The 281,166-nt window shown below is 42.4% G+C and overlaps 8 protein-coding genes and 3 pseudogenes across 39 annotated transcripts; 8 read left to right on the top strand and 3 right to left on the bottom strand.

Moving 5' to 3' along the window:
* The first annotated feature begins 13,226 nt into the window (after positions 1-13,226).
* si:ch211-220m17.5 (guanylin family protein) lies at positions 13,227-14,629 on the top strand. The gene is made up of 3 exons (XM_035779375.2): positions 13,227-13,410; positions 13,748-13,946; positions 14,181-14,629. The coding sequence occupies exons 1-3, from the start codon at positions 13,333-13,335 to the stop codon at positions 14,237-14,239; spliced, it is 336 nt and encodes a 111-aa protein (XP_035635268.1). The 5' UTR covers positions 13,227-13,332; the 3' UTR covers positions 14,240-14,629.
* Positions 14,630-58,112: 43,483 nt separating this feature from the next.
* LOC118388475 (alkaline phosphatase-like) lies at positions 58,113-65,074 on the bottom strand. Its single transcript, XM_052526807.1, has 11 exons — positions 64,934-65,074; positions 63,641-63,760; positions 62,710-62,825; positions 62,138-62,312; positions 60,660-60,835; positions 60,307-60,447; positions 60,054-60,123; positions 59,779-59,913; positions 59,409-59,600; positions 59,150-59,269; positions 58,113-58,992 (listed from the first exon to the last, which is right to left on the bottom strand). The coding sequence occupies exons 1-11, from the start codon at positions 65,001-65,003 to the stop codon at positions 58,727-58,729; spliced, it is 1,581 nt and encodes a 526-aa protein (XP_052382767.1). The 5' UTR covers positions 65,004-65,074; the 3' UTR covers positions 58,113-58,726.
* Positions 65,075-85,960: 20,886 nt separating this feature from the next.
* On the bottom strand, positions 85,961-99,988 carry alpl (alkaline phosphatase, biomineralization associated). Of its 2 annotated transcripts, XM_035776981.2 has the most exons (13): positions 99,855-99,942; positions 98,837-98,914; positions 97,252-97,380; positions 96,676-96,795; positions 95,744-95,859; positions 95,172-95,346; positions 94,533-94,708; positions 89,267-89,407; positions 89,018-89,087; positions 88,743-88,877; positions 88,374-88,565; positions 88,115-88,234; positions 85,961-87,957 (listed from the first exon to the last, which is right to left on the bottom strand). In XM_035776981.2, exons 3-13 carry the CDS (start codon positions 97,319-97,321, stop codon positions 87,692-87,694), a joined length of 1,581 nt encoding a protein of 526 aa, XP_035632874.2. In that variant the 5' UTR covers positions 97,322-97,380; positions 98,837-98,914; positions 99,855-99,942; the 3' UTR covers positions 85,961-87,691. The 2 variants fall into 2 exon arrangements, with proteins under 2 accessions (XP_035632874.2, XP_052382766.1); XM_052526806.1 differs by lacking the exon at positions 98,837-98,914 and having other exon boundaries at positions 99,855-99,988.
* Positions 99,989-101,827: 1,839 nt separating this feature from the next.
* On the top strand, positions 101,828-158,454 carry LOC118388474 (endothelin-converting enzyme 1-like). 5 transcript variants are annotated; one of them, XM_035777592.2, is made up of 19 exons: positions 101,828-102,010; positions 132,646-132,729; positions 136,138-136,276; positions 146,900-147,112; positions 148,231-148,391; positions 148,612-148,782; positions 149,130-149,195; positions 151,758-151,946; positions 152,815-152,957; positions 153,187-153,301; positions 154,598-154,708; positions 154,813-154,911; positions 155,196-155,273; positions 155,470-155,573; positions 155,875-155,985; positions 156,211-156,278; positions 156,758-156,948; positions 157,143-157,238; positions 157,358-158,454. In XM_035777592.2, the coding sequence occupies exons 2-19, from the start codon at positions 132,646-132,648 to the stop codon at positions 157,532-157,534; spliced, it is 2,316 nt and encodes a 771-aa protein (XP_035633485.1). In that variant the 5' UTR covers positions 101,828-102,010; the 3' UTR covers positions 157,535-158,454. The 5 variants fall into 5 exon arrangements, with proteins under 5 accessions (XP_035633485.1, XP_035633486.1, XP_035633483.1 ...); XM_035777590.2 differs by lacking the exon at positions 101,828-102,010 and having other exon boundaries at positions 132,208-132,729; XM_035777591.2 differs by lacking the exon at positions 101,828-102,010 and having other exon boundaries at positions 132,210-132,729; positions 148,636-148,782.
* Positions 156,420-156,566, top strand: LOC118389652 (uncharacterized; annotated as a pseudogene).
* Positions 158,455-159,987: 1,533 nt separating the features above from the next.
* Positions 159,988-233,399, top strand: LOC118388472 (eukaryotic translation initiation factor 4 gamma 3-like). Of its 16 annotated transcripts, none has more exons than XM_052526797.1 (36): positions 159,988-160,547; positions 185,310-185,382; positions 186,599-186,766; positions 190,965-191,057; positions 191,454-191,504; positions 191,699-191,731; positions 194,633-194,653; positions 196,159-196,338; positions 196,454-196,565; positions 198,341-198,447; positions 204,821-204,955; positions 209,544-209,724; positions 209,910-210,677; positions 210,978-211,066; positions 219,247-219,520; positions 219,647-219,771; positions 220,909-221,049; positions 221,425-221,589; positions 221,803-222,000; positions 222,250-222,393; positions 222,578-222,814; positions 224,644-224,748; positions 225,175-225,313; positions 225,573-225,709; positions 226,403-226,493; positions 226,604-226,730; positions 226,830-227,041; positions 227,166-227,281; positions 229,925-230,097; positions 230,201-230,326; positions 230,676-230,757; positions 231,001-231,099; positions 231,204-231,350; positions 231,549-231,630; positions 231,733-231,879; positions 232,760-233,399. In XM_052526797.1, exons 1-36 carry the CDS (start codon positions 160,384-160,386, stop codon positions 232,939-232,941), a joined length of 5,424 nt encoding a protein of 1,807 aa, XP_052382757.1. In that variant the 5' UTR covers positions 159,988-160,383; the 3' UTR covers positions 232,942-233,399. The 16 variants fall into 16 exon arrangements, with proteins under 16 accessions (XP_052382757.1, XP_052382762.1, XP_052382761.1 ...); XM_052526802.1 differs by having other exon boundaries at positions 185,283-185,382; positions 186,599-186,706; XM_052526801.1 differs by having other exon boundaries at positions 185,283-185,382; positions 204,830-204,955; positions 209,595-209,724.
* A 5,451-nt stretch (positions 233,400-238,850) lies between these two features.
* LOC118388471 (heterochromatin protein 1-binding protein 3-like) lies at positions 238,851-245,238 on the top strand. Its single transcript, XM_035777578.2, has 12 exons — positions 238,851-238,992; positions 239,520-239,602; positions 239,880-240,087; positions 240,192-240,351; positions 241,582-241,725; positions 241,908-241,979; positions 242,332-242,486; positions 242,734-242,824; positions 242,944-243,103; positions 243,253-243,364; positions 243,644-243,808; positions 243,903-245,238. The coding sequence occupies exons 2-12, from the start codon at positions 239,536-239,538 to the stop codon at positions 244,384-244,386; spliced, it is 1,818 nt and encodes a 605-aa protein (XP_035633471.1). The 5' UTR covers positions 238,851-238,992; positions 239,520-239,535; the 3' UTR covers positions 244,387-245,238.
* A 731-nt stretch (positions 245,239-245,969) lies between these two features.
* Positions 245,970-258,886, top strand: LOC118388470 (SH2 domain-containing protein 5-like). 12 transcript variants are annotated; one of them, XR_008144459.1, is made up of 14 exons: positions 245,988-246,483; positions 247,172-247,283; positions 247,465-247,545; positions 247,876-247,950; positions 248,049-248,195; positions 248,307-248,507; positions 248,638-248,830; positions 249,263-249,368; positions 249,658-249,817; positions 249,936-250,067; positions 252,174-252,319; positions 252,430-252,466; positions 252,915-253,894; positions 254,028-254,585. XR_008144459.1 is itself a non-coding variant. In XM_052526783.1 (12 exons), the coding sequence occupies exons 2-12, from the start codon at positions 247,233-247,235 to the stop codon at positions 258,820-258,822; spliced, it is 1,875 nt and encodes a 624-aa protein (XP_052382743.1). In that variant the 5' UTR covers positions 245,970-246,483; positions 247,172-247,232; the 3' UTR covers positions 258,823-258,886. The 12 variants fall into 12 exon arrangements, 8 of the variants coding, with proteins under 8 accessions (XP_052382743.1, XP_052382744.1, XP_052382746.1 ...); XR_008144460.1 differs by having other exon boundaries at positions 252,430-252,545; XR_008144458.1 differs by lacking the exon at positions 252,430-252,466 and having other exon boundaries at positions 245,989-246,483.
* Positions 256,487-258,008, top strand: LOC127932180 (osmotic avoidance abnormal protein 3-like; annotated as a pseudogene).
* A 153-nt stretch (positions 258,887-259,039) lies between the features above and the next one.
* On the top strand, positions 259,040-263,015 carry LOC118388155 (kinesin-like protein KIF17; annotated as a pseudogene).
* Positions 263,016-263,153: 138 nt separating this feature from the next.
* Positions 263,154-272,477, bottom strand: LOC118388469 (specifically androgen-regulated gene protein-like). The gene is made up of 4 exons (XM_035777572.2): positions 272,366-272,477; positions 270,147-270,317; positions 269,756-269,951; positions 263,154-269,677 (listed from the first exon to the last, which is right to left on the bottom strand). The coding sequence occupies exons 2-4, from the start codon at positions 270,249-270,251 to the stop codon at positions 268,455-268,457; spliced, it is 1,524 nt and encodes a 507-aa protein (XP_035633465.1). The 5' UTR covers positions 270,252-270,317; positions 272,366-272,477; the 3' UTR covers positions 263,154-268,454.
* Positions 272,478-281,166: the final 8,689 nt, after the last annotated feature.

Here is a 281,166-nt window from a genome sequence, read left to right as displayed (position 1 = left end):
GAAACTTCCAGGTGGATGCTGTGTAATGACTGGTGTCATTTAGACCCACTAGCTCCTCCTCCTCCACACCTACAGTATAAAGAGTCTGTTTACCTTCCATGGGCTGAATTACCTTTAAGCCTATTTTTATTTTTATTTTTTTATTTCACCTTTATTTAACCAGGTAGGCAAGTTGAGAACAAGTTCTCATTTACAATTGCGACCTGACCAAGATAAAGCAAAGCAGTTCGACACATACAACGACACAGAGTTACACATGGAGTAAAACAAACATACAGTCAATAATACAGTATAAACAAGTCTATATACGATGTGAGCAAATGAGGTGAGATAAGGGAGGTAAAGGCAAAAAAAAGGCCATGGTGGCAAAGTAAATACAATATAGCAAGTAAAACACTGGAATGGTAGATTTGCAGTGGAAGAATGTGCAAAGTAGAAATATAAATAATGGGGTGCAAAGGAGCAAAATAAATAAATAAATAAAATAGATACAGTAGGGAAAGAGGTAGTTGTTTGGGCTACATTATAGGTGGGCTATGTACAGGTGCAGTAATCTGTGAGCTGCTCTGACAGTTGGTGCTTAAAGCTAGTGAGGGAGATAAGTGTTTCCAGTTTCAGAGATTTTTGTAGTTCGTTCCAGTCATTGGCAGCAGAGTACTGGAAGGAGAGGCGGCCAAAGAAAGAATTGGATTTGGGGGTGAATAGAGAGATATACCTGCTGGAGCGCGTGCTACAGGTGGGAGATGCTATGGTGACCAGCGAGCTGAGATAAGGGGGGACTTTACCTAGCAGTGTCTTGTAGATGACATGGAGCCAGTGGGTTTGGCGACGAGTATGAAGCGAGGGCCAGCCAACGAGAGCGTACAGGTCGCAATGGTGGGTAGTATATGGGGCTTTGGTGACGAAACGGATTGCACTGTGATAGACTGCATCCAATTTGTTGAGTAGGGTATTGGAGGCTATTTTGTAAATGACATTGCTGAAGTCAAGGTTTGGTAGGATGGTCAGTTTTACAAGGCTATGAGTGAACAGACATCCCATTATATTGTGCCCTATCAGACCTTACAGATGCAAACATACTTATTCTTTCACTGTAAAGGAGCTTGCTCAGTAACGTTACATAATACGTAATTGTGTGAAATATGTGGAAAATCAGGTGATAACTGGTGGTAAACATAGTAAGTATTGACAGAACAATATCAGAGGTGTTATAGGGAGCTGACGATGATAACCACCAACTTCCCTTTATTGGCTAGCCTATTACATAAGGCTGTTAGATAGAGATAATTTGTTCAGTTTACAGCCCAGGCATGACGATATATAGTCTGCTCATCTGACCATCGGCTGCTATAAGAGATAAGGTTGCATACGCAAGAAGTCTGACACCAGGAAAACTGGCTGTACATCATGTACAGTGGGGGAAAAAAGTATTTAGTCAGCCACCAATTGTGCATGTTCTCCCACTTAAAAAGATGAGAGAGGCCTGTAATTTTCATCATAGGTACACTTCCACTATGACAGACAAAATTAGAAAAAAAATCCAGATAAGCACATTGTAGGATTTTTAATGAATTTATTTGCAAATGATGGTGGAAAATAAGTATTCGGTCACCTACAAACAAGCAAGATTTCTGGCTCTCACAGACCTCTAAGAGGCTCCTCTGTCCTCCACTCGTTACCTGTATTAATGGCACCTGTTTGAACTTGTTATCAGTATAAAAGACACCTGTCCACAACCTCAAACAGTCACACTCCAAACTCCACTATGGCCAAGACCAAAGAGCTGTCAAAGGACACCAGAAACAAAATTGTAGACCTGCACCAGGCTGGGAAGACTGAATCTGCAATAGGTAAGCAGCTTGGTTTGAAGAAATCAACTGTGGGAGCAATTATTAGGAAATGGAAGACATACAAGACCACTGATAATCTCCCTCGATCTGGGGCTCCACGTAAGATCTCACCCCGTGGGGTCAAAATGATCACAAGAACGGTGAGCAAAAATCCCAGAACCACACGGGGGGACCTAGTGAATGATCTACAGAGAGCTGGGACCAAAGTAACCAAGCCTACCATCAGTAACACACTACGCCGCCAGGGACTCAAATCCTGCAGTGCCAGACGTGTCCCCCTGCTTAAGCCAGTACATGTCCAGGCCCGTCTGAAGTTTGCTAGAGAGCATTTGGATTATCAAGAAGAAGATTGGGAGAATGTCATATGGTCAGATGACACCGAAATATAACTTTTTGGTAAAAACTCAACTCGTCGTGTTTGGAGGACAAAGAATGCTTAGTTGCATCCAAAGAACACCATACCTACTGTGAAGCATGGGGGTGGAAACATGATGGGGCTGTTTTTCTGCAAAGGGACCAGGACGACTGATCCGTGTAAAGGAAAGAATGAATGGGGCCATGTATCGTGAGATTTTGAGTGAAAACCTCCTTCCATCAGCAAGGGCATTGAAGATGAAACGTGGCTGGGTCTTTCAGCATGACAATGATCCCAAACACACCGCCCGGGAAATGTAGGAGTGGCTTCGTAAGAAGCATTTCAAGGTCATGGAGTGGCCTAGCCAGTCTCCAGATCTCAACCCCATAGAAAATCTTTGGAGGGAGTTGAAAGTCCGTGTTGCCTAGCAACAGCCCCAAAACATCACTGCTCTAGAGGAGATCTGCATGGAGGAATGGGTCAAAATACCAGCAACAGTGTGTGAAAACCTTGTGAAGACGTACAGAAAACGTTTGACCTCTGTCATTGCCAACAAAGGGTATATAACAAAGTATTGAGATAAACTTTTGTTATTGACCAAATACTTATTTTCCACCATAATTTGCAAATAAATTCATTAAAAATCCTACAATGTGATTTTCTGGATTTTTTTTCTCATTTTGTCCGTCATAGTTGAAGTGTACCTATGATGAAAATTACAGGCCTCTCTCAACTTGCACAATTGGTGGCTGACTAAATACTTTTTTGCCCCACTGTATGGATGCTGGATTTGATACCCACTAGGCACACAATGGTTGAATCAACATTGTTTCCACATAATTTCAATGGAATTACATTGAACCAACGTGGAATAGACGTTGAATTGATGTCTGTGCCCTGTGGGTACTTATTTGATGATTATGAAAATATAAATGTGGCATTATTTTATATAAATTAGTAAACTGCTTTGTGGGATCACTTTTTGACAGACTGACACGATATTTGTTCTGAAGATTTGCAACTTTGCCAAAGTTGTTGTTAAGGCACATACAGGCTTGAGAAAAATTTGAAATTGATCGCTATCCAGCCTTTACGAGGATTTGGCCAGAAGTGGCCTGTTTGTTCGGATACGTGGGGGGGGGTGAATAGTTATTTTGGTTGATTTCTGTTAGTTAGTTTAAGTTTTTTTGTCTAATTTCTTGTTTGTTCCACCCCCCAAAAATATGTTGATCTTCAAAGTGGTAGGCATGTTGTGTAAATCAAATGGTACAAACCCCCCAAAAATCAATTTTGATTCCAGGTCGCAAGGCAACAAAATAGGAAAAATGCAAAGGGGGGTGAATTATTTCCCAAGCTACTATGCATGGGCATCTTTGCTGTACCTCAGTGGTGGCTAGTGCCATTAAAATGAGGAAGGATGATTTTTTTTTTTTATGATCATGGCCTTATTACTATTATAGCATATTGGATGACTGTCATTCATATTCCATTCACCCAGCTCAATGTAATAACGATAGGTTTAGGCTTTTACATGATACTCAAATTTCCCTGTACCCATCATGAGGTTGCTACAACCTAGCCTATGAATGAAAGTTTACAACGTAGGCGCACAGGTCGAGAGAATTTTGAGTAATAAAGGTGACAGACAGTGACACATCCAATACCGTCTTGCACACTCTTGCCTGCATCTAGCTGATCTAGGGTGTAATCATTAGTCCAGTTGCAAACAAGAGTTTCTATTGGACAAATTCAGGTATGTTTTTCCTTGTTCGTTCCATTTGCTTCCGTTTAAGAAACGTTTTTCAACAGAATCGGCGCAAAGAATACATCCCTGATCACACACAAACACAGTTCACTTTCATATCAGACATCATTATTTCTCTCATCTATCTACAGCTTGGCTATACGACAATTCTTTAGTAAAGGTTGAATAGTCTATTGTTCAGCTAATAGACCATACTGCTATGCTTGTGAAAAACTAATAATAATACTTTTTCCCCTTTCCACGTTAAAGATTCCAATTGATAAAGTGTTTTTAGCCACAATCGGCCCCAACCCCAATTAATACATTTGGGCACAGTCGATAGCGTGCTGGGGGTTCGAAACCTGCTCCTTGCTTGTTTCATTACAATATTATGCCGGTCTCAGAGCAAATAGCCAGGAGCAGGAGTGGTAAACACTGCTGAAGTGTATAAGGAATGAGTTTGATACACCTGGTATTGGATATGGCTGTAAAAAAACTTGCTAAATAGCGATTTTTGTAAATTAACTTAATGACAAAAGAATATGCCCAATCGTTAGCCTCTACATTAACTCACATATTTCTCGCTGCATTTCACACTAGCTAAGTAAGTTCTCTCTCCCTCACTCTTTTGCTCTCTTGTTCAAAACTGTTCAACTATTGTCTTTCTCTCTGAGTCAACTACTCACCATATGTAATGCACTGCAGTGCTTGCTAGCTTTAGCTTTCAGTACTAGAGTCATTCTCTGATCCTTTGATTGGGTGGACAACATGTCATTTCACGCTGCAAGAGCTCTGATAGGTTGGAGGACGTCCTTCGGAAGTTGTCATAATTACTGTGTAAGTCTATGGAAGGGGGTGAGAACCATGAGCCTTCTAGGTTTTGTAATGAAGTCAATGTACCCAGAGGAGGACAGAAGCTAGCTGTCCTCCAAATACACAATGGTGCAACCCTACAGAGTGCTGCTGAGGCAACTGTAGACCTTCATTGCAAAACAGTGTGTTCCAATCAATTATTTGGTCACATGAATATATTTAGTATAGTTACAGTGTATATCTAAAAATAATAACTTTTTTAATGTTGCACTATTTTGTTTTTCTGAAATTCGCTGAGGAGGATGGTCCTCCCCTTCTTCCTCTGAGGAGCCTCCACTGCTGCACCTAATTGTATCCAATAATATTATAATATGATAGAATTCTGTGGGGCCTCTTGCAAATTATTACATGGCCCAATATGTCGAATTCAAATATTATGTGACACTGTGGATTGGCTTCTAGCAAACATTCTGCATGACCCAATGTACCCAAAGGTCCTCCGAAGACGATATATCACAATCTGCCCCAGAAAGCGTCCACACCTGTCCACTATTATCCCAGTGGGCAAAACTGTTTGAAATGAATCATTGAAACTAGATTTAGTTCTGTGCATTTTGTTTATAGACTGTTTTTAATTAAATTTCCAGACTACCCTCTGCCTCCACAGCCACAGAGATAATGTTAAGATTTCATTCCTTCCCTACATATTCTCTCATACATTTAATAACACTAGTCTTGGTCCTGATTTACCAGCCATTAGAAATTTGCCCTTGCATTTCTGTTATGCACAGTAATCAGAACATGCAAAGTTTCCTGAATGATTGAATTGTGTGTCTGAAAGCAGGTATTATTTGTTTAGACCGTCAAAAATAACATGCAATCGGTACTTGTTTTAATATTTACCATCCTGTGGCGACAAAAAGATATGTGCACATTTAGAGAAAAAATTACTTTTGAAAGGTATTCTGAACACACATTCACTCAGATTCATAGATCAATTCATAAAATGTCATTCTGACAGCCTCCAATGCCTTGCCAGCTGGTAATATTTAGTTTCAGTCTATGTCATGATTCAATCTATAATATCAATGTTATACAGAATGTCAGGTGAATAGCAACATTGATATTGTCATCCACTCACATCCGCTTCACCTGCATTGAAACTAACCTGTTGGCCTCCTTCCAAAGCTATCAGACAAGGCCCACTCCTTCTGATGCAAAGGGCACAATTTATGGCACACTTTGAGAGCTGTAAAAAGAAGAGTGATTTAAAGCAAGGGAGCCACTCCTAACTGTCCCACTATGATGCAGAGTTATCAACAGTGTCCGGAGACAAACAGTGTGGAGTTTTTTATGGCCAGCATCAACACTTATTTTACTTGGAGCATGTATGGAAAGTGGCAATATGATGGTCAGTTATTAGATGTACATTTAAGCTTCAGGGAATATATAAATAATGCATACAATACAGCTGGTAATGTTGGTATTCCAGTGATGAAGCATGCCCTGCATACTCTCCTACTGTTGGTCCATACTGAGTGTAGACTTTATGGAGAGGAAACTGACTAATGGCCTTATCTCAAAACATCTGTGTGTGTGTAAAGCAACACGCATTCTCCTACTAAGGGTGTCTCTGATCACAGTTCAATAACTGAGTTACACGTTTTTCACACCCATATGGTATTTACAGTATATGACGTAGCATTAGTCAGGGAATGTCACCCTGCTCTTTGTACTAGAGGCAAAGGCCGGAGTGACACAAACATGTAAGGGATCAATGCAGTGACCTGATGACATGCCACTGACAATTGATACCATTACTGATTGGCTATTCCATATTACTATAATCAATCTATATTTAAACAACAACAAAAAGATGAGTTATAGAATGTTATTTTTGATAAATCATTTTAATATAGAACTCAGTGACAATGGTTTTGGTCAAACTAAATGGCCTCTACTTCAAAGTCTCAGAGCAAGTGACATACATCACCAATTGAAACGCTATTAGCAGGCACCCCACTAACTAGCTAGCCATTTCAAATCGGTTACACAAGGTTATTATAGTTTTGTGTTATATTATTTTTTATTTCTATTCGTTTTTCCTTTTTTATGTGAAATTCAGTTTAGTTTAATTTAGTTTTCAAACATAATTTGCTAGTTTTTATTTAGTTTTATAAAATATTTATATTTCGATTTTATGTTATGTTATTTAGTTTCAGTTTTAGTTAAAGTGTCAGGGACAGAAAGAATGCATGTGAGGCTTGGATCCATTTGTGTTATATAGATTTTGGGGTGTTTTTTCGGATGTCACTATTTGCAACTGGGGGGGCAGTAATACAAAAGGTGATGGTTCAGGTCATAGGTTAGGTTAAAATGATAAAGTCAATAACAATGTGACTTGGAATTAAAAAGCACCAAGACTGGTGCAAAAATATATGGTATAATTGTCACGTTCTGACCTTAGTTCTTTTGTTATGTCTTTGTTTTAGTATGGTCAGGGCGCGAGTTGGGTGGGTTGTCTATGTTCCTTTTTCTATGATTTGGGATTTCTGTGTTTGGCCTGGTATGGTTCTCAATCAGAGGCAGCTGTCATTCGTTGTCCCTGATTGAGAACCATACTTAGGTAGCCTGGTTTCACTTTTGAGTTGTGGGTGATTATTTTCCGTGTCAGTGTTTGTGCCACACGGGACTGTTTTGTTTGTCATTTATTGTTTTGTTCAGTGTTCAATTACTTTTTTAATGGTGTGGTCCTTCTGTAGCTCAGTTGGTAGAGCATGGCGCTTGTAACGCCAGGGTAGTGGGTTCGATCCCCGGGACCACCCATACGTAGAATGTATGCACACATGACTGTAAGTCGCTTTGGATAAAAGCGTCTGCTAAATGGCATTTATTATTATTATTTATTATTAAAAGATATGAACGCCCTTAAGTTCAATTATATTCATTAATAACTTTAGTGAAGTGGGCAACATAGCCAAAACCTTTGATTTACAGCACCCTACTAGCGTGGAGGGACTGTAAGAAATACCTGGGCATTTCCTCCCAAATATGTTCTCACTCGACTATAGTAGGCAACCCAGACTTGCCAAAAGCCCTGAGGGATGCCAACGTTAATCTTTGGCATATTCTAGGAATCAGGACCTTTTCAGACCTTTTTAATCAGAAAACCACTACACTGAAATCCTTTCAAGAGCTCTGCAGTGAATTCAATGTGCCAAGATCCCATTTAAAAATATATATATCTTCAAATTAGACATGTCATTTCCTCATTTACTTCCAAGAGGAGGTTTAGAACTCAGTTGAATGAAGTTGAAACCCTTCTTGTCACAGCACAATCTATTAAAGGCAAAATATGTTATATCTATAGACTCCTTTCTGAGAAAGGAGGCTCCTCCTTTACTCCTTTGAAAATATTCTGGGAAAAGGACCTTGGTCTGACTATCAGTGATGAGCTATGGGCGGAGGTTTGCAACAAGGTATACTGCACCTCTACTAATGTAAAACTGAAAGAATCTAATTACACATTTTTGTACAAATTTTATTACACTTCTTTGAGACTCCATAGAATGAAAATAGATATGTCTCCTAACTGTAAAAGATGTACCTCTGAAAGTGGAACCTATATGCATGTATTTTGGAGCTGTAGAGAGATTGCCAGATTCTGCCAGATTCAGATTCTATACATACTGCTGCACAGAAAATACTAGATGTACAGTTTGATATGACCCCGCGTATCTATCTTCTTAATGCCCAGCAGGACTTTGTTCTTGATCCTGATGGATAAAATTTGCTTATGACTATTACATACTTTGCTAAGAAATGTATTCTTCTATTGTGGGCCTCTAATACCCCTCCTACATTTAAAATGTGGATTGATCAGATTGTTGACTTTCTCCCTCTTGAAAATCTCACTTATGACCTCCACAAGAGACAGCCCAAGTTTGACAGACTCTGGTCTCCACCATTCAACTATATTTCAAACTGGACAGAGTGAACGGGGTGATTAGGGAAATGAGCAGATACATTTAAAAAAAAGTTCTTTATTTCACCTTTATTTAACCAGGTAGGCTAGTTGAGAACAAGTTCTCATTTGCAACTGCGACCTGGCCAAGATAAAGCATAGCAGTGTGAACAGACAACACAGAGTTAAACATGGAGTAAACAATTAACAAGTCAATAACACAGTAGAAAAAAAGGGAGTCTATATACATTGTGTGCAAAAGGCATGAGGTAGGCGAATAATTACAATTTTGCAGATTAACACTGGAGTGATAAATGATCAGATGGTCATGTACAGGTAGAGATATTGGTGTGCAAAAGAGCAGAAAAGTAAATAAATAAAAACAGTATGGGGATGAGGTAGGTAAAAATGGGTGGGCTATTTACAGATAGACTATGTACAGCTGCAGCGATCGGTTAGCTGCTCAGATAGCAGATGTTTGAAGTTGGTGAGGGAGATAAAAGTCTCCAACTTCAGCGATTTTTGCAATTCGTTCCAGTCACAGGCAGCAGAGAACTGGAACGAAAGGCGGCCAAATGAGGTGTTGGCTTTAGGGATGATCAGTGATATACACCTGCTGGAGCACGTGCTACGGATGGATGGGTGTTGCCATCGTGACCAGTGAACTGAGATAAGGCAGAGCTTTACCTAGCATGGACTTGTAGAGCACCTTACATGTTGTGTAAGGTGCTGTAAAATCTAAAAACTAATTATTAGCTCGTTGTCTCAGCGAAGGCTAGAAATAGCTAATAAGAACCTTGACAGTGCTGCTGGAAGTTTTATATATGTTTTTTTAATATATTTATTTTCATTGTTCTTTGTGAGTACGTGTAGGTATGTAGGATATGTGTGAATGTATGTATGTATATGTGTACGTATGTATATGTGTATGTGTGTGTATATAAAGATATATATATACACCAAAAAAAACATTATTTTTTATTATTATTTTTATTATTATTATTATAATTTTTATTACATTTTTTAAAAAATGTTTTACCTGTCACATCTGTGAATGTGGAATGTGTTTTGTTGGTTGATTGAAAAACAAAAAAAAAATAAAACTTTAAATTGAAAAATAAAAGATATGAACACTTACCACACTGCGCATTTGTCCTCCGCTCCTTCATACAACGACCGTTACAATAATGAAACTCTCTCTTTCGCCCATGTTACCACCAATCCAATGCTTTCAACTTTGCCTAAATGTAGACCAACAACATTATCCCAGAAACACTAGACACATTCCAATTTGCATAGCCCCAACAGATCCACAGATGATGCAGTCTCCTTGCACTCCACAGTGCCCTTTCACACATGGACAAAAGGAACACCTATGTGAGAATGCTATTCATTGACTACAGTTCAGCGTTCAACACCATAGTGCCCTCAAAGCTCATCACTAAGCTAAGGACCCTGGGACTAAACACCTCCCTCTGCAACTGGATCCTGGACCTCCTGATGGGCCGCCCCCAGGTGGTAAGGGTAGGTAACAACACATCCGCCACGCTGATCCTCAACACAGGGGGCCCTCAGGGGTGTGTGGTCAGCCCCCTCCTGTACTCCCTGTTCACTAATGACTGCACGGCCAGGCACAACAGCCTGATCACTGACAACGATGACACAGCCTATAGGGAGGAGGTCAGAGACCTGACCGTGTGGTGCCAGGACAACAACCTCTCACTCAATGTGATCAAGACAAAGGAGATGATTGTGGGCTACAGGAAAAAGAGGACTGAGCACGCCCCCATTCACATCAACGGGGCTGCAGGGGAGTAGGTTGCGAGCTTCAAGTTCCTTGGTGTCCACATCACCAACAAATAACATATTCCAAGCACACCAAGACAGTTGTGAAGAGGGCACGACAAAACCTATTCCCTCTCAGGAGACTGAAAAGATTTGTCATGGGTCCTCAGATCCTTAAAAGGTTCTACAGCTGCACCATCGAGAGCATCCTGACGGGTTGCATCACTGCCTGGTATAACAACTGCTCGGCCTCCGACCGCAAGGCACTACAATACGACCCAGTATATCACTGGGGCCAAGCTTTCTGCTATCCAGGATCTTTATACCAGGCGGTGTCAGAGGAAGGGCCTACAAATTGTCAAAGACTCCAGACACCCTAGTCATAGACTGTTCTCTCTGCTACCGCACAGCAAGTGTTACCGGAGCGCCAAGTCTAGGTCCAAGAGGCTTCTAAACAGCTTCTACCCCCAAGCCATAAGACTCCTGGACATCTAATCAAATGGCAACCCAGTCTATTTGCACCCCCCCTTGTACGCTGCTGCTACTCTCGCTTTATTATCTATGCATAGTCACTTTAATAACTCTACCTACATGTACATATTACCTCAATTACCTCGACTAATCGGTGCCCCCGCACATTGAATCTGTACCGGTATAGCCTCGCTATTATTATTTTAATGCTACTCTTTAATTATTTGTTCCTTTGTTTCTTATTTTTTTTATTAAGGGCTTTTAAGCAAGCATTTCACTTTAAGGTCTACACCTGTTGTATTCGGCGCATGTGACAAATACAATTTGATTTGATTTGAAATGTAAGAAGAATCAAGTTAGCTACCTAGCCAAGTTTTTCTCTGTTAGCTAGTGATAGTGATGCACAAGGTAGACTTATTTGAAACAGTTACATCCCATTTACCCACCAGATTAAGTAAACCGCCAAAAAGCTTGAAAGCCACATTCTATAAGTTTAGAATATATTTTATTTTTCTCTTATTTTATTTGAGTTAGTTTTGGAGTTAAATATAATAGTTTCCATATAGTTTTAGCCTTTCAAATGGGTTTGTTAATTATTTTATTTCAGTTAATAAAAAATAGTTTTTTCATGATACATTTTAGTTTTAGTTTTAGTTTGCTATAATAACTTTCTTAGAGCCCAAAGGGCAATCATTATACCATCCAGATGAATTCAAATAAATCCTGTACAGACCTCAACAAATATGTCTAATTAGCATAAAAGTATGTGTAATAGTGTTATTTTGTGCAAACTATGCAAAGTTTGTCTAGCTTCAGCATAAAGATATATACAGTTGAAGTCGGAAGTTTACAGAGACTTAGGTTGTAATTATTAAAACTAGTTTTCAAACACTCCACAAACTTCTTGTTTAACAAACTATAGTTTGGGCAAGTCAGTTAGGACATCTACTTTATACATGACACAAGTAATTTTTCCAACAATTGTTTGCAGAAAGATTACTTCACTTGTAATTCACTGTATCACAATTTCAGTGGGTCAGAAGGTTACATACACTAAGTTGACTGTGCCTTTAAACAGCTTGGAAAATTCCAGAAAATGATGTCATGGCTTTAGAAGCTTCTGATAGGCTAACTGACATAATTTCAGTCAATTGTAGGTGTACCTGTGGATGTATTTCAAGGCCTACCTTCAAACTCAGTGCCTCATTGCTTGGCATCATGGGAAAATCAAAATAAATTAACCAAGACCTCAGGAAAAAAATTGTAGACCTTCACAAAAAGCATTGCAGTATTTTGACCACGAAGGCCTGATTCACACGGTCTCATTTGAACAGCTGATGTTGAAATGTGTCTTGTTACTTGAACTCTGTGAAGCATTTTTGGGGTTTTTCATTTCTGAGGCTGGTAACTCTAATGAACTTATCCTCTGCAGCAGAGGTAACTCTGCGTCTTCCTTTCCTGTGGGGGTCCTCATGAGAGCCAGTTTCATCATAGCGCTTTCAAAGTTCTTGAAATTTCCCAGATTGACTGACCATGTCTTAAAGTAATGATGGACTTTCATTTCTCTTTGCTTATTTGAGCTGTTCTTACCATAATATGCTTGGTATTTTACCAAATAGGGCTGTCTTCTGTATACCACCCACCTTGTCACAACATAACTGATTGGCGCAAACGCATTAAGAAGGAGAGAAATTGCACAAATGAACTGTTAACAAGGCACACCTGTTAATTGAAATGCATTCCAGGTGACTACCTCATGATGCTGGTTGAGAGAATGCCAAGCGTGTGGAAAGTTGTCATCAATGCAAATGGTGGCTACTTTGAAGAATCTCAAATATATTTGTTTCACACTTTTATTGTAACTATGATTTAATGTGTGTTATTTCATAGTTTTGATGTCTTCACTATTATTCTACAATGTATGAAATAGCAACAGTAAATAAAAACCCTGGACTGTGGATAGTTTACATAAAGATAGTTTGTGTGACAGTAAACAGGGATTCCTTGTTAACCAACGTGGTAAGTGGAGGTGTGTGACCGACTGTAGAAGACATACCATCAAGTGTGTCCATAAAAACATCAGACTTGGGATGAGGTCAGAGAGGATTTATGAATCCACCTTTATGACATTGTAAAATCCACCATCACCACTCATTAACCCGTGAGAAATACGTTTCTCCCGTTTGCAGATCGGCCAATCCTAGGCCTGCATGTCTGAACTGAGTTGAGAGTCAACCCTTTAAAAGGAAGGAGGGAGATGAACAGAGAGCAGAAACTGAGGTGAGCAATCTTCCAAACACACCAACAACAGCAAGACTAAAGGCTCAAAGCAAACCTCTCAAAAGACAAGATGAAGACCATTCTCTCCATTGCTCTCATGGTCCTGGCTCTCTGTCTGGTGTCTGAAGCCCAAACTGTCAAAGTACAGGTAAGGGCTCCTCTTAAAGCAAGGTTTACCTTACTATAATGTACTATAATATGATGACTATTGACTGCAGATATGTCAAAATGGTCAATGGTAATCTAATGAAATAATGTTTTGTTAACCCTCGGTATGTAGCTGTAACAAACAAAATTCTGTGTAGCATTTTCTTTTTAGCAACAAGGCATATACTTGGTGCAAGCCAGCATTACAAGTCTATGGGCATCCTCCTCACATTCAGCATGTGTAAAGCATTGCAATGATTGGCTGAGACCCCAATATGACCCACAGATATGGTGCTTTGTCTAAACTGTGTCTATGTCCTCTCATCTCTTCTCTGTAGGAGGGAGACTTTTATTTCTCACTGGAATCAGTGAAGAAGCTCCAAGAACTGACAGCAGAGGGCAGCAATGTAAACAGGATGCAGAATCCTCGTCTCACCAGCAGCAGCTTTGCTTCTGTCTGTGCTAACCCTTCCCTGCCACAGGAGTTCATGCCCCTTTGCATGAAGAGAGGGGCAAGTATGTCCCTCTCAAGACTAGGTAAGAAAAGACCACTCTATAGCATAATATCCACTACAGTCCAACTTGGTGGATCGGACCAGATTGTGATAAGACCATAATCATTTGCTGATGGAGTCATTGATCGGAATTGTATATAGAACATGTCTCTCTTATGTACATCTAGTTGGTCTCTACAATATGCAGTTGTAGTTTGATTGATTGAGTGATTATGGAACATGTTTTAACACTGTACCTTTCTCTTCTTTCTTCCAGCTGCTGTGCCTATGGACATCTGTGAGATCTGTGCCTTTGCTGCCTGCACAGGCTGTTAGTCAAAATATCAACCTGACAGCCATCAGAAGACAAGCCACTCACATTTCTCATTCTGCATATCGTGACAACAATTTTGATCTCGTGTTTAAAATTGCCATCTTCAGATGGCCAAAAACATAATTGGCTCAAAAATTCAAAACTGATTAATTGATGGAGGCTCATTTTCTAGAAACTGTTACTTTGGAGCATATTTAGCACTTATTTGACTGTTTTTCTTTTTATCAATTGACTTTTATTTTGGGGGTTTGGGGTTTGTTACAGTTCTATCTTACAAGGCTTTGTACTTATTTAATGTTCTTTTTGTTTTCATTGACACAAGTCTTTGGAGTTTTGTATTCTTTTGTATGTTTATGAATGCCTCATGTTTAATAAAAAAGCATTGAAAAACACATATTGTTGTTTGAGTGAGTGGTCTACCAACTGTAACTGGCTGGCAAATCTTGAATAGAACATTTGATAAACTGACTGAAATTGGAACAACACAGAGAACAATACTTCACCCACAAGTTGGATGAAACCTATTTATTGAGAGTGAACCTTGAATAGAGCATATATTTGATAAACTAGCGGACATTGGCACAACACACAGAATAATACTTCATCCACTTTTGGTTGAAACTTGGCATTTGTGTCTTTTCCCCAACACTTCCATTGAGAGGACGATAGTACACCCCAAGGGCTAACTCCTGCCCCCAGTACACAACTTACATCCGACAGTCTATTGTCACTGTACTTTTGCTTCACTACCTAAAAAGGTATTAATTATTGGTGCATAGCTTCGTAGACAGTAGTAGATTTCACAACAGCAATAGAAGCCAGCAACCCTCTGGTTGCTAGTACATCTCACACTGTTGCCAGTGCTGGGATTTTAATCAGCACCCCTCAGGATTCTGCTCCTTATATCTAACCTGTAGGACAGGGTTGGGATGGTCTTCTTGTCCCATCCCAAGCTAGCACACCTGACTCAAAAAATCCACTAATCGCAATCTTCAATTTAGAATCCCATTAGTTTAATCAGGTGTGTCAGCTATGCATCCCTTTAAATCCTCTTAAGGATGCACCCCTTTGTTTAAATTTAGCCAAAAATGACATACTCAAATCCAACTGCCTGTAACTCAGGCCCTGAAGCAAGGATATGCATATTATTGATACCATTTGAAAGGAAACACTTTGAAGTTTGGGGAAATGTGAAAGGAATGTTGGAGAATATAAAACAATAGATCTGGTAAAAGATAATTCAAAGAAAAAAAAAATGTTATTTTGTATTTTTTTATGTACCATCATCTTTGAAATGCAAAAGGCCATAGTGTATTATTCCAGCCCATGTGCAAAGTTGTGGACTGATCCAATTAACCATTGCATTTCTGTGTATTATAAAATTGTGTATCAAGACTGCCCAAATGTGCCTAATTTGTTTATTAATAACTTTTCATGTTCAAAACTGTTGCACTCTCCTCAAACAATAGCATGGTATTATTTCACTGTAATAGCTACTGTAAATTGGACAATGCAGTTAAATTAACAAGAATTTAAGCTTTCTGACAATATCAGATATGTCTATATCCTGGGAAATGTTCTTGTTACTTACAACCTCATGCTAATCGCATTAGCCTACGTTAGCTCAACTGTCCTGTGGATGGGACACCGATCCCAAATACATTTTAAGACCTGAGCTGCCCAGTGTCAACATCTGCTCTTGCTGGTGCTCCCAGTGCATGGCAATGCTGATTGTGTGTAGCTCAGTTATACTATTGGCATTAAAGAAAAACATTGATATGGTTTACAGGCTCAAAGAAACAATCCCCAGCAAACGTCAGTGTTTAGGCCATTCTACCATTTCAATTTTCTAAGCGAGCGTGAAAGTAACAGAAAATTGAAAGTATGTATTCTGCCACAGTCTCTTTGTAATGTTCACTGACAAGTATAGAGACAAATGTTAGAAAACAAATTTATATCCCTTGTTTCTCTGAGGGGTCAAAAGTAATTCATACGTAGCCTATGAACTGAGGTCTCAATTCAGTCGAACCTATATTGCAGTTCGTTGTTTTTCCATGGTCAAATACAATCACAGAATGTTTTAGACACTCTAAAAACATATTGCTACCTCTATTACTATCAGGTAGACTTATCACAGGTAGATGCTTTCCATTCCCAGCCATATAGTAGGGCGGTTAAGCTGATGAATCATTCACTTTTTTATATAAGCACCAAATTTGGATGTAAATGTATGTACCCTAAAAGGATTTAGATATGGAGCCACCCCAGATTTCAAAATTGTCCCCGACTGTAAAACTATTTTACAATTCAGAAGGACTGCTTTGAGGTGAAGGCCCTACATTTGTCACAGAGCTAGATTTATGGACCCTGAAAAGGTTTAATATATGGAGCCACCACAGATGTAGCACTTGGGGCCATGGTGGCCATCTTACAAAATGGTCATAGACATTAGTACTATTTCACAGTTAAGAAGGACTTTTTCGAGACAAACACACCAAATTTGACACAAGGAAGATCTATGTAGCCTGGAATTATTTAGGTATGAAGACACCACCGATTTGGCCCCTAGGGGCTGTGGCAGACATCTTACAAAATGGCCACTGTCTGTAATACAATGTTACTGTTCTGATGGCTTTTTTTTAGATAAACACGCCTAAAAATATTTAGATATGGAGCCACCACAGATTTGGCCCAAGGGGCCATGGCAGCCATCCTACTAAATGGCCATAGACTGTACCACTATTTTACGAGCCTTTAATCTGTTAAAAGTCATGGCCTATACTTCTTGGCATGGATCTCATGAAAATCAAGAGGTTTATCAGTTACACACAGTATAACACAATGAGTACAGAGGGAAGCACAGCAGCCATGTAGGCCAAATTAATTCATAAGGAAATAATTTACATTGTTTCCTATGCTATGTACATAGTGGGAATGTATATGGGTCTTTCTATAAATAAAGGGGCCAATGTGTGACATCAGGGTCAAATTTTCAAAATGGTTTGATATATATTTAAACATGATTTTCTTGCAGCTTCACATGTGTAGTTACAGGAATGCACGCCTAGGTAGCTACAATGGGAACCTAGCTCCACCTAGTAACAACAAAACATCTACATCTACATGGACACCATGTTTCTTTGTCATGCCTAGTTGCCAGGGCTTTTGTGCTTAAGTCAACTCCTCCATCATGTAAAACATTCCTGAAGAATGAAAAAAATAAACAGCATTTCTATATGATTAATAGTTTATATAATTGCAATGAACACTAGGGGAGACAGAGAGCTGGTTTCAAGTGCAGGGCACAGCAGGTGTTTATTATTGGGGTGGCAGGTAGCCTAGTGGATGGACTAACAACCGAAATGTTGCAAGATCGAATCCCTGAGTTGACTAGGTACAAATCTGTCATTCTGCCCTTGAATGAGGCAGTTAACCCACTGTTCCTAAGTTGTATTGTGAATAAAAAGTTGTTCTTAACTGACTTGCCTAGCTAAATAAAGGTTAAAAGAAAAGGTGCAGGGGGTCCAAATGGGATGAAGTACAGGCAGGCAAAAGTTGTCATTAGTGAGGCAGGCAAAAGTTGTCATTAGTGAGGCAGGCAAAAGTTGTCATTAGTGAGGCAGGCAAAAGTTGTCATTAGTGAGGCAGGCAAAAGTTGTCATTAGTGAGGCAGGCAAAAGTTGTCATTAGTGAGGAAGGCAAAAGTTGTCATTAGTGAGGAAGGCAAAAGCTGTCAAACATGGGAGGAGTAAATCATGGGAAAACCAGTGCTCTGAAAATGTGTGTCACAAAACAAACAATACCTCACAGTGATGGGGTGCAAAGAACTGAACTAGTGTGTGATAATGACATACAGGTGATCTGGAGAGTGAGCTGCATTCAGGAAATCTAGGTGTGTGAGCTGTGTTCAGGGGATTTATGTGTGTGAGTTGGAAGCAGATGTCATAATACAATGTGTTCTTTTAACAAAATCATTGATAATAACAACAAATAATGAAATCATAATCAGTAAACCTTTCAAGCATTGTGTGTTTGTGTGTGTCTGAAACCCCTCTGACCTTCACATCCAATGGGTTTTGAGAGGGAGGTGAGGAGAGAAATTGCAACAAATCAAGGAAATGCATTTGAGATTCTCCCAAGGTCAGAGGAAGCGAATATTTGACAGATATTAAAACCCCCATCCAGTCATTGTAATTTTACTGTATGTCTAATAAATCACAGTGTGTGTTTATTTAATGAAAATAACTCAAATATATTTGATTGTTTATTTCTCTGAGCCTCCTTTGGCCCTTGAAATGCTCAGTCTGATCGTGTGGGTGTTAGGATTTTTTTTAAAGATATTTGTATAGACAGCCTTAATTGGCCTACAGGGAGGAGGTGAGGGCCCTCGGAGTGTGGTGTCAGGAAAATAACCTCACACTCAACGTCAACAAAACTAAGGAGATGATTGTGGACTTCAGGAAACAGCAGAGGGAACACCCCCCTATCCACATCGATGGAACAGTAGTGGAGAGGGTAGTAAGTTTTAAGTTCCTCGGCATACACATCACAGACAAACTGAATTGGTCCACCCACACAGACAGCATCGTGAAGAAGGTGCAGCAGCGCCTCTTCAACCTCAGGAGGCTGAAGAAATTTGGCTTGTCACCAAAAGCACTCACAAACTTCTACAGATGCACAATCGAGAGCATCCTGGCGGGCTGTATCACCGCCTGGTACGGCAACTGCTCCGCCCACAACCGTAAGGCTCTCCAGAGGGTAGTGAGGTCTGCACAACGCATCACCGGGGGCAAACTACCTGCCCTCCAGGACACCTACACCACCTGATGTCACAGGAAGGCCATAAAGATCATCAAGGACAACAACCACCCGAGCCACTGCCTGTTCACCCCGCTATCATCCAGAAGGCGAGGTCAGTACAGGTGCATCAAAGCTGGGACCGAGAGACTGAAAAACAGCTTTTATGTCAAGACCATCAGACTGTTAAACAGCCACCACTAATATTGAGTGGCTGCTGCCAACACACTGACTCAACTCCAGCCACTTTAATAATGGGAATTGATGGGAAATTATGTAAAATATATCACTAGCCACTTTAAACAATGCTACCTAATATAATGTTTACATACCCTACATTATTCATCTCATATGTATACGTATATACTGTACTCTATATCATCTGCTGCATCTTTATGTAATACATGTATCACTAGCCACTTTGTTTACATACTCATCTCATATGTATATACTGTCCTCGATACCATCTACTGTATCTTGCCTATGCCGCTCTGTACCATCACTCATTCATATATCTTTATGTACATATTCTTTATCCCCCTACACTTGTGTGTATAAGACAGTAGTTTTGGAATTGTTAGTTAGATTACTTGTTGGTTATTACTGCATTATCGGAACTAGAAGCACAAGCATTTCGCTACACTCGCATTAACATCTGCTAACCATGTGTATGTGACAAATAAAATTTGATTTGATTCGATTTTATTTGAATTGGCTGATAGGATGGTCTAGAGCCCACCCCCTTATCCAGATGAACAGTCATTGGTCTATTATAATCAGATCACATTGTGACATCATGACATGAGCCAAATGTTCCATCACACCTGAACAGGCTGTAATTCATTAGGTTGCCATCCAGAGTCACATTTATTTATTTTCCAAGCTATAGCACACAATATTTTACATGTAGCAGGTTTTTATTAAAGGACCAAAGTGTTCGGTCTGCTTTGTGTCTTCCTTTTTGTGGTACTGATATTGTCGTGGCCCTTTCTGCTTTCTGTGTGTGTGGAAATATCATAAGAAAACGTAAAAATCTAGTTTTTAACTGCCCTGCTCCTTTAACATTTTTAGACAGTGCCAGACTGACAACACCTATCTCTGGTCTAGCAGTAGATACTGTTGTTTTGGCTGTATGGCATTATTGAATAAGATTACCAATGGTTAGCTAGGTAGCTAGGATATACAGTATGTCAGTCAGCTAATCTTTTAAGGGAACGGGAAATACCTAGTCTGTTGTACAACTGAATGCCTTCAACTGAAATGTGTTTTCCGCATTTAACCCAACCCCTCTGAATCAGAGAAGTGCAGTAACAGCAGTTAATTAAAATGTCAATAAACATTAAATCTTGTGCAGAAATGGAGAATTCTTACTTTATCTTGGTATAGGCAGCTATCTACGGTATAGGCAGCTATCTATTAAATTGTTTAATAAATAGAATAATAGATTCATAGAATGGAGTTAGAAGGGTGCACTCCTACTTTGAAAGGACAGGAAGTGTTGGCTGTGCACTTAACCAATAACAGGGATTCCACATTTAACCCCACCGACATGTGACTATATAAAGAGATCATACGTTTCCTGTAGTTCTTGACCAGGTTTGCACACACTGCAGCAGGGATTTTGGCACATACCTCCAAACAGACCTTCAGTTTTCGAGGCAGTCTCTGGGCAATACGGACTTTCAGCTCCTTCCAAAGATGTTCTATTGGGTACAGGTCTGGAGACTGGCTAGGCCACTCCAGGACCTTGAGATGCTTCTTACGGAGCCACTCCTTAGTTGCCCTGGCTGTGTGTTTCGGGTCGTTGTCATGCTGGAAGACCCAGCCACGACCCATCTTCAACACTCTTACTGAGGTTGTTGGCCAAGATCTCGCGATACATGGTCCCATCCATCCTCCCCTCAATACGGTGCAGTCGTCCTGTCCCCTTTGCAGAAAAGCATCCCCAAAGAATGATGTTTCCACCTCCATGCTTCACGGTTGGGATGGTGTTCTTGGGCTTGTACTCATCCTTCTTCTTCCTCCAAACACAGCGAGTGGAGTTTAGACCAAAAAACTCTATTTTTGTCTCATCAGACCACATGACCTTCTCCCATTCCTCCTCTGGATCATCCAGATGGTCATTGGCAAACTTCAGATGGGCCTGGACATGCGCTGGCTTGAGCAGGGGCACCTTGCGTGCGCTGCAGGATTTTAATCCATGAAGGCGTAGTGTGTTACTAATGGTTTTCTTTGAGACTGTGGTCCCAGCTCTCTTCAGGTCATTGACCAGGTCCTGCCGTGTAGTTCTGGGCTGACCCCTCACCTTCCTCATGATCATTGATGCCCCACGAGGTAAAATCTTGCATGGAGCCCCAGACTGAGGGTGATTGACCGTCATCTTGAACTTCTTCCATTTTCTAATAATTGCACCAACAGTTGTTGCCTTCTCACCAAGCTGCTTGCCCATTGTCCTGTAGCCCATCCCAACCTTGTGCAGGTCTACAATTTTACCCCTGATGTCCTTACACAGCTCTCTGGTCTTGGCCATTGTGGAGAGGTTGGAGTCTGTTTGATTGAGTGTGTGGACAGGTGTCTTTTATACGGCGGCAGGGTAGCCTAGTGGTTAGAGCGTTGGACTAGTAACTGAAAGGTTGCAAGTTTGAATCCCTGAGCTGACAAGGTACAAATCTGTCGTTCTGCCCCTGAACAGGCAGTTAACCCACTGTTCCTAGGCTGTCATTGAAAATAAGATTTTTTTCTTAACTGACTTGCCTAGTAAAGTAAAGGTAAAAAAATAAAAATGTAAATACATATAACGAGTTCAAACAGGTGCAGTTAATACAGGTAATGAGTGGAGAACAGGGGGGCTTCTTAAAGAAAAATGAACAGGTCTGTGAGAGTCGGAATTCTTACTGGTTGGTAGTTGATCAAATACTTATGTCTTGCAATAAAATGCTAATTATTTACTTAAAAATCATACAATGTGATTTTCTGGATTTTTGTTTTAGATTCAGTCTCTCGCAGTTGAAGTGTACTTATGATAAAAATTACAGACCTCTACATGCTTTGTAAGTAGGAAAACCTGCAAAATTGGCAGAGTATCAAATACTTGTTCTCCGCACTGTATGTACATGAACGTATAGTTAAAATGACTATGTATATAAGATAAACAGAGAGTAGCAGCAGCGTAAAAGAGAGGTTGGGGGAGGCACACAATGCAAATAGTCGGTTACCTGTTCAGGAGTCTTATGGCTTGGGGGTAAAAACTGTTGAGAAACCTTTTTGTCGTATACTTGTGTCGTGTCTTTACTATCATTAAATTGAAGACTTTGTTTTTTTATCAAAGATTCTCTGTAATTAGTATTATGCGATCAAATTGATTAATCATGTAACTGTAATTAACTAGGAAGACGGGGCACCAAGAAAAATATTCAGATTACAAATAACTTTTCAGATATTTTCATATCTGATCCATAGTCTTCTGATTAATTAATTATTTACTTTACCTCATGTTAGTCTCATTCCAAAAGTCGTAAATTGTGGGTTATCTACACGAACCCAGTCTTCACTATGACTCATCCATATATCAATTGTCTTAAATAATTTATTTACTAACTAAGTAATTCACAGAAATGCATAAACAAACAGTAGATAGTTACAAGGAAATGACAAGGAAATGTGGCCTAGTGGGATAAACCGGTATCGCGGCTTGGTGGACAAAAAGGGAAGTGGGGGTTAGCTGAGAAGTCACTACAGAGTTAATAATTATAACAATTGAAATGCTAATCCTTTGCACATGAACGCTCACTCATTCAGGAACAATTGCAATCAATATATATATTTACGCTCAGTGTGTCATTTTGATCGCTGTTGAAAAGTTTGTTTCTGTTGGATAGTTTTCATCCTCTCTCTCTCTGTTTAGAGGGCATAGTTCAGAGCGACAGTCATTCATGTTGTTCTAGAATGGATGTTTCGGCGGTTGTTGTTCTTCGCGTTCAATGATACTGAATTGCTAGCTGCAGACTAGTAATTAATATCAAAGACTTGTTCTTATTCTGTCGGTATCGATAGTCTAAGAGTTTAACCATGTGGTATGGTTAAAAGATTCAGCAATGGTCTGCAACCTTTGTCCTCCCGTGATTGAGAGAAACATGGTCTACTAAGAATTTCTCAAAATTGGGGTTTTATTCAGGAGTTGCAGAACAGGGGCTGTCCCAGGATGCCTGACCCTAATTAGTGTCACGTTCTGACCTTTATTTCCTTTGTTTTGTCATTATTTAGTATGGTCAGGGCGTGAATTGGGTTGGGCAGTCTATGTTTGTTTTTCTATGATTTTGGGATTTCTATGTTTCGGCCTAGTATGGTTCTCAATCAGAGGCAGGTGTCATTAGTTGTCTCTAATTGAGAATCATACTTAGGTAGCCTGGGTTTCACTGTTTGTTTGTGGGTGATTGTCTATGTTAGTTGCTTGTGTCAGCACAATTCTCATTATAGCTTCACGGTCGTTATTCTTTTAATGTTTTGTATAGTTTGTATTCAGTGTTCAGTGCTTTCTTTAATAAAAAATCATCATGAACACATACCACGCTACATTTTGGTCCGCTCCTTACGACGATCGTGACAATTAGGCTCATGGGCGATCCTCTGATTTAGTTAAACTCAAAAGGGAATTGGAGTTTCCTTCATTAAACAGTCCAAAATCACATTACCCAATTTTACAAACAGTATCATCCTCACTCATTCATCTAATACAACAATTAGATAATCTCATATCTGAGGCTATTTTATAAACAGCGTTATGGTAATGTGGCCGCACCATCTCCCATGAGCTTCCCCAAGTTGTAACAAACGGACCAGTTCGTAGCTGACAATTTTCAGGGCCTTCCTCTGACATCGCCTGGTGTGGAGGTCCTGGATGGCAGGCAGCATTGCCCCAGTGATGTACTGGGCCGTACGCACTACCCTCTGAAGTGCCTTGCGGTCGGAGGCTGAGCAATTGCCATACCAGGCAGTGATGCAACCGGTCAGCATGCTCTCGATGTTGCAGCTGTAGAACCTTTTGAGGATCTCAGGACCCATGCCAAATCTTTTTCGTTTCCTGAGGGGGAATAGGCTTTGTCGTGCCCTCTTCACGACTGTCTTTGTGTTTGGACCATTCTAGTTTGTTATTGATGTGGACACCAAGGAATTTGAAGCTCTCAACCTGCTCCACTACAGCCCCGTCGATGAGAATGGGGACGTGTTCGGTGCTCCTTTTCCTGTAGTCCACAATCATCTCCTTTGTCTTGGTTACGTTGAGGGATAGGTTGTTATTCTAGCACCACTCGGCCAGGTCTCTGACCTCCTCCCTATAGGCTGTCTCATCGTTGATCAGGCCTACCACTGTTGTGTCTTCAGCAAACTTAATGATGGTGTTGGACTCGTGCCTGACCATGCAGTCGTGGGTGAACAGGGAGTACAGGAGGGGACTTAGCACGCACCGCTGTGGAGCTCCAGTGTTGAGGATCATCGTGGCAGATGTGTTGCTACCTACCCTCACCACCTGGCGGCGGCCCGTCAGGAAGTCCAGGAACCAGTTGCAGAGGGACGTGTTTAGTCCCAGGTTCCTTAGCTTAGTAATGAGCTTTGAGGGTACTATGGTGTTGAACACTGAGCTGTAGTCAATAGCATTCTCACATAGGTGTTCCTTTTGTCCAGGTGGGAAAGGGCAGTGTGGAGTGCAATGGAGCATCATCTGTGGATCTGTTTGGGCGGTATGCAAATTGGAGTGGGTATAGGGTTTCTGGGATAATGGTGTTGATGTGAGCCATTACCAGCCTTTCAAAGCACTTCATAGCTACGGCCGGGAGTGCGCTCTTAGTGCTGGCATCTGTCTGTGGTGGTACATAAACAGCCACAAAAAGTACAGCTGAGAACTCTCTAGGCAAGTAGTGGGGCCTGCACTTTATCATAATATACTCTACTTCACGCGAGCAAAATCTAGAGACTTCCTTAGATTTTGTGCACCAGCTGTTGTTTACAAATATGCACAGACCCCCCTCGTCTTACCGGAGTGTGCTGTTCTATCCTGCCGGTGCAGCGTGTATCCTGCTAGCTGAATCTCCATGTTGTCATTCAGCCATGATTCCGTGAAACATAGGATATTACAGTTTTTGATGACCCGTTGATAGGATATTCATGATCGTACTTTGTCTAGTGTATTGTCCAATGATTGCACGTTGGCGAGTAATATTGACAGTAATGGCAGCTTTCATAGCTGCCTTCTGCGGATCCGTACGAGGCATCCGGCTCTTTGTCCTCTATGTCGCTTCCTTTTGTGAATAATTGGGATGTCTGCCCTGTGGGGTTTTTGGATAATATCGTGTGAGTCCTGCTTGCTGCTTTAGTTGTTGTTGTTGAAAAACTCTTTGTCTAATCCGAGGTGAGTGATCGCTGTCCAGATATCTAGAAGGTCTTTTCTGCCATAAGATACGGTTGCAGAAACATTATGTACAAAATAATTTACAAATATCGCGAAAAACCCCACATAATAGCACAATTGGTTAGGAGACCGTAAAACGGTGGCCATCTCCTCCGGCACCATTTTACCCTTGAAAAGAATACAGTATATACAGTGCCTTGCGAAAGTATTCGGCCCCCTTGAACTTTGCGACCTTTTGCCACATTTCAGGCTTCAAACATAAAGATATAAAACTGTATTTTTTTGTGAAGAATCAACAACAAGTGGGACACAATCATGAAGTGGAACGACATTTATTGGATATTTCAAACTTTTTTAACAAATCAAAAACTGAAAGGGTATTGGGTGTATACTGGCTAGTGGTGAATATGTAACAGTCTGCTGGCCTGGAGATAGAAGCTGTTTTCAGTCTCTCAGTCCCAACTTTGATGCACCTGTACTGTCTCCGCCTTCTAGATGGTAGAGGGTGAAAAGGCTGTGTCCGCCTTCTAGATGGTAGAGGGTGAAAAGGCTGTGGCTTGGTTGGCTGAGATCCTTGATAATCCTCTTGACCTTCCTGTGACACTGGGTGATGTAGATGTCCTGAAGGGCAAGCAGTATCCTCCCAGTGGTGCGTTGGGCTGACCGCACCACCCACTGCAGAGCCCTGATTGTGCAGTTGACGTACCAGGCAGTGATACATTCCGAGGATGCTCTCAATGTTGCGTCTGTAGACGTTAGTGAGGGTCTTAGGGGCCAAGCTCAATTTCTTCAGCCTCCTGAGGTTGAAGAGGTTCCCTTGCACCTTCTTCACCACACTGTCTGTGTGGACGGACCATTTCAGGTTGTCAGTGATGTGCACGCCGAGGAACTTGAAGCTTTTCACTGAGCACACACCCTTGTGGGGCCCCCGTGTTGAGGATCAGCATAGCGGAAGTGTTGTTGCCTATCTTCTCCTCTTGGGGTCGACCCATCAGGAAGTCCAGGACCCGGTTGCACAGCCACGCATAGGTCTACCTGCCATCCCATCATCTGGCTTCGAGGATCTTCCCTATGAGACGAGGCCATTCCCCAAACTATTTAATGTCATACTGCATTCCGTCTCTGTTGTTCATTCAGTGAAACCTGTACTAGATTGAACTTGCAGTTGAATATAATGTTCTGTTATTAAAACAAATGAGAGGCTATGCCACAGTTTATGTTATGGACCTTTGGTGGTGACTGTTGATCTAAAGTAACATTAGGTAAGGTTGACTTACTGCCCCGTATGGCACCTCCAAAATCATTATTCAAGATCATTATTATTGGGCCAGTGGAGTCAAACACAAGACAGAATATCAAAAGAGATGAGCACATCATCAAAAGCCTTGGAACCAATCAGCTAACTTACTTTTGGCTGCTAAGAAAAAGAATCTTGTGACTTTGGACCTGACCTGATACCCTGTATTCAAATGTATGCTGTACAATGTACATCAACCAATGATGTACTTCAACCAATAGCAGGCATGTTACAAAAATGGTGGGAGATGTACACAACAGTGTCTAAACTATAATATACATACAGTAGAACATCTATCCTAATTAGGGTCAAAGGCATTTTGTAAGATTTCTGCCACTGGCCCTAGGGTACATACTTTTATCTCTTTACCAAATGTGTTGCATTTATATAAAATAAAGCCTTCAGAACTGTAACATTATATTACCCACAGAGCCCATTTTGTAAGAGGAATGTCACAGGCCAAAGGAGCCAAAAGTGTGGTGGCTCCATATCTAAGTCTTTTCAGAATCTATTAGTCTAGCCCTGTGCCAAATTAGGAGCCTTTAGTCCTTGTGAGTTGAAAAATATTGGAACTGCTAGGCGGTCATTTTCAAAGATGGCTGGCACTGGTTCATCACTTTATCTCAGTGACTAATTTGGTGTCTTTACCTCAAAGCAGTCCTACTGAATTGTAAAATAAACGTCTACCCTGGCTGCCAAATCTGGGATGACTCCATATCTAGATCTTTTCGGGGTACATAAGGCTTTTATCACAATGTGACGTATTGAGACATATTTGTCAGCATAACTGCCCCACTCATAGGAAGTATGTGCACGTCATGTGTAGATTGTAAAAAGACCCAGCATACACATTGATGTAACAGGTTTGATTGAATTCCAGTCTCAAACAGGTGGAGCATGTCGTTGATTGCAAACTGAACAAATATTTGGGCAGACCTATCCAAACAATTTGAAAAGATCAGTAAAATACAACCATCCGCTATACATTTGACAGGGAGCCTTTTGCTTTGTTACCTGGGTTTAATGATAAATGACTGTGGTTGAGACAGGATAAATTAGATTTATAGGATGTTTAATTGGCACCAAGGACGTCAATATGGAACAACATGTCAACAATAAAAGCATACAAACAACATAGTGACAACAGGTACCCCGGGTAGAGGGGCCCCCAGGCCCTTATTAATAGGTGACTTAATAATCTGGCCAGCGGTGGGTTTATAAAGGGCAGAGCAGAGCAGAGAGGCACACCTCAATTCAAGGAGTAGTCTATTCTCTGCATTTTAAGGCTCTCTTAGACATCCGGGCTAAGCTGAAAATGAAACCACTGAGTGTTTGTGTTGATTTCCTATATCCTGTGGGGGGTCACTGAGTGTGGAGAACAGGGTGAGTAGCAATCATCTTTATGTCCAGGTCATGGTCAGAAATGTTTGACTAGTGTTGTGACTCTCTGACATGGGAGGAAAACATTCTTCTGGAGGTATTAGGGTTTGATTTGCATTTAACATATACTCTTACCCAGAGTGACTAGGGTTAAGTGCCTTGCTCAAAGGCACATCAACATATTTGTAATCTAGTCAGCTTGGGGATTTGAACCAGTAACCTTTCAGTTAGTGGCACAACACTTGTAACAGCTAGGCTACATACAATATCTGTAAGTGTCTAGATCTACTTGGAGTTTAGAGATACTTGTTCACACTTCGCTATTTCTTTCAAAAAAATGTAACCAGGCAAGTCAATCAAGAACCAATTCTAATTTACAATGACAGTGAGACAATGACTGACTGTCCATTAATTCTATAGAGCATTAAAAAGCAATCTATTTTTTGTTTGGTTTTAATTATCATATAGCAAATCATTCTAGCTATTATCCATGCACTGTTACACTTGTTTTGAACTAATTTACAAAGATATTAACCGGCTTATCTGTATTCTAATATTTTAAGAAGCATGCTGTGAGAATCACCTCTATAAACCTGCCAACTTACCCGCAAACACCAGTCTCAACGTCAACAGTGAGGAGGCAACTCTGGGATGCTGGCCTTCTAGGCATACTTGCAAAGAAAAGGCCATATCTCAGACTGGCCAATAAAAAGTCATGATTGAAATGGGCAAAAGAACACAGACACTGGACAGAGGAACTGCCTAGAAAGCCAGCATCCCGGACTCGCCTCTTCGCTGTTGACGTTGAGACTGGTGTTTTGCGGGTACTTTTTAATGAAGCTGCCAGTTGAGGACTTGTGAGGCGTCTGTTTTTCAAACTAGACACTCGAATGTACTTATCCTCTTGCTCTCCCACTCCTCTTTCTATTCTGGTTAGCGCCAGTTTGTGCTATTCTGTGAAGGGAGTAGTACACAGCGTTGTATGAAATCTTCCGTTTTTTGGCAATTACTCAAATGGATTACCTTAATTTCTCAGAACAAGAATAGACTGACGAGTTTCAGAAGAATGTTATTTACAGGCCACTTTGAGCCTGTAATACAACCCACGAATGCTGATGCTCCAGATACTCAACTAGTTTAAAGAAGGCCAGTTTTATTGCTTCTTTCATCAGGACAACAGTTTTCATCTGTGCTAACATAATTGCAAAAGGGTTATCTAATGATCAATTAGCCTTTTATAATGATCAACTTGGATTAGCAAACACAATGTGCCATTGGAACACAGGAGTGATGGTTCCTGATAATGGGCCTCTGTACGCCTATGTAGATATTACATTAAAAATCTGTCGTTTACAGTAGTCATTTACAACATTAACAATGTCTACACTGTATTTCTGATACATTTGATGTTATTTTAATGGACAAAAAAATAGCTTTTCTTTCAAAAACAAGGACATTTCAAACTGACCCCAAACTTTTGAACGGTAGTGTAATTCAGTTTCAAAATTAAAAGTATAAATAATTTCAGATTCCTTATTAAGCAAACCAGACCGCACCATTTTCCTATCATTTTTTATTTACGGATAGCCAGGGGCACGTTCCAACACTCAAACATAATTGACAAACTAAGCATATGTTTAGTGAGTCCGCCAGATCAGAGGCAATAGGGATGACCAGAGATTTTTTTGATACAGTAAGTGTGTGAATTAGACCATGTTCCTGTCCTGCTAAGCATTCGGAATGTAACAAGTACTTTTGGGTTTCAGGGAAAATGTATGGAGTAGAAAGTACATAATTTTCTTTAGGAATATAGTGAAGTAAAAGTGAAAGTTGTTCAAAAAATATAAATAGTTAAGTGAAGTACAGATACCCCCAAAAACTACTAAAGTAGTACTTTCAAGTATTTTTCCTTAAGTACTTTACACCACTGCATATAAGATATCTTACTACTGCCACTAGGTGACATGATTAATGTGTGTGGCTCTCAAATTATTCTACTCACAAGAGTCCAATAGAAGCTGACCAAATAGCATTTGAGTGCAATAAAGTGCGCGAAACAAAGAGTACATGCTTCTCTATTGCTCTGCGAACACGAGGGTGATTCATTCCTCCCTTTGTCAATATTAGCATTGTATCTGGCACTCCGACAGTCAGAGGCATATATTATATGAATGGTATACTGGTACAGAAACTGGGTTGATCGCTCAACTAAATGAGTGCCTTTTGCATCACTTACATTTTTTTATTAGAAATTGTGCTCTAATATTGCATTTTAAAAGCCTGTTATATTAAATGAAGTGCCCTTTAATATAGACCACATGGAGAATTCAATAAATCAATACATTTTCAATATGAATAAAGACTTGAATAAGTGCAGGGCGGCAGGTAGCCTAGCAGTTGGAGCGTTGGGCCAGTAAATAAAAGTTTGCTGGTTTGAATAGCCGAGCCAACAAGGTGAAACATCTTTTGATGTGCCGTTGAGCAAAGCACTTAACCCTCATTTTCTCCAGTTGCTCTGTACTACCATGGCTCACCCTGTAAAACAACATATTTCTCTGGTGTATGTGACAATAAAACATTGTTTGTTTTTTAAGCATTTGACATGTCCCTCCGTGCACGTTATGGGACTTCTAGGAAACATGTTACCCACTTAATCCCAACATTTCTTCAAGTTTTCACCATCATTGTAAAGCCCTAGTTATTTTATTACTTTGACAAAGTCATTTCTGAAGATTATTATTTATTTCATGTGATTCGTTTATGTCTGTCCCTCATTTTAAGGTCAACCCTGTTACGTGAACGGAGCTCTTGTTTTAATATAGTTAAACTCTTTTATTTTAAAATATAGATCTTTGAAGAAACATTGAACATCAAATAGTCAAAGCATAATGCAAAGTGTTTCTAAACTTTTTGGCAATTTTCTGTTTTTTTTGTGGTGTGCGGGTCGAGCATAAAACTGAGCTGGTCGAGCATAAAACTGAGCGGGTCAAGCATATAACTGAGTGGGTCGAGGATAAAACTGAGCGGGTCGAGGATAAAACTGAGCTGGTCGAGCATAAAACTGAGCGGGTCGAGCATAAAACTGAGCTGGTCGAGCATAAAACTGAGCGGGTCAAGCATATAACTGAGTGGGTCGAGGATAAAACTGAGCGGGTCGAGGATAAAACTGAGCTGGTCGAGGATAAAACTGAGCGGGTCGAGCATAAAACTGAGCCGGTCGAGCATGAAACTGAGCGGGTCAAGCATATAACTGAGTGGGTCGAGGATAAAACTGAGCGGGTCGAGGATAAAACTGAGCGGGTCGAGCATAAAACTGAGCGGGTCAAGCATATAACTGAGTGGGTCGAGGATAAAACTGAGCGGGTCGAGGATAAAACTGAGCTGGTCGAGCATAAAACTGAGCGGGTCGAGCATAAAACTGAGCTGGTCGAGCATAAAACTGAGCGGGTCAAGCATATAACTGAGTGGGTCGAGGATAAAACTGAGCGGGTCGAGGATAAAACTGAGCGGGTCGAGCATAAAACTGAGCGGGTGAGCATAAAACTGAGCGGGTCGAGCATAAAACTGAGCTGGTCGAGCATAAAACTGAGCGGGTCAAGCATATAACTGAGTGGGTCGAGGATAAAACTGAGCGGGTCGAGGATAAAACTGAGCGGGTCGAGCATAAAACTGAGCGGGTCGAGCATATAACTGAGCGGGTCGAGGATAAAACTGAGCGGTTCGAGGATAAAACTGAGCGGGTCGAGCATAAAACTGAGCGGGTCGAGCATAAAACTGAGCGGGTCGAGCATAAAACTGAGCGGGTCGAGCATATAACTGAGCGGGTCGAGGATAAAACTGAGCGGGTCGAGGATAAAACTGAGCGGGTCGAGCATAAAACTGAGTGGGTGAGCATAAAACTGAGCGGGTCGAGCATATAACTGAGCGGGTCGAGCATAAAACTGAGCGGGTCGAGCATAAAACTGAGCGGGTCGAGCATAAAACTGAGTGGGTTGAGCATAAAACTGAGCGGGTAGAGCATAAAACTGTGCGGGTCGAGCATAAAACTGAGTGGGTCGAGGATAAAACTGAGCGGGTCGAGCATAAAACTGAGCGGGTCGAGCATAAAACTGAGCGGGTCGAGCATATAACTGAGCGGGTCGAGCATAACACGTCAACCCTGTTACCCATAGATAGACAGGCTACAAGTGTTTTAGCAATTAAAATGTTTTTGTGAAGCTTGCATTCAATTGCCTCCCATGTTGCACAAAACAAGCTTCCATTCCCCCTGTCACAAGGGAATTTATGGCTGATTTAAGATGAAATCATCTACCCTGTTACGGTCAACCCTGTTACTTTATTTGTCACTTAATAGGCACTTTACTAGAGTCATTTTATTTAACCTTATGAGATGATGTTGAACATGTGCTCTTTATGACAGAATGTTAAAATTAAGGGAAATCTTTTTTTCTTTTTTTTTACCAAGTTACACTTCTCAAAAGGCACCGAAACCTTGTGTGTTTGCTGTCTCTCTCCAGCGGATGCCATCACGCCACCAGATCCTTGTGAGATCTGTGCTCACTCCGCCTGCTTTGGGAGTCTACCGTAAGACTGCCACCATCTGTTACACACACACACACACACACACACACACACACACACACACACACACACACACACACACACACACACACACACACACACACACACCACACATCTTCACCTTCTCCAGATCTCCAGATGTGAAGTTGTTTGAGCTGTATGGTCAAAATTAAGTTACTTGTTATTCAGCAAAAGGCTTTAAATCGGCATCATTTTCTAGATTGTCTAACTTTCCATGGATTTCTATGGGATATGTGATACATTCACTGTTGAAATGGGGTTTTGTATAGATAATCTACATTTCTGTTGCTATTCAAATTGCATCTAATATATTGTCCCACTTTTTCCACCAGAATAAATTAGTTTGCACTCAGCCAAATGGACTGTAAAAGGACTGATTCTGTAAATCTTTGTCAAATTCGAAATAAATATGATTCCTAGTTTACTGACACTGATAATTGTGTTATTCTAGATTGAAACAGCTACATTATGAATATGTTGTCATCATTGAATGGTGCACCTTGTCAATTGTACACATTGCATTATAGCAATATATTGTTGAACCAACAGAGGGCAGACTTAAACATGTAAAAATCACCTCACACCGGGGTACTTACTACCTTACTTTAATCTAACCCTAATTATATATTATGCCCAACTGAATTTTGATGCTGGATTTTTACTTTTCTTTGAATGGTTTTTGGATTTATTTTCTAAATAACCATGATCACCTTGGTTGGTGGGGATGTGTGTTATCATGACAAAGATGGTTCATAACAGCAATTGTAAATGTTACATTTGAAAGAAATTGAACAATACTCAATTAATGTTAGAAGAAAACACTGATCAAATAACGGTATCACATCAAAGAAACAAGATTGTGCAGAGCACAGAGCGAGGTCACTTGACTTCCAACAATAGACTTTACATGAGTTGTTTTACATGGAAGAGAGGAATCCCAAATAAAAACAGGTCAGTGTTGTTTTGACCCTCTCTATTGACATCACAGCAGGCAGAGACATGATTTCCCTGGGAGAACAGGAAGTAGGAAGCAGCATGACCTACAGTATATCAGCCTCATCCATTTACTCCATCCTCTATCAAGTCTGTGTCAAGGAGGTCCACATCATGGTTGACATTCCTTTTCCTATTGAAGTTTCAGCTCGTGTCCATTGTGGAAAAGGTGTAAAGTATGAGGAAGTGAACCCCATTCCTACCACTGGCTGAATTAGCTTGAATTGCTCAGCTCCTCTGGTGATGCTTTGAGGACATTCAAAGCTTATCAAGATGGCCTATGATTATACCACACATGAAAACAGCAGCAAGACTTAAAATAAAGTGTACTATGAAAGATATTTTAAATCCAAAGAGGGTATTTCTATTGGTGTGAATTCTCTTTTATCCAATGTTTAGGCTGGCAGAGATGAGCTGCTGCATCAGAACCAAAACCATAACACAAGGGAAGTGTGTCCTCAGCGCAAACAAGAACATACATCTACGCAAGAATTTACCACCCAGTTTCTTTGTTTACAGCTTACTCACTATGGCCAGAGTTGTGTCTTCCTGGAAGATGTGTGAACACAGCAGAGCAGTGCTTGACCTGAGTTAAGGTTTCTGCTAGCTGGCTGGCTTGTGTTCTCTCAGCAGTGGGAGGGAGGGGTACAGTTCCTCTCTGGAGCCAAGTTTCCTCTGTGGTGAGCTGCCTGCCTCCTCTTACTGGAATCAATTAACAATCCCCTTTCATAACCAGATGGAGAGATAGGGAAAAGAGAGTAGGGATTAGATGCTGTTAATTACCAACTGAGAACAGCATATTTGTTTGAAGACACTTCACAACACTCTAAGTATCTCCTTTGAAATATGCTTTGGGGTTGAGCGTATGAGTGGAAGTCCTTGAATAAATGCCCCCTCTGTTAAATAGTAGCGAGAGGAAGATCAGCAGAGAAGCCTAGTGAACTTTATAAACGGATGTTTAGGACATAGTAGGAAATGGAATGTGTTAATGTAAAATGTGTTTTTTTTAGCCATTAAGTCAAATTGTAATCTTTCCTTTACAAGTCAGATTTAGCGAGTTTCAGAAATACATTGTGTAGCAATTGTTTATTTAAAGAACCAATGGATGAATTAGAGTTATAGGAGCCTCCCAACAGTTACTCATTGAGACTAATGAAAGGGTTCCCTGTTTCAAAAGAATGTCAAACATTCAATCAAATGCTGTCATCTTGAATGAGAAAAGGAGAGGCCTTTGCACTAACACACAATAACCAGTCCATTTAGATCATTACAATTTAACAATGTAAAGTATTTTAATATTTGCAATAATTGGGCACGCTTTCAAAAGTAGCAGCCATTTGGGAGGAAAACTTCAGGTTCAGCGATCAGGTGAATTGGATATTAATGTACTTGGCAAGTCATTCTCTTTGAAGATAATCAGATGAATATGCCGTCTATGAACACAGCCCAGATTTGAATAGCTGCAGCAAAGAGGAGCTTCCATCCAAACATCCCAACGAAGTCACCATTATTAAACACATAACACACAAATAAACGTTCACATGTCAGTGAAAATACATGAGCTTTAGGGGCTCATTAAAGACAGACATGGCATCTCGCTTTGTGGGGTTTGAAGGGATTGGGGGATGGTGCTCATTCCTCTTTCGATCAACTGTAAGAGCTTGCAGCTGTCAGAGACAACCAACACACTGGGTAGGCAGGCAGGGAGACCCAGACAGACGCAGGCAGGGATCATAGGAGACGTCATGCAGCTTTACCCCATCAAAGCCTCTCTCAGGAAGTGTGATCTAAGAGTTAGGGCTGCTTGGGTTCTAGAGGAATGACAGGAGTCCAAAAGTCTGCAAGACAAAACAATGTCTGTTTTGGTATTGGCATGTTTATTGTTTTATATTATGTTCATGTTGAGTTTCCTATTAAAAAAACATGAACTATAACCACGCTGCATTTTGGTCCACCTCTCCTTCCCAGTAGGAAAGCTGTTACAGGATGCCATTTTCATTCAGACATTGTATCGTCTTGCAGACTTTTGGACTCCTGTCATTCCTCTAGAACCCAAGCAGCCCTAACTCTTAGATCACACTTCCTGAGAGAGGCTTTGATGGGGTAAAGCTGCATGACGTCTCCTATGATCCCTGCCTGCGTCTGTCTGGGTCTCCCTGCCTGCCTACCCAGTGTGTTGGTTGTCTCTGACAGCTGCAAGCTCTTACAGTTGATCGAAAGAGGAATGAGCACCATCCCCCAATCCCTTCAAACCCCACAAAGCGAGATGCCATGTCTGTCTTTAATGAGCCCCTAAAGCTCATGTATTTTTCACTGACATGTGAACGTTTATTTGTGTGTTATGTGTTTAATAATGGTGACTTCGTTGGGATGTTTGGATGGAAGCTCCTCTTTGCTGCAGCTATTCAAATCTGGGCTGTGTTCATAGACGGCATATTCATCTGATTATCTCCAAAGAGAATGACTTGCCAAGTACATTAATATCCAATTCACCTGATCGCTGAACCTGAAGTTTTCCTCCCAAATGGCTGCTACTTTTGAAAGCGTGCCCAATTATTGCAAATATTAAAATACTTTACATTGTTAAATTGTAATGATCTAAATGGACTGGTTATTGTGTGTTAGTGCAAAGGCCTCTCCTTTTCTCATTCAAGATGACAGCATTTGATTGAATGTTTGACATTCTTTTGAAACAGGGAACCCTTTCATTAGTCTCAATGAGTAACTGTTGGGAGGCTCCTATAACTCTAATTCATCCATTGGTTCTTTAAATAAACAATTGCTACACAATGTATTTCTGAAACTCGCTAAATCTGACTTGTAAAGGAAAGATTACAATTTGACTTAATGGCTAAAAAAAAAAACACATTTTACATTAACACATTCCATTTCCTACTATGTCCTAAACATCCGTTTATAAAGTTCACTAGGCTTCTCTGCTGATCTTCCTCTCGCTACTATTTAACAGAGGGGGCATTTATTCAAGGACTTCCACTCATACGCTCAACCCCAAAGCATATTTCAAAGGAGATACTTAGAGTGTTGTGAAGTGTCTTCAAACAAATATGCTGTTCTCAGTTGGTAATTACCAGCATCTAATCCCTACTCTCTTTTCCCTATCTCTCCATCTGGTTATGAAAGGGGATTGTTAATTGATTCCAGTAAGAGGAGGCAGGCAGCTCACCACAGAGGAAACTCGGCTCCAGAGAGGAACTGTACCCCTCCCTCCCACTGCTGAGAGAACACAAGCCAGCCAGCTAGCAGAAACCTTAACTCAGGTCAAGCACTGCTCTGCTGTGTTCACACATCTTCCAAGAAGACACAACTCTGGCCATAGTGAGTAAGCTGTAAACAAAGAAACTGGGTGGTAAATTATTGCGTAGATGGATGTTCTTGTTTGCGCTGAGGACACACTTCCCTTGTGTTATGGTTTTGGTTCTGATGCAGCAGCTCATCTCTGCCAGCCTAAACATTGGATAAAAGAGAATTCACACCAATAGAAATACCCTCTTTGGATTTAAAATATCTTTCATAGTACACTTTATTTTAAGTCTTGCTGCTGTTTTCATGTGTGGTATAATCATAGGCCATCTTGATAAGCTTTGAATGTCCTCAAAGCATCACCAGAGGAGCTGAGCAATTCAAGCTAATTCAGCCAGTGGTAGGAATGGGGTTCACTTCCTCATACTTTACACCTTTTCCACAATGGACACGAGCTGAAACTTCAATAGGAAAAGGAATGTCAACCATGATGTGGACCTCCTTGACACAGACTTGATAGAGGATGGAGTAAATGGATGAGGCTGATATACTGTAGGTCATGCTGCTTCCTACTTCCTGTTCTCCCAGGGAAATCATGTCTCTGCCTGCTGTGATGTCAATAGAGAGGGTCAAAACAACACTGACCTGTTTTTATTTGGGGTTCCTCTCTTCCATGTAAAACAACTCATGTAAAGTCTATTGTTGGAAGTCAAGTGACCTCGCTCTGTGCTCTGCACAATCTTGTTTCTTCTTAAGCCCTCTTTTATCTATGTCATAGGGCTGTTGTTGAACCTCACAAACATCCTCAAATACTAACATTTTTGTATCCAGGTCTGTTCAAAAATAGGTTAAAGCCCCTCTCCGTTCTCTTTCTACCCCCACATACATTCCTTTCTTCCTAGGTCCATGCCATATAACCCCTTCCTAATAAACAAACATTATTTAACACTACTAGAAAGACAGGGTAGAATTTTTGCCAGTTCTAATGCCGTATACATCATTTAGTCATTATTCATAAAAAATCCCATAACATTGATCGAAAGAGGAATGAGCACCATCCCCCAATCCCTTCAAACCCCACAAAGAGAGATGCCAAGTCTGTCTTTAATGAGCCTTTCAAGCCAGAGCGAGTCACTACGAAGTAGTTTAACACGAGAGATAGGGATTTAGTGAGCATACACATTATATGAAGTAACTGTTGGCCACAGTAATATAGTCACATTTAGTCAGACAATGCAGAAGGAGTATTTGGCTGAATCATATGTAGTCAATCAAAAATAACAGTAATAAAATCACTATGTGCCACATGCATCATGCACTCCCTTCAAGTCTTATTCCTCTCCAGCTTTATCATCCCTGCAGCTTGTTCATTGAAGGGGATAAACCAAGAGCAGCAGAGTGGAATACGACTTGACAAGTCAATCATTATATTGGAAGGATTATGCATTTGTCATCTTTTACTTGTTGAATCTGAGTGTGTTTACTGAGGAGAACACAAGCCAGCCAGCTAGCAGCAACTTTATAACTCAGGTCAAGAACTGCTGCGCTGTGTTCACACACCTTTCAGGGAGACACAACTCTGTAATAATCAATGGTTTTACCTCCGATGTGTCCATTTGCCAACTGGACCTCCAAAGGAGAGTTCATTTGAGGTCAGACAGGACATTGTGAGAAAGCTGTACATAAAGAAACTGAGTGGTAAATTCTTGCGTATATACATGTTTTTGTTTGCGCTGATTACAAACTTCTCTTGTGTTGTGGTTTTGGATCTGATGTAGCGGCTCATCTCTGTCAGCCAAATTAAACATTGGATAAAAGGGAATTCACAACAATAGAAACACCCTCTTTGGATTTAAAGTATTTTCCATTGACATGTGAATGTTTATTTCTGTGTTATGTGTTCAATACTGGTGACTTCGTTTGGATGTTTGGATGCATGGTGTCCTATTGCACTTTTGTGCAAATAAGAATTTATTTTTGAAACACCATGGGCATTGGTCCAATTGGATTGAGCCTAGCGGTTAGAGTGTTGGGCCAGCAACCGAAAGGTTGCTGGATTGAATCCCCGAGCTGACAAGGAAACTCTGTCATTCTGCCCCTGAACAAGGCAGTTAACTCACTGTTCCCCGGTACGCTGTCATTGTAAATAAGAATTGTTCTTAACTGACTTCCCTAGTTAAATAAAGGTTAAAAATAAGAAAAAATGTGTGCCCAGGGGGCCCTAGGACCAACTTTGGGAAACCCTGTGCTAAGTCATGTAACCTGGTAGTTTTAAATTGCCCCATTTTTTTGTGTTCTCCTCAGTAAACACACTCAGATTCAACAAGTAAAAGATGACAAATGCATAATCCTTCCAATATAATGATTGACTTGTCAAGTCTTATTCCTGCTCTTGGTTTATCCCCTTCAATGAACAAGCTGCAGGGATGATAAAGCTGGAGAGGAATAAGACTTGAAGGGAGTGCATGATGCATGTGGCACATAGTGATTTTATTACTGTTATTTTTGTTTGACTACATATGATTCAGCCAAATACTCCTTCTGCATTGTCTGACTAAATGTGACTATATTACTGTGGCCAACAGTTACTTCATATAATGTGTATGCTCACTAAATCCCTATCTCTCGTGTTAAACTACTTCGTAGTGACTCGCTCTGGCTTGAAAGGCTCATTAAAGACAGACTTGGCATCTCTCTTTGTGGGGTTTGAAGGGATTGGGGGATGGTGCTCATTCCTCTTTCGATCAATGTTATGGGATTTTATATGAATAATGACTAAATGATGTATACGGCATTATAACTGGCAAAAATTCTACCCTGTCTTTCTAGTAGTGTTAAATAATGTTTGTTCATTAGGAAGGGGTTATATGGCATGGACCTAGGAAGAAAGGAATGTATGTGGGGGTAGAAAGAGAACGGAGAGGGGCTTTAACCTATTTTTGAACAGACCTGACTGTAACTCTGGAGAGATAAGAAAGGACAGGGAGACCTGCTGAGGACAGCCTGACCTGCTGAGGAGTGACGGACTCCATCCTAGCTGGAGGGGTGCTCTCATCTTATCTACCAACATAGACAGGACTAACTCCTCTAGCTCCACAATGAAATAGGGTGCAGGCCAGGCAGCAGGCTGTTAGCCAGCCTGCCAGCATAGTGGAGTCTGCCACAAGCACAGTCAGTGTAGTCAGCTCAGCTATCACCATTGAGACCGTGTCTGTGCCTCGACCTAGGTTGGGCAAAACTAAACATGGCGGTGTTCGCCTTAGCAATCTCACTAGGATAAAGACCTCCTCCATTCCTGTCATTATTGAAAGAGATCATGATACCTCACATCTCAAAATAGGGCTACTTAAATGTTAGATCCCTTACTTCAAAGGCAATTATAGTCAATGAACTAATCACTGATCATAATCTTGATGTGATTGGCCTGACTGAAACATGGCTTAAGCCTGATGAATTTACTGTGTTAATTGAGGCCTCACCTCCTGGCTACACTAATGACCATATCCCCCGTGCATCCCGCAAAGGCGGAGGTGTTGCTAACATTTACGATAGCAAATTTAAATTTACAAAAAAATAAATGAAAAATGTTTTGAGCTTCTAGTCATGAAATCTATGCAGCCTACTCAATCACTTTTTATAGCTACTGTTTACAGGTCTCCTGGGCCATATACAGCGTTCCTCATTGAGTTCCCTGAATTCCTATCGGACCTTGTAGTCATAGCAGATAATATTCTAATCTTTGGTGACTTTAATATTCACATGGAAAAGTCCACAGGCCCATTCCAAAAGGCTTTCGGAGCCATCGACTCAGTGGGTTTTGTCCAACATGTCTCTGGACCCACTCACTGTCACAGTCATACTCTGGACCTAGTTTTGTCCCATGGAATAAATGTTGTGGATCTTAATGTTTTTCCTCATAATCCTGGACTATTGGACCACCATTTTATTACGTTTGCAATTGCAAAAAATACTCTGCTCAGACCCCAACCAAGGAACATCAAAAGTCATGTTATAAATTCACAGACAACACAAAGATTCCTTGATGTCCTTCCAGATTCCCTCTGTCTACCCAAGGATTCCCTCTGTCTACCCACTGATTCCCTCTGTCTACCCACTGAGGAACTACATTTAACCTTGCGCAATACCCTAGATGCAGTTGCACCCCTAAAAACTAAAAACATTTCTCATAAGAAACTAGCTCCCTGGTACACAGAAAGTATCCAAGCTCTGAAGCAAGCTTCCAGAAAATTGAAACGGAAATGGCGCCACACCAAACTGGAAGTCTTCCGACTAACTTCGGAAGACAGTAGCGTGCAGTACCGAAGAGCCCTTACTGCTGCTCGATCATCCTATTTTTCTAACTTAATTGGGGAAAATAAGAACAATCCTAAATTCCTTTTTGATACTGTCGCAAAGCTAACTAAAAAGCAGCATTCCCCAAGAGAGGATGGCTTTCACTTTAGCAGTGATAAATTCATGAACTTCTTTGAGGAAAAGATCATGATTATTAGAAAGCAAATTACGGACTCCTCTTTAAATCTGCATATTCCTTCAAAGCTCAGTTGTCCTGAGTCTGCACAACTCTGCCAGGACCTAGGATCAAGAGAGACGCTCAAGTGTTTTAGTACTATATCTCTTGACACAATGATGAAAATAATCATGGCCTCTAAACCTTCAAGCTGCATACTGGACCCTATTCCAACTAAACTACTGATAGAGCTGCTTCCTGTGCTTGACCCTCCTATGTTGAACATAATAAACGGCTCTCTATCCACCGGATGTGTACCAAAGTCACTAAAAGTGGCAGTAATAAAGCCTCTCTTGAAAAAGCCAAACCTTGACCCAGAAAATATAAAAAACTATCGGCCTATATCGAATCTTCAATTCCTCTCAACAATTTTAGAAAAGGCTGCCTTCCTGAAGACAAACAATGTATACGAAATGCTTCAGTCTGGTTTTAGACCCCTTCATAGCACTGAGACTGCACTTGTGAAGGTGGTAAATTACCTTTTAATGGCATCAGACCGAGGCTCTGCATCTGTCCTCGTGCTCCTAGACCTTAGTGCTGCTTTTGATACCATCGATCACCACATTCTTCAGGAGAGATTGGAAACCCAAATTGGTCTACACTGACAAGTTCTGGCCTGGTTTAGATCTTATCTGTCGGAAAGATGTCAGTTTGTCTCTGTGAATGGTTTGTCCTCTGACAAATCAACTGTAAATTTCGGTGTTCCTCAAGGTTCCGTTTTAGGACCACTATTGTTTTCACTATATATTTTACCTCTTGGGGATGTCATTCGAAAACATAATGTTAACTTTCACTGCTATGCGGATGACACACAGCTGTACATTTCAATGAAACATGGTGAAGCCCCAAAATTGCCCTCACTAGAAGCATGTGTTTCAGACATAAGGAAGTGGGTGGCTGCAAACGTTCTACTTTTAAACTCGGATAAAACAGAGATGCTTGTTCTAGGTCCCAAGAAACAAAGAGATCTTCTGTTGAATCTGACAATTAATCTTAATGGTTGTACAGTCGTCTCAAATAAAGCTGTGGAGGACCTCGGCGTTACTCTGGACCCTGATCTCTCTTTTTCCATCTACATAACATTGCAAAAATCAGAAACTTTCTGTCCAAAAATGATGCAGAAAAATTCATCCATGCTTTTGTCACTTCTAGGTTAGACTACTGCAATGCTCTACTTTCAGGCTACCCGGATAAAGCACTAAATAAACTTCAGTTAGTGCTAAATACGGCTGCTAGAATCCTGACAAGAACCAAACAAATTGATCATATTACTCCAGTGCTAGCCTCCCTACACTGGCTTCCTGTCAAAGCAAGGGCTGATTTCAAGGTTTTACTGCTATCCTACAAAGCATTACATGGGCTTGCTCCTACCTATCTTTCTGATTTGGTCCTGCCATACATACCTACACGTACGCTACGGTCACAAGACTCAGGCCTCCTAATTGTCCCTAGAATTTCTAAGCAAACAGCTGGAGGCAGGGATTTCTCCTATGGAGATCCATTTTTATGGAACGGTCTGCCTACCCATGACAGAGACGCAAACTCAGTCTCAACCTTTAAGTCTTTACTGAAGACTCATCTCTTCAGTGGGTCATATGATTGAATGTAGTCTGGCCCAGGAGTGGGAAGGTGAACGGAAAGGCTCTGGAGCAAGGAACCGCCCTTGCTGTCTCTGCCTGGCCGGTTCCCTTCTTTCCACTGGGATTCTCTGCCTCTAACCCTATTACAGGGGTTGAGTCACTGGCTTACTGGGACTCTCTCATACTGTGCCTGGGAGGGGTGCCTCACCTGAGGGGGTTGAGTCACTGAGTCACTATGATCATCCTGTCTGGGTTGCCCCCCTTGGGTTGTGCCGTGGCAGAGATCTTTGTGGGCTATACTCAGCCTTGTCTCAGGATGGTAAGTTAGTGGTTGAAGGTATCCCTCTAGTGGTGTGGGGGCTGTGCTTTGGCTAAGTGGGTGGGGTTATATCCTTCCTGTTTGGCCCTGTCCGGGGGTGTCCTCGGATGGGGCCACAGTGTCTCCTGACCCCTCCTGTCTCAGCCTCCAGTATTTATGCTGCAGTAGTTTATGTGTCGGGGGGCTAGGGTCAGTTTGTTATATCTGGAGTACTTCTCCTGTCCTATTCAGTGTCCTGTGTGAATTTAAGTGTGCTCTCTCTAATTCACTCTTTCTCTCTTTCTTTCTCTCTCTCGGAGGACCTGAGCCCTAGGACCATGCCTCAGGACCACCTGACATGATGACTCCTTGCTGTCCCCAGTCCATCTGGCCGTGCTGCTGCTCCAGTTTCAACTGTTCTGCCTTATTATTATTGGACCATGCTGGTCATTTATGAACATTTGAACATCTTGGCCATGTTCTGTTATAATCTCCACCCGGCACAGCCAGAAGAGGACTGGCCACTCCACATAGCCTGTTTCCTCTCTAGGTTTCTTCCTAGGTTTTGGCCTTTCTAGGGAGTTTTTCCTAGCCACCGTGCTTCTACACCTGCATTGCTTGCTGTTTGGGGTTTTAGGCTGGGTTTCTGTACAGCACTTTGAGATATCAGCTGATGTACGAAGGGCTATATAAATAAATTTGATTTGATTTGGAGAGCCCCTCCAGAGCTCTAGTATCTGGGGGAGACTGGAACTGTCGGCTGAGTGGTTATAAACTGTGGTGAGACTCATGAGAAAATCACTATGTTGGTGTGTATGTCTGTGCATAGGTTAGGGTGGTATAAAAGGAATATATTTGTGTTAACTGCAGAGCTCTCGCAAATAAATCAGGATCTGATCAATTGTGAGCTGGGAATTCTGTCTGTTTTATTTAAGACCAGAACTTTACAACCTCTGGGTATCAGACAGATAAAGATAATTGGAATCTATGAACATTGATTACAAAATTACTTAACAATCAACTGTAAGAGCTTGCAACTGTGAGAGACAACCAACACACTGGGTAGGCAGGCAGGGAGACCCAGACAGACCCAGGCAGGGATCATAGGAGACGTCATGCAGCTCTACCCCATCAAAGCTTCCTATTTCTCAGGAAGTGTGATTTATGAGCTAGTGCTGCTTGGATTCTAGAGGAATGAGAGGAGCCGACTAAAATACTAAGAACGACATTGAGAATAATCAGTGCTGTTGTGACACTACGGCCCTGACCTGTGCATCTATTAAAGTTGCTTGAACAACACCTATAGTTATAGATAATTACTTATATAAAGACATTCTCAAGACACTTCCAGTTGTTGAATATTGGGAAACCAGGAACTCGCTATCGGAGGAGGTATCTGAGAGTCAGGAGTCAGTGAGTTGAGTTCCACCACCTCCAAACATTTATTCAAATCAAATTGAATAAAACTTTATTAATTGTTGTTTATTTATTAGGAATTTCAACCTTACAATGAAATGCTTAGTTGCAAGCCCTTAACCAACAATGCTTTAAGAAGTTTTAAGAAAACTAAGTGTTATGAAAAAAATAGATAAGTAAAAAATAGAAAATAAAAGTAACAAATAATTAAACAGCAGCAGTAAAATAACAATAGTGAGGCTATATACAAGGGGTACCGGTACAGGGTCAATATGTGGGGCACTGGTTAGTCAATATGTAGGTAGAGATAAAGTAACTATGCATAGATAATAAACAGAGAGTAGCAGCAACATAAAAAAAGGGGTCTGGATAGCTGTCACGGCTTCCGGCGAAGTCGATCCCTCTCCTTGTTCGGGCGGTGTTCAGCGGTCGACGTCACCGGCCTTCTAGCCATCACCGGTCCACTTTTAATTTTCCATTTGTTTTGTCTGTGTCTTACACACCTGGTTTCAATTCCCCAATTACTTGTTCATTATTTAACCCTCTGTTCCCCATGTTTATTTGTGAGTAATTGTTTGCTGTACTGCGGTCCATATGTGTGGCCTTGTCTTTTTACAACATGTATTGTTATTATTTGAGTAAAATTGCTTTCATTACTCATACCTGCTGTCCTGCACCTGACTCATCTCACCAGCTACACACAGACGCTTTACAGTAGCCCTTTGATTAGCTGTTCAGGCGTCTTATGGCTTGGGGGTAGAAGCTGTTTATAAGCCTTTAGGACCTAGACTTGGTGCTCTGGTACCACTTGCCATGTGGTAGCAGAGAGAACAGTCTATGACTAGGGTGGCTGGGGTCTTTAACAATTTTTAGGGCCTTCCTCTGACACCGCCTAGTATAGAGGTCTTGGATGGCCCCAGTGATGTACTGGGCCGTACGCACTACCCTCTGTAGTGCCTTGCGGTCTGGGGCAGAACAGTTGTCATACCAGGCAAAGATGCAACCAGTCAGGACGCTCTCGATGGTGCAGCTGTAGAACCTTTTAAGGATCTGAGGACCCATACCAAATCTTTTCAGTCTCCTGAGGGGGAATAGGCTTTGTCGTGCCCTCTTCACAACTGTCTTAGTGTGTTTGGACCATGATAGTTTGTTGTGATGTGGACACCAAGGAACTTGAAGCTCTCAACCTGCTCCACTACAGCCCCGTCAATGAGAATGGGGGCGTGCTCGGTCCTCCTCTTCCTGTATTCCACAATTATCTCCTTTGTCTTGATCACGTTGATGGAGAGGTTGTTGTCCTGGCACCACACGGCCAGGTCTCTGACCTCCTCCCTATAGGCTGTCTCATTATTGTCGGTGATCAGGCCTACCACTGTTGTGTCATCTGCAAACTTGATGATGGTGTTAGAGTCATACCTGGTCATGCAGTCATGAGTGAACAGGGAGTACAGGAGGGAGTTGAGCACGCACCCCTGAGAGGCCCCCATGTTGAGGATCAGTGTGGCGGATGTTTCCTGCCCTTACCACTTGGGGGGCGGCCCGTCAGGAAGTCCAGGATCCAGTTGCAGAGGAAGGTGTTTAGTCCCAGGGTCCTTAGCTTAATCATGAGCTTTGAGGGCACTATGGTGTTGAACACTGAGCTGTAGTCAATGAATAGCATTCTCACATAGGTGTTCCTGTTTACAATCAGGCCAGGGCCCAAGGTACAACCTCTGGTCGCGGAAGATGTTTAGTGGTAGTGGTGCTGTCACACCCTGACCTTAGTATTCTTTGTTTTCCTTGTTATTTTTGGTTAGGTCAGGGTGTGACATGGGTGATGTATGTGTTTTTCTTGTCTAGGGGTTTTGTATGTTTATGGGGCTGTTTCCTATCTAGGTATATTGTATGTCTATGGTTGCCTAGATTGGTTCTCAATTAGAGGCAGCTGTGTATCATTGTCTCTGATTGGGAACCATATGTTTCCGTGTCTGTGTTTGTTTCACCACACTGTACTGTTTCGGTTTGTTTCATGTTTCGTTTTATTGGAAATCAGCCGTGACAGGTGCTGAAATTTTGGTCCACTAATTTGGTCCACTCATACAGGAGTAATAAAGGCACAGTGCACTACTTGTGTTCTGTTGATAGAGTGCTCTGTTGTGTACAGATGAACCATGAACCATTGATCACTCATGAATTGCACTTTTTCTACATGCATTTATTGGTGGTACATGTCCTTTGTCTATCTTTGATTATGTGTTATGTATGCACAGAGCCGCAACAAAAATGTCCCCATGGGGATAATAAAGTCGTTATCTTATCTTATGTGAAAGAAAAAAAAATATTTCAAACAAATTTTTATAATAATCATTTTTTATTCCGATTTATTAGGGGGTGCTGCAGTACCCTCAGCACCCCTACTTCCCAAGGGCTATGAACAGCAGTATGATTTTCCAAACAGCAGTAGAGCTGGTGTCAGTCTACTTTGAGCTCTCTCTCTCTCTCTATCCACTCTCTTGTTCTGATTCCCTTGCTGCTGTGGGTACTTGTGGTGTGGTCTGGGATCACACAGGGTGTAGGCTGTGGCTGGTTCTTTCACAGTGTAGTCTGTGTTCTGGTGGGAATCTATGAACAGTATCACCCTGTGAAATCAATAATCTGTAAATCCACAGTTTTTTCTGCTCATCCAGTCTGTGTCTGGTCCATAAATAGAGCTGAATAAATATTTGACTTCCTAAATATTTTATTAACATCTCAACATGTCCTGTTTATAAGTACACCGCATGTAACCGAGTACACAAACACGGGAAAACTCAGACCACCACAGAGGTTTGTTCTTCCAGTAGTACGGTGTACTTATCTCCCAAAGTTCACTTAGCTCGTTATAAGTAGATATATATTTTATTTGTGTACTATACCCATAACAACATTTCCATGCATATAAACTACATCACATAAAGGGAAAACTGAGAAGGAAACAAAATGCATAACCCTTTTAATCACTGTAAGGTGGACACAATGAGTGAAATCAACTGAATTGACACAGAAAAACATTATAGAATGGAAGGGTTGGAAAAGTCTTCAATCACCAACTGAAATCCAACATAATAGAGGGGAGTCACAAAGATGTTTCAAAGACCCGAGATCCAATCAAAATGAATGACAGTTGACTACAATGGCATTGAAGAGAACGCCCTGAGTAGGTTTGCAAAATTACAGGAACTTGTAATAAATTCCCTGGTAGATTCCCAGAATCAGGAGGGAACAAGCAGGAAATCCGACATCCTCCAATCAGATTTCTGGACAACTGGAGAATTTAGAGATAGTTCCCAGAATTTTGCAACCCTAGCCCTGAGGCAGCAAGGCTTGGTATATGGGGGGTAGGACTGGGGACAGAACTTACCATAAACTCAGAACACAGATGTTTCATTATTTGCTGAAAAACAAGAATTAACCCATTTCAACCTCTCATGTCTATAAACATTTCAAATCAAAATCGAATTTATTTATATAGCCCTTCGTACATCAGCTGATATCTCAAAGTGCTGTACAGAAACCCAGCCTAAAACACCAAACAGCAAGCAATGCAGGTGTTGAAGCACGGTGGCTAGGAAAAACCTAGGAAGAAACCTAGTGAGGAACCAGGCTATGAGGGGTGGCCAGTCCTCTTCTGGCCTCTTCTGGCCAGTCCTCTTCTGGCTGTGCCGGGTGGAGATTATAACAGCACATGGCCAAGATGTGCAAATGTTCAAAAATGACATAAATGACCAGCATGGTCAAATAATAGGTCTGGGACAGGTAGCAGGTCAGGATTCCATAGCCGCAGGCAGAACAGTTGAAACTGGAGCAGCAGCACGGCCAGGTGGACTGGGGACAGCAAGGAGTCATCATGCCAGGTAGTCCTGAGGCATGGTCCTAGGGCTCAGGTCCTCCGAGAGAGAAAGAAAGAGAGAATTAGAGAGAGTATACTTAAATTCACACAGGACACCGGATAAGACAAATCAAATCAAATCGAATCAAATCAAATTTTATTTGTCACATACACATGGTTAGCAGATGTTAATGCGAGTGTAGCGAAATGCTTGTGCGTCTAGTTCCGACAATGCTGTGATAACCAGCAAGTAATCTAACAAACAATTCCAAAACTACTGTCTTATACACAGTGTAAGGGGATAAAGAATATGTACATAAGGATATATGAATGAGTGATGGTACAGAGCAGCATACAGTAGATGGTATCGAGTACAGTATATACATATGAGATGAGTATGTAGACAAAGTAAACAAAGTGGCATAGTTAAAGTGGCTAGTGATACATGTATTACATAAGGATGCAGTCGATGATGTAGAGTACAGTATATACGTATGCATATGAGATGAATAATGTAGGGTAAGTAACATTATATAAGGTAGCATTGTTTAAAGTGGCTAGTGATATATTTACATCATTTCCCATCAATTCCCATTATTAAAGTGGCTGGAGTTGGGTCAGTGTCAATGACAGTGTGTTGGCAGCAGCCACTCAATGTTAGTGGTGGCTGTTTAACAGTCTGATGGCCTTGAGATAGAAGCTGTTTTTCAGTCTCTCGGTCCCAGCTTTGATGCACCTGTACTGACCTCGCCTTCTGGATGATAGCGGGGTGAACAGGCAGTGGTTCGGGTGGTTGATGTCCTTGATGATCTTTATGGCCTTCCTGTAACATCGGGTGGTGTAGGTGTCCTGGAGGGCAGGGAGTTTGCCCCCGGTGATGCGTTGTGCAGACCTCACTACCCAGGAGAAGTACTCCAGATATAACAAACTGACCCTAGCCCCCCGACACATAAATTACTGCAGCAATAAATACTGGAGGCTGAGACAGGAGGGATCAGGAGACACTGTGGCCCCATCCGATGATACCCCCGGACAGGGCCAAACAGGAAGGATATAACCCCACCCACTTTGCCATAGCACAGCCCCCACACCGCTAGAGAGATATATCTTCAACCACCAACTAACCTTTTTTTTTTACAGTTAATAGGATGTTTTCCCTGCAGTTGCATTTATTATTTATTGTGTAAAGTATACAGCCATGGTGTCACGTCCTGACCTTAGTTCATTTTTTATGTCTCTATTTTGGTTTGGTCAGGGCATGAGTTGGGGGGGGGGTCATTCTATGTTTTGTTCTATGCTTTGGCCTGGAGGCAGCTGTCAATCGTTGTCTCTGATTGAGAACCATACTTTGGTAGTTTGTTCCCACCTGTGTTTGTGGGTAGTTGTTTTCTGTCTCTGTGTCTGCACCAGACAGAACTGTTTCGTGTTGGTCTATTTTTGTTATTTTGTCTTAGTGTTCTGAGTTAAATAAATATTAACATGGACACTTACCAAGCTGCGTTTTGGTCCAATCTTGACTACTCTTCATCAGACGAAGAGGATCGTTACACATGGCTTTATGTGTTGTGTTTGTAATTAGCTACATAGATTTGCTGAGTACTGTACATACTTTAGCTCCTCCGATTTCCTCTCTCTAAATGTGACCTAAGTCTTGGTTTCATTCTTGAGTTCATGAAATTGGAAGCTCCAGTTTCCTGACGTCACGGCGCATTTTAGACCATTATTTTCATAACAGGGAGGCTGTATGGAGGAGAATTACAGGAAACGAAATAGAAATGTTCACATGAGGAAAGGCAGGGCTTTCTGGTATTTCCGCACTCATTAAAAACCAACACAGAGAGAGGGCTGGAGAGGGATTAGCTTTCCTATTCATAAGAAACATGAGTTGTCAATCCCGACAGAGGTCGAAAGGGCATACATACAAATGTTGAAAAATGAGAACTTCAATTATTTTTAGTAATATGGCTTTGTGAGATAATACACAGTAATTATTAGATTCATGTAGCTGCCCAGTGAATGACTGGCTTTCACTTATTCACCCTGTGTAGCTCTGTGTCATTCTGTGTACTTCCAAGATAGACAGGTTCTATGGGCAACAGACACACCTATTCCATCTCTGAAACACCATACTAAAACTGAGCTCTCAAACACCATACTAAAGCTGAACTTTCAAAGACCATTCTAAAACTGAACTCTCAAACACCATACTAACACTGAACTGGGTGAGAGGGAGTTGACTGGCAATGGCATGCTTATGTCTAGAAGGCAGGCTTGGAGATGTGAAGCATTGTGAATCTCATTAATAACAGTGCTCTCCTGAGCTCACTCAAAATGTGTAGCAGGTTCAGGGGCTGTTGAATGGCCCAGAGGGGGTAAGAGGAGGATGTCTGCTTTGAAAAAGGAGAGCATTAGCATCTTGCAGTCTCAATGCTCCTTTTCTACAGCAGCCTGTCAGCCTGCTCCTGCTGTCTGTGTTTGATCTGAATAAGACCTGAGCCCCTGCCTGGCTAAACACACTCTTGCTTTTTTCAATTATTCAGCTGTGCTCCACAGGCCCACAGAGTCAATCTCTAGGGCTGGAGGTCAGCGGCCAGATGGAACTGAGGATCCCAGAGAAATGGAGAGATAGGAGACATCCAGAGGGAGAAAGGGAGATGGAGCGATAAAGAGAATTAGTGAGAGGGAGGATGATTTGAGAGAAAGACACAGACAGACAACGAGTGTCCATGGGAAGGAACAAAGCTGTCCCACTTTGGTAGAATTATCTGACCTGACAGATTGAGGCAGTGAAGCTGATGGGCTTTGATGCCAATCATTTCAGAGTGAGATGCTCTGATGATACAATAAAATATTTTTCAGGATAACTGCAACGCAGTCAGAGTTTTTCTATTTGCAGTTCAATTTCTAATTGACTATAGGACTGGGAGACACCTGGTGAACAATATACAACTCAAAAGGCACAATTTATGTAAGATGTTAATCAATGACTTTCCTAAGAGCAAAACCAATTGTGATTTCCTGGAGAGGTGTTGCAAATTTGAAACAGGTAGTTCATCCAAAAGCCACATTTTACATGCCAGACATGAGAACATCTTGTGAACAATCCACAACTAAAGTCACTCACGAAATATTCTTGGGAATCCAAAATCGAGAATCCAAAAACCAACCTTTCATATGTCAACATGAGAACATCTGGTGAACAATCCATAACACAAAAGTGACTAACAACTTTCCAAAAATAAAATAAAATAGTGATTTCCAGAAGAGGTGTTGAAACAGATATGTTAGAGGGAGTAGCAGGGAGGGGAACATTCTGATTCGATGATGGATCACATGCTTATTACCAGATCGAGTTGTGGTCAGGGAAACAATAGGAATCCAATTACAATTCTGGAATGCATTCTCGAGAATCCAAAACCCACATTTCACATGCTGGATTCATAAAAGGACAGGGACTGCTGTGGTCTCCTTTTGTGCTAACTCAGAAAAAGTATCCTTGTCACGCGTAGGGGAACAGGTGAACCCAAGAGCAGACTCAGACGAGGAGACTGGGATGAGGTAACCAAGGTATTTATTGAAACACAGGGGGAAGATTAAGGTCAGGCCAGGGGAAGCTCAGGCGGGTTGCAGGAAACAAGGTTTGGAGGCTCAGGGGAATCCGGGAGGGGAATCCAAGGGAGCCGTAGAGTGGGGGATCCAGGACAGAGTAGCAGACCTGACGAGACGTAGGACTGGAGACAGGGACCAGAGTCATAGTGGACAGAACTGTAGCAGAGAGGAAAACAACGTAAGGCAAAGGGAAAACAGGCACAACAAGATCTAAACAGGAACAAATGGCTAGAATCATAGACTGAATGAGCAGAGATAACGATCTGGCAGCGTGGAAGTGGCAGGACTGAGTATTTGTAGAGTTCTTGATTAAGGAAAAGGTTGTAGCTGGTGGGGATCTGCTCTGACTCCAGCACACCTGCCTCCGCCCACACAATCATACACACACACACACAGAGAGAGAGAAAGAGCACTGGGGGAGTGGCGGCCGGTCAAGGAGTCACCGGATGAGCAGTAGAGGGTGTGGCAGGAGCAAATGTAACACTCCTCTCCTGTTGGAACAACTCTACTATCACCCTAGTTGGTTCATGATTAACCTTGTTTGTGATAAAGCAGGAAATGAAAACAGTTGGTGAAACTGTGTGTATTGGAGATGAAGCCATATATTCTGGACTTGTTTTTTTATTACTGTACTTTAAAAAGAACATGAATGAGTATGAGCAGTTAAAAGTATACTTGAATGTGTACGTTATAAAGCTTGAAACTGTTAAATTCCTCCAATTATTCATACAAACATAAAACAGGATTACAGAAATATCATCAGATAGATTGCTCTCTTATCTTGGCTGGTGGAAGATGAAATTATCAGAGTAAAGCCTCTCCTGCAGTGAGAAGGTGTATGTAAGGGAAAGACACCAGACACAGACCCCCTAGAGCCCAGATTCCAACCAGGCACAATGTGCAGCACCCACATAAAGAATGCCCCAGAGTGTGTGGACTATACTTCATACCCATCTTAGCTAAACCTCCATGTTCATGCTCCAGTCACCATGAGTCCCAAAGGGCTACAGTATGTGGCTTGAGTCCATTCATATTCTACACAAACCTCATGCATTCAAGGTTGAGTATAGGTTTGTTTGAACATAATATTCCAGCTATTCTCCATTGTTAGAGATTTTAAATTTCTGTTGTCTATTTTCAAATCACTTCTGCACTATTTTTACTTTTTTCTTTCAATAGTAAAAGTTTTTCTTCTGACAAGGTATTTTAATAATTCCAATACAAACACATTTACAAATTAATGTGTGTAGCATTAAACATTTCTCTATGAAGTGACAGATTTGTTAAAATATACACTTATTGAGTTGTACCCCCCTTTTCCTCTCAGAACAGCCTCAATTCGTCAGGGCATGGACTCCGCAAGGTTGCTGGCCCATGTTCACTCCAATAATTCCCACAGTTGTGTCAAGTTGGCTGGATGTCCTTACGGTGGGGGACCATTGATACACACAGGAAACTGTCGAGCGTTGCAGTTCTTGACACAAACCGGTGCACCTGGCACCTGCCACCATACCCTGTTCAAAAGCACTTAAATCTTTTGACTTCCCATTCACCTTCTAAATGGCATAGATACACAATCCATGTCTCAATTGTCTCAAGGCTTAAAAATCCTTATTTAACCTGTCTCCTCTCCTTCACATGGACTGATTGAAGTGGATTTAACAAGTGACATCAATAAGGGGTCATATCTTTCACGTGGATTCACCTGGTCAGTTTATGTCATAGAAAGAGCAGGTGTCCTTAATATGTTGTACATTCAGTGTATCTTCCATCCCAAATGGTACCCATAATGCTTATTGAAAGTGCAACCAAAATCAGTTCCTGGAAAACTGACACATTATCTATAATTTACAGAACACACACCAAGAATGTAAACACAACATTTTCAGAAAAAACAACAGGACTTCCTTTATTTAGTAAGAGATTCGCTAGCTTATATTTTATGAAATTCTGACAGTGGGGGACTTTTCATTCAGTGCTTTTTCCGAAGTATGTACAAAGGAGATGGAATACATACCATTTACATTTTAAAAATTACATTTTAAACCATATACTCAAAATAGTCTCTGATTTGCTCATTGTAATGTTTACACGATTGTTTAGGGAATCTGATGAAAGCTCATGATGTAGATTCTGTTTACTGTTTGCTTTCTGTTTAGGTCGGAGGAGTGGCTAAAATAATATTTTCATATTCAAATCTAGAGTAATGTTAGGGGAGAGCGAGGTAAGTTGTCACACTGTTCATACCTCCAACACTAGAGGTGTTATCTCAAAAATCAAATAGCTACTTTGTGTGACTACATGTTCTATGGTCAACTTCCTGTTCGTATGTGGTCAAGGTCACTCTAATCTGAGGTGAGCACAATATTCTTATTTCTCCCCTAAAAGTAAAGAATTGGCACTTTACATTTTATGCAATGAAACTTTGTTAGGTATTAATGTTCAAAATTATAATTTTGCACTGAGTAGAGGAGAAAATAACGTGTCTTTTGATAGTTTAGCTGCAGTCCTAAGATTTAACCAACATTAGCACACATGTCAGTTTGGGGCAAGTTGTCTCAATGACCTTGTGGCAAGTCGACAACTTGCCCCAGTATACATCGACACATAGAACATGCTCTAAAAACATTGTGATATATACACAAGACAGGCTCTGGCATGTGTGTGTGTGTGTGTGTGTGTGTGTGTGTGTGTGTGTGTGTGTGTGTGTGTGTGTGTGTGTGTGTGTGTGTGTGTGTGTGTGTGTGTGTGTGTGTGTGTGTGTGTGTGTGTGTGTGTGTGTGTGTGTGTGTGTACTAACTCACTACATGCCTACTGTATGAGACAGTATATCCATACACACACACACACACACACAGTGTGTCATGAATTTAGTGTGGTGTTATGAATTGCATTGTGGCAACAAGAATAGTAGACAGGGAGGTGGGCGTAATGAAGCCTCTAATGAATATGCAATTGCAATGAGGAAATTTGATTTTGAAGGAAGGAAGGAAGGAAGGAAGGAAGGAAGGAAGGAAGGAAGGAAGGAAGGAAGGAAGGAAGGAAGGAAGGAAGGAAGGAAGGAAGGAAGGAAGGAAGGAAGGAAGGAAGGAAGGAAGGAAGGAAGGAAGGAAGGAAAGAAAGAAAGAAAGATGGTTAGAAATGATAAAAGAAAGACAGAGGATGGCAGCCCACCACCTGGCATAATGTTAAAGGCAGCGAGGCAGGTGAAGTTGCAGAACAAATCAATCAGGAGTACAGCAAAGGATTTTGACATAAATTACCGTACCCTGACTCGGTATTGTCAAAAGGCTACCAGAGAAGAAGTTGAAAGTCAGACAGCCATGCCAACAACAGTGGTTGGCTATACAAAGCCACGACAGGTTTTTTCACCTGATTTGGAGATGCAGCTTGTTTAGTATAGTACTAGGTCAGCTGACATTTATTTTGGTCTGTCGCCAAGTGAGGTCAGAAGACTTTCCTACCAGTTTGCTGTGACACACCAGCTGAAATTCGCGCCAATGTGGGCAGAAAAAAGAAAAGGCCAGCTTGGAGTGGTTTACAGGCTTCTTAAAGCGGCACCCAACACTGTTGCTGAGAAAGCCAGAGGCAACTAGCCTTACCAGGGCAAGTAGCTTCAACAGAGAAAATGTTAATGCTTTCTTCGACAATGTAGCATAAGGCTAGAGAGATATCAAGTTGGACCAGGAGACATATGCAATGTCGATGAAACTGGAGTGACCACTGTACATAAACCTGACAAAGTGGTGGGCAGATGTGGATTCAAACAAGTAGGGTCACTGACCTCCGCTGAAAGGGGAACCCTCGTCACACTGGCCTGTGCCGTCTCAGCCACAGGGAATAGTATACCTCCATAGTTTATATTCCCCGTGTCAACTTTCATGATAATTTCCTGATCAACGGGCCACCTGGTAGGAAAGGAGGGACAAATCCCTCTGGGTGGATGAAAGATGTGCCCTGTTGACTTCCTGAAACATTTGGTTGAGCATACGAAGTGCTCAAAGGAGAAGCCCTGTTTACTCCTTTTGGACAAAACCACGAGTCTTATCTGTCTGTTGATGGACTCACTTACGCCAGAGTAAATGGCATAATTATGCTGTCATTCCCACCCCATTGCTCTCATCGGCTTCAACCTTAGACACCTCTTGTGATGCCTGGATTAGGAACAATCCCGGGAAGACAATGTCAATTTATGACATTCCTGGGATCGTGGCAATCATCTATCCTCTGGCTGCAACCCCCTTGAACATTCAGGCTGGCTTTAGGGTGGCTGGGGTACAACATTACAACTGAGTTTGCACCATCCTACATTACAGATCGCCCCATTCAGAACCCAACCCTACCAGGCCCCAGCACCAACCCTGCCCTGCCAGGCCTAATCAACATTCCAACCCTTCCTGGCCCCAGCACCAACCCTGCCCTGCCAGGCCCAAGCAACATTCCAACCCTGTCAGGCCCCAACACCAACCTGCCAGGCCCCAGCACCAACCCTGCCCTGCCAGGCCCAAGCAACATTCCAACCCTGTCAGGCCCCAACACCAACCTGCCTGGCCCCAGCACCAACCCTGCCCTGCCAGGCCCAAGCAACATTCCAACCCTGTCAGGCCCCAACACCAACCTGCCAGGCCCCAGCACTATTCCAGCCCTGCCTGGCCCCAGCACCAACCCTGCCCTGCCAGGCCCAAGCAACATTCCAACCCTGGCAGGCCCCAACACCAACCTGCCAGGCCCCAGCACTATTCCAGCCCTGCCTGGCCCCAGCACCAACCTGGCTCCAGCACCAACCAGCCAGGCCCCAGCATCATTCCAGCCCTGCCTAGCACGAGCTCAGACACAGACCTGCCCAGTTCTTATGCTAGCACCAGCTCACCCTTGCCCAGCAATGCCATTGCTGACAGCAGACTACCAACTCCAGAGGACATCAGGCCATATTCAAAAGCTGACCCCCGAAAACAAGTTTGTAAAGGAAGAAAACGGTGCAAAACAGCAATTCTAACTGACACACCAGTGAAGCAGGCAATAGAAATGTAAAAGAATAAGGCACAATCTAGCAAAAGGCTGTTTCCGAAGAAAGGGAAGCAAGGGGGGGGAGTCAAAATCTGGATCTGCAAAGAACAAGAAGGCAGCTAAAAAAAAATAATCATAGAAGAGTCATCATCAGATGAAGAGGAGAGCTTCTGCCTCGTCTGTGTGGAGCCATTTCAAACAGCCTTCCAAAGGAGACGTGGGTGAACTGTGTGAGATGCAACAAATGGGCCCATGACGCTTGCACCTCAGGCCAGGCAATTTATGTGTGTCAGAACTGTGACTCCGAAGATGAGTGGGATTAGTCAGATACAGATGTACGTCGTATAGGCTGTTACAAAATTGTGTGTTAGTGTTTTTAAACATCACATCTGTTTTGTTAAGACCTTAAACATTTAATTAAGCAAGTTATCTGCAGCATTACATTCCATTCCAATTACAACAATTACCGTGGATCTATGTGAACGCCAGAGAACGTTCGATTTCAAGGTTTGAAGTAAAGTGGTCGTGCCACTTAATTACTGTGTGCTCTGCCAGTATTCTTGTTTTGATTGAAAGTCATGATTTGCCAGATTCTCTAGGCATGATTGTTTTTATTTTGAGCTCTTTAATGAAATTGAATTTGGTTTTGAATTTGAAATTAAAATCAATATTCACAATGAATTAGTTGTGTTCTTATTTGTTGATAATCCAATGTGACAATTTACCCGGCGAAGTGTGACAATTTACCCGCTGACGTTGCAAACTGTCACATGTGCACACTCTCTATTTAACGGTCCACAACTCCATACTGAAATAAGACATGAAGATGTAATGAATACAACATATGCGCCCAAGACTTCCTTCTTTCATTTGGTATGACATTTATAAGATTGTGATGTATTGTGCCCAGTAAATGTTAGAGAGTGTGAAAAGTGTGACAACATACCTCGCTCTCCCCTGCATTAGGTTTCTAATTTTCAAAAGGAACTGGCTTCTTTGAAAAGTTGACTAATCCATAGTCATGGAATTGACAGACAACAAATATATAGGTGAGCAGCAACATTGCTTTGTCATTAATCCCGGGAGGTTATTTACCCCATACAATGATTGATATAAATTCAGAGATATACCCTTCTCTTAAACCAACTGATATGACAGAATTCTTCACATAGTTTCAGTGTTACCTGAATAGTGATCAATACCAAAGTAAAATAACACAACCTATCCTATATGTTACAGTAGAAATAAAGTGATATCCTCTTATTTTCCCAAACACTACATCTGACTGAACAACACCAACCCTCAAAACACTAACTTTAAATGCCCTTGCAGTGGTCATTATAGAATGGGGGAAAAAATTTAAATGGTAAGAAGAAAATATGCATTGCAACTGGAAAACAATATGTGGGAGTATTACATGTATACTAAGAGGAGGGTTGGGGTAGTGCAGGAGGGGGGTTGGGGTGAAAGGTCAGCAGAGGAGGCGGATGAGTGTGAGAAGAGCTGTCAGGCTGGGCAGTGCAGCACTGAGACTAGAGGCTCCACTGGATGACATGCAGTGGTCTTTGTTCTGGCCAATGCAGGCAGCATAAGCCATGACATGGGGAATGTAGTTCTGCTCGTGGACACCGTGCAGCAGATGAGCCATAGGGCCCTTGGCAAACACAGCCACATCCTCTCCTCCATGAGTCTCCATACTCAGCGGCACTGCAGACTGGGCCTTGTAGTTATTTTCCTCTGAAGAGAGGGAAGGAAGGGAAGGGGGAGGTGGGGAAAAGGAAGGAGAAAGAGATCAGATGGATGATTTTCTGGCATGCCAATGACCAAGTGGTGTTCTCAATGACAGAGGACTGTCAAAATGGCAATACTCCATTGATGATAAGATTTCACTTACCATAGTCAAGGGTGGAGACGTTCTCTCTCAGACCATTGACTACTTTAAACCCTGGTCCATTCCCATATAAAATGGCTGTGAAGGGCTTCTGGTCCACATCACTCAACATGGGAGCCAGTCCTGTAGTCAGAGAGGACAATAATGAACCACCTCCATCACAAACCTTTATTTACAACATCCACAACATCCAAGTGACTGATGACTGAGTGTAGCCACATACAATATACAATACATTGTTGCAAAATAATCCACTGCTCACCAAAAATTGTGTTCCCCCTTGGAGTGTAGCCTCCAAAGTTGAACATGTGAGAGTGGTCAGCAGTGACGACAGTCATTGTGTCATATATGCTGGTCATGAGGCCGGCGTGGCCAATGGCCCGGTCCATCTCCACTGCCTCATGCAGGGCCTGCTTGGCTTTACCGTCGTGATGTCCGTGGTCGATGCGCCCCCCTGCCAACACACAGCCTGGTTAACATCTCTCTCTCAGACAGATGAGAAAATCTAACATCAGCACTGGCAAAGCAGCCTAAGCTGTAAAAACTTCATATTCAACATGATATACATTATTAAACTTGTGCAGCTGATACAGTATTTACTGGTGCCAGAGTAAATGTAACACAACAATCACCCTCCACCAGCAGGTAGAATCCGCTGGGGTTTTTCTTCAGGATCTTAATGGCCACCTCCACCATCTCTGTCAGTGAAGGATCTGTCTCATTGTTTCTCTCCAGGTCATAGGGAAGATCTCCAGGCTCAAACAGACCTGTGTTAACACAGGAAGCAGGGTTTAATATATTGCAAAATAGATAGAGAAGATGATCAGTGATTAACATGAATAGAAAAGATGAAACAGGAAGGTCATGAAATCAATAAAGAGCCAAGAATTAAAAAAAAATAACTCACCCAAAAGGTAATCCACACTATTAGGATTTAGCGATAAAAGTTCCTTCTTGTTCCATACATAGTTGGCGTTCTGTTTATTTAAAAAATAAAACAATACATCATATGGTATTGATCCAACCCTGTGACAACCTAAAGCTATTAAAATGTTCTTGATAAGAAAAATTGAGAAAAGTGGAGGACGGAGAAGGACAAGGAAGAAACAGCAGACATGGTAGAAGAGGAGTGAGAGAAGAACTAAGACAGAGCAGCTGACCTTGTTTTTCATTCTGTTATTCCACTCCTCCACCAAGTTCCTTCTATCGATGCGGGTACCGAAGTGTTTCTTCTCTCCAGGATACTCCACATCTGACTGGTTTTTGGGGAACATGTATTTCCTCCCTCCTCCCATAATCACCTAGACATCCACCACAGAGGTAAAACATTTGACCTATCTCTATGGACATCCCCGGTAGGGTTAAATATTTTCCTTTTATTATTATCTGTGTGCCTTTACATTACAGGTGCAAGTTGGTTAATATTACTGTCTGAACAATAATGCTCTGTTTTTAACATGATTACTGGATATTTTCTGCAACATCAGGATCTATATTATATGATGTGACTCACATCGATGTTGGGAATGTTCTCAAAGAGCTGCCTGGCGATGTCCTTGCAGCCCGCCTGTACTGCCTCAGCGGGCATCTCTCCATCGGAGTACCAGTCCCTGTCCACACAGTGGGCATAGGCTGCACTGGGGGTGGCATGGTTCACACGCGTTGTCGTGACTATTCCCACTGACTTGCCTGGGTAACAAACACACAAACCGTTTTTGAACCTGCTGCTTGGTCTGTGCAATAGTCTGCCAGATCTGAAGACAATCAATAGCTCCAAAGAATCTGCTAATTCTAGTTGAACAATTCTGTTGACGCCCAGGGGACCATCGAGAGCATCCTGACCGGTTGCATCACAGCCTGGTATGGTAACTCCTCGGCATCTGACTGTAAGGCACTACAGAGTGTTGTGCGTAGGGCCCAGTACATCACTGGAGCAAAGCTTCCTGCAATCCAGGACCAATATAATAGGCGGTGTCAGAGGAAAGCCCAAAACACATTCAGAGACTTCAGTCACCCAAGTCATAGACTGTTTCCTCTGCTACCGCACGGCAAACAGTACCAGAGCACCAAGTCTAGGACCAAAAGGCTCATTAACAGCTTCTACCCCCAAGCCATAAGACTGCTGAACAATAAATCAAATGGCCACCAGGCTATTACATTGACCCCCCCATTTGTTTTGCTGCTATTCGCTGTTAATTATCTATGCATAGTCACTTCACCCTTACCTACATGTACAAATTCCCTCTAACCTTACATTGATTCGGTGCCGGTACCCCCTGCATATAGCCTCGTTACTGTTATGTTATTGTGTTACTTTTTATGATTTTTTACTTTAGTTTCTTTGGTAAATATTTTCTTAACTCTTCTTGAACTGCACTGTTGGTTAAGGGCTTGTAAGTAAGCATTTCACAGTAAGGTCTACACTTGTGACAAATGTGACAAATAAAGTTTGATTTGATTTGAATTCAATTTTCACTCATTTGAGAAATATGACAATTTATGTCTTCTTTGTTTGTTGTTTACCCATCATGGTTAGAGTACTTACTATGTTAGACAGATAATTATGGTTGTACAAATATTTCCACTGAGGATGAGTGGGTCAGAAACTAATGAGTTAAAGCCTGTTCCTGATGTGAGTCATCAATTTCTGTGTGTTACAGTATGTGAAGGGCTCAGGTCATAAGTTCACTGCCAACCTGGTCTGGTCGATAAGGATTGGATCCCTGATCCTCTCTGACCCCTGACCTCTACTCCAGAAGTCTTGTTTTCATTCCTGCCATGTCTCTAAGTCATTGGGGCCTGCTAGGGAGTCTCTGCTTTTGAGAAAATACATCTGTAGCTATAAACTCCCCATTGAGATTCATGTATGCCTACGATTACAATGTTATCATGGTGTGTCTCTACTGCTTATCTCAGGTTGGTCAAATAAGGCTTAATAGGTCTGGTGTGGAAAGGTACTGTGAAAAAACATGAGTTATAAGGAGACATTACCGGCTTCCTTGGCCCATCTGAGGATGGAGGTGACCTCGTTGCCCTGTGTGGAGTTGCACTGAGAGCGGACGGCAGCTGCACTCACACCCACCGTGCCCTCGTTGGCCTTCACCCCACAGAGGAATGCTGTGGCTGTACCCGCACTGTCTGCAACCTGGGCATTGGTGTTATATGTCTGCAGAGACAGGACAGTAACGTGTGAATTATATAGAATTGTAGTAGGAGACATTGTTCTGCATGCCGTGTTGGTGTTATCCACACCTCCAAGCATCACCTTGAAACGCTCAGATTGTGTCATTTCTTTTACATTCTTCATTCTTACACAGTTATTGACACAGACTACTACATGATCAATCATGTGTGGAATGTGCTGCTCCCTTAAATATAAAGACAGTTCTATGATGTGTGGCTTCTTGCCAAGTATGTAACATAATAACACATTATTATCGTATGACATAGACAGTATGTGACCAGGTATATTGGTCTTGATCTTGGTGAACCATTCATTACTTCCAGATCAATAATGCATGCTATTCTATAGCTTTTCTATGTGATAACAGACCAGGTCAGACCTTGGAAAGCGCAACAAAGGGGAAATTGTCCATCTCCAGCTGGGTCTCTTCCCCACTCTGTCTGCTCAGCTGCCCCTTCAGTATTCGTGCTGCCGTCACTGTGGGAATGCCCATTCCTACACAACAAAAGCAAAGCAGTGCTCGGTCTGTGGTGTGATTCTATTTAAGGGATAGAAAGCCTTTCCATCTCATGCATTAACACCCTTTGATCTTCTATCTGATTAACAAGGCTCTGTGGTCACTTTTCACAGCAGCTGCTCCATCCACTGAACAGACAACTCTACATTTGGTGGTAAAGAACCTCGTCAAAAGAGCTTTTACTTTTATCTGCCTTGAGTCACCAGAAATGTGTATTTTTAGAGATAACTATCTATTTTCCCTTTGTTTTATATGGATATCAAAATGGATGCTTTTGTAGAGGATGTGAACTGACGGGAAATTCCACTTTATCCAGCATGATTGTTTTAAGCATGGTTGTCATACATGATAGAGTAAGATACATTGTATGCTGCTGCATGTAAAACATAGACAGTTAAGATCCTTTGGGGGGGACAGTTTAATGGGTCACTACATAACATAACATTAAGCAGAAGCAAAGTTATCCATTGGCACTGTAAGCATGTTTGTTTAATGCTCGATGGCTCCCATATTCAACATTCGATTTAGAAAGTCTGAAACATACTATTTACTTCTGACTGGATTACATCAATCCTCCAGAATGTTTAGATGGAAACGACTGTGTTTGATGAGGAGGACATACTTATCATGAAAATACTTGTTTTCTACAACCACTAGGAACGATATTCTGCAAATGTATAAAAACGATTACATCTGTATGCTGCACATAAGCTCATAGAGTTAAGACTTCACTTCATCATACAGTATGGCACATACTCATGGAATGAAAAAGGTCCCTGTAATCATGGCTTACCATCACCAAGGAAGAGGATGAGGTTCTTTGCAGTGTTTTGATTGAGCTTCTGAAGTGTGAGGGCATTCTTCAAAGTACTCTGAGCCCATGTGTTCCAGAACAGGGGATCTTTCTCTTGGTCTGCAACACGGAGGTAGACTTTTAGTTTTAAATGAGGAGGGAAAGAGGCCAGCAGAACTGATCTGTAACACCTGCGAAAGTACTTGGACAAGTGGGACGGAATATGCCCCAATTAAATGGAATACACGTTGAGGTTTATCCAGGGAAGCATTTTTTGATGGACAAAAACTTGAATAACACAGAAAAGATGTGTTGTCCATTATTTCCAAAATATCACTTCCTGATTTATTAATTTTTCATAACCTAGTTATAACCTTCCTAATTAATGTTTTACTGCCAGACAATGTCAAGGTTCCTTTGTGAGTAACTTATTTCTATACTGGTTTTAATTCTCAGCATGACATATAATATGAACAAGTATGGATGATAATATCAAGGGACCAACAGGATGACCATAAGCATATACACATGTACATAATGACATGTTCTGTAGGGTCTGCCACTGCCAACCATATGACATTGGAGATCTCCAGCACGCAAGCTTCTTATTTTTGAAATCACGTTGCCTAATATACACCAGCACATACATTAATGATGTTACGATAAGAAGGAACCTAATCTTATAACTGTTTAGGGAGAAATATTATACATCTGGAATCCATTTTGTGAACCTCTCCTTATCTGTACATAATATTTCAGGAGCTAAATGATTCTGGTCATTTTGTAGAGAGAACAGAGAAAATGGAGGTACACTATCCATCGTATTGTAAATGCAGTGTGCATTATGTTCAGTGGGGTCAATAGACTGACAGTCATAACCCTAACACGCCGTGTTATTCTAAACAGGATGCCATAAACAACAGATAAGTGGCACTTCCTTAATAAGAGCAGTTGAAGACTTCTGCATGTGTCACATCTCCAATAAATCAAAGCCCAATTTAGTTTCTATCCTTCTTCCTGAAGTGTGCACTCATTCACTCCTCCTCAAGGACTATTGGAGCATTGGATTGGTTTCAGCATGTGCTAAAGGATCTTTCCACTACATTTCCTAAACCGGTCCCTTTCCTTTCAAATATATGAACGGGAGTGAACAAGTGCACACTTCAGCAAGAAGAGGGAACGAAATAGATCTGTGTTAGTATGTGTCCCCGCTAAGCTCTTCCTGGTGGATTTCAGTCAAACAGCTAGATGGTGTTAAGAGACATTACATTTATTGACAGGTGTGTGTATTACCAGGAAACTGTAGCTTCCCCAGGCCTTCCCAGGCCAGGCAGGAGCAGATGAGCAGGATTGTCACCTTCATGATGCTTTCGCTCTATCGCTGTAGTGTTATCACATACCACGTCCCAAACTAGGTGAGTCTGTAAAATAAGGAGAAATCATTGTATATGAAAGTTGACGATGAGTTTGATTTAAAGTGCAGCAAATGATGTGGAAAGTAGGTAGGATTCAACTTAGACATTCACAGTGAACAGAAGTAGTGGTTTTGTTGTAGTGTTGTCCTAACACGGCCCCATGGGCCCTGAGCAGCCAGCCTTCATCTATTATTACACCTCCACCCCTGTCCCTACCTCTCCCTCCAAAATTCCCACCCCTATCCCTCCCCTGTGCTGTGGTCAAGGTCGCTTTAGTGGGATTGTGGGCCAAATCACAGAGATATTTCACAGCCATAACAGGAGGTTTAAAAATGATTGTTGCACATGCTCTAAATAACCATTATGTGCTTCAAAGAAAATGGTATTTCATAAAGTCTTGAAACTGTGTGCGAATGAGCCCTGTTACTTTATGCTATTAAAACAGACAACACAAGTCCTCCAACATTAGTATACAATATGCTGTAGTTGAGTTTAGGGCTGGGCTATATTTTGAATGAATTCGATTAATTTGAATGTATGTTTTTGTGTTATATTTGTTTATGCCCTTAGAGAATAACAAAGCCATGTTGAGTTCACAAGTGAACAAGAGTGTCCTTTTGATCGGTGGGGTTGTTCTCAAAAGATCAAAGACTTGAGGATTTAAAGACACTCATACTTCTCAAGCAGTTCAAGAATTGCCTTCATGATAGGGTTGCTACCTACATTTATGAGCACAAGGATCTCACTCTTGAGAAAGCTGCAGTTCTTTCAGAAGAGTTTGTGTTGACACAAAACTTCCTTCCAAACCTTTTGTCCGACAGACAGATCTGGGTTTGGTGATTGCCTGGAGATCGCTACCTGCCCGAATGTCACAAACTTCAAAATGAGTGGACCAAGGCGCAGAGTGCATTGAGATCCACATGTTTTTAATACAAAGTAAAACTAGAAACAAAACAACAAAACTTACAAAGAACGTGAAGACGTAGTGCCCAAACACACTAACACAAACAATATCCCACAAAGCAGGTGGGAGATAGGGCTTCCTAAATATGATCCCCAATTAGAGGCAACGATTATCAGCTGCCTCTAATTGGGAACCATATAAAACCACCAACATAGAAATACAGATTCTAGAACACCCCCCTTGTCACACCCTGACCTAAACCACTGTAGAGAATCCAAGGGCTCTCTCTGGTCAGGGCGTGACAGTACACACACACCCCCCCCCCCAAAGGTGCGGACTCCGGCCGCAAAACCTGAAACCAAATGGGGAGGGTAGGGAGGGTGACTAGTGGCAGTGCCGGCTCCGGTGCGGGTCGTAGCCCCTGCCCCGACCACGGATCCGGCCATGGAGCTGGGTTGGATGCCGAGCCTGGACTGGGCACCGGCGCAGCGGAAGGCTCCGACCAATGGCTCTCCCTGGTCAGGGCGTGACAGTACACCCCCAAAGGTGCGGACTCCGGCCGCAAAACCTGAAACCAAATGGGGAGGGTAGGGAGGGTGACTAGTGGCGGTGGCGGTGGCGGCTCCGGTGCGGGTCGTAGCCCCTGCCCCAACCACGGATCCGGCCAAGGAGCTGGGTTGGATGCCGTGCCTGGACTGGGCACCGGCGCAGCGGAAGGCTCCGACCATGGAGCTGGGTTGGATGCCGTGCCTGGACTGGGCACTTGACATACCTCCCAGTAGATTGGGGGGTATGTTAAAAACACCTTGAGGATGGATCCTAAACAACGTTTGCCGTGTATCTGTCGATATTATGAAGCTAATTTTGAAAAAAGTTGGGGGTTGTAGTAGTAGCATTTTCCGGTCGATTTCTCAGCCAAGGATGATGAAGAAACGGGAGCTTTTTCGCCTACAAAAATAATCTTTTTGGAAAAAAGGAACATTTGCTATCTAACTGGGAGTCTCCTGAGTGAAAGCATCTGAAGTTCTTCAAAGGTAAATGATTTAATTTGGTTGCTTTTTTTATTTTCGTGAAAATGTTGCCTGCTGCAAGCAGAGCCTAGCATAGTATTATGCCATGATAAACTTACACAAATGCTTGTCTAGCGTTGGCTGTAAGGCATATTTTGAAAATCTGAGATGACAGTGTTGTTAACAAAAGGCTAAGCTTGTGTTTGAATATATTTTATTCATTTCATTTGCGATTTTCATGAATAGGAACATTTTCTAGTGGTATTTATGTCCGCTGCGTTATGCTAATGCTTTTGAGGCTATGATTACACTCCCGGATACAGGATTGCTAGTCGCAAAAGGTTAAGGGAGTAATAAAGGTTTGGTATCCTGTTAGCCTCTTTATTATCTTCCTGTAGAGCCATAAAATGTAAGGATTGGAGAGAAGGAGGAGTGTTTTCAGTAGGATGTGTATAACTGTGATGGTGAGAAATGTTTTGTTGTCTGAATACAGCTGTGTCGACCCTTTGGGAAGAAATAAACTTGGTTAAGCTTCTCTAATGTGTCCGTGAGTTATTTACTCTGAAAAATAAGAACCTAACAGTAGATAGTGTGGTCTAGAGTTTATCATGAGGTACTCTACCTCAGGTGAGCAATACCTTGAGACCTTAATATTAGACATTGAGCAACAGCTGTTATTGATAAAAAGACACAGACCCTCTTTCATCACATTCCCAATCGGTCACAAGTTTACATAGACTCAATTAGTATTTGGTAGAATTGCCTTAAAAATGTTTAACTTGGGTCAAACATTTCAGGTAAAGTTCCACAAGCTTCCCACAATAAGTTGGGTGAATTTCGGCCCATTCCTCCTAACAGAGCTGGTGTAACTGAGTCAGGTTTGTAGGCCTCCTTGCTCACACACGCTTTTTCAGTTCTGCACACACATTTTTTGTGATGGCCACTCCAATACCTTGACTTTGTTGTCCTGGAGACATTTTGCCACACCTTTGGAAGTATGCTCGGGGTCATTGTCCATTTGGAAGACCCATTTTCGACCGAGCTTTAACTTCCTGACTGATGTCGCTTCAATATATCCACATAATTGTCATCCCTCATGAAGCCATCTATTTTGTGAAGTGCACCAATCCCACCTGCAGCAAAACACCCCCACAACATGATGCTTCCACCCTCGTGCTTCACAGTTGGGATGGTGTTCTTCGGCTTGCAAGCCTCCCCATTTTTCCTCCAAACATAATGATGGTCATTATGGCCAAACAGTTCCATATTTGTTTCATCAGACCAGAGTACATTTCTCCAAAAAGTGCCATCTTTGTCCCCATGTGCAGTTGCAAACAGTAGTCTGCCTTTTTTATGGCGGTTTTGGAGCAGTGGCTTCTTCCTTGCTGAGTGGCCTTTATGGTCATGTCAATATAGGACTCGTTTTACTGTGGATATAGATACTTTTGTACCTGTTTCCTCCAGCATCTTCACAAGGTCCTTTGGTGTTGTTCTGGGATTGATTTGCACTTTTCACACCAAAGTATGTTCATGTCTAGGAGACAGAACACATCTCCTTCCTGAGCAGTATGGCGGTTGCATGGTCCCATGGTGTTTATACTTGCGTACTACTGTTTGAACAGATGAACGTGGTACCTTCAGGCATTTGGAAATTGTTCCCAGGGATGAACTAGACTTGTGGAGGTCTACAATTTGTTTTCTGAGGTCTTGGCTGATTTATTTTGATTTCCCCATGATGTCAAGGAAAGAGGCACTGAGTTTGAAGCTAGGCCTTGAAATACATCCACAGGTACACCTCCAATATACTCAAATTATGACAAGTAGCCTATCAGAAGCTTCTAAAGCCATGACATAATTTTCTGGAATTTTCCAAGATGTTTAAAGGCACAGTCAACTTATTGTATGTAAACTTCTGACCCACTGGAATTGTGGTACAGTGAAATAATCTGTCTGTAAACAATTGTTGGAAAAATGACTTGTGTCATGCACAAAGTAGATGTCCTAACCGACTTGCCAAAACTATAGTTTGTTCATTTTTAACAAGAAATTTGTGGAGTAGTTGAAAAACGTGTTAATGACTCCAACCTAAGTGTATGTAAACTTTCAACTTCAACTGTATCTGTTCTGTCCTGCCGATGAACAGAAAACCCAGCCAACTGAATATTATTGTCGTTCAGCCACGACTCGGTGAAACATAAGATATTACAGTTTTTAATGTCCCGTTCGTAGTATAGTCTCGAGCTGAGTTTATTCTCCAGTGATTGCACGTTGGCCAACAGAATGGATGGTAGAGATGGGTTACCCACTCGCTGACTAATTCTCACAAGGCACCCCAATCTCCGCCACCTGTATTTCTGTCTTTTCTTCACGTGAATGACTGGGATTTGGGCCTGGTCTCGGGGAAGCCGGATATCCTTCGCGTCGGATTCATTAAAGAAAAAATCTTTGTCTAGTTCAAGGTAAGTAATCGCTGTTCTGATATCCAGAACCTCTTTTCAGTCATAGGCGATTGTGGCAGCAAAATTATGTACAAAATAAGTTACAAACAATGCGAGAAAAAAAACACAAAATAGCATAGTTGGTTAGGAGCCCGTAAAACGGCAGCCATCACCTCCAGCGCCATTATATTTTCAATCATGCATCCCAGGTTGAGGCTTGCTATCAGCAGGAATATGTAGCACTCTGTGCCAGGAAGTCGTTATATTATTTTTTCCTTTACATTGCATTATACCATTTCAAGAGCTAATACTACATTCATATAAGAAGTGTATAAGCCCTATCTATGCACCATAATACGTTCTATTCCTGGAGTAACTCCCTGTCAGAGAGACCGTGAAAAGAGGGTTAGGCAGGAGGACCGGGGCCAGTGGTAGGTCAAGGGTGAGGGCTCTCTCTTTCAAGCACACTCACTACCTCTATCCATCTATCTCCAGGTGCTACAGAGACAGACTGGTCCAAGGGCTTTCAGAGCCTTCTGCCCAACTACCTGCGATCTCTCCAGGGCACAGAGATGTAAGCTCCGCTCATAATAGTATACTTGATGCACTATGTAAACCTCATTCACTATGGCTGTCTGCTTGTGTGATGCTAGCATTTTATCCAGGGCCAATGGTTGGATTGGATTTACTGTACTCACTCCAACTCATGCTCTCTCCTCCCTGTAAAAGTCTCCCAGACATTAATCAAAACTATCATGTGTCCATCCACCTTTCTTCTATGTGAGTCTCTAGAACTCTAGAGAAGGACATCAACAAACCTGCCTACCTGTCACCCCTAGCCGCAGACTTTCAATGGCCATATTTTGGGGATGACCAAATGCAATAGTTTTGTGTAAACAACTTTCTTTTTTCTTTTTCATAGCTTGTGTGTTATGTTGGTCTTCACATTTTTTACTAACTTCTGTGATAACTTAAACATCCAGAAAATACACTTAGAGCTTATGATTTAAAATGTCTCATGTCCAGAGTGAATGCATTTTTATTAATGTATATCATACATGTGTCTCAAATAAAATATATATCCCAGACAAGATTAAAGAATGGGACAAAGTGAATATACTGTAAGTCAGGGCTTGGGTCCGTAGCAGTTTTTATGAATTTGAGTGGTTAAATACAATACATGTTGACAGAATGGCTGCGAGACAGAGAGACTGCTGCTGTACTCCCAGGTAAGGCCCTTGCTCCTGGAACCACTGAAGACCCCAGTATTCAGTCAGGAAGCTTGAGATGTGTGTCAGGATGCAGTGGCCTGATAGGGAGATGACACATTTTGTACCTTTCATCACCATAGCCATGTTCACTGCACATGTCGATGAACAATTCAATCCTTTTATTAGTGTCATTGACTTGGAAATTCACATACAAATATTCAGTTCATAAGTAAATAGATGTAAATACATCTAGGGTCCTATGGTGAAAGACTGCCGTGCAAGGTATTAGGCAACAACTTTCTTCCCGGGCCCTTATTCACAAAGTGTTTTCAGAGTAGGAATAGTGATCTAGGATATAAAAGGCTAAACTGATCCTAAACTCCTTGCCTAAAAGGCAAAACTGATCCGAAACTCCTTGCTTGGTGGGCGAAACAACGGGAAAAAATGCCACTTGTTGGAGGGAGACAGATTTTCCAAGGAGTTGGGCCTCTCTCTTTCTCTTCCTCTCTGGTTGTGTCCATAGTTTCTGCATTTGGCTTCTGTGTTTTACAGCATTTGAAAATGAGATGTGTACGTACGCGGTGACATCAACTTCAAAATTATTAGGCAATTATCATTTGTCGCAGTAAAGACAGTTTGACAAAAGAAAAATCCACCTCTGTTCCACGGATAAAAACATTGTTGATCTTTAGAAAAAGCCTCATATATTTGCTGATTCCATTACATGTTGCAAGGATCTTTTTTGCTATTGCTTTTGTCGAATAAACCTGGGTCTATGGAAACCCTCCTAGTGTTGATCTCTGTTTCTTCCCCATCACTAGGCAGGTTTCCATTGACCAAGATATATTCGACAAAAGCAATGTAGCAAAAAAGTGAAAGTGCAGCTTTTGTGATTGGACAGTGAAAATGATATGTGTGTTCTTGACCCCCAGTTCACACTAGCTATTTTGGCACCACGTTTCTAGGGCTAGTCCTGAGAATTCCATGCTAACCCTGCTCCGGAAGAGTGCCAGCTATCCCTGGGCAAAGGTTGTTGCTAGCCCACTTTAGAATGTGCAAGTGTGAACACTTGCTTAGCCTTATAGTAGCCTAGGTTTGTCCTCCATCACTTTTCATGACTGGTTACTGCCTGGCTGGTGCAGGCGGCGAGCTGATTGTGTGGTTGAGTTGCTGAGCAACCGAGTTGCTGTCCCGGTTTTAAAACCCAGATTGGACTGAAAAGATGTTAATGTTGTCAGATGCTACAAAAAGGTAACACATCATTGGTTCTTAATGGTCAGAAAAGAGCATGTGAGAGTGATAAATTATACATTAAATAACTTTTGCACCTACAAATTTGGTCAATCTGACATTTTTTTAATCCATTGGTCTCTTTATGGACGCTATAGTCTAGGATTAATCCGACATCTAGATTTTGAGCTAGGTAGGTGCAGAAAATACTTGGAAAATTAAATTGCTAAAGATTCTGTTTTCTGGTATGTGATCCTCAGTAATGGTCGGACAGCTCATGACAAGAGGTGGGGGAGTGTGTTTTGTACCTCCAACCAAATTTATTTGCAAATCAAGATTGGTGTCATATTGGCTAAAATACTGTATGATGATATGGAGATTTTAGTTTAATAATTGAGCAACCAATGCCATTAATACACCATTTAAATGGCCTAATATTACAGAGTCAATTAATGCAAACAGTTAAAGGAATAGACTTACTGCGGGTTCTTAAGCTTCTGTAGCAAAAATATGTCTGTCCGTTGATAAAGCACATTCACGTTTTCATGTGTCTGTTCCTGATGCTCTTCACAATCCTTTTATAAGCATATGCACTAGCTCTGTCTGGGCGGTCAGTATCCCAACACAATGGCAAGAAACCACCCTATAAGTAATTGCTCTGCATGTTAAGAGTGTAAAGAAATACCTAGTTAACAATGCAAGTTCCTTAATCCTTAAATTCCTTTATACTTGAGAAAATAGTGTATTCATCATATAAACAAATTTAATTTAATTTTAGCTAAACCACCCCTCACCCTAGAATTATCGCTTTAGATGAATTATCTATCTCCATTAGGAACAGTTTATTTATTTATATCCATGAAAATTGCATACACCAAAACAGGTAGCAGTTGTAACCTAAGTAGGGCCAATATAACTATGTGTACCTGGCTGTACCTACATGTAGCCTAGGAAATCATGTACTGTAAATACATAGACCTAGTGTTTTGGATACTTAGTAAAGTGGGACCCTTTTCTTCTCAGGATAACTTTTTTAACATTAATTGCACCACAAAGTGTGGAACTTTCTAAGAAAAGGTCATCAGAATGTCATATTAATGTCATATTAAGACACTCAAACTCTATTGGTTAGAATGATAGAGAACTGGCCCTTCTCATTCTGCTATTGGAAGGAAATGTTATTTCAAGGCTCATTTTGGAAACTCAATATTTACAGTGATTCTTTCGTATTGTATGGATGGATGGGTTAGCTGACAACGTTGCGAAAATGATGTGCGAGCTTCCATGGAGCAGAAGTCAGCGTGTTGTTGTGATTATGGATGGCGAGATTGCTAGCAGAAATTCTAAGAAACTGCCATGTGAGGGAGCGTAAGTAGCTCGTTTCATCTTGTTCTTGATACCATGTCTTGTTTTCAGGTATTTTGACTGATTTCATGTAAATGATAAAACTTGCTAGCTAGCTAACCAACAACTGTAACAACTTATTTGAGAGACAAGTGCTCATTGTGCAAATGTGTTTGTTTTCAATAAACATTGGTGAAGAAATATAGCTTGCATGTTGTCAACAATCTAAGCCAACCCTGTCTGTTTTGCCCCATAGTTGTGCACGAGTCGGTTTTGTTGCAACCAACCCGTCTATGGTCGCACTATATGACCGAAAAATCAAGTTAATGTCACTCATTTGTTGTGTCCGGCACACCAACAGCTGTCCCAGAAGGTACATGAGAGGACTTCATAAACGTATCTTAGCCTGTGTTTTATTAACTTCATTTGTTGGCTGCTGTTGCTGTAAAGAAGTCATCTACATTTGGACCATTGGACCATCTCTGTGCAGAATAAATGAATGGTGCGCAATTGTGATTTTCAGTAACGTTTGTGACCATGACATGAGGTAGTGTGTTTAGCATAATTACTCAACCTGTTTTTGCATTACCAAAACTAGTAATTCCCTGCACTTTAGTCTAGCCAAGGCCTCCTTTTTGCCTTATTATTATGATCATGTGGGCAGATAAAGCCAACTACTATACCAAATATGGCTTGAACACACTCTTTCATTGTAGAAAAACAATTATAGGCTAATGTTAAATCCATAGTTGGTTTGTTACTAGCCGACTAAACTCAATTCCACTTGTCACCATCCAATTAAATCTAGAATCGGCTTCCTATTTCGCAAACAAAACCTCCTTCACTCACGATGCCAAACATACCCTCGTAAAAAAGACTATCCTACCGATCCTCAACTTTGGCGATGTCATTTACAAAAAATAGCCTCCAACACTCTACTTAGCAAACTGGATGCAGTCTATCACAGTGCCATCCATTTTGTCATCAAAGCACCATATTCTTATCTCAGCTCACTGGTCACCATAACAACACCCACCCGTAGCACGCGCTCCAGAAGGTATATCTCACTGGTCATTCCAAAAGCCAATGCCTCCTTTGGCCGCCTTTCCTTCCAGTTCTCCGCTGCCAATGACTAGAACAAATTGCAAAAATCGCTGAAGTTGGGGACTTATATCTCCCTCACTAACTTTAAGCATCAGCTATCTGAGCAGCTTACCGATCACTGCAGCTGTACACAGCCGATCACTGCAGCTGTACACAGTAAATAGCCCATCCAACTACCTACCTCATCCCCATATTGTTTTTATTTACTTTTTTGCTCTTTTGCACACCAGTATTTCTACTTGCACATCATCATCTGCACATCTATCACTCCAGTGTTAATTTGCTACATTGTAATTACTTCGCTACTATGGCCTATTTATTGCCTTACCTCCTTACTCCATTTGCACACACTGTATATAGATTTTTATATTGTGTAATTGACTGTACTTTTGTTTATCCCACGCGTATGTCACGTTCGTCGTAAGATTATTCGGACCAAAGCGAAGCGTGATATGGGTTCCACATATATATATTGAAGTGAAACGCACAAAACAATAAAGAAGAAACAAAACGTGATGGCAATGAAGTGCTCAGATGCAACTACACAAAAACAAGATCCCGCAAAACACAGTGAGGAAATGGCTGCCTAAATATGATCCACAATAAGAGACAATGATAAACAGCTGCCTCTGATTGGGAACCATACCAGGCCAACATAGAAATAAACACCCTAGATTACCAACCCTAGTCACACCCCGACCTAACCAAAGTAGAGAATAAAAAGGATCTCTATGTTCAGGGCGTGACAGTGTAACTCTGTGTTGTTTGTATCGCACTGCTTTGCTATATCTTGGCCAGGTCGCAGTTGTAAATGAGAACTTGTTCTCAACTTGTTCTCAACTGGTTAAATAAAGGTGAAAAAAATCTAATGTAATCCAATGCTTTTTCAACTTTAGTGGTAGATGTAAGAAGAATCAAGTAGTCTACCTTTTCCTTTGTCTGACAGAAAGAAAGAGGAAAAAACAACAAGCAAAGTCATGGCACATTTGTTATGTTTATGCAATATTAAACATGTATCACTGACTAACCCCTTCAAATAGGGGTTAATAAAAACAGCTGCAACTAGAGGTCTTCACGGATCCACCTGTACCCGAATCCCCAAGATCCAGAATTGTAAATAATGTCACTGGTCTGGGTTGGATCTGATATGATTGTCACGGTTCTCGGGTATGTGTAATTTTAACTGACTTGTCCGGAAGGGCCCGCACAGATCCTAATGCAACTGCTGCAGTAGAGAAAGAGAGAGAGAGAAATTTTATCATTTATGCTGCCACACTTGCTATTCACGAGAGAGGGCGTGGCACATACATTTATTTTATTTTATTTAACCTTGATTTAACTCGGCAAGTCAGGTAAGAGCAAATTCTTATTTACAATAACAGCCTACCAAAAGGCACATGGCCTCCTGCAGGGACGGGGGCTGGGATTAAAAATGTAAAACTCAAATATAAATATAGGACAAAACACACATCACGACAAGAGAGACAACACAACACTACATAAAAGAGAGACCTAAGACAACAACATAGCAAGGCAGCAACACTTAACAACACAGCATGGTACAACACAACATGACAACAACATGGTAGCAGCACAAAACATACGGTACAAGCATTATTGGGCACAGACAACAGGACAAAGGGCAAGACTGTAGAGACAACAATACATCACACAAAGCAGCCATAACTGTCAATAAGAGTGTCCATTACTGAGTCCTTGAATGAAGAAGATTGAGATAAAACTGTCTAGTTTGAGTGTTTGTTGCAGCTTGTTCCAGTTGCTAGCTGCAGTTAACTGAAAAGACGAGCGACCCAGGGATTTGTGTTCTGGGGAACTTTAACAGAATGTGACTGGCAGAACAGGTGTTGTATGTGGAGGAAGAGGGTTGCAGTAGATATCTCAGATAGGGGGGAGTGAGGCCTAAGAGGGTTTTATAAATAAGCATCAACCAGTGGGTCTTGCGATGGAGATGACCAGTTTACAGAGGAGTATAGAGTGCAGTGATGTGTCCTATAAGGAGCATTGGTGGCTAATCTGATGGCCGAATGTTAAAGAACATCTAGCCGCTCGAGAACACCCTTATCTGCCGATCAATAAATGATGTCTCCATAATCTAGCATCAGTAAGATGGTCATCTGAATCAGGGTTCATTTTGCAGCTGGGGTGAAAGAGGAGCGATTACAATAGAGGAAACCAAGTCTTGATTTAACTTTAGCCTGCAGCTTTGATATGTGCAGAAAGAAGGACAGTTCTAGCCATACTCCCGAGTACTTGAATGGGGTGACTACCTCAAGCTCTAAACCCTCAGAGGTAGTAATCACACTCGTGTGGAGAGGGGCATTCTTCTTGCCAAACCACATGACCTTTTGTTTTGGAGGTGTGTCGTGGAAATTTCCTCTATTTACCAAATCATGAGATCAAACCACACACAAGTCAGAGTTATGCTTAATCTTCACCTTTAATAATAATTAAGCTTTTGCAATAGCATTTTGACTTTCAACAGTTCAGTATCTCTAATGACAAGTTGAGAGTCCCAACATAATGGCAAATGGGATCTTTTATAGCAAAGATCCACCCCCCCTAGACGACATGACAAACCACAGGTCTTAGGAACTTACACAAAGAAAGACTTTACTTCAGAGAGGAGTATCCCCTAGCCAGACAGAGTTGGCTATAAATTGTCGTTCAGTTTGGTCTCCTAAACAAAGCTCTTATTTCGTCCTTGGTACAAAATGGTACCAAGACATTACCCCCACCCTATGATATATATATCAAATTGTCATTTAGATACAACCAATTCTAAATACAACCAATCCTGGACAAGCTCACGGAGAGGAGAGTGAGGCTATAGGTTAAGATAGGAGCAACAAAAGAGGGAGCATAGAATGATTCCAGACACTGCCATCCTCCTCTCCCCGATGGGAAAAGTAGGGAGTGACTGGCACACAGACACAGTGGAGCAAAAGATATGTTTACACATGATGACACCTTGACCTCTCCCCTCTCTCCGGCCCAAGCAACTTAGAACAGATACAGCAACCCCGCCACAGTATTATACAAAAATAACATTCTGATGAGAAGTAACTTACAAACATATGATGAATATAAAACATCTTACCTGTGTTACCACCTAATTCTGATTATTCCCCAACAGGTGTTCAGAACAAGGTTAAGGGTAGAGAAAGCTTGTTGGACACTAAGAAAGCTTTGTTGTAGAGCTTTTAACACAGACTCTGGGGAGAGGCAAGCTGAGTATAAGACTGTATCATCTGCATATAAATGGATGAGAGAGCTTCCTACTGCCTGAACTAGGTTGTTGATGTAAATTTAGAAGAGCGTGTTTCCTAGAATTGAACCTTGTGGTACTCCCTTGGTGACAAGCAGTGGCTGAGACAGCATATTTTATGACTTTATACACTGCACTCTTTGAGGTAGTTAAGCAAACTAGGCCAAAGACCCCTCAGAGACACCATTACTCCAATACACAAGAATGGAATGGTCTACTGTATCAAAAGCTTTGGCCAGGTCAATAAAAATAGCAGCACAACGTTGCTTAGACTCAAGGGCAATGGTGACATCGTTGAGGACCTTTAAGGTTGCAGTGGCACATCCATAACCTGAGCGGAAACCAGATTGCATACCAGAGAGAATACTATAGACATCAAGAAAGCCAGTCAGTTGATTATTGACAAGTTTTTCCAACACAGTTGATAAACAGGACAAAATAGAAATAGGCCTTTAACAGTTAGGATCAGCTTGATCTCCCACTTTAAATAAAGGACGAACCATGGCTACCTTCCAAGCAATGGGAACCTCCCCAGAAAGGAGAGACAGGTTAAAAAGGTTGGAGATGATGGGGGAAGCAACCTTAAAGAAGAAAACGTCTGACCCAGATGTTTTTTTGGAGTCAAGGTTCAGGAGCTCCTTTGGCACCTCGGACTCAGTGACTGCCTGCAGGGAGAAACTTTGTAGCGGGGCAGGGGAAAAAGAGGAAAAAGCATCAGGGATAGTCGCATTAGAAGGGGTGGGAGATGAGGAAATGTTGGATGGGCAAGGAGGCATGGCTGAGTTTTTTAGCAAGGGTCTATGACAAATCAGGTCAAGTTGTTTCACTGAGTAGCCATGACGAACATAGGCTGTAAAACAGTGATCACTAAGGTCATTACAGAAAACATCAGACTGACACCTACCAGGATTATTTGTGAGTATAACATCAAGAAGAGTAGCCTTTTCTGCATGTTTGGAGTCATACCTTGTGAGATTGGTAATAATCTGAGACAGATTTAGGGAGTCCCATTGCTTTAGGACTTGGTCAGGTGGTTTAAGCATGTCCCAGTTTAGGTCACCTAGCAGGACAAATTCAGACTTAGTGTAAGGGGCCAGGAGAGAGCTTAGGGCAGGTAGGGTACAGGCCGGTGCTGATGGAGGATGATAGCACCCAGCAACATTCAACAAAGAGCAATTTGAAAGTTTAGTACTTAAAACCAGCAAATCAAATTGTTTGGGGACAGACTTGGTGGCAATAACCGAGTACTGAAGGTGATCCTTGGTAAAGAATGCCACACCCCCACCTTTGGAAGATCTGTCTTGCAGAAAAAGGTTATAACCAGAAAGGTTAACATCAGTATTCAGAACACTCTTCCTTAACCAAGTCTCAGTAATGACCAACACTTCTGGATTGGAGCTGTGAACCCACATTTTCAATTGATCCCGTTTAGGTAATAAGCTTCTAGTGTTAACTTGCAGAAAACCAATGCACATTTCCAGATATCATCAATAGTAATAGAATCAAGGCAAGGCATAGGACAGGGAGAGCTCTGCAGTGCTGATTTATGACATCTGAATGTGCATCAGATGGCAACAAGATCATATTGTACAGCAACTTCATTAGGTAACATAATAACATTAGGTAACATTAGGTAACATAATATAATATAATAATATATGCCATTTAGCAGAAGCTTTTATCCAAAGCGACTTACAGTCATGTGTGCATACATTCTACGTATGGGTGGTCCCGGGAATCGAACCCACTACCCTGGCGTTACAAGCGCCATGCTCTACCAACTGTGCTACAGAAGGACTATAGGATGAGAAAGCCCATGCACTGCAGCCTCAATTAGCCTAGCTAGCTAACGTTAACTAGTTTAATTAGCTAGCTTCTCCTGGTTTGATGCAGTCCAAGACAGGTACTACGTAATTATATTTGATGATAAATAGCCTAGCCATGGCAGCTATTAGTCTACTATAGCGTGAGTCGACTTGGTTGGTTGCTCTCTCTCCCTCTATCCTCCTTGCACCCCATGTCACCAGCTCACAATACGGCCCTTCCCCCACCTGCTAGAGCGGTACCTCTCTCCCGCCTCAGACACTTTATTAGCTCTGATTAATGAACTAGCTTAGAAAAGTACTTTTCTGCTACTTCCCTCACTCGGACCGGGTCTGGATCTGCCCAGGTCTATAAGGTCTCTATATTTAGAGAATAGTTTTCAGTAAAGTTGTGTGTTATTTTTGTTTATGAATGTTTTTCTGATTTTATTTTGAATTTTTTGTTTCAGTTTTCTTTTACTATAATAATCTTGCTGAGATGTAATAAACATTAATGACAGTGGATTACAATGTTATTGAAGAGAATGCCCTGAGGCAGCAAGACAGAACTTGGGGGATAGCACAGGGGACAGAATTTACCTTATCTCAGAACACTGATTTCTATTCACGATTTTGAGTGTGTTTCATTAGTTTCTAAAAAAATATATAAAATGAGCAATAACCCATTTCAACCTCTCACGTCTAAATAAATATATTTGTTACAGTTAATTAGATTTTTTCCCTGCAGTTGCATTTTTTTATTTATTGTGTAAAGTGTGTTTGTAATTAACCACGTAGGTTTGCTGAGTATGTACTTTATCTCCTCCGATTGTGCATTTCCTCTCTCTAAATGTGACCTAAGTTTTGGTTTCTTTCTTGACTTCACAAAATTGGATGCTCCAGTTTCCTAATATCACAGGGCATTTTAGGCTTTTATTTATCATAATTATCATAATAGGGAGGCTGTAGGGAGGAGAATTAAAGGAAGCCAAATGGAAATAATTATGCACAGGAGGGAGGGTAGGGCTTTCCAGTATTTCCACACTCATTAAAAACCAACACAGAGAGACGACTGGAGAGGGATTAGCTTTCCTATTCATAAGAAATATGAGTTGTCAATCCCGACAGAGGTCGAAAGGGCACAAATTCAAATAAACAATGTGAACTTGTTCAATTCTCTTTAGTAATATGGCTTTGTGATATAATACACAGCGAATATTAGATTACTGTAGCTGCCTAGTGAATGGCTGGCTTTCACTTATTCACCCGGTGTATCTCTGTGTACTATTCCATCTCTCAAACACCTTACTAAAACTGAAATCTCAAACTGAACTCTCAAAGATCGTACAAAAACTGGACTCTCAAAGACCATACTAACACTGAACTGGGTGAGAGGGAGTTGATCGGCTGTGGCATGCTTATGTCTAGAAGGCAGACTTGGAGATGTGATGCAGGGTCAGGGACTGTTACATTTGACAATTACTTGTCTTTACGATTGGGAGACATCTGGTGAACAATCCACAACTCAATAGTGATAACTTATATAAGATGTTAACCATCAACGACTTTCCAGAGAGCAAATACAATTGTGATTTCCAGGAGAGGTGTTTAAAAAAGATTTATTGAGAATCCAAAATCCACATTTTACATGCAGGACATGAGAACATCTTGGGAACAATTGTAGTGGGGTGATATTTCACATGTACAGTACCAGTCAAAGTGTGGACACACCTACTCATTCAAGGGTTTTAATTATTTTTTTACTATTTTCTACATTGTAAAATAATAGTGAAGACATCAAAACTATGAAATAACACATATGGAATCATGTGGTAACCAAAAAAGTGCAAAACAAATCAAAATATATTAGCCATCCTTTGCCTTGATGACAGCTTTGCACACTCTTGGCATTCTCTCAACCAGCTTCACCTGGAATGCTTTTCCAACCGTCATGAAGGAGTTCTCACATATAGTGAACACTTGTTGGCTGCTTTTCCTTCACTCTGTGTTCCAACTCATCCCAAACCATCTCAATTTGGTTGATGTCGGGTGATTGTGGAGGCCAGGTCTGATGCAACACTCCATCACTCCCCTTCTTAGTCAAATGGCCCTTATACAGACTGGAAGTGTGTTTTTGGTCATTGTCCTGTGAAAAACAAATAACAGCACAAATCAGATCGGATGGAGTATCACTGCAGAAGGCTGTGGTAGCCATGCTAGTTAAGTGTGCCTTGAATTATAAATAAATCACAGACAGTGTCACCAAAAAAGCACCCCCACGCCATCACACCTCCAACTCCATGTTTCACAGTGAGAACTACACATGCGCAGATCATCTGTTCACCTACTCTGCATTTCACAAAGACATGGCGATTGGAAGCAAAAATCTCAAATTTGGACTCATTATACCAAAGGACAGAATTCCACAGTCTAATGTCCATTGCTTGTGTTTCTTGGCCCAAGCAAGTCTCTTATTCTTATTGGTGTCCTTTAGTGGTGGGTTCTTTGCAGCAATTTGACCATGAAGGCCAGATTCACGCAGTCTCCTCTGAACAGTTGATGTTGAGATGTGTCTGTTACTTGAACTCTGTGAAGCATTTATTTGGGCTGCAATCTGAGGTGCAGTTAACTCTAATGAACCTATCCTCTGCAGGAGAGGTAATTCTGGGTTTTCCTTTCCTGTGGCGGTCCTCATGAGAGCCAGTTTCATCATAACGCTTGATGGTTTTTGCAACTGTACTTGAAGAAAAGTTAAAAGTTCTGGACATTTTCCGGATTGACTGACATTCATGTCTTAAAGTATTGATGGACTGTGATTTCTCTTTGCTTACTTGACTTTGTCTTTTACCAAATAGGGCTATCTTCTGTATACCACCCTTACCTTGTCACAACACAACTGATTGGCTCAAACGCATTAAGAAGGAAAGAAATTCCACAAATGAACTTTTAACAAGGCACACCTGTTAATTGAAATGCATTCCATTTGACTACCTCGTGAAGCTGGTTAAGAGAATGCCAAGAGTGCACAAAGCTGTCATCAAGGCAAAGGGTGGCTACTTTGAAGAGTCTCAAATATAACATTTTGATTTGTTTACTACATGATTCCATATGTGTTATTTTATAGTGTTGATGTCTTGACTATTATTCTACAATGTAGAAAATTGTAAAAAGAAATAAAGACAAACCCTGGAATGAGTAGGTATGTCCAAACTTTTGACTGGTACTGTATATTATATACTGTACAACTCACAGGTGACTCGTAATAAGACTTAACAATTAGCCCATTCAATGAATAATCTGACTCCATAGGATAAATAACAATATACAAGCAAACATTAGGCAATGAGTTGACGTTGACTAGCAAAAATTGTTCTGAGAATTGTCTATATCAAAGGCAGATATTTAATTACATTGTAAAATTAATGAATTCCCAGACAACGCATAACACTTAAGTTACAAGGCAATACTGACATTAAAGCATTATCCTAGGCATATAGATCCTAAGGTTAACCTACAAGACAAGACAAAGCATGAATAAAGAGAGGCCTAGAAAATTAGAATACAACCTTCCTCCATGGGCTGGATACAGGATGAGAGTGAGAACAAAGACATGTAATTCCATTTATAACATCTGAAAGTGTAACCTTCACAACCAAAACCAACTACCATTGACCAATCAAACGATACCCAGTTTACAGTGTAACCTAACCACCAAGGCCCAATCTCCACTGGGTGTCACAGCATCAAAAGGTTTGTGTGGGGGATAAGGCCAACATAAAAAAAGACAGAATTCCTGAGAAGACAATAAAACCCTTTGCATAGAGCAATTCAGAGTTCACCCTGTACAGATACAAGTTAGCAAAGAAATAATACCTCCATATATAGATAGCATCAGAGTTATCTTCAGTGAACACGTTTCAGATAGATACCAAACATGGACACTATAGTGTTATTGTATCTGTATTCAACATTCAGTCCTCTGGATACTGTAACAGAGATATTTTTGCGCCTCAGAGGTGGGAGGGCTGACTAGTCCTTGGGAATTGTCCTTTGTGCTTTCCTTGTGTCCCTGAACCATTTGCCATTCAGCTCTAGGTGACAGAGCACATAAATTAGGGCTGAGCTTAAACAATCCACAACTCAAAAGTGACTCACTAAGTATTCTTGAGAATCCAAAAACCCACATTTCACATCTTCAGTTGGTAGACCATGGCGCTTGCAACGCCAGGGATGTGTGTTCGATTCCCATCGGGGACCAGTACAAAAAAAGAATGAAAATGTATGAACTCACTATTGTAAGTCGCTCTGCATAAGAGTGTCTGATAAATGACAAAAATATCAAATGTAACATCTGGTGAACAATCGACAACTAATATAATATTTGTACCATGCCAATGACTTTACAAAAAGCAAATACAATAGTGATTTCCAGAAGAGGTGTTGAAACAGATATGTTAGAGGGAGTAGCAGGGAGGGGAACTTTCTGATTGGATGATGGATCACATGCTTATTACCAGATCGAGTTGTGGTCAGGGAAACAATAGGAATCCAATCACAATTCTGGAATGCATTCTCGAGAATCCAAAACCCACATTTCACATTCCGGATTAATCCAAGGACTGTGACTGCAGGATTGCTGTGGTCTCCTTTGGTGCAAACTGAGAAAAGTGATTCTCTCCTGTTGGGAAGACAGTACTGGTGCTGTGATGGGTAGGGAGGTACAGTATAAATAACAATGTAAAGAAAACCAACAACTCTACTATCAGCCTAGTTGGTTTATGATTAAACTTGTTTGAGATGGAGCAGGAAATTAAAACAGTTGGTGAAACTGGCCTCAAGGCAAAGTACTTACCTATGTGCATTACAGAAGAAACCATATATTCTAGACTTTTTTTTTTATTTAAAAAAGCTAATTAATAAGTAGGGGAGGCAGTTAAACGTGTGTTTTTAAATCTTAAAACTGTTAAATTCACCCAAATATTCAAACAAAAGATAAGATAATATTACAGAAGGATCATCAGATTGCTGTCTTATCTTGGCTGGTGGAAGATGAGATGATCAGAGTACAGCCTCTCCTGCAGTGAGAAGGCTTGATTACCAACAACTATGAGAAAGCCTACAAAGGAGGAAGTTAGGGCCCTCGGAGTGTGGTGTCAGGTAAATAACATCTCACTCAATGTCAACAAAACAAAGGAGATGATCGTGGACTTCAGGAAACAGCAGAGGGAGCATCCCCCCCATCCACATCGACGGGACAGTAGTGAAGGTGGAACGTTTTAAGTTCCTCGGCGTACACATCACAGACCAACTGAAATGGTCCACCCACACAGACAGCGTGGTGAGGAAGGTTCAACAGCGTCTCTTCAACCTCATGAGTGTGAAGAAATGTGGCTAAAACACTCACAAACTTTTACAGATGCACAATCGAGAGCATCTTGTCGGGCTGTATCACCGCCTGGTATGGCAACTGCTCCGCCCACAACTGCAAGGCTCTCCAGAGGGTAGTGTGGTCTGCACAACGCATCACCGGGGGCAAACTACCTGCCCTCCAGGACACCTACAGCATCCGATGTCACAGGAAGTTCAAAAAGATAATCAAGGACAACATCCACCTGAGCCACTGCTGTTCACCCCGCTATCATCCAGAAGGAGAGGTCAGTACAGGTGCATCAAAGCTGGGACAGAGTGACAGATTCTATCTCAAGGCCATCAGACTGTTAAACAGCCATCACTAACATAGAGTGGCTGCTGTCTACATACAGACTCAAATCTCTTGCCACTTAAATACATTTTTATAAATATATGTAATAAAGGTATTACTAGTCACTTTAAATAACGCCACTTTAATAATGTCTACATATGCTACATTACTCATCTCATATGTATATACTGTATTCTATACCATCTACTGCCTATGCCATCACTCATCCATATATGTATATGTACATATATTATACGTACATATTCATCCCTTTACATTTGTGTGTATAAGGTAGTCGTTGTGATTACTTGTTAGATATTACTGCACTGTCGGGAACTAAAAGCACAAGCATTTCGCCACACTCGCATTAACATCTGCTATCCATGTGTATGTGACCAATACAATTTGATTTCACATTTCCGAATAGGCAAAATGTGCAGCACCCATATCAAGAATGCCCCAGAGTGTGTGGACTATATTTCATAACCATCTTAGCTTATCCTTCATGTTCATGCTCCAGCCATGAGTTCTCAAGGGCTATTCACATTCCACACAAACCACATATATCAAATGCTGAGTATGGGTTTGTTTGATTTTCTGTTTCTTCTTTAAACCCACTACCAACTGCACTATTTTTTTATAGTTCAAATATTCCTTTGGACAAGGTATTTTAATCATTCCAATATGAAAAATTGAACCAATTAATTTGTGTAGCATTAAACATTCCTCAATAATGTGACACATCTGTTCTAATATATATTCCATCCCAAATGGTACACATAATGCTTATTGAAAGTGCAACCAAAATCAGTTCCTGGCAAACTGACACATTATCTACCATTTACAGTCAACACATCAATAATGTAAACACAACATTTTCAGAAAAACCAACAGGACTTCCTTTATTGGCCAACTTATTTCTATGAAATTCTGACAGGGGGTGACTTTTCATTCAGTGCTTTCGGGAAGTACGTACAAAGAACATGGAATTCATTGTTTTGGTTTGTTTGTTTAAACCATACATACAAAATAGCATCTACTTTCCTTATTGTAACGTTTACAAGATTGTTTTGGGAATCTATGTAAATTCTGTTTACTGTTTGTATATACTGTTTTAATATATTCATATTCAAAACTAGGGAAATGTTATATTAGGTTTCTAATTTAGGAAAAGAACTGGCTTCTTTGAAAAGTTGCCTGATCCATAGTCATGGAATTGACAGACAACAAGGTGGGCAGCAACATTGCTTTGTCATTAATACTGGGTGGTTATTTACCCCATACAATGATTGATATAAATTCAGAGATATACCCTTCTCTTAAACCAACTGATATGACAGAATTCTTCACATAGTTTCAGTGTTACCTGAATAGTGATCAATACCAAAGTAAAATAACACAACCTATCCTATATGTTACAGTAGAAATAAAGTGATATCCTCTTATTTTCCCTAACGTATATGCACAGCAACAACAAACCTCTAAAATATTTGAGCTTGTTGGCCATCAGAATTGCACTGATAAACGATGGGGAATAGCCTACTTGTCCTTCTGCAGCTTTCCTACCAATGCATGCGTTGTCCCAACCAAGCACCCAAGGTAACTGGCCAAAGTTAATGAGCTTGCTAGCTAGCTACTACCAGACACAAATGAGAGAACAACTCATTGACAATTTTAGTCGCCGAGCAGAGCTGATTAGGCTGTTTACATGTTATATAGAGCATTCATGAATAACTATAACTTTTTTCGCCTACGGTTACTGACACCGGTCTTATTCAGCAGGTCCTGCGTGTTCGTAAATTCATCAGTTATTCAGCGCTCTGGCACACTCAGAGCACTCTGAAATTGGAGTAGATGGCTAGCCATAGTGAATTTGCGAACGCAAGAGAAATGCTAACTGGATAACAGGCATTCAGCATAGCTACCAATCAAAACGATTCACATTTATTTCTAGCTAACCAAATGACACGTGCATCTCTAGCTGTGTAGCCATCAAAAAAATGATATGAGGGGAAAAAGTTGGTGAATGTCCTCACTCACATCCTCCTAGCAGCTAGCAAGCTATCTAGCTAACACTAGGCTCTGTGTTTTTAGCTAGCTACATAAATAGATACCCTAGCATATTAGCCACATTATGTCTGACTTGTGATCATTGCCCTTGCTGGTTTGATTGTATTGACATTCCCAGCCTTAGTTACAATCGTCAGTTTTTGTCCAAAATATTTAGTCATTGAAAATGAAACAGTGCATCCGGAATGGAGGCCAGTTGTGATTTACAACATAATGTATTTACACCAAATGTATTGGTGAATTATATTAATCATACATTGAACTGCATCCATCTATTCTGCCAACAATGCCTTAATGTACGTCATGGAATGTTGAGTCAAATAGAACCTATTTTTAAAACCTCTTATAAAGTTGTTTTTTTAAATGCCCTTACATTGGTCCCAAAGTCATTACTGTACAGAATGATTTTAAAAAATCAGCAATAGAGAAAGAATCCAATCCGCATAATATCCACACTATAAAAAAGGTGTGGGAGTAATACATATATACAGAGAGGAGGGGTGGGGGTAGTGCAGGAGGGGGGTTGGGGTGAAAGGTCAGCAGAGGAGACAGATGAGTGTGAGGAGAGCTGTCAGGCTGGGCAGTGCAGCGCTGAGACTAGAGGCTCCACTGGATGACATGCAGTGGTCTCTGTTCTGGCCAATGCAGGCAGCATAAGCCATGACATGTGGAATGTAGTTCTGCTCGTGGACACCGTGCAGCAGATGAGCCATAGGGCCCTTAGCAAACACAGCCACATCCTCTCCTCCATGAGTCTCCATACTCAGCGGCACTGCAGACTGGGCCTTGTAGTTATTTTCCTCTGAAGAGAGGGAAGGAAGGGAAGGGGGAGGTGGGGAAAGGGAAGGAGAAAGAGATCAGATGGATGATTTTCTGGCATGCCAAAGACCAAGTGATGTTCTCTATGACAGAGGACTGTCAAAATGGCAATACTCCATTGATGATAAGATTTCACTTACCATAGTCAAGGGTGGAGACGTTCTCTCTCAGACCATTGACTACTTTAAACCCTGGTCCATTCCCATATAAGATGGCTGTGAAGGGCTTCTGGTCCACATCACTCAACATGGGAGCCAGTCCTGTAGACAGAGAGGAAAATAATGAACCACCTCCATCACAAACCTTTATTTACAACATCCACAACATCCAAGTGACTGATGACTGAGTGTAGCCACATACAATATACAATACATTGTTGCAAAATCATCCACTGCTCACCAAAAATTGTGTTCCCCCTTGGAGTGTAGCCTCCAAAGTTGAACATGTGAGAGTGGTCAGCAGTGACGACAGTCATTGTGTCATATATGCTGGTCATGAGGCCGGCGTGGCCAATGGCCCGGTCCATCTCCACTGCCTCATGCAGGGCCTGCTTGGCTTTACCCTCGTGATGTCCGTGGTCGATGCGCCCCCCTGCCAATGCACAGCTTGGTTAACATCTCTCTCTCAAGCAGATGAGAAAATCTAGCATCAGGACTGGCAAAGCAGCCTAAGGTGTAAAACTTCACATTCAACATGATATACATTATTAAACTTGTGCATCTGATACAGTATTTACTGGTGCCAGAGTAAATGTAACACAACAATCACCCTCCACCAGCAGGTAGAATCCGTTGGGGTTTTTCTTCAGGATCTTAATGGCCACCTCCACCATCTCTGTCAGTGAAGGATCTGTCTCATTGTTTCTCTCCAGGTCATAGGGAAGATCTCCAGGCTCAAACAGACCTGTGTTAACACAGGAAGCAGGGTTTAATATATTGCAAAATATATAGAGAAGATGATCAGTGGTTAACATGAATACAAAATATGAAACAGGAAGGTCGTGAAATCAATAAAAAGCAAACTATTTTTTTTAAATAACTCACCCAAAAGGTAATCCACACTATTAGGATTTAGCGATAAAAGTTCCTTCTTGTTCCATACATAGTGGGCGTTCTGTTTATTTAATAGATAAAACAATACATCATATGGCATTGATCCAACCCTGAGACAACCTAAAAACGATTCAAATGTTAATAAGAAAAATAGAGAAAGGAAGACAGAGAAGAACAAGGAAGAAACAACAGGACATGGTAGAAGAGGAGTGAGAGAAGAACTAAGACAGAGCAGCTGACCTTGTTTTTCATTCTGTTATTCCACTCCTCCACCAAGTTCCTTCTATCGATGCGGGTACCGAAGTGTTTCTTCTCTCCAGGATACTCCACATCTGACTGGTTTTTGGGGAACATGTACTTCCTCCCTCCTCCCATAATCACCTAGACATCCACCACAGAGGTAAAACATTTGATTCCTCTCTATGGACATCCCCGGTAGGGTTAAATATTTTCCCGGTATTTTACAAATGTTCAATTCCCAGAACAAATCCCTTTTCTACCGGGTAACCCGGTATTTCCCGCCAAAACCAGAAGTGTCACTCAAAAGCATATAAATAGGCCTGTCTGGATTTGATTAGAGCTTTGATTGAAAATTCAAGCCTGATGCTACCTGAGCCTGCCATACATTAAAGACATTTAATGAGCCCAATGCCAAAAAAGCCCAAATGATTGTCCCGTCTTCCAATTGCCTACATATTGTACAGTATAGTCTACTGTACATTACGCATGACAGAAAAACATAAAAGCCCATAGATGTAGCTAGCTATATGCTGTCTTTGGTAAATACATTAAAGTAGCTCCAGTAGGCATTTTTGAGTGTGAACTGTACTGTATTGTATTATACCGCATTATATGGACTGTAATTACGCATCGTTCAGGCTAGCGAATTCGATATTAATTTTGAAATATTCTTAGGGCCTATTTGTACACTGAACAAAAATATAAACACAACATGTAAAGTGTTGGTCCCATGTTTCATGAGCTGAAATAAAAAATCAAAGAAATTCTCTGTACACACCAAAAGCTTATTTCTCTGTTTGTGCACAAATTTGTTTATATCCATTTTAGTGAGCATTTCTCCTTTGCCAAGATAATCCATCCACATGAGGTGGTATATCAAGAAGCTGATTAAAGAGCATGATCATTACACAAGTGCACCTTGTGCTGGGGACAATAAAAGGCCATTTTAAAGTGAGCAGTTTTGTCACACAACCCAATGCCACAGATGTCTCAAGTTTTGAGGGAGCGTGCAATTGGCATGCTGACTGCAGACCTGTTGCCTGAGAATTTAATGTAAATTTTTCCACCATAAGCTGGCTCCAACGTCGCTTTAGAGAATTTGGCAGTACGTCCAACCGGCTTCAAAACCGCAGACCATGATGTGTAACCACACCAGCCCGGGACCTCCACATCAGGTTTCTTCACCTGTGGGGGGGTAAAAACCCATTCTGATTGGCAAGGCCTGGCTATCAAGTGGGTGGGTGGGCATACAATTCGCCCTCCAAGGCCCACCCATGGCTGCACCCCTGCCAATCATGTGAAATCCACAGATTTGGGCCTAATGAATTCATTTGAATTGACTGATTTCCTTATTATGAACTGTTACTCAGTAAAATCTTTGAAATTGCTGCATGTTGCGTTTATATGTTTGTTGTACATAATTAGTAGACTGATGCATACAGTATCTTTCATAGTATTTCCCCTAATGTTATTAGCCTACCTCCTCTTTCTCTCTTGACTGCTTCATTCCTTCCTCGCTTTCAACAGGTAGGCTGAATTAAATACATGTTGTTCTCCTTAACTTCATCATTCTAATTACAACTTTCAATAATATAGGACTAAAATTAGATGCAGAAGGCTTTCACTTCTCATCACGAAGATTGAATGGTTCTGGTTCTGAATAAATAACTGCTGTAGCCTACCGCGTTCACTCTTCTTTCTAACTACCCATGCATTCTGGCTGCTGTATTTAACATTCAGCTAACAAGAGCTTGCATCCCTCTTCGAATAGTCTATTGGTATAAGAAATTAAGAAAAAAAAAAGAATGTCCAGCAAGCTATTCTAGTCTAGCTTTTCCTGCATGGGACTCCAAGAGCGGAGCACAGGTGCGTGCGTATTGTGCAAGAGACAGAGGCTATAAATTAGAAGCTTATGCATTACCCATCATTAATTAGCTAAATATAAGTCTAATACTGCATTGAAAGTATTACATGAAACAAGTAGGCTGGGACTTGTATATACAGTGCATTCGGAAAGTATTCCGACCCCTTCACTTTTACAGCCTTATTCTAAAATGGATTAAATAGTTTAATCCCCTAAGCAATCTACACACAATATCCCAAAACAACAAAGCAAAAGCTGTTTTTTTTGTGCAAATGAATAACACATTTAAAACTGAAATATCACATTTACATACAGTGGGGCAAAAATGTATTTAGTCAGCAACCAATTGTGCAAGTTCTCCCACTTAAAAAGATAGGTACACTTCATCATAGGTACACTTCAACTATGACAGACAAAATGAGGGGGAAAAAATCCAGAAAATCACATTGTAGGATTTTTAATGAATTTATTTGCAAATTATGGTGGAAAATAAATATTTGGTCACCTACAAACAAGCAAGATTTCTGGCTCTCACAGACCTGTAACTTCTTCTTTAAGAGGCTCCTCTGTCCTCCACTCGTTACCTGTATTAATGGCACCTGTTTGAACTTGTTATCAGTATAAAAGACACCTGTCCACAACCTCAAACAGTCACACTCCAAACTCCACTATGGCCGAGACCAAAGAGCTGTCAAAGGACACCAGAAATAAAATTGTAGGCAGTCTGCAATAGGTAAGCAGCTTGGTTTGAAGAAATCAACTGTTGGAGCAATTATTAGGAAATGGAAGACATACAAGACCACTGATAATCTCCCTCGATCTGGGGCTCCACGCAAGAGCTCACCCTGTGGGGTCAAAATGATCACAAGAACGGTTAGCAAAAATCCCAGAACCACACGGGGGGACCTAGTGAATGACCTGCAGAGAGCTGGGACCAAAGTAACAAAGCCTACCATCAGTAACACACTACGCCGCCAGGGACTCAAATCCTGCAGTGCCAGACATGTCCCCCTGCTTAAGCCAGTACATGTCCAGGCCCGTCTGAAGTTTGCTAGAGAGCATTTGGATGATCCAGAAGAAGATTGGGAGAATGTCATATGGTCAGATGAAACCAAAATATAACTTTTTGGTAAAAACTCAACTCGTCGTGTTTGGAGGACAAAGAATGCTAAGTTGCATCCAAAGAACACCATACCTACTGTGAAGCATGGGGGCGGAAACATCATGCTTTGGGGCTGTTTTTCTGTAAAGGGACCAGGACGACTGATCCGTGTAAAGGAAAGAATGAATGGGGCCATGTATCGTGAGATTTTGAGTGAAAACCTCCTTCCATCAGCAAGGGCATTGAAGATGAAACGTGGCTGGGTCTTTCAGCATGACAATGATCCCAAACACCCCGCCGGGCAACAAAGGAGTGGCTTCGTAAGAAGCATTTCAAGGTCCTGGAGTGGCCTAACCAGTCTCCAGATCTCAACCCCATAGAAAATATTTGGAGGGAGTTGAAAGTCCGTGTTGCCCAGCAAAAACAAAACATCACTGGTCTAGAGGAGATCTGCATGGAGGAATGGGCCAAAATACCAGCAACAGTGTGTGAAAACCTTGTGAAGACTTACAGAAAACGTTTGACCTCTGTCATTGCCAACAAAGGGTATAAAACAAAGTATTGAGATAAACGTTTGTTATTGACCAAATACTTATTTTCCACCAAAATTTGCAAATAAATTCATAAAAAATCCTACAGTGTGATTTTCTGGATTGTTTTTCTCTCATTTTGTCTGTCATAGTTGAAGTGTACATATGATGAAAATTACAGGCATTTCTCATCTTTTTAAGTGGGAGAACTTGCACAATTGGTGGCTGACTAAATACATTTTTGCCCCACTGTAAGTATTCAGGATGTAGAGAAGCCAGATATAGACATTGCATATAATTTAATAGTTCCATTTCACGACATGCTGTTCATATAAATAATTTATTGTAATTTACAGGTTATTTATCGTGGGAAAAGGGAGTGGTTTTGGGCAATAAATCCACAATAAATCTCAGTAACAGGGTCCCGCCATGCAACCTTAATCCATGGCAAGAATAATGAGGAGAGGAATTATCTGTGAGTCATTACATTATAGGTGCAAGTTGCTCAACATTACTGTCTGAAAAATGTATTCAAAATAAAGAGCAATCATTGTTTTCAACAATAGCTGTTGTTTATAAAAATGCTCTGTTTTTAGCATGATTACTGGATATTTTCTGTAATATCAGGATCCATATTATATACACTACATGACTAAGAGTATGTGGACACCTGCTCATTGAACATATCATTCCAGTATCATAGCATTAATATGGAGTTGGTCACCCTTTGCTGTTATAACAGCCTCCACTCTTCTGGGAAGATGTTGGAACATTGCTGGTGGGACCTGCTTCCATTCAGCCACAAGATCATTAGTGAGGCCGGCACTGATGTTGGGCGATTAGGCCTGGCTCGCAGTCTGTGTTCCAATTCATCCCAAAGGTGTTCGATGGAGTTGAGGTCAGGGCTCTGTGCACGCCAGTCAAGTTCTTCTACACCGATCTCGACAAACCATTTCTGTATGGAACTCGCTTTGTGCATGGGGGCATTGTCATACTGAAACAGGAAAGTGCCTTCCCCAAGTTGTTGCCACAATGTTGGAAGCACAGAATTGTCTATAATGTCATTATATGCTGTAGCGTTAAGATTTCCCTTCACTGGAACTAAGAAAAACAGCTCCAGACAATAATTCCTCCTCCACCAAACTTTACAGTTGCCACTGTGCATTGGGGCAGGTAGCATTCTCCTGGCATCTACCAAACCCAGAGTCGTCCGTCTGACTGCCAGAAGTGTGATTTATCATTCCAGGTAAGGTGTTTCTACTGCTCCAGTTTCCAATGGCGGCAATCTTTACACCCATCCAGCGCTCGGCATTGCGACTAACAGTTATCGTGCTGATGTTGCTTCCAGAGACATTTTGGGACACAGTAGTGAGTTTTGCAACAGAGGACAGATGATTTTTACACGCTACGTGCTTCAGCACTCGCGTTCTGTGAGCTTGTGGGGCCTACCACTTTGCGGCTGAGCTGTTGCTGCTCCGAGACATTTCCACTTCTCAGTAACAGCCCTTACAGTTGACTGTGGCAGCTTAAGCAGGGCAGAGATTTGATGAACTGACTGGAAAGGTTGCTTCCTATGTCGGTGCCACGATGAAAGTCACTGAGCTCTTCAGTAAGGCCATTCTACTACAATGTTTGTCTATGGAGATTGCATGCCTGTGTGCTCGATTTTATACACCTGTAAGCAAAGGGTGTGGCTGAAATAGCCGAATCCAGTAATTTGAAGGAGTGTCCACATACTTTTGTATAAAACGTGTAATTGCTGTGACTCACATCAATGTTAGGAATGTTCTCAAAGAGCTGCCTGGCGATGTCCTTGCAGCCCGCCTGTACTGCCTCAGCGGGCATCTCTCCATCGGAGTACCAGTCCCTGTCCACACAGTGGGCATAGGCTGCACTGGGGGTGGCATGGTTCACACGCGTTGTCGTGACTATTCCCACTGACTTGCCTGGGTAACAAACACACAAACCGTTTTTGAACCTGCTACTAGGATTCTGTGCAATAGTCCGCCAGATCTAAAGACAACGATTAGCTCCAAAGAATCTGCTAATTCTAGTTGAACTTGAACAGAGTGTCAATTCATTTTTCAGTCATTTGAGAAATATGAGAAAACAATTTCTTTATTTTCTTGTTTGTTGGATCCCTGATCTTCTCTGACACCTGACCTCTACTCCAGAAGACTTGTTTTCATTCCTGCCATGTCTCTAAGTCATTGGGGCCTGCGAGGGAGTCTCTGCCTTTAAGAAAATACATCTGGAGCTATAAACTCCCTATTGAGATCCATGCATGCCTAGGATTACAATGTTATCATGGTGTGTCTCTACGGCTTATCTCAGGTTGGCCAAATAAGGCTTAATAGGTCTGGTGTGGAAAGGTACTGTGAAAAAACATGAGTTATAATGAGACATTACCGGCTTCCTTGGCCCATCTGAGGATGGAGGTGACCTCGTTGCCCTGTGTGGTGTTGCACTGGGAACGTACGGCAGCTGCACTCACACCCACCGTGCCCTCGTTGGCCTTCACCCCACAGAGGTATGCTGTGGCTGTACCCGCACTGTCTGCAACCTGGGCATTGGTGTTATATGTCTGCAGAGACAGGACAGTAACGTGTGAATTATATAGAATTGTAGTAGGAGACATTGTTCTGCATGCCGTGTTGGTGTTATCCACACCTCCAAGCATCACCTTGAAACGCTCAGATTGTGTCATTTCTTTTACATTCTTCATTCTTACACAGTTATTGACACAGACTACTACATGATCAATCATGTGTGGAATGTGCTGCTCCCTTAAATATAAAGACAGTTCTATGATGTGTGGCTTCTTGCCAAGTATGTAACATAATAACACATTATTATCGTATGACATAGACAGTATGTGACCAGGTATATTGGTCTTGATCTTGGTGAACCATTCATTACTTCCAGATCAATAATGCATGCTATTCTATAGCTTTTCTATGTGATAACAGACCAGGTCAGACCTTGGAAAGCGCAACAAAGGGGAACTTGTCCATCTCCAGCTGGGTCTCTTCCCCACTCTGTCTGCTCAGCTGCCCCTTCAGTATTCGTGCTGCCGTCACTGTGGGAATGCCCATTCCTACACAACAAAAGCAAAGCAGTGCTCGGTCTGTGGTGTGATTCTATTTAAGGGATAGAAAGCCTTTCCATCTCATGCATTAACACCTTTTGGTTTTCTATCTGATTAACAAGGCTCTGTGGTCACTTTTCACAGCAGCTGCTCCAGCCACTGAACAAACAAGTCTACATTTGGTGGTAAATCCCATCAAAAGAGCTTTTACTTGAGATCTGCCTTTTCACAAGTCAACAACATTTGTATTTTAGAGTTAACTATCTATTTTCCCTTTGTTTTATATGGATATCAAAATGGGTGCTTTTGTAGAGGATGTGAACTGACGGGAAATTCCACTTTATCCAGCATGATTGTTTTAAGCATGGTTGTCATACATGATAGAGTAAGATACATTGTATGCTGCTGCATGTAAAACATAGACAGTTAAGATCCTTTGGGGGGGACAGTTTAATGGGTCACTACATAACATAACATTAAGCAGAAGCAAAGTTATCCATTGGCACTGTAAGCATGTTTGTTTAATGCTCGATTGCTCCCATATTCAACATTCGATTTAGAAAGTCTGAAACATACTATTTACTTCTGACTGGATTACATCAATCCTCCAGAATGTTTAGATGGAAACGACTGTGTTTGATGAGGAGGACATACTTATCATGAAAATACTCGTTTTCTACAACCACTAGGAACGATATTCTGGAAATGTATAAAAACGATTACATCTGTATGCTGCACATAAGCTCATAGAGTTAAGACTTCACTTCATCATACAGTATGGCACATACTCATGGAATGAAAAAGGTCCCTGTAATCATGGCTTACCATCACCAAGGAAGAGGATGAGGTTCTTTGCAGTGTTTTGATTGAGCTTCTGAAGTCTGAGGGCATTCTTCAAAGTACGCTGAGCCCATGTGTTCCAGAAGAGAGGATCTTTCTCTTGGTCTGCAACACGGAGGTAGACGTTTAGTTTTAAATGAGGAGGGAAAGAGGCCAGTAGAAGTGATCTGTAAAACCTGCGAAAGTACTGGGACAAGTGGGACGGAATATGACCCAATTAAATGGTCATGATGATGTGTCACATCTCCAATAAATCAAAGCCCAAATTAGTTTCTACCCTTCTTCCTGAAGTGTGCACTCATTCACTCCTCCTCAAGGACTATAGGAGCATTGGATTGGTTTCAGCATGTGCTAAAGGATCTTTCCACTACATTTCCTAAACCGGTCCCTTTCCTTTCAAATATATGAACGGGAGTGAAGAAGTGCACACTTCAGCAAGAAGAAGGAATGAAAAAGGTTTGTGTTAGTATGTGTCCCCTCTAAGCTCTTCCTGGTGGATTTCAGTCAAACAGCTAGATGGTGTTAAGAGACATTACATTTATTGACAGGTGTGTGTATTACCAGGAAACTGTGGCTTCCCCAGGCCTTCCCAGGCCAGGCAGGAGCAGATGAGCAGGATTGTCACCTTCATGATGCTTTCGCTCTATCTCTGTAGTGTTATCACATACCACGTCCCAAACTAGAGGGTGTCTGTAAAAGACGGAGAAATCAGTGTTTATGAAAGTTGACGATGAGTTTGATTTAAAGTGCAGCAAATGATGTGGAAAGTAGGTAGGATTCAACTTAGACATTCACAGTGAACAGAAGTAGTGGTTTTGTTGTAGTGTTGTCCTAACACGGCCCCATGGGCCCTGAGCAGCCAGCCTTCATCTATTATTACACCCCCACCCCTGTCCCTCCCTTTTTCCTCCGCAGTCCCACCCCTGTCGCTCCCCTGACCCACCCCTGTCCCACCTCTGTCCCTCTCCTGTGCTGTGGTCAAGGTAGCTTTAATGGGAGCGTTAATGGGATTGTGGGCTGTAGTACAGCGATCTAACAGCCATAACAAAGCCAATATAAATGTTTTTTAAACAAGGTTTACAGTTTCGTAAAAAAGAGAGTTTGGCAAATGTATTGTTACACGTGCTTGAATTAAAATGGTATTTCATAAAGTCTTGAAACTGTGTGCATATGAGCCTTGTTACTTTATGCTATTAAAACAGACAACGCAAGTCCTACAGCATTAGTATACAATATGCTGTAGTTGAGCTCACATAAAGCTGCTAGGCTGGTCTCTGAGGAGAAGAGAGGTTTTACCGTCGCACAGATGCGGGCCTATCCTCTAAGTAAAGCTCAGAAGTGGCCGGGCCCACCAATCAGCAGCAGACTAGCCAGCCTGCAGGTGAAGAAGCAGAGCAGTCCCAGGAGAATGCCAGAGAAAAGGAGGGGTGTCAAGGAGAAAAGCATCCCGGTTGGAATACCAATCTGTATCAAATCAGAAGCAGATGTTTCCTGTTTCACCTGCCAGCTCTGTAGCTGACCACTAAGAGATGAAAACCGGGTCCCTGTACAGGGTTCGATCTGTTTGAATGAAGCTGGGATTAGGTTTAATAATGTTTCTGAGGTCAGGGTTTGGGATCATAATTAGAGTGTGCGACTTAATTTATTTGCTTTCCTTCTTTTTTTTTTTTTGCTCTGGGCTCAGTGACACAGGCCCTTCCATTCTGGGAAAACACTGACCTCAGACACATTCCCCCAAACAGATTACCTTGGCCCATCCAAAATGTAATGGGAGGAGAAGGAATAAATCCAGGTCAATCAATGTTGTGGTACTTTAAATAACTCTGGGTTTTGGCTGTATCCTAGGGTATGCTGTACACATGATATCTATGGTGATATTTTTTATGTTTAAATGTTTCTAGCACTGGCATTCTTTCCCCTCCAAACAACCATTGCCTTGTTGAGGAGTTGATAAGATTGAATGCCTGTTGCGCTTATAAAGGCTCCATAAGACCATACTACTAAGAGTATTTAATTCTGTCATGAGATAAGGCACATTTTTCTATTAAACTAGGCAATTCAGTTAAGAACAAATTCTTATTTACAATGACAGCCCAGAAACAGTGGGTTAACTGCCTTGTTCAGGGGCAGAAAGACAGATTTTTACCTTGTCAGCTTGGGGATTCAATCTAGCAACCTTTCGGTTACTGGACCAACGCTCTAACCACTAGGCTCCCTGCTGCCCCTACAGGAACAATTTGAAGTGCTCAATTATAGATGAGATATCATCCTCTCCTTAGCAAAGGCTAAACATTCCACCCTATTAATGCCAACTCAATCACAAATCAACTTGAGATGTACCCCATGTGCTTTACATCACTGGAACAATGGCCATGTCTAGGGAACAATGACTGACAAGAAGAACACCTGAAAAGAACAAAGGTTTGCCATATGTTTTTTTTTCTTTCTGTTTACGTGTAAAAGGTGAGCGTGTCCAACCAATTTAGGTATTGTGCATCACAGTGTATACATTCATTGTCAGCCAGATTGAGTAAATTGCAGACTGCTCTATCCAAATGTATTGATAAAACAAATATTTCAATCATTCGGTCTGTCTGTCAGTGTATTCTCCACCTTTTCAGCTTAATTGGTACCTTCTTTCAATTATTTTCTGGAGAACTATTGTGTTGTGAATTCTGACATTAATATTACTATAGCTGAGCACTCACTGCTAGTTGACCTTTTTATAATCAAAATGAACACCCAACAGCATAGGATATCAACCAAAATGAATGAAACTGGCTATAGGCCTAGATATGTGATTTAGTGTAGTATTGGTTTAATAAAAAACGTAACCCTTATGGAGGGTACTGCTATTGTTGTATTGATGCTCAATCACGTGTTGGAAAGTTGGGAAGATTGCGAGTTCTACCTCCAAGAATCTGCAATCACAAAAACTTCTACCACAGCTACATTTATAGGGTAATATTGCTTTAAAGAGATGGAAAGCGATAAACAATACGCATGTGGCGCTAGTGGCATGTGTAATTGCACCGATTTTCCTGACAATGCAGCCAATTGCAAGGAGATTTTATGTTGATATTTTCTAAATAGCCTGCACACGATAAACCATTGATATTCCAAACATAGACAATTAATACAAAGAGTTAAAGGAATACACTTACTTCGGGTTCTATTTAAGCTTCTGTAGCAAAACACTTATGTCTGTGTCATCCTGTCGCTCTTTTATACGCCTATGCACCAGCTCTGTTATGAGGGCTGAGAATAGCGGTTGATATCCCACCACGATGGCGAGAAACCACCCTATAAATAATGGCATCATAAAACTAAGAGCTGGATCGTGAGTGCCGCCTGTCGACCAGTTTCACTATTGCATTTAGCCTACTCAAAATATTTAATTCAAATCTTAAATCAGTCGAGTTCATTGTCAACATGTGAAATACTAAACTGAAACATATTATTGGCCTACATACTTAATATATAGATTTATAAGTAGCTCATCATTGTCATTACTTTATAGCCTCGTTTAAAATGTGTAAGAATACAGTTGCTTGCCAAATATAATGCACCATTTTGACCTTTACTATTAGTATATTGCTATTTATTAACCTCGATTGCATAATGCCGCGTTCATGTGTTAGTCGGAACTAGGAAACTCGGAAACGTCCGACTTGCTAACTGATTGAATGCAGCACATGTATACATGCTCCTACTACAACCAGTTAACAATTCAGAAGTTTCCTTGTTCCGATTAGCACGCGAACGCGGCATAATGCACCAATTTACCCTGAGTGATTTTTGTTTATAATTTTGTATCCTTTAGATGTCACTAGAGACCAGTGAATATTCAGAAAATGTTATATTGGCTATCTCTCATACAGGAAAATTATACAACCTACCCTTTCTCTTCAAGCATCCCACACACAAATGCACAGTGTGAACAGGCAAACAATTACACTACTGGGATTATCTCACCGCTGCCATCAGTGTGTCAATTGAGAGGGAATAGACATAGCAGGATTTGAATTTTCGCTGCGAGGGAGGGAGGCTACAACATTTTAGAGTATTTGTCATGGTCTTGCGCATGTGAAACATATACATATCTTCTGTCTAAGAAGCAATGAATTGCTTGGATAAAATAATTTACTGAACTGATTAATAGAAGGCCTATTTAGTATGGGTTAAAACACCATCGGAGTCCCTCTGCTATTGTTTTATTACTTTTTTTAAAGCAAAAAGACAATACTATTATAGCAATGGATAATTAAAAAGACTTGGATCAGCCAGAGCCAAGAATTTGTTACTTTCTACATTACCATTAGGACTAGTAGCATGGCACGAGGCCAATTTTCACTAATTTCCCGTGGATTTGTGAAAATGAGGACATTATAATCCCTCTGATCCTATTAGGCACTCGATTACTTTAGAAGCTTTTTGCAGTTTTCTTTTCTTTCATCTCCACACTTTAAGTGATTGCTCTGCATGTTAAGACTGTAAAAAAACGCCCAGTCAACAATACATGTTCCTTAATCCTTAAATGCTGTAACCCTTGACAAAATTGTTTATGTATTAACACATTGCAATTATTTTCAGGTAAAACCACCCCTCACCCAGGAATTTTTATTTTATTTTAGCTTTATTTAACTAGGCAATTCAGTTAAGAACAAAATCTTATTTTCAATGACGGCCTGGGAACAGTGGGTTAACTGCCTGTTCAGGAGCAGAAAGACAGATTTGTACCTTGTCAGCTCGGGGGTTTGAACTTGAAACCTTCCAGGTTACTAGTCCACCGCTCTAACCACTAGGCTACCCTGCAGATGAATTATATATCTTCCTTATGAATAGTTTATTTGCAAATCCAGGAAAATTGCATAAACCAAAACAGGTAGCGGTTAGAACCTAAGTAGGAAAAATATAACTATGTGTACCTGGCTGTACCTACAAAGTCTAGGCAAGTGTTGTGGATACTTAGTAAAGTGCAACCATTTTTTCCTCAGAACTTTTTGTAAATTAATTGCAGCACAGTGTGGAATTTTCTAAGAAAGGGTATTATAAGTTTTATTAAGACCCACCCATTTCTCAAATCCTATTGGTTAGAATAATAGTGAATCCTTTCTCATTTTGCTGTTGGTTGGACATGTTATTTCAGGGTCAGCATGGAAACTCAATATTTACGTGGTACTTTCACGTTATATGTTCGCACCATATGACCGAAAATACAGTTCGTCACTCATTTGTTGCGTCTGGCACACCAACAGCTGTCCGCTGAAGGCACTTGAGAGGAACGTATAGAGTAGACGGAGTGAACTGAATAATAGTGGTAAGAACCTGTTCCATATCAAATGTATCCTATTTACAAACCTTGTGTTTATGAACTGAATTTATTGGCTGTCGTTGCTGTAAATCTACATTTAGAGCATCTACGTGTGATTACGTGGTGCGCCAAAAAATGTATGATGTGCAATTACGGTTTTTATTAACGTTTGCGACCATGACATGAGGTAATATCTTTAGCATAATTCCCGGGGCAACTGGTTCCTGCATGATTCCTGCTTACTCCCTGACTTAATAAGTGTTGCCTTATTATGATAATGTGGGCAGATACGCCTTTTATGTCTTGAACACACTCTTTCATTGTAAGAAAAAATACATAGGCTAATGTTAAATTCATAGTTGGTTTGTTACTAGCTGACTGAACTCAACTCTACCATTAATGACGGAGTTGAGGAGTGACTAGTATAGGTGGACTGGAGTTCTGAAGTCACATAAAATGTAGTTTTTAAAATAAAAAACGTCAGATTTCAGCACCCAAAGAAACGCCGCATTTACACAATACAATGTCATGTGTAAATGCGGGCTATTCTTTTGCTGCTGAATCAAAAAAAAATTCTTTATGTGAATTCTGAGCTCCAATCCACCAATCTGCTGAGGGGAGGACTGCTCATAATAATGGCTGGAACAGATCAAATGGAATGGCATCAAACCATGTGTTTGTATTTGATACAATTCCACTTATTCCACTCAAGCCATTACCACAAGCCCATCCTCATCAATTAAATCAAATCAAATTTGATTTGTCACATACACATGGTTAGCAGATGTTAATGCAAGTGTAGTGAAATGCTTGTGCTTCTAGTTCCGACAATGCAGTAATAACCAAAGAGTAATCTAACCTAACAATTCCACAACTACTACCTTATACACACAAGTGTAAAGGGATAAAGAATATGTACATAAAGATATATGAATGAGTGATGGTACAGAACGGCATAGGCAAGATGCAGTAGATGGTATCGAGTACAGTATATACATATGAGATGAGTAATGTAGTGTAGTGTCGTTTCTTTGGCTATGCTGGATTAAGTGATATGACATGCTGTTCTATAAAATAATTTATCTGTATTATCACCTGATTGAGCTAATCATGTAAATGTAATTAACTAGAGTCGAGCACCATAAAATAATATTTATAGAGCTGTTATCTTCCGAATAAACTCTTAAAGACCTAGTAATATTTTACATCAATAGCAGTCAATATCAATTGTCATCTTAATTCAGTCTCATCTGAAAGTTGTAAATTCTTGGTTATCTGCATGAACCCTGGCTAACAATTTGAATAAGCAATGCAAAATTGTGTTTAATTATTTATTTACTAATATCTAACTAATCACACAGAATTACACATACACATAATTAAATCATAACTTGATTACAAATTACGTCATAAAGGAAAACGTCCCTAGCGGGCGGAACAGATATGACAGCTTGTTACACAAAGGAAAAGGGCTGGGTTTGAGTGAAAGAGCGGGACGACTGAGGGACACAGGGAGAAGCTGTGCTATCATAAATACAGTATCTGATGCATTCTAAATTACCGCCCATTTGGAAAAGGAAAATGCAATAAATATTTACTCTGAGCTGCGCTTCGGTAGGTTGGTGGTAGATTGAAGGCTGTGTTGCCAAACCGAGTCCTTTGAAGAATGTCTCTGGTTGTCAATTGGATACGTTGTAGTAACATCGTTGGGTGATAGACGGGATACTCTGTCTCTTCCTTCCTAACCTTCGTTGCGTCTGCTGTTGCTAACTCAACGGCTAGGAGGTATCACTTCTGTAGTGAATAAGAGTTCAACGTTCATACCATTCGCAACCAAAGCTCACGCGGATGTTGGCTTCATTCTGTAGTTATTATCTGAACCATTCTGACATAGGACCGTCGTCTTACATCCTCGGAAAAGGAGGTTATATTGTCGTCAAGGGCTTATATAGGAAGTGAGAGGAGGGCGTGTTTGAAAAGTTTTATAGCCCATGTCCCTTCACAGGGGCGGGACACTGATTGAGCAGAGCCATATCTTATGAAAACCCAAATCTCACATTTTAGAAGCTAAAATCACATTTCATCCCATCACGAATAATTTCATATTCAAACATTTAAGTTGAACAACAATTCCATGTGAATCCGATAACTCTGATGTGTAGACTTTCCCCTGTAGAGTTTATGTCATCTTATCATTGATGAGAATGTCTCAGATGACAACCGAACTGACATCATATTCATTAAGTACCACCGCATATGTTCAATTGTTCGGATTACAGGAATATAGTTCATTTCCCCTCACCTACTGATGTTCCCAGAATCGCTATGTTAACCAAGGGTTTTGCAAATGTAACCTCAGTAGGGTAGAGAGAGGAAAAGGGGGGAAGAGGTATTTATGACTGTCATAAAGGCCAACTTCATGACAGTAGGGTATGTAAACAAAGTGGCAGAGTTTAAAGTGGCTAGTGATACATGTATTACATAAAGATGCAGTATATGATATAGAGTACATTATATACATATACATATGAGATGAGTAATGTAGGGTATGTAAACATTATATTAAGTGGCATTGTTTAAAGTGGCTAGTGATACATTTTTTCCATCAATTTCCATTATTAAAGTGAGCTGGAGTTGAGTCAGTATGTTGGCAGCAGCCACTCAATGTTAGTGGTGGCTGTTTAACAGTCTGATGGCCTTGAGATAGAAGCTGCTTTTCGGTCTCTCGGTCCCTGCTTTGATGCACCTGTACTGACCTCGGCTTCTGGATGATAGCGGGGTGAACAATCGATGATAGCGGGGTGGTTGTTGTCCTCATCAATTAAGGTGCCACCAACCTCCTGTGCAGTCCACCCACACTGGTCACCGCCCAACACCATGGTAAATCGTGGAATTGAGTTTATTAGGCTAGTTTGTACTTGTCATCATCCTTGTTTGTATAGTGATTATTCATTACCTAGAGCCCAGGGGTAAGCATGAGAGTTTCTTGGCAGTAAACATAGGCCTACATGCAGCAGCAGACACAGGTAATCTACCTGAGCTGTAATGTCCAGGTGTAAACAAGATTCCATATGCCACTCCTTAAAGAGCGACTGCACCACAGATGGATGTATAAATGTGAAGCAGCCGGTTGGCGTTTCCACTCACTACCAGATATGGTGATAAGAAACCCAGCGAGATGGATTTTGGCCAACATTCTGCAAATTTTCTCTTAGATGAATCACTTGATCTGCATACAGTTTTCTGTTTTCAAAAGTAGAATATGTAACAAACAGAGTGGTTTTCATTTTGTAGACTTTACCCGTTGACAAAGTGTGACAAAAAGCTGTGTTGTTTAGAAGAAGTGCAAGGGCAGATTAAGTTATTGCACATTCGCACTTCCCAGAGTAGCCCTTCCCAGACATAAATATGCAAATACATGCTAGACGTGCCAATAGGATCTCACTATCTCGTGCTTGGTTCTACCTACTATGAATAATTTGCTCCCATTGGGAACAAGGCCCTGGTCTATCTTCAGTTAGTTGTAAAAATCTTTGACTGCACTTCTACGGTATAATGGCGGTCCACAAACAAACGTTTAATATAAATAAACAAATAAATCCCTACTAACTTCATGTCAACAGTAACACCTGTTACTCCTAATAACTGTTGCCATATCCACAATAATCTTCAACCTGGCATTTCAGCTTTCCATAATCCGAGCCGTGTTGATAACCTTTCCAATGAAAGCTATGAAGTCAATTTTATTCACTAGTAAAAGTGTGCTTTGACACAGCACATTTGTGTAAACAAGATTTCTGAACGGGTCTCAAAACCATGTCAGGACTAGTAGAAGCACCAGTTCGGACACTAGGTCCACTTACTACGGGAGAAACCATGGTAGCTCCATCAGTCCGCATATAGTTCTACCAATCGGTTTTACAGCCTCTGCATATGAGAAATCATGATTCTATATCTCTGGGTCTCTCCTACCCCTCTCTGCACCTGGCATCCACCAAATGTTGCATTGTGTTCCACCCCACAATTACAACACTTAGCCTTCAGATTATTCCCCCAGTCCACACTTTTCTTTTGTTTACAGTGAGCAGCTACATGTCCCATTCTTCTTTCTTTGGCATTTAAAACACCACAATGGGATGGAACAAATTCTTGGATATTCAAACTTTCCTACAAATCAAACTTTTGCTCTCAAACACTATGCCTCCCTTCAAATTCTATTTAATATCTTCTATTGGACATAGATAGTGGGACCCCAGAAATGATTCTCGTCAACGTAGCATACACTCCATGGACATGGCTTTGATCTTCTTCCGATTGAGATATTCCATTTGAAGAATCTTCTGCTGCTGACCACAGAGTATTATCAGACTACCATTTCCAATGAACCAGACTAGTTTTACTTCACCTAAACTCAGGAAAAAAATAAACGTCTTCTCACTGTCAACTGTGTTTATTTTCAGCAAATTTAACATGTGTAAATATGCATAGCAAGATTCAACAACTGAGACATAAACTGAACAAGTTCCACAGACATGTGATTAACAGAGATGGGATAATGTGTCCCTGAACAAAGGGGGGTCAGAATCAAAAGTAACAGTCAATATCTGGTGTGGCCACCAGCTGCATTAAGTACTGCAGTGTATCTCCTCCTCATGGACTGCACCAGATTTGCCAGTTCTTGCTGTGAGATGTTACCCCACTCTTCAATCAAGGCACCTGCAAGTTCCCGGACATTTCTAGCCCTCACCCTCCAATCCAACATGTCCCAGATGTGCTCAATGGGCTTGAGATCCGTGCTCTTCACTGGCCATGGCAGAACACTGACATTCCTGTCTTGCAGGAAAGCATGCACAGAACAAACCGTATGGCCGGTGGCATTGTCATGCTGGAGGGTCATGTCAGGATGAGCCTGCAGGAAGGGTACCACATGAGGGAGGAGGATGTCTTCCCTGTAACGCACAGCGTTGAGATTGTCTGCAATGACAACAAGCTCAGTCCGATGATGCTGTGACACACCGCCCCAGACCATGACGGACCCTCCAAATCGATCCCGATGCAGAGTACAGACCTCGGTGTAATGATAATTTCTTCGATGATAATCGCGAATCCAACCATCACCCCTGGTGAGACAAAACCGCGACTCGTCAGTGAAAAGCACTTTTTGCCAGTCCTGTCTGGTCCAGCGACGGTGGGTTTGTGCCCATAGGCAACGTTGTTGCCGGTGATGTCTGGTGTGGACCTGCCTTACAACATGCCTACAAGCCCTCAGTCCAGCCCCTCTCAGCCTATTGGGGACAGTCTGAGCACTGATGGAGGGATTGTGTGTTCCTGGTGTAACTCAGGCAATTGTTGTTGCCATCCTGTACCTGTCCTGAAGGTGTGATGTTCGGATGTACCGATCCTGTGCAGGTGTTGTTACACGTAGTCTGCCACTACGAGGACGATCAGCTGTCCGTCCTGTCTCCATGTAGCACTGTCTTAGGTGTCTCAAAGTACAGACATTGCCATTTATTGCCCTGGCCACATCTGGAGTCCTCATGCCTCCTTGCAGCATGCCAAAGGCATGTTCATGCAGATGAGCAGGGACCCTGGGCATCTTTCTTTTTGTGTTTTTCAGAGTCAGTAGAAAGGCCTCTTTTTAGTATCCAAAGTTTTCGTAACTGTGACCTTAATTGCCTACCGTCTGTAAGCGGTTAGTGTCTTAACGACCGTTCCACATATTCATTCATTGAACAAGCATGGGATACAGAGTTTAAACCCTTTACAATGAACATCTGTGAAGTTATTTGGATTTTTACGAATTATCTTTGAAAGACAGGGTCCTGAAAAAGGGCCTTTTCTTTTTCTTGCTGAGTTTCTTTCTTTCTTTACGTTAGTAGGATTGGGTGTAGATGCGGCCCTGTGGTCACATCAAACACCATCACAACTTTACACTCCGACACATCATTACTCTTGTTTCCCATCGTCACCCTCACGCTCTCTGCACTAGAAGCATCACTGCTTTCAGTAGCATGGTTTCTCTTTTTCCTGTTACTGTCCTTGACACTCATTCTCCCAACCCATATCATCATAACTATCAACCATAATGATCGCATTCAAGCGCAGCTGTTACTTCTCCAACTTTCTCTCCATACCCTCCATCACAGCATCTTCACTAATCACACGTCGACAAACTGCACTTCCTGATTTGGACTCATTTTAGATTTGGTTAATAAAGAAATGCTAACAGCCATGGCTGAATTCAAACACGAGTTGGTTTCAGGGTGTGGTTTGATGTGGGTGTCTCTTGTATGTGTTCGCAGGTGGGAAGAATTAGACAAATTATTTCGCCAATTAGCTTCAGCCAGCTGGTGTGCAACCGTGGAAAAATGTATTTGACTTTGGATAGCCTATCTCCGGGACTAGCTACAGACCGTCAATAAATTGCCCAATGTACTGTAAATGAGACAATTTTTTCATGTTGCACACTTTTTTGTTTTCTTATTAAATGCTTTCAATATTTCTAAATGCATTTCCACAATTTCTAGTTGGCTTGAGATTTTTTAAGTCATTGAAATTTGGAGCTATTGGAATTTTTACATTGTCCCATGTACATTGTGTAATTTACCGATGGTCCCTAACTAGCCCCATAGGGATATCCAAAGTTAACCCACATTTACCACAGGCATTACGATTAGGTCGTGTCCAGCTGCACTCAGAATGGATGATTACTTATGTGCTGCCAGCTGTGGTACATGTGGGCAGGATTGATACAAACCCAACCTTCATACAGTATACTTTGTGATGCAGTCACGAGCACAAGTCTCTGTTTTGGATGCAACTGACATTATGACCAAAATTAACCTATTTACACCTATTTACCGAAAACATTTAGGTCTAATGTTGGGTCTATGTGATGTTGTAATGCTCCGGGTGTCGTGGGTGTGGAGTCAAAATGCAGGAGACAGAGTTCAATGCTGTGCGTCTTTTTACTAGCACCAACGCACCATAGAGTGCTCACAAAAGTAACGTTCCCAAACACAGGGGAAAAATTACAATGAAGAAATACACGACTAGGCACTAAACACGTACCTCTACAACAGAGCCGAAGGTTACAATGAAAATAATCCCGCACAACAACCAGGCGGGCCGGCTGTCTAATAAAGACAAACTAATTAAACTAATTACACATGAACAGGTGCTACCACTAAACATACAAGGAGGGAGAGGAAAAACAATCAGTGGCAGCTAATAGGCCGGTGATGACGACCGCCGAGCGCCACCCGCCCGGGAAGGGGAAACACCCTCGGTCGGACTCGTGACAGTACCCCCCCTCCTGACGCGCGGCTCCCGCAGCGCGCCGACACCGGCCTCGAGGTCGCCCCGGAGGACGAGGTGCAGGGCGATCCGGATGGAGGCGATGGAAATCCCTCAACATGGATGGATCCAAGATGTCCCTCACCGGTACCCAGCACCTCTCCTCCGGACCGTACCCCTCCCAGTCCACGGGGTACTGCAGGCCCCTCACCCGGCGTCTTGAGTCCAGAATGGCCCGGATCGTGTACGCCGGGGTCCCCTCGATGTCCAGAGGGGGAGGGACCTCCGGTACCTCACTGTCCTGCAGGGGACCAGCTACCACCGGCCTGAGGAGAGACACATGAAACGAGGGGTTAATACGATAATAGGAAGGGAGTTGTAATCGATAACACACCTCGTTTATTCTCCTCAGGACTTTAAAGGGCCCTACACACTGCGGACCCAGCTTCCGGCAGGGCAAGCGGAGAGGTAGGTTTCGGGTCGAGAGCCAGACCCTGTCCCCCGGTACAAACACGGGGCCTCACTGCGGTGGCGGTCAGCACTCCTCTTCTGCCGTCCACTCGCTTGTCGTAGAGATTCCTGGACGGCCCTCCAGGTCTCCTTGGAGCGCTGTACCCATTCCTCCACCGCAGGAGCCTCGGTCTGGCTCGGATGCCATGGTGCCAGGACCGGCTGGTATCCCAACACACACTGAAAAGGGGACACGTTAGTAGAGGAGTGGCGTAGTGAGTTCTGAGCCATTTCAGCCCAGGGAATGTATCGTGCCCACTCCCCTGGCCGATCCTGGCAATACGACCGCAGAAACCTACCCACCTCCTGGTTCATTCTCTCCACCTGCCCATTACTCTCGGGGTGATAACCGGAGGTCAGGCTGACAGAGACCCCCAAGCGTTCCATGAACGCTCTCCATACCCGAGATGTGAATTGGGGTCCCCGATCAGAAACGATGTCCTCCGGCACCCCGTAGTGCCGAAAGACATGGGTAAATAATGCCTCCGCAGTCTGCAGGGCTGTAGGGATACCGGGCAACGGGAGGAGACGGCAGGACTTAGAAAACCGATCCACAATCACTAGAACCGCGGTGTTCCCCTGAGACGGCGGAAGATCGGTCAGGAAATCTATGGACAGATGTGACCATGGCCGCTGTGGAACGGGGAGGGGTTGTAGCTTCCCTCTAGGAAGGTGCCTAGGAGCCTTACTCTGAGCGCACACTGAGCAAGAGGAGACATAACCCTTAACGTCCTTAACCAACGTAGGCCACCAATACCTCCCTGAAGGCTCCCCACTGTCCTCGTCACCCCAGGGTGACCCGAGGAGGGTAGGACGTGAGCCCACCGAATCAGCTTGTCCCGAACATCAAGCGGCACGTACCTTCGCCCCGCTGGACACTGAGGAGGCGCGGGTTCAGCCCGTAACGCCCGCTCGATGTCCGAGTCCACCTCCCATACCACTGGGGCTACCAGCTTAGAGGCGGGAAGGATGGGAGTAGGTTCGGTGGACCCATCCTCGGTGTCGTAAAGGCGGGACAGTGCGTCAGCCTTCACGTTCTGGGAGCCCGGTCTATAAGACAAAGTAAACCGGAACCGGGTGAAGAATATGGCCCACCTTGCCTGACGTGGGTTAAGTCTCCTTGCAGCCCGAATATACTCCAGATTCTGGTGGTCGGTCCAGATGAGAAAAGGGTGCTTAGCCCCCTCAAGCCAGTGTCTCCACACCTTCAGAGCTCTAACCACCGCTAGCAACTCCCGGTCCCCCACATCATAGTTACGCTCCGCTGGGCTGAGCTTCCTTGAGAAGAAAGCGCAGGGGCGGAGTTTTGGTGGCGTACCCAGCGCTGTGATAGCACGGCACCCACCCCAGCCTCGGACGCGTCCACCTCCACTATGAATGCTAGAGAGGGATCCGGATGCGCCAACACGGGCGCATCAGTGAACAGCGCCTTCAACTTGTTGAATGCTCTGTCCGCCTGTGCTGACCACTGCAATCGCACCGGGCCCCCAGCAGTGAGGTAATGGGAGCCGCTATCTGGCCAAAACCCCGGATAAACCTCCGGTAGTAGTTGGCAAAACCCAAAAACCGCTGCACCTCCTTTACCGTGGTTGGAGTCGGCCAATTACGCACGGCCCTAATGCGGTCACCCTCCATCACCACCCCCCGAGGTGGAAATGCGATATCCCAGAAAAGAGACGGCTCGTTTAGAGAACACGCATTTCTCAGCCTTGACGTATAGGTCATGCTCCAGCAGTCTACCAAGCACTTTGCGCACCAGAGACACATGCGCGGTGTGAGTGGCCGAGTAGATCAGAATGTCATCGATATAAACAACCACTCCCTGCCCGCACAGGTCCCTGAGAATCTCGTCTACAAAGGATTGGAAAACGGCTGGAGCATTCTTTAACCCATACGGCATGACGAGGTACTCATAGTGGCCGGATGTAGTACTAAATGCGGTTTTCCACTCGTCTCCCTTCCGAATACGCACCAGACTATACGCGCTCCTGAGATCCAGTTTTGTGAAGAACTGCGCTCCGTGGAACGATTCCACCGCCGTAGCGATGAGAGGTAGAGGGTAACTATACCCCACTGTGATGGCGTTTAGACCTCTATAATCGATACACGGACGCAAACCTCCCTCCTTTTTCCTCACAAAAAGAAACTCGAGGAGACGGGTGAAATGGAGGGCCGAATGTACCCCTGTCCCAGCGACTCCGTGACATATGTCTCCATTGCCAACGTCTCCTCCTGGGACAGTGGGTACACGTGACTCTTGGGAAGCGCAGCGTCTACCTGGAGATCTATCGTACAATCCCTTCCCGGTCGATAAGGTGGTAATTTAGTCGCTTTCACTTTACTGAAAGCGATTGCCAAATCGGCATACTCGGGGGAATGCACACCGTGGAACCCTGGTCTGGACTCTCCACCGACGTGGCACCGATGGAAACTCCCAAACACCTTCCAGAACACTCCTCTGACCACCCCTGGAGAACCCCTGTCTCCACAAAATTTTAGGATTGTGCCGGGCCAGCCAGGAGTCCCCAGCACCACTGGAAACGCAGGCGAATCAATAATAAAAAAACTGATATGCTCCCTATGATTCCCCTGCGTCACCATGTCCAGTGGGACCGTGGTCTCCCGACCATCCCTGACCCTAATGGCCGGCTATCTAGGGAGTGCACGGGGAAAGGAGAATCTATCGGCACCAGCGGAACCCCTAACTTAAGGGCGAGTCCGCGATCCATAAAGTTCCCAGCTGCGCCTGAATCGACTAGCGCCCTATGCTGGGAAGAGGGAAAAAGTGAAGGAAAGAGATTAAGACAAACATATGGCCAACAAGGGATTCTGGGTGAGTCTGATGCTGACTCACCTGGGGTGACCGAGAAGCGTTCCGCCTGCCATCTCTACTCCCAGACGGACCCCCAGCACCGATCAGACGTGTGCCCTCTCCGACCACAGTTGGTGCAGGAAGGCCGCCTCCTCCGGTACCCCTCGGCGTAGCCCCTCCCAACTCCATGGGAATGGGAGCGGAGGGGCTGGGTGGTGGAACGCACAGAACCCTCTCTGAACGCCCGCGGGCAGCCAGCAGATTATCCAGTCGAATGGACATGTCGATCAGCTGATCCAGTGACAGAGTGGTGTCCCGACACGCTAACTCCCGGCGGACGTCCTCTCGGAGACTACACCTGTAGTGGTCCATAAGGGCCCTGTCGTTCCACCCAGATCCGGCTGCCAAGGTCCGGAACTCCAGCGCGTAATCCTGGGCGCTCCTCTTCTCCTGCCTGAGATGAAATAGTCGTTCTCCCACCGCTCGGCCGTCTAGAGGGTGATCAAACACGGCACGGAAACGGCAGGAAAACTCTGTGTAGTGCTCCCCGCTGAGTCTGGGCCATTCCAGACTGCGTTCGCCCACTCCAGAGCACGACCCGTGAGGCAGGAGATGAGGACACTCACCCTCTCTGCTCCTGAGGGAGTGGGTCTGATGGTGGCCAGGTATAGCTCCAGCTGAAGCAGAAACCCCTGGCAACCCGCCGCCCTCCATCATAAGCCCTCGGTAGCGTCAGACGGAGGGTGCTGGCGTCGGGAGATGGGGAGTCCGGAACCGTGGGTGCCGAAGGTGGAGAGAGGAGACCACTCCTCTCCCATCTTTCCATTCTCTCCATTACTTGATCCATCGCGGATCCGATCCGATGGAGGACGGTGGTGTGGTGGAGAACCCGTTCCTCCATCGATGGGAGAGGGTTGGCTGCTGCTCCTGCTGACTCCATCAATCTAATAGGTGCGGGATTCTGTAATGCTCCGGGTGTCGTGGGTGTGGAGTCAAAATGCAGGAGACAGAGTTCAATGCTGTGCGTCTTTTTACTAGCACCAACGCACCATAGAGTGCTCACAAAAGTAACGTTCCCAAACACAGGGGAAAAATTACAATGAAGAAATACACGACTAGGCACTAAACACGTACCTCTACAACAGAGCCGAAGGTTACAATGAAAATAATCCCGCACAACAACCAGGCGGGCCGGCTGTCTAATAAAGACAAACTAATTAAACTAATTACACATGAACAGGTGCTACCACTAAACATACAAGGAGGGAGAGGAAAAACAATCAGTGGCAGCTAATAGGCCGGTGATGACGACCGCCGAGCGCCACCCGCCCGGGAAGGGGAAACACCCTCGGTCGGACTCGTGACAGATGTGTTGGACTGGTTTGTGTTGTGGGTTGGCTGTGACAACTGTGTCAAATTCCAATGGAGCAATTTACATGGCTGTGTTTGTGGGTGTAATGTTGGAATATTTTAAATATGTTCCTGGCTACAGTGGTTCCCCCTAGGGTACACGTAAGGGTTAACATGTGTTTGACTGTTGGGGGGCAGTATCTGTACTGTAGTGTGGCTCACTGACTCTGGACAACCTACAGGTGGCAGGGACAGGCTATGGCCCATGATCCCTCGGAGTGGCTCTGTGAGTTCAAAACTAAAGCAGTTTAAGACAATTCTAGAAAAATATTAAGAACACATTCATTAGACTCCTAGTAAGTCTACATGCAATGTAGGGCACATGCAGTGAAGTTCACCAGTCCCCGTTTTAATTAGCCTACATTCTAAGGGTGTAACGGTTAACTAAATCCACAGCTTGGTACATACTGTACCTCGTTTTTGGGTCACGGTTCACAGAAGGAGGGAACACATTTTTATTATATTTACAGTTGAAGTCGGAAGTTTACATACACCTTAGGCAAATACATTTAAACTCAGTTTTTCACAATTTCTGACATTTAATCCAAGTAAAACCTCCCTGATTTAGGTCAGTTAGGATCACCACTTTATTTTAAGAATGTGAAATGTCAGAATTATAGTAGAGAGAATGATTTATTAAAGCTTTTATTTACACATTCCCAGTGGGTCAGAAGTTTACATGTACTCAATTAGTATTTGGTAGCATTGCCTTTAAAAATTGTTTAACTTGGGTCAAACGTTTCGGGTAGCCTTCCACAAGCTTCCCACAATAAGTTGATGAATTTTGGCCCATTCCTCCTGTCACGACTTCCATCGAAGGTGGTTCCTCTCCCTGTTCAGGAGGTGCTCGGCGGTCGGCGTCACCAGCATACTAACCATCACCGATCCATGTTTCCTTTTCCGTTTGTTTTGTCTTTGGTTCATCCACACCTGGTTTTCATTTGCTTTAATTTCTGTGTGTATATTTACCCCTGTTTCCCTGTTTAGGTTTGTGCGGGATTATTTTCTTGTTGCTTGTGGAGGCTTTCCTCAGTGTATTTCGGGTGTGTTTATTATAGTAAGGTGCGTTGTGTTTTTGCGCATTACGGGAGTTGGGCGTTGTTTTGGGGTATTGTACTGTCCCGCTTTTTTGGACTTTTTGGACAAATATATGCTACACTGACATCTCTGCTCTCCTGCGTTTGACTCCTTACCTACCTTCAGTGCGTAAACCCAACAGAATCCCGCAGGTGGAAGAGAGGTGGCCTTCCTCCACCAGCCACACTACAACCACCCCCACAACCCTCTCATTTGTCACCTGGCTCCAGTGGTATTCGGCTCGCTCTCCCTGGGAACCGTTCACCCGGCTCCTTCGGGACATGAGAGCGTGAACGCCCTCGTCTCCTGCCTCTCAGGCAAAGCCCTGGAGTGGGCCAACGCGGACTGAAATGATGGAGACTCGGCGAGGGACCACTACCTGGAGTTCACGGCGGGTGAACGTCTGTTCCATCTCAGGCAGGAGACAAGGAGCGTGCAGGACTTCGCACTGGAGTTCCGGACCTTAGACGGACGCCAGCGCAGGATGGAACGACAGGGCCTTGATCGATCACTATAGGTGTAGTTTGCGTGAGGACGTCCGTAGGGAGCTAGCCTGAAGAGGTACCACCCTCACCTTGGACCAGCTGGTGGATATGTCCATTCGGCTGGACAACTTGCTGGCTACCCGCCGGACGTCCAGATCAGGATCTGTCCGTTTCATCCCCCAGCACCTCTGCTCCAACGCCCATGGAGCTCGGAGGTGCTGCAGCGAGGGCGACCGGAGGAGGAGCACTTTCCTGCACCAGATGTGATCGTAGAGGGCACACTGCTGACCGGTGCTGGAGGAGCTCTTCTGGGAGTCGAGGCGACAGGCAGGGAGGGCACTGTTTGGGCACCCCAGGTGAGTAGGCACCAGACTCACCCAGAGTCCCCTGTTGCTCACATGTATGTGTTGATTTCTTTTCCTGACTTTGCTCCACATTCCCAGCATAAGGCGCTAGTAGATTCAGGCACAGTGAGGAATTTTATTGACCGTGGTTTTGCTTATAGTCTAGGGATCCCCCTTGTTCAGGTTGATAAGCCCTTCTCAGTGCACTTTTTAGATAGTCGACCATTAGGTTCAGGGCTAATCAGGGAGGCCACGGCTCCACTGGACAAGGGGTGGCATGGGGAGATAATAAGTCTCTTCCTTATTGATTTTCCTGCGTTTCCCGTGATGCTGGGGATACCCCTGGTTGGTCCGTCACAACTCCAAGATTTTGTGGCAACAGAGGGCTCTGAAGGGGTGGTCATAGGAGTGCCCAGGCAGGTGTGTAGGAGTTTCCATCGGTGCAACAACGGTGGAGAGTCCAGACCAAGTCTCCACCATGCACATTCCCTCAGAATATGCAGATTTGGCTATCGCCTTCTATAAAAAAGAAGGCTACTCAATTACCACCTCATCGATGAGGGTATTGTGCGATAAATCTCCTGGTAGATGCCGCACTTCCCAGGAGTCACAGGAGGAGACTGTGGCTATATATCTCTGGGGCAGGGGTACATTCGGCCCTCCACGTCACCTGCCTCCTCGAGTTTATTTTTTGTGAAGGAGGGAGGTCTGCGTCCATGCATTGACTATCGAGGTCTAAATTCCATTACAGTGGGGTACCCGCTACCCCTCATCGCCACGGCGATTGAGTCATTTCACGGGGCACGCTTCTTCACAGAACTGGATCTCAGGAGCGCGTATAACTTGGTGCGTATCCAGGAGGGAAATGAGTGGAAGACAGCGTTTAGTACCACATCAGGCCATTATGAGTACCTCGTCATGCCGTACGGGTTGAAGAATGCTCCAGCAGTCTTCCAATCCTTTGTAGATGAGATTCTAAGGGACCTGCACAGGCAGGGTGTGGTGGTTTATATCGATGACATTCTGACATATTCCGCTACACGTGCCGCGCATGTGGCTCTGGAGCGCAGAGTACTTGGGTGACTGTTGGAGCATGACCTGTACGTTAAGGTTGAGAAATGCTTGTTCTTCCAACAGGCCGTCTCCTTCCTAGGATATCGCATTTCCACATTGGGGTTGGTGATGGAGTGTGACTGCATTGCAGCCGTGCGTATTTGGCCTACTCCCAACACGGTAAAGGACGTGCAGTGGTTTTTAGGGTTTGCCAACTACTACTGAAGGTTTATCCGGGGTTTTGTGCAAGTGGCTGCTCCCATTACCTCACTGCTGAAGGGGGGACCGGTGCGTCTGCGGTGGTCGGCTAAGGCGGACAGAGCTTTTGGTCGCCTGAAGGCTCTGTTTACCTCTGCTGCCGTGCTGTCCCATCCGGATCCCTCTTTGGCATTCATAGTGGAGGTGGACGCGTCCGAGGCTGGGATTGGAGCCGTGCTCTCACAGCGCTCGGGTATGCCACCGAAGCTCTGCCCCGGCTGAGGGAAACTATGACGTGGGGGACCGGGAATTGTTGGCTGTCGTCAGGTCTCTGAAGATGTGGAGACATTGGCTTGAGGGGGCTAAACACCCTTTTCTCATCTGGACTGAACACCCTAATCTAGAGTACATCCGGGCGGCGAGGAGACTGAACCCTCGCCAGGCAAGGTGGGCTATGTTTTTCACCCGGTTTAGGTTTACGATATCACATAGACCAGGTTCTCAGAACTCTTAAGGAGAACGCACTGTCACGACTCTATGATACAGAGGAGCGGTCCATCGATCCCACTCCCATACTTCCGGCCTCTTGTCTGGTGCCACCAGTGGTATGGGAGGTGGACATCAAATCAAATCAAATTTTATTTGTCACATACACATGGTTAGCAGATGTTAATGCAAGTGTAGCGAAATGCTTGTGCTTCTAGTTCCGACAATGCAGTAATAACCAACAAGTAATCTAACTAACAATTCCAAAACTACTGTCTTATACACACAAGTGTAGGGGGATAAAGAATATGTACATAAAGATATATGAATGAGTGATGGTACAGAGCAGCATAGGCAAGATACAGTAGATGGTATCGAGTACAGTATATACATATGAGATGAGTATGTAAACAAAGTGGCATAGTTATACATGTATTACATAAGGATGCAGTAGATAATATAGAGTACAGTATATACGTATGCATATGGGATGAATAATGTAGGGTATGTAACATTATATTAGGTAGCATTGTTTAAAGTGGCTAGTGATATATTTTACATCATTTCCCATCAATTCCCATTATTAAAGTGGCTGGAGTTGAGTCAGTGTCAGTGTCAGTGTGTTTGGCAGCAGCCACTCAATGTTAGTGGTGGCTGTTTAACAGTCTGATGGCCTTGAGATAGAAGCTGTTTTTCAGTCCCTCGGTCCCAGCTTTGATGCACCTGTACTGACCTCGCCGTCTGGATGATAGCGGGGTGAACAGGCAGTGGTTGATGTCCTTGATGATCTTTATGGCCTTCCTGTAACATCGGGTGGTGTAGGTGTCCTGGAGGGCAGGTAGTTTGCCCCCGGTGATGCGTTGTGCAGACCTCACTACCCTCTGGAGAGCCTTACGGTTGTGGGCGGAGCAGTTGCCGTACCAGGCGGTGATGCAGCCCGCCAGGATGCTCTCGATTGTGCATCTGTAGAAGTTTGTGAGTGCTTTTGGTGACAAGTCGAATTTCTTCAGCCTCCTGAGGTTGAAGAGGCGCTGCTGCGCCTTCTTCACGATGCTGTCTGTGTGAGTGGACCAATTCAGTTTGTCTGTGATGTGTATGCCGAGGAACTTAAAACTTGCTACACTCTCCACTACTGTTCCATCGATGTGGATAGGGGGGTGTTCCCTCTGCTGTTTCCTGAAGTCCACAATCATCTCCTTAGTTTTGTTGACGTTGAGGTTATTTTCCTGACACCACACTCCGAGGGCCCTCACCTCCTCCCTGTAGGCCGTCTCGTCGTTGTTGGTAATCAAGCCTACCACTGTTGTGTCGTCCGCAATCTTGATGATTGAGTTGGAGGCGTGCGTGGCCACGCAGTCGTGGGTGAACAGGGAGTACAGGAGAGGGCTCAGAACGCTCCCTTGTGGGGCCCCAGTGTTGAGGATCAGCGGGGTGGAGATGTTGTTGCCTACCCTCACCACCTGGGGGCGGCCCGTCAGGAAGTCCAGTACCCAGTTGCACAGGGCGGGGTCGAGACCCATCGAGCGGGCGTCACGTTCAGAGCCTACTTCACCTCAGTGTCCAGCTGGACGGGTGTACGTTCCGTTCGATGTTCGTGACAGATTGATCTGGTGGGCTCATACGTCACCCTCCTCTGGTCATCCGAGCATCGGTAGGACGGTGCGAAGTCTTAGTAGGAAGTACTGGTTGTCCACATTGGCTGAGGACGTGAGGGTTTATGTTTCCTCCTGCTCGGTGTGCACTCAGTGCAAGGCTCCTAGGCACCTTCCCCGAGGGCAATAACAACCCCTTCCCGTTCCACAGTGGCCTTGGTCACACCTGTCGGGTGGACTTCCTGACTGATCTTCCTCCGTCACAGGGCAACACCACGATCCTGGTCGTTGTGGATCGGTAGTACATTTACCGCGTGGTCCTTCTGTAGCTCAGTTGGTAGAGCATGGCGCTTGTAACGCCAGGTTAGTGGGTTCGATTCCCGGGACCACCCATACGTAGAATGTATGCACACATGACTGTAAGTCGCTTTGGATAAAAGCGTCTGCTAAATGGCATATATATATATATACCGTTAATTACTATAATTTCTAATCTACAATGTTTGATTGGTTACGGTAATTTCTGGTAATGCATTCAATATATTACCATTCCAGTCTTTTACCATTCTTGTCAGAGTGGACACAATGTTTGCAAAGTGCATAACCTATGCTACACTTGCGAGAAATAAGTATTGTTTTATTTTATTTCTTTTAGGAGTTTTTTTTGTAAATTTAGTCTTTGTCTTTTGTTTGGAGTGCTCCTGACAATTTTGAGTAAGATTACACATCAAATGATTACACATCAAATCAAATCAAATGTATTTATATAGCCCTTCGTACATCAGCTGATATCTCAAAGTGCTGTACAGAAACCCAGCCTAAAACCCCAAACAGCAAGCAATGCAGGTGTAGAAGCACGGTGGCTAGGAAAAACTCCCTAGAAAGGCCAAAACCTAGGAAGAAACCTAGAGAGGAACCAGGCTATGTGGAGTGGCCAGTCCTCTTCTGGCTGTGCCGGTTGGAGATTATAACAGAACATGGCCAAGATGTTCAAATGTTCATAAATGACCAGCATGGTCAAATAATAATAATCACAGGCAGAACAGTTGAAACTGGAGCAGCAGCACGGCCAGGTGGACTGGGGACAGCAAGGAGTCATCATGCCCGGTAGTCCTGAGGCATCATGGTCCTAGGGCTCAGGTCCTCCGAGAGACAGAAAGAAAGAGAGAAAGAGAGAATTAGAGAGAGCATACTTAAATTCACACAGGACACCGGATAGGACAGGAGAAGTACTCCAGATATAACAAACTGACCCTAGCCCCCCGACACATAAACTACTGCAGCATACTGGAGGCTGAGACAGGAGGGGTCAGGAGACATTGTGGCCCCACATAGTGTAGAAGTAGGTTTATAGGTTACCTGGCCTGCGCGCAAATGTTGGCATATAAATGTACCCATTTGGAGATCTGATAGTATTTCTGATTGGATTAGGGCACCAGCACTAATGAGCTCTGGAGCTTTTCAAAGTAATATTTTCTTCACCCCAAACAGCAAGCAAACAAAAACATTTTTTTATATCCATTGAGAATGACAATAGTTCCTCAATGTATTTAAAAAAATGTCATGCTCTGATCCAGTGGTAAATAGGCCTACCTGATGACTTCTTATCAGTGCTTGACTTGGACTGAAATAGGTTCAGGTACTTATTTTGGGTGCTGGTAGTGTTTATATTTAGGTGCAGGAGCGTCACAATACTTTTGAGCTAATATTCTAGAAGATGAAGGAGTAGCTCAAGCAGTAGAACATTTTAGGTGCTTTTACTCAGCTCTGGTGAGCTCCTGCCCAATTCAAGCACTGCTTCTTATCCCTTGCGAAAATAGCCTACCGTCCCGAGCTCAATGGCATGGGAAACTGTAGCATACAGTCCAGGCGTAGTCAATGTGATTTATAGGATATTTATTTTTGTCGGGATATTTTCTATTTGCAGACTGCAATGTTTTTATTTGTTGACTATATGTAGGTTATTTTTACATAGTGGGTGGGCAATGGCAATAGACTTTACATTTTAGGTTTGTATCATTTTTATTTAGATTTGAATAGTATTTTGATTATAATTATAATTATATTATAATGGCATATATATATATATATATATATATATATATATATAATAAATTAAATTAAACTATTCCACAAAAATGTGCATATGGAAACCAAATCCGCACGCATGCAGATTGGTAGAAATTGTATGCGCATTTTACATTTACTGTACTTTCGCTGCATTTGTTGATAACGAAATCTGAAAGTACTCTGGATACATTCAGTAGCTTAAGAATATTCCTGGAAAATGTGTGGTAGGTGCAACACAAGACAGAAATGACACGGGTTTGAGTGAGCAGATTAACTGGGAAATGTGAAGCACATATTTGGATTTGCCATTTATTTGGCTTGCTTGTATGACATCAAAGTAATATTTAATATAATCCTCAACTTCTCATCTTTCAAAATACATAGAGTCCTCTTAATTTACAGCATTTCCTTCACTCCAGACAACAAAGCATTTTCAAATGTTGCTCAATTAGTGGGAGGGATGGGTGCAACTTTTTCTTGCGTACTGTGCTCAAGTTCAGAACAACTGTCAGTCAAAACCCATACAATTAAGGCACTTATCAGTGCCATTTCCAACCCAGGTACGAGTGTAAAAGGTTAAGGAGATTGAAGGAGATCTGTTACTCACTTGTCAGTCATGAAATTAATTTAATAGATGGAGAGAATAATCTTCATTTTTTGCAATCCAGGGATAGCTATGTTTACGCCAAATGAACAAGATGCAAATGTCAGCCGGGGAACAAAACCGCATAATCCTCTGTTATAATCCATAGACATTTTGCCTGGTGAAACTGAAAATTCTTAGCAAATTGTGGTCCTAGCCATGCATGCACACATCCCAGAAACACATGCACAAACACACACTCCCCTTACATATGATTCCTGCTTACAAGCTAAAATTAAAGCAGGTAGTAGCAATGACTTGCTAAATATGGAAGTTGTCAGATGACGCGGAGCGGGTCGAGAGTTTCAAGTTCCTTTGTCTCCACATCACCAACAAACTATAATGGTCCAAACACACCAATACAGCCGTGAAAAGGGCACAACAACACCTTTTCCCCCGCAGGAGACTGAAAAGATTTTGCATGGGTTCCCAGATCCTCAAACAGTTCTACAGCTGTACCATCGAGAGCATCCTGACCAGTTGCATCACCGCCTGGTATGGCAACTGCTCGGCATCAGTGGGACCAAGCTTCCTTCCATCCAGGACCTACAGTGGCAAGAAAAAGTTTGGTTGAGGTTATTGCTGCCAAAGGAGGGTCAACCAGTTATTAAATCCAAGGGTTCACATAACATTCACAGTGCAGGGTGGGAAAAGTAACACACTGTGTTCAATAAAGACATGAAAACGTATAATTGTTTGTGTGTTATTAGTTTAAGCAGACCGTGTTTGTCTATTGTTGTGACCTAGATGAAGATCAGATCAAATTTGATGACCAATTTATGCAGAAATCCAGGTAATTCCAACGGGTTCACATACTTTTTCTTGCCACTGTATATGACTAGGTGGTGTCAGAGGAAGGCCCAAACAATTGTCAGACTCAAGTCACCCAAGTCATAAGACTGTTCTCTCTGCATGGTAAGTGGAACCGGAGCGCCAAGTCTAGGACCAAAAGGCTCCTTAACAGCTTCTACCCCCAAGACGTAAGACTGCTGAACAATTAATCAAAATGGCCACCTTTGTTTTTACACTGCTGCTACTCGCTGTTTATTATTTATGCATAGTCATGTTACCCCTACCTACATGTACAAATGACCTTGACTAACATGTGCCCCCGCACATTGACTTGGTACCGGTACCCCCTGTATATAGCCTCGTTAATGTTATTTTATTGTTACTTTTTTATTTATTATAATAATTTTTACTTTAGTTTATTTAGTAAACATTTTCTTAACTCTATTTATTGTTGTGTCTTTGGCATCATTAAATTGAAGACTGTTATTTTATCAAATCAATTCTCTGTAGTTATTATTGCGTGATTAAACTAATCATGTAAATGTAATTAACTAGGACGTCGGGGCACCAAGGAAAATCTTCAGATTACAAAGTTATAATTTTCCTAATATAACTCTTCAGATATTTTAATATCTGATCAATTAGTCTTCTAATTAATTAATTATTATTTACCTCAGTCTCATTCCAAACATCATAAATTGTTGGTTATCTGCACAAACCCAGCCTTTACTATGAATCATCCATACACCAATTGTCTTAATCATTTATTTACTAACTAACTAAATAATCACAGAAACGTATAAACAAACAAACAGTAGAGATGGTTACAAGGAAATGATAGGGTAGGTTCCCTAGTGGGTTAAGCCGATATGACGGCTCGGTGGACAAAGGGAAGTGGGTGTGGACTGAGAAGGGCAGGAAAGACAAAAGAGACACTACACAGTTGATAGTTACAGTGCCTTGCGAAAGTATTCGGCCCCCTTGAACTTTGCGACCTTTTGCCACCTTTCAGGCTTCAAACATAAATATATAAAACTGTATTTTTTGTGAAGAGTCAACAACAAGTGGGACACAATCATGAAGTGGAACGACATTTATTGGATATTTCAAACTTTTTTAACAAATCAAAAACTGAAAAATTGGGCGTGCAAAATTATTCAGCCCCCTTAAGTTAATACTTTGTAGCGCCACCTTTTGCTGCGATTACAGATGTAAGTCGCTTGGGGTATGTCTCTATCAGTTTTGCACATCGAGAGACTGACATTTTTTCCCATTCCTCCTTGCAAAACAGCTCGAGCTCAGTGAGGTTGGATGGAGAGCATTTGTGAACAGCGGTTTTCAGTTCTTTCCACAGATTCTCGATTGGATTCAGGTCTGGACTTTGACTTGGCCATTCTAACACCTGGATATGTTTATTTTTGAACCATTCCATTGTAGATTTTGCTTTATGTTTTGGATCATTGTCTTGTTGGAAGACAAATCTCCGTCCCAGTCTCAGGTCTTTTGCAGACTCCATCAGGTTTTCTTCCAGAATGGTCCTGTATTTGGCTCCATCCATCTTCCCATCAATTTTAACCATCTTCCCTGTCCCTGCTGAAGAAAAGCAGGCCCAAACCATGATGCTGCCACCACCATGTTTGACAGTGGGGATGGTGTGTTCAGGGTGTTGCTTTTACGCCAAACATAACGTTTTGCATTGTTGCCAAAAAGTTTAATTTTGGTTTCATCTGACCAGAGCACCTTCTTCCACATGTTTGGTGTGTCTCCCAGGTGGCTTGTGGCAAACTTTAAACAACACTTTTTATGGATATCTTTAAGAAATTGCTTTCTTCTTGCCACTCTTCCATAAAGGCCAGATTTGTGCAATATACGACTGATTGTACCTCAGCTGTAGATCTCTGCAGTTTATCCAGAGTGATCATGGGCCTCTTGGCTCCTCTTGGCTGCATCTCTGATCAGTCTTCTCCTTGTATGAGCTGAAAGTTTAGAGGGACGGCCAGGTCTTGGTAGATTTGCAGTGGTCTGATACTCCTTCCATTTCAATATCGCTTGCACAGTGCTTCTTGGGATGTTTAAAGCTTGGGAACTCTTTTTGTATCCAAATCCGGCTTTAAACTTCTTCACAACAGTATCTCGGACCTGCCTGGTGTGTTCCTTGTTCTTCATGATGCTATCTGCGCTTTTAACGGACCTCTGAGACTATCACAGTGCAGGTGCATTTATACGGAGACTTGATTACACACAGGTGGATTGTATTTATCATCATTAGTCATTTAGGTCAACATTGGATCATTCAGAGATCCTCACTGAACTTCTGGAGAGAGTTTGCTGCACTGAAAGTAATTTCCACCCGTGTAGCCAATGCTCCACGTGGGATGGGAAGGAATTCAACAACCATTACAACCTTAGCTTATACCGAGGTTTTTGTGGTCTCTACTCAACCTTCGCCCCCTCAGCTGACCGATGTATGCTTGGTCTAAAGAGGATTTCTTCAGGTGGGGGTTTTATTCATAACAGTAGAAAAGGGCTGTCCCATGAGCCAGATCATGTCTGTGCTCCTGGGGGAAGGCCAATGACTTAGTTAAACTTTAAAGGGAATACAGTTCTCTCACATTAACGGTTTAACATGGCATCACATCATTTCACAAATAGTTGAATCTTTACTCATTTATTTTATACAATAATTAGATGTAAACCTCAACGGAGGCTCCTGTATAAACAGAGTTATGGTAATGTGGCTGTATTGTCTTTCATGAGGTCACAAACATGAAACAAAACGGATCGGGTCGTAGCTGGCTTCTCCACCGACCGTTTACACAGTCTTCAAAACATGGATATTGTTCAGTTCTCAAGTTCTGTGATGTAGAATAAGTTCATTTGTTCTCTCTGCGTGTCTCTTTCTGCATGGACAGGGGGAGAGAGTCTCCTCCGGGAATTTACGACCTGAGATAACAGAACCTGGATGTAGGAGAGGAGAGAGGGGGAAGGCACTCGCTATACCCAAAGAGGGCCACATCATGACATTATTGAACTACATTGTAGGGCTTATAACTAAGCATTTCATGGTAAGGTCTACCACACCCGTTGTATTTGGCGCATTACATTTACATTTAAGTCATTTAGCAGACGCTCTTATCCAGAGCGACTTACAAATTGGTGCATTCACCTTATGACATCCAGTGGAACAGCCACTTTACAATAGCGCATGTGATAAATAAGATTTGATTTGTAATGTAGTTATTCCTGGCGAATGCTCCTGTGCCACACATAATTGTCTGGTTTGCAGGATCAGTGTTGAATTACTGACACATGCTTGTGGTTTACAGCCATGCTCAGAAGCCATGGCTTCACTATGTTCCAAGAATCCTGGAATATTGACCTCTCATAGCCATCTGCTGCTCTGAGACACATCCACACATGCTGTGGAGGAACACAAGCAAAGACAATATGTAAAGTCATGTCCCAGACCTAGTCAATGAGACCATGAGAAATAATAGTCCATGGTTAGTTAATAAGATGATAGTTGGAGCTGTTTTGTTAGATTTCAGTGCATCCTTTGATGTTATTGATAATACATTGTTATTGAAAAAACTCCCTTGCAATGGCTTTACATCACCTGCAATCACATGGTTGGAGAGTTATTTATCCAATAGAACCCAGAGAGTGTTCTTCAATGGAAACTTCTCTAACATCAGATATGTACAGTGTTGTGTTTCTCAGGGCAGTGGGGCCGTTAATATTCTCAATTTTTACTAAAGATTTGCCACTGGTATTACACAAAGCTAGAATGACTATGTATGTGGGTGATTCTAAATGTCAGCACCCAAAGCCAGTGGGCTCTCTGAAATTCTAAATAAGGAATTACAGTCAGTATCAGAATGGGCGATTATTAATAAATGGGTCTTAAATACATCTAAAACTAAAAGCATTGTATTTGTTTCAAAACATTCTCTAAGACCTAAACCTCAAGTGGAGTTGTACATAAATGGTGTGACCATTGAGCAAGCTAAACTCCAAGGTATAACATTGGAATGTCAATTATCATGGTCAAGTCATATTGACAGAATTGTTTTGAAGATGGGGAGTGGTCTATTATAAAAAGATGTTCTGCTTTTTTGACACAAATCAACTGTGCTAGTTGTTCAGTCTCTGGTCTTACTGTTCAGTAATACATCAAGTGCAACAAAGAAAGACCTAGTAAAGCTGCAGCTGGCTCAAAACAGAGCAGCACACAACTGCACATACAAAACTAACATCAACAGCATGCATCCCAGTCTTTCCTGGTTGAGGATTGATGAGAGATTCAAACAATTCAGTTCAGACACCCATACATACCCCACAAGACATGCCACCAGGGGCCCATTCACAGTCCCCAAGTCCAAAATGAATGCATGGCAATGCACAGTTTTATACAGAGCCATGATTGCATGGAACTCCCATCTTCAATTACTCAAGCATACAGCTAAATTACCCTGAAAACAGATTAAACAACTAATGAAATGGCGGGGGACTATGAGGGGACAAACTCAAGCAAACACCATTTTTTTGTTGTATTATTGTATTTTTTACTTGTATTGTTTGTATATCATTGTATTTTACATTTGTGTGACTGTCCTTGTCCTTCAGTGTTTTGTTACTTGTCATGTTTTGTGTTTTTTGTGGACCCCAGGAAGGATAGCTTCTGCAAAAGCTAATGGGGATCCTAATAAACAAATACTAACACCACGGGACCAAGGGATCACTTGTATATGGTTGTTGTGGGTCATGTGGGGTTAATTTACCTGACGAAGACCATGTCAGTTGAACTGTTGTTTGTGTATCACAGTACATTTGAGTCAATAATCACCTTTGGGTGCAGCAAAACAGTGAGCCAGCATTGTCTTTCATTCTATGCACCAAACCCAAACAGGCTTTAAGAAATCAGAGTGAATGTGTCCTTTCTTCCTGTTAGGATCTCATATAATGACTATATTATGGAATGCCTATGATCTCACACTTCCACTATCTGTGGCCTTGGTAGCAATATAGAGGTGTTCTCATTGACAAAGCCTATTGACAGGATACACACTTACACAGGTGCTTCTGGTGATTCACAAAATAACCCCTTAACCCCGACTAGCCTTACATTAGTCACTCCTTCAACTCTCAACAGCAGGAAACGGAATACCCCATCACCATTGGTCCTTTGATGCAGTGTTGTTAACTGAGGCAATCTGTGGCAATATGGGGGGATGCGGGCACATCTGCAAACACATCAGTGTCAGGATAGTGTCTAAATATGAGTGTGTGCTCTTGGGAATGACTGTACGTTAGGTGGGTTTGTGCCAGTTAACATCCCAACTTATTTAGGCTTAGTACCGTAACGTGATGCCTCAACTCATTGACAACATGTATTTATTGTAGATTGTGACTGAAGAGTTGCAGATATTTTTTTTGTGTAAAATAAATTCTCTCCATACAAGGAGGCTTATGGAGAGCCATATATAAAACCGAAAAGGATAAGAAAATGTCTGTCATTGGGATCTCAGTCATCAGCTGTGCAAATCAAATCCCATTGTATTTGTCACCTGCTTCGTAAACAGGTGTAGACTAACACTGAAATTATTACTCCTAACCAAAACCGAGAGAAGGAACGAGAAATTATTGAAAAATAGGAATAAATACACAGTTGGCTACATACATGGGGTACCAGTACCGAGTCGATGTGCAGGGTGTACGAGGTCATTGAGGTAAATATGTAAATATAGGTAGGGATAAAGTAACTAGGCAACAGGATAGATAATGAACAGTAGCAGCAGCGTATGTGATGAGTCAAAAGAGTTAGTGCCAAAAGGGTCAATGCAGATAGTTCAAAAGTAACCAATAGCTACCTGAACTAACTATTTAGCAGTCTTATGGCTTTGGGGTAGAAGGTGTTCAGGGTTCAGTTGGTCCCAGACTTTCTGCATTGGTACCGCTTGCCATGCGGTACTAGAGAGAACAGTCTATGACTTGGGTGCCTGGAGTCTTTGACACTTTTTCGGGCTTTCCTCTGACACCGCCTGTTATAGAGGTCCTGGATGGTAGTGATGTACTGGGCCATACGCACTACCCTATGTAGGGCTTTGCGGTCGGATATCAAGCAGTTGCCATACCAAGCGGTGATGCAGCCAGTCAAGACGGTCTCAATGGTGCAGGTGTAGAACTTTTTGAGGATCTGAGGGCCCGTGCAAAATATTTTCAGCCTCCTGAGGGGGAAGAGGTGTTGTGCCTTCTTCACAACTGTGTTGGTGTGTGTGGACCATGATAATTCCTTAGTGATGTGGACACTGAGGAACTTGAAGCTCTCGACCCGCTCTACTACAGCCCTGCTGATGTGGATGGGGGCGTGCTCTGCCCTCCGTTTCCTGTGGTCCACGATCAGCTCCTTTGTATTTCTGACATTGAGAGAGAGGTTGTTGTCCTGGTACCACACTGTCAGATCACTGACCTCCTCCCTATAGGCTGTCTCATCATTGTCGGTGATCAAGTCAACCACCTTTGTGTTGTCAGCAAACTTAAAATGTGTTTGAGTCGTGTGCGGCCATGCAGTCATGGGTGAACAGGGAGTACAGGAGGGGACTAAGCACGCACCCCTGAGGGGCCCCCATGTTGAGGTTCAGAATGGCGGATATGTTGTTGCCTACCCTCACCACCTCGGGGTGGCCCAACAGGAAGTCCAAGATCCAGTTGCAGAAGGAGGTATTCAGTCCCAGGGTCCTAAGCTTAGGGATGAGCTTGGAGGGCACTTTGGTGCAGCATTCTGATGTAGTTGTTCCTCTTTTCCAGGTGGGAGAGGGCAGTGTGGAGTGCAATAGAGATTGCGTCATCTGTGGATCTGTTGGGGCAGTATGCAAATTGGAGTGGGTCCAGGGTGTCTGGGATGATGGTGTTGATATGAGCCATGACCAGCCTTTCAAAGAATGTCATGGCTACCGATGTGAGTGCTACGGGGTGATAGTAATTTAGACAGATTACCTTGGCGTTCTCGGGCACAGGGACTATGGTGGTCTGCTTGAAATATGTAGGTATTACAGACTGGGTCAGGGAGAGGTTGAACATTTCAGGGAAGATGCTCTTAGTATGTGTTCTGGTAATCGGTCTGGCCACACAGCCTTGTGAATAAAAACCTGTTTAAAAGTCTTACTCACATTGGCTACAGAGAGCGAGATTACACAGACATCTGGAACAAGTGGTGCTCTTATGCATGGTTCAGTGCTGCTTGTCTCGAAGCGAGCATAGAAAGAAATTAGCTCATCTGGTAGGCTCGTGTCACTGGGCAGTTCTCGGCTGGGTTTCCCTTTGTAATCCATGATAGTTTGCAAGGCATAGTAGGATTCGATCTTGGTCCTGTTTTGACAGTTTGATGGCTCGTCGGAGATTGTAGCAGGATTTCTTATAAGCATCCGGATTAGTGTCCCGCTCCTTGAAAGCGGCAGCTCTAGGCTTTAGCTCAGTGCGGATGTTGCCTGTAATCCATGGCTTCTGGTTGGGATATGTCCATAAAGTCACTGTGGGGATGACGTCATCGATGTACTCATTAATGAAGCTGGTGACTGATGTGGTACATTCCTTAATGTTATCGGATGAATCCCGGAACATATTCCAGTCTGTGCTTGTGAAACAGTCCTGTAGCTTAGCATCCGCTTCATCAGTCACTTGTTTGAGTTTTTTTCTTGTAAGCAGGAATCAGGAGGATAGAGTTGTGATCAGATTTGCGTTTTGTTTCTGTGTGTGGAGTAAAGGTGATCTAGAGTATTTTCGCTTCTAGCTGCCCATGTGACATGCTAGTAAAAATGAGGTAAAACAGGCCACAAGGAGCACCGCCACTGGATGTACATTTTCTTGTTTGCTTATGGCCCTATACAGCTCGTTAAGTGCGGTCTTAGTACCAGCATCGGTTTGTGGTGGTAAATAGACAGCTACAAAAAATATAGATGAAAACTCTCTTGGTAAATGGTATGGTCTGCAGCTTATCATGAGGTATTCTAACTCAGGCGAATAAAACCTTGAGACTTCCTTAACATTAAAGATCAGCACCAGCTGTGTTAACAAAGAGACACACACCTCCCCCTTAGCCTTACCCGAAGCTGCTGTTTGGTCATGACGATGCATAGAAAAAACAGCTGGATGTATGTTATCCATGTCCTTGTTCAGCCAAGACTCCAAGAAACATAGGATATTACAGTTCTTCGGGAAGCCCGCTTGTTTAACTCTCTTGCGCCGTCTCTTCCTCTTTCAAGTCCTGGGGATTAGGGGCCTGGTCCAGAATGAGCAGTATATTGCCGACTTGTTGAAGTAGAAATCTTAATCCAAATCAAGGTTAGTGATCGCTGTTCTGATGTCCAAAGTTATTTTCGGTCATAAGAAATGATGGTGGAAATATACAAAAATAAAAAAGTTAAGATCAGGGTAAAAACACACAAAATAGGAGCCCGTAGAATTGGTCAGGAGCCCGTAAAACGGCAGTTATCCACTGCAGCGCCATCTACTTCCACATACACTAGTAGGCATTATGATGCTGAGAACTGAAGCTCACTTTAGTCTGAAAATGTACTTGAAAACCACTAAAAATAAGAGGTTGTCACAGAAGTCGTCCCCCAGTCTTTTTCTCATCCCTCTCATCACCTCTGTGTGTCTCCCACCATCTCTCTCTCTCATCAGAATGGTCCCTCCACAGGGTGATGATAGGACTGAGCAAGACCTTGTTAAGGAGAGCCAAGTATATCAGTGTGGGCGTTGGTGGGCATGTTTTATGAGTGGCCTTGTGGAAGTTAACAGAACACTAGTGTTTGTCCTCTGTGCTGTTCAGGCCTTGTGATACTGCCGGTAGATTTGACTGGCCCTGTCCGTGTAATAGAAAGCTGGGTTTGGTTTGGTAGGAGTGGAGTGGAGTCTGCAGTTTTGCTGTAGGCTGGTGTAGCAGTTACAGCTGCCTATTTGGTGTCTGAAGATGCATAGCTGTTGACATGAGTAATAGGTGTAGGTAACTAAGCTTGATTTAGGGGAAGTGTTATGGATTAGATTGAATACAGGAGAAGAACTAGTACTACACTTTTAAATTATAGCAATTTACCTAATTAGAAAGGTCAGTTCCAATATCAAACCTTTCCCCAAGCAGTAAAAACATATTATTTTAAGAAATTAAGATTTCTCAATGTTCTTCTGGGTGTAGGGTTAGAGAGGGTAAGGTTTGAAACAATCAACTGTCATGCCTATCGGATGACGGTAACCGGGGCAACAACTGAAAGTATGCATGGGAGGGCATTTCCATTCAGACTCCACCCTCTGGTCTTGAAAGTCCTATGGATAGGAGAGTGGGAGGGAATTAACGTACAAGAGTTTCCTCCCTAAATCTATATGAAACCACTCTGTGGAATGCACACACTCCCTCTCACACACCCTCACTCTCAGTCACATAAGTCGATTAAGTCAATGCTCCTTCCTGTTTTTCGCGAGTTCCCTCTCTGTTTTGTTTCTTGTTTGACGAGGTTGGGCTAAGTTGGAGCTCCAGGAGAGCATGTACTGAAGGAGGGCTGAACAGAACAACATAGTTGCTAGAGAGGAAGGGCTGTGTCTTTGAAAACCTTTACAGGACTTTTTAAGTGGAGAGTCTTGACGGCGCCCACGAGATTAGACCCCAGGAGTAGCCAAATGACGCAATGGGGGGTTGTTGAGTAGGGGGTTATGGGATAGGGAGGTGGTGAGAAAAGGGTAGTAAATACTGGGACGCTGAATTTAATATTCCTTCCCCTGATCTACATCACACACATCCTGACTGTAGGAAAGGAAAGGAGAGGGCCTTAAAGGAGCATGGAAGCACTGAGGGAGTCTTTTCTGCATTTGACCTTTCAGATGTCCACGTACAAGAGGGCCACTCTGAACGAAGATGACCTGGTAGATTCCAACGGGGATGAGTTCTACCCCCCTGCCATGCAGGTAGGACAACTATTCCTTTGTATAAAAATAATGGACGAGCTCTGACACATGACAAGTCTGTCTAGATGCACTCATTCTGCTGCTTCTGTTGTTATGTTATGATCTGCTTGCATTGTATGACAAATTCCATTCCATTCCAAGTAAATGCATTAGCATTGAGCTAATCAAATTCCAGTTCTTCTATTATCTTTGTGAGGACTTTGAGCGTCATGGTATTTCCTGAGAGCCTGCTATTCTCTGTCAGCCTTGTGCTACATTCAACACAGAGAGCTACTTGAGGAGAAAGACTATTATCTCCTGATGCGCAGACTAAACAAACTACCCTTTATAGAGGCCCATACAGTATCTGCATTTCTGGGTGCTTCAAAAAGCTTGGATAATCAGTTGCAGAGCCCATCCTACAGAACAGATGTCTCAAGTTGCATGTGTTTCTATAATATTTGACAGGCAAGGAGGAGCTCACTGCTTGTGGTATCCCAGGTTTTCTGTTGATACAAAGTCTGTCAGATTAATACTTTAGTATCATATTTAAAACCAATGTGTTCACTGTACCTGCACTGGTAAGTCGATAACTGCACTGTTATGATAGGATTTTCAGCCCACAGATGTAAGTATATGAACACATTCCATTCCTAATGCTATGCTTACAACTCTGAATCACTGTGCAGGATTCTTCTTTCTCCCCTGCACTAATAAAGTCACTAATAATCACAAATGTTTAACACAAACTTATGTGGACACTTGCTTGTTGAACAGCTCATTCCAAAATCATGGGCATTAACTTGGAGTTGGTCCCTCTTTGCTGCTATAACAACCTCCACCAGATGTTGGAACATTGCTGTGGGGACTAGCTTCCATTCAGCCACAATAGCATTTGTGAGGTCAGACTCTGATGTTGGGCGATTAGGCCTGGCTCACAGTCGGCGTTCCAATTCATCCAAATGGTTTTTGATGGGGTTGAGATCAAGGCTCAAAGTTCTTCCATACCGATTTCGACAAACCATCTCTGTATGGATCTCGCTTTGTGCACGGGCGCATTGTCATGCTGAAACAGGAAACAGCCTTCCCCCGAACTGTTGCACAAAGTTGGAAGCACAAAATCGTCTAGAATGTCATTGCATGCTGTAGTGTTACGTTTTCCATTCACTGGACCTAATGAGCCTGAACAATGAAAAACTAAACTTTACAGTTGCCCGAATGCATAGTGCCATGTAGCGTTCTCCTGGCATCCGCCAAACCCAGATTCGTCGTCGGACTGATAGATGGTGAAGCGTGATTCATCACTCCAGAGAACACGTTTCCACTGCTCCAGAGTCCAATGGCGGCACACTTTACGCCACTCCAGCCAACGCTTGGCATTGCGCATGGTGATCGTCGGCTTTTGTGTGGCAGGTCTTCAGTAAGGTCATTCTACTGATAATGTTTGTCTATGGAGATTGCATGGCGGTGTGCTCGGTTTTATATACCTGTCAGCAACGGGTGTGGCTGAAATAGCGAATCCACTAATTTGAAGGGGTGTCCACATACTTTTGTATATATAGTGTATATCCACTATCCACTGATCCACTCCTACACTGATTAAGTAGGAGAAAGCAGAACAACACGCTGCACCTACTGTGGACTGTTGACAAAGGTATCACTAGATAAAGGTCTTTTGAAGACACTGTTGCCTAACTTTTTAGAGGCTGCAACAACAATAACTATGTAACTGAGAATCATAACAGGTTATACAATGGACCTGCGCTGTCTGAGTCAGTGGCTTCACACATGTCTGGCTAGAAGTCTGTTACACTAAATAATTTCTGTTTTCATGGTTTCAATATTTCCATTTTACTTCAGCCAGCTCTTTTCCTTCTGCTGAGAATCTGAGCTTCCTCTGAAATCAGATCATTCCTAACATATTTTCCCATGGCTAAGAGAAGAAATAAAGTATGTTTCAGAACGTTTAATTTCCAAAACATTTTTCTACCATCACATTGTGCAGTGGTTTTTACTGTGAGAATCTGTGATAAAGCACAGACCTCAACCACACTTACTTGGCAGAAGTAGCTTCTCAAATGCACACAGAAGTACAGATTAAAGTTTTTTTTTAAACACCCAAACCTCTGAAAGTGGGGGTGGTAGGTAGCCTAGCAGTTAGGAGCGTTGGGCCAGTAACCGAAAGGTCGCCGGTTCAAATCCCCGACCCGACTAAACCTAATTGCTTCTGTCTGCTGAATGACTAAAATGTAAATGTAAAAATCAAAGTCTGGAGGATTACAAAGCCTGTTGTGGCTTTGGCACCAGAGCTGCTCACATTCAGTGTGACATTTGAACTCTTGCCTTAGCTAATGAGACATAATCACATTTTTTAAGGTCTGGGATAATTGGTTTTCACAGGGTGTGTAAAACGTCTTGTTTTGAAAACGCCTATGTAGTATCTCTATGAGGCAGATACATTTATTCTAGTGCAAAAATGTACTACAAAGTGTAAATAGGAGAATTCTGGTCATGAAGTCAGTCTTATCCAAAATGGAGATTTGCTAGATAGAGGAAAAAAATGGTATGTCACGGAATGAAGGGTACCATAGCAGTTTTCCATGGGTTGAGATTATTTCCATCCTGCCCACAGCTGGCAGCACCCAAGTAATCATCCATTTGGAGAGGAGCTGCACATGACCTATCGTAATGCCCATGGTCAATTTGGTTTGTCATTGGATATCCCTATGGGGCTAGTTAGTGACCATCAGTAAATGACACAATGTACATAGGACAATATTTTAAAATGTCAATAATGTGCAACATGAAAATATTGTCCCTTAGCTTATCTCTGGGGGGGCAGTCAAAAAATTACACTATCCAATGTCAAACCAACATTACCACAGTTGCGCACCAGCTGGCTGAAGCTAAACGGCGACTTCAAGACACAAGGCCTGGTTAGACTGTTTTAAGTTATCTAGAAGGGTGAGTGAATAACTCTACTGTTTAGGCAGAGTGAACGTACAAACGCTTGACACATACAAACACACACACACACAAGAGACACACAGTAAACCATCCCCCCCAGACCACTCTTGTTTGGATTCAATCATGGCTGCTGCATTTCTTAATGACCAAGCTGAAAATGTTGAAAGGTGATATGGTATATAATCTGTTAATAAAACCATGCTGTTAATAAAACCATTTCAACCATAACCAGAACATTCACACAGTACTAGTGCCTCTGTGGTATTGAGTGTATCATCCCTGACCAGATAGCGGATACCATTCATCATCGTATCATAGAACATAGTGGTTTGTTTGCCTGAGTACTGTGGTTAAGGGTGTACCAATCTTTGTAACCTTTACACACATAACCAGTGTATGTGTATCTATGGAGATGACACTGTGGTGCCCTGTGCTCATTGCAGTGTGTGTGTGTGTGTACAGGTGACACTGCGACATGGTCCTGGTCCCAGGTGTTGGGCTGAGAAGACATACACTGAACGGAGGCTGTTGGTCCTAGTGTGTGCATTGTCTGTTGCCTTGTTCTTCTCTCTCATCACTGTTGGGATCTTCTACAAAGAGAGTGAGTGGCTAAGATTATTAAGCCTGGTTCAGGTAAATAATCCTGAGAAGACTTGATCAAACAACCTATGATTGCTCTTTTGTGTTCATATAATCTGCCAACATTTTCGTAGGTACACATTTTTACTGTACCGTCTGTATTTTTTCAGCTAAGTATTAATTTCCTTGTATTTTGAAAAGGGAACCAAATGCCACTTGCTCATATTCAACCACCAATCAGCCCACATCACAAATTACCATCATCTGTTATAAGAACCGGCACAATAATGTGCTTTTACTAGACCATTCACCTTTCCAATCCTTTTATTCAGCTATAATTTGAATCGTTGATTAAAAATCATAAAACGTATTGTCCGAAATAAACAGCCTTAAACGTAGACATGAGACAGAATGGATGAATTGGACTTTGGGTTATGCCTCTAAAAATATAAACATGTTTTCCACATCCTTTCCCGAAGAACACATAGGGAGTTGCCAAATGCCGTGGGCTGTCCCTCAGCTTTTGCAACTAGTCCCAAATTCCAGAGCACTTTCTATATAAGGTCCCACAGTTGACAGTGCATGTCAGAGCAAAAACCAAGCCATGAGGTCACAGGAATTGGCCATAGAGCTCCGAGACAGGATTGTGTCAAGGCACAGATCTGGGGAAGGGTACCAAAAAATGTCTGCAGCATTGAAGGTCCCCAAGAACACAGTGGCCTCCATCATTCTCAAATGGAAGAAGTTTGGAAGGGCCTTGGTCAGGGAGGTGACCTAGAACCTGATGGTCACTCTGACAGAGCTCCTCTGTGGAGATGGGAGAAAGTTCCAGAAGGACAACCATCTCTGAAGCACTCTACCAATCAGGCCTTTATGGTAGTGGCCAGACGGAAGCCACTCTTCAGTAAAAGGCACATGACAGTCTGCTTGGAGTTTGCCAAAAGGCACCTAAAGGACTCTGACCATTGAAACAAGATTCTCTGGTCTGACGAAACCAAGATTGAACTATTTTGGCCTGAATGCCAAGCGTCACATCTGGAGGAGACCTGGCACCAACCCTATGGTGAAGCATGGTGGTGGCAGCATCATGCTGTGGGGATGTTTTTCAGCGGCAGGGACTGGGAGACTAGTCAGGATTGAGGGAAAGATGAACGGAGCAAAGTACAGAGAGATACTTGATGAAAACCTGCTCCAGAGCGCTCAGGACCTCAGACTGAGGCGAAGGTTCACCTTCCAACAGGACAACAAAATAAGCATACAACCAAGACAACGCCGGTGTGGCTTCAGGACAAGTCTCTGAATGACCTTGAGTGGCCCAGCCAGAGCCCGGACTTGAACCCAATTTAACATCTCTGGAGAGACCTGAAAATAGCTGTGCAGCCACGCTCCTCATCCAACCTGACAGAGCTTGAGAGGATCTGCAGAGACAAATGGGAGAAACTCTCCAAATACAGGTATGCCAAGCTTGTAGTGTCATACCCAAGAAGACTAGAGGCTGTAATCGCTGCCAAAGGTGCTTCAACAAAGTACTGAGTAAAGGGTCTGAATAATTATGTAAATGTGATTTGTTTAAATGTTTATTTTATACATTTGCAAAAAAAATATATATATATGTTTTTGCTTTGTCATTATGGGGTATTTTGTCAAGATTGAGGTGAAAAAAACAATTGAATACATTTTAGAATTAGGCTGTAACATAACAAAATATTGAAAATTCAAGGGGTCTGAATACTTTCTGAATGCACTGTAGATGCCAGGGGCAAGAATAGGAACAGCTGTTGGAATGGGTATAATTAAGTGATAATGCCAAAGAAGCTGGTGTGGAAGATATTGGCACGGGTGTTAGAGCTGTGCTTCTCCTTAATGTCAATATGCCTTGTCCATTGCTGTTCTGGTTAGTGTTTATTGGCTTATTTCACTGTAGAGCCTCTAGTCCTGCTCACTATACCTTATCCAACCTATTAGTTCCACCACCCACACATGCGATGACATCTCCTGGTTTCAATGATGTTTCTAGAGACAATATCTCTCTCATCATCACTCAATACCTAGGTTTACCTCCACTGTATTCACATCCTACTATACCTTTGTCTGTACATTATACCTTGAAGCTATTTTATTGCCCCCAGAAACCTCCTTTTACTCTCTGTTCCAGACGTTCTAGACAACCAATTCTTATTGCTTTTCGCCGTACCCTTATCCTACTCCTCCTCTGTTCCTCTGACGATGTAGAGGTGAATCCAGGCCCTGCAGTACCTAGCTCCACTCCTATTCCCCAGGCGCTCTCTTTTGATGACTTCTGTAACCGTAATAGCCTTGGTTTCATGCATGTTAACATTAGAAGCCTCCTCCCTAAGTTTGTTTTACTCACTGCTTTAGCACACTCTGCCAACCCGGATGTTCTAGCTGTGTCTGAATCCTGGTTTAGGAAGACCACCAAAAATTCTGACATTTTCATCCTAAACTACAACATTTTCAGACAAGATAGAACTGCCAAAGGGGGCGGTGTTGCAATCTACTGCAAAGATAGCCTGCAGAGTTCTGTCCTACTATCCAGGTCTGTACCCAAACAATTTGAACCACCTCTCTAAAAACAAGTCTCTCACCGTTGCCGCCTGCTATAGAATAAATACCCTCTGCCCCCAGCTGTGCTCTGGACACCATATGTGAACTGATTTCCCCCCAACGATCTTCAGAGCTCGTGCTGCTAGGCGACCTAAACTGGAACATGCTTAACACCCCAGCCATCCTACAATCTAAGCTTGATGCCCTCAATCGCACACAAATTATCAATGAACCTACCAGGTACCTCCCCAAAACCTTAAACACGGGCACCCTCATAGATATCATCCGAACCAACTTGCCCTCTAAATACACCTCTGCTGTCTTCAACCAAGATCTCAGCGATCACTGCCTCATTGCCTGCATCCGTAATGGGTCAGCGGTCAAACGACCTCCACTCATCACTGTCAAGCGCTCCCTGAAACACTTCAGCGAGCAGGCCTTTCTAATCGACCTGGCCAGGGTATCCTGGAAGGATATTGATCTCATCCCGTCAGTAGAGGATGCCTTGTTACTTTTTTTAAATGCCTTCCTAACCATCTTAAATAAGCATGCCCCATTCAATAAATGTAGAACCAGGAACAGATGTAGCCCTTGGTTCTCCCCAGACCTGACTGCCCTTAACCAACACAAAAACATCCTATGGCGTTCTGCATTAGCATCGAACAGCCCCCGTGATATGCAGCTGTTCAGGGAAGTTAGAAACCATTATACACAGGCAGTTAGAAAAGCCACGGCTAGCTTTTTCAAGCAGAAATTTGCTTCCTGCAACACGAACTCAAAAAAGTTCTGGGGCATTGTAAAGTCCATGGAGAATAAGAACACCTCCTCCCAGCTGCCCACTGCACTGAAGATAGGAAACACTGTCACCACTGATAAATCCACTATAATTGAGAATTTCAATAAGCATTTTTCTACGGCTGGCCATGCTTTCCACCTGGCTACTCCTACCCCGGTCAACAGCACTGCACCCCCCCACAGCAACTCGCCCAACCCCCCCATTTCTCCTTCTCCCAAATCCAGTCAGCTGATGATCTGAAAGAGCTGCAAAATCTGGACCCCTACAAATCAGCCGGGCTAGACAATCTGGACCTTTTCTTTCTAAAATGATCTGCCTAAATTGTTGCCACCCCTATTACTTGCCTGTTCAACCTCTCTTTCGTGTCATCTGAGATTCCCAAAGATTGAAATGCAGCTTCGGTCATCCCCCTCTTCAAAGAAGGACACTCTTGACCCAAACTGCTACAGACCTATATCTATCCTACCCTGCCTTTCTAAGGTCTTCGAAAGCCAGGTCCACAAACAGATTACCGACCATTTCGAATCTCGCCATACCTTCTCTACTATGCAATTCAGAGAATTCAATTCAGAGCTGGTCATGGGTGCACCTCAGCCACGCTCAAGATCCTAAACGATATCTTTACACCATCGATAAGAAACATTACTGTGCAGCCGTATTCATTGATCTGACCAAGGCTTTCGACTCTGTCAATCACTACATCTGTCACGGGATTCTTCCGTCGAAAGAGAGGCGGACCAAAATGCAGCGTGGTTGAGGTTCATGTTTTTTAATAAGAAAACTAAACATGAACATAATACAAAACAATAAACGTTGAAAAACCGAAACAGCCCTATCTGGTGCAACAAACACAAAGACAGGAAACAATCACCCACAAAACCCAACACCAAACAGGCAACCTAAATATGGTTCCCAATCAGAGACAATGACTAACACCTGCCTCTGATTGAGAACCATATCAGGCCAAACATAGAAATAGACAAACTAGACATGTAGCATAGAATGCCCACTCAGATCACACCCTGACCAACCAAAACATAGAAACATACAAAGCAACCTATGGTCAGGGTGTGACAACATCCTCATCGGCAGACTCGACAGCCTTGGTTTCTCAAATGATTGCCTCGCCTGGTTCACCAACTACTTCTCTGATAGACTTCAGTGTGTCAAATCGGAGGGTCTGCTGTCCGGACCTCTGGCAGTCTCTATGGGGGTGCCACAGGGTTCAATTCTTGGACCGACTCTCTTCTCTGTATGCATCAATGATGTCGCTCTTGCTTCTGGTGAGTCTCTGATCCACCTCTACACAGACGACACCATTCTGTATACTTCTGGCCCTTCTTTGGCCACTGTGTTAACAACCCTCCAGGCAAGCTTCAATGCCATACAACTCTCCTTCCGTGGCCTCCAATTGCTCTTAAATACAAGTAAAACTAAATGCATGCTCTTCAACCGATCGCTGCCTTTACCTGCCCGCCTGTCCAACATCACTATTCTGGACGGCTCTGACTTAGAATACGTGGACAACTACAAATACCTATGTGTCTGGTTAGACTGTAAACTCTCCTTCCAGACCCACAACAAACATCTCCAATCCGAAGTTAAATCTAGAATTCGCTTCCTATTTCACAACAAAGCATCCTTCACTCATGCTGCCAAACATACCCTTGTAAAACTGACCATCCTACCAATCCTCGACTTTGGCGATGTCATTTACAAAATAGACTCCAATACCCTACTCAACAAATTGGATGCAGTCTATCACAGTGCAATCCGTTTAGTCACCAAAGCCCCATATACTACACACCATTACGACCTGTACGCTCTCGTTGGCTGGCCCTCGCCTCATACTTGTCGCCATACTTGTCGCCAAACCCACTGGGTTTCGAGCATGCTCAAACTTCCCATCATTCTGATTACGGTAGTAATTTTGTCACCCTCATCATGGCAAAGACACGGAGAAATGCATATGATTCAGCTTTCAAGTTGAAGGCGATCGATCTGGCTGTTGGAAAAGGAAAGAGAGCTGCTGCACGGGAGCTTGGCCTTAATGAGTCAATGATAAGACGTTGGAAACAGCAGCGTGAGGAACTGACTCAGTTCAAAAAGACAACAAAGGTTTTCAGAGGGAAGAAAAGCAGATGACCCAAAGTATTTGCAGCCACTCGACATCACTGTAAATCGTGCATTTAAGGTGGCGCTCCTTGTTCAGTGGGAGTCTTGGATGACAAGTGGGGAGAAATCCTTCACTAAAACGGGCTGCATGCGAAGAGCAACTTATGGTCAAGTCTGCCAGTGGGTCCTGACAGTGTGGAGCATTGTCAAAAAATCCACTATCATCAACGGGTTTCGAAAGGCTAGACTGCTGCATGTTGAAGGGGCAGTGAGCTCAGCGGGGTATTTGCCTCCGGATGAAAGTGACGAGAGCGACAATGAAAACGATCCAACATCGGATGAAGCAATTCTGAGGCTATTCATCTCCGACACCGAAGGAGATGACTTCAGTTGTTTCAGTGCACAGGAGGAGGAAGATAGTGACCAAGTTCATTTGTTTCAATGTACCGGTAGGCACCTGTGGCTTATAGACATGTACGGCTTATTTATGTACAAAATACATATTTTTTAATAATTCAGTGGGTGCGGTTTATATTCAGGTGCGCTTAATAGTCCAGCAATTACGGTACCTCTTTCCCTACTGTATTTATTTTATTTATTTATTTTGCTCCTTTGCACCCCATTATTTTTATTTCTACTTTGCACATTTTTTTAATTTTTTTACTTTGCACGTGGTCCTTCTGTAGCTCAGTTGGTAGAGCATGGCGCTTGTAACGCCAGGGTAGTGGGTTCGATTCCCGGGACCACCCATACGTAGAATGTATGCACACATGACTGTAAGTCGCTTTGGATAAAAGCATCTGCTAAATGGCATATATATTATTATATTATTATATATTACATTCTTCCACTGCAAATCTACCATTCCAGTGTTTTACTTGCTATATTTGTATTTACTTTTTTTTGCCTTTACCTCCCTTATCTCACCTCATTTGCTCACATCGTATATAGACTTGTTTATACTGTATTATTGACTGTATGTTTGTTTTACTCCATGTGTAACTCTGTGTCGTTGTATGTGTCGAACTGCTTTGCTTTATCTTGGCCAGGTCGCAATTGTAAATGAGAACTTGTTCTCAACTTGCCTACCTGGTTAAATAAAGGTGAAATAAAACAATAAAAATGTTGAGGGTCGGCAAAACGTGCCAATTTATCCTGCAAACACTGGCTTCGAGGACAGTATCACTTTTATACAACTAGTTACCAACATATTCAAATAATGATTTACATATTTTCATTAATGTTATTTTGATAAATGTATTCATACTATTTAATCGTTCCACAAGATATAGTCCCGACACAAATCTAGGGTTGCTTCCCTAGCCGGCTGGTCATTCATTCTATTGGTTCAGTTGCTAGAGAGATGCGACCCAATCGTTCAGTCTTTTTGTTCTGTATCTATGGATGCAACCCAGTCGTTCGTTCTAAATGTTCCACTGCAATACTGGCTGGCAATGTTCTTGTCCCTTGCTTAGTAGCTTGCCAACTACATCTAACTTCAAACATTGCAGCCAGAATAACAACAATGTAGCTGCATTTGTGTTTGTTTAAGATGTTTACTAGTGACATTTATTTGGATACATCCATAACAATGAGCTAATGATGCGTGATTTTGCCTGGCGTAGAAAATGTGCTCTCTCGGCAGGACACTGTTGTTCAGAGGAGCTAGACAACAACACAGCTAACACAATCACTACAAACTGAAGCTGGAAAGACAGCAAACTAGCTGCACTTCGTTTCATTTTACGTGTTTTCTATTGATAGTTATTTGTATACAGTACAAGTCAAAAGTTTGGACACACCTACTCATTCAAGTGTTTCTCTTTATTTGTACTATTTTCTACATTGTAGAATAGTAGTGAAGACATCAAAACTACGAAATAACACACATGTAGTAACCAAAAAAGTGTTAAACAAATCAAAATATATTTGAGAGTCTTCAAAGTAGCCACCCTTCACCTTGATGACATCTTTGCACACTCTTGGCATTCTCTCAACCAGCTTCACCTGGAATTCTTTTCCAACAGTCTTGAAGGAGTTTCCAGATATGCTGAGCACATGTTGGCTTCTTTTCCTTCACTCTGCGGTCCAACTCATCCCAAACCATCTCAATTGGGTGGAGGTTGGGTGATTTGTGGAGGCCAGGTCATCTGATGCAGCACTCCATCACTCTCCTTCCTGGTCAAATAGCCCTTACACAGCCTGGAGGTGTGTTGGGTCATTGTCCTGTTGAAAAACAAATGATAGTCCAACTATGCGCAAATCAGATGGGATGGTGTATCACTGCAGAATGCTGTGGTTGCCATGCTGTTTAAGTTTGCCTTGAATTCTAAATAAATCAGACAGTTTCAACAGCAAAGCACACCCACACCATCACACCTCCATGCTTCACGGTGGGAACCACACATGCAGAGATCATCCGTTCATCTAGTCTGCATCTCACACAGCGGTTAGAACCAAAAATCTCTAATTTGGACTCATCAGACCAAAGGACAGATTTCCACCAGTCTAATGTCCATTGCTCATGTTTCTTGGCACAAGCAAGTCTCTTCTTATTATTGGTGTCCTTTAGTAGTGGCTTCTTTGCAGCAATTCGACCATGAAGGCCTGAGACACGAAGTCTCCGCTGAACAGTTGATGTTGAGATGTGTCTGTTACTTGCACTGTGTGAAGCATTTATTTTTATTTTGCCTGCAATCTGAGCTGCAGTTAACTCTAATGATCTTATCTGGTGTATGTGTGTGTGTGTATATATATATATATATATATATATATATATACATACATATATACAGTGGGGAGAACAAGTATTTGATACACTGCCGATTTTGCAGGTTTTCCTACTAACAAAGCATGTAGAGGTCTGTAATTTTTATCATAGGTATACTTCAACTGTGAGAGACAGAATCTAAGAATAAAAAATACAGAAAATCACATTGTATGATTTTTAAGTAATTAATTTGCATTTAACTGCAGCTCAGATTGCAAATACTTTTGATTTTCCCATGATGTCAAGCAAAGAGGCACTGAGTTTGAAGGTAGGCCTTGAAATACATCCACAGGTACACCTCCAATTGACTAAAATGATATCAATTTGCCTAACAGAAGCTTCTAAAGCCATGACATCATTTTCTGGAATGTTCCAAGCTGTTTAAAGGCACAGTCAACTTAGTGTATGTAAACGTCTGGCCCACTGGAATTGTGATACAGTGAATTATAAGTGAAATAATCTGTCTGTAAACAATGACTTGTGTCATGCCCAAAGTAGATGTCCTAACCGACTTGCCAAAACTGTAGTTTGTTAACAAGACATTTGTGGAGTGGTTGCAAAACGAGTTTTAATGACTCCAACCTAAGTGTATGTGAACTTCTGACTTCAACTGTATATACACAGTATGTCCCCCCACTTCTAAAGCCAAAGTTGCGCCCCTGGGAATTTCTATGTCATAGATTTAGGTGGTAATTAGTGGAATAGATACAGGCTGGAATTCGGTTTAACCAATCAGCATTAGACCTACCCATTGTATAAATTGGGACAATGACTGACTGACCTCGTCTGTGAGACTACCTCTCGAGGAGCAACCCTTCTCTCCTCTATAGAAGCTCCATCTATCTATTTTTCACTGTTAATTTCTAGAGCTTAGAGAAGTTATTTTTTTCTGAGATTATATGTTTTGGCAGTTGCCTGTAGAAAACAATGGTTTCCAGATGGTCTGAAAACACCCATGTGCATTTTTTGATCTCATATTTTAGAGGATTTATTTAAGGGCCCTTAAATATAAACCCAGCAAAAAAAGAAACGTCCTCTCACCGTCAACTGCATTTATTTTCAGCAAACTTAACATGTGTAAATATTTGTATGAAAATAAACCAGATTCAACAACTGACATGTAACAAGATTCCACAGACATGTGACAAACAGAAATTGAATAATGTGTCCCTGAACAAAGGAAGGGGGTCAAAATCAAAAGTAACAGTCAGTATCTGGTGTGGCCACCAGCTGCATTAAGTACTGCAGTGCATCTCCTCCTCATGGACTGCACTGGATTTTCTAGTTCTTGCTGTGAGATGTTACCAAACTCAAGGCACATGAAAGTTCCCAGACATTTCTGGGGGGAATGGCCCTAGCCCTCACCCTCTAATCAAACAGGTCCCAGACGTGCTAAATGGGATTGAGATCCAGGCTCTTCACTGGCCATGGCACAACACTGACATTCCTGTCTTGCATTCCTGTCCTCCAAATCAATCCCACTCCAGAGTACAGGCCTCGGTGTATCGCTCATTCCTTCGACGATAAAAGCAAATCCAACCATCCCCCCTGGTAAGACAAAACCGCAACTCGTCAATTTAGAGCACTTTTTGCCAGTACTTTCTGGTCCAGCGACGGTGGGTTTGTGCCCATAGGCAAGTTGTTGCTGGTGATGTCTCGTGTGAACCTGCATTACAACAGACCTTCAAGCCTTCAGTCCAGCCTCTCTCCGCCTATTGGGGACAGTCTGAGCACTGATGGAGAGATTGTGCGTTCCTGGTGTAACTCAGGCAATTGTTGTTGCCATCCTGTACCTGTCCTGCAGGTGTGATGTACCGATCCTGTGCAGGTGTTGTTACATGTGGTCTGCCACTGTGAGGACGATCAGCTGTCCATCCCGTCTCCCTGTAGCTCTGTCTTAGGCGTCTCACAGTACGGACATTGCAATGTATTGCCCTGGCCACATCTGCTGTCGTCATGCCTCCTTGCAGCATGCCTAAGGCACGTTCATGCAGATGAGCAGGGACCCTGGGCATCTTTCTTTTTGTGTTTTTCAGAGTCAGTAGAAAGGCCTCCTTTAGTGTCCTAAGTTTTCATAACTGTGACCTTAATTGCCTACTTTTTATAAGCCATTGGTGTCTTAATGACCGTTCCACAGCTGCATGTTCATGAATTGTTTATGGTTCATTGAACAAGCATGGGAAACAGTGTTTAAACCCTTTACAATTAAGATTGGTGGATTTTTACAAATGATCTTTGAAAGAACGGGTCCTGAAAAAGGGACGTTTCTCTTTTTTGCTGAGTTTACTAGTTGTTTAATCAAAGCGATAGTGATGTCTAACTGGCGAGGCTAAAGTAGCAGTGTCTGTAAAATATATTTGATACAGTATGTTTAGCTGCTTGTCCCACTCCGTTGGCAGCTCACCCAGGTGTGTGTCGGACAGAACCATGCATTATTGTGGCCAGTGCTGTGATTGGAGCCCTGGACCGTTCTGTGGACCCCTGCCACGACTTCTACAGCTTTGCCTGTGGGGGATGGGTACGGAACAACCCCCTCCCTGAGGGAAAGTCCCGATGGGGTCCCTTCAGCAACCTATGGGAGCGCAACATGGCCATCATGAAGCACCTGCTAGGTAAGATTCCTCCTTAGGGGATGGGGAGTCCTTAGCTGCCCCCCCTCACCAACCTAGAGAAATACATTCAAACAGTTATGGCCTAAACTCACCATGCAAGGCGTGTGATTTACTTTAGAATGCATTGTTTTGAATTATAATGACTCAACCGAAGCCAGGTGGACGGGATGTCCACTTTGACATCGATCTCAATTAGAACGCATTGGTTCTTCTGTTGGCACTGTAGTCACACAAAACAAATTGTCATTCACCTTTTTCTAGCTAATTTGAATGGGACAAGATTGCTTAAGGTTTTACCATACATGCTAAATTACACCAATTTATCCACTTATGGAAACAACTTCACTACAAGCAAAGATGACTGGAGATATGAACTATCCTGCTCGTATGGTCACTGTTCTGCCTGTCCCATCCTTTCCACTTGCCTCGCTCTGCTTGCGCCACTCACCCGCTTCTGGTGAGTTTAGTCCTTATTGCCTCACTGTTCTTTCTACATGTGTGTTATAGTTACGTTCCCCAGCAAGAAAACCAAACATTTTGCTCAAACAGAAGGGTGAACTAACAAAGAGTCATTAACCAACAACCAAAACAAAACCGGTGGGGTTCTGAAAGACACTTACGGGGGTGTCTACTGAAAGTTGACTAGTAACAACAGCTGGAACCTAAAATTCACTCACCATGAGTGCCCACTACATTTGCCCAAGAAGAGGCAAACAAACATACTAAACTTAAAGACCAAAAGCAAACAGTGGCGCAAAACGAACAGGGAAGATCCGATAAAGGATTGGCTAGAAATCAAAATAGGGCGCTCCAACTTAAGCTGTTAACCATCCACATCTTTCTAGACAAATGGAGCACTGGGTCAGCCACTCTGAAATAGCACCTGGGCCTGCACAGGTGAAACACCTTACCACTTACGAGATGGCAACCAGCACAGGTGTAACATATACTGACTATAACAAGGGGACACCAATCGGTGTGCACTACGTGATAATGAGCTCTACGGTCTAAAGTCCAATCTCAAAACATAAATGGAAAAACGAAAGCCTTTAACAGTTATCCTTTCATTGTAAGATAAGTTTGGATAAAACCTAACTGTAAAATGTTGTATATGGCAGAGAACACCACCGTGAAGGGGCTGAGCAAGGCTGAGGAGAATGCCGCCATGAAGGGGCTGAGCAAGGCTGAGGAGAATGCCCAGATGTATTACAAGGCATGTATGAATGAGACTAAGATCGAGGAATTAGGAGCTCAGCCTCTACAGCAGCTTATCAATCAGGTGAGTTCACTCCTCGAGGCATCCTCATCCAGTCGTCTGACATGGCCCAATGTAGCTACCATGTCACATTTGATGTGCTAACGTATTCTTTGCCATAGTTAATGTAAATAGTTGATCCATTTTTTTAGTTTTTTAAATTTTATTTTTAAATTGATCCTTAATGTATCCATTGCCCTGATATTAAGGAACTCTCAGGTTTTAAGTGAGCCGATCTCTGAAGGAGATCATACATTTTATTTTACAGACAGGAGGATGGGCCCTAACTGGCTCCTGGGACAAGAACAATTTCCAGGAGGTTCTACGCACAGTGTCAGCCAACTACCATTGCTCCCCCTTCTTCACTGTGTTTGTCAGTACAGACTCCAAGTGCTCCAACCACAATATTATTCAGGTGAGAGGATAGCCAGTCACCCCAGTGGCTCCAGGCCCAGACAGTGGCTCTTCACTTATTTAGCAGTTGATTTACATTCCTCTTTACATTTGGTAGAACATTCATCAAACATAACTTATCCCCAGATCTATTCAGAGAGGATTTACATGCACATTTACCTGCTCTTTCTTTTAAAGGGGATGTTAGAAATTGTATGGTTAATCGAAGCTGCAGTATACTGTAGACCCTGCAATACTACACTGTCAAAGCTACAGTGGAGACCCAGGCTCACTTTGCTCAGAGCACTGAAATGTTTCAATGGGGTGTGAGCTGGTAGTCATGCACTGTTACTCTTACCTACTGTACAGGTGGATCAATCTGGGCTGGGGCTCCCCTCTCGGGATTATTACCTCAACAAAACTGCCAATGCAAAGGTACTGACAGGAGGCTGCACTATGGCTCAAGGGGTTTAACTGGGTGAATGGGCTTAAAAATTGTAGCATGATGAAAGACTGGGTAAGGGAGGACTTAAAATAGATCAGTGCCTTGACACAAAGGCCAGATTAAATTAGGAAATGAATTTCATAAATTGGCACAGAACTACTGAGAAATGTATCTCGTTAGATATTTGTTTCAGTAGCTAGGTTTCCATCCAGTGGCAACAGATTTGCAGGTGAATATTCTCAAATGTACACTACCGTTCAAAGGTTTGAGGTCACTTAGAAATGTACTTGTTTTGAAAGAAAAGCAAAAAAAAATGTCAATTTTAAAACAACATCAAATGGATCAGAAATACAGTGTAGACATTGTTAATGTTGTAAATGACTATTGTAGCTGGAAACAGCAGATTTTGAATGGAATATCTGTAGTTGAAGTTGGAAGTTTACATACACCTTAGCCAAATACATTTAAACTCAGTTTTTAACAATTCCTGATATTTAATCCTAAATATTCCCTGTCTTAGGTCAGTTAAGATCACTTTATTTTAAGAATGTGAAATGTCAGGATAATAGAGGAGTGATTTATTTCAGCTTTTATTTCTTTCATCACATTCCCAGTGGGTCAGAAGTTTACATGCACTCAATTAGTATTTGGTAGCATTGCCTTTAAATGGTTTAACTTGGGTCAAATGTTTCGGGTAGCCTTCAACAAGCTTCCCACAATAAATTGGGTGAATTTTGGCCCATTTCTTCTGACAGAGCTGGTGTAACTGAGTCATGTTTGTAGGCCTCCTTGCTCGCACACACTTATTCAGTTCTGCCCACAAATATTTCTATGGTATTGAGGTTAGGGCTTTGTGATGCCACTCCAATACCTTGACTTTGTTGTCCCTACGCCATTTTGCCACAACTTTGGAAGTATGCTTGGGGTCATTGTCCATTTTGAAGACCCATTTGCGACCAAGCTTGAACTTCCTAACTGATGTCTAGAGATGTTGCTTCAATATATCCACATCATTTTCCTACCTCATGATGCCATCTATTTCCTTAGGTGCACCAGTCCCTCCTGCAGCAAAGCACCCCCACAACATGATGCTGCCACCCCTGTGCTTCATGGTTGGGATGGTGTTCTTTGGCTTGCAAACCTCCCTTTTTTCCTCCAAACATAATGATGGTCATTATGGCCAAACAGTTCTATTTTTGTTTCATCAGACCAGAGGACATTTCTCCAAAAAGTACGATCTTTGTCCTCATGTGCAGTTGCAAACCGTAGTCTGGCTTTCTTATGGCGGTTTTGGAGCAGTGGCTTCTTCCTTGCTGAGCGGACGCATTCTGTCTCCTTCCTGAGCGGTATGACTGCTGCGTTGTCCCATGGTGTTTATACTTCCATGTTATTGTTTGTACAGATGAACGTGGTACCTTCAGGCATTTGGAAATTGCTCCCAAGGATGAACCAGACTTGTGGTCTACCATTTTTTTCTGAGGTCTTGGCTGATTTCTTTTGATTTTCCCATGATGTCAAGCAAAAAGGCACTGAGTTTGAAGGTAGGCCTTGAAATACATCCACAGTTACACCTCCAATTGACTAAAATGATATCAATTTGCCTAACAGAAGCTTCTAAAGCCATGACATCATTTTCTGGCATTTTCCAAGCTGTTTAAAGGCACAGTCAACTTAGTTTATGTAAACTTCTGGCCCACTGGAATTGTGATACAGTGAAATCTGTCTGTAAACAATTGTTGTAAAAATGACTAACTGACTTGCCAAAACTATAGTTTGTTAACAAGTAATGTGTGGAGTGGTTGAAAAACTAGTTTTAATGACTCCAACCTAAGTGCATGTAAAATTCTGACTTCAACTGTATATACACAGTATGTCCCCCCACTTCTAAAGCCAAAGTTGCGCCCCTGGGCATTTCTACGTCATAGATTTAGGTAGTAACTTGTAGAATAGACACAGGCTGGAATGCGGTTTTAACCAATCGACATTCAGGATTAGACCTACCCGTTGTATAAATTGGGACAATGACTGACTGACTGACCTCGTCTGTGAGACTACCTCTCGAGGAGCAGCCCTTCTCTCCTCTATAGAAGCTCCATCTATCTATTTTTCACTGTTAATTTCTAGAGCTTAGAGAAGTTATTTTTTTCTGAGATTATATGTTTTGGCAGTTGCCTGTAGAAAACAATGGTTTCCAGATGGTCTGAAAACACACGTGTGTTTTTTGATCTCATATTTTAGAGGATTTATTTAAGGGCCCTTAAATATAAACTCAGCAAAAAAGAAACGTCCTCTCACCGTCAACTGCATTTATTTTCAGCAAACTTAACATGTGTAAATATTTGTAAAAAAAATATTAAAAATAACCAAAGGGACAGTACAAACCCTATAGTATGCCACTTGGACAGAAAATGAAGAAATACTGGAGAAAGAATGTATAGCTCAAGGGATAATGCTCTGCTTGTAATAGTCAGTATTTTCCTAGTCCTGGATTGTGTTTTTAATTGAATTTAACCAACATCTCTCCCTCTGTGCTGCTTACATGGTCTTTGCAGTATCTGAATGCATACCTAGACTTCCTGGTGGAGTTAGGGGTCCTGTTGGGTGGCTCACAGGACACATCCAGATCGCTGATGCAGGATATTGTGGACTTTGAGACCACCCTGGCCAACATCACCGTACCCCAGGAGGAGAGGAGGGACGAGGAGCTAATTTACCATAAGATCCAGGCAAAGGATCTGGCGGTCAGTCCCAGAATGACTTGCATCTCTCTGCAACTTCAGATGATCCAAACATCAACACCATGTCCACATGCAGTATCACCAGATACAAACATACAGTAGATGACTTCCAGATTGAGCTGTCTCCAGTGGTGTAAAGTACTTAAGTAGTACTATAAAGTATTTTTTACTTAAGTAATTTTGTGTATCTGTACTTTACTGTTTATATTTTTGACAACTTTTACTTCACTATATTCCTAAGTAAAATAATGTACTTTTTATTCCATACATTTTCCTATACACCCAAAAGTACTTGTTACATTTTGAATGCTTAGCAGGACAGGAAAATGGTGCAATTCACACGCATATCAAGAATACATCCCTGGTCATCCCTACTGCCTTTTGATCTGGCGGACTCACAAATACACATGCTTCGTTTGTAAATTATGTCTGTGTGTTGTAGTGTTCCCCAGGCTATCCTTAAAGAAATGTAAAAAACAAGAATTGTGCCATCTGGTTTGCTTTTCAAATGATTGTTTTACTTTTGATACTTAAGTATCTTTTTGCAATTCAATTTACTTTTGATACTTATGTATATTTAAAACCAAATACTTTTACTCTAGTAGTATTTTAACTGGGTGACCTTTTACTTGAGTGATTTTCTATTAAGGGATATTTACTTTTACTCGAGTATGACAATTGGGTACTTTTTCCACAACTGGCTGTCTCAATCAACAAGTGTATTTTGCATAGATTGCATTTTTGGTTTAACAGTGCCTTCTCCAAGGTCTTTCTTCCTACTTTCTGTTCATACCTGCTGATTTATAAAAAAGAAATGCAAATCTGTGCACGAGTAGATGTTGACAGTATCATTGTTTCTGTGTGTCGGTAGACATTGGCTCCTGCGGTGGACTGGATGCCTTACCTCACAGACGTGTTTGCTCCTGTTCTTCTAAATGACTCCGAGCCTGTGGTGGTGTACGCCAAGGACTACCTCCAGAAGGTCTCTGACCTCATTGCAAGCACTAACAAGAGGTTAGAATCACTTCCAATCCCTGCCTTTCACTCATTCATATTTAAATGTGATGGACAACGCATTGTAATTAAAGTAACCATTGGGGTGATTTCATATCGATTGGAAAGGGATATTATATGAGCAGCACAGGGGACATTATAAAACGTTATGCAAACTAGAATAACCTTTTACTTCCTTTCCTGAAATGTTAATATGGTGTAATGAATGAATCTACTCCTACCTGAGCAGTGTCCTGAACAACTACATGATCATGAAGGTGGTGAGGAAGATGGTGTCCATCCTGGACAAGAAGTTCCAGGATGCTGAGCAGCGCTTCTTTGAAGTCATGTATGGAACCAAGAAGGTGAGAGAGAGATGGGGAAACCCGTCATGGCTGTAAGCTGGCAGGGAAATTATCAACAGACTTACAGATAAGGGTACACGAGGGGGACCAGATTTTCCTGCTGCCTCAGTCAAGAAGTAAAGCGATACTTGCTTATAGCACAGATATAAATAAATTAGTGGCTATAAAGTAAACTGTAAACAGAAATTGGCATAGATAAAACTTAATGAGATGTGCACTTGTTAGGGGCAAACTTAAAGGGACACTTTGATTTTGGCAGAGGCCCTTTATCTAATGCTCCAGAGTCCGATGAACTCGTGGATTACCATTATTTGTCTCTTCGTCCAGTATGAATGAAGTTGAAGGTAATTTTGTGAGTCAATGCCAACTATTGTTACCCATGGTGCAATAACAAAGTCTATCTACAAGCAACGCTAGTTAGCAATTGTTCTAGAACTAGTCAGCATCTTACTTCAAACTGCACGCAGAGACATAAAAATGGTATCCAAGAGTTAATCTGATTCTGGAGCAGTAGATAAAGGGTCTCTGCCAAAGTGTCCCTTTAATTAAACAAGGAGATGATAAGAAATACTTTAGCTGAGTCACTGTCATCATTAGGCACATGGCACTTCTTTTAAAAGCTATCTGCTGTGTTGTGGGTGTTCCAGCTATCCAAACCCTTATCTGAGAAAGATCCTGTTTGCCTTGCTTTGCTCTGGAGTCACACTGTCAGAACATACCAAGAGCATTTTCGCCCTGGGGAGTGTGTGCACAATTCCTGAGACCCTCTAAACTATACTTTTAGCACCCCTCCCTTTCTACCCATCACTCACTGTCATTGTTTTCCCTGTCTCTACTCATATCTCTTGTTCTCTCACTCACCCGTTTCCACTCTGTTGACCTCTCCCTTTCCCCCTTCCTCTGTCTGCACTCTGTTTGATTCTAATATTCCCTGTAATCGAGGGGAAGTTGGGCGAGAGGGCTGTCCTATTGCCAATCTCGGAGAGTCTCACAAAAACAACAGTCAGCACGTTCCCCTCTAAAAGGGCTGTCTCCCCACACTCTGATAAAGGCCTGGCTTTACCTCCAAGTCATAGCTGCAAGATTATGGATTCCAAGGAAATATTGTTTACTTCAAAAGAAAAACCAACACTTTACTACTTATTCCATGCTTGAGGAGCATTTTAAAAGCTAATACAGTTAGACTGGGTTGATACTACGTTAGTATCATGCCGTGTTTAAGTCTGAGAGACAGTGCTATCTTGTGTGTAGGTGGTTTGATGTCATAGTTCTAATGTGCTTGGTGTGATGTTTCAGAGCTGCACCCCACGCTGGAAGCTGTGCGTCAGCGACACAGACAGTGCCCTCGGCTTTGCTCTCGGGGCCCTCTTTGTCAAAGCCACTTTTGCTGAGGACAGCAAGGCCATTGTAAGTGTTTCAAGGTATCGCCTACACACCTACCTACACTGTGAACTGCCCCTGGGTGAGATTTTGATTTTGAGATTCTTTCCTTTTCCCTATATTTCTATCAGGCAGAAGATATGGTCTCTGAGATCAAATGGGCATTTGAGGACAGCCTGAAGTATGTGGACTGGATGGATCAGGGGACCAAAAAGGCAGCCAGAGAGAAGGTGGGAGAGATGGGTTGCTTTGACTAACTTGTAGAAAGTGTTCCACTGCTGGGGTGAGAGACTTGTCATTACACAGATTAGCAACTCTGGAAAAGGTTCTTGCCTTATAACTAACATAAGGTATGTAGCAGTGATAGGATTTCCATTGTATTCCATAAGAGATTGCCAGACAGGACACAGAAAACATAGTCCTTATTGCTTTATCATCAGTTAGTGAAACAGAACTCTGCAGTGCCATCTGGTGTAAGCATCTGTCTCAATTCACCTCATCTGCTCTGTTATAGGCTGAAGCCATTTACAACATGGTTGGATATCCAAAATTCATAATGGACCCCAAGGAGCTTGACAAAGTGTTCAATGATGTAGGTAAATATGTAATTACATTGAATATGCATACTTCTATATTATGAAGTCCATGTCTCATATGTTAATTAAAAGACCCAACTCATTGATGTTGTCTTATTGTAAGACACCCTGGTTCTGAGGAGGGTTGCCAGTCTTACAGTATCTTGTGTGTGAACCTCTTTCGCCTTCTAACCTGATTCCCCTCTCTCTCAGTTTGAGGTGGTGTCTGACCTGTATTTTCAAAATGTCATGCAGTACTACAACTTCTCTGCCAGAGTGACTGCGGACCAGTTAAGGAAAACCCCCAACAGAGATCAGTGAGTGCTCGCCTCTCCAAAGAAGAGATCAAATTCTCTGATGGTTACAAATTCCCATTCTGCTGACACTGTAGAATAGTACTGCCACCCAGAAATGTTCCCTGGCAACCAATTTCCCTCATCCGAACTGATCTTTTTCTCTCACTACATAGTGTAAGAGAGCAGCTTAGGGTTTTAATGCTTTCACACTGATCTCTAGTCAACAGCCTAGCTAAGGGGGTAGGGGAGAGTCAACGACTGGTTACCATCCTCATCTCAGATTTATGTTCTATGTCTTATATATTTTGTCTTGCATATACAGGTGGAGCATGACCCCTCCTACGGTTAATGCATACTATAATCCTACCAAGAATGAGATGGTGCTCCCTGCGGGAATCCTTCAAGCTCCTTTTTATAGCCTCTCATGGCCAAAGTAGGTCCCTTTTCAGCCTATTCAGTCCCTTAATACCGGCCCATCTTTGGCAAAAATACAAGTACACCACATTTGCGTGTGTGCACGCTGTACTTGCGTGAATTGTATACAGTGTGTGTGGTGTCTCCTTGAGTGTCTTCACATAGCTCAGAATGTAATTGCTTTGTTATAACATGCTTTTATTTACTTGAAAGGATTTTGTTAAACTGTTGAATACATTTCCAGGGCCCTGAACTTTGGGGGGATTGGTGTAGTTATGGGACATGAGTTGACACATGCTTTTGATGACCAAGGTAAGACTTTGTATTTTCATATAAGTTGTAGTGTGTTAACTCTTGTTACTTTATATGGGAGACTCAGAATAAAATGATGTGACTATAGAAGTTTGGTAAAAACTAAGACTCTCTTTTTAGAAATATAGCTAGGCTGTACACTTACAGTACCTGGCAGGGGAGACACTTTGATCACGAAGGAGGTTCACCCAGGGCGAGGTTCGGCCTTTGCACTCTGGATGAGCTGATCCCTCAAATTCTCTACTGCATAATTTGTGGTAGTGGGGGGACTGTGTCCGCACTCACGAAGGAGGTTCAACCAGGGCGAGGTTCGGCCATTGCACTCTGGATGAGCTGATCCCTCAAATTCTCTGCTGCAAAAAAAAATATATATATATTATAGACTGTAAGTTGTAAGCATCCCACCAATCAAACATATGGCACATTATGATTTCAAATTTGGTCTCCCGTTCTGAAGCATATTTTGCTTCATGTTAAAGGGAGGGAGTACGACAAGGATGGGAACCTCCGCTCCTGGTGGAAGAACTCATCTGTGGAGGCCTTTAAGAAGCAGACCCAGTGTATGGTGGAGCAGTACAGTAACTACAGCATCAACAAGGAAGCCCTCAATGGAAAACACACCTTGGGAGAGAACATAGCTGACAATGGTGGCCTGAAGGCTGCCTACAAGGTTTGTATGATGGGGAGGTGTTAGGGTGGGCTAAGGGGAAAGTAGACTTGACAATTCAACTTACAAGCACACATACAGTAAATGTGCAGACGTTTCAGAATCATCAATGTGAGATACAGTATTTGGAACATTTGAGGGCAAGATATATGCCTGTATGCATGCTGCCTGTAACATGATCCTTGTCTGCTTTGAAGGCTTATGTGAACTGGATTGCAAAGAATGGAGAGGAGGCCACCCTGCCTGCCCTGGGGATGACCAATCATCAGTTATTTTTTGTTGGATTTGCCCAGGTTTGTGCCACTTACAGTATCTCAATGTCTGTGGCAAATTTAGTAATGCATTCTCTAGCATGCCTGCCTTCACTCTAAAGTCCTTAATAATGTGTGTCTGTGCTTCCTGCTATGTGTAGGTATGGTGCTCAGTTCGAACTCCGGAAAGCTCGCATGAGGGCATCATCACAGATCCACACAGTCCGTCGAGATTTCGAGTTATTGGCACCATCTCCAATTCCCATGAGTTCTCCAAGCACTTTGGCTGCAAGGCAGATTCCCCCATGAACCCCAAACATAAGTGTAAGCTTTGGTGATGCTTAGCTACACATAGGTAGGTCTGGCAGGTGGCAAAATGGACACTGGGGACATGGAGCAAAAATAGATGCAGTGGTAAAGTCTCTAAGGAAGGAGAGTACTGGTCTCAATACCACTGAAAATCCAGCTGTCTTACCCACTACACTTCTCAGTGTCCTTAATGAGGACTGAAGCTGGAAGTTGAGCCAGATCCAACTCTCTTCATAAAGAAAATTTGTTATAGAAATCAGCCTCTCTTTCCTCAATGGAACTCTGAAAATGTGCCTTCGTGTTCACTTAATGGAGGGACAATTTTAACACTGGAAACCAAAGGAATGGTTATAAAAAGGAGAACACTAATGGGAACTTCTCTCAATCAGATTTTATGAAGTTGTCATATGCATTATAGTGACATTTATTTGTTTGTATCAGTTATATCAATCCATCTCTGTGTTGTGTCTTCAGTTACTATATATTTCTTGACTGCAAAAGAAAATGACGAGTTGCAATTCCTGGATTTGGATTGAGATATAATCCAGAGGAAACGGTCAATCACATCTACAGGATAATACAAGTTACTGTCATAAGTGGATTGTAAAAGCCATATTTTATTATTGCACATGATTGATCTGGTCAATAAGCCCAATGTGTAGGCCTAGCTTGTTTCTGCATCAACAAAACCTAACACTGATTTGGGTTAATGTCTCCAGTGTATGTAGTAGTGGTGTTTGGTAGAAAGTGACCCTCACATAATTGGTAAATACCTGATATAAGAGACATATTTAAACAAATATTCATTCAGAGCATTCTGAAACTCAGGGATGTACTGTTTAACCTTTATTTAACAATGCAAGTACTGAAAAAAATATAAACGCAGCATGTAAAGTGTTGGTCCCATTTTTTTTTTTACAAGCTGAATTAAAAGATCCCAGAAATATTCCATATGCACAAAAAGCTTTTCCCTCAAATGTTGAGCATAAATTTGTTTACATCCCTGTTAGCAATTCTCTGTTTTCAAGATAATCCATCCACCTGACAGGTGAGGCATATCAATTTAATTTTTTTATTTGACCTTTATTTAACTAGGCCAGTCAGTTAAGAACAAATTCTTATTTTCAATGACGGCTGAGGAACAGCCTTGTTCAGGGGCAGAACGACAGCTAGGGGATTCGATCTTGCAACCTTTCGGTTTCTAGTCCAACACTCTAACCACTAGGCTACGCTGCTGCCCCAAGATGGTGATTAAACTGCATGATCTTTACACAGGTGCACCTTGTGCTGGGGACAATGAAAGGCCACTCTAAAATGTGCAGCTTTGTCACAGATGCCAAGTTTTGAGGGAGCATGCTGACTGCAGGAATGTCCAGCAGAGCTGTTGCCAGAGAATTGGATGTTAATTTCTCTACCATAAACTGCCTCCAATGTCATTTTAGAGAATTTGGCAGTACATCCAACAACCGCAAATCACGTGTAACCATGCCAGCCCAGGACCTCCACATCCAGCTTCTTCACCTGTGGGATTTTCTGAGGGGTGGGATATTTATGTCTGTAATAAAGCCCTTTTGTGGGGAAAACTCATTCTGATTGGTTGGGTGGGCCTGGTTCCTAAGTGGACGAGCCTGTGCCCACCCATGGCTGTGCCCCTGCCCAGTCAAGTCAAATCCATAAATTAGGGCCTAATTGATTTATTTCAATTGACTGATTTCCTTCTATGAACTGTTACTCCGTAAAAATCTTTTAAAGTGTTGCATGTTCCGTGGATATTTTTGTTCAGTATATTAACCATTGAACAAGTCACGTAACAAAAATAGTTTTACCGTTCTGTGTCTGGTCATACATGACATGACTTCTCTGTGACGTTACTTCTCTAATTGTTCTTATCTCATAGAAATGTGGTCACCGTTCTTTTGTATGACCCATCTATTTCGATGGCCCATCTGAGGCTTCATAACGACACCTTTAACGTAATGACGAGCCTCCGTTGTATTCCAAAACAATTAAAGTAAATTAATAGTGGTTATCAACGCTAGATGTCGCTGCACACAAACAATATAGTACCGAGTACTGTACGATCTAATACAAACTTCACTTCAGCCTTCTGGCAGTAAATACACCATCGGTCCAATCATTATGTGTACAGATGACTGTACTTGATCCTGATTACATTTGTATATATTGAGTGGTTCTTGAGAATGACCCCATACATATAGCAGGAGACACACACTTCAAGACAGCCACTACAGTTGAAATAATAAATAACATTAATTATTTAAAAAACATATCATAAAGCGTAGTTATTTAGAACTAAAATAATGCAGTACTCAATATACTTTAATGTAGGCCTATGTGCCAGTCAGTACAGGTTATTGGCCACATGAATGCAACAAATGAGCGTCATTTTCGATAGCTGTAGTTAAGACGTACATACCCGTAATTGGACGAGAATAGCCGAATCATCTGTCCTACCGGACTGGAAGCGGCCGGAACGCCATGTTGACGAAGTCTCCCATCTCCGTGGAAAAAATGATTATAGAAAAATCAGTTGTTGAAAACAAATGTTAAATTATCGAAGGAGAAAAGACGCCGGTGACAGTGTTCGGAAGAACTGAAACGGATCTGCAGAGGTCCCGGGCGGGCAAGGGAGGCAAACCTCCCACCGTCCCCATGAATAGCACCACAGACCCGAACAGCGACTTTCCATGAAAAAAAGCTATTCTGAGTTGCTATAATAGCTAGCTAGCCCTAGTGTCGGCTAAAGGATTTGCGGCCTGTTTCAATCATATTCAAGGCTTGCTATATTTATGAAAGCTAGATATATTTTGTATCAGTATTTATTAGTGTATTGTTTTCCTTGGTTTATTTTTTTGCAATGAGTTTGCCGGCGAAAATAGTCCCAAAACCTGCCACTGTCGCAGTAAGTGGACCTGGAACCGGCCCGTCTCCGTCGAGCCAACTGCGGGCTACCCTGACCTCGGTGTCTTTACCGTCGGGAGCCCCAGGCGCTCCTCAACTGAACACCCTGCCGCCTCCTCAGTATCCTTCATTGACAAGAATACCCCTGCCACCTCTTGGTCAGGTATTCGGGGGAGAAACATTTAGGTAACGTATTGGTGAGCAGTTGGGTGCGGGTCAATGACTGATGTTTTGAAGAATAGGGAGGAGACATTTAGCTTGTTAGTTAGTTAGCTAGCTAGCTAACATATTACTATAGTTATTTATTGACAATCTGCTAAATGGCTAGCTTGTCAAATTCGATAAACTGCAGATAATTAATTTTGTTGGCCAATGCATTTTAACTGTTGTGCTTGTGGGCATCAGAAAAGCTGGCCAACTAGACACAATTTCACGAGTTGGCGTAACGTTAGCTAGCTAACTCTAGAAGGCCACCTCACCGGCTTTGTTCAGTTTACCCGTAGCTCGCTAACTAGTCAGCCACATTCATATTAGCAGCTGTAGACTCATAACTAACACACCCGGCTAACTATTTTATTCGGGTCAGGTAGTATCTTGTAAGAGGGTTTGGGTGGACTATATTTTGTAGCAATCAAAACGTACTTGTTAATCATCCTAAAACTATAATATTGCTACCTCGTATGAGTGAATGTAAACTAGCTGGGTACAGTAGTAACCTAGCTAACTAAGTTGGGCCTTCTCCCCGGTATCCATAAAAGGAATGCTAACTGTCGTTATTTAGCTAGCTAGCTAGGCCGTAGTTAAACCGGGTAGTAGATGGCAACCGGTGCCACACCGGTATACCCATATTGACACGGTAGTGACGCCACATACATATTTGCTGGTAGCTACGTTAGCAACTGTAGTAACGTTACAGTGTAATGCATTTGATCCAGTATGGGTTTACCGGTATTCCTATTTTATTTGGGGTTATGCATGTATCATGATTGTATGAATGACATTCAGTAAGCCTATGTCAAGTCACTGCGTATCTATTTTTTTTTTAAACAGAAATTAATCAAGAGCATTTTCCTCACTTCAGAAACCTCTTGTCCCTTGAACACTTTTGATTCCAGCCAGTGGAATTGTTCTGCCAAATTGGATCTCCTTAACAACGTGCCTTGCTTGATTTGTATGAACTTTGTGAATATCAACTTTGAATCTTAATTCATTTGATCCGGCCATTTAAAGTTAGGATCTAGTGTCTTTTTATGATTTAAAACATTCTTTTTTTGATCTAATGTCCAGTCATAATGGAAGTATTGTCTCCTGAGTGCTAGTCTGTGAGTCTTATCATCTTCGATGGTGCAGCCCCCGACCAAAAGTTTTAGAGGACGCCCTCTTGGCCGCAAGGACAAAATGTTGCTGTTTGAAAGCAAATTTCCTGCAATTCTACACATTTAGCCTTGAGGCAGAGAACATTTTCCAGTTTTAAAGTACATTTCCTGCAATTCTACACATTTTGCCATAGCTTATGTCGTGTTCTTATGCTGAGTGACTTAAAAATAACAAAATCAATGCAAAGGCATTTCTTCAAGTTGTGAAAGGACTATTACAAAATCCATAAGAACAGTTAAATTGTAGACATTAATCAAAACTTCATCCATGCTTAATAACATTAACAACGTTACAGGCTTCTAAAGGACTCTGCCACAGTGATAGCGAGTCAACTGACTCATATCCTCAACCTGTTAATCTCAACTGGGGAAATCCCATGTCAATAGATAACGGCTTATATAACACCAAGTCGGGATAGATCGGATGTGGCCAACTACCGTCCAGTATCAGTTCTTTGTGCTGTCTCCAAAGTGTTGTAAAGGCTGGTGCAGACACAGGTGGCCAACTATTTCTCACTCAACGGCCTATTTACAGCCTATCAACGCTGCTTTAGAAAAATGCACATCTACAGCAGTGCAAAAGGTTGTGGAAGACATCAAGTCGGCTTGTAACAGCCAGGTCACAGCAGCGCTCTTCTTGGATCTGGAGGAAGCTTTTGACAATACACCAAACCACACTCCAGAGGAAGCCTGTGAAACTAGGCTTTGACAGTACTGCAATCAAGTGATTCACATCATACTTACGGGGAGAAGTCAGTACAAACTGCAGAGCACGCAATTAGCCCAGGTACCTGTGGTGAATGGAGTCCCACAAGGGAATGTTTTTGGATCCCTGCTGTTCTGCATTTACATAAATTACTTTCCATCAGTGCTGGAGAAATGCTGCATACATAATTGCAGATGAGACAATCCTATACTACTCAGCAAATACACCAGGGAGTGTGAGGAGGCAGTGTCAAACGACATCAACAGGGAAGCGTCTTAGTTTGCTCTCCCTACACCCTCATAAGACCAAGGAAATGCTGTTTGGCATCCCACAAAAGCTGAGACACAGCCAAATCTATTACAATAACAGACAGACAAAAAACGTACAAACAAGTAAACTGCTTAAAGTACCTGGGGAAGAAGTTGGACCCACACCTACACTGGAATGAACATGCTGGCCTGGTCACAGGGAAATGGCTTTCTGGGCATGGCGCTCTAAAGACTTTGTCTCCAAGGGCAGCCTCCTGACAATCTACTACCACCATGATAACTCACCTGGACAACTGTGCCACGGTATGGCTTCCCACCCCACATCAGTGCAATAAAATAGGTTTTAACCAGCTTCCGGGGGTGCAGCAGCCAAAGCTTATGACCAATGGGACCTGCATCTGCTGGCACAACCATGGCCTTCCAAGGCAGTCTGCAGTTCTTTGGACCATTGCTCTAGGACAAGTTGGACTTATCCACACAACAGCTAGCTAGCATGTCCACCATCAAAAGAGCTTTATACAAATCTAGACTGATGTAATGCGAGTGTGGTTTTGTATGTATGCTCTATATTCTCCTGTGTATGGTGCTTTTATCTAGACAACTTTATGTGATGTGTATACTGAGTTAACAAAACATGAGACTGGCCAGGTGAATCCAGATGAAAGCTATGATCCCTTATTGATGTCACTTGTTAAATCTGCTTTTATAAGTGTAGATGAAGGGGAGGTGATGTGTTAAAGAAGGATTTTAAAGTAATGAGACAATTTAGAAATGGATTGTGTACGTGTGCAATTCAGAAGTTAATGGGCAAGGCAAAGGATTTGCAGTGCATTCGGAAAGGATTCAAACCCCTTGACTTTTTCTACATTTTGTTACGTTAGACTTATTCTGAAATGGTTTCAATTGTTTTTTTACCCCTCAATACCACACAATACCCCATAATGACAAAGTGAAAATACCTTTTTAGATATTTTTGCAAATTTATTAAATATACAGATGAAGTCGGAAGTTTACACACACTTCGATTGGAATCATAACTCATTTTTCAACCACTCCGCACATTTCTTGTTAACAAACGATAGTTTTGGTAAGTAAGTTAGGACATCTACTGTGTGCACGACACAAGCGATTTTTCCAAAAATTATTTAGCCATATTATTTCACTTATAATTCACTGTATCACAATTCCAGTGGGTCATGCACTAAGTTGACTGTGCCTTTAACCTCTTGCTCCTACCTGGCACGCAGGCGTCCCGTCTAGAGCTCTGGAAATGCAAATGCGCTACGCTAAATGCTAATAGTATTAGTTAAAACTCAAACGTTCATTAAAATACACATGCAGGGTATTGAATTAAAGCTACACTCGTTGTGAATCCAGGCAACAAGTCAGATTTTTAAAATGCTTTTCGGCGAAAGCATGAGAAGCTATTATCTGATAGCATGTAACACCCCAAAAGACCCGCAGGGGACGTAAACAAAATAATTAGCATAGTCGTCGCTACACAAACCGCACAAATAAAATATAAAACATTCATTACCTTTGACCATCTTTGTTGGCACTCCTAGATGTCCCATAATCACTATTGGGTCTTTTTTTTCGATTAAATCGGTCCATATATAGCCTAGATATCGATCTATGAAGACTGTGTGATAAACGGAAAAAAATATTGTTTCATAACGTAACGTCATTTTTTAAAATTAAAAAAGTCGACGATAAACTTTCACAAAACACTTCGAAATACTTTTGTAATGCAACTTTAGGTATTAGTAAAATTCATCAGGATGCGATGTCGATCGATGTCAATTCTATAGGTGTCCGTCTCGAAAAAATGTCTTAGAGAGCTCGACCAAAACATCCGGTCGGAGACCGGAGGGAATCGATTCCCTTGATTCGGTTAGACCAAGAATCAAAGCTGAATCAAATGACAAGACTCTAGACAACGTGTGGAAGCTGTAGGCACTGCAACCTCGGCCTCATTTAATTCGGTTCACTTTGAACAATTCCTGGAAGTAGCGCAAGGATATTTATTTCCATTTTCAGTGATCAGATTTTCCTGCACTTTTCGATGAAACGCACGTTCTGTTATAGTCACAGCCGTGATTTAACCAGTTTTATAAACGTCTGAGTGTTTTCTATCCACACATACTAATCATATGCATATACTATATTCCTGGCCTGAGTAGCAGGGCGCTGAAATGTTGCGCGATTTTTAACAGAATGTTCGAAAAAGTAGAGGGTTGACTTAACAGGGTACAGCTTGGAAAATTCCCGAAAATTATGTCATGGCTTTAGAAGCTTCTGATAGGCTAATTGACATAATTTGAGTCAATTGGAAGTGTACCTGTGGCTGTATTTCAAGGCCTACCTTCAAAAATTGTTGACCTCCAAGTCTGGTTCATCCTTGGGAGCAATTTCCAAATGTTTGAAGGTACCACGTGTACTATTGTTTGTACAGATGAACAAGTATAAACACCATGGGACCACGCAGCCGTCATACCGCTCATGAAGGAGACATGTTCTGTCTCCTAGAGATGAATGTACTTTGGTGCAAAAAGTGCTAATCAATCCCAGAACAACAGCAAAGGACCTTGTGAAGATGCTGGGGGAAAGTTACAAAAGTATCCATATCCACAGTAAAACGATTCCTCTATCTACTTAACCTGAAAGGCCGCTCAGCAAGGAAGAAGCCAGTGCTCCATAAAAAAGCCAGACTACGGTTTGCAACTGCATATGGGGACAAAGATTGTACTTTTTGGACAAATGTTCTCTGGTCTGATGAAACAAAAATAGAACTGTTTGGCCATAATGACCATCGTTATGTTTGGGGGAAAAATGGGGATTCTTGCAAGCCGAAGAACACTACCCCAACCGTGAAGCATCATCATGTTGTTGGGGTACTTTGCTGCAGGAGGGACTGGTGCACTAAACAAAATAGATGACATCATGAGGGAGGAAAATTGTGGATGGAAAATTGTGGATATATTGAAGCAACATCTCAAGACATCAGTCAGGAAGCTTGGTCGCAAATGGGTCTTCCAAATGGAAAATGACCCCAAGCATACTTCCAAAGTTGTGGCAAAATGGCTTCAGGACAACAAAGTCAAGGTATTGGAGTGGCCACCACAAAGCCCTGACCTCAATCCTATAGAGAATATGTGGGCAGAACTGAAAAGGCGTGTGTGAGCAAGGAGGCCTACAAACCTTACTCAGTTACACCAGCTCTGTCAGGAGGATTGGGCCAAAATTCACTCAACTTACTTTGGGAAGTTTGGAAGGCTACCTGAAACGTTTGACCCAAGTTAAACAATTTAAAGGCAACCCACTTGGAATGCGATGAAAGAAATAAAAGCTGAAATAAATCATTCTCTCTACTATTATTCTGACATTTCACTTTCTTAAAATAAAGTGGTGATCCTAACTGACCTGTGACAGGCCATTGTTACTAGGATTAAATGTCAGGAAATGTGAAACTGAGTTTAAATGTATTTGGCTAAGGTGTATGCAAACTTCTGACTTTAACTGTAAACAACACCTTATTTACGTAGGTATTCAGAACCTTCTGTAAATTAACGAGCATGTTGCTTACATGTTGCTATGATTTAAAACCGTCAACAGCAGTATAGGCCAAAAAGTATATTTTATACACATTTTCGACACTGCATCCATATGCCGCACATTGTGACATTGTTTACAAGTTTGCTATTTTAATGTGTAATGTGGGGATATAATTTCTCTCGTTCACTTCCATTACTCAATGCCCCAAAAATGTGTAGGGTGTTTGCTCAATGCTCGACTTAAATATGGGTAAATTCAAGAGGGTGCTCCAAAACCTTGTTTTCTGTAGCCTATGTCATGAATCACATACAATTATTCATTAGATTGTTCTTTACAATATTGCAACCTTAATATGCTTGTACTTAATTGTTGCTTAAATAAGAACATTAGTTTGTTGTAATGGTTGCAAGTTTAGACCGCGCCTCTCTTGGTTGTATCTCTTCCATATTTCCGTGTTAGGTGGTAACATTTGGAGGAGTTTCTGTGCTTTGGACCAATCAAAATCAACTTGATACTCGTCTTTTTCATCTCCAGATCCGTGGCTTTTTATTCCTCTAACCCCAGTCAATCAAATTTGAGGGCCCCCTTTCTATTGCAATTTAAAGGGGAAGACTAAAAACCTGGCAATGGAAACTGGAACAGATTGTTTTTCCACGGAGGGGTCAGATATTGAAAGTTCTAGTTAAATTATATATATACATTACCAGTTTAAACACCTACAAATTCAAGGGTTTTTCTTTATTTTAATTTATCTTCTACATTTTAGAATAATAGTGAAGACACACTAAGTGTTAAACAAATCTAAATATATTTTAGATTCTTCAAAGTAGCCACCCTTTGCCTTGATGACGGCTTTGCACACTCTTTGCATTCTTTCAACCAGCCTCACCTGGAATGCTTTTCCAAGTCTTGAAGGAGTTCCCACTAATGCTGAACACTTTGTTGGCTGCTTTTTCTTCTCTCTACGGTCCAACTCATCCCAAACGATCTCAATTGGGTTTCAGTCGGGTGCTTGTGGAGGCCAGGTCATCTGATGCAGCAGTCCATCACTCTCCTTCTTGGTCAAATAGCCCTTACACAGCCTGAAGTTGTGTTGGGTCATTGTCCTGTTGAAAAACAAATGATAGTCCCACTAAGCGCAAACAAGATGGGATAGCTAATTGCTGCAGAATGCTGTGGTAGCCATGCTGGTTAAGTGTGCATTGAATTCTGAATAAATCACTGACAGTCACCAGCAAAGCAGCATTACACCACCACCTCCATGCTTCATGGTGGGAACCACACATGCGGAGATCATCTGTTCACCAAGTGGGTGGCTACTTTGAATAATCTTTAATGGTTTTTTGGTACTACATGATTCCATATGTGTTATTTCATACTTTTGATGTCTTTTCTACAATGTAGAAAATAGTAAAAATAAAAACCCTTGAATGAGGTGTCCAAACTTCAGAATTTATTTCATTTAACTAGGCACGTCAGTTAAGAACAAATTCTTATTTACGACAGCCTAAAGGACGGCCAATTGGCGGATTTCCTTCTGAATTGTAAATCAGTAAAATCTTTGACATTTTTGCGTGTTGCGTTATAATTCTCTGTGTGTGAAGTTTATGTATACCTTAGCCAAATACATTTAAACTCAGTTTTTTACTATTCCTGACATCTAATCCTAGTAAAAATTCCCTGTCTTAGGTCAGTTAGGATCAACAATTTATTTTAAGAATGTGAAATGTTATAATAGTAGAGAATTATTTCTTTCAGCTTTTATTTCTTTCATCACATTCCCAGTGGCGGTTTTGGAGCAGTGGCTTCTTCCTTGCTGAGCGGCCTTTCAGGTTATGTCAATATAGGACTTGTTTTTACTGTGGATATAGAGACTTTTGTACCTGTTTCCTCCAGAATCTCTTCACAAGGTCCTTTGCTGTTGTTCTGGGATTGATTTGCACTTTTCGCCCCAAAGTACGTTCATCTCTAGGAGACAGAACATGTCTCCTTCCTGAGCGGTATGACAGCTGCGAGGTCCCATGGTGTTTATACTTGCGTACTATTGTTGGTACCTTCAGGCGTTTGGAAATTGCTCCCAAGGGTGAACCAGACTTGTGGAGGTCTACAATTTTTGAAGGTAGGCCTTGAAATACATCCACAGGTACACCTCCAATTGACTCAAATGATGTCAATTAGCCTATCAGAAGCTTCTAAAGCCATGACATTTTCTGAAATGTTCCATGCTGTTAACCTAGTGTATGTAAACTTCTGATCCACTGGAATTGTGATAGTGAAATTATCTCTGTAAATAATTGTAAAAAAAATTACTTAAACTATAGTTTGTTAACAAGATATTTGTGGAGTGGTTGAAAAACAAGTTTTATTGACTCCAACCTAAGTGTATGTAAACTTCTGACTTCAACTGTATAAAGTGCCTTCGGAAAGTATTCAGACCCCTTGACCTTCTCCACCTTTAGATACAGCCTTATTCTAAAATTGATTTAAATAGATTTTTCCCCTCATCAATACACACACACACAAAATACCCCATATTGACTTTTATTTATTTGAATGTATTAAAAGTAAACACTGAAATATCACATTTTACTTAAGTATTCAGGCCCTTTATTCAGTATTTTGAACCACCTTTGGCAGTGATTACAGCCTTTTTGATATGACGCTACAAGCTTGGCGCTCCTATATTTGGTGAGTTTCTCTCGCTCTTCTCTGTAGACCCTCTGAAGCTCTGTCAGGTTGGATGGGGAGCATCACTGTACAGCTATTTACAAGTCTCTCCAGAGATGTTTGAGTCTGGGCTCTGGCTGGGCCACTCAAGAACATTCAGAGATTTGTCTCGAAGCCACACCTGCGTTGTCTTGGTTGTTGTCCTGTTGGAAGGTGAACCTTCGCCTCAGTCAGGTTCTGAGCGCTCTGGAGCAGGTTTTCATCAAGGATCTCTCTGTACTTTGCTCCGTTCATTTTTCCCTCGATTCTGACTAATCTCCCAGTCCCTGCCACTGAAAAACATCGCCGCAGCATGATGCTGCCACCATGTTTCACCGTAGGGTTGGTGCTAGGTTTCCTCCAGATGCGACGCTACACTACGCATTCAGGAGTTCAAGAGTTCAATCTTGGTTTCATCAGACCAGATAATCTTGTTTCTCATGGTCTGAGTCTCTTTAGGTGCCTTGTTGTCAAACTCCAAGCGGGCTGTCATGTGCCTTTCTGAGGAGTGACTTCCGTCTGGCCACTTTACCGAAAAGGCCTGATTGGTGGAGTGCTTCAGAGATGGTTGTCCTTCTGGAAGGTTCTCCCATCTCAACAGAGGAACCATCAGGTTTTTGGTCACCTCGCTGACCAAGGCCCTTCTTCCCTGATTACTCAGTTTGGCTGGGCGGCCGGCTCTAGGAAGAGTCTTGGTGGTTCCAAACTTCTTCCATTGAAGAATGATGAATGTCACTGCTTTCTTGGACCTTCAATGCTGCAGAAATGTTTTGGTACCCTTTCCCAGATGCCTCGACACAATCCTGTCTCGGGGCTCTATGAACAATTCCTTCAACCTCATGGCTTGGTTTTGGCTCTGACATGCACTGTCAACTGTATGACCTTTTATATAGACAGGTGTGTGCCTTTTCAAAATCATGTCCAATAAATTGAATTAAATTGAATTAACCACAATTAAGTTGTAGAGACATCTCGAGAATGATCACTGGAAATAGGATGCACCTGAGCTCAATTTCGAGTCTGTTTTGTTATTTTTTTAACGATTAAACAACAACAAAAATGTCTGAACCTGTTTTCTATTTGTCATTGATTGGGTATTGTGTGTAGGTTGAGATTATTTTATTTTTATGAAATTGAGTATATTTCTTTCCAAATGGGGGGGGGGCTCATAAAACTAATTCGGGAAGCAGGGATCTTTATCCAGGAGGGGATTGATTTGTCTTTGCTGTGACCAAGAAGCTTGATCTTGCAAGCTAACCACTTTGCTATGAATGTATCCAACCAAATGCATAGCTGGAGCCCTGATGTTGAGAGAATGTATTAGCTTACAGTTGTAAGCAGTGGCATAGCATGAGCTTTAGGGCACCCCAAAACACAAAACAAATTGAAGGTATTGAACATTTCTAAATACCTCGGTATAATTTCTAAATACCTGGTTCTTACTAAACACAGGAGACTTCTCGTTAAAATTACAGTCAAGCATACATTTTCTCAAGAACCTTGCTCCAAGATCTGCTAAAGCGGTCTGAATAAGCTAACTTCCTATGCATTGTCAGTAGTAACTGTAGTGAGATGGCAGTCCCAGGCCATAGCAGACAGCGTCTTGAACCTTGTGTTTATTCAGTGCAGTAAGAACCTGGTCTGGTGGGACAGCGGAAAGGAGCACAGTGAAGGGGTGGTTTTGTGTCTGCACCATCTTGGCTGTCTCCAGTCACTTCCTGTTCCTTCACTCTGAACCCAGTGCACTCAGCCTCAGGTAGGCTATAGCTCCAGGCTGCTACAACTACAGACTGGAAGGGATCCTCAGGGTTAGTTACTGTGCTATTAGATGGGTAGAGGAGAAGATGCTGTAGTAGATAACTTAGCATATCAATTCTATAACAAAAGTAATTGTCTGATTCTTGTCATTGTAAAGTGTAATTAATTTTTAACTCTTGCAAGTGACTCCTTTTTCTCTGGGCATTCTGTGTAGTCTGATTCAGAAGGTCATTTGAGATTTTGTCCTGAATATGTTCTCACAAACACTTTTTAGGTAATCTAATTTGTCTGCAGAACAGTCAAGTCAGCAAAAAATCCTATTTGACTTTCTAACACTGAACTACTCCCTTTCTCTTATTCTATCAGCACGGTTCTCTCTCTCCCTCCTACATACACACTCCGCACATAAGTGGCTTTACATGATGATACAGGGACACGGTGGCTTTTCCCCCTTTGCTGGCTCTAAATGGGACTGGTCAATGGAGGGTCTTGGCTACTGTTCGTTCAAAGGCAAAATAGGGATTGGGATAGAGTGCCGGGTGTTGCCTGTAGCAGTTGCCCCAAAATGATTGGTAATGAACTACTAGACTTGCAGAACCTGATCTATATCAGAGCCTGGAAACCTGAACCTGTACTTGAGATGGGTGTAGGGGTTAGGTTACAGGTCTGGGCTGACCTGGCAGGAGGCAAAGGAGCAGAGTGACTTAGAGGGGTTGGTCTTTGTTAACATCCGTGTCTACTGAGCTGTGATAGGTGCCCTTCTATGCCCTTCACAGATCAGTGTTTTACATGTATGTAACAAGGTTATTGTCTGGGGCAGACCAGGGTTTCCCTTCCCTACTTTCACTGTGTTCTGTCTGCTGCATCAAAACATGACATGTTTTCTAATGAAGTTGTAGCCTAGGTTGCTAAAGCTCACTTGTTATCCAGTCCCTATTGGCCACATGTAGCAATGAGCTGATTATCTGGCTGTGCATAATTGTACAGACATTAATTTTCTCATCTGATCCCTTGGTCTTTTGTAACTCTAATAGATGACATATTTTCCTCCACTCTTGCTGCAGAAACTAAATGAAGCTCAGACTAATTGCTAATTAGTGTGGTCAGCAACTCATGGCTGTAGCTGGCACTTGCAGGGTTGAATGGGTGGTGCCAGTTAGGGCTGGCACAATTACAGTTAACCTTGTAACTGACGGTTATGGTTGAAGACCATCATGAAAATGAAATAACCCTCATAACTGCAACCCTACCGTTCAAAGTTTGGGGTCACTTAGAAATGTCCTTGTTTTTGAAAGAAAAGCACAAAAAAATCAATTTTTAATGACATAAAATTTATCAGAAATGCAGTGTAGACACTAATGTTGTAAGTGACTATTGTAGCTGGAATGGCTGATTTTTAATGGAATATCTACGTAGGCATACAGAGACCCATTATCAGCAACCATCACTCCTGTGTTCCAATGGCAGGTTGTGTTAGCTAATCCAAGTTGATCATTTTAAAAGGCTAATTGATCATTAGGAAACCCTTTTGCAATTATGTTAGCACAGCTGAAAACGTTTGTCCTGATAAAAGAAGCAATAAAACTGGCCTTCTTTCGACTAGTTGAGTATCTGGAGCATCAGCATTTGTGGTTTTGATTACAGGTGCAAAATGGCCAGAAACAAAGACCTTACTTCTGAAACATGTCAGTCTATTCTTGTTCTGAGAAATGAAGGCTATTCCATGTGAGAAATTGCCAAGAAACTGAAGATATCTTACAATGCTGTGTACTACTCCCTTCACAGAACAGCGCAAACGGGCTCTAAACAGAATAGAAAGAATGGGAGGCCCCGGTGCACAACTGAGCAAGAGGACAAGTACATTAGAGAGTCTGGGTAGAGAAACAAACACCTCACAAGACCTCAACTGGCAGCTTCATTAAATAGTACCCGCAAAACACCAGTCTCAATGTCAACAGTGAAGAGGCGACTCCGGGATGCTGGCCTTCTAGGCAGAGTCTGTTTGGATGAACTCTTTACAACGTGATAACTTTTGTTTCTTCTTGCTGAAACAAGCAAGGTGTTGTAGCAAGCAAGTCTTCAGGGACTGCAGTCATTTGGCTGACCAGTAACCGTCATCTAAAATGTAATGGCCATCACAGCCCTAGTGCCAGTGCCTCTGAGGGTAATATTTGGGTATGTATGTAATTATAAGGCCCAGTGTAATTGGGCTTGTATAACAAAATAGGGTAGCTAAAATAATATGGCCTTTGTTAACAGTTCAAATCACATGTTATTGGTCACATACATATGGTCAGCAGATGTTATTGTGAGTGTAGCGAAATGCTTATGTTTATAGATCAGACATTACCTGTTAGTGCAGCAGTATCTATCTAACAATTCCACAACAAAACCTAATACACAATCTAGTAAAGGAATGGGATGAGAATATATGTCTTAAATATATGGATGAGCAGTGACAGAGTGGCTAAGATGCAATAGATAGTGAAGGATACAGTATATACATATGAGATGAGATATGTAAACATTCTTAAAGTGACTAGTGTTCCATTTATTTAAGTGGCCAATGATATCAAGTCTGTAGGTAGGAAGCTGCCTGCCTGTGCTAGTGGTGGCTGTTTTAACAATCTGATGGCCTTGAGATTGAAAAACCGCTTCTATCTCTCTGTCCCAGCTGTGATGCACCTGTACTGACCTCACCTTCTGGATGATAGTGGGGTGAACAGGTAGTGGCTCGGTGGTTGTCGTTGATATTTTTGCCTTCCTGTGACATCAGGTGTATGTATCCTGGAGGTTGGGCTGGGCGCGGTATTTATGCACAAACCGGTTTGGGTTTTTACTTTACTTTCTATGACAGTCTTAATGTTTGGTTTGTTAAATGTGATACGATGTGTGTAACGTCCATTTTTATAGTTTACTCCTCTACTTGAGTGTTCCCTTTCCACACTCTTATCTCCATGCCGCTTTCCACACAGACCTAGCCCCGCCCCCTGTCACTCAAGGAGCATTTGTTGTTGCTTGACCACGAGACACTTGCGTTCAGTCTGCATGGTCAATGCAGCACATGCAACAATGTTGATGACAACGATGTTTCCACTTAGAACTTAATATAAATTCACATGAGTTCTATAATTACAATATTAGTTTGTTTCTTACATCTGCAAACAGCTAGTTTGTATTTTCTTAGCAAGTTAAGCTAAATTGTGTTAGCCACTAATGCTAATCGCTAGTTAGCTGGCTAGATAGCTAATAAAAGTACTGAGTCAGAGCAAACGTAGCTAGTTACTACAAGTACTGGTGGAGGCATAAATCAGCATGTTTGTGGAACAGTATCTTCTAAATCAAAAAGGAAAAGGTGAAGCATGAGTATGTTGGCTATATGAATAAAGACTTAATGTAGCCAAAGATTAAAGGGTCACCTAGGAAGGGTGAAAACCAAAGTGGTGTTCAGTGTTGTCACTAACTCGTTCATGGCATTTTCATTCGTTGTCATGTCAAACAACACTGTATTCAAAGTGCCCACTATTATTTATTTTCTAGCTAGAATTATAGTAAACATTCTATTTCCATGATTCCAAAACTTCACCCAAGTGTTTTGTTCTAAATTGCAATGGCAACATTTGGTTAAAAATAAGGCCAAGTATTTTTGCCCATATCGTGGCAGTGTGGAAATGATCGAAAATGAGTGCTGGTAATGCAGGAAATTATTTTCGTTTGAAGTTGAATTGAACAGTATAAAACAATTAGAATAGAGAAAGACCCATTGAAATCATTTAGAATATATGTGTTGCCAGAACTTTTATTAATCAAAAACATAAAATACCGTCAAATTGGAAAAATACCATGCTATGATATTTTGGCCATATCGCCCAGCCCTACCTGGAGGGCAGGTAGTTTGTAATGCGCTGTGCAGACTGCACCACCCTCTGGAGAGCCCTGTATTTGTGGGTGGTGCAGTTGCCGTACCAGGCGGTGATACAGCCTGACAGGCTGCTCTCAATTGTGCACCTGTGAAAGTTAGTGAGGGTTTTCGGTTCAAGTCAAAATTCTTCAGCCTCCTGAGGTTGAAGAGGCGCTGTTGTGTGGATGTCATAAGGTGAATGCACCAATTTGTAAGTCGCTCTGGATAAGAGCGTCTGCTAAATGACTTAAATGTAAATGTAATGTAAATGTTGTGCCTTCTTCACCACACTGTCTGTGTGCGTGGACCATTTCAGTTTGTCGGTGATATGTACAGTACACAGAGGAACTTAAAACCTTCCACCTTCTCCACTGCTGTCCCTTCGATGTTGATAGGGGGGATATTGCTGTTTCCTGAAGTCCATGATCATCTCTGTTGTTTAGCTGACATTGAGTGAGAGGTTATTTTCCTGACACCACACTCCGAGGGCCCTTACCTCCTCCCAGTAAGATGTCTCGTCGTTGTTGGTAGTCAAGCCTACCACTCGTGTCGTCTGCAAACTTGATGATTGAATTGGAGGCATGGGTGAACAGGGAGAACAGGAGAGGGCTGAGCACACATCCTTGTGGGGCCCCAGTGTTGAGGGTCAGAAAAGTGTTGACAGCAAATGTTGTTTCCAACCTTCACCATCTGGGGGTGACCCGTCAGGACCCAATTGCACATGGCAGGGGTCTAGACCCAGGGTCTCAAGCTTAATGATCCGTTTGGAGGGTACTATGCTGTTGAATGCTGAGCTGTAGTCAATGAACAGCATTCTTACATAGTTATTCCTCTTGTCCAGATGGGATAGGGCAGTGTAATGGAGATTGCATCGTCTGTGAACCTATTGGGGCGGTAAGAAAATAGGAGTGGCTCTAAGGGGGACAGGTAGGGTGGAGGTGATATGATCCTTGACTAGTCTCTCAAAGCACTTCATGATGACAGAAGTGAGTGCTACGGGGCGATAGTCATTTAGTTCAGCTGCCTTAGCTTTCTTGGGAACAGAAACAATGGTGGCCATCTTGAAGCGTGTGTGGACAGCAGACTGGGATGGGGATTGATTATGTCCGTAAACACACCAACCAACTGGTCTGCACATGCTTTGAGGACACAGCTAGGGATGCAGTCTGTGCCGGCAGCCCTGTGAGGGTTTTACTCACGTCGGCCACGGAGAAGGGGAGCCCAAAGTCTTTGGTAGCGGGTCCTTGTCGGTGGCACTGTATTGTCCTCAAGCACTCAAAGAAGTTGTTTAATTCGTCTGGGAGCAAGACGTCTGCGACGGGGCTGGTTATCTTTCTGTAATCCGTGATTGTCTGTAGACCCTTGACACGAACGTCTCGTGTTTGAGCCGTTGAATTGTGACTCAACTTTGTCTCTATACTGACGCTTTACTTGTTTGATTGCCTTACGGCGGGAATGACTACACTGTTTGTATTCGGCCATGTTTCCAGTCTCCTTGCCATGATTAAATGCGGTGGTACATGCTTTCAGTTTTGTGCGAATGCTGCCATCAATCCACGGTTTCTGTTTAGGGAATGTTTTAATAGCCACATGGTACAACATCTCCTTTACACTTCCTTATAAACTCGCTCACCGAGTCAACATATAGGTCAATGTTGTTCCCTGAGGCTACCCGGAACATATCCCAGTCCATGTGATCGACGCAATCTTGATGCGTTGGATAGACTTAAGCACGGGCCCTTTCTGTTTTAGTTTCTGCCTATAGGAGGGTAGCAACAAAATGGAGTCATGGTCAGATTTTCCAAAATGGGAGCGGGGGAGGGCCTTGTATGCATCGCGGAAGTTCGAGTAGCAGTGGTCGAGTGTGTTGCTCGTGTACTGCAATCGATATACTGATAGAATTTAGGTAGCCTTGTTCTCAGATTAGCTTTGTTAAAATCCCCAGCTCAATAAATGCTGCCTCCAGATATATGGTTTCCAGTTTGCAAGTCCAGTGAAGTTCCTTGATGGCCCTCCTCGTATCCGCTTGCGGGGGGATATACACGGCCATAACGATAACCAAGGAGAGTTCTCTTGGTAGAAAATACTGTCGGCATTTGATTGATGAATTCTAGGTCAGGTGAACAAAATGACTTGCGTTATTGTGTATTGTTACAATTACACCATCAACTCAATTTTTATTTGTCACATACACATGGTTAGCAGATGTTAATGCGAGTGTAGCGAAATGCTTGTGCTTCTAGTTCCGACAATGCAGTGATAACCAACAAGTAATCTAACTAACAATTCCAAAACTACTGTCTTATACACAGTGTAAAGGGATAAAGAATATGTACATAAGGATATATGAATGAGTGATGGTACAGGGCAGCATACAGTAGATGGTATCGAGTACAGTATATACATATATAGACAAAGTAAACAAAGTGGCATAGTTAAAGTGGCTAGTGATACATGTATTACATAAGGATGCAGTCGATGATATAGAGTACAGTATATACGTATGCATATGAGATGAATAATGTAGGGTAAGAAACATTATATAAGGTAGCATTGTTTAAAGTGGCTAGTGATATATTTACATCATTTCCCATCAATTCCCATTATTAAAGTGGCTGGAGTTGGGTCAGTGTCAATGTCAGCAGCCACTCAATGTTAGTGGTGGCTGTTTAACAGTCTGATGGCCTTGAGATAGAAGCTGTTTTTCAGTCTCTCGGTCCCAGCTTTGATGCACCTGTACTGACCTCGCCGTCTGGATGATAGCGGGGTGAACAGGCAGTGGCTCGGGTGGTTGATGTCCTTGATGATCTTTATGGCCTTCCTGTAACATCGGGTGGTGTAGGTGTCCTGGAGGGCAGGTAGTTTGCCCCCGGTGATGCGTTGTGCAGACCTCACTACCCTCTGGAGAGCCTTACGGTTGAGGGCGGAGCAGTTGCCGTACCAGGCGGTGATACAGCCCGCCAGGATGCTCTCGATTGTGCATCTGTAGAAGTTTGTGAGTGCTTTTGGTGACAAGCTGAATTTCTTCAGCCTCCTGAGGTTGAAGAGGCGCTGCTGCGCCTTCTTCACGACGCTGTCAGTGTGAGTGGACCAATTCAGTTTGTCTGTGATGTGTATGCCGAGGAACTTAAAACTTGCTACCCTCTCCACTACTTTTCCATCGATGTGGATAGGAGGGTGTTCCCTCTGCTGTTTCCTGAAGTCCACAATCATCTCCTTAGTTTTGTTGACGTTGAGGTTATTTTCCTGACACCACACTCCGAGGGCCCTCACCTCCTCCCTGTAGGCCGTCTCGTCGTTGTTGGTAATCAAGCCTACCACTGTTGTGTCGTCCGCAAACTTGATGATTGAGTTGGAGCCGTGCGTGGCCACGCAGTCGTGGGTGAACAGGGAGTACAGGAGAGGGCTCAGAACGCACCCTTGTGGGGCCCCCGTGTTGAGGATCAGCGGGGAGGAGATGTTGTTGCCTACCCTCACCACCTGGGGGTGGCCCGTCAGGAAGTCCAGTACCCAGTTGCACAGGGCGGGGTCGAGACCCAGGGTCTCAAGCTTAATGATGAGTTTGGAGGGTACTATGGTGTTGAATGCCGAGCTGTAGTCGATGAACAGCATTCTCACATGGGTATTCCTCTTGTCCAGGTGGGTTAGGGCAGTGTGCAGTGTGGTTGAGATTGCATCGTCTGTGGACCTATTTGGGCGGTAAGCAAATTGGAGTGGGTCTAGGGTGTCAGGTAGGGTGGAGGTGATATGGTCCTTGACTAGTCTCTCAAAGCACTTCATGATGACGGAAGTGAGTGCTACGGGGCGGTAGTCGTTTAGCTCAGTTACCTTAGCTTTCTTGGGAACAGGAACAATGGTGGCCCTCTTGAAGCATGTGGGAACAGCAGACTGGTATAGGGATTGATTGAATATGTCCGTAAACACACCGGCCAGCTGGTCTGCGCATGCTCTGAGGGCGCGGCTGGGGATGCCGTCTGGGCCTGCAGCCTTGCAAGGGTTAACACGTTTAAATGTCTTACTCACCTCGGCTGCAGTGAAGGAGAGACCGCATGTTTTCGTTGCAGGCCGTGTCAGTGGCACTGTATTGTCCTCAAAGCGGGCAAAAAAGTTATTTAGTCTGCCTGGGAGCAAGACATCCTGGTCCGTGACTGGGCTGGGTTTCTTCTTGTAGTCCGTGATTGACTGTAGACCCTGCCACATGCCTCTTGTGTCTGAGCCGTTGAATTGAGATTCTACTTTGTCTCTGTACTGATTCTTAGCTTGTTTAATAGCCTTGCGGAGGGAATAGCTACACTGATTAAAAGCAGTGGTTCGCGCTTTCCATGAGTCGTTAATTATGAAACCATACACCCCTGCCCTTCTTACCAGAGAGATGTTTGTTCCTGTTGGCGCAATGCACTGAAAATCCTATTGGCTGTAAGGACTCCGACAGCATGTCCCCAGCCAGCCATGTCTCCGTGAGACAGTATGTTACAATCCCGGATACCTCTTTGGAAAGCAACTCTTGCACTAATTTTGTCTACTTTGTTAACTTCTTACGGCTGAAATTCCGTTAACGGGATCGATTTGACAACAGCCAGTGAAAGTGCAGGGCACCAAATTCAAACAACAAATCTCATAATTAAAATTCCTCAAACATACAAGTATTATACACCATTTTAAAGATTAACTTGTTGTTAATCCCACCACAGTATCCGATTTCAAAAAGGCTTTATGATGAAAGCATACCATGCGATTATGTTAGGTCAGCGCCTAGTCACAAAAAAACAGCCATTTTCCAGCCAAAAACTGGAGTCACAAAAAGCAGAAATAGAGAGAAAATGAATCACTAACCTTTGATGATCTTCATCAGATGGCACTCATAGGACTTCATGTTACACAATACATGTATGTTACATAAAAAAAATTAAAATACTCTATCGGCGCCATCTTCTTTCCCCTCCAGTTGCCCTTTAGATTCAAGTCTAAGCCACATGTTGCCTAATGCATCAATGGATTTACACTATTTAATTAATCATATTGTGGGGCTCGTAGCCTAGTGGTTAGAGCGTTGGACCAGTAACCGAAAGGTTGCTAGATCTACTCTCCGAGCCGACAAGGTAAAAACCTGTCGTTCTGCCCCTTGAACAAGGCTGTTAACCCACTATTCCTAGGCCGTCATTGTAAATACGAATTTGTTCTTAACTGACTTGCTTAGTTAAATAAAGGTGTAAATATATATATTTGTGTTGCACATGCGAAGGGATTTGGTTCGGCATTTCATCACTACATAGCAATTGCAGGACTCAGATCAAATTGTAATTCCAGTAAGAGTCATGTGGTCCCTCCTGCCAAATCCCTGGTGGTGTCAGCTGTCTCGTCTCATCTGATCATTTTCCCATCTGCCGTTGCGTGGCCTGCTAACCTCTGACCCCTGGAGGAAACGTCCTTGCTGCTTGCGAATCAGATTCCCTTATTGTCACTACCTCCTTCCCTCCAGCCCCTCACACACACCACACAAGACCGCACCGCATCAGGATTCACTCCTGTCTTTTATCCCTAGACTGTGGCTACAGCCATCACCCTGCCCATGTTAAAGGTTAGTGAAGTCACACTCGCAGTAGGGATCTCCACTCAATACTTTTTTGGCATTATTTAGTAGCTCCAAGTGTTTTTATTTTAATTTTATACTGTATTTTCTCTTTCACATAAGGGCTATTAATACCCTACGGAGACTATCGCAGTGTTGTTTTTTGTCACAAAAGGGGTGGCTCCTTGTGCGCTGTGACATTCTCTGTACTCGGTACCACATGAAAAATGTAATGTGCCATATCATTCCTGGCATAGCCATGGGGGCATGGTTGTGTAGGCAATTAAACTTGCTTGGTTCCTTAATCTGATCTATAGGCTCTATATCAAAGTAACCTATTTTGCATTGATAAGTAAATATAATCTCAGCAACTGTTCAAACAATAAACCAAACAACATTGTAGCCTTATTAGAATCTCCCCAAAAGGTATTTTGTTTGGAAGAAATAACTATTTATTACAGGCTATTGGTAAAAACAACTGTGAGAATGTGCTTTTTCCAAAATAGGATGACATTCTAGTTTTTAAATACATTGAAGTAGCATACCAAATTGGCATAATGTTGTAGGTTTCACCAGCAAGTATACAAATATTTAATTCTAAATCTGATTATTTTACATTTACATTTAAGTCATTTAGCAGACGCTCTTATCACATGTTGGAATGTGCCAATGTAGGATGCTAATCAACTTCAAAATAACCTCCAATTTCAAGATTGCTGTCTCGGTTTAGATTGACATTAAATAAGCGGCCTATTTTGCATCGATAACCAAATATAATCTCAGCGACTTTTCAAACAATAAACCAAACAACATTGTAGCCTTATTAGAATCCCCCCAAAAGGTATTTTGTTTAGAAGTGATGCATTCTTTCTAGCCTATTTGGAAACTTAAACAGATTTGTTTTTGTTCTTCTCTTCTCTTTTTTTACATTATATTTTTAAATATGAGAGTGAATACATTGAAGCAGCATATCAAATTGGCATAATGTTGTAGGTTACATTGGCAAGTATAAAAATATTTGCCAGGGCATATTATTTCATTATACATCAGATTGTTTCACATGGCGATGTGGGAAATTAAAAGACTACATAGTTTGCAGTGTTTAACCAACTTGCTAGCAAGGGAAGACATTTACATTTTAGTCATTTAGCAGATGCTCTTATCCAGAGCAACTTAGTGCATTCATATTTAAAATAGCAAGGAGGGACAACCACATATCAGTCATAGTAAGTACATTTTACCTCAATAAAGAGGCTATTTTGTTAACACGTGTGAATCCATTGACTCATCTGGCAACTGAATTTGCTTTCACAACAAATGAGAAGACAACAAGAACCTCTGTCGCCCTGTTGTGAATGCTGCTATTTGGGAGTCTGGACCGGTGAGGTACCATGTTACCAAAAGGTGCACATTGTTTAGAGTAATCTGACTCCTAGTACCCAGTACATGCGTAGATCTGTGCGCGTTAAGTGTGGAAACCTATAGCAGACCCTTGTTATGCTGTGTAGCTGCTGTCTCCAGTTCCACTGTTATAAAACGTATTGGGAGGAGTGTTGGTTTTGGCGGGAGCCAGGGGAGACGAGGGCCCCTGCAGGCAAGGAAAGAGCAGGATTGAGGGGAGGAGGGCGGGATTTAGGGAATAACTAAAAAGTGTCAGAGGGGAAAGAAGAAAGCCAGGCGTTCTATTTCCCTGAAATCATGTGACCAGTGTGTGTGCCTCTAAGACCCAACAAACTGCCTGAGCAGGTTACTAAGCTCCTCTATCTGTCTGACATTTCCCCTCCCTCTTTTCTTCCTCCTCATCACTGCATCATAGCAGTCATTGATGAAATCAAAGTTTATTTGTCACATGCACAGGATACAGGGTGTAAACGGTACAGTGAAATGCTTACTTGCAAGGTCTCAACAGTGCAGTACACTTGATCAAAATATTAACCTTTCTAGCGCAGGGGTTCCGCTAGCGGAACACCTCGACAACATTCCACTGAAAGGGCAGCGCGCGAAATTCAAAAATATATTTTTTGAAATATGTAACTTTAACACATGAACAAGTCCAATACAGCAAATGAAATATAAACATCTTGTTTATCTACCCATCGTGTACGATTTCAAAAATGCTTTACAGCTAAAGCACAACATATGATTATGTTAGATCACCGCCAAGTCGAAAAAACACAGCCATTTTTCCAGCCAAAGATAGGAGTCACAAAAAGCAGAAATATAGATCAAATTAATCACTAACCTTTGATCTTCATCAGATGTCATATGTCATAGGACATCATGTTACACAATATATGTATTTTTTGTTCAATAATGTGCATATTTATATCCAAAAATCTCAGTTTACGTTGGCTCCTTACGAGCAGTAATGTTTTGATTCCAAAACATCCGGTGATTTTGCAGAAATACTCATAATAAACATTGATAAAAGATACTAGTGTTATTCACAGAATTAAAGCTAGACTTCTCCTTAAAACTACTTTAGGATAGGGGACGGTTGCGTCCCACTTGGGCAAAAAACAGGGAAAATGCAGCGCGACAAATTCCTAAAAATGATATAAAAATCAAACTTTCATTAAATCACACATGTAAGATACTCAATTAAAGCTACACTCGTTGTGAATCCAGCCAACGTGTCAGATTTTCAAAAGGCTTTAAATAGTAAACAAAGAAGGTAGCATATTTCAACCCTACAGGCGCTACACAAAAAGTAGAAATAAAATATAAAACATGCATTACCTTTGACGAGCTTCTTTTGTTGGCACTCCAATATGTCCCATAAACATCACAATTGGTCCTTTTGTTCGATTTAATTCCGTCCATATATATCCAAATGTCCATTTATTTGACGCGTTTGATCCAGAAAAAAACAGCTTCCAAAAAACGCAACGTCACTACAAAATATTTCAAAAGTTGCCCATAAACTTTGCCAAAATATTTCAAACTACTTTTGTAATACAACTTTAGGTATTTTTAAACGTTAATAATCGATCAAATTGTAGACTGGTCTATCTGTGTTCAATACAGGAAGACAACAAACCATGCTACTTTTCACGTCTTGCGCACTCTACAGTGTTACCAGTTCCTAGATGGCCTACTTCTTCATTCAATAACCTCAACCAAATTCCAAAGACTGGTGACATCCAGTGGAAGCGGTAGGACGTGAAAACAGGTTCCTAAGAAATATAATTTGCCAATGAGAACTCGTTGAACAGACAAGAGACCAACAACAACAATTCTGAACGGTTAGTCCTCTGGGTTTTGCCTGCTACATAAGTTCTGTTATACTCACAGACATGATTCAAACGGTTTTAGAAACTTCAGAGTATTTTCTATCCAAATGTACTAATAATATGCACATCTTATATTCCTGGCATGAGTAGCAGGAAGTTGAAATTGGGCACGCTATTTATCCAAAAGTGAAAATGCTACCCCCTATACCTTAATTTAATGCAACCGCTGTGTCAGATTTTAAAAAACTTTACGGAAAAAGCATAATCTGAGAACGACGCTCAGAACCCGAAACAGCCAGAGGAATATCTGCCATTTTGGAATCAACAAAGTTAGAAACAACACCATAAATATTCACTTACCTTTGATCTTCATCAGAAGGCACTCTCAGGAATCCCAGTTCGACAATAAATTACTCATTTGTTCCATCATTTGTGTTCAAATAGCCACTTTTTGTTAGCGTGTTCAGCCCAGTAATCCATCTTCATGAGGCGCAGGCACTTCATCCAGACAAAAACTCAAAGTTCTGTTACAGTCCTTTAGAAACATGTCAAACGATGTATGGAATCAATCGTTAGGATGTTTTTAACATAAAACATCAATAATGTTCCAACCGGAGAATTATTTTTTCTTCAGAAAAAGCACTGGAACGTGAAATTGCTCTGTCGGGAGCGCGCGTCATGAGATCAAGGCTCTCTGCCAGACCACTGACTCATAGGTCTTATGAGCCCCTCCTTTATAGTAGAATCCTCAAACCAGTTTCTAAAGACTGTTGACATCTAGTGGAAGCCCTAGGAAGTGCAACCTCATCCATATTTTAATGTGTACTCGGTAGGCCAAGCTTTGGAAAAACTACAAACCTCAGATGTCCCACTTCCTGGTTTGATTTTTCTCAGGTTTTTCGCCTGCCATATGAGTTCTATTATACTCAAACACCATTCAAACAGTTTTAGGAACTTCAGAGTGTTTTCTATCCAATACTAATAATAATATGCATATATTAGCATCTGGGACAGAATAGGAGGCAGTTCACTCTGGGCAACCATTTCATCCAAAAGTGAAAATGCTGCCCCCTATCCCAAATATGTTAACAAATTAGTAATTAAAAGTAGTGATGTTGGAAATTATATACACAATAAGAATATACAGTAACTACTGTGAAATTTGTGAAAGGGAATGCAACCTGATTAACATTGGTCATGACCCGTGATCACATAGTAACAACCCTATCCCTGGTTAAGGGGCTCTTTAAGTAAACTAGGCCTAGATGTGAGATGGTACATTTCAGGAATTTATTTTCAGCTGTCATGATTGACCTATTAAGTTAGTAATAGATTCTAAAATTACCTTTGAAATTGGTACCTTGAGTAAAATGGAAATGGGCCATCTGGAACATAATCATTCCTAGAGTAGGAGTTTTGGAAAGCCATGTTGGGATTTCCCTTTGACACATACACGCTCCCTGATAAAGGTACACAGTGTACTCTTTAAGATGAGGCTTTAGGGAGGGGGGCCAGCAGTGTCAGGGATGGGGAAACATTGGCTAAACACCTGCTAAAGGAACTAGAGAACAAAGATGTGAAACTTGCGGACAAAGATGTGATAAACTTGCTATGTTTGAATTGAAAGACTTGAATGGTTTTGCAATATTTATTAGCCATAGACTGTTTAGAACAGTGCATTAATGTTCCAAAGCATGTGAATGTGTGCTGCTCCTGCTGCTGTTGAGGTTGTTGATGCCCCCACCTTTTACCCGTTTTGGCCTTAAGTTGACACTTTTTCAGAATTTTCCTTAATATGACGCGTCCCAGGTTCTCTCGGGTTCAGCCATCCCTGGATGACCGCATCTTCCCCACACAGCCCGGTGTCGCTGCCGTCTACAGCGTGAGTACATACCCTGCACCACACGCACACATTCCTACTGCACCACAGACACATACGCTCATACCACACACACTAGTTGTGAACCTCACAAGCATACCTCAACCACATCTCACAGGTCTGACGCACAGTCTGTTTAGTTCTGACATAAAATCTAGAAAACAAACGCCTGGTGTGTGTCTGTGTTTAATGTTGCGTATGTGTAATGTATGACAGAAACTGATGGGAGATCACTTCTCTAACTGACCCCAGCCTGCAGCTGGAAAGATATGGCTGTCACCTCTGCAACATAGTGATTCATAATAACCGTCAGCATCATCACCCACTGTGTGTGTGAGTTGCCTTCACTTCACCACCCATCTTGGGGTTGTTTAGCAGTCTGGAAGGCTCTTCTCTGCTGCTGAGGAGAGGGATGCTTTCTGGACTCTCCCTCCCCCACCCCAACTGTCACATTGCCTGTCAGTGGAGTCAGTCACTGGCAAAGAATCCTCCTCTGGCAACAGAAGTCAGATTAGCTGCTTTATCCTGGGTCAACCAGGGGAAATGGGCCACACAGAGAGATGCTAGGGAGAGTAAACCAGCGTTCAGAGACAAACAGTGATGTTGTCGTACAACAAACAGAGTGTTGCCTCTACCGCACAGAGGCTCCTGTGCAGAAGCAGCAGCGATGTAGGCACCACAAAGCCCAGGGGAGCAGAGGTGGGACGGCCGGCCTGCCTGCTGCCTGCATTATCTGCTGTGCCAGGCTTGCTGCAGCAGCAACACCTGCAGTGGGTTACAGCTCACAGTACAATACAGCACAGAGGCAGGGCATGTGGATAGTACAGCACAAAGCACACTGCCTGCAAACACTGCAAAGGGACAGACAGGGCAGCACTCCACAGCCAGGGCAGAGCCTGATTCTGCACAGCAGGGCACAACACACTTCATGTCCAGCATAGGTCTGTTCCTCTGCACAAAGACAGACGGGTTAATCCCTGCCTTAGCACCTTATTTACATTCTTCAGCAGGAGCAGGTCTAATGACCTGTGGAATCCTGTGTGTGTGTGACTGTGAACCTGACCTGACCTGGGTGATGCTTTGACAAAATTATACCGCTTCAGCAAATACCGGATATCATTTGACTCGGCACACACACAAGCATATGCCTTCTATCTTCAGTGACTCTATTTCATTTTGGAATCATCTGATGTCATTTATCTTGCTCTGTGTGCTGTAGGTACCGAGGCACCCTGGTCCTCCCTACACAGCTCACGACTACACAAAGGGACACCCTAACTTGGCGGGCACGCCGCCAGGACATGCCCACTCGCAGGCGCTCTCTCAGGTATCATTACCCACAGCTTCCCCATATCGCTACCCTAAGGGCTGGGAGGCAAGTGGAGTGGTGAGTGTAGCCGAGTCTCCGCCGTCATCCTCTCTGCGTCTGACCATTGGTCTGTCTGTCCGTCCGTCTACCTGCCTGTGTGTTTGACTGTATTTCTCTCTCTAACATCTTTATCAAAATGCCTGTTGCAGCCTGCTTCTTGTGTGAGTTTAATGAATTAAATACACTGAGTGCCTGTTGATTGGTCGGAGGTTGTGTTTTTGTATCTCTGTATGTCCTGTACTGTTTGTCAATAGTCCAAGAGAAGCACATTTGTCTTAATGATCTGAATTCCACAGGACATCAGCAACTTTGACTGCTGCGGCACTCTCTTATTTTCTCTGCTCTCCATAAGAGGCTGCTAAAGGGGTCATCAATTTGTCACTGAGACAGCAAGTCAATTACATTGCCTTTGCTGTGATTTGCTAGTTTCTCCTACTGCTTTGGGAGTGCACACTGGTGCACACACACTTGTTTGCGATTCCAGAATGAGTCAGCCTTTGCAGAAGGTGTGTGTTGAAAGGGTTCCCATGACCCTGTGTGTTCACCATGGTCACCCCAGCCCACACATTGCCTCGGCCTGAAGGAGCTGCTCTCTCTGGCTTAATAAGTTTCTGCCGCCGGTGGCACAACTGTAATTATCCCAGCTATATAGCCACACCACCAGCCACTCACGAGGGCAAGAAGTGCTGCTTTAATTCCCTACGATGCACACATGAAGTGATGCAACACGGGGGCTGGTGTTATAAAAGCTCCTTAGAGATGTACAGTCGTGGCCAAAAGTTTTGAGAATGACACAAATATTAATTTTCACAAAGTCTGCTGCCTCAGTTTGTATGATGGCAATTTGCATATACTCCAGAATGTTATGAAGTGATCAGATGAATTGCAAAGACCCTCTTTAACTGAATCCCCCAAAAACATTTCCACTGCATTTCAGCCCTGCCACAAAAGGACCAGCTGACATATCAGTGATTCTCTTAACACAGGTGTGAGTGTTGATGAGGACAAGGCTGGAGATCACTCTGTCAATACCTATGTGAGAATGCTGTTCATCGACTACAGCTCGGCATTTAACACCATAGCACCCTCCAAACCCGTCATCAAGCTCGAGACCCTGGGTCTCGACCCCGCCCTGTGCAACTAGGTACTGGACTTCCTGACGGGCCTCCCCCAGGTGGTGAGGGTAGGTAACAACATCTACACCCCGCTGATCCTCAACACTGGGGCCCCACCAACAACGACGAGACGGCCTACAGGGAGGAGGTGAGGGCCCTCGGAGTGTGGTGTCAGGAAAATAACCACACTCAACGTCAACAAAACAAAGGAGATTATTATGGACTTCAGGAAACAGCAGAGGGAGCCCCCCCTATCCACATCGACTGGACCGTAGTGGAGAGGGTAGTAAGTTTTAAGTTTCTCGGCGTACACATCAGACAGATGATGTGTACGCCACCCGATGTCACAGGAAGGCCATGAAGATCATCAAGGACAACAACCACCCGAGCCACTGCCTGTTCACCCCGCTATCATCCAGAAGGTGAGGTCAGTACAGGTGCATCAAAGCAGGGACCGAGAGACTGAAAAACAGCTTCTATCTCAAGGCCACCAGACTGTTAAACAGCCACCACTAACATTGAGTGGCTGCTGCCAACATACTGACTCAACTCCAGCCACTTTAATAATGGAAATTGATGTAAAAAATGTATCACTAGCCACTTTAAACAATGCCAGTTAAAACCTCTTAGCGCCACCTGAGACGTCTGCGTCCCACCCAGCCATAAGGAAATGCAAATGCACCATGCCAAATGCTAATAGCACTCGTTAAAACTCAAACGTTCATTAAAACACACATGCAGGGTACTGAATTAAAGCTACACTCGTTGTGAATCTAGCCAACAAGTCAGATTTTTAAAATGCTTTTCGGGGAAAGCATGAGAAGCTATTATCTGATAGCATGCAACACCCCGAAATACCTGAAGGGGACCTAAACAAAATAATTAGCGTAGCCGGCGCTACACAAAACGCAGAAATAAAATATAAAACATTCATTAACTTTTGACGAGCTTCTTTGTTGGCACTCCTATATGTCCCATAAACATCATATTTTTTCCACTTTTTGGTGATCAGTTTTCCTTTGGCTTTTCGACGAAACACACGTTCTGTTAGTCACAGCCGTGATTTAACCCGTTTTAGAAACGTCAGTGTTTTCTATCCACACATACTAATCATATGCATATACTATATTCCTGGCATGAGTAGCAGGACGTTGAAATGTTGCGCGATTTTTAACAGAATGTTCGAAAAAGTAAGCCATAGGCTTAAGAGGTTAATTAATATGTTTACATACCCTACATTACTCATCTTACTCTCCAAAAACACACATTCTGACCCATCTTTAAAATAGCTGCCAGAAGAAAGTCACACAAAATAAGAAAATATAAGTAAAGTACAAAACACACATATGTATATACTGTACTCTATCATCTACTGCATCTTGCCATCTTTGTAATGCACGTATCACTAACTACTTTAAACTATGCCACTTTTATGTTTACATACCCTACATTACTCATCTCATATGTATATACTGTACTCGATACCATCTACTGCATCTTGCCTATGCCGTTCTGTACCATCACTCATTCATATATCTTTATGTACATATTCTTTATCCCTTTACACTTGTGTGTATAAGGTAGTAGTTGTGGAATTGTTAGGTTAGATTACTCGTTGGTTATTACTGCATTGTCGGAACTAGAAGCACAAGCATTTCGCTACACTCGCATTAACATCTGCTAACCATGTGTATCTGACAAATAAAATTTGATTTGCTTTCCACAAAAAGGGCTTCACAGGCAAGGATATTGCTGTCAGTAAGATTGCACCAAAATCACCTATTTATCAGATCATCAAGAACTTCAAGGAGAGCGGTTCAATTGTTGTGAAGAAGGCTTCAGGGTGCCCAAGAAAGTCCAGCTTGCTCAGGAATGGCAGCAGGCAGGTGTGAGAGCATCTTCACGCACAGTGAGGCAAAGAGTTTTGGAGGATGGCCTGGTGTCATGAATGGCAGCAAAGATGCCACTTCTCTCCAGGACAAATATCAGGGACAGACTGATATTCTGCAAAAGGTACAGGTTGTTGGACTGCGAGGACTGGGGTGGTCATTTTCTCTGATGAATCCCCTTTCCAATTGTTTGGGGCAAATGGAAAAAAGCTTGTCCAGAGAAGACAAGGTGAGCGCTACCATCAGTCCTATGTCTTGCCAACAGTAATGCATTCTGAGACCATTCATGTGTGGGGTTGCTTCTCAGCCAAGGGAGTGGGCTCACTCAAAATTTCGCTTAAGAACACAGCCATGAATAAAGAATGGTACCAACACATCCTCCGAGAACAGCTTCTCCCAACCATCCAGGAACAGCACCTTGCCAGAAGGCAAAAGGGGAACAAAACATTTATATTTTGGGTCCATGGCCAGGAAACTCCCCAGACCTTAATCCCATGGGAACTTGTGGTCAATCCTCGAGGCGGGTGGACAAACAAACAAAAATACAATTTCGACAAACTCCAAGCATTGATTATGGAAGAATGGGCTGCCATCAGTCAGAATGTGGCCCAGAAGTTAATTGACAGCATGCCAGGGTGGATTGCAGAGGTCTTGAAAAAGAAGGGTCAACACTGCAAATATTGACTCTTTGCATCAACTTCATGTAATTGTCAATAAAATCCTTTGACACTCAAGAAATGCTTGTAATTATACTTCAGTATTCCATAGTAACATCTGACAATAATATCTAAAGAAACTGAAGCAGCAAATGTGGAAATTAATATTTGTGTCATTCTCAACTTTTGGCCACGACTGTAGTCTAGCACAAGATATCCCCATATTTAGCCTCAGGGCTAACCCCTGCAGAATGTACCAGATAGGCTATGACATTGGTCTTGTTCAGTGTTTAACTAGACTACTACTGTAGGTTTACCATGCTAACACTGTCCGTTATTCTCCATTGCTGAGGAGAGCAACAGTTTGGTTGGTCTAAATAATTGTGAACTCAGGTAAAATGTCCAAACTGATGAGTCATCCAATCTCTTCTTAGCTTGTTCTTAACTACCATTTTCCATCCCGCTTCCCTGTTTCTCTGTCCTAAATACATCCCCCTCTCTTTCCTTTCATCTCTTTTCTACATCCATCCATCCCTCTGTCCCTCCCCTATGACAGTCTCCATACACCACTGGACAGAATTCTGGCTCAGCACCTCTAGTGTACTCTCCTCAGACGCAGCAAATGAACACGCAACCGCAGAGTCGCCCGGTAAGTGCCTGTTCCTTCTCTCTGCGTCATTTGTATGCATTATGACTGGTGTGCTTTGGGAAACCCAGACAGATCATGTTTCATTTTGATTGGCCTGGAGGGGTACAGTGTCGTCTGAGGTAGTGATTGACATGTTCTGGGTTCAGTAATGATCAGTCCTGATGACGTGTCTGTCAGGCAGTCCTCTTCACACTCTCTGGAATCTGCTGTGTCTGAGATGCTTTCCAGTCTTGAGTTATCTAATACCGGTAGCTGTTGATAATCATTCCTGTAAATGTTGTAATCATTTTGTTACACCTAATTTTAGAGTGTCATAATGCATTTATTCAGTGTGCCAATGACTTTAAGATGATATACTTAAAGTATTGTACTGTTCTATCTGCACTTTCAATGTAGTCATCCATGCCCAGCCCCAGCCCCAGCCCCCCTGTCATGTGGAACCACCAGGTCTGCATCATCTCCTCTAATGGCAGTAAACATGACAACGTGGCAGCTCTACTGCTCTGTGGTTTTGTATTACCGTGCCTCAGTGTTCCCCTCATTGTTCATCTTGTCTCTTTGTTACTGTCCTCCTCTCTCTGCTTTACCATTGCTGCCTCACACTCTCTTTCTGCCGGACCTCAAACCTTCTCCCCCATCAGTTCGCGACGGGCCCTCGACCAACCCACCATCAGGTAACTTACCCCATTTCGTCTGTCCTCGTCTGTTTTCCCTCAGCTAGAGCTGCTTAGTGCACTTTACCACGCTACTGTTATTGGTTGGCAAAGAGCTTCTGCTCTCAGTGGAAATAGGCCCTGTTTTATATAGGATGTGTCCCTTAAGTCAGTGTTTCCCAACTCCATTCCTCAAGTACGTTTTTGCTTCCAAGTAGATTACGTAGATCAAACGGCGATGGAGTATGTTGCCACTGCGCAATGAGAATAGCCTATGCAGCTGCCAACACCTCAAACATGTTGAAACATTTACGCTGACGTGACCCTAGTATTCCTACCATCGGAGCAAGACAAATGCCAAACGGCATTTCAGAACGGGCCAAAGGAATTACAATAGAGAGAGGTATGTTTATAGCAACGGAAATGCACACCTTCTCGTGGTTGAGAAGAATAGGGGTTTCAACACTTCGTGAAAGTGCTCGAGCCACCTTATAGACTTTCAGTAAATGGGCAGTACCTGCTCTATATAAGCAAGCTAAACCAGAAGTTGTCAATTAATTGGCCAATGCGCACGCTGTGTTGACTTACTACAGATGGATGGACCTCCAGGGCTACACAGAGATACTTAACAATGACACCCCATCACATTACCTCAGACTGGGAAATGAGAAGTACCGCGCTTCAGACATGTCCTATTTGAGTGCCACACAAGTGTGCATATTTGTCTCTGTAAAAATACATAGCATAGGCCTATACAATATCTGAGCCATGTTTATTCATTGACAACTTCGGGATTAACATGCTTATATAGAGTGGGTACTGCCTGATTTCACATGCATATTGCACTTTATTTTACTGTTGGTGAGTAATTGTGTGTTTTCATTTAAGATAATACAACGTGTTGGTATTCCTGATTTGTACTTTTATCAGGCATTATGACTCATGATCATGTATGGAATCAGGAATAACAGTAGATTGTATTTTCTTAAATAAACTGAAATTAACTACAGTAGCTTTTGCATTTCATTTTCCCGCTGTACCGAAACCGAACCGTTACCCCAAAACCGCAATACGTACCGAACATTGTGTTGGTGAATCGTTACACCCCTAGTGTTTAGGGGTACTTGAGGACAGGAGTTGGGAAACACTGCCCTAACTTAATGAGAATATATGGCTCCCCTTCCCACCTGCTTTCCACGCAGGCATGCAACAGTCTGATTGTATTTGTCAACAACCATTCTATCTAGATTTTTGCCACATTGTTGTTAAAGGCATATCCAAAAAGACTGTTGCCTGTCTGCCAGTCGTACAACGATGCTAGATGTTTGCCATACTATAGTGATGACTAACTTTTCTTCTCATGTTGTGGACTTGCTAGTCAAACTGTTGATCAGACTTAGTGTCAACAAGTGTGGTACTATTAGTACTGCGCCAACATTTTGGAAATATCTTGTCCTGTTTTCTGACGTTGGCATACTTTATGTACTCGATTCTTCTCCTTTTAAAGAGGGTTGAAATGCATTTTTAGATTATCTGTTGATTTAGATGCTTCATATGAGTGTGTGTGTGTGTGTGTGTGTGTGTGTGTGTGTGTGTGCGCGCGCGCATAACTATGTGATTGCTGAGGTGATCCTGGGCACAGAAACGGAGCCTGTAGAGCCTTCCTGGTGTCTCCCTGTCTGAGAAGCAGATGCCATTTAAAGACACTGGGTCCCACAGGCAGACAGGCACCCCCACCCCGTCCATAACTTGTTGTCCAACATTCTCACCTTCTGGATCATTCTGTGTTGGCCATTTTGACAGACTATTAATAGTCAGCCTCCTATGTCAGTCAGTCTCAGTGTGTCTGAATCTGAACTGTTTACTGGCACAGAGTACACAGTACATGCCCTGTCACATACTGGCTCTGCTCTGTGCTGGCAATGGCCTCTCTTGTGCCGCCACGGAAGTGGAGTCGGAAAGCAGATGAAGCAGAACTAAAGGGCTATTATACGGCCAGAGAAAATGGGCCTTGTCTCTGATATAAATTACAATCCCCTCACACAAAAATGGTTACATAGTGATCTCATTCAGACTTCTCAGTGTTACTCTTGATTTCTCTTTTCTAAAATAACTTCAGTCTTTTGCTCTTTATTGCTCTTTAAGAATGCAAACCAAGAGGTCAGACACAAGGATAAAGTTGTTGTTTGGTTGGACAACATTAGTTGTAGCCTATATCTCCACTTTAGAGACATCCAAGTAAATTGTATCAGTATTGTTTTTGAGCTGGTGTTTACTGTGAGCAGTTTTCTTCCAGTTTTTCTAGTAAGAGTTAGAATTCAGCCATGGAATGGTCAGATATTAGCATCAACATTATGCATCTTGCATTAACATTTAACTTGCTCAATTGAGGCCATGTCATCGTGCTCTGTTTGAAATGAGCAGAGCTATCATTTTTGGCACTCCCTAATACTAACAACAAGCTCATCATGTCTGCCAGCCAAATTTGAGCAAAATCCTAGTTGGTCTACCGTGCATGTTGCCAGAGCAAAGCAAACCCATCAGGATTGACTCGGACTCCCGCCTCTCTCTCTCTGTCTTTACTCCGTGGTGTTGGGAATAATACTGCGGTCACACCTGGTGAGCCTGGCTGAGTTTAGTCCTAGGTTAATGGTAGCAGCTAGATAGAAAGAGCTCTGTGATGTCACAACTCCAGAGGGTAGGTCCTGGCTCGCAGCGTTCCACACCCTGTCTGTGTTACTAAGTCATTGCTGTCGGCTCCTCACTGGGACTGAGAACTACCCAGTTGGAAAGGGCCCACCGGCTGCATAATGTTGCGGTTTGTGCGTGTGTGTTGTGAATGATTGCCCGCTGTGTTGGGCTCCACACTCATCAGTGCAGTCTCCCATTGGCTTTTCTCTCTTTCTTGCTTCAATATTCAAGGGAGGATTCAGGCCCATCCAGGTAATAATGACTCTTATCATAACTCTCTGCAGATGCATGGCATGAGGAACACTCCTACCCACCACCTAGGGGTCCTAACCCCTAACATTTAACCTTTAACCCCAGAGCCCTCCTGTGGCCATCATCTTCACTACATTTTTCTAAGTAGAAAACGCCTCTTCCCCCCCCAACATAACAATCTAAGACCACCACACTCACTCTCATGTTCTCTTTTTAACAAACAAAACCTTTTTTAAATAATTCTATCATTTTGATCCATTCTTCTTTCCTCATCTTTGCTTAGTTTGGATGAACTGCATGCAGAATATTAGAACTGTTAACTCTTCCTTTTCGATCTGATAACTCTTCCCCCCCATTTTATTTATTTTTTGTTGTAATTTTTACCTACCTTTTTCTCCCCAATTTCATGATAACGATCTTGTCTCATGAGCCTAGAAAAGCCCCCCCCAGCCAAACCCTCCCCTAACCCGGACGACGCTGGGCCAATTGTGCACCGCCCTATGGGACTTGCGGTCAAAATACGTTTTTTACTAAAAAGAACCTGAACCTTTAAAGGAAGTTTGTGTACACTTCAGGGTACCTGGATGGATCTCTGAATTATTGGAAGCTGAGTCAACTGTGTGGTAAACTTGAGCTCCAGTCGTTAGGATGTCGGCCACAGCTGTTGTTTGGAGTCTTTCATCTTGCCCAGAGTACGTTGATTGCTGCATAAAATGTTATGAGTTCCCCCAAAAGAGCCTGGCAGTACAGAGCCTCCCATTGATTGTAATATTTAGTCTCCTGCAAACAGCACAACTTCTGCAGTCATGAGAACATGACATTCTGTTTTTTATGATGCGCGAAGAGCTGTCTCCAAATCGGAAACACAATCTATACACAGAACTATAATACACTGTATCCCCAGTTTGTCTACATTAGCTATAGCATAAACAGTAACAATTTATCTTAGAGCACTTCCCTTTACAAATGTGACTGTTGTAGACACTGCATTGTAAAGGCCATTTGGTTGCATATAGAGTCAGCATTTGTGGTGTATAACAGTGTGTGTGGCTGCGGAGATAGGTGAGTAGGTACAGGTGTTGCTTGGCGCTGGTTGTTGGTGGAGGCAGAGGTGGCTGGTAGACTGCTGTGTTTTGAGACCTTTCACAACCTCCATCTCTCTCTGATGAGAGGGCTGAGTGAACCCAGCTAGAGGGGTCAGGAGTCCTATGGGTGTGCTATGGGTTTAATGCTGCCTGGGGCGAGATGTGCTCTGACTGTTTCAGTGTCTCTCTGTAGACCAGAACAGAGTGATGAAGTGGAAGTGCCATCCACCTGGTCCTCTGAGATTATGCTTTCTGTCCCTTAGGCCTTAGTGGCTATTCTCTCAGAGCCCCTGCATCCCCAAAGCTGAAATGAGACTGCACAGGCATGAAGAGAGAACACTGCTGTTGGGACAGTTGTGGTTCCTCACTTGCTCTTCTGGGAATAACTTTTGCCACATTTATTATCTTTGTGTGTGTCAGTTTTTCCAGAGGGCTCAGATGCAGACAGCGCGGCCAACCATCCCCACAAACGCTCCCTCTATGCGGCCCTGCTCTCAGAACCCCACATCGGCGGTGTACCCCCCCAACCAGCCCACCATGATGATGATGGCCCCCATGCCTTTCCCTTCCCCACAGGCTGCCCAGTACTACATCCCACAGGTGAGACTGACTGACCAGGCTGCTGTTACACTCCAGTAGGCACTCCTCTCCTATTGTCCCACACTGCCTTTAACCTTTTTGTTCTATTCTATCCCCTCTGTTTGTCTCTCTGCAGTATCGCCACAGTACGCCCTATGTGGGGCCGCCCCAGCAGTTTTCAGTGCAGCCGCCGGGGTCTGGCACCTTCTATCCTGGCCCTGGCCCAGGGGAGTACCCTGCTCAGTACGGTAAGTCTCAGCCAAGCACATGTACGTGTGTGTATATATATATGGCATTTTTTGCCCCACTGTACACACACAATATATATATATATTGTGTGTGTACAGTGGGGCAAAAAAGTATTTAGTCAGCCACCAATTGTGCAAGTTCTCCCACTTAAAAAGATGAGAGGCCTGTAATTTCCATCATAGGTACACTTCAACTATGACAGACAAAATGAGGGAAAAAAATCGAGAAAATCACATTGTAGGATTTTTTATGAATTTATTTGCAAATTATGGTGGAAAATAAGTATTTGGTCAATAACAAAAGTTTATCTCAATACTTTGTTGGCAATGACAGAGGTCAAACGTTGTCTGTAAGTCTTCACAAGGTTCACACACTGTTGCTGGTATTTTGGCCCATTCCTCCATGCAGATCTCCTCTAGAGCAGTGATGTTTTGGGGCTGTTGCTGGGCAACACGGACTTTCAACTCCCTCCAAAGATTTTCTATGGGGTTGAGATCTGGAGACTGGCTAGGCCACTCCAGAACCTTGAAATGCTTCTTACGAAGCCACTCCTTCGTTGCCCGGGTGGTGTATTTGGGATCATTGTCATGCTGAAAGACCCAGCCACGTTTCATCTTCAATGCCCTTGCTGATGGAAGGAGGTTTTCAGTCAAAATCTCACGATACATGGCCCCATTCATTCTTTCCTTTACACGGATCAGTCGTCCTGGTCCCTTTGCAGAAAAACAGCCCCAAAGCATGATGTTTCCACCCCCATGCTTCACAGTAGGTATGGTGTTCTTTGGATGCAACTCAGCATTCTTTGTCCTCCAAACACGACGAGTTGAGTTTTTACCAAAAAGTTATATTTTGGTTTCATCTGACCATATGACATTCTCCCAATCTTCTTCTGGATCATCCAAATGCTCTCTAGCAAACTTCAGACGGGCCTGGACATGCACTGGCTTAAGCAGAGGAACACGTCTGGCACTGCAGGATTTGAGTCCCTGGCGGCGTAGTGTGTTACTGATGGTAGGCTTTGTTACTTTGGTCTCTGCAGGTCATTCACTAGGTCCTCTCGTGTGGTTCTGGGATTTTTGCTCACCGTTCTTGTGATCATTTTGACCCCACGGGGTGAGATCTTGCGTGGAGCCCCAGATCGAGGGAGATTATCAGTGGTCTTGTATGTCTTCCATTTCCTAATAATTGCTCCCACAGTTGATTTCTTCAAACCAAGCTGCTTACCTATTGAAGATTCAGTCTTCCCAGCCTGGTGCAGGTCTACAATTTTGTTTCTGGTGTCCTTTGACAGCTCTTTGGTCTTGGCCATAGTGGAGTTTGGAGTGTGACTGTTTGAGGTTGTGGACAGGTGTCTTTTATACTGATAACAAGTTCAAACAGGTGCCATTAATACAGGTAACGAGTGGAGGACAGAGGAGCCTCTTAAAGAAGTTTACAGGTCTGTGAGATCCAGAAATCTTGCTTGTTTGTAGGTGACCAAATACTTATTTTCCACCATAATTTGCAAATAAATTCATGAAGAATCCTACAATGTGATTTTCTGGATTTTATTTTTCTCATTTTGTATATCATAGTTGAAGTGTGCCTATGATAAACTACAGGCCTCATCTTTTTAAGTTGGAGAACTTGCACAATTGGTGGCTGACTAAATACTGTTTTGTGTGTGTGTGTGTGTGTGTGTGTGTGTGTGTGTGTGTGTGTGTGTGTGTGTATTTTGTGTGTGTGTATATATACTGTACTCTGCTTACCCTTTTCTTCGTCCTCCCTGACAAAGCTCCTGGACCTCAATACTATCCAGGACAGCAGGTGTACCCCCCCTCACCCTCCATCATAGTGCCTACACCGCAGCAACCTCCACCAGCCAAGCGTGAGAAGAAACCAGTGAGTATCTCAGCACGCTGCCGTCTCCACACAGACACACATATGCCATGGTCTACCAAACATTTTCCTATCATACACTCCCCATGTATGTAAGCATACACATACAGATACACACACTAGCAGAGGCCATCTGCTCAGTTACACACCAACTTTTCCATTTCCATATGCATACTGAGAGGATATGAGAAATGATCCCTGAAGTTTCTGATAAGAGACACTTCTGGATCCATCAGCCTTTTTGAGTTATATTTTAAAACGCATTCATTATTTTACAGAGAAAGTATGAGGGATGACATGGGTTGATTTAGATCAAGGCTGCCAGGATAGTGTTTCTGTGTGTGGAAGGAGGGTTGGTTTGAAATGTATGCCAGGCCTTAATCTAGCTCTGACGCTTGGGAGCTCGGCCTCGAGGGACCCCACTTTGAGCCTATTAGCAGTCATTTTGACTGCAACATTCTAACAGTCTAATAAATACATTTCATATATGCCATCGGAAAAAATAATAATTTGCTTGTGTTTATAAAGGTTTTGGTTATTTCAAAGAACACTATCATTTTGATTAGTTTGTTACTGTAGGCCGTCTGCTGCTGCATGCTCATTTGTGAAGCGCCTGGAATAGCTGTTGTTCTTAATATTTTGAAATGGAGCTCATCTCTTCAAATTTGAGATTTATTTGGCAAAGGTAAGCGTTGTTGAACCCTCAGAATCTGCTCTTTCTGTTACTATATAGAAATCAAACGTCTTACCTGCATGTGACTAGGAGGATTTGAAGTCACTTTGTTGCTCCATTTCCCTGCCTCAGTCAATTACAAGCTGCACTTCATATACAGTTTGACAATTTATGATTGTCAATTTAATCTCATTTTAAGGCTAACTCTATATGTGAAATTAGTTTCAATAGGGTGTTGGTGTAGTTTCGATTGGCCATCATTAGGGTTGCACATTTTGGGGAATATTCAGATGGAAACTTTCTGTGGGAATATATGGGAATTAACGGAAATATATGCCAGTTAATATTAATACCATAAATGTAGACACTTTTTGCATTGGATATACACTGCTCAAAAAAATGAAGGAAACACTTAAACAACACAATGTAACTCCAAGTCAATCACACTTCTGTGAAATCAAACTGTCCACTTAGGAAGCAACACTGATTGACAATACATTTCACATGCTGTTGTGCAAATGGAATAGACAACAGGTGGAATTTATAGGCAATTAGCAAGACACCCCCAATAAAGGAGTGGTTCTGCAGGTGGTGACCACAGACCACTTCTCAGGTCCAATGCTTCCTGGCTGATGTTTTGGTCAATTTTGAATGCTGGCGGTGCTTTCACTCTAGTAGTAGCACAAGACGGAGTCTACAACTCACACAAGTGGCTCAGGTAGTGCAGCTCATCCAGGAAGGAACATCAATGCGAGCTGTGGCAAGAAGGTTTGCTGTGTCTGTCAGCGTAGTGTCCAGAGCATGGAGGCGCTACCAGGAGAAAGGTCAGTACATCAGGAGACGTGGAGGAGGCCGTAGGAGGGCATCAACCCAGCAGCAGGACCACTACCTCCACCTTTGTGCAAGGAGGAGCACTGCCAGAGCCCTGCAAAATTACATCCAGCAGGCCACAAATGTGCATGTGTCTGCTCAAGCGGTCAGACTCCATGAGGGTGGTATGAGGGCCCAACGTCCACAGGTGGGGTTTGTGCTTACAGCCCAACACCGTGCAGGACATTTTGGCATTTGCCAGAGAACACCAAGATTGGCAAATTCGCCACTGGCGCCCTGTGCTCTTCACAGATGAAAGCAGGTTCACAATGAGCACATGTAACAGTCTGGAGACGCCGTGGAGAACATTCTGCTGCCTGCAACATCCTCCAGCATGACCGGTTTGGAGGTGGGTCAGTCATGGTGTGGGGTGGCATTTCTTTGGGGAGCCGCACAGCCCTCCATGTGCTCGTCCAGAGGTAGTCTGACTGCCATTAGGTACCGAGATGAGATCCTCAGACCCCTTGTGAGACCATATGCTGGTGCGGTTGGCCCTGGGTTCCTCCTAATGCAAGACAATGCAAGACCTCATGTGGCTGGAGTGTGTCAGCAGCTCCTGCAAGAGGAAGGCATTGATGCTATGGACTGGCCGTTCCCCAGTCCTGAATCCAATTGAGCACATCTGGAACATCATGTCTCGCTCCATCCACCAACGCCACGTTGCACCACAGACTGTCCAGGAGTTGGCGGATGCTTTAGTCCAGGTCTGGGAGGAGATCCCTCAGGAGACCATCCGCCACCTCATCAGGAGCATGCCCAGGCATTGTAGGGAGATCATGGAGGCCACACACACTACTGAGCCTCATTTTGACTTGTTTTAAGGACATTACATCAAAGTTGGATCAGATTTTGTTGTCAGCACATTCAACTATGTAAAGAAAAAAGTATTTAATATGAATATTTCATTCATTCAGATCTAGGATGTGATATTTTAGTGTTCCCTTTATTTTTTTGAGCAGTGTATTTACCATATCATATGGAGACAAAAATAATTGCAAATTATTAAATCCTTCCAATAGAAAAACAACAACAATTTAGTTACACAAACAAACGTACAATCAATACAACAATAGAAACATCTATGTACAGTGTGTGCAAATGTAGAAGAGTAAGGGAGGTAAGGCAATAAATAGGCCATGGAGGCAAAATAATAACAATTTAGCATTACACTGGAGTGATAGATGTGCAGATGATGATGTGCAAGTAGAGATAATGGGGTGCAAAAGAGCAAGAAGATAAATAACTATATTGGGATGATGTAGTTGGGCGTGCTATTAACAGATTGCCTGTGTACAGGTACAGTGATGGGTAAGCTGCTCTGACAGCTGTTGCTTAAAGTTAGAGAGGGAGATATAAGACTCCAGCGTCATTGATTTTTGCTATTTGTTCCAGTCATTGGTAGCAGAGAACTGGATGGAAAGGCGGCCAAAGGAACTGTTGGCTTTGGGGATGACCAGTGAAATATACCTGCTGGTACGTGTGCTACGGGTGGGTGTTGCTATGGTGACCAGTGAGCTGAGATAAGGTGGGGCTTTTCCTAGCATAGATTTATAGATGACCTGGAGCCAGTGGGTTTGTCAATGAATATGTAGCGAGGGCCAGCCAACAGGGGCATACAGGTCGCAGTGGTGGGTAGTATATGGGGCTTTGGTGACAAAACGGATGGCACTGTGATAGACTACATCCAGTTTGCTGAGTAGAGTTTTGGAGGCTATTTGGTAAATTACATCGCAGAGGTCAAGGATCAGTAGGATAGTCAGTTTTACGAAGGTATGTTTGGGAGAATGATTGAAAGAGGCTTTGTTGCGGAAGAGGAAGGCGATTCTAGATTTAATTTTGGATTAGTTGACTCTTCACATGGGATGATGTCACTGAACAACAACAAAGGGAATATTGAATGGTCCCCAATAATCCATTGCATCTCCCAAAAAAGGTTTTCAACATATATCTGTAAAATTATAGTCTAGAAACATAAGTTTTGGTTGTCTTTCTCTCAGGCTTCCATGTCTTCTCCCTAGACCTCCTCAATGTCCACCTCTTGAAAATCAGACTCCGAGACCTCATCTTCACTGTCACTCTCCAACATTGTTGAGGATGGCTCGTTGTTAGGCTCAAAAAGCCTCAAATTTTCCCGGTTGGCCACCAATTTCTCAACCCTTGTATTGTTCAGCCTGTTCCGTGGTTTGGTCTGTGTTCCCAAACAAGGGCCAGGTGCATACTGAGGTGGCTGATGTTGGTGGGATTTGGAGGATGATTGAGGCAACAGGGGAAAGGGCCTCAGCTCCACAAAGTCCCTTCCACCAGGTGGCTAATGAGATGTGTTGGCACAACTGCCATATTGCATCTCCATCCCAAAGCACTTGCTTGGAAGTGTATATTGCCAGACTGCCAAGAACCTTGCCCTAATCCAGGCCAAGGTGGTGAGACATTGTAGTGATGACACTAGAGGTCGACCGACTATGGTTTTTCAACGCCGATACCGATTTATTGGAGGACCAAAAAAAGCAGATAACGATTAATCTGACATTTTATTTTTAATAATAACAATTACAATAATACTGAATGAACACTTATTTTAACTTAATATAACACATCAATAAAATCAATTTAGCCTCAAATAAATATTGAAACATGTTCAATTTGGTTTAAATAATGCAAAATTAAAGTGTTGGAGATGAAAGTAAAAGTGCAATATGTGCCATGTAAGAAAGCTAATGTTTAATTGCCTTGCTCAGAACATGAAAGCTGGTGGTTCCTTTTAACATCCGTCTTCAATATTCCCAGGTAAGAAGTTTTAGGTTGTAGTTATTATAGGAATTATAGGACTGTCTCTCTCTATACCATTTGCTTTTCATTAACATTTGACTATTGAATGTTCTTATAGGCACCTTAGTGTTGCCAGTGTAACAATATACAGTGGGGCAAAAAAGTATTTAGTCAGCCACCAATTGTGCAAGTTCTCCCACTTAAAAAGATGAGAGGCCTGTCATTTTCACCATAGGTACACTTCAACTATGACAGACAAAATGAGAGAAAAAAATCCAGAAAATCACATTGTAGGATTTTTAATGAATTGATTTGCAATTTATGGTGGAAAATAAGTATTTGGTCAATAACAAAAGTTTATCTCAATACTTTGTTATATACCCTTTGTTGGCAATGACAGAGGTCAAACATTTTCTATAAGTCACAAGGTTTTCACACACTGTTGCTGGTATTTTGGCCCATTGCTCCATGCAGATCTCCTCTTGAGCAGTGATGTTTTGGGGCTGTTGCTGGGCAACACGGACTTTCAACTCCCTTCAATGCCCAAAAAGAGACATTCTAATGACAAGTATCTCACAAGCATATTATGAAAGTAGATAACATCTTATTTATCTTTGTTACCTAACTAATTCTGTTTCAGCTATGACATTCATAAGTTTTACCTCGAATAGAAGTAGAGGGACTTTTGTCAGAGGTTGCTTGTTGTGAGCGCTGAGGGAACTTTATGCACTTGGCCAGATGATTCTGCATCTTTGTTTCATTCTTCACATATGATTTGGCACAGTATTTGCAAATGTACAGAGCTTTTCCTTCTACATTAGCAGCAGTGAAATGTCTCCACACATCAGATCGTGCCCATGGCATTTTCCTGTAAAGATTAGAAAGAAATTAGTAAAAAAAAAAAATTAAAAAAAAAAGGATCAATAGTTAAGCAGATAGATTAAACAACTCATTTTGTACGATAAATGTTTTAAAATTAAATGTGTATGCAAACATGTGAATTACCACTCCTCAGTTAGCAGGCTCAAGTATGCTAAAACCCACATGGTAGCAAGAACTAACTAGCAGAAATTGTTAACACATTAGAGATGATTTAAACACACTTTTCTGTAGGCTACTATTTACTAGTTAACAAAAAGTCATGTATGTCGTATAAAATATATTCACCCCACCCAGTATTCAAAACTTACCAGAAAGCATGTAGTCCTTGGCTCAGACAGTATAGTAGTGTGGGCTCAAGAGCATCTCATTAGAGTGCAAGATCTTGAGAATCAGCAGCTGTACATGTGATGGATGAATGCACTGTGCATGCAGAGGGTTGCAATTCCATTGAATTGGGGATAGTTTAACCAAAATATGCCACAAGACCTAGAATTGCCTTGTGTATCCCACAAAAAGGTTCACTGTTATAAGATAACTTTTTTGATGAGATGATGCACAATCCCCAATATTCCAAGGCTTAACTTCCCATGGACAATTTCCAGCCCTTTGCAACCCTAGCTGTCATTAGCTGTGCAGGCTGACAGCTGGTTAATGAGGGGTGGCAAGGGGAAGGGATGATATGTCCTCTTAACTTCTTATAACACACATTGATATCGAAATTCTAACAACATACGTGTTAAAAAAACGTATTTAGGAAAAGTCCAGGGCAGAGGTGGCATGACTTTAAAAATGGCAGAGATATTTTTATTTTAAATAAATATGCTGTCAAAATGACTGCCTCTGCGTTCTAGTGTTTATTCTTCTGCCAGAGAACCTTTGATCTAGGGCCAGTGGGAAACTTTAAGGTATTCAGAAATATAGTGCTGTTCTGTTTGGACTCTTATGACCCACTTGTTAAGACTCACATGAAAATATATTATCTTGCTAGAAACCCTTTCAAGTGCCTCTGCTGAAATACTGTTAAGCTTTTTCTCTCTACATTTGCACAAGCTGAATAAAAATGTCTGAAACTTTTGGTCACATATGCACTCCTGTACACAACACACTCACTGTTTTGAATGGCTGAGGGGGGGTTGCTCTGAAACGCTGGCACTTTAGTGAGATGCCGCTCCTTTTGTGTCATTGTCCTCCCAGATCCGTATCCGGGACCCCAACCAGGGCGGCAGGGACATCACAGAGGAGATCATGGCAGGGGGCACAGGGAGCCGAAATCCAACCCCCCCTGTCAGACGGCCCTCCTCCACCCCCACCCCTCCGCAAGTAAGGACACATCTTCTCTCATGCTGCCTGATATTCGGCTTATTTTCTCTTGCACGCGCACACACACACACACGTTGCCATTGTGTGCCACTGGCCCACTGAACTGAGCTGTTAGCCTTTCACCCATGTCTGTGTAATCTGTGCCCAGGGCAGACTGCTTGGTGTTGGGAGGGAACAGGCAATTAAGCCACCAGGGCTTTGGCACCACGACAGACCGAGCCATGCATGCAGACACAGCACATTTTCTGTGTTTGTAATCCATCCTCTGCCATGCTGCGTTAGACACAGCCAGCCACTCAGACTTCAGCCACTGTCCCTTACTCCCTGCCCCCCACCCATTGCTCTGCAACTGGGCCCAAACGCACTCATCTGGCCTTGCCTTCACAACCTTTGCTATCTAATTTGAGTAACAGAAAACCATGGCTAAACACTTTCGTTGTTCATAGTAAATGTGTTATCATATTCATCTTTGACACACAGATATATGGCTTACAAACGTGTAATAAATAAATAAATATATATTACCTATTAGTACCTACCTGCATGCATGTATCACTGTATCTCCTCCCTCACTTGTGCAGTAAATGTTGTGGAACATGTCGTTTATGCTTTTTGTCCCTCCATGACAAATCCAGAATAAGACTCTATACTTCATTGATTCAAACGAAATGAGTCATTGATGTGCTGAGAATTTTAATAAATGGGTTACCTGACAACGTCACGAACTATGCTCATGCTTCAATGGGGCAGAAGTCTGTGTTGTGATTTTGGATGGTCAGATAGCTAGCAACAATGACAAGAAGCTGACATGTGGGGAGTCGTAGGTGGCTTGTTTTATCTTGGTCTTGATAACATGTCTTATTTTGACGAGAGGTCGACCGATTATGATTTTTCAACACCGTTGTCGATTATTGGAGGACCAAAAAATCCGATACCGATTAATTTTATTTGTAATAACGACAATTAAAACAATACTGAATGAACACTTTAACTTAATATTATACATCGATAAAATCAATTTAGCCTCAAATAAATAATGAAAAATGTTCAATTTGGTTTAACCTGTTATGGCTGCAATCCCGATATCGGAATCGATATGACAACTACCAGTGAAAATAGAGGGCGCCAAATTCAAACCACAGAAATCCCATAATTACAATTCCTAAAACATACATGTCTTATATAATTTTAAAGCCATTCTCGTTGTTAATCCCACCAAAGTGTCCGATTTTCAAATAGGCTTTTCAGCGAAAGCACTACAAGCGATTGTTAGGTCTCCACCAAACCACAATAAGCACAGCCATTTTCCAGCAAAATATAGCATTCACAAAAAGCATAAATAAAGATAAAATGAATCACTACCTTGAATTATATTCATCAGATGACACTCATAGGACTTCATGTTACACAATACATGCATGTTTTGTTTGATAAAGTTCATATTCATGTAAAACAAATCTGTGTACATTGGCTATTTAGATTCACTAGTTCCAAAAACATCAAGTGATTTTGCATAGCCACATTGTTTCAACAGAAATACTCATCATAAATGTAGATGATAATACAAGTTATACACATAGAATTATAGATCTACCTCTCCTTAATGCAACTTAATGCAAAAAAAAAAAAAAAGTTTACGGAAAAAGCAACCAAAAAGCAATCATGCCATAATCTGGGGCGGCAGCGTAGCCTAGTGGTTAGAGCATTGGACTAGTAACTGGAAGGTTGCGAGTTCAAACCCCCGAGCTGACATGGTACAATCTGTCGTTCTGCCCCTGAACAGGCAGTTAACCCACTGTTCCCAGGCCGTCATTGAAAATAAGAATATGTTCTTAACTGACTTGCCTGGTTAAATAAAGGTAAAATTAAAATTAAAATAAAAAATCTGAGAAGGCACTCAGAACAGTAGCCAAATTAGCCTCCATGTTGGAGTCAACAGAAACCAGAAAATACATAAATGTATTGAACTTCATCAGAATGCAGTCCTAGAAATCCCAGGTCCACAATAAATGCTTGATTTGTTCGAAAATGTCCGTTATTTATGTCCAATTAGCTACTTTCGTTAGCGCGTTTGGTAAACAATTCCAATTGGTAAAAAGTCACAAAGCGCGTCCACTATAACGTGACAATGTCAAATTTCCGTAACAGTCAGTCAAACGATGTACTGAATCAATCTTTAGAATGCTGTTTACATATATCTTGAATAACGTTCCAACCGGAGAATTAGAATTACTTCAAATGAGCGGTGGAACGCAAGTCCTTCCCCTGTGAACGCGCCTGGTGAAAGCATGGTCCACTCATGGCTGTGGTGACTATTTCCTATGTTCAATCGACCCCCCCCCCTCTTCACATTAGTCATCAGACAAAGTTCTATTGACTGCTGACATCTAGTGGAAGGCGTAGGAAGTGAAAACTCATCCATATCTCGCTGAAATTTCAATGAGACCTTGGTTGAAAATCTGCCACCTCCAGAAAAAAAAACAGGAAGTGGAATTTCTCAGGTTTTTGCCTGCTATATGAGTTCTGTTCTATTCAGACATAATTCAAACAGTTTTAGAAACTTCAGTGTTTTCTATCCAATATTAATAATAATATGCGAATATGAGCAACTATGACTGAGGAGCAGGCCATTTGATATGGGCACCTTTCATCCAAGCTACTCAATACTGCCCCTGCAGCCATAAAAAGTTAAATAATGCAAAAACAAAGTGTTGGAGAAGAAAGTAAAAGTGCAATATTTGCCATGTTAGAAAGCTAACGTTTAAGTTCCTTGCTCAGAACATGAGAACATATGAAAGCTGGTGGTTCCTTTTAACATCAGTCTTCAATATTCCCAGGTAAGAAGTTTTAGGTTGTAGTTATTATAGGAATTATAGGACTATTTCTCTCTCTATACCATTTGTATTTCATTAACCTTTGACTATAGGATGTTCTTATAGGCACTTTAGTATTGCCAGTGTAACAGTATAACTTCCGTCCCTCTCCTTGCTCCTCCCTGGGCTCGAACCAAGAACACAAAGACAACAGCCACCCTCGAAGCAGCGTAACCCATGCAGAGCAAGGGGAACAACCACTCCCAGGCTCAGAGCGAGCGAGTGATGTTTGAAACGCTATAAGCGCGCTAACTAGCCAGCCATTTCGGTTACACCACCCTAATTTCAGGAGTTGGTATGCTCGAAGTCATAAACAGCGCAATGCTTGACGCACAATGAAGAGCTGCTGGCAAAACGCACGAAGTGCTGTTTGAATGAATGTTTACGCGCCTGCTTCTACCTACCACCGCTCAGTCAGATACTCGTGGTCCTTCTGTGGCTCAGTTGGTAGAGCATGGCGCTTGTAACGCCAGGGTAGTGGGTTCGATTCCCGGGACCACCCATACGTAGAATGTATGCACACATGACTGTAAGTCGCTTTGGATAAAAGCGTCAGCTAAATGGCATATATCATTATATATTATTATTATATTATATTATTATTATATATATTATACTTAGATACTTGTATGCTCAGTCAGATTATACGCAATACATGACACACTAGATATCTAGTAATATCATCAACCATGTGTAGTTAACTAGTGATTATGATTGATAGTTTTTTTATAAGATAAGTTTAATGCTATCTAGCAATTTACCTTGGCTTACTGCATTCGCGTAACAGGCAGTCTCCTTGTGGAGTGCAACAAGAGGCACGTCGTTATTGCGTTGGACGAGTGAAAATCTGTCGTTCTGCCCCTGAACGAGGCAGTTAACCCACCGTTCCTAGACTGTCATTGAAAATAAGAATGTGTTCTTAACTGACTTGCCTAGTTAAATAAAGATTAAATAAAGGTGTTAAAAATATTTTAAAATCGGTGTCCAAAAATACTGATTTCCGATTGTTATGAAAACTTGAAATCGTCCCGAATTAATCGGCCATTCCGATTAATCGGTCGACCTCTAGTTTTGACTGATGTCACGTCTATACTAATATGACTCATTGGCTAGCTTGCCAACCAACAACTGTTACGATGTATTTGAGACGACAAGTGCTCATTGTAAAAAATATATTTATATTTTCAATAAACATTATAGTTTACAATGTTGTCAACGAATTATAGTTGACACGTTGTCAACAATTTAAGCCAACCCCATCTGTATTTCCCCATAGTTGCGTACAAGTCAGTTTTGTTGTTTAACAACCAACCCATCTATAGAAATAGGCAATCATCTTTAAATTACAGTTCTTTTTCGGGATTCTGTGGAGGGAAAGCTTTTATGACACTTCCTCCCTGTCCTCTCCTTGGACTTTAACATTCTCTCCTCTCTTTCTGTGTTTTGTCCTTTTTTCTTTTTACTCTCCCTTCTTTTGCTTTGTTTAACCTTGTGTGCCTCCATTTCCCTGTCATCCACACTCCACCTCCCCTACTCTTGCACGTTCTTTTCGCTGCTTCTTCTACTTTCCTCCCTTTTGCCTGCTTTCCTTGGTTGCTGTCTCCTTGCTTGTCTCCCCCTGTTTTTTCCTTGGCTAATGTATCTAACCATACCCACTGGTCTCCTTATTTCTGCTTAATTCTATTTTGTGCTTATTTGTCTGTCTGTGTTGCTAGTTTTTATGGACGCACCCTCATTATCCTCACATTTTCTACCTCAAATCGCAGCAGCAGCCGGGCGGTAGCCAGACTCCGGAGCAAAGCCAGGGCCAGGCCAACTCAGCCTACAGCCTGGAGCTCCCCCAGCAGCCACAGCAGCAGCTCACGCCTGGGGCTGCAGCCAGCAAGCCAGGGCCAGGTCTGACCCTCTACCCCCGGCCCTCACCCCTCCATCCTTCAGGCAGAATACATCCCTGCTTTGAGAGCAGCGGCCTGAGGAATAAAACGTTTTTTAGAACCTGAATGTTGACTTAGTTAAGAGATTGGCGTAAATAATTGTCTCTTCTTTTGTATTTATTGTCTGTTATCTGTTCTCTTTTCCAGTAGATGATAAGCCTAAATTGGAGCTGCCTGTCCAGAAGTCTTCCTCTCCCGGGCTTGGTCAATCAGAACCTTCATTGGAAAGGCGAGAGGCCAGTGCATCTGTAACTGCTCCCTTTCCCCACTTGGATCCAGAGCTTCCCTCCTCAGCCCCAGTGGTGGTTTCCCCCATCCTGGCCCCTCTTCCTGTTGCCGGCCCTATTGAGCAGCCCTCTGCCGTGGAGCCCACTGCTCCCCCTCCCTCCTCTGCAGCGGACCCCAAGCATCTATCACTCACAACTCAGTCCCAGACCTCAAACACAGAGGAACTTCTTCCAGAAGCCCCACGCACCCTGGCTGCTTCCCCAGCCCTAACCCCTAAGGCTTTGAATGGCCATGCTGACACTGGGGCTGAGATGGACACCCAGTCTCAGGAGCACTACCCCCTTGCTCCCTCCCTATCCCCAACCCAGCCCCAGGCTTCAGCCCCGGCTTCTAGAGAAGACTGCAGTGAGGCTGTGCCCAGTGAGGTGAGGGCAGAGATGCCCCCTGCTGTCATGGACCCTATCGCACCAATCACTGTGATGCCAGTCACTCTGACCTCCAGCCCTGCGCCTGCTGTTCCAGCGCCTCCCCCTGGCCTTCCGCCGCTAGTGCAGGCCACAGCAGAGACCAGCAAGCTCTCTGACACTAAAGACATCCCTCTCAATGCAGGGACAGAGAGACTCATCACACCAAACAGCAAGCTTGAACCACAGCTACAAGCCCTTTTCAGAAAGAGTCCCACTACAGGTATGTGCATAGCCATGGATACAGACATGACAGCGTGGATGTCACATGGATGCCTATGTGTGTGTATACTATAAATAAACAGTTAACGGTTGCTAATAGACAAGACTTGAATCAGCCAGACTGAACTCCATGCTGACTGCTGAGAACAGCACAGTGCTTACACTAACTGGATTTAATTGTTAGTCTGGGGAGAAGGCCACTGTTTTCTGCTAGTATAATAAGTCTAGTCATTGATATTTAATGGAAGACATTTGGGGTAAATCGCCAGCCTATAGCTGACTTTAGCTGTTTTCTCTGCAGTATGTCAGACTGTTCCTGCTACACCAAAAACCTGGAAGAAACCAAATGAAGGGAGTCCTGTTGGAGATGCATTACAGAGGGAGACTGAGGTAAGCAATGATGCTTTCTATTCACTCTATGGGAGGGGGCGCACATCCTGCTATGCCCTCAGACAAACTGTCGAACAGGCAAAGCGTCAATACAGGACTAAGATTGAATCATACTACACCGGCTCTAACGCTCGTCAGATGTGGCAGGGCTTGCAAACTATTAGACGACAAAAGGAAGCACAGTCGCGAGCTGCCCAGTGGACACAAGCCTACCAGACGAGCTAAATTACTTCTATGCTCTCTTTGAGGCAAGCAACACTGAAGTATGTATGTATGAGAGCATCAGTTGTTCCGGACTACTGTGATTACTCCGTAGCCGATGTAAGACTTTTAAACAGGTCAACATTCACAAGGCCACATGGCCCTACAGATTACCAAGATGTGTATTCCAAGCATGCGCTGACCAACTGGAAAGTGTCTTCATTGACATTTTCAACCTGTCCCTGACTAAGTCTGTAATACAACATGTTTCAAGCAGACCACCGTTGTCCCTGTGCCCAAGAACACTAAGATAATCTACCTAAATGACTACCGACCCGTAGGACTCACGTCTGTAGCTATGAAATGCTTTGAAAGGCTGGTCATGGCTTAAAACACCATTATTCCAGAATTTGCATTCCGCCCCAACAGGTCCACAGATGACGCAATCTCCATTGCACTCCACACTGCCCTTTCCCACCTGGACAAAAGGAACACCTACGTGAGAATGCTATTAATTGACTACAGCTCAGCGTTCAACACCATAGTGCTCTCAAAGCTCATCACTAAACTAAGGACCCTGGGACTAAACACCTCACTCTAACTAGGTCCTGGACTTCCTGAAGGTAGGTAACAACACATGTGCCACACTGATCATCAACACGGGGGCCACTCAGGGGTGTGCGCTCAGTCCCCTCTTGTACGGTCTGTTCACTCATGACTGCATGGTCAGGCACGACTCCAACACCATCATGAAGTTGGCCGACAACACAACAGTGGTAGGCCGACAACGACGAGACAGCCTATAAGGAGGAGGTCAGAGACCTGACCGTGTGGTGCCAGGATAACAACCTCTGCTTCAAGTGATCAAGACCAAGAGATCTATTGTGGATAACAGGAAAAGGAGGACCGAGCACGCCCCCTTTCTCATCCACAGTGATGTAGTGGAGCAGGTTGAGAGCTTGAAGATCCTTGGTGTCCACATCACCAACAAACTCATGGTCCAAACACACAAAGAAAGTCATGAACAGGGCACGACAAAGCCTATTCCCCCTCAGCAGACTGAAAAGATTTGGCATGTGTCCTCAGATCCTCAAAAAGTTCTACAGCTGCACCATCGAGAGCATCTTGACTGGTTGCATTACTGCCTGGTATGGCAGGCAGTCGGCCTCCGACTGCAAGGCACTACAGAGGGTAGTGCGAACGGCCCAGTATATCACTGGGGCCAAGCTTCCTGCCAACCAGGACCTTTATACCAGGTGGTGTCAGAGGAAGGCACAAACAATTGTCAGACTCCAGCCACCCTAGTCATAGACTGTTCTCTCTGCTACCGCATGACAAGCGGTACTGGAGCACCAAATCTAGGTCTAAAAGACTTCACAGCGTCTACCCCAAGGCATAAGACTCCTGTACAGCTAATCAAATGGCTATCCAGACTATTTGCATTGTCCCCAAACCCTCTTTTACACTGCTGCTACTCTCTGGTTATTATCTATGCATGGACATTTTAACTTTACCCAAATGTACATATTACTTCGACTGACTTGTGCCCCCCCACATTGACTTTGTACCAGTACCCCCTGTATATAGCCTCGGTACTGTTATTTTACTGCTGCTCTTTAACTATATGTTCTTTTTTACTTAAACAACAATGCGGTTTTAAGAAAAATAAGTGTTAAGGGCTTGAAGCATTTCACTGTAAGGTCTACACCTGTTCTATTCAGCGCATGCGACAAATAACTAGGGTAGCAAAGGGTTGAAAACTTTCTGGTAAATTTCCTTAAATTTCAGGGGGAAAGTTCCATAGGAAGTTAAGCCTTGGAATTTGGGGAATTTGCTTAAATTCATCAAAAATGTTAGCTTATTACAGGGAACATTTTTTGTGGGATACACAAGGCAATTCTAGGTCTTGTGGCATATTTTTTGTTAAACTATCCCCAAATTGATGGAATTTCAACCCTCTGCATGCACAGTGCATTCTTTCTGATTCTCAAGAGCTTGCATTCTAATGAGATGCTATTGAGCCCACACTACTATACTGTCTGAGCCAAGGACTACATGCTTTCTGGTAAGTTTTGAATACTGGGTGGGGTGAATATATTTTATACGACATTACTTTTTGTTAACTAGTAAATAGTAGCCTACAGCAAAGTGTGTTTAAATCATCTCTAACGTGTTAACAATTTCTGCTAGGTAGTTCTTGCTACCATGTGGGTTTTAGCTTGCTTGAGCCTGCTAACTGAGGAGTGGTAATTCACCTGTTTCCATACACATTTAATTTTAAAACATTTATCTAACAAAGGAGTTGTTTAATCTAACTGCTTAACTATTTATCCTTATTTGGGGTTTTTTACTCATTTTTTTTCTAATCTTTACAGGAAAATGCCATGGGCACTATCTGATGTGTGGAGACATTTCACTGCTGCTAATGTAGAATGACCAGCTGTGTACATTTGCAAATACTGTGCCAAATCATATGTGAAGAATGCAACAAAGATGCAGAATCATCTGGCCAAGTGCATAAAGTTCCCACAGCGCTCACAACAAGCAACCTCTGACAAAAGTCCCTCTAATTCTATTTGAATGAATCAGACACCTTATCGATAGCAACAGCTCATGGTCCTGGAATCAGAAGTTTTTTTGACTCAATGGAGGAACGTAGTCAGAGAAATGCTGATGAACTGGTTCACCTCTGATGCTCACAGGCCATGTGTATTGGAAGAGATTTCTGAATGTTCTTCACCCAGCATACACCACTCCAACCAGACATGCTTTATCTAATAATTTACAGGATGTAGAGTTCAACAGTTCCAGTGAAGGTCAAGCAAATCATCTCTGATGGGTGGTCAAATGTTTGTGGGCAAGAAATAATTAACTACATCTCCACCCCTCAGCCAGTATTCTACAAGAGCACAGACACAAGGGACAACAGACACACCGGTCCCTACATTGCAGATGAGCTGAAGTCAGTCATCAATGACCTTGGACCACAGAAGGTATTTGCACTGGTGACAGACAATGCTGTGAACATGAAGGCTGCTTGGTCTTAAGTGGAGGAGTCCTACCCTCACATCACACCCATTGGCTGTGCTGCTCATGCATTGAATCTGCTCCTCAAGGACATCATGGCACTGAAAACAATGGACACACTTTACAAGAGAGCCAAGGAAATGGTTAGGTATGTGAAGGATCATCAATTTAAAGCAGCAATTTACCTCACCAAGCAAAGTGAGAAGAATAAGAGCACCACCCATTGTCATCCTGTTTGACAGTCTCCTGGAGGGGAAGGAGTCTCCAATAAATGGCCATATCACAGTCTGCTGATATGAACAGGCCCATCAAGAGGACCATCTTTGCTCCAAGCAGAGGAAACTGCAGTTCTGAAATGCATCAAAAAGCGTGAAGACTTCTGCCTGAAACCCATACACGCTGCAGCGTACACGTTGGACCCCAAGTACGCTGGATGTCATAAGGTGTATGCACCAATTTGTAAGTCGCTCTGGATAAGAGCGTCTGCTAAATGACTTAAATGTAAAATGTAAATGGCAAGGGCATCCTGTCTGGTGCAGAGATCAACAAGGCCTATAGTGTCATCACTACCATGTCTCGCCATCTTGGCCTGGATGAGGGCAAGGTTCTTGGCAGTCTGGCGAAGTACACTTCCAAGCAAGGGCTTTGGGATGGAGATACAATATGGCAGTTGTGCCAACATATCGTATCAGCCACCTGGTGGAAGGGACTTTGTGGATCTGAGGTTCTTTCCCTGTTACCTCAATCATCCTCCAAATCCCACCAACATCAGCCGCCTCAAAGTGCAACTGGTCCTTGTTTGGGAACACACACGAAAGCACACACCAGGCTGACTAATACAAGGGTTGAAAAATTGTTGGCCATCCGTGGAAATGTGAGGCTTTTTGAGCCTAACAATGAGCCATCCTCAACAATGTTGGAGAGTGACAGTGAAGATGAGGTCTCGGAGTTGAGAGGAAGACAACCAAAGCTTTAGTTTCTAGACTATCGTATTACAGATGTATTACCGTATGTTAAATGTTTTTGGGAGACGCGATGGATCATTGGGATCATTCAATATTCCCTTTTGTTGTTCAGTGGATTCATCCCATGTGAAGAGTCAAATCCTTTGATTAAAGTAGAATTTGTGACTAATCAGCTTTTTCTATTATTTTTCTATTGGAAGGATTTAATCATTAGCAATTGTCTACTTAAGGTAAAAGATTTGCTTCGGTCTCCATTTGATATGGTAAATATATACAATTCAAAAAAACATTGCATTTAAATGGTATTAATATTCATTTGCATATATTCCCGTTAATTCCCACAACGTTTCCACCTCTGAATATTCCCCAAAATGTGCAATTCTATAAATAACATTTGATTTTATTAATGATTTGAAGTGTTATCGTCTGATTTTGTTTTTTATTAGAATCCCCATTAGCCACCACTAATGGCGACAGCGAGTCTTACTTTACCTTCCTTGGACACTGTGCTAACTAACCTCCAAACAAGCTTCAATGCCATACAACACTCCTTCCGTGGCCTCCAACTGCTCTTAAACGCTAGTAAAAACCAAATGCATGCTTTTGAACCGTTCGCTGCCCGCATCCGCCCGCCCGACTAGCATCACCACCCTGGACGGTTCCGACCTAGAATATGTGGACAACTAGAAATACCTAGGTGTCTGGCTAGACTGTAAACTCTCCTTCCAGATTCATATTAAACATCTCCAATCAAAAATCAAACCTAGGGGCCTCCCGGGTGGTGCAGTGGTTAAGGGCGCTGTATTGCAGCGCCAGCTGTGCCACCAGAGATTCTGGGTTCGCACCCAGGCTCTGTTGCAACCGGCCGTGACCGGGAGGTCCGTGGGGTGACGCACAATTGGTCTAGTGTTGTCCGGGTTAGGGAAGGCTTGGCCGGTAGGGATATCCTTGTCTCATCGCGCACCAGCGACTCCTGTGGCGGGCCGGGCGCAGTGCACGTTGGTGCGGCTGGCTTCGGGGTTGGATGCGCACTGTGTTAAGAAGCAGTGCGGCTTGGTTGGTTTGTGTATCGGAGGACGCATGACTTTCAATCTTCATCTCTCACGAGCCCGTACGGGAGTTGTAGCAATGAGACAAGATAGTAGCTACTAAACAATTGGATACCACGCAATTGTGGGGGAAAAAGGAGGAAAAATAAAAATCAAATCTAGAATCTGCGTTCTATTTCGCTACAAACCTCCTTCAATCACGCCGCCTAACTTACCCTAGTAAAACTGACTATCCTACCGATCCTCGACTTCGGTGATGTCATCTACAAAATTGCTTCCAACACAGCAAACTGGATGCAGTTTATCACAGTGTCATCCATTTTGTTACCAAATCACCTTATACCACCCACCACTACTACCACCACTACTACTACCGGCTGGCCCTCGCTACATATTCGTCGCTAGTCCCACTGGCTCCAGGTCATCTATGTCTATCCTCGGTAGCTCCGCCTTATCTCGGTTCACTGTTCACGATAACAACACCCACCCGTAGCACACATTCCAGCAGGTATATCTCACTGATCATCCCCAAAGCCAACACCTCCTTTGGTCACCTTTCCTTCCAGTTCTTTGCTGCCAGTGACTGGAACGAATTGCAAAAATCGCTGAAGTTGGAGACTTTTATTTCCCTCACCAACTTTAACCATCAACTATCTGAGCAGCTAACCTGTACATAGTCCATCTGTAAATAGCCCACCCAATTTACCTACCTCATCCCCATACTGATTTTATTTACTTTTCTGCTCTTTTGCACACCAGTATCTCTACTTGCACTTCATCTGCTCATTTGCTCATTTATCACTCCAGGTTTAATCTGCTAAATTGTAACTATTCGCTCCTATGGCCTATTTATTGCCTACCTCCTCATGCCTTTTGCACACACTGTATATAGACTTTCTTTTTTTCTACTGTCATTGATTTGTTTGATATTGGCTTTTTTATTGTTTACTCCATGTGTAACTCTGTTTTGTTGTCTGTGTCACACTGCTTTGCTTTATCTTGGTCAGGTCGCAGTTGCAAATGAGTACTTGTTCTCAACTAGCCTACCTGGTTAAATAAAGGTGAAAAAATAAATGAAAAAATTACTGGGTTCCGACATGCATCAAAAAATACATCACAGACAAAAGACGAGTTACATATATTTAAAAACATGAGTATGATGTGTGTGTGAGTGGTTAGGTATCCCGCTCTTCGCTCACGGAGCAGTGCTTGCACGTTCTGACGCTCCACATCTCTTTCCAACCTCTCATTGAAAGAGGTAATATGTCAGGCGTATTGGGCCAAAATCAATGATAGCCTATTGTGTAGATAATAAAACGAACATTAAAACTAAGAGATTGTTTTGTTTTTAATACTTTGCTACAATCCTCATCTTTGTAAGTCACCTTGATTTTGCACGTGTGTCTTATAAGTTTCTTTAAAACCTCTTAGAACTACCCCTCCCGGATCCGGGAGAATTGTCATCAACTGACACTAATTAGCATAACGCAATGGACAAAAAATATTACTAGAAAATATTCATATTCATGAAATCACAAGTGAAACATAGTGAAGCCTTTTGTTAATCACCCTGTCATCTCAGATTTTGAAATTATGCTTTACAGCCAAAGCAAGACAAGCGTTTGTGTAAGTTTATCGACAGCCTAGCATAGCATTATGTCCAGCTAGCAGTAGGTAACTTGGTCACGAAAATCAGAAAAGCAATCAAATTAAATCTTTTACCTTTGATGAGCTTCAGATGTTTTCACTCACGAGACTCCCATTTCATTTTGTTCCATACAGATAATTTTTAAAGCCGAAATACCTCCGTTTGTTCTTCACGTTTGGTTGAGAAATCCACCGGAAATACCGGTCACGACAACGCCGAATAATATTCCAAATTAGATCTATAATATCGACAGAAACATGGCAAATGTTTTTTATAATAAATCCTCAAGGTGTTTTTCAAATATCTATTCGATAATATATCAACCGGGACAGTTGGCTTCCCAGTAGAAGCGAGAGGCACAATGGCCGCCTTTGTCGATTACGCACAAATCACTCTGAGCCACCAGCTGACCACTGACGCAATGTTGTCGTTCACGCTCATTTTTCTAAATAAAATCCTGAAACTGTTTCTTGTGACACTAGACACATTAGGGAAGCCATAGAAAAAGGAATCTGGTTAATATCCCTTTCACTGCTCAATAGGGATGCATAGGGACGCAGAGTCCCTTCCGGATTGGATTTTTCTCAGGCTTTCGCCTGCAATATCAGTTCTGTTATACTCAGGCAATATTTTTACAGTTTTGGAAACTTTAGAGTTTTCTATCCTAAGCTGTCAATTATATGTATATTCTATTATATGGTCCTGAGAAATAGCCCGTTTACTTTGGGAATGTATTTTTCCAAAAATGAAAATGGTGCCCCCTAGTTTCAAGAGGTTAAACTCCATGACAGTAGCTATAGCAAGGGGCTATAGCAGCACACAAGTAGACTACAAATGCATGCTGGGCCAGGCATGTCCTGAGCTCATGAAGTAAGTACTACTGGAGTGAAATTGGAGCAGGTGAGAAGGCTGACACTCCAGCCTTTGGGAAACTCGCTCCGCGCTCCAGTCATATTGGCCACATTCCAGCTCCGCTCCCCACACAGTCTGGTGTACATCGATCAGTTACACATACATGTTAATACATGCACACACAAAGAAGGTTGACTATGGAAACTATTTGTAATTTCAAACTTTTTCTTTACAAAAACCAGAGGCGATGCAGTCAGTCGTTCCTTAACTCTTAGCCAAGAGAGACTGGCATGCATAGTGTTGATATTATCCCTCTGATTATAATGAAGGGCTAAGACTCGGCAAGGAGTTATCCATCATGATCAGTGTTCCAAACCCCCTGTGTGAAGTCCACGCTGTCCCTCTATCTCACCCCTCTCCCTCCCTTGCCTCCCCCAGGAGGAGCTCAAGCCTGTGGAGGAGGCTGCTGGAGACCAGGCCCTGCAGCCCGCCAGGCCCCATAGTAGCAGCAGCCCGCCCCCACCCTCAGCAGCGCCTCTAGCCATGGAGGCAGAGGAGAAGCCCCCTGCCCCAGAGGAAAATGGGGAGGCTGAGCTGGAGCCCATGAGGAACGGGGCTGGGCACACCTCGGAGACAGAGAGCAGTGACAGTGGGGCCACCCCTGGGGACAAGGAGGGCTCTACAGGAGCCCCCTCAGACCTCTTCCAGGAAGGTAGGTGGGCAGTTATTAGCCTCAGTTTCATTTGTGTTTTTCACTTAGTTTTCACAATCAAGTCATGCAACCTTTGCACAGTATGAGATGAGCAGGGCTGTTTTCTTCCTCTCGTTGTTTCCTCAGATCTACCGGAGACCAACGGGAAGCGCCAGTACAACCGGGACTTCCTGCTGGGCTTCCAGTTCATGGCTGCCTGTACACAGAAGCCAGACGGGCTACCTCAGATCAGTGACGTAGTTCTGGACAAGGTGTGTGTGTGTGTGTGTGTGTGTGGTCTGAGCAGAGCTTCAGCCTAGTGGACAGAATGAGTTGTGAGCAAGCCCCTAAACCCCACAGTGGTTCAGTAAATATTCAGGACTATAAATTGATAGTGTAACATGTTAGCAAAGTAAGTTGCTTTTGAAAAGAGCTTTTCTTTCAAGTACAGGGATTATTTATGTAGAACAAATAGTATGAGTAGCTGTATGGGATCCCTTTAGTAAGCACAAGACCAGATGTATAGGTTTTTTCAACTATTGTCTAATAATAATTTATGAAATGATAGGCTTCTGGTAAATGAATTTCCCTCGTCTCCACATAGGCTACATACTGTTGGAGCCTATAATGGCTAGCCCATAGACATCCTGTTTTGATTAAAATCACATTGCCATTATGTCACACTTGGCAGTGTTGATAATTCAGCCCCAGAAAAGGAGCATTAAGGCTGGCAATGATTGATGTACAGTCCCAGGAGTCATATTTTTCTCCCTGAGAAAATGTTCGCTGGATGAGACTACTAAGGGAAGTCCAGGACAGCTGAGAGAGCTGTAGTTGTTCCCCCTCCTTCCCCCACAGTGTTCCCCTCAGTCCTCCTTCCACATCTGGTTCTGACTTCACTCACTGTGCCAGTCACAAAATGTGTTTAAACATAATTTATCGAAAGCATAGCTGAAACACAAAACAACATACGAAGTTGGTGGTGAGCTAGGACTGTTATTGAGAATCCACCACCGCTCAGTAAAAACCAGTGGAATAGACCTGGGGGGGGGGGGTGGTCTGGGTCTGGCCAGTCTTTCTCCCCAGTAGTAGGCCAGAAACAACTCCCAGCCCCTACCTCAGGCACTTCATGTAGATCTGAAATATTTGATGGGTATATGCAATATGGTAGTAATCCTACCTTTCCCTCTGATGGGCTTGGTAGCGGTTTCACCATATTGATCATTATATTATTATTGTTATATCATATTCATTATTGCACCTATCCGAGGTATGTGACAGTGAAACATTATTTGATTTGGATTATGCAGCCACTGCTTTTCCCCTATGGCTAGGCCCACAGTGTTAGAGAATCACTGCTCCCCCTGCTGGTCTGTCAGCTCACCATCTCGCTCCCTGTGTGTCTGCAGATAAACCAAAACAAGCTGCCAACCCGGGCGGTGGAATCCAGGGTGATCTCTCGTGGCCCTGACTTCACACCTGCCTTCGCTGACTTTGGCAGGCAGATGAGTGGAGGACGCGGCGCTGCAGTGAGTCACGCACACGCTCACGTAATTACTACTACTCCACCTGACACCAACACAACACCCCTCTTTCTCTCAAATAATGTCTCTTGCCTTTGTGTTTCTCATCTTTCTCTCTCACATGCACTCAGAATATTACCTTGTGCGTTTAACTTCCCCCAGAGTCTTCTGGTATGGTAACAAACAACATCGCTGGGCTGGTATCATGGGGAATTATTTGCAGCTCTTGTTGGTTTGCTAGAGATTAGTCATTTCCCAAAGTCGTGCTCATTCAAGGAAAGTCATAAATTGAACATCAGCGCACAACCTAAGCCCTTATCTGAGGGGTCTTGGCAATATTGTGTTTTGTTGGTGGTGAACTGTAGAAGTGATGAGTTGTGCGGTCTCCTCTCTGTCCTCCAGCAGATGATGAACATGGGAGGAGGTGCCCGGCGGCCCCCGCCCAGGAAGATTATCCTGAACGTGTCAGCGAACGACGAGGTGCAGCTGAAGAAGGCCGAGAACGCCTGGAAACCTGGCATGAAGAGGGCGGGGCCGTCAGATGACCCTGAGGTCATTACAACACAGGTAGGATGAGCCCAACCTTTCATCAGACACAACCACACAGTCACAAACACACACCCTACTCAACTACAAGATATTATGAGATTCTTCAGCAGTCGCTCCACACAGGAAAGAAATGTTGTGACCAAGGAGTTGTCAAGAGACCAAAGATTAAATGAAGTGTGAGTGAATGAATGTTCACCTCAATAAATGATGAGGATGTTGTTGCTGTGTCAGGAGCTCTTCCGGAAGGTGCGCAGCATCCTCAACAAACTGACGCCTCAGATGTTCAACCAGCTGATGAAGCAGGTGACGGACCTTACCATCGACACGGAGGAGCGCCTCAAGGGCGTCATCGACCTGGTCTTTGAGAAGGCCATCGACGAGCCCGGCTTCTCTGTGGCCTACGGGAACATGTGCCGCTGCCTCACCACGGTATGTTATGCTCAGTTCTTTATCATTCAGACATGATTACTTGTGGTTCCTCTGAATGCTGCTAGCCAACATCAAAATATAATCTGTATATGCATGGGTCCTCTAAAGCCTCATACACATTCAGCTAAATGTCCCTAAATGTACATTTCTGCCCCCCTTTTCACTCTTCGACACCCGTTCAATTCAAAGTGTTTCCCCCATATTTCTTCCCCTCTAACCAAATTGTTACTTATCTCGGTTGCTCTCCAGCTCAAAGTGCCCATGACAGACAAACCCAACACCACAGTGAACTTCCGTAAGCTTCTGCTCAACCGCTGTCAGAAGGAGTTTGAGCGGGACAAGGTGGACGACGTGGTGTTTGAGAGGAAACAGAAGGAGCTCGACTCTGCACAGGTACCCAGATCACCTGACACACACACACTACCCAGATCACCAACCGGTTTGTCACCTACTGTCCCTAGTAGGGGAATATAGAGCAGAGAACTCTATGGGATCCAGTCAGTTGCTGATGTTAGTTGAATAGTGAGTGTGGGGTTTGCTGTTAGGTCTGACAATCTACTCTCCATTTCCTTTCCAGTCCAGTGATCAAGAGAGACTACGGTTGGAGCTGGAGGAGGCCAAGGACAAGGCCCGCCGGCGCTCCATAGGAAATATCAGGTTCATCGGGGAGCTGTTCAAACTCAAGATGCTGACAGAGGCCATCATGCACGACTGTGTGGTCAAGCTGCTGAAGAACCATGACGAGGAATCGCTGGAGTGCCTGTGCAGGCTGCTCACCACCATTGGCAAAGACCTGGACTTTGAGAAGGCCAAGGTAAGCCATAGGGATGGGCTGGGGAGAGCAGGGGAGAGGAGGGGGCTTAAATGAATTCCAGCTGGTGGTATGGGGATGCCTCTGAGGGCTGCAGGGATGTGGGTGAAGAGACATGGTTGAAGACATCTCACTGTTCCCTCTTGTCTGCTGTTGTCTGGCCTGTTTTAACCTGCTGCTGACCAAAGGAATAGCTCCTAGACATGTACAGAAGTGTTCTCCCTTTTGGGCTCTGCCACAGTTTTAAGACTCTTGTGGTCCTCACTCATACTACGCTGACTCTGCAACACACACACACTATATATGCTAAACACACACGCATCCATATTGACGGCGCACGCAAACACACTTACACACTTCACATACGCTGCTGTTACTCTGTTTATTATATATCCTGATTGCCTAGTCACTTTTACCTTTACCCACATGTACATACTGTATTGCCCTTGGTTCTCCTTGTAAACAGTCTTGTTAATGTTTTTGTTACTATTTATTTATTTTTAGCAAATATGTCTTACTTTTTAACTGCACTGTTGGGAATGGTCTCGTAAGTAAAGTATTACACTGTAAAGTCTAAAGATCCCAGAAATGTTCCATATGCACAAAAATCTTATTTATTTGTGCACAAATTTGTTTACATCCCTGTTAGTGAGCTTTTGCCAAGATCATCCATCCACCTGACAGGTGAGGTATATCAAGAAGCTGATTGAACAGCATGATCATTACACAGGTGCACAATAAAAGATCACTCTAACAAGTGCAGTTTTTTCACACAAAAAATGCCACAGATGTCTCAAGTTTTTTTGAGGGAGCTTGCAATTGACATGCTGACTGAAGGAATGTCCACCAGAGCTGTTGCCAAATAATTGAGTGTTTATTTCTCTACCATAAGCCACCTCCAACATAATTTTAGAGAATTTGGCAGTACGTCCGAACGGCCTCACAACCGCAGACCCCGTGTAACCATGCCAGCCCAGGACCGCCACTTCCGGGTTCTTTACCTGCGGGATCGTCTGAGACCAGCCACCCGGACAGCTGATGAAACTGGGTTTGCACAACCAAATAATTTCTGCACGAACCTTCAGAAACTGTCTCAGGGAAGCTCATCTGTGTGTTCGTCGTCCTCACCAGGTTCTTGACCTGACCGCAGTTTGGCATCGTAACCGACTTCAGTGGGCAAATGTTAACCTTCGATGGCCACTTGCACACTGGAGAAGTGTGCTCGTCACTGATGAGTCCCGGTTTCAACTGTACTGGGCAGATGGCAGACAGCGTCATGTGGGCAAGCAGTTTGCTGATGTCAATGTTGTGAACGGAGTGCTCCATGGTGGCGGTGGGGTTATGGTATGGGCAGGCATGAGCTACGGACAATGAACACAATTGCATTTTATCAATGGCAATTTGAATGCAACGAGATCCTGAGGCCCATTGTCTTGCCATTCATCCTCCACCATAACATGTTTCAGCATGATAAACCACAGCCACATGTTGCAAGGATCTGTACACAATTCCTGGAAGATGAAAATGCCCCAGTTCTTCCATGGCCTGCATACTCACCAGACATGTCACTTATTGAGCATGTTTGGGATGCCCTGGATCAACATTTTACAAATTGTAAATCAGTAAAATCTTTGAAATTGCATGTTATGTTTATATTTTTGTTCAGTGTACATCAAAAGTGTTGTTCCAAGAAATAAAGTGCACATTGAATTACTTAATGGAGTGGAGTGAAATTAATTGAGTGTCTGGCTGTCCACTGGAGTGAATAGTGAAAATGTTGTATTAATACACCACTTTGCATTGACCCTTAATTTCTCTCTTTCTTGTCATAGCCTCGCATGGATCAGTATTTCAATCAGATGGAGAAAATTGTCAAGGAGCGGAAGACATCGTCTCGGATACGGTTTATGCTGCAAGACGTGATAGATCTCCGATTGGTAAGTTGTGTGTGCGTCTCCCTCTGTTGGTGGGGCGGGAGCGGTGGGGATATGTGCGTGCGTGCGTGCATGCATGCATTCTTGAGATTTGTGGTGTGTGTGTGTGTTCTGTCCAGCTCAGCTGTGAGGATGTATTTTCCATTACAGTGAATCAGAATGCTCATTTTCAGTACCTCCATTTCATGCAGGCTCCCTGAGCACACCAATAATTAGATCTGAGGAAGAAAACAATCGGTGAGATTCTAATCAGTGAGATTTGAGCATAGAATTAAACATTCTGCACAGCCCTCTACACAATACTACTGTGCCATTGGGGCTATGTGACTGTTGGCCAATTATGTTGTACACAGTTCACTAATTCAAAACACCAGATTGTTTCTCTGAGGAAACTCCTTGCGTAAGTCTAACACTGCTTTTTTTCTCCAGCACAACTGGGTGTCCAGGAGAGCCGACCAGGGACCCAAGACCATCGAGCAGATCCACAAAGAGGCCAAGATCGAAGAGCAGGAGGAGCAGAGGAAGGTGCACCAGCAGCTGCTCTCCAAGGACACCAAGAGAAGGCCAGGTCAGCCAGGCCCATGGGCTAAATCCTCTTTAAGGCTTACAGCCACACTGGAATCACCTCCCCATAACTTGCAGACTCAGAAATGCTACAGTGTCCCACAGTGGACAGAAGGCTCCCCCACTCTCTCCCTTCTGTCAACTCACCCCATTGTATTCTCTCAAGCCTGGGGGATGAGGTGTTGATGTTGTCAAATTTTGAGTTGTCTTTTAATAAACCCATTAACATCTCATCCCCCATGTGTGTTCCCTCTGTCCTCCAGAGCAGCAGCAGAGAGAACAGCAGAGAGAACAGCAGAGGGAGCAGCGTGTGCAGCAGAGAGAGGAGACCTGGAACACTGTGCCCATGACCAAGAACAGCAGGACCATTGACCCCACCAAGATCCCCAAGATCTCCAAGGTCAGCCCCAAAAACACCTGTAGATCTCAACTTTTGACTTCCTCTTTTGGATGGTTTACCATGGAGGTTCACTGGTGTTTAAGTGTATTCTATTTTAATTACAAAATGGCGTTGGACAATAGTATATGTTTGGTTCCTTCAAGTCTTTAGAAGTTGGATGACAACTCAAAATGTCAGGCTGACTTATGTTTAACCCATTAATGAAGATTTGTGTCCTCATTCGTCTGCAAGCACATGTCTTCCTGGACATGCTTGCATTCGTATTAGGTACATGGTCTTCCCAACTGCCATACAATGCCAACTAGAAGATGAAACACTACTGTGCTGTACTGTAGACATTACACCGCATCAGCTATTTTCTCACTTATAGGCATCCTGTAGTTCGTCATTAATACTTCTACAATATCATGTGGCACAAATCCCTGTCCTCATGATATTGTACTGGTTGTGAAATAATACATGTCCACCTGCTGGATAGTTGCGGTACAACCACACAAAGCCTTGCATACTGGTGCATGGCATCCCCTGCTGGAGGAAAGATGTTAGAACCCCAGACAGTCCTCTGTGTGCCAGTACCAATGATGTGTAAGGCAGCTCTCCATTCTCAGAGATTGTTAGTCATTATTGCATTGTAGGCCCAGATCACATGATATGAGTATTGGAAGGTGAACTGTTTGTCATCATCCTATCTAGCCTCAGATGGATGAGAAGATCCAACTGGGACCACGGGCCTCACTCAACTGGATGAAGGGCAGTAGTGGAGGGGCCAAAGCCAGTGACTCTGGTGAGGAAACATAACGTGTCTCACACACACATTGATGATCCAGTTGAATTAGCTGTAATTGTGTTCTGGTTGAAATGTAATGTCCGCTGTTTCATCTTGTCTCCCATCAGAATTATCCCGGTCTGGTGGTGGTGGCGCCAGTTTAAACCGGTATTCTGCACTCCAGTCCACTCCATCTCAACCCACCACCCCACCTGCACAAAACCCAGAGTATGACACTAGAAGAACCTTGGGCAGGTAATGATCACATTTTGAAACTTGTATAATGGATTTGGTCTCTGAACATCTTATTTTGAGGCAAAACATTTGTGTTGTGTGTGTTTTCTCCTCCCTCAGTCGAAGCAGTGCAGGGAAAGAGCGAAGCGAGAAGCCCTTGAGCTCAGCCCCGCCGCGGCTTGGTTCCTTCGTTCGAGGCGTCAGTGCCAAAGAGCTGCTGGCAAGCCCGGCCCTGAGTCCCGAGGAGCCCCACAGAGAGCTAGAGAGCATCAGGAGGCTCAGCGTCAGCGAGGACAAGACTGAGCCAGAGTGCAGCAGAGCCAGGGAGCCTGGTAAGGCAACAAAACCCAGTTCTAGAGACATACAATGACTAAACACACAGAGAGTCAGTGGACACACACACACTCTCTCTCTAGCAGGGGAGCGCTCTTGTAACATTGTTGTTTCCTCCTGCAGTGAAAGCAGAGCCTGTGGTTGCCCAGTCTCCAGACATACCAGCCCTCTCTGAGGAGGAGATGGAGAGGAAGTCCAAAGCTATCATTGACGAGTTCTTGCACATCAACGACTATAAGGTACAGTCATTTAAAGTGGAACTGACACCATTTGAACTGCTTTAAACACAGATAATCATCATATCGGTCTAAAATATCAAATGAGCAGTTTATGCTTCAAAACCAACTTTATAAGAGGTTATATTTGACTCAAAATTCCATTACATAGAGTAAGGCATTGTTGGCAGAATTAAATGGATGCTTAATACAATTCACCAATAAATCGCTAGGTAGTCTATTAAATTTAGCTATCAGGTTGTAAATCACAGCTAGTACATTTCTTTGCTGCCTCCATCCATTCAGGGGATGAACTGTTTCAGTTTTACTGACCTAATATTTTGAGAGAAAAAAGACAAAGTAAATTGATTGGGGAAACGCAACACAATCAATCTAGCTATGCAGTCCCGTTACATGGCTAAGACTATAGCTAGCTTTTCTATTTATACTGAACAAAAATATAAATGCAACATGTAAAGTGTTGGTTTCATGAGCTAAATTAAAAGATCCCTGAAATGGTAATGGCTGCTAACATTAGCCATCAAGCTAACGAAGTTAGTCCCAGATGAGTTTTCCAATGGAGCCATCTTTGTCTGGAGAAGTCATTTCCATTTTGGGGAAAAAAGCTAACTCTGCTCCATCATTCATTGAATCAGGTGGCTCATTCGTCACAAAACCGACTGAAACTACTTTAATTATTTTTTCATTGTCAAGATTAGCAAATTTAGGCAGGACATGCCAGCAAAAAACGTTGACACTACACATCCAAGTATATCTGACAAAATTATGAAAGACAAGAATTGTGTTCTTGGAAGTGTGAGTGGAAGAGGTGAAAAAATTGTCTATCAACAATGACAAGCCACCAGGTCTAACAAATTGGATGGATAATAGCGGATAATATTGCCACTCCTATTTGCCATATCTTCAATTGAAGCCTACAAGAAAGTGTGTGCCCTCCAGCCTGGAGGGAAGCAAAAGTAATTTCGCTACCTAGAAATAGTAAAGCACTCTTTACTGGCTCAAATAGCCAACCAATCAGCATGTTACCAACCCTTAGTAAAGTTTAGGGGAAAATGGTGTTTGACCAGAAACAATGCTATTTCAGCATGCTTATAGGGAAGGACACTCAACAAGCACAGCACTTACATTTCTCTCAGCCCATCAGTAATTTGTGTATGATAAAAATTGGAGGGGATTTGTTTTGTTAAACTTCAGTGCGGCTTTTGGCATTATCGATCATAATCTGGTGCTGTAAAAACTTGTGTTATGACTTTACACCCTCTGCTATATTGTGGATTACAAGTTAACTGTCGAATAAAACACAGAGGGTGTTCTTTAATGGAAGCCTCTCCAACATAATACAGATAAAATCAGGAATTTCTCAGGGCAACTGTCTAGGCCCCTTACTTTTTTCAATCTTTACTCACAACATGCCACTGGCTTTGAGTAAAGCCAGTGTGTCTATGTATGCGGATAACTCAACACTATACACGCCAGCTACTACGGCGACTGAAATGACTGCAACACTTAAAAGGGCTGCAGTTAGTTTCAGAATGGGTGGCAAGGAATAAGTTAGTCCTAAATATTTCAAAAACTAAAATAATTATATTTGAGAACACACATGATAACATATGCACACATGGATTTTGTGTTGTAGATATGTGGCAGTGGAGTTGGGACCTGAGGGCACACACTTAGTGTGTTGTGAAATATGTTATGAATGTATTGAAAAGTTTTTTAAATTATATAACTGCCTTAATTTTGCTGGACCTCAGGAAGTGTAGATGCTGCCTTTGCAGCAGCTAATTGGCATCCATAAAAATAAATGCACAAAAAAAAGTTTTTCTCTCAAGTTTGCTTGCACAAATTTGTTTACATCCCTGGTATTGAGCATTTCTCCTTTGCCAAGATAATCCAGCCACCTGACCAGTGTGGCATATCAAGAAGCTGATTAAACAGCATAATTATTACACAGATCCACCTTGTGCTGTGGACAATAAAAGGTCACTCTAACGTGCAGTTTTGTCACACAACACAATGCCACCGATGTTTAAATTTGAGGGAGCATGAATTTCCACCAAAGCTGTTGCCAGAGAATTGAATGTTAATTTCTCTACCATAAGCTACATCCAACGTCGTTTTAGAGAACTTGGCAGTATGTCTAACCAGCCTCACAACCGCAGACCACATGTAAACATGCCAGCCCAGGATCTCCACATCAGGCTTCTTCACTGCGGGATTGTCTGAGATGAACCTGTGGGTTTGCACAAACTCTCAGAAAGAGTGTGCAAAGCTGTCATCAAGGCAAAGGGGGGCTACTTTGAAGAATCTCAAATATAAAATTGATTTTGATTTTGTTTAACACTTTTGGTTACGACATGATTCCATATGTGATATTTCATAGTTTTGATGTCTTCAATGTTATTCTACAATGTAGAAGAAAAATAATAAAGAAACCCTGGAATGAGTAAGTGTGTACAAACGTTTTGACTGTTACTGTATGTGCTCGCTTGTCACAAAATAATTTTCTTTTGTCATTCTTCCCATTTGATGGTGCTTAATCTGTGCCCGGTCCTCTGATAATGCTGCATACTGTATGTGCATGCCTTTGTATTTTACTCTACAGGAAGTTTGTAACACCAATATGTGTGTTTGTATTCTCTGTAGGAGGCTGTGCAGTGTGTGAACGAGCTGGACCTGTCCTCTCAGCTCCATGTGTTTGTTCGTGTGGGGGTGGAGTCCACCCTGGAGCGCAGTCAGATCACACGGGACCACATGGGCCAGCTCCTCTTCCAGTTAGTGCAGCAGGGTACCCTGCCCAAGCCCCAGTTCTTCAAAGGGTCAGCCTGCCTACATATCCATCTGCTCTCATTCGAGCTGTCATCGAACAACTGTGCTGTATCTAAAATGGCTGTCTCCTCAGAATATCTGTGTTTCCTTCAGGTTTGCTGACACCCTTGAACTGGCGGACGACATGGCCATTGACATTCCCCATATCTGGCTGTATCTGGCCGAGCTGCTCAGCCCTGTGCTGAGAGACGGGGGCTTCTCTATGAGAGAGCTCTTTAGGTAACAATGCTACTCTACAGCACAACAATATTGTATTGTTATCTCCCTGTAAAGTTATGGGGATCAATGGGGGGTTATTATTGCATCAACAGATCTTATCTGATCAGATCACTCCACATGCAACCCACATTTATTCAGATCTCACAGTCTGCATGATGAGTAAAATGTACCCCATTCCGTTCCCTCTCAAGGATTGCTGATTGTTGCTATCGCAGTTCTTTCATTATGGAGTGTTGATGTTGGCTCTCACACCTCCATTCTCTGCTTTCTGTAAACTGTGATATGAAGGAAAACAGTTGGGCGGGATAGAACCGCTGGAGACATCTAATGCTTTTCTCTTTGTCCACAGTGAATTAAGCAAACCTTTACTTCCTGTTGGAAGAGCTGGGGTCTTATTTTCTGAAATACTGCACATACTATGCAAACAAATGGTAAGTTACATTGTGTGGGTTTTATTCCTCTAGTTATTTTTTTCCTGTAATATTCCTGAAAGAATGTTTTACCCCTTTAGCTCTTCTGACCTGAGAGGGAATTTCACACAGCATCTTGTTAATATAGCTGTCGGATATTTTTGTATGACTTTTGTCGGGGTGCAAGTGAGTATCAAGTCAGCAAACCCATTAACTATTGGATGCCAGGGTTCTGACGTGTTGTCCTGTCTGTCTCCCACACAGAGCCATAGGAAAGTAGGCACCTTGTGGAGAAAGGCGGACCTCAGCTGGAGTGACTTTCTGCCAGAGGAAGAGGACATCCAGGATTTCATCTCGCAGCAGGTTAGTGAGAGAGACTCATTGTATTACGGCATGGAGGCATCCCAACAAACGGTTTCACAGCAACCTAAACCTTCTCTCCTCTCCATCTCCCCTCCTCCTGTCAGAAGCTCCAGTTCACTGTGGTGGACTGCTCTAGCCCTGAGGCAGCCCTCTCTGCGACAGAATTGTCCCCCGAGGTGCTCAACCGGCAGCTGGAGAGACTCCTGCTGGAGGACATGGCCAGTGATGAGCAGATCTTTGACTGGGTAGAGGTATGAACTGTAACATTAAAAGCCCTCTACACAGCCCAGCACAGGCACATTTGGCTTTGTCATACACATATTGGATTATAAATACATAGTGTTGCATATTTCAAGTGAAGTGTCAGAGATCCAGGCACTGATGTCGTGCAGCTTTCCCATGTCTAACCGGAGCTTCTTTGTGCTCCTCTGTTGTCCGCCACATCCCAGGCAAATCTAGATGAATCTCAGATGAGCTCGTCTCCGTTCCTGAGAGCTCTGATGACTGCTGTGTGTAAGGCAGCGGTGAAAGGTAAGCTGTCATTCTTTTAGCGAGGGACAGTCCATTGTTTTGTATATATTATATAGCTAGAGCAGTTCACAATAATTTTCTCCATCTTTGTTTCTTGTGTAGATGAAAGCACTTCCTGTCGAGTGGACGTAGCCATCATACAGAGGAGATTGCCTGTATTACTCAAGTACCTTAACTCAGACACTGAGCGACAGCTTCAAGCACTTTATGCACTTCAGGCGCTGATCGTCACACTGGATCAGCCTCCTAGTAAGTAACATGCCTCCTAGAACGTTAAACCTGAAGATTCACTATAAAGATATGAGCACGGTTCTGTCTCCTGCCCTGCACAGAACCATTTTACATTTACTTTTTTATTCTTGACAAAACTAAAATGTTTTTTTGTCACATACACCAGATCAGTGCAGTAAATTGTTTGGTTTTACAGGGTCAGACATAATAGTACGGTGCCCCTGGATCAAATTGGGGTTAAGTGCCTTTTCTCAAGGGCCCATTGACAGATTTTTCACCTTGTCGGCTCAGGTATCTGAACCAGCAACCTTACTGTTATTGACCCTATGCTTTATATGTTAGGCTACCTGCCGCCCTGAAGACATCCTTTTATGGTTTTATTTCATGCAGACATTGCTATTATATAAAAATGTCTTCATGAACTTAACTATGAAAACAGACTCATTTAAAGCTAGAATCATTAGTTGCTACAATTTTTTTTAAACTTATAAATGAATGATATATACACCCATTTACCTAGTTGTATAAAAAATTATGAATAAAATAAAATGTTATTCTTGAATAATATATCTTATAAATCACTTATGAGCTTAGTTTAATTGTCATACCCCATCAGAACCTGAAATATGCTTGTTTTACTCCAATGTTTGTAAACAATGCAAATGTAACATGGTTAAATCTTTGAATTTAACCACTCAAATGTTGATATCATGGATGGATAGTCCTTGCATACATAGCTCTGTCTATGAATTTGAGTGGTTACATTTCTCCAGGCCCATCCCTCAGCTTTTTATCAAAACATAGGTGGGGAGCCACTTATCGTTTCAATTAAGGATTCTAGATTTAAGGGATTTGGTTATTATTTGTTATTATAGCCCTTTCCCCTCTGTCTCTCCAGACCTGCTCCGGATGTTCTTTGACTGTCTGTATGACGAGGACGTCATCTCGGAGGACGCTTTTTACAAGTGGGAGACCAGCAAGGACCCCGCGGAGCAGCTGGGCAAAGGTGTGGCTCTCAAGTCTGTAACCGCTTTCTTCACCTGGCTGAGGGAGGCCGAGGAAGAGTCGGAGGATAATTGACAAGGGAGCAGGTGACCGCTGCAAGCCTCCAGGACAAGAGGCCAGCTGTTGCTACATAGAATAACTGCATCCTCGTAGCAGAACAAACGGACAAACCTACAAAATGTGTGCGGGCAGAATGACATGTATACGGCTGGAATTTTTTCTGCGGAATGGTTCTGAGACATGCCGCCATTTTGAGTTTGAATTCTAACGGCGGAAGCACTAAATACCTGTATTATACATAGAAAATATTTTTGTTTTAAATTTTAACTTACTTTTCTTTTGTTACTTTTTAAGAAGAGACTTAAAGATACATAGGTTCCGGACTCTTTAATTTATTATTTTTTTAAGGACTGCAAATATGGACGTTTATTTAACATTTGCAGATGCTCACAATGAGAACATTGATGATGAATAGAAATAACAATATTAATTATAATAACAATAATAATTGTGAAATAAATAGCCTCCCTGGATTCCATGTTGTTTGGTTGAAAACAGGGTAAAAAGTTATTTTGGAATGTAGGGGAAGGCAGAGAGTGATTGCACAGGGACAACTGACGTCAATGGTTATCAGTGATTAATCACAGGAAGTGTTTCCTCTGATTTGGCTTGCTCTCTATGTGATATGTACGTAAACTTCCCAAGAGGCAGCGGTATGCATTCAAGAAGCAATGCAAGTCAGTCCACAAAAGAACATCACATGAACATAAATAAACAACAATGAACAATAGATGCATTCAAATGAAATAAGCAAAATGCAAGTTTAAAAAGCAAATGCCAGGGTTGCTGAACATGAAGCGCTTGTAATACTTCAGACCTACAGAGCAAATTAAAAGCTTGTAAATACATTAAAGACAAAAAAGGAATTTAAAAAACATAGCAAATGCAATCAATGGTGGTTATTTTGTTGAGTGGTGATGTTTGCACTACAAGAGTTTTTTTACTTGGTTTTAACATTGCTTGCAATGCAGTCTGAAGTTGAAAGTGAATTTTGTGTCAAGTGCCATCTCTAAAATGAGACTACAGTATAGGAATTGTAAAATATACATTACCAAAAGTATGTGAACAGCTGCTCGTCGAGCATCTCATTCTAAAATCACGGGCATTAATATGGAGTTGGGCCCCCCTTTGTTGCTATAACAGCCTCCACTCTTCTAAGAGGGAAGGCTTTCCACTAGATGTTGAGACATTGCTGTGGGGACTTGCTTCCATTCTGCAACAAGAGCATTAATGAGGCCAGTCACTGATGTTGGGTAATTAGACATGGCTTGCAGTCGACGTTCCAATTCATCCCAAAGGTGTTCGATGGGGTTGAGGTCCTTGACTGGCTCCGTGCAGGCCAGTCAAGTTCTTCCACACCGATCTCGACAAACCATTTTTGTATGGACCTCGCTTTGTGCACAAGGGCATTGTCATGCTGAAACAGGGAACAGCCTTCTCCAAACTGTATGCCACAAAGTTGGAAGCACAGAATCGCCTAGAATGTCATGGTGTGCTGTAGTGTTAAGATTTCCCTTCACTGAAACTAATGGGCCTAGCCTGAACCATGAAAAACAGCCCCATTAATCCTCCTCCACCAAACTTTACAGTTGGCATTCGGCAGGTAGCTTGTGTGTCCTACCACTTTGCGGCTGAGCCATTGTTGCTCCTAGACGTTTCCACTTCACAATAACAGCATTTACGGTTGATGAGCAGCTCTAGCAGGGCAGAAATTTGATGAACTGACTTGTTGGAAAGGTGGCGTCCTGTTACAGTGCCACGTTGAAGGTCACTAAGCTCTTCAGGAAGGGCGGTCTACTGCCAATGTTTTTCTATGGAGATTGCATGGCTGTGTACTCTTTTATACACCTGTCAGCAAATGGTGTGGCTGAAAAAGCAGAATCCACATACTTTTGTGTATATAAGCAACTATTGGCGGACCAATGAAGTTAACAAGAACAATTAGCATCTATTATTGAGCCTTTTCTAATAAGAGTTGCCAGTTTTCTCCATTCATGCACATTGGTTGAAAAGCAAATTAGCGACTAACTTTTCCTCAACCGTATCTTATTTTATAACCTGTATTAGTGTGGAAATATTGTAATAAACTAGCTGAGCACGATGTAAGATGGGGCATGATTGTGGTAGGACAAGTCATATCTTGCATAGCCTTATGTTTGCCAGCATTCCTATGTAATGCTCATGTGATCTCTAATTCCGGTGTAGTTACTGAACTGAAGTTACACTCCACTGTAATGGATGAGAGGAAACCTCTGCAGAGGGCATTCACATACAGTCTGCAGAAATGTAAGTCTGTGTCTACCATTGCCTTTGATCACATTTCAGATGATTTCTAACTTTGACAGTCTGGAAACCATTAATGGTATTTGAAATCTAGATTGGAGCTGACGGAGACCATTGGGGAAATGAAATATTCAAACAGCTTTCATAACAAATACTTAATGGATAGGATTTCATTGGTAGCTGCAGGTATGGGATGACCTAATCTTGAAGAGACTAGGGTTAACCCATAGAGATGGACTAGTGCCCAGAAGTCTGTTTTAGCATTGGCAGCGCCATTGAGGACTTTCACCATTGAAGTGGTCAACTGGGTGCTGATTTCCTATGGGTTAAGGAAGGATCACATAATTCCATCCAGGTCATAAAGTGTGATCAGCCAATGAATTATATTTATGAGCAAACATTGGCAGTAAATCGCCAACCATGGATTTAATATAATAATAATAATATATGCCATTTAGCAGACGCTTTTATCCAAAGCGACTTACAGTCATGTGTGCATACATTCTACGTATGGGTGGTCCCGGGAATCGAACCCACTACCCTGGCGTCACAAGCGCCATGCTCTACCAACTGAGCTACAGAAGGACCATTTATACGTGTTCAAACAACACATTCTAGGTGGCAGTATGCACCCTTTCAATTTGTTTACCAACTCAAAGTAGTAGATTAAAATTGACTACTTCAAAATGGAGAAGGCCTCAATGGCGCTGCCCATGCTCTCAGAAGCCATAATAGGACAGATATATAATGTTGCGTCCTTTAACTATCGGAGTTAACCTTATCCAGCTACAATCAAGTAGGCCAACACTGTAGTCCACAGTGACTTCTGCAGGACAAAGGTTGGCGCCTGGTTAGCGAGAACATATATCTGAACCAAAGAGATGTATAACTAACCCAATATAGTTAATCTGCGTATTTTACAGTGAGAGCATAGTGGGCCGAACAAGCCAGAAGGGGCAAAGTCAAGCACAAGCTAGCGATATAGTATTGGCGCGTTGTAGCATGTATTTCCGTTAGGGAATGCCTCTGAAGTGCACAAACTAATTCCCACCACCCGCCGCTGGACTTCCTCTCACTACCATATTTGGTGGTGAGAACGTTCTAAACGGATGCTTCAGCTTTATAGTCCCGGTGACGTGTCTGTGTCACCTAGTTCTGTTTGTGTCTGGATCTCTCAGGTCGGAATGCCGTAGCCATTTTAGAATGGCACGTCGCGTTGAACAACAAAGGATAGTCAGCCAATCAGTCTCCTTTTTTGTTCAACGCGATATTCTGCATGCCATTCCAAAATGGCTGCTGTGGCTTCTGTTGTAGTCATAAGGGCGTAAATCGCAGTTTTAATTAAAAACGAGCAGTATTTCAATCTTTAACTTATCATTTTAGATAATAGGATAATTAGGAGTACAGCAAAATCTTCCATCCCTGGTACGTTTTCCCAGCCATATCCCGCCCCTTCTACGTGCTGTCCACATTCTGGTAGCTATGCGTTTCGACCTGAAGGGTTCAGATGTATTTACTGGGTCGGAACAGTTCTGGCTACTGCCTGGTAAGCAAATCTGGGAGAAGATATTCCAGATAGAAATGCTGCAGTATTTTATTAGAATTTCTACTTTTCACATGTTCCAAATCATTATACAACATTGGCATTCAATGGGGTTGAGTAGAGCACTGCAAAAGCACTGTATTACATCCCAAATAAGTATTAATTGGGTGCGTTCCAGCGGGTAGGTTTACGATCCATGTTGTTGCATTTAGTCATACTAAACAGAATATTTGAGAACCACACCTGGAGACATGTATGTCTCAGGAAGCACCTGGTGCTTCGGTAAAGTTACGCATTCTATCTAGCAGGTACTGAAACGTATATAAATTGCTGCCTCGTTCAGTGAGTGACGAAGTCATCAAGTGGTTACATAGCATGGAATATCCCGACTTTACACAGGATGGAACGCAAGCAATGCAGTTTGAGGGGATCGACCAGAACGAGATGCTGCAGAGATTTTCTGACCTTGCGCACATTCAGATGAGTTGTTATTTGGGATGAATACACAGTGATTTGTAGGTTGTAATTCAGCACCGTGTGCCCTGCGACAATCCCTCATGCTCTAGTTGCATTCCAGGTTGTCAGAAGATTGCTATATATTGTGGTTCCCGAGATGTTACCTACTTCTTCCTTTATTTAACTAGGAAATTCAGTTAAGAACAAATTCTTATTTACAATGGCATTCTAGGAACAGTGGGTTAACTGCCTTGTTCAGGGGCAGAAAGACCTTGTCAGCTCGGGGATTCGATCTAGCAACCTTTCGGTTACTCGGCTACCTGCCGCCCCAGTACCTCTTTTGTGTGCGATTTAAAATGAACATTGGTTCAAGGACATGCATCTGGTGTAATAGAAGCAATAATTGGTACCATGATTGTCTTTGGGTAAAAAAATAGTATTTACACACAGATTTAACACATATTGCAATTTCCCCACTCACTATAGTGGGGGGTCCTGTTTTCTGCAAACAATGGCTACAGTGGCTTCAATGAGAGTGGGCAGTAATTCCCTGCTGATTTAAATAACAATTTTAGTGCTATTCGGGATCCTTGGGACAAAAGGCGTTAGTTATAATTATAAACTGGGGGTTTTGAGCCCTGATTGGCTGACAGCCATGGTATATCAGACCATATACCACGGTATGACAACTTGTTTTTACTGCTCGAATTCCATTGGTAAACAGTTTATAATGGCAATAAGGCACTTCTGGGGTTTGTGATATATAGCCAATATACCATAGTTAAGGGCTGTGTCCAGGCACTCGACGTTGATCATGCTAAGGAACAGCCCTTAGCCGTGGTATATTGGCCATATTCCACACCCCTCGTTCCTTATTGCTTAAATATCTTTGCCTTAACCACAGTTTCTAAACCCAGAGGCGCAACATCCTGGAACGCTTGCGAAACAAGCCGGCCAGGGTTTGGGGTTTCAGAAGTCCGAGTGCAGTGAAAAATCTAAAGGCACAACCTAGATTCGTCAATGTCTAATGTAGTTGAACATGTTTTTACTGCAACCTCGTGAAACTGACACGTTTCACTGATTTTTATAGTGAGATAGTAACTTTGACGGTGTGCACATGCGCAGTTCGGCACGAGATGACCCGTTGTGTTTCTTCCCTTGAGTTTAGCGAACCAACGTCGCCATGACCTCGCCTAATAATAAAGCGTTAGCATGCGTCATTCATTTCGAACCAACAAATGTGCTTACATGACCTTCACTTGAAATACAAGATAAAAGCGGCAATAGTACTGTTTGTCAATTTTGAAACGCCGTAGCCCGTATGCGCTTCCTCAAAATAGTCAGAATTAACGCAAAATAACTCCAATCTGTCATGGATTTTTGCCAAGGAGATCTAATAGTCTAAATTTGCACGAGGACGAGTCCTATCCTCAAATGACAATGGGCACTTCATGAAAGAATCCCTCTACTGTTGACCAATGCCTATTGAGTCTTCACATAGGAATGAACGGTGTCACGAGATGGATGGCTTTGTCCAGTCATTTAAACAGTCATTGACCCTAAACCCCTACCCTAACCCTTACAGTTTTGTAAATGTTAAATTCAATGGGGTGACGTCATAGTTGGACGTCCCAAGGATTCTACATAGCAAGAACCAACAAAGAACACACCCACGAGGTTGCTACGTGTACGTTCAAGGGGGAGGGGCACGTAAGTAACAAAAAAAAAAGAAGGAAAGGAGAGCGAAGCAATTTTATTTCAACATCTTTATAGAAAGTCTAAAGGTAAGAATATAAACAATTGTTCGTGGTTAGTCCCTGTAAAAAGCGTTCTACATTAGATATTTTGCAAAAATGCATGCGCCGTTTTCTTATTTACCAATGCAACTTCGGTGCATTTTACCATCAGCTCTATGCAGCGCCATTACGGTGTGGGGTGGCCTAAATCAATGGACAAAATGGCCATATTTGAATTTTTACTGGAAGACGTGCATCTTCACCGATATTAATTTTTGATAACTATTTACACGCCCCCACCATTCCAAAACACTATATAAAAGTGCACTCTGCTTGTGGTTTTATCGATTATTAACGATAATGTACTTTGCAAAGAGCAGTATCTTGCGTTTGATGAATGAGGCCATGATTGACGTTTCCTCGCACATTCAGAAGCAGTGGGTGACTCTGCATGATGTTACCATTGGGTGATGCTAAGTTGCTTTAGATCCAATAACAGTATTGTGATCGGTAATACATCATTTATATGTCAGTGCTGAGGAAATGTTTTAATTTATAATTTTGCGTCTCTATAGTCAACAGTTTGGAGTCATGCCTATACGTCGTGCAGCTGGGACTCCACCCCAGGAGACACCCCCCTTGGCTGCACCAGATGGAGGTGAGTTCAAGACCCTCGACATGAACAGGAACTATGCTTTGAGATTCAGATTGGTACCCAGCATTGACAGGCTATGAGTGAATAGTCACCCTTGACACGACCTGATTGGAATTCTGGTGAATCTAGGTCTTGCCCGCTATTAGTGGTTATTTTAGGAAAGTGTGGAATCAGATATTGTTCAGAGTTCTTGTTGTTGAGTGGCATGTAAATATTTTTACATCTACTTGCTGAATTGACATATTCACTCTGGTCTTCCTCCTTCCACATTTCTCTTCAGAGCCTGATGCCAGCTCTGAGGAATCTGCCTCTGTTGAGGAGGAGCAGGAGGTAGCACCCGCAGCCCCAGTAGCCAAGAAGGGGGAGGGTCAAGGAGAATGTGAGGGCACAGGTGAAGGAGACCCAAAACAGAATGGTGAGAAACCTGATGAATCGACTGGAAAGAAGACTGAGGAGAAGAAGACTGAGGGGGAAGAGGCTGAGAAGGAGTGAGTTGCTTGTGCTCAAACCCTGCAAAGGTTGCATTCATATCTATTTCGATAAATTTATAATTTCACATTTTGGTGCTTGCTGTGTTGTTGTTTGGCTGCAGAGAGAAAGATGGAGTGAAAGAGAAAGTCAAGAAGCCTATTAAAAGGACCATTCCTGCCTGGGCCACCATGTCTGCCAGCAAACGTGCAACGCTCACTAATAAGAGCACCTCCACCATGCAGCCGCCTAGGATGGACGACATCCTCATTGAGGCTATTGAGGTCTGTACACAACACTTATTACTAGGGATGCACAATATATCGGTGAACATATTGGAATAGGCCCATATTGGCTCAAAATGCCTACATCGGTATCGCATACCTATATAACGTAGGTACATGACGTAATGACGCCACATAAAATTTTGCGCTACACGTGCAACACAGCATTCCTAACCTAGCCCACAATGTCTGCTGTATGGCTCGAGCAGGCAACAAGCCAAGCAGTCGTTTGAAAGAGTAAGAACATTTCAACAAGACAACTCAAAGGCGAAATCCGTTAAAGCCAAGATAATGGGATTCATAGCCCTTGACAATCAACCGGTCTCTGTCATGGTGATGTTGGCTTTCGCCGACTGGTCGAGCACTGGTACACACTACCAAGTGCGCTATTTTTCAGATGTTGGCCTTCCGGAGTTACACAGTAATAGCATCACTGCTATGAGCTTCACAACATACATACTATGGAATGCCATTTGTGTCTTTGCCTGTCAAAAACGATACAGTAGCACTGTCAAAGCTGTACAGAAAAGTCTGCAAACACCGGCCACAAACAATGTGTTGAAAATACAGCGTTGGTAATAAAGCATTTGTTCAACCGCAACTTCTGGGGTAGCTAGCTTTAGCTTGGTACCTAGCTAGCACCAATACAATCAGTCTGAAAAAAATGACCAGTAGAAACTGCAGTCATATTCATTATTCTTAGCAATGATTTAGGAATCCTTGTAAGTATTAGCTAGGTAGCCACTTGTTGTTCACCTATTGAAATTGAACTTCAATTCATGAAACTAAAGAGCTAGCCAGCTACTTACCCTGTTGCCCAAAGCTAATGTTATAAGCAGCCAGCAAGCTTCATCTGGCTAGTGAGGCTCGACCGGACCGGGTTATGTTTTGTGGAGCTAGCCACAATAAGGATTAGGCACAACAGTGGAATTTGCAGTTTGCCTTCAAAATAAAAGTATGTCATTGACAGTGATACAAATGAATACAAATAGTAGAATTATGCTATACTTTTATTTTGAAGGATAACTGCAAAGTCCACTATTGTGGCTAATCCTTATTGTGGCTAGCTTCAAATAGATGGGTCCGACCACCATTAATCAAATAAGAACTGTCTTATAAGGTTATCGGTATCGGCCAAAAATGTCATCGGTGCATCACTACTTATTATGTTGTTATCCCTTACTCCCCACTAATGCTGCACCTGCAATTTATCATATTTCCTCTCTGCAGTCCTGCAAGGAGAAGACTGGGGCCTCAACCCATTCTGTCAGGAAGTACATTGTGAAGAAATACCCTAACCTGGAGTTGGACAAGAGGAAATTCCTTCTCAAGAAGGCTCTCAAGAGGCAGCTGGAGAAGGGCACCATAAAACAGGTGAGAAGTCCTTATCCCTGACCACAGCTAACAGTGGATTAACATGAATTGCACATTTTAGGTGGCAGCCTATCCTAGTGTTTGACCTGTGGGTTACATGTTGTGGTGTCCTATACCCTGTGCGTCTGGTACTTTATTGGCCTGCATACTCATGTTCCTTTACCTCCTATTCACTCTCACAGCTGAAGGGTAAAGGCCTTTCTGGAAGCTTTACCATTGGGAAGCAGCCCCCTAATAAATCCACTGCTAAAGGGGTAGGTATTTTCAGTCACCTATCTACAAACTTAAACAATAGCAATGTACCATTATATCCAATTTGTAAGTCGCTCTGGATAAGAGCGTCTGCTAAATGACTTAAATGTAAATGTAATGTGATTGTCCCATTTGGCTTTTAGCAGACATAATTTGAAATAAAATATACGGTTCATACCTATATAATGTAGGTACATGTGTCATTTAGCAGACACTTTTATCCAAAGCGACTCAGTCATGCTTGCATACATTTTCTGTATGGGTGGTCCCAGAAACCGAACCAACTATCCTGGCGTTGCAAGTGCCATGCTCTACCAACTGAGTTTGACTGTGATTCTGATGGTTTGGTGCTAGAAGCCGATGGCAGTAGCTCCTGGGTTGAAGGCAGAGACCCTTGGGGATGCTCTGCCCCTGATCATCACCCGGCTATGTGAGCCCAAAGAGGCGTCTTACATTCTGATCAAGAAATATGTAGAGCAGCACTTCCCTCAACTCAACGTGGAGCATCGGTAAATACCTTTTTATTGTCATATTTGATTGGGAATGGTTTCAATGATCGGGTCCTGTTATTCTCTGAGTACGTAAACGCATGCTAACTTGACGTTGTACCTGACATGGTAATGCAAACTTCTGCGCAACCCAAATCTACAGTATGTTTAATGCAGTCTGAAAATAAGGAACCCACTACCTTTTGAACTGTCCAAGGTTGTGTAGGTTAAAATAGGGTTCTCAATGCAGTCACCAATTCATTCCTAGGCCGGATATCCTAAAGAGTGGCCTGGTGAGAGCTGTGGACAAGGGTCAACTGGAGCAGATCACTGGAAAAGGTGCCTCTGGAACATTCCAGGTTAGTCTTGTACTAAAGGAATGCACAATTCAGTCTACTCCATAAAGGCCTTTGGTGTCTAGAATGTTAGATCTTTGCTCTGAGGTGTTTCTCTCAGACTCTCTCTTACCCCCTCACAGCTGAAGCGGGAAGGGGGCAAGTTCCTGCTTAAAGGTGGGCCCCTGGAGGACGCTATCATGACAGCCATCGTGGCCATGAACGAACCCAAGACTTGCAGTACCACCACACTCCGCAAATTCCTGTTAGAGACAAACAAGGACAGCATGGAGTACCGTGTGGGTAAGACCTGTTCCCTTACTCTCCAAACTGAACCACTGCTTTGACAATGTGTGAATACCTACCTGAAACTGCAGGAGCTCTCTCATTAGCTGGGTTGAATCAGAGATGTTAAGATTCTTTATTGACACTGGGCACTTCTCTTCCCTCAGTGAACAGCCTAAAGAGGACACTGCAGAAGTGTAAAATGATGGGCTGGATGGAGCAGATCACTGGGAATGGGCTAAATGGGACCTACCAGCTCTGCTACCCTTACCACCCCAGGTAGAACTCCACCCTAGGAAGATTACACTGCGAAGTTCATTGCTGACCTCTACATAATTGCACAAATGTGTGCTATACCAGGAGCAGTATTCTCTGTTTAGAAAGATGCTGACTACACTACTAATCATGTCACTTTTCATTCATGTTTACTGAACCTCTGCTGTACTGAATATTTCAACAGTCTGGTAGTAATAACAGAAATGCCTGCACTCTTGCAATACCTTTTATTTATTTTGGGGGGCTCAGATTAGAGATCAGATTGTTTTTTTTATTCCACAGCCCAGCCATTCTGTTCCCAGAAAAACAGAAAGTGAAAGAGCAGAAAATGGCAGAGAAGGCTAAACGCAGAAAGATGGTTGACTCGTCTGATGAGGACTCTGATGAGGAGGAAGAGGAGTCGTCTGAGGAGGATGAGGAGTCAGATGATGAACCCCCTCCTAAGAGGTGAGTCCAAGGTCAAATTGCTGAAATCCAATGAAAATAGTAGAGTTTCAAATGGTTCACTGCTAACAGTGTATTTGTTCAATACGATCTTTAGGAAAGCTGTGAAGCGGCCACCACCTAAAGCACGTCGCCCTCCCCCCAGCAAGAAGTCACAGCCGGCAAGTCAGTCAAGGGCTAAGGGCAAGAAAAGAGCTGCCCCTGCTAAGAGATCTGCACCCCCAGTCAAGAAACCAGCACCCCAAGCTAAGAAAGCAGCACCCCCAGCCAAGAAGCCTGCTCCCCCAGCGAGGAAACCAGTGCCACCAACAAACAAACCAGTGCCCCCGGTTAAGAAACCTGCAGCTGCCAGTAAAGCTGTAGCCTCAAAGAAGACGCCCCCACCAGCTACGGCGGCACCCACACCAGTGAAGAAAGCTGCTCCAGCGAGCAAGCCCAAAACGCCCATTGTCAAAAAGCTGACAAGCAGGGCATCAAAGCGCCCAGTGCCCAAAAAGTCACCACCTGCGAAGAAGGAAGCGGCCAAATCTGCAGTGAAGGCCAAGCCAGCAGCCCGCAAGTCCCTGAGGGAGCGGAAGTGAGCTCACCATTGACCAGCAGTGGAAGTTTAACTGTAGCTCTGAAGACTGCAGTGCTCTGCCTCTAGCCATGCTCTCTTTCGCATCATTGTTTTCTCCCTGTTTGTGGCTCTAGAATTCTTCTCTGTAGGATAGGGATGTGACAGTTATCAGTTCATGTCAATTTACTGTACTTTGAACTGTTACATTTCTGTGAACCCAACCTCTGAACACCATTGTGTAGAAAGTCCTCTTCAAAAACTGTAAAATTGCCTAGGTATTGAATTGTGAAATGTCACAATTTCCCTCACACACTTGTGTGTATATGCAGAGATCTAACAAAATCAAAGTGACTTGTCTTTTAATTTTAACATTTAATCCCAATCCACTTTCCCATGTTTTAGCTTGACACATTCCTTGTATAAAAATATAGAATTCTCTACATTTAATCTGGAGTAAATCTTCAAATCTTAAAGAATATTGAGATTTATGTAAGTGAATTTGAGAGCATGAGAATTTTTCATGTAATGAATTGTGTTATTTAAATTAAATTTCCTTGATCAGTTACAGGGCCCATGGTTAAAATAATTAATTTGATTGGAGACTGACATAAGGAAGCAATTTGTCATTGTTATATTCAGTACTACTGCATAGTATTAGGGGAATATTTTTTTAAAGTGCGTAACTAATGAAAGTTCATTTTATCATATAAAGCTAAAAATAAAATAAAAAAGATACAAAATCGTCTACATTCTGTGTATTAGTACAAGATTTGAAGAAACTTAATTTTGAAGGTGTGGCTCATGCATACCTTGCATGCGTGTACTCTGTTATGCTTTTTTCCAAGTCGTTATTAAAATGGCTATTTGTACTAAATTCCTTGTAATTCATTCTGTCATGGTCTTAAGGAAGGGTACAAACACCAAATACAGCATCTGCTGGTGGATCATAAGTTGGAGCAAAAGTATACAATGTCAATTTGATTAACTCAAAGTGCTGGATGTTTCAGTTGTGGGTTATTGAAATAGATATACCTAATTTTGCAATGTCACTTTGCAAATTAGGCCATATCCAGACCACTTATGAATAATTTTGGTGAATGAAGATATTCAAAACATTGTTTACTTATGCAAATTGAAACATGTTGAGGAAATGAGATGAGAATAACAATTCAGGAACAATGGGCTACCGCAGGGATAGTACCTAGCCGACTATACGCAACTCTATGATTTGTGTTTAATCGGCTAGGGTGCTACTGAACCAGTAGCTGCAGGTATCCTTGGGTTTGAGTACTACTTAACATCTACTAATTCTCAATGATTGTAGTTTTGGGGGGGAATAGTCGACATGGTCATGGAAAGGCTAGAGAAAAGGTTTTCTCCCGAGGGAAATAAACAAAGTTTTTCATGCTCAACAGTTTCCCTTGTGTGTCCTCCAGCCAATTTGACACACCTGTGGGAAGCATCCCTATGGAACACTTTCGACACCTTGTAGAGTCCATGCCCTGACGAATTGAGGCTGTTCTAGGGACAAATGGGAGGGGGGGTGCAACTCAATATTAGGAGGGAGTCCTTTATGTTTTGTACATTCAGTGTACACTGTCTCGAAAGAGCCATGTTTCCAGTCACGCCCAAACACACCGGTGAATGGCCAACCCTTTTCTGAATTGAGTTGGGAAATATGCTGCTCTGTGGGCTTCAGGGTCCGTGTACATTTCGTTATCAAAACTGAGAATGGAAAAACTACATTTGAAAATCAGAAATCAACTTGTTTTCTCATTTGTTTGGCTTGCACTAGCAAGCACTAGCTGCTAGAATAAAGTAATGACATCTCATTTTGTCTTAGCTTGTAAAATATATATTTATATATTTTTGGACAAAACTAAAAACAAAAATTTAATATATTGTGTTATTTGTTTTATATTATTACATGTCCAATTTTGAAACAATTGAGAAACGGAATCGTTTTGCGTTTTTCCATTCTCCGTTTTTATTCGGAAATCAAAATAACGAAATGTACACGGACCCGTCAGCTTGATAAGGTGAAGCAACCTTGAGTAGGAGGGGAAATCAAAGTTTGGAATTGGAACAGTGGCAGAAGATCCGGAGTACGAGTGCGGAGGTGAGAAGAGCGTTGGTTTGAAACTAAATTAAGGTATTTTATTATAATTCATTTGTTGACATGTTTACCAAACTTGCGCCTGCAGGTTAGAAATACTTCACCCGTGCGTAAATGTTTGGCTCTGGCCGTTCATACAACCGAATAATGGGTGTCACCCGCGTGCTCTGACTGCTGTAATAATAGTCTGAAGGCTATGGAATTAATTTTGAAATGTGACGAAATCCAAACCAGTAGGGCTAAGAGTATGCTTCTGACAATGTTTGGGTTGTAATTCGACGATTCAAACGAAACCTTCGCAACAATATTCGATTGCAGGTGCGCATATAATGTTCAGAATTCACGAGGACAAGGTTTAGATCTAGTGCTTGACTTGGGCAGGAGCTGATTATCGGCACCTGAAAAGGTGTACTGCTTGAGCTCCTGTTCCACTTATAGAATATTAGCTCAAACGTATTTTGTAGATCTGACAGTTTCGAGTTTTTGAAATTACTGTAGACTTACTATCTACCATAACACATACATGTGTCTTGCTTAAATTGTTAAAGTTTCGCGTTCACGGCTCTTTTTATCACTACCTCCTGGTTACCAAAGCATTTTCCCATGGGTAAAATAACACTACCAGACGCAACGTTGTTGACATGTCCAATGTTTATAATGCGGGGTACTACAATGCTATCTGCTCCCGCAGCACTCGGGATAAGTCCTTCAGAAACAGCAGGACAAAGAAATCTAACTCCGGAGTGATAAGGATGGGTGAGACACCAGTCAGGGATGATGGCACAGTTACAAGGTCAGCTGAGGTAAGCCATATGTTTCCTTCCCATATGGAAGTACTATTTGTTTGATTATAAAAGTACTTCCCAAGAGGAAGAAATCCTATTTGCCTTTACTCTTCCCTTGTATTCTGCACCTGGTTACATTACATGATGTCTATCTAAAATTGATAGTATGTGTAACATGAAGTCCTTCTTCTTTATGAAGTATGTTGGCTCCTTTCCTGTGGATGACTGTTGTTTGGATGATCAGATGCAGCAGTTGCACACACAGCTCAAGTCTCTCAAAGTAGGTACTGGTAATAACAAGTTAGAAAGCAGCAGTACTTTAAGGCAAGTCTTGACTGTTCACAAATGTTTATGGTGGAGATGGGGTCGTGCACAGACCTCTTCGTGGTCAGGTGCTCAAACCACAAAAAGGGCATGAAAGCAATAGGTGGACATATCTTTATAGCCAATTTTTAAATGAGACATTTAACATGACTTTAACAATGGCTTGCAGGCAGTGGGTTCAGAACAACAATGATAAACTGTAATATGAAGAATATATTGTTTTGGCCCCCGCAAAAACTTGAGACTGGAAGGATGTGCCTGCCTGAGGTGTTGAACTTTTTCACAGACATGCAAGAAAAGGAGGTCTGTGTCCCTGAAATTTTCCATCAAAGGTGTGAAGATGTATGATGAAGATGAGACGGTAAGAGTTGACCTTCTCAGAGCAAAGCACATGTATTATTGCTGTTCGAGCTGTGTACACTACATCAACATTATTTTTTAAACTTTCCTTGTCTGTAGACCATCCTCATGGCCCATGCTCTACGAAGGGTCTCCCTTTCCACCGCCCACCCCTCGGATGCCCAATTCGCCTTTGTTTCCCACAATCCAGGAAACCCTGATGCCCAACTTTACTGCCACCTCTTCAAGGCTAGTCATGCCAGAGCAGTAAGAACCAGCGTTAGATCTTTGTCTCCCAAGATGATTGTCAATGGAATTCCTCTGTGATGGCTTTAAGCTGCAGTTTATTGTATAATTTGTCTCTGTGTTCCCTCCAAGGCCCAGTTCCTGAACCTGTTGCTGTGCCGCTGTTTCCAGCTGTCCTACCTGGAGAAGCACCCAGAGGAGGCTCAAGTTGAGTCTGCAGGCCCACTGCCCAACTGTACCCCCTCCCTCCTCAACCAGGGCTTCCCTCTCAGTGTCAGCGCCCTTGTGTCCTTCAGAAGGGCCCCCACTCAGGGCTTACTCCCAGGGGAAAAGGTCAGTCAAACCTGTTTGTTTTAACTGAATTGTGAAATAATGTTTTTTTTGTGTGTGTGTAGCTGAACCCTGTACATTGTGCTAGCCTAGCTGTTGACCTGTTAACACTTTCTATGGGTCCTTATTGTAGGTCTTCCCATTGAAGAACAACAGCGCAACAACTGAGGAACAACCAAGCATCCAAGAAAACGTCATCACCTCTCCTTCCCTGGTGCGCAAGAAAGCCATCCGCAACAAAGTACTGCGCTCAGGGGCCTATCGCTCCTTCACTTATACCCCTCACAAACAACGCCACCTTCAGGATCGGCTTAACTCTCCACAAGGTGGGCTAAGTGTGCAGAGAGCTCTTTCAAGTGTGAAACAGTTCATTAGGTAATGCAAACCCTTAGAGCTTTGTGATGGGCACTCACTCAACGTCTGTGGTGTAGGCTACATTTTTCATGGTATTGATTTGTCATTACATACAGGTTGTAGGCACTTTTTTCACAGGGTTCTGATTACTGTAACGTTAAAAGCTTTTTACCACGCATTTTTAAAGTGAACATGTTATAATGTTTTATGAACTTTATCACAGTTTCCCTTGAAACAGTAGTTGTACTCACATCAGTAAGTTTTTCCACAGTGATTCAACTTGAGGTGGAATGGAAATGGATTGGAGGTTATCCAAAGCAAAAAAAAACATTTCCCTTGAGGGACATCTTGAATTGTGATCATTCCAAGATGCTAAGGAATCTCTTATCTTGTATGTGAAACAGGAAAGGGGCAGGACAAAATGCCAGGGAGGAGAGCCCGGGCCCCGAGCCTTGCTGAAACAGAAGAAGCTCTGGCTCAAGCGGTGTGGTGTTGGGCTGGCATCACCACGTGAGTCCCCCTCTCTTTTATTATAATAATATATGCTATTTAGCAGACACTTTCATCCAAAGTGACTTAGTCATTTGTGCATAGATTTTTTTGCATAGGGTTGTCCCAGCGGGAATCGAACCCACAATCCTTGCATTCCTAGCACCGGGCTCTAACAACTGAGCCACGTTTACCCGACTCGCACTTATCCCAGACCAGTTCCTTGTGTGCTTTATGGTGTGTTTGCTTGATGAAAGTCATGTGCGTCATCTCAGGGCTACCATTGGTCTTCACCCCCCATGTGTTACAGTGACAGCAGCTCTTCCCTGCTTGCAGAGGATGTCCTGGGCTCGTACCTCCTGTGCCCGCATCCTAAGAGACCTGGCTGTGGCTCTCTCATCATTCGTTTCTCTTCTGGCCTCATCACCCACCTCATAGACAACACATATAAAGGGACATACCTGCTTGAGGTGAGCTGTCATGGTCAATCATTCCATTTTCATCAACTTTCTTTAACTTCCAATTTAAGCTCTTTGTTAATGTATGTTCAATGTGTAGCTATGAAGTCATTTATGTTTTTTTACTTAGAACTGCCAACAAGAATTCTGCACCATTGCTGCTTTGATAGAGCACTACACAGAGTTCAAGGAGGAGCTGGACTTTCCTCTGAGTTGTGCCCGTGTAAACCACTGCTACGAGTGGGAGGAGAATGTTGGCAAGGTACACCAAAGCCTCAAAATAAAGAAGGCAGAATATAACCAGAGGAAGCAATGGGTTTAAAAGTAATTTCTCAACATTGGATTGATTGATGTATCCCATTCTCTAAGAGACACTGACAACATGTTACACTGACACCTTTCATTTCTTTGCACTTAAATACAATACAATTCATTCACTTCTGTGCTTCATTTAGGTTACTTTTATTGTTTTGAGATTTGTGATAAGTAATGTTTATCACAATTCACCTGCTAAAGGGAAGTTTGATGCAAGGGTGGAGCAGAGCCATATATTTAGATAAATGTAAGGCGTGTGGAGTAAGATGTTGGCACTTCGCCTATGATGTAGGTTTTTTTTATGTCAGTGTGTTTGAGATGTATATTCTATTTTAGCTTCCCCTACGTTTTAAAATTGTAGGAATTTAGTGTGTATATGAGTTGGAGGGATTTTCTATTTTTGTATGTGTTAAGCTGTATGTCTCGTGTTATGCTGTCCGTTTCACGGCATGTTTTAAGATGTTCTGTGAGAACATGGTACATGACTCACTTTACACCACAAAGTGGAGGCTATTTTTTTATTGTTGGGTTATGCATAATGCATTGCCGGATTGTATGCATAAATGCAGACCTCTATTAACTTGATCTAAGTCTGTTTTTAGGGGGAACAATAAATTATTTCAATTTTGGCTCTTTGGAAAGACGATGGGCAGCAAAAACATTTTCTTGGCAATTTTCACACATGACGTGGTTTTATCAAGTGTATGGTTGCCTTGGAACGCGGTGGGAAGGGAACCGACAGAGCGTATACTTACTTTTGTTTTTGAGCACGGATTGTATTCATTGGACGACATGATGCCATCTGCCAATACTTCGTTTTTATTGCACGTGGATAATTGATTTGACAAGAAATTATTCCAACCAATTAACGGTCTGACATGTCTCGCAGGTTAGCTGGTACAGGTTGTGAACTTGATTGCTTTGAGGCTTGGCCAATGTGGCAAGCTAGCTACGGTCTTTAGCTTAGTTTAGCTAGCGTTCTGATTTGCTGTCATGCTTCTGTGACCAGATCAACAGGTTAGATTTGTGTTATTCTGGTCACTTCAGTTGGAGCATGTCAACTGGAAAGATCTGTCATGGCTGCTAGTTAGATTAATTGTTTAGTTTCCAAATAACAGTAGGCTGGCTATTTATTTTTCTAGCTTGCACAATGCTGAATGAAATGGATTCAACAACTGAATCCTACAGACGAAGAACCATCCATATATGTGAGATAAACATTTTAAAAAAGACATGAAAAATCATTATTGGACACCCTTTTCTATAGTGAACCGGTTTCACAAGCTTTCCGCGCGCTAATTACCATCATTTTAAATTTAAAGATAGGCTCTCGTGGAATAACCGTTTATGTGCACCACTCAGAATGGACGGACAAGCGCACAACTTTTCTGTTGCTGATGAAAAATCGCTGAAATGTGGGAAAGAAACGTAAAACAAACTAAAAGAATGTAAAGACATGCAAATGAAGATCTGGATGCGGGAAAAACCTATACAAATCGTAAAGGGTCAAGAAAAAAATTGGAAAAGCTGTCCAAAAGAGGTATGTGGAAGAACCGTATATCAAGCTAGCTAGCTATAGAGTACAGTAACTAACATGTATGTTCTGGGTTGTCTCATTTGTAACTATAGAGAAAACATTAGCTAAAGTTCGTTGGCTAGTTCGTTACAAATGTTGTCAGATTATAGAAGAAACATAGTTGGCTACTTTTTCTCCATCCACCGGATGATTCGACATGGCTACAGTAGCTATCTAGTTATACTGTATGTAACGTTACACTGAATCCTGCAGGGAAGAGCGTGTTCCACGACGTGCAGAAAGGATTGTGGAAAGTAGATTGTTTCTACACTGTCCCATACGAGAAACAACAATCGTTGATTCTCTCCGGCTTAGAACAGGTTAGAAATAAGACAACAGTGTTACACAATGGTGCAATACAAACTCATTCTGTGTATAGGTTGGGAGTGTGTGAAAGATGGAGGTCCTGATCAAGCAATACCCTGAATGCTACAGTATATTAAATTATGAATTTATCGTTGTCAATTTTTATTGCAGCATGAGGTGAAACAGAAACGTAAACCTGATGATACAAAGGAGAACAAACGACGGAAACAAACCATGTACAGGACGCAGGCCAGAGATTGAATGTGTGCAAGGTCACTTTCATGTCTGTGTTCCAGCTAACCAACAACTGTCTTAAGGCAAGTGAAAATGTGAATTAATGTCTATATGAATATCAATTACAAACATATTGTATTCTCTGTACTAGTTTTTAAGAACCTGCTAATTGAAATGTAATTGTTTTGGTCAGGTTGTTCGGGAAAAGTTAGGAGTTCAAGCTGAGGCAGGTGAGGTTGCAGGGTCACCAGATCAGGCTATTGAGGCTAGGTCTCCTTTAGAAGATGGAAGAGGGAAGCATAGCAATAGGTAATGCGCTATGGATTCCAGCCTGGATTATTTCACTATAGCAGTGCTCTAAACAATCTTCTAAACATTAACATAGAGTATCGAATGGATGAATAGCGAATTCTGAAACAGAAATATAAAAATGTTTATTACTTTTAAACAAAATGATGGTAACTAAGCTGTCCAACTACAACCTGAGCATTGAGGACTGAGTGCCGATTACCTTCCTCCTCCAAATTCTCGCCGCCCTACAGGACCCCCTATCCACAAACGGCAATGGCGTGACCGGGATTTGTACCCCGGTTATAGCGACACAGTTGCACTCTTAAGGCAGGTCCCTAGACCATTGAGAGAATACAAGTTTAACAACATTTTGTTGTCTCCTTACAGGCCACATCGGATACATGCTACAGTGAAAGAGGGCATCAAGGAGCACATTCTATCTTACCCAAGAACCCAGAACCACTACTCTCAGATGAAGGGGGATGTAAACAGAGAATACCTCAGCCCTGATCTGAATTTGTTGCGAATGTACCGACTCTACAAAGAGAAGAATACCACATCTGCAAAATTCTGGGTTTATAGGGACATTTTCAAACAGCAGTCTCAATTCTGGCCAACCCAGGAGTGACACCTGTGGGAAATGTGATGCATTCTTCACTAAAATGTCAGCAGCAACATCTGAAGAGGAAGATTGCGGTTGAAAGTGAGTTGCACCATCGAAAAGGCCTACACACAGCGTCAAAGTGACACTGAGTGGGCTAAAGGCCACTGCCATGCTGACTGCCATGTCATTTCTGTGGATCTACAGGGGGTGATGTACACCCCTAATCTGACCCACTCTGATGTTCACTACCAGCGGCAGCTGTCAAATTTTAACATTTGCATCCAGGAGCTTGTAAAAGAAGATCCTGCATACATGTGTGTTTGGCATGAGGGGATTGCACACAGAGGGTCATGCATATTGAAGTGGGTGAAGACAAAATTCACGCCACTCACCAAACCAAAGGTGCGCAAGTTGATCATCTTCAATGACAGATGCTGTTGGCAGAATAACAACTGATGGATGCTCAATCTGATGTCGATGCTCGTCTCTATGGGTTACTTTACCCAAGTTGAGCAGAAGTTCATGGTCTCTGGTCATCCTTTTCTTCCTTGTGATGGATATTTTGCCACCATCGTGAAGAGGCGCATGGTGTCAGTCCTTCATACAACTGATGATGTTTCAAAGATGATACTTGAAGCACAACCAGTAAAACCATTCAAGGTTATGTGGATGCAATGTGAAGACTTAAGGCACCTCCCAGATTCTGTCCTCAAGCGACCAGCTGGACTACAGATCACCTCAGTGAGGTGGTTAAAAGTCACAGGTATTGCACAGAGAATAGTTTACTAACATCCCATCAACACGCAACATGTTGTTCTAACAAAATATCCTAATGCCTGACTGTGAAAGTTGTTTATTGATGTCAGGAACTTAAAATGTTTCTGTTCTAATTTCAGTTGAAGATCCTTGGAATCTGTACACCAGACAGAGCCACAGTATATTTGAGGCATGGAAATCATGGCTGATCTCCAAACCAAAACAAGGAGCTACACCTCAACCTCCCTATTTTGCAAGCCACTACCCTAGAGCATATGAGAGTCCTCTGTCCATCAAAAAAAAACAAGTACCAAGATCTGATGACCATGCTCAACTACTTGCCAGCTGCTGCACGCTCTTTTTATAAATCACTGCAGAGTGAATCATTTGATGTTAAACCAAGCTACGTAATTAACCGTTTTTTTCTGTGAGTTTGATCCCCTGAACCTGTATAGTATGTTGAATCTGAATACATTTCAGAAGACATGTCACCCCTATTGTAGGAAATTAAATGTATAGTAGGTGTTTTCTATGTGAATCAATGTGTATGATTTGAACCAGCACAATATATTGAATTCATTTAATTTTAAGATGTTCCTAGTGTAGAAAATGTTATGTACAGTGTGTTCTGTTGAATTATTTTGTGTGATCATTTTAACTTTTTTTTTATCGTAATTAATTAAAAACATAAGTCATCACATACAGTATGTGAGTATTCATTTGATCTTGATTCCCTCTTTTTATTCATTACCATATACAGTATGTCACCACATTTATCATTAACTCTAAGCAGTTAATACTTATGAGAGTCCTCTGTCCATCAGTCCTCTGCCCCTCAGTACAGAAGGGCATTTCTTGTCTTTGGCATGGGTTTAACGCAATTCAAAACTTAATTGCTGATCATAGTGTTAAATGCAAAGCGAATGGTTTTCTGAAGGTTTTGTAATATTGACCTCAGGGACCTGCATAATGGACATGCATATTGGCACATCACATTGATCCATATTTGATATGTACAAGTTGTGCTTGTTTTGATTGAAAAATATTCTATTTTTGTAGTTATTCTATGGTATGTATACATTGAGGACTTCATTTTAAATGAGACTAAGATTTCATGACTCAACTTTCAAGAAAAGTCATCAGTGCTAAAGTTGATAGACCACCTTTAAATGAACCTCCATACAAATTAACTACATATTGCATTATAAGTTATTTACATGAAGGGCATCTACAACCTGTTGGGGATAAGGCTGTTTACTGCCCCCTCTGGAGTAATTGCATGCCCATAGTAAACTATTTTTTTTGTCAAAAGTTGCTAATATATGCAAATAAAAAATATTATTGAATAGAAAACACTAAAGCTTCTAAAACCGTTTAAATTATGTCTGTATGTAAAGCAGAACTCTCAGGGCAGTCATTCTCCCAAACTCTCGTCATCAGAAAAGTTGGCCCAAATTTGACGTCATCGCCCCACCCTTCCCAATCACTTACAGGTCTGGGAACAGTCTCTTTGTCTTCAGCGCGATGTCTGTTTCCAATGGGGCTTCTCATTGTGAGAATCGTGCGCTCACGAGAGTTTTGGCAGGCCGAAACCTTTTGGTCACCCGAAAAAAACAGGTTACTCTCATGCACGCTCTGCTCTGGTCCTGTCTTTTTTCCAAGATCGATTAAACGGTGCCTGTGTTTCTGTTCGTCCTCACAATTGCTGTACACCTTTATAACATGTTAAAGCTTGATTATGAACTTAGTTTGACAAGTTTAGTCGACATATAATATGTAATTTCAACGTTTTGGTGCGCATCCACTTGACTTTTGGCTGCATTTCAACCGAAATGTGTTGTGTTTGAGAACCGAAAGACACAGACTGCAAAACTAAACGCTGTTTTTGGTAAGTATAATTCCTTCCAGGTCTTCTGATGGAAGAACAGCAAAGGTAAGGGAATATTTATGTGGTAAATTTGGGTTTCTGTGGACTCCAAGATAGAGGAGCCATAATGCTACTTTTTGAGCGCCGACTCATAGTATAGCCTAGTGAACGAAACCTGTAACGTTAAAAATAAATGTAACACAGCGATTGCATTCAGAAGAAGTATATATGTAGAACATGCATATTTAGTCAAAGTTTATGATGTATATTCCTTGTTAGCTGACGTTATCTGCCGGAGCTATCGTCATTTCTCAGGACATTTGAGTAGCATTTTTTGAACGATGCATCATTGTAAACAGAGATTTATGGATATATATAGCATATTATTGAAAAAAACATAAATGTACTGTGTAACGTGTTATATTACTGTCATCTGATGAAGATTTCAAAAGGTTAGTGAAATTATTTTTCTTTTAATCCTGCGTTTGTTGATTGCATATTTTTTTCAACTTGGCTATGCTGTGTCTTCGGTGGTGGTTTGACATAAATATGTGCTATGTTTTCGCCGTAAAACATTTTAGAAATCTGACTTGCTGGGTAGATAAACAAGGTGTTTATCTTTCATTTGAGCCATTGGACTCGTTAATGTGTGGAGGTTAAATATTTTTAGGAATATTTTTGCGTTCCATTCGTCACCTTCCAGCTGAACGGGGGGGGGTCCCAAATTGGAACCCTAACCCCCTTCTGGTTAAAACATCAGGTGTTAAAAAAGGACATCTTGCAAGAGTCATGCAAAATGTCACATACTGTTCTTCCACAAACTGAAATCATCACGAGATACTGTTCTTCCACATTCTAAAAATTAAAACGGCAATAAAACAAGTATTTTTTTAAATAACAAAAAAATATAAATTGTTGGAAGATATGGGTATGGTGAATTATTTGTCAACCATAAAACACCTAATGTGGTACACACAATAATGTAAAGATAACTGTCTTAAAATGGAAATATTGTCACTTAAAATGGAAATATTGTCACATATGGTTCTTCGTCTGTAGGATTCAACTGACGATTGACTCTAATTTTGATATTGGCTACCAGTGTCAAACGGTGTTAATCAGGCATTGCCTTGCTTGTCACCAGTATGTGTGTCTGATATCAGACACCCCAAGAAGACTGAGGCAAAAATGGCTGCAGAGTCAGTGAAGGTAGTGGTCAGTTGTCTGCCGATGAATGATAGGGAGCAAATGTTGAATTGTAAGACGGTAGAGATGAGTCACTGTCAGTGTTTCATCAAGAAGCCAGGGGTGAAGGAGGAGCCACCAAAACAATTCACCTTTGATGGAAGCCTCTTCATTGTCTAAAACACTGAGCAGATGTACAACGAGATAATTGACCCTTTGGTTGAGGTAGGCCTACAATAAATCCTACTACATTTTCACAACTTGATTATGGTGAATTACATGCAGTAGCACCAGCTCGTGAACTATTGGACATCTCCAGTATATATCTGAAACTAAATAACATGTCAGTTAGGAAAACACGTGTGCTGCTGAACTTGGCTGGCAGCGAGCGCCAGTTTAAGACGGGTACCACCGGGGAACGTCTCTGAGGCCACCAAGATCAACCTGTCCCAGTCAGCTCTAGGCAACGTCATCTCAACAGATCCCCTACCGAGACTCCAAGCTGACCCGGTTGTTGCAGGACTCCCTGGGAGGGAACACTAGCACCCCGATGGTGGCCTGCAGGCAACAACTATGAGGAGAGCCTGAGCACCCTGAGCTACGCCAACAGGGCCAAGAGCATCCAGAACAGGCCCCGCATCAACGAAGACCACAAAGATCCCCTGCTCTGAGAGTACCAGGAGGAAATCAAGCAGCTATGTGCCTTAATATCTGGCCAGCTGGGGCGGGAGCGTAGCCTAGTGGTTAGAGCGTTGGACTAGTAACCGGAAGGTTGCGAGTTCAAACCCCCGAGCTGACAAGGTACAAATCTGTCGTTCTGCCCCTGAACAGGCAGTTAACCCACTGTTCACAGGCCGTCATTGAAAATAAGAATATGTTCTTAACTGACTTGCCTGGTTAAATAAAGGTAAAAAAAAAAAAAAAAAATACCAACCTGTCATGTGAGCACCATGCTTTTCTCCACACTTTGTCTAATCGCTGAGAGTAAGAGTTTGCACATAGAAGATCAAAGTGCTAGATTAAAATTGGATTATTCTCCATGGTCCTATTTTAATCAGTGTTTCTGGATGGTCTGCAGGGCCCTCTGCCGGTCCATCGAGGCCACAGTCCAGCACTACAGAGAAGGAGAAGATTAAAGAGGTGGGTTAACTTCCACAAGAAGTTGACTGAAGCTGCTTAGCAGAAGGAGCTCAACTAACCTATTTGTGACCTTCAGGAGTATGAGGAGACGCTGGCCTGGCTTCAGGCTGAGTATAATGCAGAGCAGGAGTCCAAGCCCAAGCTTCAGGAGTATGAGGAGACGCTGGCCTGGCTTCAGGCTGAGTATAATGCAGAGCAGGAGTCCAAGCCCAAGCTTCAGGAGTATGAGGAGACGCTGGCCTGGCTTCAGGCTGAGTATAATGCAGAGCAGGAGTCCAAGCCCAAGCTTCAGGAGTATGAGGAGACGCTGGCCTGGCTTCAGGCTGAGTATAATGCAGAGCAGGAGTCCAAGCCCAAGCTTCAGGAGTATGAGGAGACGCTGGCCTGGCTTCAGGCTGAGTATAATGCAGAGCAGGAGTCCAAGCCCAAGCTTCAGGAGTATGAGGAGACGCTGGCCTGGCTTCAGGCTGAGTATAATGCAGAGCAGGAGTCCAAGCCCAAGCTTCAGGAGTATGAGGAGACGCTGGCCTGGCTTCAGGCTGAGTATAATGCAGAGCAGGAGTCCAAGCCCAAGCTTCAGGAGGACATTGCTGTCCTGCGCTCTTCATATGAGACCAAGCTGTCCAATCTGGAAAAGTCCCAGACCAGCAGAGGGCACTCTATTACCACTGCTGGTACCATTACGACATCCCTGTCTACGTTCAAAACTCCAACCAATTCAAATTTCACTCAGACGACCATAGCCGAGGATATTAATAAGACAGATTTTCTGAAGATAAATAACTTTAACAGTCAGGTGTATAGATAGTGCTCTAGTACATTACAGGATATTAAGCCTTGTTTTCTAATTGTCTAGTGTCAGAGCTCTCCATCCTTATTAAACAAGCTCTTGAGGAGGAATGGTGTTGTGTCACTGCACATGAGCTTAGTTATTTGGAACCAGTCCTAGCCAAGATACCCATGCATCAAGTTCCCAGTACTTGTGGGTAACCGGTTATGCATGCATTTTGTAGTAGTACACATCTGAGTAGGGCGGTCCCTTTAATGATGTAACTTATCTTCTTGTGGGTGAGCCAGACACATGCATCTTGCCAGGTGACCAGTGTCCAGACAGGGTCTGAGGGGGAGGAGAATGTAGACTCTCCTCCAATCGGTACCCCAGGCCCTCTGGACCAGAAGCATGTCCTCAAGAGGTGAGTTACCACACTCACACACACTCCCTTTTATATAACATAATGTCCAGTGGTGTGGCTTGGTGCCCTGTCCTGTCTCCAGGCTACAGCACACAGACAGAGGAATACCCTGGCAGATCAGAGGAAGAAGCAGCTGATTGGCCCTGGCAGAGAATGGTGAAGAGAGTGACAATGTGATCTTCAATGTCTACGACTCCATCCAGGAGGAAGTCCATGCTAAGAGTCAACTCCTAGAGAACACCCAGGGCAAGGTGGGACACATCTTCATGGAAAAGAAATGCCAGATTAATGATTTATCTACTAACATGCTTGTTCCTGTACCACATTTCTGTCACGCATTTGTATTGTTTGCCTATTCTGTTAATACATTATGTACTGTGACAGACTTAAGTCTGTATGGTCATTTTGTGGTGTTCTCCTGATGTGATGCCACAGCTGAAGGTGGCCAAGCTGGAGATCCACAACTTGCAGGCGGAGTTTGAGCTAGAGAGGAATGACTACCTGGCAACAATCCGCAGGCTGGAGGGGGAGGGCAAGCTGCTACAGAGCCTGTTAGAGCGCAGGGCCCCTCTGGTCCGTTGTGACTGCAACTACAGCAACTTGTATCGCCTGCGGACGGAGGTCACTTGGGATGACGACAGCGTCACCTGGAGGCTGCCTGACATGTTGGTGCAGAAAACAGCCCTGCTATCAGGTGTAGGACCGGGGAAGAAATTATGTTGTGAAGATGTCTTTGCATTTAGAACGAATGTTAATCTTTCAGTGGATGGACTATTTTTATTTAGATTTTCAATGTTGTGATTACATGGATGGTTCGTCCTGTTTTGGTTTCTTATCCTCTGTTGTGTCCCTTCTCTCTTTCAGCAGTAGCTCCTTCAGCTCAGATGCTCTCTGTGTGCATGAGCTCAGCGGCTGACACAGGAGAATTCTTTCAAGTTTGTACTTTTATTTTTATTAAAGAGGAAGAAAAGCTGAACATAGAGACCTGGGCTACAGAGGCACTCTGTCACCACCTCCCCCAGTCTATCCATTTCTACCTGCCACACTTTTTGACCACTAGAGACCTCACAATTCATTGGCTTGTTTAGGTAGAGTATTTCATTCATCCACTGTGATTGACCCTAGGTTGTTAGTAGTTCACTATTGAACTTTCAGTAACCAGCAATTTAATGGCACTTTAAATGGACACTTGGTCTGGCAATGTGATGCTTCTGGTGTTTATTATTATTTTTTGCACCTTTTTAAATGTTAGCGAAGATAATGCCACACCATAGTGCTTGCAGTGACTCTTAATTCTGTGATACAATGGTTTATCCAACCTTGAATATAATATTTATCACTGTTGTGGTTTTTGCTGCTCATATACTGTAATTGTTAAAACAATATTTTTTATGTAGCTTTCTGTGTATCTTGTTCATTTCATATCTCATACTACTTCACTTCCCAGAATACATGTCTGGTTGTGCAAATTATTTGTTTTTGAGCATCACTAACAGGAAGGTCATCTTCAGTCTTTCAGCATCAGGGCGAAGAAATAAGATCTGAGAGGCAAACATGTCAGACCAGTTTCAGTGTCACACAATCTGGATGACTCCACAAATGCACTGGGGCCAGGGTGGTGTTGTCATAGCAGCAGTGTTAACGGGCCATGTATGATGGTGGAGGGTAGCCTCCGGTTTCCTGTCCTCTAAAAAGATGTGTCAATGACGTGTTGTCTGGAAACAAGACGAGTGTGGAGCAACCTTGTGACCTCCAGGGAGCTGAGTGACACAGACAACCTGAATTGATTCTTCCCTGGCTGTAATAATCTGAGCCGGACTTATTTGCCAGTAAAATTTTATTGACCTTTTCTGAAAATGCTAAATTTCAATAGCATTGACAATTTAAGTTGAAAGGGTTAGTTAACCCCAAATGACATTGTTTTCCTTACCCTGTAAGCAGTCTATGGACAAGGTATGACATTAATCCATGCTTTGGTTGTTTAAATTGTCTACTGTTTCAAATGTTAACTTGTGAGTATTTATGGCGCAAATCCAATGTGAGTCAATGGCAACTACAGTACCTTCAGAAGGATTCATACTCCTTGACTTACTCCACATTTTGTTACAGATTGGCTGCAAAATGTATTAAATATTCATTTTCTCTTTATCATTACCCACAATACACTATAATGACAGTGAAAACATGTTTTTAGACATTTTTGCTAATTTATTGAAAATAAACACAAAAATATCTCATTTACATAAGTATTCACACTTCTGAATGTGAATGGTATAATCACCTTTGGCAACAATTTACAGCTGTGAGTCTTTCTGGGTATTTCTCTAAGCACTTTGCACACCTGGATTGTACAACATTTATTTGCACATTATTCTTTAAAAATTCATCAAGCTCTGTCAAGTTGGTTGTTGATCACTGCTAGACATCCATTTTCAAGTCTTGTCATAGATTTTCAAGACGATTTACACTACCGTTCAAAAGTTTGGGGTCGCTTAGAAATGTAGTTGCTTTTAAAGAAAATCACTATATTATCCATTAAAATAACATCAAATTGATCAGAATTACAGTGTAGACGTTAATGTTGTAAATGACTATTGTAGCTGGAAACAGTTGATTTTTTTAAATGGAATATCTACATAGGCGTACAGAGGCCCATTATCAGCAACCATCACTCCTGTGTTCCAATGGCAGGTTGTGTTAGCTAATCCAAGTTTATCATTTTAAAAGGCTAATTGATCATTAGAAAACCCTTTTGCAATTATGTTAGGACAACTGAAAACTGCTGTCCTGATAAAATAAGCAATAAAACTGGCCTTCTTTAGACTAGTTGAGTATCTGGAGAATCAGCATTTTTGGGTTCGATTACAGGCTCAAAAAGTCCAGAAACAAGAACTTTCTTCTAAAACTTGTCAGTCTATTCTTGTGCTGAGAAATGAAGGTAATCCATGTTAAATTACCAGGAAACTGAAGATCTCTTACAACGCTGTGTACTACTCCCTTCACAGAACAGCACAAACTGGCTTTAACCAGAATAGAAAGAGGAGTGGGAGACCCCGGGGGGCAACTGAGCAAGAGGACAATACATTAGTGTCTAGTTTGAGAAACAGACGCCTCAAGTCCTCAACTGGCAGCTTCATTAAATAGTACTCGCAAAACACCATTCTCAACGTCAACAGTGAAGAGGTGACTCCGGGTTGCTGGCCTTCTAGGCAGAGTTGCAAAGAAAAATACATTTCTCAGACTGGCCAATAAAAAGAAAAGATTAAGATGGGAAAAATAACAGACACTGGACAGAGGAACTCTTACTAGAGGGCCAGCATCCCAGAGTCGGATCTTCACTGTTGCCGTTGAGATATTTTTGCAGTTTTACTTTAGTGCCTTATTGCAAACAGGATGCATGTTCTGGAATATTTTTATTCTGTCATTTAGGTTAGTATTTTGGAGTAAGTACAATGTTGTTGATCCATCCTCTGTTTTCTCCTATCACAGCCATTAAACTCTGTAACTGTTTTAAAGTCCCTGCTGCTCCTGAGTGGCGCAGCAGTCTAAGGCACTGCATCTCAGCGCTAGAGGCATCACTGCAGACCCTGGTTTGATTCCAGGCTCTATCACAACCGGCCGTGATTGGGAGTCCCATAGGGCGGCCCATTGTTGTCCATGTTTGGCCGGGGTAGGCCATCATTGGAAATATGAATTTGTTCTTGACTGACTTGCCTAGTTAAATAAAGGTTAATAAAATTCTGGCCTTATCGTTAAGTCCCTGACCGGTTTCTTTCCTCTCGGGCAACTGAGTTAGGAAGGACACCTGTTTCTTTGTAGTGACTGGGTGTATTGATACTCCACCCAAAGAGTAATTAATAACTTCACCATACTCAAAGGGATATTCAATGTCTGCCTTTAATTATTTATTTTTTACCCCATCTACAAATAGGTGCCCTTATTTGCTCGGCATTGGAAAACCTCCCTGGTCTTTGTGGTTGAAATTGGTTGAAATTCACTGTTCGACTGATGGACTTAAAAAATAATTGTATGCGTGGGGTGCAGAGATGAGGTAGTCATTCAAAAAGCATGTTAAACACTATTATTGCACAGAGTGAGTCCATGCAACTTATGTAACTTGTTAAGCAAATGTTTACTCCTGAACTTATTTATGTTTGCCATAACAAAGGGGATGAATACATATTGAAGACATTTCAGCTTTTACTTTTTTATAAATTTGTACAAATATTCCACTTAAAAACATTATGGAGTTTTGTATAAAGGCCAGAGACCCAAAATCGAAATTGTATCATTATAAATTCAGGCTGTAGCACAACAATATGTGGAAAGTAAAGGGGTGTGAGTAGTTTCTGAAGACACTGTACATTAGCCTTTCCACGCTTCATGTCGACATCTTTAACTAACTTAATTGAGTTACACAATACATTTGTAGATACTTTAAGATGATTTGGATATGAAACATGAAAATATTACTATAGGTACCATTGACTTGCTTTGGATTTGTGCCATAAATGCAAAACGTTTAGCATTTGAAACCAGTTAAACACAACCAAAGCATGGATTGCTGTCATACCTTGTCCATAGACTGTTTACAGGGTTTTCTAATTTGGGTGAACTATCCCTTTAATATCCCTAACCACATACTGTAAATTGCCATCACAATGGAACATCACTTGGGAGGTGTCCATTTAGTCTGAAGATCGATTAATCAAATAATTTATTTTTTCTTTCTCTGTACTGTGTTTCCCACTTGCGTAATGGATCGATTTTTCCATCCATTGTTCAATATGACTTGACCGGTGGCAGGCGTTTCAGTTGAGAGAGGTGACACCATCATATGCAAAGTACTCCACTCAGACATGGATACGGCTCCACTACAATAATACCTCATTAAGAGATAACACTGAAGTGGAACCATAGCAACAGTGATGTTGTGACCACATTTCCAGGTAGAGGGTATATAAGATACTGACCTCTCGCTGAAACTGTTTAATGAAATGAAAGAGCTGTTTGGACATTAGGAATGAACACCACAGAAAAGAAAGCACTGGTCTGTTCAGTAGGACAGGTTCACATAGAGGTGCAGTCCAAGATAATCCGATAACACACAGACAGCTGAGTAGGCTTTCTCATTGCGAAAGTGGCATGTGTAAAATGAGTAGTATGACTAGTCTGTAAGATGAGAGGAGGGTGCACTGAGGCAGAGAAAGGTAAAGCTGGTGGAAAGTACCTGTATAAATAATTATTTGTCTTTTTCTACAAAACCTATTCTTTGATTGGGTTGTGAGGGTTGGAGGAAAAACAAATGGCTGTAATTTAACAATGGGAAGCTCAGTCAGGAAAAAAATGGAAAGGAAATGTTCATCTGACACAAAATAGTCCAACATGTTTAAGTGTATGATCAAATACGTTCACATCTCAACCACGAATGCAGTCTGTTACACAGCAATTATGACGCAAATATGACACGCCTGTTAAAGTTAAAGTGTCTATCATAAGTATTCCCCCCTTGGATTTCCTCGTATTTTATTGTGTTACGAAGTGGGATTACAATGTATTTAATTGTCATTTTTTTCTTCAACGATTTACACAAAATAATGTCAAAGTGAAATAAAAATGCCATTACATTTTTTTTATTATTAATTAAAATTAAAAACAAATATATCTTAATTAAATAAGTATTCACCCCCCCCCCCCTGAGACAATGCACCCCACTGGGCACAGACGCCAGTTTTGATTTACATTTGGTGGAGTTGTCAACTTTGTGAATTCCAAATATATAAACAAAATGTCCTTGCATTGATTACTTTTTGCAAATCCAATTCGTTTTCCACGTTGATTCAATGTTATCACATAGATTTTTTGGGGGTTCAAACTGTTTTGCCCAGTGGGATCTTAGAAACACCTTTGGCAGTGATTACTGCTGTGAGTCTTCTTTATAGAACACGTTTGGGTATACTTCTTGGGTAAGTCTCATAGGGGCCGATTCAGACTTAGGAATTTGACGTTCCCACTGATGCCTTTCCTATGCACTTCTCAGTATTTGGTGTTCAGACATACCTTATTAAGTCGCTTAATGCGCTCTGCAGGTATGGCTGCCTTGTGCGCTCTGAATACATTTAATTCAACCCCTGAAAATCCTCCCACTTGCTGGCCAACAAATTTTCTCGTGGAGTTTTCATTCAATAGGGTTTTCAGTACATTTATCTTAAGCCACCCCTTTAAAGACAGTGTACATTTAAGTTTGAATTTTGTTGACAGACTCACTAGAATATATCGAGAGAACGGCTTCAGAATATTAGGTATCAATGAATGAAAGCCATCTAAATATATGCATATTCTTCTTTGTTTCAGCACCAATTGGTAGATAAAAAAAATACTCTGATCTTGCAGATTATTTAGGTTAAGGAAAATAAATTCATTCTGAAAATTGTCACATTCAGTTCGTCAATCCATGATAATGTTGAAAGATTACTGTATATACAGTAGAATTATAATAGGGAGAATAGTGTACAATAGTAGGCTATTTTTATATACAGTATCATCAATTGTCACTAATGATCTTCAGCAACAACCTCACGGCCATGACGGCGTTTACAGAGGAAGCAACGAAGGTAAACTAAACAATGTAATTAAATGGAATGATAACGTAGGCTTTACCATCTGAAGGGAACTAACAGGAAATTGACAGTTGAATATGTGTGGTTATTATGCCTACTGACAACCAATACTGATAGTGGCTATTAAAATGCTAGAAATAGGAAACAGAGAAAGTCTGGGTAGCCTATAATTAACACATTCGAGAGTGCCCATTCCTGCAAGTTAAAAGCCCTTACAATTGACATTTTGCATAATGGCACAACAATTCATAAACTTTACCGTGGGTATGTTGATATGTTGATATGCTCCTGTTTGCTGCCATATAACTGGTTTCACATTTGTCTCCAGCGATTATAAGGTAAAATAGATCTAAAACAAGTGTAATTTATATTTACAATTCCCTTAGCCAAACAGATTACTCATTTACCTAGATCTTATCAATAGCTCTTAACAAGTTGTAAATTACATTGCATGGAAAATAGTATTATTTCTATCGGAAAAAAATAAGTAGATTCTTTTTCCACTTTGAATTGGTCTGTTTGCTAGACCTTATTTATGGTTTTCTCGTGTGTAAATGTGGTGGAATTATTAGGGAATTAAATCAAGATCAGAATACGTCATATCTGTAGACACAAATCCGCCACACCTTCATTTATTAGATCTTCACCAAATGAATAGCGGGTTCCATTTACGCGCGCTTAGCTTTGGTTCGAATCGGCCCCTTAGTGCTGTGCACAATTGGATTATGCCATATTATGCCATTATTCTTTTCAAAATTCTTCAAGCTCTGTCAAGTTTGTTGTTGATCATTGCTAGACAGCCATTTTCAAGTCTTGCCATAGATTTTCAAGACGATTTAAGTCAAAACTGTACTCAGGAACATTCAATGTAGTCTTGGTAAGCAATTCCAGTGTATATTTTGCCTTTTGTTTTAGGTTATTGTCCTGCTGAAAGGGGAAATTGTCTCTGGTGGAAAGGAGACTAAACCAGGTTTTCCTCTATTATTTTACTAGTGCTTAGCTCCGCTCCATTTCTTTTTATCCTGAAAAACTCCCATCCCTGCCAATTACGAGCATACCCATATCATGATGCAGCCACCACCATGTTTGAAAATATGGAGAGTGGCACTCAGAGATGTGTTGGATTTGCCTCACACATTGCGGTTTGTATTCAGAACAAAAAGTGAATTCATTTGACACATTTTTCTGTACAGGCTTTCTTCTTTTCCCTCTGTCATTTAGGTTAGTATTGTGGAGTAACTACAATAATGTTAATCCGGCCTCAGTTTTGTCCTATCACAGCCATTATCCTCTGTAACGGTTTTAAAATCCCCATTGGCATGGTGAAGTCCCTGAGCAGTTTCCTTCCTCTCTGGCAACTCAGTTCTTTGTAGTGACTTAGTGTATTGATACACCATCCAAAGCCTAATTAGTAACTTTACCATGCTTAAAGGGATATTCAGTGTCTGCTTTTTTTTTTTACCTATCTACCAATTGGTGCCCTTCTTTGCAAGGCATTGGAAAACCTCTCTGGTTTTCGTGGTTGAATTATTACTTAGGCTTTCCATAACATATGGGTTGAATACTTATATAACCAATACATTTTAGTTATGTATTTTTGTTTATTTGTAAACATTTGTAGATATGTATTTTCACTTTGATGTTATAGAGTATTTTCTGTAGATCAATGACAAAAAAATCACAATAAATCCCTTTAAATCACACTTTGTAAAGCAACTAAATGTAAGGGGGTAAATAATTATGATAAGACACTTCTCTGATTTACTTTAAAAGAGTGTTCAGTGACTGATTCGGTGACAACAAAATCATAGAAAAACAATGTAAAAATATAATGTTGTTAAACAACTGACATGAAAATTAAATTGCGGTAACAGTAAATTAGTGTTTTTTTGAGGTCGGTTCGGTTCATATAGAGCTGCTGCCTATGCTGTCTCACTTAATCGCTATTTTAGTAGTTCTTCAAAGTAAATAAGGCATACTTAGATCAAATATTTTTAGGTAGATGTAACTCGTGAAGCAACTACTCTCTATCCCTTCTGATCGAGCATTCTTCTGTCTCTTCTCTTGACCTCTGTGTCTGCCACACACTAACGCAACGTAACAGGTGTAAAAGAATAACACAGACGGACAAGTAAGCGCAATGGATTATCATCATTGTAGTTAATTACCATGTTTTCTGCACTTAACTATGTAGAATATTGGCCTGTTGGAAACTACAACTCCCAACACAGTTCAGTTCAGGCTTCACACAGTTCAGGCTTGATCTGCTTTATCGCTAGAGAAACTGTGCAATGTTTATATTGAGCTGACAGAAGAAGAATAAAACGGAACAAAATGGAATTCAAATAATTTAAACGAAATTACTCTCTTAAAGAGAGAAATGGAAGAAAGAGGCCAGTCTTTCCTGAAAAGCCAGCATTGTCAATGCTCAAAATATTTACAGAAATCGGTTCAATCCCCACTTTTTTCTGCTTCCCTGGTGGTGGAAGTCTGTTTCATTTGATACCCTCTGTATATCTGTTTATCCACTGGGCAGATATTTTGGCTGCCTTCTCTCCGGGCCTAGTCTTTCAGCAGCCCCAGCTTCCTAAGTGCCTCTCGTCTGTCTTCTCCCATGCTGGGCATCATCACCACACTGAAGCCTGGGCAGTGCAGGGTCTTGTGGGGGGACACTGGCTGAGCAGTGGGGGTTGTTTTCACCTGTTCTGAGGCTTTGTTGAGAGCAGATGGGGTGCAATGTCCACCCTCCCTCTGGCTGTCCAGGGTGGCGGAGTGGGGATCAGGATGTATCCCATGTTCGGCCATGTAGCTCCCAAGCCCCACCCCTGAGAGCTCCAGGGTGGCAGCTTTGACCCCACTGGGTTTGGACGGGTGTGAGAGGGGGGCGGTGGGCTGCTCCTCACTAGAGCGATGGAGGAAGCTGCTGCTACTTTTTACTGGCCTGCTGTTAGATTCTCTGGGTCCCTGGGAGGTAGTTGAGGGCTGGCTTCTTGTTGGGTTACCATGAGGTGGAGCTTTGACTCCCACACGGGCTGAAGTTAGTTCCAAGGAGGAGTGAGATTTGGGGGTGCACAGTGGCGTAACATGCTCAGGTTGGGACTCATTATTGTCTCTCAGGAGCCCCAGCTTTTGTAAGGCATCATTTCTCACCTTCTGTGGGTCCGACAAACGCCTGTCCCTGGGCAATGAGCCCAAGGAAGGGGCACTGGAGGCCGTAGTGGGGTTAGCAGTATCCCTTTGGGTATTCACAGCAATGTGGGAAGGGATTTTGGGGGGTTTTGGGAACACAACTGGAGGACTGGCCTTGTGCTTGCTGGGCTCCCGGGGGAGAATCCCCTGGGCTGGGGTGACTGAGCAGCCTCTGGGTGTGCTTCCATGATGCGGGTGAATGGGTATGTCTGACGCAGAGGGCTGCCTGTTCCAGTCTCTGGTCTCAGCTGTGGGACTTTGAGGAGTTCTCTTCATGGAGGCACTCTTCCTCAGCTGCACTAGGGCTTCATAGGACAGAGGGCCTCTGGGTGAAGTAGGTGGTCTCTGACCAGGGTAGTCTTTGAGCTTTGACAGAGGGGGAATCACAACAACATTGACCTCAGGGGGTAAACAAGGGTGGTTGCCCTGACATGGCATGTTGTCCAAGGCAGTGACCTGGGGCTTTGAGAGAGAGTTCTCCTTATCTTGGGGTATGCCTGGCCTAGCCTTTGGCAGGATGCAGGAGGTGCTGTTGGCCAGGATGAATGGAGTAGGAACCAGGTAACCGTTCTGCTCTCTGGGATATGTTGATACATCTGAAAGATAAACAAAATTCTCATTAGATGCTTTCGATATTCAAGAGGATGTAATTCCCTCCTGGGCAGGTCACTCACTGTTGAGTTTGTTTTGGCCCATGGAGGCAGAGAGGTTGGCCATCTTGGTGGCCACATTGCCAGGGGTGGGCAGGCGGTCAGGCTCATCATTGGATAGTCCACTGTCCTCCTCAGTCTCTAGGGACTCTATGGTCTCTTCCAAGAACATGAGACATGCCCTCTCCTCAGCAGACAGGTGTTCAAAGCTATCGTCACTCTGCAAGACACACAAGACCAATTTAAAAACACTTAAAACCCCACAACACACTTAAGGTATTGTCAATTCAGTGCTTTCTGAGCTGTTTAGTTCTATGTGAGATGCAGTCATTTGTCATAAAATGTATTTAGCAAAACTTATTTTGCTGGTTCAGGAATACAACTTGAGAAATGTGAGGATAACAAATGTACTTACAAATCCAGAGTTCATGCTGATAACACTGTCACAGCTGCCTGCACTCTCCATGCCAGTCATTGTCTCTATGGCGACACCACCCGGCCATGTGTCACTCTTAGGCATTGTAAGGATGAAGGAGTCCAAGGTAGTAATAGAAGTTGGTAGTAGAAAACCTTTCTCTCTCTCTCTCTGTTAAAAATAAATACAAAACATTAATTACACTTGGGTACTTTGATAATACCACACATTCCTATTTCACATGTTCCTATCTAATTATCCACAAATAAAACTTAGCTAATCAATTATTAGAATCCGTTTCACATAATCTATTGTCTCCCTATCAAACTCTCTCACACACACACACCTTTCTAAACCTTTTTATATCACAGTCAGATCTCCTTACGTAACCATGTGAGTGATTCACACAGAACTGATAAATGAGTTGCAGAGCTCGTGGAGAATAACAGGCTAAATCTATTTCTGTGAGATATCTTAGCTAACTACTCTCCTGGTCACATGTGACTCAGATTACAGCACACACTACTCTAATCTCCTTCCGAAGGATCAATTTCAGCAAGAATGAAAGGCAATACAAATGATATCCCTCCTTAACGCTGCATCCTACTTAACCATATACCTGTTGGGATAGATAAAGTAGCTTGTTTATTAAATTATGCCTTTGAAAATGTAGAATGATGTAGGTAATTGTTGAACAATGTCTTTCACACCATTTTCCACATTATGTGTGAATGCACAACAAACAGATATATGAACCTCTAATAAAATGTAAATGTAAATAGTCTGAGAGTCTGATATCATAATAAAGTACTCCTTGATTGAGGGGTGTTTTAGAAGAAATGCCGCTGGAGTGGTTTCAACACCTGAGTGGTGCGCCTAAGTAGGTCAGTAGAGAGACAATAGCCGTTCTGTTCACTGCTCAGGATTTGTTACTCCATACCAGGCAATTTCCCTGTGGAAGTTAAGTCCTCTATCTACAGGCATTTATGTAAAATTTCTATCCAAATCTCTATCTGCTCTTGAAATGTGATTTTGAATGTAACAATGTTTCGTGATAATGTTTATTGTCTTTTAACCTGTGCGAATCGGGACTGATCTAATGCAAATAGCAGGGCAGTGGCACCTCAAGCAGACACTGTAGAGCACACAGCCTCATCTATTCTGATTCACAACACAGGTGTGACAAAAGTGAACAATACAGTCGATACTGGATAGAAAAGTAATAAAATGTCTTATCCATGGTTATCAGTCTCCTTCTGTATAACACATTCCAATGTTCCCTATAGATGTTTCACCAGATATGAGATATGCAAAAGATATGAAATGAATAACCCCCATTGTGTTTTGTATTACATATTTCAGAGGTTTAACCAAAACACACAAAAGACTTTAACCCTCATGCCCCTATCATGCCAATGTGTATGATGAGCCTGCCCTATGGGTGAAAGAAGGGAAAATAGATGCAGGTTATCACCACACAGTATTATCAGTTGTGGTACAGTATTTACAGAGATTAGCTATATCACGCAGGTGCTGTGACAACATGCTAATTTCTTCAGAATGATAGATCTCAGATCATCTAGTTAATCATTACTTCAACTCACCACTTCTGACATAGAAGTACATATACTTATTAGCGAGAAGAACGTTCCTGTCAACTGCTCGAAGGGCTTACTCATGGTTTGGCTCATATTGAATACAACCCATATGTGTCTGTGATGGTGAGTCACCTGACACACAATGGAAAAACAAACGTGTCATTCTCCATCAATTCAGGACAAACTATATTGTAAACATTCTTGCATGATTTGCTCAAACATACACATGCACTGGGGGCAATAACATAATAAGGGGATTAACACTTTGTTGTCATAAGGCAGGTTAAAATTTGCAAGCAGATATTCAACACCATGGTCAATGTCTTTTTCTGATCTTGACACTCCCATTGGACTCAGTATGTTAGTACAGAGGCAATTGTATAACTAGTGAGTAAATGTATGCCGTGCTGGTCTTGTGTCTTATTCAAGAAGGTCAATTGATCTGTATTATCAACAGTTGCCATACAATCTAGGCAATATACAGTAGCCATGCAGATAGTTTACAGCTAAATCTATGTAGGCTATACATTTGTTTTCATTTCAAGAATCATTCAGAATCATTATTTTATCATATAAAAATATACAAGTAGCTATTCTCTAATGTATTATAATTAAGCTTACCTGTAATTTGTTGCAATTCTACAGGATTTGTGCTAATAACCCCACATTCCATCAATTGCGGAGGGCTTGTCCGTCCACCTGTTGCCTGCCTGTACCGTCTGCGCTTCTGTTCAGCACCTTGCTACTACAGGTGATAATAAACCATGTGCTACACGTTCTTAACCAATCATAGCACAGTACACCTAAGCTGTTGACGCTTCATTCAAGCTACACATGTATGTAGTAGTAGGTTAACTACATGTTTTAGTGGTGTAAACCTTGATCCTTGAATCAGTAAGCAATTTTGTTATAGTATCTACAAAAATGCCTACCACTAGCGTTTTAAATTCTCAGAATACCTGTGTGGGAATGTCACTGAATGTAGTGTGTCACTGTTGTCATGCACAGGTTTCCAATCCTATTGTTGGAGATTGAAGGTTCCTTAAAATAACATGTCTAATCCGGTTGGCAATGATTAGATTGATTTAATCATGTTTGTAGGATTGGGATTCATTATAACTGCCTTTGGTCAGTGAATAATTATGGACTGTTAAGGCTATACAGTAAATTATCAACCAAGATAAAATATTACCCATGACAAATTATTAAAGTGAATTGTGCAAGATAAAAAGAAAATATACACTATATATATACTGCAATAGCATTGCCCTGTCATAGTCTTTTTGCTGACATCCTAAAATACTTCCAATTAAATATTAACTTGGCTCACCAATGTGAGTTTGAAATCAATCCCATCTGCATTGTACAGGGTTTATTATACGGAAAACAAATCTAAGCAGCATTACTGTATTCAGTTAGGGGGGAATTTCGTCCTGAGTTAAGTGTGCGTAAATGGAACATAATTCCCTTTTTTCCACTTGACTCTATGCATATTCTGACCTTGAATTTAAGCATGAAAAAAGCATGCTATTTACCCGCTGTTAGTTTGGGGCCGAAATCGAATAAATTAAGGGGTGGCGGAGGTTTGTCTACAGGTAAGCTATATTCTGACCTTGACTTAATTACATAATAATTACACCACCTTTATGAACGAGGAAACCATGAATAAGGTATAGCAAACAAACCTGTTTCAAGTGGGAAAAGCATCTACCTTATTTTTCCGATATAAATTACATTATTCTCCATGCACTGTAATTTACAACTTGATGAGAGAAATGTTTCTGGGAGCCGTCCACAAGTTTCCCACAATAAGTTGGGTGAATTTTGGCCCATTCCTCCAGACAGAGCTGGTGAGAGTCAGGTTTGTAGGCCTCCTTGCTCACAAACACTTTTTCAGGGGTCATTGTCCATTTGGAAGACCCATTTGCGATCAAGCTTTGATGTCTTGAGATGTTGCTTCAATATATCCACATAATGTTCCATCCTCATGAAGCCATCTATTTTGTGAAGTGCCTCAGTCCCTCCTGTAGCAAAGCACCCCCACAACATGATGCTGCCACCCCCGTGCTTCACAGTTGGGATGGTGTTCTTCGGCTTGCAAGCCTCCCCCTTTTTCCTCCAAACATAACCATATTCATTATGAGAGGTCGACCGATTATGATTTTTCAACACCGATACCGATTATATATAAATATAAATATATATATAAATATATATATATATATAAATATAAATAAATATATATATATATAAATATATATATATAAATATAAATAAATATATATAAATATATATATAAATAAATAAATAAAAATAAATAAATAAATATATATATAAATATATATATATAAATATATACATATATAAATAAATAAATGTATAAATAAATAAATATAAACACACACACACACACACACACAAATGACAATTACAACAATACTGAATGAACACTTATTTTAACTTAATATAATACAGAAATAAAATCTATTTAGTCTCAAATAAACAATGAAATATGTTCAATTTGGTTTAAATAATGCAAAAACACAGTGTTGGAGAAGTAAGTAAAAGTGCAATATGTGCCATGTAAAAAAAGCTAACGTTTAAGTTCCTTGCTCAGAACATGAGGACATATAAAAGCTGGTGGTTCCTTTTAACATGAGCATTCAATATTCCCAGTGAAGAAGTTTTAGGTTGTAGTTATTATAGGAATTGTAGGACTATTTCTCTCTATACCATTTGTATTTCATATACCTTTAAATATTGGATGTTCTTATAGGCACTATAGTATTGCCAGCCTAATCTCAGGAGTTGATAGGCGTGAAGTCATAAACAGCGCTGTGCTTCAAGCATTGCGAAGAGCTGCTAGCAAATGCAGGAAAGTGCTGTTTGAATGAATGCTTACGAGCCTGCTGATGCTGACCACCGCTCAGTCAGACTGCTCTATCAAATCATAGAATTAATTATAATAAACACACAGAAATACGAGCCTTAGGTCATTAATATCTGTAATGTGTGTGTGTGTGTGTGTGTGTGTGTGTGTGTGTGTGTGTGTGTGTGTGTGTGTGTGTGTGTGTGTGTGTGTGTGTGTGTGTGTGTGTGTGTGTGTGTGTGTGTGTGTGTGTGTGTGTGTGTGTGTGTGTGTGTGTGTGTGTGTGTGTGTGTGTGTGTGCAGGCCTCCTAATTGTCCCTAGAATTTCTAAGCAAACAGCTGGAGGCAGGGCTTTCTCCTATAGAGCTCCATTTTTATGGAATGGTCTGCCTACCCATGTAAGAGACGCAAACTCGGTCTCAACCTTTAAGTCTTTACTGAAGACTCATCTCTTCAGTGGGTCATATGATTGAGTGTAGTCTGGCGCAGGAGTGGGAAGGTGAACGGAAAGGCTCTGGAGCAACGAACCGCCCTTGCTGTCTCTGCCTGGCCGGTTCCCCTCTTTCCACTGGGATTCTCTGCCTCTAACCCTATTACAGGGGCTGAGTCACTGGGGCTCTTTCATACCGTCCCTAGGAGGGCTGCGTCACTTGAGTGGGTTGAGTCACTGATGTGATCTTCCTGTCTGGGTTGGCGACCCCCCTTGGGTTGTGCCGTGGCGGAGATCTTTGTGGGCTATACTCGGCCTTGTCTCAGGATGGTAAGTTGGTGGTTGAAGATATCCCTCTAGTGGTGTGGGGGCTGTGCTTTGGCAAAGTGGGTGGGGTTATATCCTTCCTGTTTGGCCCTGTGCGTGGGTGTCCTCGGATGGGGCCACAGTGTCTCCTGACCCCTCCTGTCTCAGCCTCCAGTATTTATGCTGCAGTAGTTTATGTGTCGGGAGGCTAGGGTCAGTTTGTTATATCTGGAGTACTTCTCCTGTCCTATTCGGTGTCCTGTGTGAATTTAAGTGTGCTCTCTCTAATTCTCTCTTTCTCTCTTTCTTGCTCTCTCTCAGAGGACCTGAGCCCTAGGACCATGCCTCAGGACCACCTGACATGATGACTCCTTGCTGTCCCCAGTCCACCTGGCCGTGCTGCTGCTCCAGCTTCAACTGTTCTGCGTTATTATTATTGGACCATGCTGGTCATTTATGAACATTTGAACATCTTGGCCATGTTCTGTTATAATCTCCACCCGGCACAGCCAGAAGAGGACTGGCCACCCCACATAGCCTGGTTCCTCTCTAGGTTTCTTCCTAGGTTTTGGCCTATCTAGGGAGTTTTTCCTACCCACCGTGCTTCTACACCTGCATTGCTTGCTGTTTGTGGATTTAGGCTGGGTTTCTGTACAGCACTTTGAGATATCAGCTGATGTACGAAGGGCTATATAAATACATTTGAATTGAATTGAATTGTGTGTGTGTATATATACACTGCTCAAAAAATGAAGGGAACACTAAAATAACACATCCTAGATCTGAGTGAATGAAATATTCCTATTAAATACTTTTTTCTTTACACAGTTGAATGTGCTGACAACAAAATCACACAAAAATTATCAATGGAAATCAAATTTATCAACCCATGGAGGTCTGGATTTGGAGTCACACTCAAAATTAAAGTGGAAAACCACACTAGAGGCTGATCCAACTTTGATGTAATGTCCTTAAAACAAGTCAAAATGAGGCTCAGTAGTGCGTGTGGCCTCCGCGTGCCTGTATGACCTCCCTAAAATGCCTGGGCATGCTCCTGATGAGGTGGCGGATGGTCTCCTGAGGGATCTCCTCCCAGACCTGGACTAAAGCATCTGCCAACTCCTGGACAGTCTGTGGTGCAACGTGGCGTTGGTGGATGGAGCGAGACATGATGTCCCAGATGTGCTCAATTGGATTCAGGTCTGGGGAACGGGCGGGCCAGTCCATAGCATCAATGCCATCCTCTTGCAGGAACTGCTGACACACTCCAGCCACATGAGGTCTAGCATTGTCTTGCATTAGGAGGAACCCAGGGCCAACTGCACCATTATATGGTCTCACAAGGGGTCTAAGGATCTCATCTCGGTACCTAATGGCAGTCAGGCTACCTCTGGCAAGCACATGGAGGGCTGTGCGGCCCCCCAAAGAAATGCCACCCCACACGATGACTGACCCACCGCCAAACCGGTCATGCTGGAGGATGTTGCAGGCAGCGGAACGTTCTCCACAGCGTCTCCAGACTCTGTCACGTCTGTCACATGTGCTCAGTGTGAACCTGCTTTCATCTGTGAAGAGCACAGGGCGCCAGTGGCGAATTTGCCAATCTTGGTGTTCTCTGGCAAATGCCAAAAAATCCTCCACGGTGTTGGGCTGTAAGCACAACCCCCACCTGTGGACGTCGGGCCCTCATACCACCCTCATGGAGTCTGTTTCTGACCGTTTGAGCAGACACATGCACATTTGGGGCGGCAGGGTAGCCTAGTGGTTAGAGGGTTGGACTAGTGACTGGAAGGTTGCAATTTCAAATCCCTGAGCTGACAAGGTACAAATCTGTCATTCTGCCCCTGAACAGGCAGTTAACTCACTGTTCCTAGGCCGTCATTGAAAATAAGAATTTGTTCTTAACTGACTTGCCTAGTTAAATAAAGGTCAAATGAAAATGAAACAAACATTTGTGGCCTGCTGGAGGTCATTTTGCAGGGCCCTGGCAGTGCTCCTCCTGCTCCTCGTTGCACAAAGGCGGAGGTAGCGGTCCTGCTGCTGGGTTGTTGCTCCACGTCTCCTGATGTACTGGCCTGTCTCCTGGTAGTGCCTCCATGCTCTGGACACTACGCTGACAGACACAGCAAACCTTCTTGCCACAGCTCGCATTGATGTCCCATCCTGGATGAGCTGCACTACCTGAGCCACTTGTGTGGGTTGTAGACTCCGTCTCATGCTACCACTAGAGTGAAAGCACCGCCAGCATTCAAAATTGACCAAAACATCAGCCAGGAAGCATTGAAACTGAGAAGTGGTCTGTGGTCACCACCTGCAGAACCACTCCTTTATTGGGGGTGTCTTGCAAATTGCCTATAATTTCCACCTGTTGTCCATTCCATTTGCACAACAGTATGTGAAATTTTATGTCAATCAGTGTTTCTTCCTAAGTGGACAGTTTGATTTCACAGAAGTGTGATTGACTTGGAGTTACATTGTGTTGTTTAAGTGTTCCCTTCATTTTTTTGAGCAGTGTGTATATATATATATATATATATATATATATATAAAAAATCAGACAATTAATCGGTATCAGCTTCATTTGGTCCTCCAATAATCGGTATCGGTGTTGAAAAATCAGAATCGGTCGACCTCTAATAATGAATATGGTTATGTTTGGAGGAAAAAGGGGGAGGCTTGCAAGCCGAAGAACACCATCCCAACCGTGAAGCACGGGGGTGGCAGCATCATGTTGAGGGGGTGCTTTGCTGCAGGAGGGACTGGTGCACTTCACAAAATAGATGGCTTTATGAGGATGGAACATTATGTGGATATATTGAAGCAACATCTCAAGACATCAGTCAGGAAGTTAAAGCTTGATCGCAAATGGGTCTTCCAAATGGACAATGGAAGAATGCTTGGGGTCAAACTTGTGGAAAAATGGCTTAAGGACAACAAAGTCAAGGTATTGGAGTTGCCCTCAGAAAGCCTTGACTTCAATCCCATAGAAAATATGTGGGCAGAACTGAAAAAGTGTGTGCGAGCAAGGAGGCCTACAAACCTGACTCAGTTACACCAGCTCTGTCAGGAGGAATGGGCCAAAATTCACCCAACTTATTGTGGGAAACTTGTGGAAGGCTACCAGAAACATTTGACCCAAGTTAAACAATTTAAAGGCAATGCTACCAAATACTAATTGAGTGTATGTAAACTTCTGACCCACTGGGAATGTGATGAAGGAAACAAAAGCTGAAATAAATCATTCTCTCTACTATTATTCTGACTTTTCACATTCTTAAAATAAAGTGGTGATCCTAACTGACCTAAGGCAGGGAATTTTTACTCTGAATAAATGTCAAGAATTGTGAAACTGAGTTCAAATGTATTTGGCTAAGGTGTATGTAAACTTCTGACTTCAACTGTACACTAATCTTCTAACATTACCATTGGTTGAAGAACTGAATGTGGCAATTTTCAAACCATTTTTATTATGATTAATAAATACCTTCCTAAACCTAAATAATTTACAAGAGCAGAGTAATTTTTAATCTACCAATTGGTGCTGAAATGGAGAAGAACATGCATATATTTAGATGGCTTCCTTTCATTTATCCCTAATATTCTGAAGCCGTTCTCTCGATATATTATAGTGTCTGTCTACAAAATTCTAACTAAAAGGTACACTGTCTTTAAAGGGATGGCTTAAGATAAATGTAATGAAACCCTATTGAATTAAAACTCCACGAAAAAATCTGTTGGCCAGCAAGTGGGAGGATTTTCAGGAGTTTAATTAAATTTATTCTGAGCATGAAAATAAAAAAGTGCATAGGATAGGCGTACATTTTCTAAGTCTTAATCAACCCCTTACTGATGGTGTCTAGGGTTACTGTCATAGAGCTCCACATTTAATTCCCTCATCAGAGAGATGCTTCACAACATAGAATTAAAGTGTAATCCAACAGCGAGACCCTTGTACACTGTTAGAACAGAGTAGCCTACATTTCAGTAGGGTAACAGTGAATGGCAGCCATACTATTGCTGAGAGATCTTTCATTGGTTGACAATACAGTATCAATATGTAGGGCTTAAAGCACAATAGAATCTTAAACCGAATACAAAAACACATTCACTCAAATAATATCCTAAATTATTTATTTTATTGTGACACAACATTGGAAAAATCAAGTAAACCCAGTTTCTCTGTAGTGCTTTGAGTGCAACATTCATTGAACATTTCCTTGAACATCCATGTAATGGGTTGTTGGAGAAGTCTTATTTGAGTCAAATCAACACCCACTAGAACCATGCCCCAGACCTCTTACACACAAGTCTTTGAAAAGTCCAAGCAATAACAGGGAAACATATTCCACACAAAGCCTGCCCTGATCCAGAGTATTTCATTGTAAGACAAGCTTTCATAATGTTCATACATGCTGTCCATTTTCTATAAATAACAAGTCAAAAGAGTTTAATGAATTGTATAGGGGACACTTTGGAGTCTGTTTACAACCAGCTGACAAAAGCTAAAATAAATATTTTGTTTTGAGAAATGATGTGCGAGAGCTTTTAGACTGCATTAATACTTAGATAGGGGGAAAAAAAAAATCACCAGCCGTTCATCTCTGCTAACAACCAAACATTATACACTGCTCAAAAAAATAAAGGGAACACTAAAATAACACATCCTAGATCTGAATGAAGGAAATAATCTTATTAAATACTTTTTTCTTTACATAGTTGTATGTGCTGACAACAAAATCACACAAAAATGATCAATGGAAATCAAATTGATCAACCCATGGAGGTCTGGATTTGGGTCACACTCAAAATTAAAGTGGAATCCACACTACAGGCTGATCCAACTAAGATCCAACTAAGGATCTCATCTCGGTACCTAATGGCATTCAGGCTACCTCTGGCAAGCACATGGGGGGCTGTGCGGCCCCTCAAAGAAATGCCACCCCACACCATGACTGACCCATCGCCAAACTGGTCATGCTGGAGAATGATGCAGGCAGCAGAACGTTCTCCACGGCGTCTCCAGACTGTCACGTCTGTGACATGTGCTCAGTGTGAACCTGCTTTCATCTGTGAAGAGCACAGGGCGCCAGTGGCGAATTTGCCAATCTTGGTGTTCTCTGGCAAATAAAATGCCAAACGTCCTGCACGGTGTTGGGCTGTAAGCACAACCCCTACCTGTGGACGTCGGGCCCTCATACCACCCTCATGGAGTCTGTTTCTGACCATTTGAGCAGACACATGCACATTTGTGGCCTTGCTGGAGGTCATTTTGCAGGGCTTTGGCAGTGCTCCTCCTTGCACAAAGGCGGAGGTAGCGGCCCTGCTGCTGGGTTGTTGCCCTCATACGGCCTCCTCCACGTCTCCTGATGTACTGGCCTGTCTCCTGGTAGCGCCTCCATGCTCTGGACACTACGCTGACAGACACAGCAAACCTTCTTGCCACAGCTCGCATTGATGTCCCATCCCGGATGAGCTGCACTACCTGAGCCACTTGTGTGAGTTGTGGACTCCGTCTCATGCTACCACTAGAGTGAAAGCACCGCCAGCATTCAAAAGTGACCAAAACATCAGCCAGGAAGCATAGGAACTGAGAAGTGGTCTGTGGTTATCACCTGCAGAACCACTCCTTTATTGGGGGGGGGGTCTTGCTAATTGCCTATCATTTCCACCTGTTGTCTATTCCATTTGCACAACAGCATGTGAAATTTATTTTCAATCAGTGTTGCATCCGAAGTGGACAGTTTGATTTCACAGAAGTGTGATTGACTTGGAGTTACATTGTGTTGTTTAAGTGTTCCCTTTATTTTTTTGAGCAGT

This window comes from Oncorhynchus keta, chromosome 10 (genome assembly GCF_023373465.1).
Source record: "Oncorhynchus keta strain PuntledgeMale-10-30-2019 chromosome 10, Oket_V2, whole genome shotgun sequence".
NCBI classification, from domain to species: domain Eukaryota; kingdom Metazoa; phylum Chordata; class Actinopteri; order Salmoniformes; family Salmonidae; genus Oncorhynchus; species Oncorhynchus keta.
Note: the sequence above shows the minus strand (reverse complement) of the source record. Positions and strands in the feature narration are given on the sequence as shown.

Excerpts from the sequence above, each read along its gene's own strand:
- LOC118388470 (XM_052526783.1), top strand. The coding sequence starts at position 247,233 with ATGGGTGAGACACCAGTCAGGGATGATGGCACAGTTACAAGGTCAGCT. Across the intron at positions 247,284-247,464 it reads CAGTTACAAGGTCAGCTGAG|TATGTTGGCTCCTTTCCTGT; the intron begins GTAAGCCATATG and ends TTCTTTATGAAG. Across the intron at positions 249,369-249,657 it reads TGTTGGGCTGGCATCACCAC|TGACAGCAGCTCTTCCCTGC; the intron begins GTGAGTCCCCCT and ends CATGTGTTACAG.
- si:ch211-220m17.5 (XM_035779375.2), top strand. The coding sequence starts at position 13,333 with ATGAAGACCATTCTCTCCATTGCTCTCATGGTCCTGGCTCTCTGTCTG. Across the intron at positions 13,411-13,747 it reads CCCAAACTGTCAAAGTACAG|GAGGGAGACTTTTATTTCTC; the intron begins GTAAGGGCTCCT and ends TCTTCTCTGTAG. Across the intron at positions 13,947-14,180 it reads TATGTCCCTCTCAAGACTAG|CTGCTGTGCCTATGGACATC; the intron begins GTAAGAAAAGAC and ends TCTTTCTTCCAG.
- LOC118388472 (XM_052526791.1), top strand. The coding sequence starts at position 160,384 with ATGAGTTTGCCGGCGAAAATAGTCCCAAAACCTGCCACTGTCGCAGTA. Across the intron at positions 222,001-222,249 it reads TGTGCCGCTGCCTCACCACG|CTCAAAGTGCCCATGACAGA; the intron begins GTATGTTATGCT and ends GTTGCTCTCCAG. Across the intron at positions 226,494-226,603 it reads GGCCAAAGCCAGTGACTCTG|AATTATCCCGGTCTGGTGGT; the intron begins GTGAGGAAACAT and ends GTCTCCCATCAG.
- LOC118388469 (XM_035777572.2), bottom strand. The coding sequence starts at position 270,251 with ATGCCTAAGAGTGACACATGGCCGGGTGGTGTCGCCATAGAGACAATG. Across the intron at positions 269,952-270,146 it reads TCAGCATGAACTCTGGATTT|AGTGACGATAGCTTTGAACA; the intron begins GTAAGTACATTT and ends TGTGTCTTGCAG. Across the intron at positions 269,678-269,755 it reads GGGCCAAAACAAACTCAACA|ATGTATCAACATATCCCAGA; the intron begins GTGAGTGACCTG and ends TTTATCTTTCAG.
- alpl (XM_052526806.1), bottom strand. The coding sequence starts at position 97,321 with ATGAAGGTGACAATCCTGCTCATCTGCTCCTGCCTGGCCTGGGAAGGC. Across the intron at positions 94,709-95,171 it reads CAGATGGGCCAAGGAAGCCG|GCAAGTCAGTGGGAATAGTC; the intron begins GTAATGTCTCAT and ends TTTGTTACCCAG. Across the intron at positions 88,235-88,373 it reads AAGGGGGAACACAATTTTTG|GACTGGCTCCCATGTTGAGT; the intron begins GTGAGCAGTGGA and ends CTCTGTCTACAG.
- LOC118388475 (XM_052526807.1), bottom strand. The coding sequence starts at position 65,003 with ATGAAGGTGACAATCCTGCTCATCTGCTCCTGCCTGGCCTGGGAAGGC. Across the intron at positions 63,761-64,933 it reads GGGGAAGCTACAGTTTCCTG|ACCAAGAGAAAGATCCCCTG; the intron begins GTAATACACACA and ends TCCGTGTTGCAG. Across the intron at positions 59,914-60,053 it reads TAGTGTGGATTACCTTTTGG|GTCTGTTTGAGCCTGGAGAT; the intron begins GTGAGTTATTTT and ends GTGTTAACACAG.
- LOC118388471 (XM_035777578.2), top strand. The coding sequence starts at position 239,536 with ATGCCTATACGTCGTGCAGCTGGGACTCCACCCCAGGAGACACCCCCC. Across the intron at positions 239,603-239,879 it reads CTTGGCTGCACCAGATGGAG|AGCCTGATGCCAGCTCTGAG; the intron begins GTGAGTTCAAGA and ends ATTTCTCTTCAG. Across the intron at positions 243,104-243,252 it reads CAGCATGGAGTACCGTGTGG|TGAACAGCCTAAAGAGGACA; the intron begins GTAAGACCTGTT and ends CTCTTCCCTCAG.
- LOC118388474 (XM_035777590.2), top strand. The coding sequence starts at position 132,604 with ATGGAAGCACTGAGGGAGTCTTTTCTGCATTTGACCTTTCAGATGTCC. Across the intron at positions 154,709-154,812 it reads CTGAGGACAGCAAGGCCATT|GCAGAAGATATGGTCTCTGA; the intron begins GTAAGTGTTTCA and ends TATTTCTATCAG. Across the intron at positions 154,912-155,195 it reads AAAAGGCAGCCAGAGAGAAG|GCTGAAGCCATTTACAACAT; the intron begins GTGGGAGAGATG and ends GCTCTGTTATAG.